At 43.2% G+C, this 262,501-nt stretch overlaps 11 protein-coding genes across 23 annotated transcripts in view; 8 read left to right on the top strand and 3 right to left on the bottom strand.

Annotated features, from left to right (window-relative positions):
* Positions 1–20,954, top strand: part of ncanb (neurocan b) — a 99,534-nt gene extending 78,580 nt beyond the window's left edge. The window contains exons 11-15 of the mRNA XM_084010701.1: positions 4,303–4,461; positions 7,101–7,183; positions 7,835–7,979; positions 14,227–14,409; positions 15,964–20,954. Of these exons, the coding sequence (XP_083866827.1) occupies positions 4,303–4,461; positions 7,101–7,183; positions 7,835–7,979; positions 14,227–14,409; positions 15,964–16,100 (707 nt within the window). The 3' untranslated portion in view covers positions 16,101–20,954. The remainder of the gene's footprint in view (positions 1–4,302; positions 4,462–7,100; positions 7,184–7,834; positions 7,980–14,226; positions 14,410–15,963) is intronic.
* Positions 20,955–30,541: 9,587 nt separating this feature from the next.
* On the bottom strand, positions 30,542–42,281 carry hapln4 (hyaluronan and proteoglycan link protein 4). 2 transcript variants are annotated; one of them, XM_084011325.1, is made up of 8 exons: positions 42,134–42,278; positions 41,232–41,304; positions 40,446–40,578; positions 38,071–38,260; positions 37,692–37,864; positions 37,458–37,573; positions 34,160–34,346; positions 30,542–32,159 (listed from the first exon to the last, which is right to left on the bottom strand). In XM_084011325.1, the coding sequence occupies exons 3-8, from the start codon at positions 40,570–40,572 to the stop codon at positions 31,786–31,788; spliced, it is 1,167 nt and encodes a 388-aa protein (XP_083867451.1). In that variant the 5' UTR covers positions 40,573–40,578; positions 41,232–41,304; positions 42,134–42,278; the 3' UTR covers positions 30,542–31,785. The 2 variants fall into 2 exon arrangements, with proteins under 2 accessions (XP_083867451.1, XP_083867450.1); XM_084011324.1 differs by lacking the exon at positions 41,232–41,304 and having other exon boundaries at positions 42,134–42,281.
* A 5,460-nt stretch (positions 42,282–47,741) lies between these two features.
* tm6sf2b (transmembrane 6 superfamily member 2b) lies at positions 47,742–60,588 on the bottom strand. The gene is made up of 10 exons (XM_084011058.1): positions 60,494–60,588; positions 58,566–58,669; positions 54,494–54,591; positions 54,302–54,405; positions 52,973–53,055; positions 52,432–52,556; positions 51,507–51,608; positions 50,573–50,665; positions 48,807–48,926; positions 47,742–48,146 (listed from the first exon to the last, which is right to left on the bottom strand). Exons 1-10 carry the CDS (start codon positions 60,571–60,573, stop codon positions 47,904–47,906), a joined length of 1,152 nt encoding a protein of 383 aa, XP_083867184.1. The 5' UTR covers positions 60,574–60,588; the 3' UTR covers positions 47,742–47,903.
* A 2,528-nt stretch (positions 60,589–63,116) lies between these two features.
* Positions 63,117–120,800, top strand: sbno2b (strawberry notch homolog 2b). 3 transcript variants are annotated; one of them, XM_084012077.1, is made up of 32 exons: positions 63,117–63,258; positions 76,245–76,464; positions 77,464–77,552; positions 84,284–84,407; positions 99,641–99,820; positions 101,503–101,589; positions 102,232–102,337; positions 102,446–102,606; positions 102,719–102,852; positions 103,426–103,516; positions 103,651–103,794; positions 103,885–104,002; positions 104,086–104,191; positions 104,326–104,479; positions 104,565–104,741; positions 105,041–105,138; positions 106,025–106,107; positions 106,348–106,530; positions 106,742–106,863; positions 107,358–107,489; positions 107,591–107,726; positions 108,741–108,853; positions 110,626–110,697; positions 110,789–110,897; positions 111,002–111,073; positions 111,873–112,016; positions 112,576–112,670; positions 114,087–114,179; positions 114,335–114,466; positions 115,324–115,400; positions 115,720–115,910; positions 116,419–120,800. In XM_084012077.1, exons 2-32 carry the CDS (start codon positions 76,357–76,359, stop codon positions 117,636–117,638), a joined length of 4,851 nt encoding a protein of 1,616 aa, XP_083868203.1. In that variant the 5' UTR covers positions 63,117–63,258; positions 76,245–76,356; the 3' UTR covers positions 117,639–120,800. The 3 variants fall into 3 exon arrangements, with proteins under 3 accessions (XP_083868203.1, XP_083868204.1, XP_083868205.1); XM_084012078.1 differs by lacking the exon at positions 101,503–101,589; XM_084012079.1 differs by lacking the exons at positions 63,117–63,258; positions 76,245–76,464; positions 77,464–77,552; positions 84,284–84,407 and adding an exon at positions 90,389–90,727.
* A 1,937-nt stretch (positions 120,801–122,737) lies between these two features.
* tjp3 (tight junction protein 3) lies at positions 122,738–140,769 on the top strand. 4 transcript variants are annotated; one of them, XM_084010932.1, is made up of 30 exons: positions 122,738–122,875; positions 129,614–129,670; positions 130,161–130,285; positions 130,495–130,597; positions 130,685–130,967; positions 131,033–131,136; positions 131,220–131,409; positions 131,507–131,582; positions 131,996–132,093; positions 132,175–132,268; positions 132,409–132,591; positions 132,677–132,780; positions 133,648–133,738; positions 134,404–134,522; positions 134,624–134,720; positions 135,163–135,251; positions 135,360–135,432; positions 135,896–135,969; positions 136,061–136,124; positions 136,209–136,365; positions 137,171–137,279; positions 137,372–137,591; positions 137,664–137,869; positions 137,954–138,049; positions 138,140–138,219; positions 138,625–138,835; positions 138,956–139,056; positions 139,404–139,973; positions 140,084–140,142; positions 140,236–140,769. In XM_084010932.1, the coding sequence occupies exons 2-30, from the start codon at positions 129,623–129,625 to the stop codon at positions 140,354–140,356; spliced, it is 3,945 nt and encodes a 1,314-aa protein (XP_083867058.1). In that variant the 5' UTR covers positions 122,738–122,875; positions 129,614–129,622; the 3' UTR covers positions 140,357–140,769. The 4 variants fall into 4 exon arrangements, with proteins under 4 accessions (XP_083867058.1, XP_083867057.1, XP_083867059.1 ...); XM_084010931.1 differs by lacking the exon at positions 122,738–122,875 and adding an exon at positions 126,963–127,135; XM_084010933.1 differs by lacking the exon at positions 122,738–122,875 and adding an exon at positions 129,467–129,506.
* A 3,182-nt stretch (positions 140,770–143,951) lies between these two features.
* arhgap45b (Rho GTPase activating protein 45b) lies at positions 143,952–160,764 on the top strand. Of its 2 annotated transcripts, none has more exons than XM_084011426.1 (24): positions 143,952–144,256; positions 144,999–145,248; positions 145,749–145,931; positions 148,032–148,175; positions 149,135–149,219; positions 150,413–150,485; positions 151,268–151,343; positions 151,520–151,651; positions 153,338–153,399; positions 153,510–153,620; positions 153,728–153,808; positions 153,877–154,044; positions 154,141–154,278; positions 154,832–155,031; positions 155,424–155,545; positions 155,906–155,992; positions 156,089–156,190; positions 156,502–156,665; positions 156,783–156,971; positions 157,067–157,204; positions 157,643–157,899; positions 157,990–158,227; positions 159,178–159,283; positions 159,846–160,764. In XM_084011426.1, exons 1-24 carry the CDS (start codon positions 143,972–143,974, stop codon positions 160,301–160,303), a joined length of 3,849 nt encoding a protein of 1,282 aa, XP_083867552.1. In that variant the 5' UTR covers positions 143,952–143,971; the 3' UTR covers positions 160,304–160,764. The 2 variants fall into 2 exon arrangements, with proteins under 2 accessions (XP_083867552.1, XP_083867553.1); XM_084011427.1 differs by lacking the exon at positions 143,952–144,256 and adding an exon at positions 144,318–144,602.
* Positions 160,765–160,987: 223 nt separating this feature from the next.
* Positions 160,988–170,960, top strand: gpx4a (glutathione peroxidase 4a). Of its 4 annotated transcripts, none has more exons than XM_084011432.1 (7): positions 160,988–161,040; positions 169,143–169,237; positions 169,344–169,488; positions 169,617–169,768; positions 169,900–169,924; positions 170,122–170,181; positions 170,607–170,960. In XM_084011432.1, the coding sequence occupies exons 1-7, from the start codon at positions 161,017–161,019 to the stop codon at positions 170,646–170,648; spliced, it is 543 nt and encodes a 180-aa protein (XP_083867558.1). In that variant the 5' UTR covers positions 160,988–161,016; the 3' UTR covers positions 170,649–170,960. The 4 variants fall into 4 exon arrangements, with proteins under 4 accessions (XP_083867558.1, XP_083867556.1, XP_083867555.1 ...); XM_084011430.1 differs by lacking the exon at positions 160,988–161,040 and adding an exon at positions 164,266–164,417; XM_084011429.1 differs by lacking the exon at positions 160,988–161,040 and adding an exon at positions 164,304–164,444.
* Positions 161,213–164,096, bottom strand: polr2eb (RNA polymerase II, I and III subunit E, b). Its single transcript, XM_084011428.1, has 8 exons — positions 163,920–164,096; positions 163,317–163,491; positions 163,124–163,239; positions 162,885–162,965; positions 162,735–162,793; positions 162,434–162,512; positions 161,916–161,984; positions 161,213–161,380 (listed from the first exon to the last, which is right to left on the bottom strand). The coding sequence occupies exons 1-7, from the start codon at positions 163,974–163,976 to the stop codon at positions 161,919–161,921; spliced, it is 633 nt and encodes a 210-aa protein (XP_083867554.1). The 5' UTR covers positions 163,977–164,096; the 3' UTR covers positions 161,213–161,380; positions 161,916–161,918.
* A 1,284-nt stretch (positions 170,961–172,244) lies between the features above and the next one.
* pip5k1ca (phosphatidylinositol-4-phosphate 5-kinase, type I, gamma a) lies at positions 172,245–216,550 on the top strand. Of its 3 annotated transcripts, XM_084012516.1 has the most exons (18): positions 172,245–172,603; positions 184,558–184,589; positions 185,108–185,194; positions 185,409–185,539; positions 185,689–185,806; positions 189,329–189,481; positions 195,108–195,407; positions 196,513–196,721; positions 197,415–197,498; positions 197,829–197,877; positions 199,689–199,773; positions 200,522–200,683; positions 200,932–201,073; positions 202,069–202,101; positions 203,216–203,335; positions 206,266–206,530; positions 211,913–212,002; positions 213,383–216,550. In XM_084012516.1, the coding sequence occupies exons 1-18, from the start codon at positions 172,471–172,473 to the stop codon at positions 213,383–213,385; spliced, it is 2,196 nt and encodes a 731-aa protein (XP_083868642.1). In that variant the 5' UTR covers positions 172,245–172,470; the 3' UTR covers positions 213,386–216,550. The 3 variants fall into 3 exon arrangements, with proteins under 3 accessions (XP_083868642.1, XP_083868644.1, XP_083868643.1); XM_084012518.1 differs by lacking the exon at positions 211,913–212,002; XM_084012517.1 differs by lacking the exon at positions 202,069–202,101.
* Positions 216,551–217,696: 1,146 nt separating this feature from the next.
* Positions 217,697–222,134, top strand: LOC311014410 (ras-related protein Rab-11B-like). The gene is made up of 5 exons (XM_084011009.1): positions 217,697–217,834; positions 219,039–219,234; positions 219,366–219,559; positions 220,189–220,269; positions 220,469–222,134. Exons 1-5 carry the CDS (start codon positions 217,795–217,797, stop codon positions 220,612–220,614), a joined length of 657 nt encoding a protein of 218 aa, XP_083867135.1. The 5' UTR covers positions 217,697–217,794; the 3' UTR covers positions 220,615–222,134.
* A 914-nt stretch (positions 222,135–223,048) lies between these two features.
* On the top strand, positions 223,049–233,036 carry marchf2 (membrane-associated ring finger (C3HC4) 2). The gene is made up of 5 exons (XM_084011126.1): positions 223,049–223,851; positions 228,293–228,581; positions 228,882–229,077; positions 229,358–229,567; positions 229,674–233,036. The coding sequence occupies exons 2-5, from the start codon at positions 228,400–228,402 to the stop codon at positions 229,830–229,832; spliced, it is 747 nt and encodes a 248-aa protein (XP_083867252.1). The 5' UTR covers positions 223,049–223,851; positions 228,293–228,399; the 3' UTR covers positions 229,833–233,036.
* Positions 233,037–262,501: the final 29,465 nt, after the last annotated feature.

Here is a 262,501-nt window from a genome sequence, read left to right on the forward strand (position 1 = left end):
GTGTGTGTCTAGTTCCGGGTTTAAAGGCTTCAACCTACAGTACAGACACACTGCAGTAGGTGTATGTTTCATTCATAGATGTGCATATTTACATCTAATTTTGCCAATGTGGGTAAACATGAATCTTCAGAGAGCAGCAGTAACGAGATTTGATCCCCATATAATCAGAGATAACGGTCGTAACATGATGCTCTCTCTCTCTGTTCAGAAGTACTGCTGCAAAATGCTGAGTCATGCAGCCGGGTTCCTGGGACGCTATGATAAATTTACACCATAAGACAAACTTTTAATGTAATTATGATAATACTTATTTCTAAATCGTTGTGGTTTCTTTGTTTACTTCTTTTGACAAATGTACTTATTGTAAGTCGCTTTGGACAAAAGCGTCTGCTAAATGACCTAAATGTAAATGTAAATCAGGAGATACTGAAAGGTTCTGCACATTAGAATCAACGTAGAGGAATGATCTGCACTTCTAACCAGTCCATTAGTGGGCAAACACCCTATTTTTAAATTGTCTCATTAGGGTTGCAGCTCTACTAAATGCTGAATAATACGTTTGGAAAATATATAACACTACTATTAAAGCAGAAATCAAAATGTGGAAGGAACAAGGCACAGCTTGATTTGTGGGTAGTTTTAAGTGCTTAGTGACATTTTTGTTCCTCCATAAACCTAATACACTGAACTCAACCCTTTATGAGATCTTTTGCTAGTTAGACTGAATATCAGTGTCCGATTGATATTATGAGCATTTTCTGACACTTCCCCTCGCTTATACCATCACACTCACGTGTCGTTGTCTTTGACTGTTGAACAACGATGCCGGTGGTTTACAAGAGTGGGACTTGAAAGGCAAAAGGGTGCCTTGTAAATTCTGTTTAGTCCAATGAATGGCAGGAATGTACTTCAATGTCACTTCTGTCATATTTCTATGCAACTGACATGGATTTATGTTCTCAGAATGTCTGTGGCGGTGTGATAAACCTGATTTCATATGCAAAGATAGGCTAAGAATGAGGAGGAGAACGTGGACTTGTGTAGTTACTGTGAGTAAGCCGTCAGTTGTTCAGGAACCAAAGCAACGCTCTGCAGCCGTTTAAAAACTAAGAGACATCTTCCTCAGGCGTTATCAAACCACCACCCAGCAGAACAAGCAGGAAATAGACACATCCGTCACTCAGGTGGTTGTGATCTGCATGATTGAGCCGAGCTGCACGACGCTGAGACTCCCACATGGTGGACAGAGCATGATATATATATATATCATATAGAAATCACAGAAATCAGGCAATGTTGAAGAAACTGTTTTGTACAAAAATACATTACATTCAAAAACATTTTCAGAAAAATGTCATGTCATAAATGTCATAAATTACTTGCCAGGAAATACAGGCAATTTTCACCTCAGCAGCTCAGAAACAGTAACAACTTTCTCAAAAGCTCAAACACAACTGAAAACCTCACACACACAACTGAAAACCTCACACACACAACTGAAAACCTCACACGTGCAACTGAAAACCTCACACACAACTGAAAAGCTCACACACACAACTGAAAAGCTCACACACATCTGAAAACCCCACACACAACTGAAAACCTCACACACACAACTGAAAAGCTCACACACAACTGAAAACCTCACACACAACTGAAAAGCTCACACACACAACTGAAAACCTCACACACACAACTGAAAAGCTCACACACACAACTGAAAACCTCACACACACAACTGAAAAGCTCACACACACAACTGAAAAGCTCACACACACAACTGAAAACCTCACACACACAACTGAAAACCTCACACGTACAACTGAAAACCCCACACACAACTGAAAACCTCACACACAACTGAAAAGCTCACACACACAACTGAAAAGCTCACACACATCTGAAAACCCCACACACAACTGAAAACCTCACACACACAACTGAAAAGCTCACACACACAACTGAAAAGCTCACACACATCTGAAAACCTCACACACAACTGAAAAGCTCACACACACAACTGAAAAGCTCACACACACAACTGAAAACCTTACACACACAACTGAAAAGCTCACACACAACATTGAGTCCACACAACTAAGCATGTGCAGCACACTGAAGTGCAACATTGAAAACAGTCCTAGAAATGGAACACACCATCTGAATGCCAGGGACTCTGGAGAACGAACCATTTCTCCTTTTGAAACACGTCTCGATGTCGGCTACCTGTTTACAGTCAAACATAGAAGCGTTTATTTCAGTCCACACAGAGAACCAGACAGAACTGGAACCGGTCTGCTCACCAACAACAAGGTGATGTGTAATTGGCATCAGAGTGTGAAGAAGGAAAGTCAGAGTCTAATGCAGATAAGGGAGCGTGGAGAAGTGCCAAATTGGGTTGAGCGATTGGTACATGAAGTGAAGGTTGTGCAAATTGGCTGAATTTGCGCTTTTGGTAAAAAGCCAGAGTTTCTCCCAGCAGGCTGCTGTTGTTTCCTGCATGAACCAAGTACCTTACCTCCCCATAACCATAACCGAGTAATTATGTCCTGTGTTCAGGTTTTGTTTCAATTTCATGGTCCTTTTAATGAGCTGAACCAAGTAGTTCTGTTGCCTGAACCAAATGCCGTAGTTCTAGTTCAATTCACAACCTTAACAACAGAGAGAATCTGTTTCCCTGGAAACATGATGGAGAGTGCAGGAGAGCTATATGGAAAGGTTATTTTGTAGGAGACGAGGCTGGTCTTTTCATACATGACAACAGGATTTACTGCCATTATGCTGTCTATCTGTCCATCTATTTATGTATTTGTTTCACCTACCGGTATGTGTGCGTCCGACCGGCTCAATGAGGCTGCTGCTGCACGAAAGTTGTTTTCTCTCTACCAAAAACAGTTTATCCTCAGTGCTAATGATAAACAGAATAAACGCTCGCATAAATGAGCTGACGAGATGATGCAGCGAAACTTGGCATTCCTTGCGCTGCCTCGTGCAGTCGGACGAGGAACAGTCACGGCTGCTCGTGGAAACCAATGCCGATGCAATGCGATGTGGTCGAAGCCGTCGTCCGAACAGCTGTACTTCATTCTGAAACAAATGTGTGGCATTCAAAGAGAGATTTGCTAAAACCTCACTTTCAACCAGCAGATTGGTGACTGGGCTTTCTGTCTGGGTTGTGAATGATGTTCTTCACAGCGTTGTACCTTAAATAGCCGAGAACAACACGGTGAACGGAGGAGAGCTTAACGGCATGAAAAGGCACTTAGTTTCTCAATGCGCTGTGAAGGTTTGAGGCCCCTTATTTCATATTACAGTATAGTGGATACTTGCTTTATGACGGCCTCCTCTCTTCCTTAGTTCACAGCCAACACCACACATCTCTGCATACTAAGCAGGCCCCATACGGCCCAATTTGCACTGCACAATTTACTGGTGTCGCTTCACATTTGTTGGAGGAAAAGCTGAGGCCTTTTTCCCTGATCCCAGCGCCGCAGGGAGGGGGGGGTGGGGGGGAGCTGGAGGTGGCTTAGCTGGCAGAGCGAGCCTGAACCCACAGCTTCAGGTGTACACACATTCTCATGCAAACTTCTACCAACACACACAGACAAGGCATGCGACCGAAAGCGACACACACACACACACACACACACATCAAATTTGAAATGTACTGCTCAGAATCCCACAGCTAACCCAGCTACAGATGAGGGTTGATAGATAGAGAGATGAAGGGGGAGGAAGGAGAGGGGGGGAGGGAGGGAGAGCTGACAGGACTGTGACAGGGCTTAATTACCAAGCGAACGCCGCACACTGGAAGCAATTTCTAAGGATTGTTGTCATTTGAATAGATTAAAATGCCCTTTTCTCTGGTCTAAGCTGTCTCACCGGCTCGCCTTCTGCTGTGGATTAAAAGTCCAAGTCAACAATCAAAGAGAAGGAGATACAGAGCGATGGAGGGAAGAGAGGAGTGTCACAGAGGGCACTTCAAGCAAGGGGAAAGACGGGCAAAGCAATATATATACATATATATGTATGTATATATATGTATGTATATATATATATATATATATATATATATATATATATATATATATATATATATATATATATACTAAATCATAGTCATACACCTCCTCTTTGTCCTAAAATCCCCCTCCCCCTTTCCTGTGCAACACTATTATTCTTTTGCATCCATTAGCTGTGGGTGTTTAATGATTTCAAAAAGAAACCCACATTTCTCTTCCCATGGATTTCCGATTGACTAATCACTGTCTTTTTCAATTACCTCCCCCGCCTTCGTCCCAGACACGGAGGGCTGCGAGCACACGTGGAGGAAGTTCCACGGCCACTGCTACCGGTACTTCAGCCGGAGACACACCTGGGAGGACGCCGAGAAGGACTGCAGGGAGCACAGCGGCCACCTGGCCAGCGTCCACAGCCTGGCGGAGCAGAACTTCATCAGAGGTGGGTGGAGGTTTGGGGGGAGACGAGGACGGGCTCGGCACAGAGAGCCTGTGTAAATGTTTCTTGGTGTTTCATCTGAGCAGATTACACAGAAGGAAGTCTTAAGCACTTCCACAATTTGATGGGCGTTCAAATCTCCTCAATTCAATCAATGCTCATGACTGCATCTTAAAGGGGCAGTGCGTCACATTTAGGGGAATATAATATTCATAACTATGTTTTCATGAGTGTATTCTTACATGAAAGTAAGGATCACTGTGTTTATGTTAGCTAGTATGAGCCTTTCATGTCCTCTTCACAGGGGCGGCCATGTTGGACCTGCATGTTTCTACAGAAGCCCGGATTGGACAAACCAAACACAGTCTCCTCTAAAGAGGCCCATTTGCGTTTTTACAAAACCTGAGAGCCACCTGGTTTTTATGACAAGCCTCTAGAATAAATGCAAAAGAAATGACAAAAATCTGCATTTTCATATCAAAAATCCAATATTTGTTTCTTCCTGGAAAACTAAAATATGACTGTTGCTTAGATCAGCGAGTATCAACCAAATTCAGTCAATCTGCGACTTTGACAGGTTTTCATATCACAACAAAAGTTATCTCAGGACGCTTTCCACATGGAGCTGGACTAGAACACGCTCATGGTTTTCAGAGTCCATGCATCTTCTGGATTTGCTAAAGTGATTGAACTTAATCCAAGAAGGCCACTCTTGAGGCCGCCGATCACATTTAAACAAGTTGCTTTTTATTGAAATAACAGTGATTACATATATAACCTAACCAGCTCTCCCTCTGTTGTCCGCCTGCTACACTCTGCTTTTGCTGCAGATTGATATCTACCCTTCTACCTTATTATTACCACACTGGGCAACGGCAGCTCTCGCCTTGTGTGTATTCCATAACTCGTGATAAATGTCTGGTTCGGCTCCGAAGCGCCCTTCAAGGAGTTTATTGCACTCCCCGCTGAAACAGAAACGCCCTCAGGCAGCCGAGTGGTTCCAGCCAAATAAACGCGTCTGACTTTTTGTCACAATGAAAAGGTGCTGAGGGCTCTGATGTAAATGTGTGTGACAGAACATTTAATATACTGTGATATTCTCTCTTAGGATGTGATTTGTCTCGAGGGGGTGGGGGGGGGGATCCCCACAGTGGGGTGAGATAACCCCTTTTGTGTCCTGGGATGGGAATGCCAGTGTCAGTAATGTTGAAAGTGGATTAAATAAGAACAGTATGAAGACAACAATGGCACTTGATTTGATTTTGAATGGTTGTGATTTGTTTAATCCATATTTGAGTGAAATTTTCACATTTTGTACACATGAATAAAAGAAAAATACAGTTTTAAGAGTCATTGATTCAGTGTCTGCAAAGTTCGCCCACCTGGTATTTTAAGCATGCTGTCCTAAATGATTTTGCGAATACCCACACAGTCTTTCTTTGGAGTTTCACTCAGCTCCTCTTTCAGATTTATTCTTAGTGCTCAGCCAGATCACCAGCAGCAGTCCCCTTTAATATCGGATCCAAACGTCTGTCTCAGGCAGATGCCAGGCCGGCGCCGTCCATCGAGCGCCCATCGCTCTTCCACACGCGCACAGTTACCAAAAAGCGTGTTTAATTGCCTTGAAAATGGACATCTCCACCCCTGCAATAAGGGGGATCAGGGCCATTAGGAGGATTAATGGGCCTGGTAATGATGTAAAGCAGATACACCATGATTGAAATTCCATTACATGTGTGCGTGCATGTGCACACACATCCCTCCTCCCCAAAACACACAAATGAGATCAACCCAAAACACCATTAGCGTTATTTCCTTCCACACAAACATAGTATTAGTAACAGTACATCTCCATTATTGTTCCTCTCAGCCGAGGACCTCCCAGCTGCACCTGCTGCCGTTCAGAGAGTCGGCTTTATGTGGGGAGCTGTTGCACTCAGGATCACCTGCAGCACAACATGTAACATTAACGAGCACTTGGCTGAATTTATACCTACTGTAAAGTTCAGTTAACCAGTCGTGGGGAGCACTGCTGGATGTGTGTGAACAGATGCACCATGTTTTCTGTGAGTCTGGACGAGCTCTGAGACAATAAGCCCGATGATGTCATCATGGTTTTACTCGGCAGCCCAGTCACCAGGAACAATCTTTCTGCAAACCCCAGATACAATAATGAATGTGGATCGTTATTGAACGTTAGGTAGGGGGCACAGACACAGGACTTTCCCCCAGGAGACCACTGTTTGTGCCCCCCCCTGAAACCAAAACTCTTGTTATTCATCATCAGGAGTCTGGTTTGAGTCCGCATTCAACATGTCCTTGGTTTGCAGCAACATACAAAAATTCAATTTGTTGCATTCTGGGAAGTGTATATCAAGACAAAAGTGTTTCCATTCACTGGTTTGTTTGCACAATTTCCACTAAAACTACAAAGAGGAAACAATAAAAGTTGTGAATTATGGTTAACCTTGGTTGAGGTGAAAAGTTGGTGTATTTGGTTTATCACTAAAACTAAATGTCCCAAGGATTCTCTCTTTGCCTGTAATCGCCTGTATTGTGTTTTCAGATGCTCTCTACCTCGTGTCTGTATGTCCATTCATGTTTAATTCCTCTTTATTTACTTCCTGTCGCCTCCTTCTCAGGTCTGAGCCACGACAACACCTGGATCGGGTTAAATGATCGTACAGTGGAGGACGACTTTCAGTGGACCGACAAGATGGACATGGTGAGGAACCTGCTGGGTCTGTTTGGTCTCTAAGCCAGCTCAGTCCATCCGTGGAGCTTGAGGCTCTAAAGAAAACCGAATACATTTGGAGGCACTCAACATCGCAGCTGGAGGCATCCTGAACAGCTGTGTGTTGAGGGAAAAATAAAACATCAATTGCAATTCCATTGTGATCCAAACAAAACAGATTAAAGCTCTACCTTGAGATTTCACGGATAAATGCAATACAACTTTATTCACTGATCGTAACATCTAATCGACAGCATGCACAGAGATTTAAACAGGATGCACTTGGTGCTGTGCAGAATTCTCATTTTTCAGTTTTTGTTGTGCTGCTTCTTGAATAGAAATGCTATGAGTGAAGTTCCCCTGGTGAGCAGCGATGCCCTGTTTACATGTTTACATCTAGGACTTTTATTGTGAAAGGCAAGAACAAAACACTGCCGTTGTCAATTTGGGGCCAATTAGCATGTTTTCCCTAATTAATAAATAAATACAAAGCACTTCGTATTTGTGTGTCTGTGTTGTGACACTCATTAAATATACTATTTTTCCCCGTTATGTTTCTTTCACCTCAATTCTTGTTTGCCTGGAGTTTTAAAGACACTATTGTTCATTTAATTGTGTGTCGTTTTTTCCCTTTTTGTGCAGCAATATGAGAACTGGCGTGAAAACCAGCCAGACAACTTCTTCGCCGGAGGTGAAGACTGCGTGGTCATGATTGCTCATGAGAACGGCAAGTGGAACGACGTGCCCTGCAACTACAATCTGCCCTACGTCTGCAAGAAGGGAACAGGTGAGAGCAACGGGGTGGAAGGACAGGAGGGAGGAGGGCGCCATGGCGTACACCTTAACAGGTGATTAAGATGACTGACAGAAGGGTAAGGGTGTAAAATAGGAAGGACCAAAAAAAAGCAGGAGGCTGCGAGGAGACGTCGCCTTTAAAGAGCGAGACGGCGAGGTATCGGACAGGAGGAGGCCGTGTGAGACGAGGAAAAGGGCAGAGGAAAAACAACCTCGCTGTCTTGTGCTCTGTGCTCTTAACACTATAAGGAGAATCTTAAGTGGAGAAATGACGACAAAATGTCTCTAAAAGTGTTCACAAGTGTTGCAGCCTTTTTCTCTGACAGCACATGTACCTTCAGGGTATTAAGAATGTCCCGGCGATGCCGGAATTAAAACCAGGCCTGCCTCTGAGATTATCACCCAACCTCTTCAATTCTTACAGCTCGCCAGCACTCCTTCTCGTGTCTCTCTTCGTCATCTAGCATGACTTTAAAAAGTTCTGCACGTCCTCTGCCAATTGTTCTGTTTCTGGAAGGTGAAGCACGTCTTGGGCCAGAACGTACGTTCTGCTTTATGTTCAGGACACTCAAACTCAGCAAAACGGTGTGCGAGCAAACTTGTTGGTCGGTTAGGTTCCTGTATGCGCGGCTGCCTCGGCTTCAGGTCCCCCGACTCAGCTGCTCCTTCTTGGGAAGCAGAGTCAGGCCACACATGCTCCTCTGAGAGCCTATTAGAGCTTATTTTTGCCACACATTTGCATGCAGGTCAGACTTTACGACCAATGGCCTGTAGGCAGCCGTGTCAGCGGCTAGGTGGAGGTAAACTGGCAGGTTTAGTAAAATACTGGGACACAAAAAGCCAACAGTGGGTGTTTCCCCAAAGCTTTGGTTGGAACAGGATTTCTGTTTGAGCTGTAGGCAGGTTCACTTTTACTCTCGAGCTTAAAAAGAAAACCTGTATACATGACTGCAGTACCGAAACAGCGCTGAGTTTCACTTTCTGCAAAGAAACTTTTATGCCTCCACGGCGGTGACTGCCACGGCTGGAATGTGGGATTATCCCAATAATCCCATCTTGATGTGCACATACAGTAGAGCAGATGTTGTTGGTAGATAAGAGTTAGTGGTCGACCGATATGGGTTTTTCATTGGCCAATGCCTGTTCGCCGCCGGCCCCAGCGGGGCGAGTGTTGTGCGACGGCTCCATAAGGCTGCCTACAGATGAGTCTGCAGACATTTTTTTGTTTATCGGCCTCGTGAGCGCAGGCATTGGCCAATGTGGAACATCTCAAAATGCCATAAATAGGCCCGATTAATCAAACCGATTAATCCACTAATAACAGTGAGTCAGCTCATACATTAAATCTTTACTTTATAAGTTTAAAGTATTTAGGCAGTTGTCATCTTCACCTGTAAGCCTATTGATCCCTACAGTTGTAGAATTAATAAAACCTCAATTGTCCCTCCTCATCACTCAATATTGGATGAGCTTTAACACAAAAGCCCTGAAGGCCTTCCTGATCTTTAATTTGAAGCAGATTATTTGTGCTCTAACAGATGGTCTGTCATCAGAGGCCCAATGCAAAGAGAGCGTCCTTCTAAAGCCTCAGGCGGCGAGTGCCACTCGGCTCCGTTCCTGTATGAAAGGAAAGGTATTTCCCTCACAAGCAAAGGTGTTGCACCACCTCTGATGCACACCATCACAAGTCCCCAGCATCCAGCCCACCTCCGACCTTAATCAGTCAGTTACAATCACCGGCATCTTTTCATCTCCCCCGGCCGCCTCCCCGTCAGCCTCTACTTTCACTCCGAGTAACCTCATGTAACGTCTTGTCTTATCAGGGGAGTTTGTCAGCGCCATGCTGCTTGTTCTCCGCCCCGGTTTCTACAGCTCATGTGGTCTGTTTGCCTGCTCATCAGCGCCCCCTGAGGCCCGATAGCAGCACCGCGTGAGCTTGCCGGTCACCCAGGCAGCCGGTCAGGGCGGTATGTCGCACAGACACCATTTGTTGTGGCATGACTGAAAAGAAGTGAGACTGCCATCCGATGAGACGATGGGTCAGATCTAAAGAGAGCCGGATTCATCAACCGGCTTACACGAGCCTCTAATCATGAATCACATATGTTGAACTTGTTCAACCCGCTGATTTAGCCTCGTCTTTACCGTCAGCTATCTATGTCATCTTAATATCTATATGCACCGTGTTGCTGTGGCTTTATCTGTGATCTGGTGTGACTTTTTACCTTTTCATATCAACGGTTTTGTAGGTATAAATGCAGCAGTTCTAACATTCAGACCAAGCATTTCAATGCTAGATCAACATTCTATTATAAAAAACATTACATTTGGATTGGAGTAACAAGAGAGTCGCATACTCTTCTGTCTCTGAGCTCTTCCAGCGAGGACGAGAGGGAGTTTACCTACAACAAGACATGCAAGTATTATGAAATTGTTCCATTATTTTTGACGGTTTGTTATGCACAGAGATGGCAAATCTTATTCTGCGTGACATATTCAGCGTGCTCTCAGAGCGCTTTGGGAGATGATCGGCTGTCGTCGGTGCCCTTAGCGGTTGATGTGTCCATTGGTGTGTGATGCAATCATTGTAGGACACACGTTGTGTAGAGTGAAACTGTCAAATGTACTTCAAAAGTAAATCTATTCTTATTTCTATATAGATATGAAGACAGGTTTGCCAGCGTGTGAGAATGCTGCAGGTAAAGGAGGGTACATGTGTGTTTAATTGAGGCAGAACTCTTATATATATTTCTAATGGAATAACCGGCTGATTGTTTTATGGTGCTGAAGATGAATCTGTGCAGTCGCAGACAGGAAGGAAGCAGATCCTCTCCACCAAAGCCACCTGGGCAGACACACAACTCCCCACGGGGACGCTGTCTTGTCCTTTTGTAGACATCTCTGCTGCAGATTACAGCTCCCACTGGGAGACGAGGGCAGGGACACAGCGGTCCACGACCCGGCAGACCTCCGAGGAGCTGCTCGCTCTCTCTCTCTCTCGCTCTCTCTCTCTCTCTCTCTCTCTCTCTCGTCAGACCCGATTCAACTAAGGAATAGTCTTAGAGGATTAGATGACCATAGCAAGCTGTCCCCATCGGAGAAAAAACCCAAACGTTCATATATGATTATTATTACGACCCATGTTTACATTTGTTTTTAGGCGGCGACCTCTAGTGGCTGTAGTAATTGTGAAGGGATCAATAGAGAAGGGCACGTGACATTATATAAAGAGCTACAAAATCCACATAGGGAAGAGGTGGATGGGTCAAACAAACACAGGACTTTCACAAAGGAGACTGCTGTACGTATCGTGTGAAATCGTGTAGAAATATTTCTCTTCTCTCTAAATTAATATATTTTACGTTAATATATAATACTAACTGCTGCATGATTTCCCCGGGCGAGCAGCTGTACTAAAGAAGGTAAAGACCCAATGGTCTTGGTAGTATTTTTGGTATAAAGCTGAAAAATCACCTTTTTACTGCCTTTGCTGCCTGGAGGTGGTCTCGGCTGTCAGTGGCACCTCAGCAAACATTCACACAAACAACTCCTGCAGTTTGTTATTTAATAAACAAGATCTGTCCACATCTTGTGTTTCCAAGCCAGACTCGCTCCAGTGGAGTTTCAGTGCGAGCGCACACACACACACACACACACACACACACACACACACACACACACTGGTTCTTTGTAACGGGACTGCCAGTCGGTGTGCGGATGCTTTGAGGCCATGGAGGAATGCTGAGAGGAACCAGCACCGAGCTGTCTGCAGCTCTCCCCACGCCGCTAACTCACACTGACTACTCGCTGCCACACCGACAGAAGCACACGGCGACAGAAAAGTCCTCTAGAAACATGCTGCGTTCAAGTTTAACAGCTAACGTGCACACAGCTGCACGCACGAGTCACGCCATCTTAGCCTCAAATGTCAGATTCATTAAAATACCTTAAATGAACTGCATGCATGCAGTAATATTCATTCTTTCTTCTAGTTATTCTGTTGTAAATAAGGATACAAACAAGCTCTATAAAGTCTATTCCATCTCTTCTCCATTTCTTCCCTTTTGTAACTTCTACCTTTGTTCTTCTTCCAAGTTATGATTCACACATAAAAAGAGCGTTGTTTTTTTGTTTCCTGCTTCACAGGACATGATATTTTTTGGAGCTTCGCGACAGTAGGCCCAGATCAGAAGCAAATCTGCTGTCCCAACACTACGTTGGCTCGGCGATGGCGAATCGGCACCGAGTGTGCGCTGTTCAGAGAGGAAGCCGATGCATCACACGTCTCAGAGCAGGCTAAATGTCGACACGCTTGGGAGTGTGTCGGGGAGCGGCAGCGTCGGCTGTACTCTTTATAGCTGGTGGTTCCTGCCAGCTGGAGTCCAGACATTCTCATCAGGGATTCAATATGATGATTGCAGCATAATTAGAGCAACCACCTTAAGACTAATGAAAACTTGAACTTTCTAAATCTGCCTGTACACACAAAGTAATCCATAGAATAAGAGTGTAGATTTTATAGTTACTATGAATCATGAAGGCAAAATGATTGTGACTATCAGACACACCAGGCCAGGAGCGGCTGAACGTCTTTAACAATCGGTGGTTTACCACACATCCAAATATGGATTTTAGCGGTTTAATTGACTATTTGAAAGTGAAGCCACATTGGAATCATTTGAAAAGTGCATTTCTTTTATGGGATCTTATTAAAAGAAAGCTAGCTCGTCTCATGGCAGCAGCCCCGTACGTCCTTCAGGCTGAATTCTACAAAAGACCTTTTCTGACTTAAGTATCTCCCATAAAAATCCCAGCTCCTTTTGCTTTTTCTGAGTTTAGTGACATTTTCTTTTATCCCTACTTCAATACGTTCTGACTTTGCTCGCCCCTGCTGCGAGAAATCATTCACCAGTGTTCATAGGTCAGGGCTAATGGAAAACTACCTCTTAGCCTTCCGTTTGTGTCGAGTGTACGATCGTCTCAAGTGAGGAAGAAAGTGCTTTTTGCCCCCTTCCCTTCTACATCACATTCAAACTGTAAATGTGGCATGAAACCTTTCATCAGAGTTAATGACATTTCTTTCATTATTAAGAATTTAAGAGGTATTAGGACAAGGACAAGGGAATTAACAGGGTTTGCAAACATTTTCTGATTGCTGATTCTGTCCTCTCATGACCGCACTCAGCGCTGAAGTCAAATCACATTCAAGGCTGGAATCAATGGCAGGTACCGCTGTTGGAGGAATACATTATGCTACAAGTAGAGTGGATGGTTGAGTGTGGTGATCAACGTGAATAAGTTCAGGTTAAAAAAAAGGAAGCAGAAGGAGAGATCAATGACCATTCGGTAAGCCCCTCCCTAGAACGGCCACTGTCCAATCCTGCGTTAGCAACCGTAACTAGCTACGGGAGGAACAATGCCGAAACGGTGTTTACGGTAGACTTCCCTTTGGAAATATCTTCCAGAAATGTGCTATTATTTGCCTTGGAATGTCCATCACATTTGACATGCTGTGTGCGAAAGCTTGACAGGCGTAGCAACAGTAGCCAAGGGGGGCGGGACTTAGCGAAGGGTCAATATTTTTTGGTCACCACATGCAAAACTATTCCCTTTATGGGTGTTTTCTTGCTTTTGCCCTTTCCATTGTCACTTTGGTTTGCAGGAGTTTAACTGACTTGGTGTTGTGCTGTGATGATTAAGTGTTCCTTTCATTTGTTTCAGTGTATATAATCCACCTATAGCTCATTTTAAATTGAAGATTATCACAGATGATATTGCAATTTGAGGTGACAACCGCCACGATTTGGGAGCAGATTATTTCCAAAAGGCAGAGCTGCCAGGTGGTGAAGGGAGACCCCCAGACTTCCAGCACAGCAGAGAGAGAGCGGCTCCCGTGACAGACAGTTCAAATATCTGTGAAGTTGTTTGAGTGCATCCCGTAGGCTCGTCCATCCTGTCAGTCGCTGACCGGAGTATCAATCCTCTCTCCATCTCTCTGATTCTGCTCTTTCTGAAAGGCTGTTTCACTGACAGTCGCCCGCTCACTCACAGACCGGGACGGAGTTGCCGTCCTGCAGACACTAAACCCACATTTTGATGTTTGTGCTGTGAACCCTGTTTCGATCACACACACTGATGAGATGAGATTAGATGAATATTCATCAAACAGGAGGATGTTAAATTAAACAGAAGTGGACGATCTGATTAATACTCTGTGTCTCGTTCCTTTCCCCCTGCAGTGCTCTGCAGAGCCCCACCCACTGTGGAGAACGCCTTCCTGATTGGTCGGAAGCGCTCCCACTATGACATACACTCCGTGGCGCGCTACCAGTGCGCCGACGGCTTCCTGCAGCGCCACGTGCCCACGGCTAAGTGTCGCGCCAACGGCAAGTGGGACCGGCCTAAAATCATCTGCATTAAGTGTAAGTTTTTCTTAACAGCAGAGCGGAAGACAACAAGACTTAAAGCATGATTTCCATTTGTTAGGTCATTTTCACATTTCCATTTTGCTTATTTTTAGCGTAGGTCCCTGAGACGAGCCTCCTACATTAGCTGCCCTCGGGAGCTGCTGTCACCATGTGCATTCAGCCTCTCCATCCCTGCTCTCATTATTAATAATTGCAAGCAAAAAAGATTACTGTGGTTGCAGACTGAATGAAACCCCCGGGGCTTACTTAGACGTGGTAGGGTCTTCTTTGAAGTGCTTTATGCTTGAAGGTTTTTTTTCTTTCCTCCCAGACTTTTAAAAACTATTTTATTTTTTGTAACCCATTGACCATTTATTTAATACAAAGGATTTGTATTTAAAACAAAAAATGTTCAAACAGAACAAAATGTGACCTTTACATGAGCGTTGTGCATAAAGACAGAAGAGAAATATTAGCAGCGCAGCAACTATTATCATATTTATTCTCCAAGTTTTTAAATTGTGAGACGGGTCTCTGTGCGGAGCTCCAGGCTTTGGACCCAGTTGGACCCCCTCCGACCCTGAGCTCGGAGTAAGAAGTGACATCAGAAATCAGGATGCAGATATGATAGCATTAGTTTGAATAAGCCACACCAGCTTCACCAATCATATCAAGGTAAACAACGAGACCTAATTATTTTAGGCTGCCAATAACTTGCATAGCTATGCTAATGTTGTTAGCAAACTGTTATCATGAACTGAAATGATTACATTATCCTTTTATGCATAGATTTCCTGGTTTTGTAACGTTAGTATGAACACAGGTGACACAACATTAGCTTAGCTTCCCCATAAGGTTAGTCGGCTACACTATGCTAGGCTAGGCTACAAGTTATTTAGCCTCACGTAACTTTATGAATGACAGTTATACGGGAATATTCATGTAAGTTTGTTTACCTTGGTGTTATGGTGGAGGTCATGTCATGAACGTGATAAAATGCATTAAATATATAGGAAAGTGTCCACGGGCAACATACTGAAGCAGGAAGGCTAGCAAGGTGCTAAACAAATGCAGGTCCGTTTAATATTTGGGTCCCGAAGGCGGGACACTATTAGACGCTGCCTTTATTGTAGTGGAGGTTATCATCTAAAATGAACTGTAACTCTTTTACGATGTAACTTTCACACAGGACTGATCTCCCTTTGAACCTTAAAGTAAAAGTGTCTGAAGTGCCTCGTCGTCCATTTTGACGTGTGTTTGTTAGCTGCATGTAGAAAGGCACCCAGGAAGTGGCTTCCTCCAGTCCACTGGATGTGAGATCAAACAGATGCCTCAGTGTGGGGCAAACAGCGAAACTTCGACAGAGAACATGTGGTTTTGACCTTCCTGCTTTTTGAACTCGCCTCTCACCTGGTTTCAGCCTCCCCTCCGACCGCCTGATGCTTGTCAGTGATTCATCTCCCTCTTACATCACTTTTCTGTTTCCGACTGACTTGTCGAATAAGGTCGGCCGCCCCTTTCTCTTACCTCACACTCTCTCCTTCTGTTCCGCTTTGTTTGCTCCTTCAGCCCGACGAGCCCACCGCTACCGGCGCCACCACCACAAGGGCAGGAGGGAGCGCAGGAAGCACAAGAGGCACGGCCACAGAGAGGGAGGGCACCACGGAGGAGGGGGAGAGCCGGGCCACAGCCACGCTCACGTCTGAACCCCCCCAAAAAATAACCACCAACCCCACTTTCCCTTCCCCCCTCTGCTGCCGACTGCGGTTTGCCCATCTCTCCCCGTCGCCCCTTCCTCTCGCCCCGTTTCCCCTTCACACCGTCGAGCTGAAAACTCTCTGCCCAAGCAACCCCCCTCCCCCGCCCCGCCCTTAGCTCCACCGCCGGCCCTCCGAGTCAGCCTGTATCATCGAGGCCTGCGAAGGCGTCACCGGGACAACACCGAATCCCGTTGTACTCGACTGTCTCCTCACCGATAACTTGACCCAGTTCCTCTCCCTCCGAGCTCAACGATGACCTGAAACACTGGCCTTTTTGGAAAAATACAACAACAACAAAAACCCTTTGAGATCTGCGCCGAACATTCTTCGGAGAGAGAGAAGCGGTTTAGTGCAAACTATAAATAGGGATGACATCTCGGAGAAAGCAGTATGAAAATCAGACGAGTCAAGAAGACGTCCGCGTAGTTGACTTGAGCCTTTTGTCTGTTGAACCCTTATTTTTTACAAATACTAGTATTTCTTGACTCTGCTGCTTTTTGGTTTGCTCTTTGTAAGACACTGTACTCGACTTGTTCTGAAAAAAGGTTTCATTGATTTTTTTCCTTTGAATCGGAGGCAGTGGTAATTGAATTCTTTGATTGTTAGCGTTTGTATCTTCTTGTCGGTGTGAAACAGTTACTTTTATATCAGATGCTTAAACCCCCCCAGAGGAAAAATGGAGAACACGTCGTGTCGCAAATTCAGTTTCCGTCACATCACGTTACGCATCTGTCGCCTTTTTCACGAGCTATCTCAATCAGACATTCATCCCTGACATTTCTTTGGAGGGTTTAAGCGGATCATTTCGCGACAGCTCGTCTCAGCGAGGCCACGTCTCGCTTTGACTTTTCTTAAAGTTTGTGTCGCTGCAAGGATGTGTGCTGGGAATTAATGAAGGCGATGCAGCGGAGGGCAAAGTTCCTCAGCAACAGAATTTTAAATCTTTTGTCTGATGAGGAGAAATTATGCTGCCAGCCGAACTACAGAGGGAGAGAGAGGGAGAGAGAGAGACACGGAGCAGGTTATCTAGTGGTTCGCAACCTTTTTTCAATAATACACATACACAATATTTTTTCAAGTACTTCTTGACCGCTGCAACAATATTTTTGGTGGGGAAAAAGGCCTTTATAAAGAGGTAGAGTGCAGTCAGTCAGTGGGTGTCTGATTCCTCAATAACAACCTGAAAAACACTTACATTTTTACATGTACCTGCTGGTGATTTGTCGGCTCTGATGTAACGTTCTTTTTCACTTAGTTCTCCGTGTTTTCAGCATGTATTGCTGCCAAATTTCTACCATGAATTTCAACCACGTAATTCATCTGTTATTCAATATTGACTTCCCGGTCACACTGAACCGATGGAATCGTGAGCTGGACTGCGTTTATTGTCTGATTTTAATATCCACCCTCCCATCGGGTCCACCGGCTACTTGCTAACGGTCGCCGTCTGTTTTTGATGATCATTACATAGTTTCTGAAAACAACTGCTTGCCGTGGCTGATGAGAGCAGTGGGAAAAACCTTAAAAAATAAAACAATAAGCTGAAAGAGGCTAAAACGCTACGTCAAGCTGAGAGAAACTGCAACTTTTAAACATGTGATGGATTTGTAAATATAAAAAATGTACAGCCCTCTAAACCAGGAAGGTTTGGGGCAACAGGCCTAATGCCGATGACTGATGATGACTCATATGTCGTGTGTTTGTTGACGACGGCGGAGGTCCCAGAGGAAAAGCGATGAGAGGGTCAGCGGAGATTAAGGCTTCCTGTTTTCTGGGGCAGACTGAGGCTCACAGCTGCTCACACCTGCGTTCAGCTCCCGTGTCCTGCTTTAAAGATCGGGATCCAGGCGCAGAGAACAAGTGATTTGCTTTCTTTTCCTTTCCCTTTTTACAGCCCCTTTTAAAAATGGTGTTTTTTAAAGACAGCACTTGAGGTTGAGCTTCTGGGATTACGTCCCAAATACTGACTCCAGCACTTTGATTCTTTTTATGTTTCTACCTCTCATTTTTAGTGCTTTTTAGTTTATCTTCACTGTCGTTTTATAATAATAATAAAATAAAGAAATAGCGGAGGATCTAAATTCAAGTTCAACCAGCTCTTATAAAAAAAAAAGACCACTAAAGCAGGATGGGGGTTACATAAAGTCAGATAAGTAAGCACTTTAATCCTCTGTCTTTGTTTGTGTCTCACCTTGGCAATGACAGCACTCCTCCGCACGGAGAACAACAGTGATCCTGCACCTCCGTATCAGTTTAATTAATCTACCGCATGCCTAATTAACTAGTTGCATTATCTGCAGAGCAGCAGAGCTGTGATGAAAAGGGAAGGTTTAGGTCGATGGACGGAAGGTGGAAGGTTTTGGGTGACGGACAGGAGACCGTCACGGCCGTTGTGTTTCAGATGTCTGGCTGCAAACACACTCCTCTTTTTCAGTCGGGGAAATGTAATTCCTTGTTTGAACTCTACCTTCATTGGTTAAAAAAACATCTCCTTCCGCTCTTCTGGTGAACTAGTAGCCCATTTGCACGTTTGCTATCGCTGAATATGATAGATTTACTTTGATCAGAACACCAATGAGACAATAATTAGCTAGATAACTAGCCAGCAGAAGACATGCTTCATTCACACATTGAAAAGCAACACCTTTTACGTTAACTAATGTAGCATGAAAGCATTGTGGAATCAGCAAGGTAGCTAGCTAACTAGCCAGCCGCTTACTCAGTAAACTTTAGCAACTGTGCTCTGTAAGTTAAATGACATACTGACGAGTCGTTGAGGTAACCCATTTATCTGACTTTGCTGATTTTGAGGCCGACCACAAAACGCACAGATTTATGTTAAACCTCTTTCCTGCATTTCCCACTTGTATTGTTCTGTTTTTCACTGACGTTTAATAGCTGCCTATGTGTGTGTGTGTGTGTGTGTGTGTGTGTGTGTGTGTGTGTCGTCTCTGAAAGGGGGACAGCTTGCTTTTTTGGCCCATCCTCTGGGATGGCTGACTCTTCGCTGTCTCGCACTTCTTTTTCTGAAGGTGCCAAACTTTCCCAAAGCGACACAAACACGTTCACACAAACGCATTTAGAAGTAAAATCATGCATAAAACCAGACTTTTTTCATCATTTTTAAAACACACTGAACCCTGGCACTCAGAAGTGTCTGCGCCTCTTTGCTTTTGACTTCCCCATTTCATCTCCTCGGCTCTCTCTTGCCCTCATCGGTCTTTCTAGTGGGAAGGCAGGCAGATAGACAGGTACCAAGCCTTGTAATCGTCAGCCTTAATCGTGCAGGTGAGTGATGCAATGGGGGTCGCTGCCAGCTGTATCTCGAAATGACAGAAATGACACAAACCAGGCAGAAGAAATTGACTTCGGTTGGCGCTTGTGTCTCAAAGGCAATGACAGATTGTTGTAGCCGACACACTCCCACTCCGGACTTGTCGGATATACAGCACCTAATTATGTTGGGCAACAATGATACTTGGTTAGGTTTAGGAAAGGATCCTGGTTTGGGTTCAAATGTGTGTTATGTAAAAATACTGCACTGTTTGTGTAACTGGAATAAGTAGAGTATAGAAGTTATGTAACAAAAGCACGCTAACATAAGTCGGCTTGGTTTCACAGGGTACCTGAACAGCAGTCTCCTGGGTGAAAGTCCTGTGTTTGTTTGACCCATCCAAAAGATGTAGACTTTCTTGCATTTTATAATGATGGGTTTAAAACCTGGGGCATCCTAAAGGAGGCCTCGTGCGTGGGTATCAGACGCCGACAAGTTGCTACATCCATGATATCATGCTAACAGACTTAGGCTGAAGCTGCATGTCTCAGCAGTTGGTGGTAAGACGTGGAGATAAAGAATTTAGTGCCAGATGAGCAGGTACTCTGTGTGTACATGCAAAGCAAAGAGAGCATCTCCGTTTCCCTACATGTCCTGTGACGGCGGTCACCGGCTGTTTACCTGATGCATTCAGACGAAGCGCTCCTCGGCAATGACAACCTGATAAGAGCGGCGGAGACTGTTGTCCCCAGTCACACACAGACAGACTATTGATCTCACGATTAGGCCGTCTGTCTTGGCTTCCTATTAAGTCTGTCGATGACATTGACAGTATAATGACCGCTGGATTTTGTCTAAATGACACAGAAGACAGACTGTCATAGCTCACTTCCTTCTCATGAGACTTTCCGAGTTTTCCAGCTGTGGACTTCTCTTCTTCACGGTTCGACGTCCAATGAACAGGTACAATCCCGACTGGTGTTTGCAAGACTTTTGCGTCTGATATTGACTTGAGACGATTTATCAGTATCCCAAAAAAACTGTTTTATTCTGTTGGGATGGATGAATGAAAAGAGCAGAAATCACTGACAAACATTCGTTCTCCTCTCTGATGTAAATATTCTGAGGTTTTTCTTTTGTTTTAAATCCATTTAGACTCTGGGTGTGTTTGTTGCTTAGCCTCTCTGGACCATGTTCATACAGCATAAGTGGATCCAAAAAACTCATCTCTCTCTTCCTCATTCCTGCACACATGCTTTTAAACTGCTTCATCAAAAACGAATAGAGACGCCTCCGGTCAGAACACACTCTGCGTGAGAGCCCGAAGCACAGCGATACTTTACCCTGAAGAGAAAACATCACGCTGGTTTCCCCGCGCGACAGTTTGTAACTACAGCTGTGTGAATGTGGTCCACAAGTATTTATCCATATTTATAGATGTATGTTCTTATGAATTCCAGTCCTGTCATTGTATTATATTCTTTACAAGACAAATGATCATTAAAGGAAACCCTTGTTTGGATCTGTTAACTGTCTTGGAGTGATTATTTGTGTTCATTGATTCTAAATGATGCTGATAGCATACGGTTGTTGTTTTATTTTATTTTATTTTGGTACAAAGATGAGACAATGGTTGCAACATGCATAGCTGATTGCCACAGTAACTTTTTATGCTACACACAGGGGGCGCCAAAGTTATTAATTCAATTATTGATTAAATGCATTATTAATTAATTATTCATAATCATAATTGATTTATTACTTAACATAACTACATTTAACATTCCAAAATAAAAATAAAATGAATATGTTACATAATCTTAATGAATGATCGTTATCAGTCTTCTGCAGAGCTTGATGATGAGCTGATCATGTGAATCAGGTGTGTTGGAGGAACAACTAAAACATGCAGGGCGGTGGGTTGTAGAGGACCATTGTGGGTCCCCAGGACCAGGACTGCAAACCACTGTTGTAGAGGACCATTCACCTTTTTGTAACTTCTGTGTTCCTCTCCACAGATCGCCTTCTTTACAATTTGTTTGAGCTTCCAGACATTTTCTTCTTTTTTTTGCACAGAAATGATGAACTCATTGGACATTTACACAAACCCTTGAACAATGGCATTGGTACAGTGGCTGAATGTTTTTGACAGGTTTTCTCAGCTATTCAACACACTGATCCCAGTCTAAAACCCAGGGCGACCAGCAGACCTGCTACTTGAAATGATTTAGTGCTGAAAAAGAAACGATGAACTAGTCAAGGGCAGCGTTTATCTGTTCAAGAATGATTCTTTCTACTCGATTGTTAAGAGTTTCCTGAAAATGTAAAGCTCCCTCGATCGCCATCATCATTTCTCCGAGACATTCGGCTTTCCCTCCGAAAGCTGCAGATTCTGTATCCAGAAAACAATCGGGCCTCTCTGACCTTCGTATGTCGAAGGAGTTGCATTCCCAAATCTCTGTGGATTAGGTCAAACATTTCTCTGCAGCCAGAGAGATATCAAAAACACGAATAAGATTTTTGTTCCCATTTTTATTTTTTCTGCAAAGTTTCGGCAACAGAGTGGGTCGGCGAGGGCAAATCCCTCAGCGGCACGAGTGAGAGAGGAGTAGGAGGCAGAGAGGGAGAGGAAGGAGGAGACGGAATAAGTGAGCTGGATCAAAAGGTATGAGAAAAGAGGGAGGAGGCTGAGAGGGGAAGGAGAACGAGAGAGAGATTCTAGTTTGGAAATACGCCCACTGTCGTACCGTCTCACCTCAGAGACCTTCACCTCACCTGAACTTCCTCTGATGGACCCGAATGCAAGCGTCCTCTCTTATCAATGGATGGTTTCACCGCCTCACAGCATTGTCTCCTGTAAAAACACAACCTCCTCTCTCCCTCCCTGCCTCTGTCTCTCGTTCCTCTCATCTCCTTTGATATGTGACTCACACATTTCATTATTATTCCGAAACACCGGAAGAAGCCACACTGCCGGGTTCTGCTTCTCCCGTCGACGATCAATCACACTGAATATAGCATCTCTTTTACATCCTCTTCTCTGGCTGGCTGAGTGATGTTTTTACGTTCCAAGGACAGCGCTCATTAGTTTCTCTTTAAATTCACAGCTGAATATGACCTTCAGCCGTCCTTCCGTTGCTTTGCCTGAAGTTACAGATTTGTTACAGCTACTTGAAGACCCTCCAGACGGTCACTGACATTAGGCGTCTTTTCTTCCGGACCGGACGGTTCTGCCGACTCTCTGAGAGAAAGAAACCCAAACTGGGGAGCTTCCCCCTGAGAACAAGAAAACCTCAGGGGTTTTATTTTTCTTTCTGTTTGCATTGCATTCTGTGAGGAGAGTATCTACTCTGATAAAGCAACTGAGCCATAAAATGTTGGGCTCCCAGGACCAGCATGCACCTGTGCCCTCCGAGTGGAGTGTCCATGAAGCTTACGTAAGCAAACCCAAGCGTCCGTCTTTCAAAACTTTGACAAGATGAACTAATGAATAGGCTTAAAAATGTACTATTTATACTCCGGCGTGTCCTGATTCTTGTAACTTTGAGATAAGCAGATAAATTAGAGGCATGAAAAGACTGCTCATCATAACCTTGTTCTCGGGTCGATGAAGGGCTCATCTGGCAGGCATGGCCAATCGATGGGGATCTCAGGTATTATCCTGCATTATCTCCTAATGACGCTGCCAAAGTTCAAGAAGATTATGAAAACCAACAAGGGGTTTAGCATCATCTTACGCCTGACAGTCTCTTACTTAACCCTCAAGCTGCTCTGCCTCTCTTTTCCTTCCAGTCTTTATCATTCAAATGAACAAAAGAGGCTGCAGGCAAAGGCACACTTCTTCTCTGTCTACACACACGCACAGCAAGCCGCTTATCCGCACGAAAAGAAGAGATTAATGTGCATCTTAACCCCGTTTATCTTCCTCATCTTTATTGCCACCAGGTTGTTGAAAAGCTTCACCCATGATTCTGTATTCACGTCCGTCCTAATGAAGGCTGCAGATGGCGCCGCCTCAGTTTGGTAACGGCTTCTTTTACAATCGTCTGTGTGTGTGTGTGTGTGTGTGTGTGTGTGTGTGTGTGTGTGTGTGTCAGTATGTGTGTGTGTGTGTGTGTGTGTGTGTGTGTGTGTGTGTGTGTCTGTGTGTGTGTGTGTGTGTGTGTGTCTGCGTGTGTGTGTCAGTGTGTGTGTGTTTGTGTGTGTGTGTGTGTGTGTGTCAGTGTGTGTGTGTGTGTGTGTGTGTGTGTCAGTGTGTGTGTGTGTGTGTGTGTGTGTGTGTGTGTGTGTGTGTGTGTGTGTGTGTGTGTCAGTGTGTGTGTGTCTGTGTGTGTTTGTGTGTGTGTGTCTGTGTGTGTGTGTGTGTCTGTGTGTGTGTGTGTGTGTGTGTGTGTGTGTGTCTGTGTGTGTGTGTGTGTGTGTGTGTGTGTGTCTGTGTGTGTGTGTGTGTCTGTGTGTGTGTGTGTGTGTCTGTGTGTGTCTGTGTGTGTGTCTGTGTGTGTGTGTGTGTGTGTGTCTGTGTGTGTTTGTGTGTGTGTGTGTCTGTGTGTGTCTGTGTGTGTGTGTGAGTCAGACCCGAGGAGTGCAGCACAAACATCAGTCTGATCCAGACGTTCATACATGGTCGCCCTCACATCCTGCTCTGCCAGCTGTGTGAACACCGTGCTTCTTTGTTCCCTGATTGATGATCTGGAGATCTAGCTTTAATAAGCTGCTTTTAGTACAACATTTACATTTAAGGCATTAAGCAGACACTTTTGACCAAATCGACTTACAATAAGTAGTATTGTAACATTTGTGGAAAGAAAGAAACCACAACATATCGTTGCCGATAAAGTAAGAGCGAAAAAATAGAAACTAGTAACGAGTAAAGTAGTAACTGTTCAGCAAACACACAATATATACGCAACGTTGAACAAGGATATGATGCTTGACTTCAGTAAGATTTTGAATGCAGTACTTTTACTTGTCGATGTGATATTTGTTACTTCTTTTAGGATCTGAGTACTTGTCTTTTCAAAGGATTGGATTTTCGTGGAAGCAGAACAGCGAGGAAGCCTACTTTATTTTGCTCCCGACATTTAAAGTACTCCCTCCAGACCAATCCACATTACCAACTGTTCCCTGGACAGTAAGGTCATCGATCAAGCAAATGGCAGTGCACTATGGTCGACCTAATGAGCTTGTTCTTATCCATTAAATCACAGAGAGGTGTGATAGAGACGCTAAACGGGGAGTGTTACCGCATCGACACATCAACACAGAAATATCTCAACCGCTTTTAAGGGCAGAAGTTTGCCTTTTTACCTTCCTCAGGGAAAGTCACTCCAAGTTCCTTAAAAGATGAAAGTGCACACAAGCCATTAAGTGAATTGTAGGTGTTGTGGGACAGGGGGGTTGTGACCCAGGTGAGATAAGGTTCAGCCGTCTGTGTACTTCGGGAGCCACTCCATTCCTTTCTCCTCCGTGCAGGAACACAATAGCTCACTGACCAGTCAATTTCCACATGCCTGTGCCAGCCAGATACCCTCCGAGTCTTCCTGCAGCACCCGGCACTCCACATTCCAGCTCTTTTTCTGCCGTTCCACCAGTTTTCCTCTTATCTTTTCTGCCTTCATTTTATTCCCTCAAACCCCTTCATCCCACCTATCTCTCTTCCACACATCGTATTCTCTGTGTTGCCTTCCCTGCCTGCCTCTCACTCTCTCCTTCCCTGTGTCTTTGTGGGGAGGATTCTTCTGCTGAGGCTGTTTCCTTCATCTCTTCCATGCACACACACACACACACACACACACACACACACACACACACACAGAAAGGTTTGAACTCTTTTATTTGCCCCCCACTATTCTCTTTCGACCTAATCGGGGATTGTTGAAAGAGCCCAGCAAGTAGAGCAGTGTGACAGCTCACTGCTAAAGAGGCTCTAATGGATGCAGCATGGACTGTAAAGGTTTATAACGTATAAACGGACCACCATGGAGACTTGATTTCAGGACAAAACATGTATGGCAGTCAAAGGCAGAGACAAATAATCCCATTTGAATTGTGTCATGAATAACACGTGATTTTAGTAGTATAGGATAAGAAAGTATAAGACTGTGAAATACGTCATTAGAAAGACGACATGCCCAAAAGTCGAATACATTGTGACACATTAAGTTAATATCGTAGGAAAAGCTAGCGGGAATAGTCATGGAAGTTATGAAATATACACGTAATGCGTATTTGAATTATGTTTGTATGTATTTCCCGTTATACTGTTAATCTTCCACTGTGAAGCATGGTATGATGGTGGTAACTGTAAGTTCAAGGCTCCCGTTTTCCCGTGCGTCTATGAATGTGCACCAAACCTTTTATTTTGAAGGGGTGCGCAGGTAACCAGGAAGCCGGACTCACAGCGAGTAGCGAGAGTACGTGAGAGTTGTGTGAACGAGAGGCACCAGTGTTTAAAATCTGCAGTACTGATGAGTTAATCTGTGGAATGAAGGACTAAAATCCCACGTGACGGAATGATTGACTCCTGCTTCTCCTGATTGGGTGCTACCAAGAAGCTGCGCGTCATACTTCGACTCCAAACTCTGGATTACATCTTGGGCTCCGGTCGGATCAAACCTCTTTGTGAGTTTTGTGTTGGGTATACCCGAGCAGGTGCATGCCATCTTCTTTGCCTATTTTTGTGGATTATACTTTTTTCGTTGTTTTCTTGGACGGTGGACTACTCCGAGACAGGCCTTCTCAGTCGTTTCCTGGATCAGTGACTGTGTTGCACGCAGGTTTTGATGCGTTTACTTGGACTCTTTTTGGTTAGTTTTGTGGACTGCACACGTGCAGGGGAACTGGGCATCATATTTGTGAATTATCTTTGTTTTGTTGAGATTATAATACATCATTGGTGACATTTCCTTATTACAACCACGCTTAACGAGGCGGAGCTTTAGCTTTAATTTCCTGAGTTCATTATTAGAAAGGTAACTTCATCTACTAGAGGCGAACTATTTGTATTTCTTCGGTTATTGGAAACTTTATTAACTGTTTGCTTGTTTATCTACATTGTTGGGATATCACCTGTTTAATAGAATACCGCTTTCATTCTGAAATACAATCCCTTGTGCGTATTAACGACTCTACTAAAGATAAAAGGTTGAGTTGTTATAAAGTGATTACACATTTTTCATACCATGACATAACGTTACTCACACTAAAGACAGGTAGTCTGATGAAAAGAGTCGCTGGATAAAACACATCAGATGAGATCAGCTACTACTTTACTCAGACGAGGACCGAACACTTGTTTCTATTTTTCACTCTTACTTTATTGGCAATGATATGTTGTGGTTTCTTTGTTTTGATGTGAAATGTGTGTAAATGTGTAAAAGTTATCTCTTTATTTGAAAACAATATCTGTGTAATTCATGGTACATGGTCTCCATTGACTAGCGGACATCTTTTTTCCAAGACGTGGTCCCGTGTGGGCCAGCGGAAGGGGCGAGGCTTCACCTCTCTATACCTACAGTACACTCTTTCTTGAGAGGCATCTATAGACAACAGAGCAGACTTCTCCCATCCATTACCCACAATGCACTCCATTAGATGGTTAACACTTAAAATTAACTGGAAGCTGCTGCCTGTTTAATATGACTCACACTCTGGGGGAAACCTCTCGCAATTTGGCCAATTACCCATCTCCACCACCCAACCGCTTAAATGCATAATATGTATCGGCATCGGCGGCGGCGGTGGCGGTGGTGGCGGCGCTCCGCTTAAATTAAACACTGAATGCATGAGGCATTAAGGGAGATCATTTAGGGAGATGGGGGTAATTTCAGAAGCGATTTCCCATGGGCTAATGTCTGTTTGTGTGTTCAATCATAACAATGTTGAGGTCTGATGGAAAGTACAACTTCATCCCCACGGGGATAATCATCAAGCGTTGCATCGCCTGCGTGTTTTGGCTGCAGCACACACTCATGGGCTCAGATATTTGGGGGTTTCAGATCTTAACGAGCACATTATTTATTAAAACATTAACAGGCGATGAATCGATGAATCATTAATCATTTACTGAATTGAATAATCTTGTATTTTTGTACATTATTCTAGTATCCCTCTTGGCACTAGTGGGGTTATTTAAATACTTTAACATTCCTAACTCAGATTTCAGAATAAGTGAATAAAACCATCTGTAGGTTTCAAGGCTTAGAAAAGCGTCATAACGGAGCTGGCAGTTCGGAATAATTGCTTTCAAAGTATTTTAGATACACAAACAAAGAGCTAGTTCGCTTTGTTTGTAAATTAATTATGATGTCATCAGCTTCTATTTTGAGTCCCGATTAGAGTCGTAGGGTGAGGATATGGTGGAGACACAGCTGAAGCAGATGGCAGTCTGATGACTGAGCAATGCAATTAACTGAGATCGGACGATGTATGTTTTGTAAAAAGTGTATGTAAAGTATTTTCTGTGTGCCTGATGTTTGTCATTATTCTCCCAAAGCTGAGTTTAGAGCAAACCTTTTGATTTCTACAATCAGATGTTCATTGCAAGAAGTCGTCTGTGTCCGAAATCACTCACTGCTCCATGTTTCTGTCACCGCTTTGTATTGCTGTCCAGATGTATCATACACGATAAAGTGGCCACAAAGTACTTTTATATATATTATTTTGGGGAAATAGGCTCCTTTTGTTCTTACCTTTCACAATAAAAGCCCTGTACATATATGCTCCATCACTGCTCACCATGGGAACTTAAAGTCACTCACGGCAACTCAACAAAACAGGTTACAATACGTATTTATTAGGACAAAAGAAGACCTGAGTAGTGTCCCAAAGTGTTTTTGTATTGTGCCTTTGAGCTCATAGTCCTCTATATAGGACTAGTAGGGAACAGTGTTCACTATCGTCTGTGTACAGTCCCACAATGCAATGGGAAGTTAATCATTGAACAGTTGTGTTACAACATTCAGTGATGATGCAAAATGATGGAGGCAGTAGTGAGTGGCTGAATATTTAATCACGTTGCTTCACACCCAAGCAGGTGTTGGTGTCGGGCACAATTGTACAGGTGTAACCATGAGCATTAACGATGGCTGCGTTTAGGCGTCCCAGTTTTTCTGCACGCTTGCTCACTGACATACTCAAAACGCAGAGGAACATCATTAATGCTATTAGTTCCACCTGTAATTTTATCTGCTCCGGCAAGTGAAAATATGTGTGAGAACGCTCTAGAAGGGTCGGCAAAGGTGTAATTTGCCAACCCTCACGGTGAAAGAAAAGCGAAGAAGGGAGAATGGAGGGAGGTGTCAATCAGCGTGTGGCGGAGGAGAGGTCTAATCAGGCTTGAGTGTGAACACCTGCAAAGTGCACCAGCGGGACGCCTTTCATTTCCTTTTCATTTGGCTGCTATTAATCCTGTTTCATTCCTTTTCTCGTTTAGCTTTTCCCCCCGCGTTGGCCCCCGACCCGTTCGGAGGTCTCGACCCTGTCACCAGCTGATAAATGAGAGCCAATGATCCCGTCCCTTTAGCACTGACCGCGTGTTGTTATAGGGTCGTCGACGGCGGCGCCATTTTTTGAGCAAACTCGATGAAAGGGTTCACATCTCTGCAGTGCACCATCCTCCTACCTGTCTGTCTCTCCTCTCGTCATTAAAGGGAGTGCGGAGGAGCTTTAATCAAGGCCAGAGCCTCTCTAATGTTCTGCCTCACGAGGATTCCCTCCTGCTCGGCCTGTTGAGCTCACCATCTGTGTGAATGCGTGGCTCCTTACTTACGTTCTTCTTCACGTGAACAAAAGCAGACTGCACACTGAAACCCTGGCAGGCGAGAACGTGGGTTTATGATGACCTCGCTCTTACATAAGACGGACTTCGCATGCAAAGTGAATTTTTAAATGGGTCGCCGCAGTCGCAAGCACATCAAAAAACATCTAAATTACTTCAAATGCGAAATGCATAATCCTCCATAAATTATAAATGTCATAGTGCATCAAGCGGGACTTTGCTTATTAATTTAGTGGCTGTGACTCTAAATTCACACAGTAGCAGAGACTAATGGAGCTGGTGAATCGAATCATTAAAAAACCCTCAGCGTTGGTTGCAGAGGTCGTTTCAGAGCCTTTTTGCTGTAGAAACCTAAAGGAAAACATCGCTGACCTCTCAATAAAATCATGTTTATCAAATCACAAGACGTGTTTATTATCATTATTTCAGATTTTTTTAAGTGTCAAGTTGGTCACGCAGCTATTACTTGGTGGTGCTGGACTTGCAGTGAACCAGAATTTAATTGCATGCTGCCAGTTGCTATGACGATGACATGGTTTGTTCTGCTGTGTTGGCTCAACACCAACATGCTCCCACTCAGAGCCCCGGCTCAGCGCCCCGGCTCAGCGCCCGCTCGGCGCTTTCTCTCGCTGGCAAACGCTCCCAAGCATCTATACTCCACAAAGAAACGCATCGACTGCTGGCGGATGTGAACGTTTAACTCGCTTGATTAGGTAAACATGACGAGAGCGAGAAAGACGGGACAAGCGAGCGAGTGCCAAAAATGGGAAATCATAAATAAATAATTATTACACTTGCAGATTCACATATGACAGGTTAGGCCACAAACCGAAACCAATATCATTTCTGCCTGTTTCAACTTAACAGGCAACACTTGATTTACACACAACATCATAGTGTTTTAAGTGGGCTCTTACTAAGCATGCACTGTATTTATGTATTTAATGCATTTAAATGAAAGAAGACAGAAATACTTTTCGACATGAGTGGGCACACTAATAAACCTCAATCTGTTTAGTCATTTTGATAGGAACTTCATTTTCTGTGGCACATTAATGGTTAAGAATCTGTTATTTTCTTGTAGTATTACTGATTTAAAACTATACATTTCATTAGCACATTAGCCCGTAATGCCTTGTGTTTTTCTGTATATGACCCTCCCCTGCCCTGCACTAAATTTAGGCCTATTTTTATTTATATAATCATGCATAATTCCTAAAATAATTATACTATGATAAATGAAATAAAAAATGGAAAGTTAAATAAGTCATATTTTACATTTTATATTCCTATTTTCAATGCAATTGTTAACTGCCTTTAACTGTCAAATGCAAATTGAGATGTTTGTACCGGTTCAAAAATACGTTTCGTAATTGGGAAACATTTTAAGAGCCACTGACGAGCCGATCGACTGTCGACTCATTTCAAATGTGTTGCTTGAACTTTTTGGGTCACGCTGCAGGACGACCGGGCGACTGTGGCTCGGCAGGTAGAGCAGGTTGTACCATGAAACTCAGGGGTCAACGAGCTGATTCCCCTGATCGGTTCCTGCAACAGCAAGATGCAGAATATCCGGCTGCTCCCGTGGTCGCTCCCTGGTCTTGCATGGCTGCTCTCTTGAAAGTTCTCTTCACATAGAAAAAAAAAAACAGCACCCGAAAAAAACATTTGGACTTTCAAGACTTTTGTTTATTTTTTCCCTCCAGAACATTCACCCATTGTGTTTTGGCAAACATACTCCATAATAAAGATTGCGGCATGTAACATGCATAGTGCAATTCAAAGGCCTAGGTAGCTCAGAAGAAGTGCAGTGCAGGTAAATAGCAATTAATGTAGCTTTACTGCATATACGGCCTCAAGAATCTGCTCTCAGCCAAGCAACTACATGCTCGCATCCGTCTAGAATACAGCTATATTTAAAGTGCAAGTATTTTCTAAGAGCTGGTGCAATGTTTACTACTTGTTCAGTAGGATGACGAGATTGCCAAGTCTTACTTAATGAGAAAGACGGCTTGCATTGTGCCAGAGCGTTGCTAACCAAGCGTGGCACCTGGATACGGCCAATTACTCTCCAGCACAAACTTAAGGGATTCTTTTATTCTGTGTTTTTGAAAAGATGATCCCGTCTCACCAGTAATGGCTGTTTTCATCCTGGCACCGGGGTTTCTGGCTGACTGGAGCTCAGGAGCCACAGCGGGGGCCACCATGTGATCCTCCACACACACACACACACACACACACACGCACACATGGCGCTCTCTCTGATCTGATGTGCATCTGAGTGATGATCAAGCTGCTGTTTAACCTCACAGTTTTCCCAGCGACAGATGTGCTAACACACACACACACACACACACACACACACACACACGCTCCTTAAGATGATTGACTGACTGAAACGAAAAAGGGAAATCGCCCTAATAAAGATGTCACCCTTCATTTTACAAAGCCTCGCTTCTCCTCCTCTCTGGTAAATCTGCAAATGAGCGCGTCTCGTCTGCGAGCGTTTAGCTGTAAAAGCGATGGAGTCAGCTGCTGCTGCTGTCAAATCTAAAAGCGCCTCCTCCAGTGTTTCCACCTTAAATCACCCTCGTGGCGTTCGTCGGGACGCCATTGCTTTTCTTCCTCCTCTTCAAACTGTCCGCAGGGCTTTTTGCTGTTTCGCCCTCGTTCTTGTGGAAACAGTAGACCCCGTAGAGGCGGAACTTCTTATCCGGGAAGCCCAGGTGTCGGACCCCCGGCTGGGATCCACCACAGCGAGAGCGGGGGTTGACTATGGGGTAGCGGATGCTGCCGTCCTCCAGCCAGCCAGCTTCGCAGCGGTCCAGGAGCTGGAACTTCCAGGCGGCGTACAGCTGACCCACTTTGGCCGCCACCGAGCCGTCTCGGACGCAGGCCTTCACAGCCTCGGCGTAGTTCACCTTCTTGAAGCGTTTGAGGAAGTACACTCGGCCTGAGGGGGATACAGAAGGAGACTGGTTTGTTGTGACTGAGAAAGGTGAAGGAAAACAGCGATGTTCAGGTGGGCGATGGGGAAGAAGAGAGCGAGAGCGAAGCCTCTGGAGACGAGCTGAAGCCCTGAGGGGAAGATACGGCTTCTCTGTCTGACTGTGTTCAGAATATCAACATCGTTCCAACAAACTGTCCGGGCAGCCGCTCAAAATTCAAAAGCCGATACTCTCTAACTCAAAATGACTCTTAAAACGCTTCCATTTCTGCTTTCATCTCAGCTCTGGGGAGGCTTTCTTCCGCCCCGGCTGTATTAAAGGAATTGGTGTCCTGATTGGCTGAATTGTTTCAAGCGAACCGAATCAAAAGAAAGAAGAAGAGGTTGGCTGTTTTTCACCAAACAGCAACAAACCAATATCACAAACAAAACCACGTCTGCAAACTTGGGCTCGGTATGGATTTTGTGCTTTGCTTATTTGACTGCTGGCCATTAGAGAGGCAGAATATTGTCTCATATATTTTCCTGGGGGGGGGCAAAATACCTTCCAGCTGGACGGAGCAACAGTATCGGTCACGACCGCTGCTGAAACCTCCTGCCCACAACAGACTGTCCACCATAATGAAGTCACTGGGGAAGCTGTGAGCACTCGTTGAAGGCTTCTGTCATGCTACTGGATTCTTCTTCTATTGTTCCAGTTTAAACAAACCGAAATGGTTTGTGATTCAATGAAGAGCATCGTCCTTCATCGAGACAATACATGTTGTTTTTAGAATGCATGAGAAGGTTTCAATTCTCTTTCAAACTTCTAAGAGGCAGGATTGAATTATTAATATTCCCTGTAAGCCAGCGGTGCTGGACTATATGTTTATATGGTCATTGTTTTAAAGGAATAGTTAGACGTCTTGGGGAAATGCACTTACTCACTTCAAAAATAAAAACGCATAATGAATGAATGGCATGAAAAAGGAAACAGAGTGATATCAATCTTCTCTTCTAACTCAAACGCAAATAAGTGAAAATAAAAAAAACTAATGGATGTGTATGCATTTCCCCAAAATAACAAACTATTCCTTTTTATAAGTGTCAATTGTTTAATATTGACATTTAATTCATGTCTATAATTCATAATAAACATACATAGATCGCGTTGTTGTCTCTAAGTGACTCACTCTTTGTGTTTTTTTCACTTTACTTAAAGTGAACAATGCCCACAGAGTAAATTATAAACACATTTGAATGCATTGTAAAATAGATCATAATGAGAAAGACAACTGAGAATTATGACCGTGGCGGAAAGTATTCTGACACTTGACCTTAAAAGACATTATGCTTTATGTGTTCCAATGACTATTATTCTAAAGCTTTATTGATACTTACTATATGAGTGCTGTGAGCAGGTTATAAAGCCGAGTTATAATGCATTTTAGTCATGGACATCATAGAAAGTGTGAGAAACCTTTCATTAAGCCCTTCTCTCCTCAGACTCCTTTGACTCCGGATAACTGTCATGACGCAAAAAGGAAATCCGGCCTGCGACTTGGTCTGAGCTTCACCAAGCTGGAGGTGTGACGGAGGCACTGGCAGACTCTCTGCGGGGATGTGATGGAAATCAAAGGGCTGCGAGATGAAAGCTGATGCTCGGCACCCAGAGGACGCTCTGTGGCCCGAGCGGAGCCCGAATCAACGGAGCCTGATCTAAATCCAATGGCCTGAGGCCAGCGAGATCACAGGCAGAGATCAGAGACGTGGGCCTGTAATTTCCCCACGGTCCGGCGCTCATGATGTATCCTCTTTCTGTTCAGCAGCACAACAAGCCAGCTCCGGCCGGCGGCTCGCTCTCTTCCAGTCATTAGCAACAGATGCTGGCTGCTGGTTGGATGTTTGTATTTAGCCATGTGATCATGCAGATGGACTACAAAGTGTTTCTGATCTTCACAAACGGACGTGCCTGTGCATTCCACAATGGCTACCAACCCACGTCTCTCGCTCTCTCTGTTTCTCACCATTGAGCTTGGACGTGAAGCAGAACGCGTCGTAGCGCTCGTCCTCCTTGTGCCTGTAGCCATAGTTACGAACGCCAGCTGGGGTGTCTCGGCGGCCACACTGGTCTCTGGGATGAGAGATAGGGTACTGGACCGAGCCGTCCTCCAGCCATCCGGCATTACACCAGTCCAGTCCCTCCAGCCAGGCCTGTGGAGGGAGATAATACACATTAGTGGGTCATACTGAAGGATTAAGTACATTATTAAGAGGTTTATCTCTCCTGACATAACGTCATTACTCTGGAATTAATGCATATGTGGGTTTTTTAACAAGAGGACAGGCCTGCAGTAAAATGTCTGGACTGGTCGTATGCATATTCTTAATTTCCGACCTACTAAGTTGGCGTATGACTGAGGGTCGTAGCCAGTAAGTGCATTATTACAGGTAAGAGTGGCCCATAAATAAACGTGCTAGATGGAGGATGTGCTCTGCTCAAATATTACATATAGCTCTATAGGTTTTTGGTGTCGATCACTAGTTTCAAGTCTTCTTTAGTACAGCGTGATGGGATAATATATATACATATATATATACATATATATATATATTAGGGCCGGGACTTGATTAAAAAAATGAATCTAATGTTAATGTTTGTGTAATTAATTAATCTTAATTAACGCGTTAAAGTCCTGGCCCTATATATATATATATTGATTATACTGATTTGTTGTTCACCTCAGTGAGGTCACCTCCACTATCAGGGGAAATGAGGGTGCCAGGAAGTGTTTAACACAGGTGTGTGCTACTAGTTTTCACATTGATCTAGAGATCAGGCAGCGAGTGACGTGTGTTGTTGTTGCTGTGACGTGTGTTGCTGTGACGTGTGTTGTTGTTGCTGTGACGTGTGTTGTTGTTGCTGTGACGTGTGTTGTCGTTGTTGCTGTGACGTGTGTTGTTGCTGTGACGTGTGTTGTTGCTGTGACGTGTGTTGTTGTTGCTGTGACGTGTGTTGTTGTTGCTGTGACGTGTGTTGTTGTTGCTGTGACGTGTGTTGCTGTTGCTGTGACGTGTGTTGCTGTTGCTATGACGTGTGTTGTTGTTGCTGTGACGTGTGTTGCTGTGACGTGTGTTGTTGTTGCTGTGACGTGTGTTGCTGTTGCTGTGACGTGTGTTGCTGTTGCTGTGACGTGTGTTGCTGTGACATGTGTTGCTGTGACGCGTGTTGTTGTTGCTGTGACGTGTGTTGCTGTTGCTGTGACGTGTGTTGTTGTTGCTGTGACGTGTGTTGTTGTTGCTGTGACGTGTGTTGCTGTTGCTGTGACGTGTGTTGTTGTTGCTGTGACATGTGTTGTTGTTGCTGTGACGTGTGTTGCTGTTGCTGTGACGTGTGTTGCTGTTGCTGTGACGTGTGTTGCTGTTGCTGTGACGTGTGTTGCTGTGACGCGTGTTGCTGTTGCTGTGACGTGTGTTGTTGTTGCTGTGACGTGTGTTGTTGTTGCTGTGACGTGTGTTGTTGTTGCTGTGACGTGTGTTGTTGTTGCTGTGACGAGTGTTGTTGTTGTTGCTGTGACGTGTGTTGTTGCTGTGACGTGTGTTGTTTTTGCTGTGACGTGTGTTGTTGTTGCTGTTGCTGTGACATGTGTTGTTGTTGCTGTGACATGTGTTGTTGTTGTTGCTGTGATGTGTGTGGTTGTTTCTGTGACGTGTGTTGTTGTTGCTGTTGCTGTGACGTGTGTTGTTGTTTCTGTGACGTGTGTTGTTGTTGCTGTGACGTGTGTTGCTGTTGCTGTGACGTGTGTTGCTGTGACGCGTGTTGTTGTTGCTGTGACGTGTGTTGTTGTTGCTGTGACGTGTGTTGTTGTTGCTGTGACGTGTGTTGTTGTTGCTGTGACGAGTGTTGTTGTTGTTGCTGTGACGTGTGTTGTTGTTGCTGTGACGTGTGTTGTTTTTGCTGTGACGTGTGTTGTTGTTGCTGTTGCTGTGACATGTGTTGTTGTTGCTGTGACATGTGTTGTTGTTGTTGCTGTGATGTGTGTGGTTGTTTCTGTGACGTGTGTTGTTGTTGCTGTTGCTGTGACGTGTGTTGTTGTTTCTGTGACGTGTGTTGTTGTTGCTGTGACGTGTGTTGCTGTTGCTGTGACGTGTGTTGCTGTTGCTGTGACGTGTGTTGCTGTTGCTGTGACGTGTGTTGTTGTTGCTGTGACGTGTGTTGTTGTTGTTGCTGTTGCTGTGACGTGTGTTGTTGTTTCTGTGACGTGTGTTGTTGTTGCTGTGACGTGTGTTGCTGTTGCTGTGACGTGTGTTGCTGTTGCTGTGACGTGTGTTGCTGTGACGCGTGTTGTTGTTGTTGCTGTGATGTGTGTGGTTGTTGCTGTTGCTGTTGCTGTGACGTGTGTTGTTGTTGCTGTGACGTGTGTTGTTTTTGCTGTGACGTGTGTTGTTGTTGCTGTGACGCGTGTTGCTGTTGCTGTGACGAGTGTTGTTGTTGTTGTTGCTGTGACGCGTGTTGTTGTTGCTGTGACGTGTGTTGTTTTTGCTGTGACGTGTGTTGTTGTTGTTGTTGCTGTGACGTGTGTTGTTGTTGCTGTGACGTGTGTTGTTGTTGCTGTGACGTGTGTTGTTTTTGCTGTGACGTGTGTTGTTGTTGCTGTTGCTGTGACGTGTGTTGTTGTTGCTGTGACGTGTGTTGTTTTTGCTGTGACATGTGTTGTTGTTGCTGTTGCTGTGACGTGTTGTTGTTGTTGTTGCTGTGACGTGTGTTGTTGTTGCTGTGACGTGTGTTGTTTTTGCTGTGACGTGTGTTGTTGTTGTTGTTGCTGTTGCTGTGACGTGTGTTGTTGTTGTTGTTGCTGTTGCTGTGACGTGTTGTTGTTGTTGTTGCTGTGACGTGTGTTGTTGTTGCTGTGACGTGTGTTGTTTTTGCTGTGACGTGTGTTGTTGTTGTTGTTGCTGTTGCTGTGACGTGTGTTGTTGTTGTTGTTGCTGTTGCTGTGACGTGTGTTGTTGTTGCTGTGACGTGTGTTGTTGTTGCTGTGACGTGTGTTGTTTTTGCTGTGACGTGTGTTGTTGTTGCTGTTGCTGTGACGTGTGTTGCTGTTGCTGTGACGTGTGTTGTTGTTGTTGTTGCTGTTGCTGTGACGTGTGTTGTTGTTGCTGTGACGTGTGTTGTTTTTGCTGTGTCATGTGTTGTGGTTGCTGTTGCTGTGTAGCTGATTTAGTTGCAAAAAAAACAAGACGGGAACGGCCAAATGTCGACCACTATGGCTTGAAAGCGCGTGTCGGTCACAGTGACTTTGCACTACAGTCGACAAGACTTACCTTGTGTAGCTGAGAGTGGGAGGCCAGAATGGCGTCCTGCTGTTTGCAGGCGTCCTCCCCCTGGTGGTAGTTGAGCTTATAGCGGCCTTCGCGGGGGTAGTAGGGAAACACTACGCCTGCAGGGCAGAACCAGAAACCGTGTATGAATGTATGAGTTCATCACATGTGAGCTGGTCTGACATAGAAATGTCAGAGCTTTAAAGCTCTTCCACGAGTGCTTTTATCATTTCTGACCTTCTAGGTCCAGGTTGACAAATCCTGTGTCGTCCTCCATGTCATTAGTGACTTCGCACTCGAAGCGTCCGTAGTCCTCCAGGGTGACATTTTGGATGATGACCGAGGCGTCGCCTGGTCCCGCCTGCTCCAAAGACACGCGGCCTTTGTATGACCCGAACACACGCTGCTGCCTGAGACGGTCAACAGGAATGTAAAAGCATAAAAGTTGACAATGACATGAGAAAAGCTTTATAGTCTGCTGGAGATACATAGTATATTATATAGTATACTATAGTATATAGTATAATAGTATATTTTATGACTAATGAGAGGCTTTGTGAAAGTTAAAGACTACATTCTATAGCATCAACAATAGATACCAAAAAGCTGATTTAACCTTCCAAGAGCCACAAAGACGTCCTCAAACTGCAGTGCGTCGGTCACTTTGGTCCACTTAATCCGGATGCGATCAGGGTCGGTGTTCTCCGGCTCGTGGTGGAACCTGCAGGGCAGCGTGATGGAGCCGCCGCGGTGCGTCACCACCTTACCGGGAGCCGTCTGCACGATCACCGCTCCGGTGTCGTCCTCTGTGGAAGAAACATTCTCAAACCTGTTTTTATTTCTTATGAGAAGGTTATGTATCCGCTCACGTCTGCATGTCAGCAGCCGTCAGCCTAACAGCTTTGTTTCATTTGCGACTGCCGGCTCAAGGACCTCCTGCGGTTGCAGTGAATCAAACTTTTTGAAAACATATTATATTGACTGTTGTATACCGTCATTGACTGCTGACTCCTCACTCCACTTATTTGGCAGCAAATAATCAATAACAGCTTCAGTTTGGACTCATGTTTCCCCTACGGATTCCTCTATTGATTTGCGAGACAATTGCTTGGATGTGCGTGCGTGCGTGTACTCGGAAAACTACGACTTCTTCTCATGTGGGGAGGAGGGGAGCTGGTTATCTGTTGCTAATGGAGCTAACTGCTAACAGACCTGAACGCAGCAAGATTGGCATATTCTCTATGAGATATGCAAGTCAAAACCCTCCAAAATGTGTGATATAGGCATAATAATATAGTAATATATATAGACATAATCTAATTGATACAGCACCACTATCTTGGCCAGCAATCTATAGATTTTATAAATTAAGGGCAAAGGTTGAGATCATGCACAAGGAATTCTGGGTAAATCAAACATGTGCAGTCAAGTCCTCGCAGTGCTGTTTGTAATCAGCAGTGACACAATAACTGGTACTCTTATTCTAACCGTAGAAGAAAAGATTTAGTTTGCGAGGCGAAACCAGTGAGCCGCCCGCAGAACCAAGCCTGTGATGTTTATTTGTGCCTTCAACATCCAGCATATCAATAGTCTGGGGGAAAATGTTGGTTAGTCCTCTGCCCGGATCTATCATCATATTAGCCCACTCCAAGTTCGAACCTCAACCTCTCTCAAGAGCAATTCACCAAAAGGTCCCAAGAGGAATGGAACCAGGCCTCTTCTGCTAATGGGCAATAACAAGACCTATTTGCATTTTTGGTAGACATTTGTTCAGACGTGTGTGTGTGTGTGTGTGTGTGTGTGTGTGTGTGTGTGTGTGTGTGTGTGTGTGTGTGTGTGTGGTAAACATTTAATGAGCTGCTGCGAGAGGTTTTCTGCTACGTTGTGACCAGATAAAGGGACCAAAAATGTTCCAAACCAGCCAGCAATTACTCATGTTACTGCTCGCCGCTCTCTGCAATGTTGTTTATCACCAGCAGCCATGAAAGCAAAGTGGTGTTTGATCAGAAAACTTTAAGAACTGTTATTTCTGCAAGCAGAATGATGTTGAGACAAAGAACGCCATAGTGACTCCTGCTGGTTATTCGGGGCGACTGTATGGAGGGGCCGTGGTCTGAGGGTGCACCTCTGCATTGTTAAACCATCACAAAACAAGTCGCTTACAAGCAACACACAGTGAATTACTGCAAGATTTATTGTTAATTGTTATTCCAACGCCAAGCATTTCCATTTCATGTAACAGAAAGAAATATACTTTACACTGCTACTGCTACTATTTCAATAATATCCAATGGCTGTTGTCACTAGTTGCAAGGCATCTGTGAGAATGTATGCAAAGATTTACGAGCAGGAAGAGGTTTTCAGTCATTGGAGAACATCATCTCATCTCATTTTCTTGATGGGTTAATGTTAGGAATTTATGACTGTCCTCAAGTGAATATTTGGTGCTAGATGGGACATTAACAACTTTGATAATGTATTGATATTCTAGAGCAACAACAGCGTGTTTTTAAGATAACATGAGATAAAACTTTTCTATCTAGTTTTACGGCAGCAAAGAGGAAATCCCCATTGTTTTCACTCATTCTTTGACAGTAACTCAAAAGACAATTAAATCCATGAAAATGTTACGGAGTACAACTTTAAATCATTATGTCCTAAAAGGCCCTCGCTGAATCCACTGCTATGAATTAGCCCGAGGATGAGGCTGGACATACATGGTTGGGAGGCGGGGCTAATGGGTGTGGAAGATTGCCAGAAGATCCAGGTAATTATATCTGAAATATCTTTCTTTTTCATCTTCTTTGCTTTGCCACTGATCAACTTTCAAAGGAATGAATGAGGCGTTCATTCTGTCAACGCTGTTACTGGTGCTGTTAGCGCTGTTAGCATCATGTAGCCTCCATATTTAAAAGAATATGCTGTCACAGCTGATCAGTGCAGAATGACTGTGCTGCTGTTAGAAACTAGAGAGAAATGGTGTTTCCTTACCAAGCACGTGCACCACCTTTCTCCTTCCCTTGTCTGTTTGAGCAAACAGGGACGTCACCGAGAGGCCAGACATCAGGACGAACACCACAAGGGACATTTTCCCAAAGGTCAGAGGTCGGAGCTGCATCAACAACTGAAGGAAGGGACACCACAAGGAAGTGTAGTTATCACATGTTCAAGGAAATCAGACAGTCAAGACCTCACAATACAAAGGCGAAGAGCACCAAGGAGCTAGACATCGTCAGTGTCAGAAACACTGTACTAATGGCCGTGTGAAACCTCTTAAACAGGAAACACACAGAGAATATATCCCATGCAACTGGAAGCCCACCAGAGACGCAGGTATTTAAATGCTGGGTAGTTTAGCTTGTCAGTGAGAAAAACAAACAGTAGCACATAACCGATTAGTTCAGCTTTCTCCAAACGAGAAAATAAGGTTATCCGACTGTGACGTGACGGTGTTTGGTTTGAGAGTCACGCTTTCGAGCCGCACTCGGCTACACATAGTCATTTTAAACTGCCTGCTGTGTGGCTCACAGTCACAGTGTGAAAGGAGCAGATAGTCCTCGCAAGAAAGTCAAAATGTAAAGCTTGTTTGGCACTTGTTTTATCTTCCCTGCCAAGTGGCAGTTGAAGGAAAAGTATTTGGGAAAGTTTTGAGGGAAACTGACTCAGCTCAGTAGGCCAATATAGTAAATATGCAGACATGAAATCATCACATTTACAGAAGAAAAACAACATATTAGACATCAAGCAAGAGATTACAACACATTCTGAAACTATTACCAGAATATGTGATCTATAGAACTATCTCCCCTGGCAGTGACCAATGAACGAATGAAGAATGACCAGCAGAAGACTGAAAAAGATCACAAACAAAAAACAACTAGAGACTCACAAACAACAATGAGACGAGGATGAAACAACCACAGACACCAAATAGAAGAGACTGCAAATGACTAAAAAGAGACTAAAAGGTGTCAAAACAACCAAATAAACCAAAATAAGTACAAAAAGACCAAAACAACTCCAAAGAGAGAGAAAATGACTCAGAAAGGGGACACGATCCCAAAGAGAGTGAACCACATGTCTTCCTCCTACTTGGCGACGTTGTCTCGTGATGATCTGCCCACCACCGAAGGATCACCTCGCTGTGAAAACACCAGCCTGCTGCTGATTTTGGTAAAGTGCTCATTATCTTCACAAGCTCTCTCTGGGTTCTGGATGAGTGTGCAGGTGTTGTTTAGAACACACAACCTGTGTGTATGATGGATTAAACCCTGTGCAACACACACACACACTTTCAACACATTTATATACAGTGTACTGTGCAGTATGCTGCAGCATCTACAGTATATGTACAGTATATGTCCAGTATACGTAGAGTATGTACAGTATGTCCAGTATATTTACAGTATGTCCAGTACGTAGAGTATGTACAGTATATGTCCAGTATGTACAGTATATGTACAGTATATGTACATACTGTGAATACTCATTCCCTCTGTAACAATGCAGCGCTACATAACGTGTGAACAGGCCCCAGCAGAGTCAGTAAAGCCTCTCATGCACGTTGACCACAATAAAACAGCCCTGCTGCATCATTCTCCCCTCAAGGTTGTCCAATGATCCCCCCCCTCCCACGCAGCACTGCAGACGGACCGAATGGAGCACAGAAGTGAACTTACCATGGCGTTCACAAGCGGACGGATGGCTGGATGGAGCAGATGTGCTGCTGTGTGCCGTTTAACTCCTCAGCCAGGCTAAATGTTGCTCTGCAGCAGCACCTCTCTGTGTCTCTCTCTCTCTCTCTCTCTGTTCCCATCGCTGATCTCTCACACTGCAGGGGAACCAGCAGTGTTTCTGGGACCCACATTCCCCCCGATGACGCAGCACACGCTGGAGTGTGCAGGCAGTAAGTCAATCACACCGATGGATCACACTGATGGACTGTTTGTGAGAGTCATCATCAGAGTGTCACACAGGTCACTGACAGGTAAAGACATTCATTAAACACACAGAACATTCAGCATTTGAAATCAATTTCATGTTGATTGTGATAAAGAATATTAGTCATAAACTTTAATAAACTAAATCCGCAGTGGAAACTGTAGGGTTGGGCCCAGGGGCGTCAGCAGTATTTGATGTGTGGGGGGGGTTGAATTAAGTAGATGCAATTTCCCACATTCTGGTGCATTTTTATAATAGTAGTTATACAACAGATGACAGAATCAAAACAAGCTTATATCACACTGTATATCACAGAGGCATATTCACTCGTGATAGCCTTAATATTAAAGAGTGCATTGTTAATTTACACAAGGTTTATTTTTCAGCTACTTAAATTCTCCACGCCACCCGTTTCTTCTCATCTCGTCTCGTTGACTCTCCTTTCCGTGATTACGGAGTAATCTGTGTAAAAACCGAACGTATCACTCGGGAGGGTCTAAGTGCACCGCCCAGTGGGAAAGGTCGGTATAACCGGTTCGGTCCGGTCTGTGGCTTGGTATCGGACCAGTGTGAAAGTGTTAAAACCGGCCCAAGCCTAGTGGAAAGTAAGTAGTCTAAAGCTGTAGTTTAAAAGTACATTTGCAGTATTACTTGCTTGTACTCCTGTATTACGAGTAGATTTAGTTTTGATACTTTATGCACCTGTTGCTCATTGCATTGGATTATTTAAATATCGCACTGTTGTTCCTTTTACTTCATGCTCCTACGAGGAACTTTCAATGTTGCTTTGATTTTGGCACTCCCTGTGGAGAAAAGAAGTAGTGCACCAACATTCCTTTAAAAACAGGGCAGTCTGCCCCACTTAGTCCGGGTCCTGGTTCTCCCGAGCCTCCCTTCCCTCCAGCAGGCCCTGACAATCCGGTCTGGGCCTCCAGCAGCATGAGGGCCAGCGGTGCAGTGAGGCTAAGCTCCGCCCCTTCCTCCACCCCTGGATATAAGGGTTATTAATAATAGGTACATCACCAGACATTGATTAACTCGGCCAAAATCAGCAGGCGGTTTACAAAAATACAACAAACATACTCTGGAAAGGAGAACCAGCTGTTCAGGATTTTCTCTGGCTTTATTGATTTGTTGTGTTTGCCAGTAAAGACTGACTCCAGGCCAGTTATAGTAGGTTACGGTATGAAGCTTCAAATAACAATGTGGAATCATGATTTTGGTAACAAATGTTTGTGGGCTTTTCTGCAAATCTATTCATGAGTGTCTGTATGTGCTTTTTGCTCTTCATGGATCAGGATCACTGAAGCTTCTGACCCTGAGGTCCCTCTCCAGCACCACACAGGCCGCAGACTCCACAAGAGCCTTCCATGAGGACCAAATACCAGAGGCCCTTGAGGGGTAGCTGCCGGCCAATGAGGAGAGGAGCATCAGGCAGCTGCACTTTGTGTTAAACTGTAAGAAAAAAATTAAACTGCATCTTTATTCTATAATTGGCTACTGAGATTCAACCTGACTGGCAGTGACTCGTAGACAAAGGAAGTGGACTCTGCAGCTGAGTTAGTCCTGGATGCAATAAAAAGACATATGCAGATGATTTGGTGTGTTAGATGATACATTGATTATTCTAAAATGAAATTATCTCTGCCCAGCATCTACAGAATTGAGACAAGGCCTTAGAAGGAAAGATTATCATCCTAAAAATCTATTACAATCAGACATTTCCCCTCCAGGTTTCTAATATTGTTCTTATTGTTGAGGTGTTTTCTAAGATGACTTAATGAGATGCATAAAAACTGAACCCAGAACAGGCCAGAAGTGTCTGTCAGCAGCGTTTCATTGGGCTGGATTCTGAGGATTTAAAAAGGCCAGTTTTCCCAAACAAAATTAATAGGCAGAAGGTTCGCTAAAGGCAGGGATCCTTTATTTAGTGTCCGTGCAGCGGTGCATAAAATCATCCAGTGTGGATGAGTTCAGTGTTTTCGCCTGGAGACGCATGGATGGCAGAGCTGGTTATGTTGGCAACCGATCAATGAGTGCAGAACGCAAACGCTGCAGTGTTCAACACATGTTCACTGCCTGCTGGTGGAAGCTGATGTGATGCCTGATGCACACACAGGACACACACGTGTACGTCTAAAGGTAACGTCGGCGACGAGGGCAGATCGGTGGATTCCACTGAGCCGCCCACCTGGTGTCTGACCTGGTGTCTGACCTGGTGTCTGACCTGGTGTCTGACCTGGTGTCTGACCTGGTGTCTCCCCGCCCCCTGCTGTTATTGGTCCTGTCAGCCTTCTCTCAGGTCTGTTCAGCTGTGTCTCGTTCCCCAATGACTTCCTCTGTGTGTGAAGTCTGTGAGTTTCCTCTGTTCCCCTGTCTGGTTGTCCTGTATGATTCCATGATCGTTCCTGGTGCCTGCCTTTCGTTTCTGGACTTCATTTGTAAGTTTATTTGAATATTAGGTTTGTAAGCTTTTGTTATTTTTTGTCTGCTCTTGGGTCCAAAACTCGTCAAAATAATTGGGGTGGTCGGTGGCGCAGTGGTTAGGGCAGGTTTGACTCCCGTCCCGGGATCAGTTTCCTGCAATGTCTACTTCCTCTCTCCCTGTTTCCACACTGTCTGTATAAAATAATAAAAAGGGTTGAACGGAGCTCTAGCCGAAAAAAATGTAAAAAAAAAAAGAATATAATGTAAGAATTACATACAATGCTTTTTCATGTATAGATAAATAGATGTATTATTGTGGACCCTCATACGACTTGCCTTCAGTAAAGAAGATATTTCATGACAAAGTGGTATTTCCTCCATCACTGCAGTGTGAGGTGTTCAGCTGTATCTTCCAGAGATCCACGGCTCCGGCCCATCTGCACAGCAGACATCTGCATCTGTCAGCGGCCGACTCCCATCATGGGATCACAGAGCTGTTCAGCCACATCTGATTTAAAGCCTCTGTCGCAGAACGCACCGCTAGCATGTGCAACGCCACGCTTCAGCATGGAGGAAGAAAACGCTGCTGAGGGAGGGTGAATTAAATCAGTCTGTCTGTCTGTCGGTCGGCCTACTGCTCAGCAAACTGGGAACCTTACTTAGAGGGCTGGTGTTATTGATGGAGACGAGGGTTACAATGCTGTTTTCTCTATCTCACCACCTAAATAAGCCCCTTGGTCTCTGTCAGGAACCACCGTGTGCTCATTGGAATGACTGAACTGCATCCAAAGCATTCTATCCTGAAGACGTTTGGCAGGTGGATTGAGTATTTTGTCAACGATGTTACATTGTGTGTTGATGATCTTGTTGTTTTTGAGTCTGTTGCCTCTCATGCTGAGTATAATCCCACACTGGTGTCACCGTCTAATTACCTCTTACTGCTGGTCATTTCAGTGTTAGTTTACACACAAAAACCAAAGTCCTTCATTTGATGTTGGAGTACAAGACGGTGACGAGAGCGGCGGCAGCCTTTTCACCAGGCCGCCCACGCCGAGCCAACACGGCGGCGGCATCACTCGGCAGAGAGGAAACAAACATGGAACGGATGTAAAGTGGAGACGGGATGAAACCATTTGGACCCGTGGGATCAGAGAGAACGCAGAATGGCAGCGGCGCGTCTCGTTTTCCTTTTAAGCGAGTAGGAAAAGAGCTGTGGTTCAGAAACGGAGATACGGCTGGCAGCAGACAGCAGACTGTGAGTGACAACAGCTACTTTTTGAGGATTCTTACCTTCTGCAGCACATGTTGGCACACTCGCCACTCGGCTATGAGTCACATACATATATATATATATATATATATATATATATATATATATATGTATATATATATGTATATATATGTATATACATATATATATCAAACTATGCATTTTAATAATGTTTACACTGAACGGATTAAATTGCTGTGCATTTTAGGAGTGCTAAATTTTAAATTAATTTCTACGATTGAGAAATTGCCTCCAGACAGCTCTCAACAAGGCAACTGCTGAGCTGGCAGCCAACAGTTAACAATGCTAACAGTGCCAGCAATGTTTACCTATGGTCTGAATATAAGAAGAAAAATGACCAAGATCTTAAAAATGTGGCTAAAACCTGAATATGGTACAACGCAACAAAACATAGCAAACATCTAGTCGTCATTTGAATGTGGGAGAAGTTCTACATTATACCTTTTTAAACATTGTGTATTGAAATGTTTACTCATGTTCATAGACAACATATTCTGACTTCAAGTTACCCCGTTTGCTGCCTTTTTCTCCTGCTTTGGTCTTCTCTCCGCATGAATCACTCGCTTGCAGAAAATGGAGACTGCAGCTCCTCTGGTTGAGTCACGCATGCTGCCGTGGGCGTTCATTCTGTTAGCTTCGTGGCTGTTTGCCAGTAGAACCGGCCATTGCCGGGACCATGCATGCGTATATGTTTGTGTGTTTTGAATAGAGCGGCGTTGTAGAAACACGTGTGAGGGGAGGACTTCAGCGTCTCTGGGTATCAGTGAGTGTAAATGTACAAATCAAAGTGATTCCAGTGTCAGGTTAGATGTTTGAAATATTTAGTATGAATCAACAGTTTAAACCTCTGATTCGGACACAGAGTAGAGTGATTGTGTATCTAATCTACAGAATATTGAACACTAACCTTGGAAACACAATACTTGTCATTGACTTTTATATTACTCTTATTATTGGTCATCTGCTTTGTTTTTTGATTTGGGTTGATGATGCTTGTGCCCACCTTTTAAAGCTCCCACAATCTAGATCCTTGAGGCACAAGGTTACGGAGGGATCTCAACAACTAATGTGATTTCATGTTCATTCATCTCCTTTTTCTCCCTGATTGCTGGAAAGGAACAAGAAACAAGACGTATGCTGTGTTCACACTGAACGCAAAGTGAATTACAGCCCCGCCTGTACTCGCTCAAGTTTAACCGTTGGGTCGTTTGTGTTGATTTGTGTCACCGATGCTATAGGCGCCGGAGGAACGGAGGCTTTCCTCCTTGTAGATACATCATTTCCTCAGCCAGGGCTCAACCAGCAGTTGCTGCTTTGTCCTAGATAGTCCTAGAGACGCAGGGAATCTAAACGCCGCCGTATCTAGGTTCAGCGTGTTTAGCGTGTTAGCATGCTAACATTTGTATCATTTGCATCACTCAACACAATCTGTGTCTGAGCTGTTTTTTTGGTGAAATTATTATTGGAAAAATTACATTTTGGACCTGATGGTGAAAATTCAGTGGGATTCGTCCTCTGGGGATCATGATTGTCTTTGGATGATTGAGTCAGGATCACATTGGTCGACCAACAAACAACAACAGCCGCTAGCATGGACAAAAACAAACTCTACAGACCAAGGAGCTGTTTCAGTGTTTATGCATGACATAACGAATCAAATTATTGAATGCAAACATTTTAAATAACCACTAAAACCCAAAGAGCAAATTAATCTTGTGTTTTGGCATTTGAAAGGAAACAGCTCTCCATGAATCATCAGATACGTAATAAACTCAGACTGTGAGGGAAGATTAAGAATATTTCTCTTTGTACTTGGTATCTTTCTCCTCGCTGTTTGGCAGACCCGTCTGCCCGGGAAAGGGGGCGATCTTCAGGAAGAAATCGGGGTTACTGCGAACCCGCAGGGCCACCAGGACCGGCGTGGCCGCGTACAGCAAGTTAGCGGCCAGCACGCACCAGAAGACCTCTTTCGGGATCCGAAACGGAGCCGCGGTCCGAGGGTGGAGGGACGCCCCGATGTGGGTCCACTGGCACTGGAGGGGAGACAGACAGCAAGTAAGACTGCATTGTACAAATACTGCATAATGTCCCTATCCGCGCTGCTACCTCCACTGTTTTGTTCTGGATGCACACTGCAGGCCATTTGAAACCTCAATGTTTCTTTCCAGAGGAATAACTTAAAGGGAATGGGTTACCTTTTTAGTCTCTCTCCCAGTCTAGCGTTAAAATATGCAGAAAAGGATCATAAAAGTGAAGATAAGCTTCTGCACAGGAGACTTGCAGACTTAAGGAGCTGACTGTTTGGGAAACACATTTTCTGCAACTTCTAAACTGTAAAACAGGGATTTAATCGAGTGTTTATTCGTAGCTTCGATCTTTCCGTGGGTTGGTGTGGGAGAAAGCGCCTGCAGCTTGTTTGTCACAGAAATATGCTTCAAAGGATAAATGTGGTCCAGCTGATTTATTAGCAGGACGAGAGCTCACTACAAGGAGTTTAATTGCAGTGACGTGCGTCGGTCCTCCTCTGTAAAGCTCTCTTTGATTTGACTCTAATCAATCCGATTATTATCCCGATGATTCAATGCAAACGCAACAGACCGTCAACGCGGGCCCACTTTGGCATGCGACGCCTTCATCCCAGTACGTATTCAGAGCCACTTTCCCAATATCGACTGCTTGTCTTGTGGTGTTACCTGGATCACGGCTCCTGCTAAGAACACAGACCAGTCTGACATCCACACGCAGCCGGGCTTCAGGAGGCCGTAAACAAACGCACCCAGCAGAGGGAGTCCGTAGAAGAACAAGTGCAGCATCTGTAGAGAAGATAACAACAAGTGATAACCTGTGAGATTATGTTGAATGACTATTATCTGTTGTTGCGACATACACAAATTCCTAGTTATATTCAAGTGTTTGTGTATGTATGTCATAGTATATCAAGGCGATTAAGGATTCTGGATCCAGTGAAAAGTGCCTCAGCTAAAAGGACTTTTTATTCATTAATTACAGCATCTCCTCTTTCTCTTTTTTACTAGTTCCATCCGTTCTTACTGAATACAGACGAGTGCTGCTTTCAATGTGGAGAACCCACTCACACCCTCCACAATAAAAGTTGCACTACCATTGTGGTAAAAATAATTGAAATGTGCTGCAAATGCAAAGTAAATGTTAATCACCATTTGCAATGAAATGTAGGTTATAAATGTACCCTGCTTTTTTACCTTCTGGAAGGTTAAATTGTTCAAGTTTTAACATGTTCCTGGTCCAACTACATCTGCATCATTTTTATCCACTTAATCTAATCTTGCATGGAGTGTAGCGTTTCATTCTGAGGCGTGACCAGTAACTGCAGCCGCAAGATCAATGTAAAGAAGGAAAATGAGCCCTCATAAAATGGGAATGCTCAAATAAAGTCTCAGTTGCTCTAAATGATTATTAAGTGCAACACACATTTGCACTGTCACCACAGATTACTCCTCCCCACACACACACGCACACACACACAATGGTCATTACAGAGACCGTCCTGACCTTCAACTTAAAATATTTGGCGCATGAAAGCCGGCTTCCCACTTTATAAGAAGAAAAAAAATGAAATTATCCCACTGAGCGGTTTCTTTTCATTCTCGCTCTGAGGTCTAGATGAATTCCAATGAGTTCAGCCCAAGGCCTGAAAGCCAATCATATATGCCCTTCAGTCTTTTTGTTCAAATGTCTTTTCAGTGCTGCCGCGATAATCTGTCACATACCGTTCATCATCATCAATGAGATCGGTCGGTGCAGAAACAGTGCAGCTCTGTGTAAAAAAAATAAATAAAACACAACTTAATTTCATTTCTTCACCGCCCCAACACACACACACACACACACACACAAACACCCGTCAGCCGATGCTCGACACACAAACACAGATTAGCGAAAGGCCGCTAGCCGAGGCGGCATGCTTGCACATGCTGCAGGCGCCCTCCTCCATTCCAGTGAGATGCTGATGGGGGGGCTTTGGGAGAGGGATTAGCTTATCAAGTTCTCAGCATGCGGTTCGTCCGTCTGATCAATGACTCACAATTGCAAGTGAACTGCAGCCCCCGACAAGGTCTTTGGATAACCTATTGACGGAGCCGTGTACGCCGAACAAAACGCAACAAAAACCTGCGGCCGTGTCGGGTCAGGGGGAGGAAATGAAAGGAAAACTCAGCCCACCACCCTCCGTGGTAAAAATCTGCTATCCATCACAACACAAATGAAAGGGCGAGACAAAGATGCGCTGGCCTCTCAGCCCTCACTCATTGTCGCTGTAATGATGAAAAACGGCTTGGTAATCAGAGTTGGAGGAGATGAGGGCAAGCCTCCAGCACACTCTGAGTGATATCCATGAAAGCAGAGGTCCATTATGTGCCTGGTTATTTAAAACAGGCTTTCAGAGCATTCAGGTGCAGCAACACACAGAAAAAACCCTCACCATCACTCTGGGGTAGCCCACAGGATCCTTGAGGTAGGGTTCATAGTGCCTCAGGTAGGTGGAGCAGGCTTCTAGTGGAGAGTCCAGAGCCACCTACGGGGGGGGGGGGTGAAAGTGCAGGAGTTACCAGAGATTTGAACCCTATATAATGATTTTCAGTATTATTTTTGGTAATTACAATGACACTGAACATTCTGGTCAAAATGAATATTTTGACATTTTGGGAAGCACGCTTATCTGCTTTCCTTCTGCAAGTTAGATTAAAAGATTGAACTCTGGTGTCTGTACAGCCAATGTTAAAGCCAGCCGCTAAAAGACTGGAAACAGCCAGACTGGCTCTGTGCAAAGACAACAAAATCCACTTACCACCACATCTAAGGCTCACTAATTAAACTACAACTTTTTTTACACTTTTTTTAAACAGATTAAGGAAACAAGATACAGCATGTTAATTGGTGTGTGTTGGAATAGAGCTTCTCTTTCTCCTTTTTCCAGGCTGAGCTAAGACGACTGGCTGTTTTATTCTTCTCTTCCAACTCTTGGCAAGGAAGTATCCCCTTTCATTTAATAATATTTCTTGCATATTAATGATGTTGAAAAGACAATTCATATATCATTGGCCTTGGCCTTGAAACATAACATGACAATGTCGGGGAGGAATTGTGTTTTTTGGCATTGATGTCCAAATGTACTCAAGGGTAAACAGATTCAAAGTTGGTGGTCAAAGGTCAATGTCACTGTGACCTCACATCCATCTCAGCCTTGTGAACATGATTTCTCAGGAACGCCATGAGGGGATTTCTCCACGTTTGGCACATGGTTTTGGTCATAACTCAAGAATCCATTTACTAATGACAACTAACACAAATGACTAATGGCATAAACAATGATATGATTGACATTTTGAAGAGGCATGGATGGGATGTACACTTACCAAGCCTCTGAGAAGAGTAAAGGCCATGGCAGCTAACAAGAGCACAACCAGGATCAGATCCAAGGGACGCCAGATCAGCTTCATGCTCTGAGCGTGCTGGGCCTGTTGTGACAAGCCAACATAGAATATAGAGCCGGTTAGTCAAGGTCATGGTTTCATAGTCTCACTGAACAAATGTATCTCCACAGGTAGTAAACCTGTATTTAGCAACAGAACAATATTAGCCTTCATTTTGGTGTGTCCACCTGATAAGTGCAATTTCACCTTTTAGCTCTGTTTTTGGTCACCATACACTTTGGGTAATTTCTGGCTCTAGCTGCTTAATGCTCCGCTGTGTTCACTAGCGGGTCACTAACTTTGCTGGTCTGTTGTTTGGTACTGGGTGAGGGAACATGAAATTGATTCATCAGACCTGAAAAGCAGCTGAAAACAACGCTGATGAGAATAAAGTTGTTGGCCAGAAAACCAAAACAAGGAGCTGAAAGCCTCTAAAAGGTAAGTTGAGGTTAAGTTAAAACCAATGCTAGACATAATCAACCATTCAAGGTGATGTTGTGCTTGAGAGTAAGCTGCTGTGTATTATTAACCTTACAACTGACTACAACTGACAATTTCTGGATAATGTGATAGTTAAAGGATGTGGTGAACACATGGGAATTTGGTGAAATGTTGCAGCTCCACGGGCTAACGAACTCCAATGATCTTCCAGATTCAGGTGAGTACACCACAGTATCTTATTGCACTCATTACAATGCTGAAAATGACAAAACTCATAAATGTAAATGATTTAATTGGCTGCCCTTTGGTCTGGATCATATTTAACTGGACTGCGGCGTTTCCCCAGTTAAATACGTTGAGCAGACACGACCGCTCCAAACCTCTCCACCGTGAAACCAAGGTCTAACCATTAATGTGTTCGACTCACGTTGTATCCACCGATTAGTGGTCGGTCCTTGGGCCTTGTGAAGAGAGTGATGGCCCCCCATATGGGCAACAAAAGGAAGACAAAGTTAAGCCAGAAAGCTGGACGGTTCTCCGACCCATATTTACCTGCCACAAAAAGCAAAAGAAAGATTATTCATTATTTTGTTTTTATGCTCATGCTCACCCATACAAACATGCTGAATGTAAAAAAAAAAACATGTCAACGCAAATCTGTAATGAAGCTTCCAGATGACACATCTACAGGGCACTGCAGGCAAACAACGGAGGATAACACTCTGCCTGTACATGAGTTTGATCTTGTGACACTCGCGTATGCGGTTTGAAATGCCAACAACAGATGCTTTAAGTCCGTATCCTGCTTTGTTCGGCGAGGTTGTGATCGCAGGCGGGCCGTGCAGCGAGTGTGTAATCCGTTGGCAGGCTGAACTGTGACACTGATGGTACACGGCAGTGCAGATGTTCATTTGATTAGCGCCTGTCATGATGGGACTGGTAGAGAGGGGGAGGAAGATGAGGCTCACCTGCCACGATACCGGCAATGAACACGCTCATGTTGGCACACAAAGAGCCGGCCCAGAACAAGCCCAGGGTACGGTAGGCTTTCCTGGGAGAGGGACCAAGAAACAAGGGTGGTTAGTCTATTGTAGAGACAGCAGGTAACCATAGATTTTTCTGCTTGTCCCCATAGGAGAACCCTCTTTGGCTCCTGGAAGAGCCTTTTATAAAGGTTCCGACTGAAACCCTTTCAGGGGGTTCTACCCAGACACCAACATAAAGGGATGTCGCTAGAACCATTCGTCAAAGTTTCCACCCAAACCCTCTACGAAAACTGTTTTTAGTGTTATGGGTCCAACCAGAACCTTCGCTGGAGGCTCTATCCAGAACATTTCTACATAAGGGTACTAAGAACACTTCTTTACTCCAAGGGTTTAGTTGTTCTTAGTTCTTAATGGAACCCTTCTTACAAAATAAATCCTTATTTCTAAGCATGTTTAAACTTCCTACTCTTATGTCATACATGTTTTATGTAAAACAAAACCCAGCACAATTCCTCCCAAATAAGCTTGTTTAAAAGAGGTTTTCATTTCAATGACAGCACCGGACCCGAAGGCAGCGCTCACTCTGAACTCTTGAACCCACAGACTGCACTTTATGACTCGCTCATTCAAGAGGACCGCTGTTTTTACTGAAAACGTTGTTTGATTCAGGCCTTTGGGTGGATTTTATGTGATGAATGCAACTTGTGAATCTCTACCTCTAAGTACATCCAATATATGACACATAAAAAGTTCCGAAGAAGCCTATCATAGTGGTGAGATTTACTGCATTACTGCGACGTTCAGACACACAGCTTCAACAAAAGTCGCTAAGTGGTCGTGGTCACCGTGAGGTCCCCCAATGGTTTGTGGACTGCCATTTTGTCCGACCTCGAGTGGCATTTTGTCCATCGACATCTTGGCTTGAAAACAGACTGTGGAAGCTTTAAGAAGGAAACGTGGACATCTCACACTGTGACTGAACAATGCAATGACATTTCACAAGGTAGCCCCACCCTAAAGCCCGTTTTATCGCCTATCTAAATGGGACCATAATTTACCAAATGAATATCATGCTGTATTGAAGGAGACTTAAATGTAGCAATTGAATATAAATGCAAGCGAAATTTCCATTTGCACAGCCATTACTGTTACTCGTATGGGGACAAAATGGATAAACCTGTGTGGATCTAGTTAGCACCTTTTTCTAAGAGTATACAGTAGATCTTTGTTTATCCATTTACAGGTATTTTGTGATGGAGAGCCAGACGAATGAGTCTGATGTGACGTGAACTGTATTGACCATCAACCCACCTGTCTGTTATCCTGCTGATCATCACCAGGTACATGATAAAGTGTGCTATTCCGTCCCAGTAACACATCATGATAGCATAGGCTGTTCCCAGATAGGGCTCTCCCTAAAACACAGACGTTATGGCTGTTTGAATCCAAATGTTGTTGTATCATTAACGTGAGCATTTTAGACGTGAGAATAACAAGACTTACCATCTTTTGGTAGAATTCCATGAAGCCGGAGATAATTCCATCATATTCCAAGGCACTTGTCAGGTCGATGACACAAGTGAAGGAAAATACAACGAAAACTGCAAAGACAAGAAACAATACATAAGTAAAAACATTTTTAAAAGTCAGTTTGTTTTGTTGTGTTTGTAAGGGAAGGTGGAGGAAACCGGCACTGTACAATATCAGCTTCACAGCCCAACAAAAACTTTCAGGACTCAGCAAACCTTGAAATGTTAAAGTTGAGCTGAAACAGCATTTCAAGATTATAAACGGAAGGGAGGCGGAATATAACGTTGGGAGGAATTTGATTTGATCGCTCAAAAGATTAGCTCACGACCTTCTCTAGGTCTGTGCAGAGCCGTAGTTGTGTAGTAAGCAGGATAAAACATGGATTTTGATATAAAAATGTGAAAGAATATATTCTGGGGGTTTTCTGGGGCATATAGTTGACCAATGGGGATGTGATCTAAAAGGGTTAAAAAGACATTTTTCAGCTCAACTTTTTTTTCTTTTGCTAAATGACAGCAGTCACAACTGCAGCTACATGTGCAAAAGTCTAACACAGTCTGCATCACCAACACTCACCTGAGTAAACAGTTCACATCAGTAGCTTGTGTCTGGTGGGTTTTTATATATATTTAAAAAAAATATTAAAACCTTTTCTTCTCCGAATTATAAATACATTGTTGGTATGAATGTATTAGTTTACTGCTTTCTGTTGAAGTAAGCTTTAACGTTGCAGTTGTTACAGAAAATGAGCCAAGCAAAGTTGAAAGCTGAAAAAATGACCAAAATGACGTGGACGTAGCATGAAGTTGTTGGACTCGTTGAGTCTCTGTGCTTTGTAACGTTCCAGCTGAAGCTGCCTCAGTGAGAGGAGGTTAGCTGAGGAGCTACAGTTTGGTCCACATCAACCTCTGCTGTGCAGACTGTGTTCAAACTGTAAGCAGCTTTTTCCCATTTGAACAAAAGTCATTCAGGAACCTTTGTGATTTTGAAACGTTCATTTAATCGGCTTTGTCTAAACACAGTAAAGTACACATACGCTAGTTGAGCAAAGAATGCCAAGACTGGAATGGCAGAGAACCTGTTGTCTCCGAAACTTCTCTCTGCATTTTAATTCACTGTTGTTGAGCTCAAGATATTTACCTTCAACATGGCTGCTCAGGGATTTATGGAAAAGTGAAAAGTGTGGTGAGAAAATTAAGTATTGAGCAGTTAGGGGGACTTGTGTCGAGTCGTGGTGAACAGAATTTTAAGTGTGGAGCTGCACAAACACATCAGTGGAATATGTGTTTTTTTAGAATAGAACTAAATGAAAGAAAACGTCCTGACCATGCTGGTACAATGGCTGTTATAGACTGGTTTATCAGTGTGAGTTAACATTTTCACTTTATACCCACAGACCCTTTTTTTTTTCCAGAAAGTCATTATAAAGGGAATGACTGTGTGTTGTGGCACAGGCGTCTCTCTGCAGATATCACAGCTTAAACCGCTGTATCACATACTATCTGTCCTTCACACACTCTTTGCACACACACATACACACTCGCACATATTGTGTCTCTCCCGTGTAGCACCAGTGTCTCTGTAATCCTCAGGACAACCAGGTTTATCTCTGAAATCTAACAGGTGAGATAGCAGGGGGATTATAGCTCTCTATCATTGAGAAGACCCTGCCAAAGCCTCATTGTTGTGGTTCTGCTGTACAAAACAAGCTTCACTCACTGACTATATATATATATATATATATATATATATATATATACACTCAACAAAAATATAAACGCAACACTTTTGAGATGGACTTAAAGATCTAAAATTCATTCCAGATACACAATATTACCATTTCTCTCAAACATTGTTCACAAATCAGTCTAAATGTGTGATAGTGAGCACTTCTGCTTTGCTGAGATAATCCATCCCACCTCACAGGTGTGCCACATCAAGATGCTGATTTGACATCATGATTAGTGCACAGGTGTGCCTTAGACTGTCCACAATAAAAGGCCACCCTGAAATGTGCATTTTTTTTGCTTTATTGGGGGTCTGGGGACTCAGAACCAGTCAGTATCTGGTGTGACCACCATTTGCCTCATGCAGTGCAACACATCTTCTTCGCATAGAGTTTATCAGATTGTCAATTGTGGCCTGTGGAATGTTGGTCCACTCCTCTTCAATGGCTGTGCGAAGTTGCTGGATATTAGTGGGAACTGGTACACGCTGTCGTATACGCCGGTCAAGCACATCCCAAACATGCTCAATGGGTGACATGTCCGGTGAGTATGCTGGCATGCAAGAACTGGGACATTTTCAGCTTCCAAGAATTGTGTACAGATCCTTGCAACATGGGGCAGTGCATTATCTTGCTGAAACATGAGGTGATGTTCATGGATGTATGGCACAACAATGGGCCTCAGGATCTCATCACGGTATCTCTGTGCATTCAAAATGCCATCAATAAAATGCACCTGTGTTCTTCGTCCATAACAGATGCCTGCCCATACCATAACCCCACCACCACCATGGGCCATCGATCCACAACATTGACATCAGCAAAGCGCTCACCCACACGACGCCACACACGCTGTCTGCCATCTGCCCTGAACAATGTAAACCGAGATTCATCCGTGAAGAGAACACCTCTCCAACGTGCCAGACGCCATCGAATGTGAGCATTTGCCCACTCAAGTCTGTTACGGCGACGAGCTGGAGTCAGGTCAAGACCCCGATGAGGACGACGAGCATGCAGTTGAGCTTCCCTGAGACGGTTTCTGACAGTTTGTGCAGAAATTGTTTGGTTATGCAAACCAATTGTTTCAGCAGCTGTCTGAGTGGCTGGTCTCAGACGATCTTGGAGGTGAACCTGCTGGATGTGGAGGTCCTGGGCTGGTGTGGTTACACGTGGTCTGCGGTTGTGAGGCCGGTTGGATGTACTGCCATATTCTCTGAAACGCCTTTGGAGACGGCTTATGGTGGAGAAATGAACATTCAATGCACGAGCAACAGATCGGGTTGACATTCCTGCTGTCAGCATGCCAATTGCATGCTCCCTCAATGCTTGTGGCATCTGTGGCATTTTGCTGTGAGACAAAACTGCACATTTCAGAGTGGCCTTTTATTGTGGGCAGTATAAGGTACACCTGTGCACTAATCATGATGTCAGATCAGCATCTTGATGTGGCACACCTGTGAGGTGGGATGGATTATCTCAGCAAAGCAGAAGTGCTCACTATCACACATTTAGACAGATTTGTGAACAATGTTTGAGAGAAATGGTAATATTGTGTATCTGGAATGAATTTTAGATCGTTAAGTCCATCTCATGAAAAATGGGAGCAAAAACAAAAGTGTTGCATTTATATTTTTGTTGAGTGTATATATCCACCCCAACTTGTTTCTTTCCCACTGGCATAGCCCCTGGCATCAGCTGCAGGGGTGTGTTTGCATGGGGAAACCTTGGCTGGAAATGAAGAACACATTTGACCCCTTTTTTTATACACATAGAAGGGAACAATATGCCACGAATCACTGTAGAATACCTTCATTAAAATGTGTGAAAGGTGCGCGAGCTGTCTGGTACCGGCACCCGATCAAACTGAATAGAAAAAAGTCCTCGACAATCAGAGTGTGTCTCTAGTGTCGTATCAAATGGTTTTATACAGGAGCAATAGTGTGGCGTCTTCAAGGTCAATCAAGGACTGATAGTCTCAAAAGAACTAGCTGAAAGGTTAAGTGAGTACCGGTCTTGTGAAGGTCCACAGCTTGCAGGGAGTTTGGGTGAGTCATGCCTCACAATGGTGTGGCTTAGCTTTTTTGAGCCTGATCAGTCTAAGCAGCTTTCAGCATGTCAGGTGAAAATATGTGCCATTTATCTTACATACAATTCAACCTTTGTAAAAACGTATTTTGAAATATTGTGTGTGTGTGTGTGTGTGTGTGTGTGTGTGTGTGTGTGTGTGTGTGTGTGTGTGTGTGTGTGTGTGTGTGTGTGTGTGTGTGTGTGTGTGTGTGTGTGTGCGTGTGTGCGTGTGTGTGTTTTTGTGTTAAATACCAAAGAATAAGGCGTCTTTAGGAGGGTTGCCGCGAGTGATGAGGAAGTAGAACAGAAACACGACCACCAACACAGCAACGCCGATTCCCAGGATCACATAAGGCCTGTGGAAGAACAAGAATACGACTGTTATCGTTAAAAAAAAATCTCCCTGCTGACACCAATCTCCCTCTGACTCTCTGCTTCATTCCATTCACTAATTAGTTTCTCCCATGGACAATGTGCCAGTCTCTGTAATGCTAAATTAGTAAATGATGATGAATGGGAAGGGAGACAAAATGGTAATCTACAACAATCCAGATTTAGCAGAAAGAGTTCAGAAGTATGAAACCTGTGTGGTAGATGCACTGCGCCCAGCAGTCGATATGATGCCAGTCATCATGTTTTCTCTACTGGAAGAACTTCCTACAGAGCACGTCATTGCATTTTCTCTACTGGGAGAACTTCCTAGAGGGCACTTCTTGTTTCCTCCACTAGAAGGGCGTCCTAGAGGGAATTTCATATTCTATCTACCATAGATGTATCCAAGTGTAACATTGACTTTCTGCGTCTCAGGTTGCTTTTAATCCAATCTTTTAAAACCATTGAGTTTGAAGATCCTGACATTTGGCAAGAAAATTCTGATTCTGTGTTGTTGGTATTTATGATTAAACTCTTCTGTCTTTGCATTATATGCATTGGATTGCGCGTTTTGTTTTATCCAATTTTTCCAAAGACAAAGTTACATAATTATGATTTTTTATCCATATTGTATATGTCTGGTATAGTTTCCTTTTGTTAAACTCTAGATGTTCAATATTCCACCTCTCCTACTGTAGTGGTGGCCCACACAGTGGCTTAAAAGCACTGCTTTACAGAGGTTTCATCAATCATAGGCAGAGGTGTGGGAAGCAGCAAGGTAAGGCCACGTTAGTTCAGCACTGCCCTCCATGTTTACTGGTCAAAGGTAGCGCTGCCATGCACTGGAAAAGATTAATGTGCTCAAGGTATCTGCTGGTAAACAACATTACATACAGAAAAAAACTTGCTCTGTGTGCTAACAGACGGAAAACAAATGCTGCGAGAGCAAAGGGAAGCTCCCTCGCTGCCTCTCCAATACAACAGCCGGGAAGATTTATGCACACAATACTGTTTGTTTGCAGAGTGGAAGAGCACAAGGCATATTGTATGTCAAGAGCAATTTATCAAAGTCTTCGGGGCAGTCTGTATTGATTGTCAATGTCCACACACTCGGTGGGGAGGGGGGGGGGGGGGGGGGGGGGTAACAGAAAACAGCAGACATTCACACAGGAGGTGTGCAAAGGTCTGATGGATGGAGGTAGCCTATATCTCGCAGGAAAAAGTGTGAAGGAGTGGAATGTGTTTTACCACGAGCGCTGTTTAGTCGGGTTAAAGTGATGCGGCACACAATCATGAACTGTAGACACAACTATAAAGGCAGCATCCAAATAAAAGGGCAAAACGGATAACCACTGAAAAGTATCCCTTTAGAAAAGTAATTATTTTCAACATTACATCTGATTATCACCACAAGTCCTCTTCCCGTTCCCTTCCTCTCTGCTCCCCATTCATTCTCTTGATCCTCCGAGAAATGTCAGGTTTAATCATTTAAAAGGTTTACACAACTCAAGACCCAATTGGCAAATACACACTCTGAAAATTGTGGAATTTGCGGTGCTGGACGTGGTGGAGAATTTATGAGGTATGGTCACAGTCAAACCTTTAGCTGTAAGCTTACAGTGTGCTCTAGTGGTGGTGAAGTATACTGTCTGTAATCCTGGAACTGCATTATGATACATACATACTTACTTACTTTCTGTATATTTCATCTCTTGTGTTTTATTGGATGCACAAATAAGGAATCAACTCAAATCGAACCGCCTACACAGCATTTAACTGAGAGATAAGAAACAAATGGTATGACTTACTCTTGAAACTCAGGAATGGTGTTCATGGCATAAAGAATGCCGAGGGCAGAAAATGAAAACAAAAAGACGAAGGTCTCCATCTCTTGGAAAGCTGTTCCCTCCTGCCAGAATCCACAGCACTGCCAAAAAATATACCAAATATTAAATATTCAAACGATGCCAATACATCAATATATTTATAGGAACTGGAACAAATGAAATAAATATTGAAAGTAGAATCAAATTATATGAGCCTTATGAGATCTGCAATTTTGAACAGAATGGGAAAAGAAGCAGAGAAGGCTCTTACCGTCTGGCTACCCTTTCGGTGGATTAATCAAATTACAGCTGGCCTGAGGCAGACGTGGCCTTTACTGGGAAAATAATGAAGTGGAGACAAAGAAGCTTTTGGGGGGAAAAGTTATGCAATTTGGTTTTGTCAGGGATTTACATAAATCATATTAGCGAATAGGCCTACATTCCACTCTATGCAGCAACAGGCTCTGTCAGGTGATTCCCGTTCTACAGAGCACTTAATATTGTGTTTTATGAAATGTGTGCATTGCATGCTATTGATGATATACTCACAAATGGAGATGTGATTTAATAATGTCAGACCGAAGCACTCTGTTGTGTGAAACACGGAGCCGAATCCCAAATCAAATGCATGTGGAAGGTCATTGAATGTATTGTGGTCGGTGATGTCATGTTAAGTGTTTGTTTAACTTGTTTCTTGTGTTTAATGTTTTGTCTTTGTTGTGATCATAAAATACAAGTATCATCACCATCGTCATAACCAACAAATACCATGATTGATGGATGTGACAGTATATGTTGTGTGTGTGTGGGGGGGAGGGGGGGGGGGGGGTCTCAGCCCATGGAATTATGTTAAATGCTAAATTCTTCAATAACTTTGCTCAAACGATTACGACTCCCTAATCCATTTCACTTCAAACACACTTCAAGTGTTTGCACTCCTTTTCCAGCAGGGTGCACCACATTCAAGCTAAACCTGCAGAACTTCTTAGCAATTGAGTTACAGCTAGTTTTGAGATACAACATCCAAATTTCCTTTTTCATTCAACATATTCTAATTGTAATCTGTGTCTGTGTTTTGGGAATTGGTGCATTTTTCTGCTGTGATAAAGGTGTAACTGCATTGTGCCAGGATGCATTTTTTGTGCTATCATTTTTTGTGCACCACCACCTTGCTGACATGAGACAATCAGACAGGGAAGACAAAGCACAACCCTGCCAGTATCTCTCACACACAGTACCTTACATTTGAACACACACACACACACACACATGCTGTCCTTTGCTTCCCACCATCCTCCTTTGTTGGGAAAAGGGGGGACTGTTATACCAGGAAAGCAGTGGCAGCGCTTGTTTGCTGGAAACAATTGGAGCTCTTCCAGCTCTGTCGTTCAATAACGTGAAGTGGACAGATGGATGCCAAAATAAGACCGGCGGGAGCATCATGGACATATGCAATCTGTTTAACATCTAACAGGAAATACACTTTTAGACAATAACTGTGGCATGGCGGGCATGTTGGCCAGGTGATTTGTTCAAATGAAATCATTATGTATGAAACACGGATGAAGTATATTTGGTTGCAGTTGCACAGAAAATCTTTAGCAAAAAAAACAGGTTTAATGATCTATGTTATTCTCCCAGTTCTAACTTATTTGTATGTCATGTTTGCTCTCTTCTCTATTGCACATTTGTATTACTTTGTCCATATGCTCTTCCATGCAGTTGTGTGATGCTTTCTTTCAAGTTAGTCATTAGCAGATTATTACTGTCATTAGTAGTGGGAGCGATAGTAATCGTCGTAGCAACAGCAGTGGTATTGTGCATGGGCTAAATTTAGGTCCTTAAACTCATGAAGGGAGAAAGTAAATAATTGCAGAACCTTGCAACTCCAAATATGTTTCGTGTTAGAAATTATGTACAAATTCATTCAGGAAAATCAGGGAATTTATTTGTCATAAATTGCTTAGTTCTTGTGCCAATATATGTATTTTACCAAGATTTGTTGTTTTTTACTCCAGGAACTTGAGGAAATGTCTGCGAATAAAGAATACAAAAAAAAAAAAAAAAAAAAACGATGGACTCTCAACTCCAATAGCCGATTGGAAGTTTTGCAGCATCACACTCTATAAAGAAGCACAAGCATATAAATAACAGTTAATGTCTCTTAGGGGACATTTATTTATAGACCTCTTTCCAACAACAATTCGGTTTGGAAAGGCCTGACTCAATTTTCAGATATTATAGAGTTTAAAAACAGAATTTACTTCTTACAAATATGTATATACCTTACCATATGGTGTGACATGCACATAATATACAGTTTGAATTTGCAGGCTGGAGCATTGAGTCTTACAGATATGTAACATCAAGTAGTACATTTAGATTTAATGAACATTCTGGACTGAGTTTATTATTAATACTTATCTATTTACATTAAGGCAAATAACTTAGCTGTAACTTGATAATTCCTCGTTTTTATGTATTCATTTTACGTCACGTCGATGACCTATTTATGGCCTTGCTTTTTTTCTTTTTTTTAGGCTCGCGAGCGGCAGTGCGCGTGACGACAGCGGCGGAAATATTTTTTCGCTATTCAAAATGGCACCGTCTCAATCAGGAAGTGAAGAAAACAACTAAGAAGAATAAGTTGGATAAAATCCCTAATTTCGGCTACTTTGACGCGATTCTTCGTTCGCAATCGGAGCGTTGGCTGGGGGTTCGGATTTGGCACCAGAAACATATTCACGGTGAGTGTAATTCGAGGTTATTGTGGAAAAGGCGAGCGACACATCGGCAGCTGCCTTTCTAACAAGATGCGTCCTGGGCAGCCTCTCCTAGGCGCGCACGTTTTCAACGACGGGCTGCGCCGGTTCTCCGGCGACTGCCTTGAGGTTTTGGCGTTATCTCGGGCGACGATGTCGGTAAACGTTGTATTATTTTGAGACCGAGGGGAAGTTGGGAAGCTGTAGTAAATTCAGGCGAGACGTGACGGTATTGATGCTTCGGTTTTTCTGTATGCCACCGGCGGGGAAGGCCAGCGACAGAACCAGGCTAGCTAGTTACTACGTAGCTGGCTAGCAATAAGCTATCCACATTAGTTTACCAGCAAGTAAAGTGTTATTCCGTGCTAACGTTACTCACATAAGTATCATGTTCCCCTTTTCCCCACCAGTGGCAGAAAGTCACCTTTTATTATCTCAATACAAACGAACTAACGGTAGTTGGGTAGCGACGTTAATCCAATAACACAGGCTATGTACAAAACGAACATACCCAAAGTCATAGAACGGCTACGAGCTAAGCTAAGATAGCTAGCACAATTGGCTACCCGAAGTATGCCTAGTATTACTAGAAACTGGTGTATGACCTCGCTGTATTTTTCCTGTGATCGTTGGATGATTAATTGAAGTGTAGTTAGTTAAGTTAGCTTTCTTGCTAGCGCTTGTTAAACCGTCGGTTGCGTGTTTTTGTCGATCGGCAGCTAACAGTGGTGCCACCGTAACGTAGAGCCTCGCAGCCTTTTCTTTGTGCTGTGTGGGAACAGTGAGCCTCTCTGTCCTCTAGTTTTCTTTAGAAGAAGTCACATTAAGCTGTACTACGGTTTATGTTAGTGGTTGTTCCGTGAGAAACCCGGAGTTCCACGTAAACGTATCCCCCTTTGATGCGTAAACATTGAACACGGCGGAGAATATCGGCTTCATGCTAGCCGAATTAAAAGAAAGCGACGCGTTCGTTTTAATCGTAATCTCGAGCTCGTTCAAATCAACGTCAGTTCTCACAACGCTTTCGGGGATACAGCTCCAGTTTTGTGCGGAGATTTATCAGCGTAGGAGGTGTGACGTTATGCTCGGAAATACTATACATAAGTGACTAAACTTTTGTGCACAATGAAGTTAGCCGACTGTAAACATCGTGTATGCAGTACCCCCCCACCCCCCCATTTTAACTTAAATGATAGCGTCTGAGCTGTGTATGCAGCAGCTCAAGAATGTGTGTAATTAAAGGTAGCCTTCATTATGCTACTGTACCACAATGATGTGACTAAATGTGCACTACGAGTTTAGGGAAAACAGCCACTGGCGTTTTCTTTTAATTTTATAGCTTCTGTGTTTTTAAGATGTAAAAAAGAGGACCTGAAAATGTTGGCTTAAAGGAGTCATCACCTGATTTTATACGTATCCAGCCCCCCTTGGATCGCTTTGGATCAATTCGTAAAACTTATTAGAAAAAAAAAAAAAAAATTTAATCAAACATTGAGCTTGTTCTGACCCTTTTTCGTACCGCGATTTTATCACGCGAGATTACGCGCGAGGTTTTGACTGGTCCGGATGTGCATTGTATAATATGTAATGAGGCGCGCGTTGATTCGCCGCAGGAAGGACAGAGCCGGGGGGGCTTGCCTGCATGCAGACTCCAAAACATAATGGCGGCGCTTCGGCGATTTCAGGTAGCGGACGGGGCGGGGTTGGGTGGTGAAAGAGGGGTGGGCTTATGCAAGTAGCCGCCACGGTGACGTCACCGAAGGCGCAGAATCAAAATCTCGTGCTTTAGGAATGCACACCCTTGTGTGCTATTCCTGTTCGGAAAAAGAGCAGAAGCGAAAAAACGGCGCCACTTTCAAACTCCAGCCTTTCAGGCAAGTTTCAACTGAGGTCAAACACAGATATGCATGTTTTAACAAGAGAAATTGCGATTTCCGGGTGATGACTCCTTTAATATATGACAGAAACCATACATTCTGGGATGACTGGGGGTAGAACAGTGGAGGTGGAGGAGTGACCAAGAGGAAATGAAAATAGCTCTCACAGAGCTGTCCCCTCTAGTTTTTTTTCCTCTTTCCTGCGATGTTCAGTCTTTAGTTTCCACTGTGCCTGTTGCCTGCAGCCAGGGCTAGCCAGGCCTCATGCAAGCCTTGACATAGTGGGTTGCTATGGTGGTTGCCTGGCTATTTTTCTTATTATGTCACCCCCCTTGTCAATGGATACTATTAGGTAACTGCTTGGTTCCTATCTTTTGAGTGCCCTTAACCCCGGTGACATGGTCAGTGACCTTGGTGTCACTTGTTGACACCAAAAAAACCTGACTCGCCGAACCTTTCTTGTTTCACCTGTTCAAGTTCTAGTCTAGTAAAACAGCAGGCGGCTGTGCTCAAGACAAAGGAAAAGCTTTATCGTAAGGTGTTTTTCTGTTTTTGTTGTCTTTTGGTGTAGCCAAAATAATATAATTCACTAAATATTTTATCAACCAGTGTGCCCTGTAATATTGTAAGCATGCCTGCCCACTCTCACAGTAATGCTAACTTCTGAGTTAAGTTGCCCATTTGTGCTCCTCCTTTTTCTAATTTCCCACTGTGTCAAACAATTGATGGCTGCCTGCCGTGCAGGGACTCTCAGGGTCACAACACTCCAGAACAGTTGATGCCGGGGTTAGAGCCTACAGCATCGGAAAGGATGATACACAGAGAAAATGGGGGTATTTCACAAAGCAGTTAGCATGTCGGTCGGAAAACTTTGAAACGTTGCATGATTTTCTTAAATGTTCTTCAACGTAATGTTCCAGTTCTGTTTATTGGATTCGGATAATATTTTCGGCTTTTTTAATTTTGTTTGTTTAGGATATTATTGTTTTTGGAAACACTCATTGGGGTTAACATCTGTGAACAACCGTGGCTTGTGCCCCCTGGTCTTGTGACTTGGCTTCCATTCTACTGCTGCTTTCGTCTTTGCAAGCCCCCTTTCCCCCCACCTCTCCAATTGGTGCCAGTGATAAATCTAATTTATGGCCCATGGTCTGATTAGAGTGAGAGTGAAAAATGTGGAGTGGAGGAGGGGAGTCAGGGGCTAGGTAATATGTTTGATTCAGTTCCTGCTTTCCTGGAATCTGGCCTTCATTAGATAATAGTTCATGTATTAAACATAGCATGGATGTTTGGCCAGAAGAGAATGAAAGAACAAGTGGCGGTTGTTAGGGGAATATGCGGCCATATTGTTCACGTCTACGCTGTGACAAGGAACAAATAGGTTCTCTACAATGGGCTATTTGACTATCCCATGTCCCAACTAGTATCCAGACCTGGAGGCTATGTCGACATCTCCCATAAGAGCTCTGTAAGACCTGACAGAAGAGCATGCCACAGTCGAGCATTCCTCACCACTTTGCCTTATGGTTTTCTGTGGAAAAGGGGTGTTAACGCCCTTAGAAAAGCAAACATTGATTTCAAAACTCATCCGGTGAGGAAATAGAAGAGAAATATCAGTGTCCACACAGATGACTGAATATCTTGTGTCATTATTTCAGTTTTCAGGATGGATTTAATACCAGGGGAGTAAAAAAAAAGAAGGCAGACTGGACTGAAGAGCTCATTTCTGCCACATTAAATTCCCAAAGAGTCGCAATCTTGTTTCCCAACATATGGCGGTCCTGCCTGCATTGGGAGTCTAATAGCAGACTCGCATGGCAATCAGTAACACACAGGTTCGATCCTCATCGCAGTGGGTTGTTGATTTCAGTCTTTTAACACGAAACCCATTTCCTGTGATTAATGTAAATGCCGGAGTGGAATGATAGAGGATATAATAGCTATATTGCAAATTAGCAAGCATTCATCTATTAGTATTTGTCTCATCACCTCTGAGTGTAATCTTGATTGCAGAGACGTTTTCCACATTCTCAAAAGGGCGTCTCTGCTCGTAGCCTGTAGATCATTAGTGGTGTGAATGCAGCGGGTTCAAATTTAGTTTTAGACCTAACTTTGGAGGGTTTTTATCCCCCCCCCCCCAATTTCTGTCCTAAACATGCCCCCTCTCTCTGCTCTGAGCTCTCAGTCACGCTCAGACTGGAACAAAACAAGTAACCGAAGCAAACTCTCAATGTGGGTGCCTTCGAAACTAGTGAAGGGTGTCTGTAGCCAACCACACATTTTCAGCAAATCAGTTTCCTGTAACAACAGTTATGCTAAGTTGAGGGTGGAGATGGTCTTGGTAAAAGCTAGACCACAGCCAAAGTCATCACTGGCCACCGTAGATCCTTCATGCTGGGAGGGTACTCAGTCAGCAGATATGATCACTGCACACCACACCGTGGACAAAGCGGGCTATAATTGTGCAGAATAAGTCACCTTTTAAAAATGATTTGACTTTCTGTGCTGTAAAACATCAGAAAGGCAGTTTGTAACTGCAGTGTCCTTTTTATGTTGACTCAAGACAATCATCTGTTAAACACGTTACAGGATACCCTAAAGCCAATAGTTTGGTGAGGTTTACTAGTAAATAGTCTGAGTAAATGTTTGCTGTTATTATTTACAGAACACAGGACGGACAATAAATTGATCCTCAGGATATTGAGAGATAAACAATCTGCGTCGGTCAGCCTGTTCGGACAGCTTCTCCCAGCTAGTTCAGTTTCACTTCAAGCCTTTTGCCACATTGTGACCCATTTTGTCCCACACATTGTTTTTCCCAATCACCTTTTTCTACATTTTTCGAGAGCAAATTGTGCCCGTGTGACTCATTTTCTGCATGGTTTACCGACTTGCAGGGCTTTTACTGCTCAAGATTACGATTGCAGCCTCAGTGGAAACCAGAGCGATGAACTGAATTGAACCAATGTTAGCATAGTAAAGTGGCACAGACGCAGACGGCTCCCCTGACGCTGTGCATGTGGGGCAATGTGGCCTCGCCTGCCAGAGAAGAGAGGTCAATCTGAGTGGAGCAGAGTACTGTCTGGATGTGAACGGTGGCAGAGTTCACTAAACACTTATCCTGGCACTGATTTTAACTTTTAATTTATGGAAGGAGTACAAGCTATTTAGATACCGAGACATCTGATTGCTCCAGTTCCCATTTCAGGATAGCTTAAGTAGGAGCCCAAGAATACTACTGGTGCTGTGCAACATATTTGGAGTGGACTTCCTAATGTGTGCTTCTGACGCAAGGCATGCGTGTTTTAAAACCTGTCTTGTATCCTGCACACTGGTGCAGTGGTTCAGATTGGGCTCCCCGTGTTATTTTGTTTGCTTGTGAAATGTGCATCTGATAGCCTTTGCCTGGTGTTTTGACTGACACCGATTAGCCACGGCTGGGGAGGGGGGGGACCAGCTGCCTCCAATCAGCAGGAGACTCCACCGAGGGGTCAGGCTGGGTGAAAGGGAGACAGGAACATGAGGGAAATGGGTACATGACTAGCACATGACGAGAGAGGCTATCACTAGAAAGAAGAAGGGGATAGTGTTGGAAATGGGAAAGAAGTAGGCAATATATCCGAGATAATATGAGGCCGGTGATGGAAACAGTGCTGCAGGAATGTGCTAAAAAAGTTAGCATTTTTGCACTTCTAGGATGTGGTTGTGCCCATGGACGATGATCTCGGGGATCAACGATAGTTGCCAATAGCCATGCCTTTACCAATGTTGAGACGATATGCGTCTCATCTTCACATTACTGTATACAATTATGAACATTAATAAGCTAAATTGATTTTGCCCAGTCGTGGTTTCACAGCCTCATGACACAGACACTGCTCACGCACCCTCGCTCAGACTAAATATAGCTGTATCAAACGGAGCTACTTTCATAACATTAACATTCAATATATTATTAATATCTTACAGGAACATTGCATACAATAGTCCACCTTCTCTTCCCCTTTCTCAAACACACACAGTCAAAAGTAGATGTAATCATTTCCAGAATTTACAACATGATTTTATCTATATTATATATCATCTCCACAGCATATATCTCCCCTTTTAAATTTTGAACTTTTCTTTGTTTTCTTTTCATAAGCAGCGACAGAAACGGACACAAATTGTACAAACTTTGCTTTTATAGCTCTGAGAAAATACATCCAGAATCAAGTGCTTGCACATTAATCGTGGTCGCAAACTCATAACCTTCAGTGCTTTTGTACACACATTTGATCTGGTGAATTTGTTTTGGTGGGGACCTCACTCGTTGAACCAGAGAAACGGGGTAGAAGGTAGAGAGCCACACTTGGCTAGTGTCGTCATCCTTCTCGTCAGAGGAAATTAGATGTCAGAGGAGGAAGGGGCAAAGAGGCAGCTAAGTGGATGGTTTTCTCTGATCTAGTCAGCCTTTCATCTATTTCTGGTGGGTGCTGCTGCCGGTGGTAAAAGTAGAGGGATTTGCTCCTCAAATGAGTGACATCAAGCCACTGCAACCCAGCGTCTGATCTTTGTCTGCTTCTCGGCTCTTTGAGGCACTCAAGCTCCTTTCCACCTTTTCTTTCCTCTTTTCTTTATTTACCACAACAAAGGGGATCCTGTGAGCCACACAAGCTTCATTAAGCCCCCCCCCCCCTTAATGGATAAATCACTTTAATGTCTCATTCAGCTGGTGTCTGTGGGCTCAAAGATATTTATCATGGTGAAAAAATGGTGCCAAATCGCAGCTTGGAGTGCGTTGATGAGAATCAAATTAAGATAAATTGTTATCCCTTTGTAAGTTGCTAAATCATCGAACTCTTTGCAGTCAGACCGAATCATTCAATTGCCCGCCCGCTTGTTCGATGTGTTTCTGTATGCCGTCCCAGTCCAGAGAGCCTCTTTGATAAATATTTGAACGGGCGAAATGCAATAACAGGCGCTTCAAACCCAATTTGTTTCCATTTGCCGGCTTTTGATAAGATGGCAGATTCGGTTATGCAGACATTCAATCATTCTCTATCCAGTGTCCCACTCGGTCACCGGGCTGTCCTCGGCCCCTTTTATGGCAATGTCTGTAACGCTGAATGGAATTTGTGGTTGTGGGGATGGGAACGAGAACAGATTGGTAGCTAATGTGTATGTCCTTCCATCGATGTGCTTATGGGCACAGTATGTATCCTGTGCTTGTGCAAGCTGAGACAAGGATAGGCCTTTTGTGTTTGGAAAAGGTGCCAATTAATAATGTAGCCTGTTTTGAATAACGAAGCCCTGTCTTTCCTTGGGAAGTAACTTGTTCCTTTTTATGAATATTTCATCGGGGGAGCTAATGAATCCAGCCGGTCGACACAATCATAACCAACTAACGGCCCCCTCGCTGCACCGGTGGAAGGCAGCTGGGCCTTGATCATTCCTAACCTGATTACTGGCGATGCTGATGGACGGATTGGTGACGAGTGAGCCTTGTGCGTCGGGTTGAATGGTTGTCGTTAGACGGCTTGTTAATAGTGAAGACGGATGCGGACTACAGAGGGAGAGTGACAGATGCCAACACTGGGCTGTTGCATGAGGAGCTTTTGTGTACTATGCATATACTTGTCTGTGTTTTTCCCCTTCATAGACAGGATAGCAGCCATTGTGTCTGCCATGTTCAGCCAGTGCTGTTGAGTTCACAGACACCGAGTTACCATGCAAGTGACATCGTCGTGACCAAGTTTCGATCCATTTCCCACGCTAAAAGTGTAAACTGTCATGCATGCTACCGGTATGTAGGCTGCTGCTTTTTGCTCATACGAAGGTGTGAAATGCGTCTGCTTTAGAAGCCCTGTGTGCCACATGGAGCTGATCTTGAGAATGTGCTTAATGAAGAGGAAGTAGAGCTGCACGCTGAAGGATTTTCTCTGGACCTTAAGAAGGATTAAGTGCAGTGCCCAAAGAAAAGGCAAAGGGACGAGTGTGACTGGAAGTAAAGGAGTATATGCTTTTCCACAGTTGTACCGTCTCCAGCCAGGAAGTGAACTCATTGCAGGGACACACAAGAGTGCGATATTGACTATGCTTCTGTCTTAACCTCAGCTGTTCTCCCCCGTCATACATTTCCTTCTACCAAACACGTGTTTTGTCCTGATGACTTAAATGCCTACAAGGTAATTAATGAGTTGATACTTGTAAACAGCAAGACAAGGTGCATATACACACATCATTTAGTTGCGTGTAGAAGTATGACTCCATGTCAACACTCCACATGTGAGTGTGCGTTCGTCAGCGAGATGGCACACACGCGCCAGGCAGGCTGGTGGTTCTCGTGAGCGTTAATCGTGATTTAGCAGCTTAAGGAAGTCACACTTCCCTGGACGCTCCCCATGTGCTCTGGGTACTGATACTCGCTGAAGGCCACCAGCTCTGCAAACAGACCTTTTTTTACCACACTGCAATTACCCCTCACCTGACGCACTCGCAAGCACATGTTAGTGCTGTGATCGACAAACGCATAGTGAACACGCACATCTTGTGTTTTCTGAAGTGGCAGAGGCATGCTGCTTGTCTCTCTCTCTCTGGCTGACAGACAGGCACAGTGACTCACACGGCCAAAGGGAACCAAACGGCCTAGAAAAGCCTAGAATGTGGCCACATCGCTGGAAATAGTGTTTCTAATGTCACTGCAGTCGTGCAGCCCTTCTGTCCAGATAAGTCAGTATGTGTGTTTTGGTGTGTTCAGCGCATAGCGTTAGGGGCTTGTCACAGTTTCTAAAGATTTTACAAATACTGCACATGAAATGGCCTAATCTCCCTGCAGTGAGCTTTTGCACCAGGCCACACACACACACACACACACACACACACACACACACACACACACACACACACACACACACACACACACACACACACACAGAGAGATGGGAGGGGGTTGTACAAAAACCAACAGTAACCTTTTGAAGTAATTAATGGATTACACTGAGGAATAATGTCTCTCTGGAATAAAAGAACCTTTAAGTTTTTTGTGAGCATTACATTTATGTGGATAAATATTTATAAGAATGTGAACATTTTGTTTAAAATATCTATCAATCACTGTCTCTTCTATTCAAACAATGGCTCCCTTTCTAAAATGTGTTTGTGCTCGATGCAACTGTATCACGGTGTTCAGTTTAACATTAGGCTCGTATCCTATCTGTGATGCCACAATCCAAACCCTAGCTTTGCTGGTAACTTTGACATTCAAATTATTATCATCTTACAAAAACATTGCATGCAAAAGACCATCTTCCCTTCTCTTTGTTATGCTTTCAAAACAAACAAACACACACACACACACACACACACACACACACACACAGAGAGACAGACACGCAGCAAACAACATCGAGCTCCTCGTTTTTCTGATTGTCTGTCCTCAATCCAAAAGTCAATATTTATTGAAATGATAGCCGGAATCATTTCCATTATTCACATCATGTTTTTCATCCAAGTAAATATTCTGCTTCAATCCATATTTGTTGTCCAAATGGAGCTTAGAGCAAGGTTTTGGTGAGCAGGCAAAGATGCCAAATGTCAGATTCCTGGAAAAGAGACGGCAAAGTTGTTTAAAAATACTCTCATGCTGCTAAATGGGTTCAGCGGGCAAAGACGCTGCTCTACAGTAGGATGCAGATTTTAGACATAATTTTTTTATAACTGACTTGATGGTAAAAACTAGTTATAATCACCTTTTTATTGGTGTAGGCAAAACCAAATGATCTGTCCACTAATCGGCACAGACCTAAAGACATATTTTGCTTCATGCGGACTAAAATGCAAAAAATTGAGACGTATTTAAATAACCAGGCACGATTACAAAAATGACTTGTGTGTTTGTTTTTCATGAATGAACTCGTTGTGTCCCTTGTGCTGCATGTTTCGTTCTTTATCTTTTTGTTTTCTTTCTCCCATATCTCCAACCTCCTTGTGCCTACTGATAGCGTTCCTCACCACCTCCCTCTTCCTCCCCACGGTGGTTAGGAGTAGTAGGGGGTTTGGCCGTTTTCCGGTAATGAGAGGCCTTCCAGGAAGGAGATATGTGGGACCACTCTTGCAATGATCAGTATCGATTATCCTCAGAGGAACGCTGGAGGGGTGGGGAGGGTGGTTCGGTAACAGGGAGACGACAAAGAGACATTTCTCTGTTGCTAAGAGACGGTAACTAGCATGGTGCCGGAGGGTGACGTGGCTACGGGGGATGGAATGACAGTGCCGGACTGCTTTAGCTAATCAGGAGCACCAGTGTGTTTTCAGCTGTCAGACTGTCCAGACCCAATAAATACATATATTACTACTACCATTACTGGACATTTATGTATTCTGGCTTTCACACACGCTGATATATTGCTGCAGTGACCTTTACTCTACTGTCACCGAATAATCCCTGGATGTAATCATTCACAGACTCAACACTACAACCGTAGTTTCACATGCATCACTGCTGAACCACAGAATTCAAGAGAATAACAAAGTATCACGGTTCAGTTTCAGTTTCTCGCTCTCTCCTGCTCACCCATTTGCAGTACACTTTCTCTTCCTCTCACTCACTTCTTCTTCTTCCTCCATGCTATTTTGTTAGTACTAGTTGGTTGTTTGTACACCCAGGTGAGCCCAGATGGAAGGAGGGTCGAGATAGTTAAATTCAGATAGTGACCTCATGCTGCATAGAAAGCTTTCACGTTGGTTCTTCGACATTAGGCTACAATACATTTGTGACACCCGTATCCAGACAGCATCACACTGGCACCTTGAGGGGAAACTGTGTGCGTGTGTGTGTGTGTTGACTATGTGTGCAAGTGGTGAATGTGTTGGTGGTAAGGACTCTCTCCAACACACTCCAACACACAAAGGGCCTCTTATTTAGACCTTCATGAACTCTATTAGGATTTTGGCTATTACTTCAGCTTTGTCCCCAGTGAACACGCCTGGCCTGTGTTCCAGATTGGGGGCAAAGTGAATGAAGGAAGGGAGAGGGGAAGGAAGGTAATGGTTTGATTCATTTGGGGCTCAGGAGTGCTGCTGACGTTACACAGGCACGCATTGTGAAATGCTGAGAGATTGGTCAAAATGGTGAGATTTGCGGTATATGCGTTTGGTTTTCACCTGGGAAGTAACAAAGAATTCAGTTTGTTTTTTTAACTAGCTGGAATTACGTTTTCACCTTTTTTGAGTCCGTGTCTCATCATGGCAAAATGTGATCAATGTGAGACACCTACTGTCGTGGAAGCTACCACAGAAGTGATTCCAACTATGGAGAAGATCGCCCTCTAGCTCTAATGCACAGTTGAGATTAAAATGAAGGTGGAGTTCAAAGATGGCCATGGATGAGGCTGTGGTCTGAGTCCAGGCGGGGTAAAGGGTTGTCGGAAGTGGGGGAGGGCCATTGGCCTCCCGACTCTAAGCCCCTGGTCACGGCAAGTGTGATCCCATCGCAATATGCTCTCATTTTTATCTCTATATTTAACCCCATAATGCATTTGGATAGCGTGCTCAAACTGACTTCCTAGACATTATTCCACATTTACACTATGATAAAACCTTAGTGTGAGCAGGCAGAGTGACTGTGTGAAACCATATCAGAGGAAAGTAGGTAATTGTGGTCGGTTTCCAAATGATAAGATAGATGAGTCTGTCTCATGCATTCAGACAGATTGGAGAGTGACACTTTGTATTATAAATATGAAGAGAAGAATAACTCTAAAACTATGAAAATCATATATTTGTTTTGGTGGCAGTGGAAAGATGAATTCAGAAAGGATGAGCTTGTCCTTTTTTGGAGTTTAAAGTTTTATTGTAATAAATTAAAACTAAAGCAAACAGAGCTCCCAGTTGGATGACGAGAGAGAAATGCAGAATGAAGTTCAGATTGGGATACTTTGACATGTTTTCACCCTTGACGGGCATCCTTCAACACTTGTTTTGTCTGTAGATTGGCAACCTCGGGAATTTATAGTTGAAGGCTTACTTCATGACTTTGCTTCTGACAACATTGCCTGTGAATTTTAAAGCTGGATTCCGTTTTATTCAAACTAGGAAGCTGAATGCTGGTTTCCACTGAAGGTAGAAAGAGACACGCTCAAAACACAAGACAGTAGGACGTAACCATAAGTGAAATTAGCTTTTAACCTGCCAATACATTTGAAAACATCAGTACAACTTGCCCCTCTGCTTTTATATGTTTGGTGTAGGTTTTAATTTTCCAAATGTATACGTGTGGTTGTGTCTGATAAACAGAGAGACTACAGGGGGAAGCTTGTTAGCATTGCAGGAAGCCTTCTATGTCCAGACGGTCTGGTCTAGCTAGTCTAACCTGTCATGATATGGGACGCGAACAGCGTGAGCTGGAACTAAAGCACGCACACGCGCGGATTATGCTTTCTGCCGCCACATGAAGGCATTTTTCAATGCGTTGTTCGTTGCATTATTCCTTGCCTGGTTGACTCTGCCGTCGGTGTGTGAATGTGTGTGTGAATGTCAGTCATTGATGTAAAGCGCGTTGGAGAAAAGCGCTAAATAAATGAGGCTACATTTACCATTTATAACAACAACTTACAATTCTTCGTTGATAGAATTGCTTTACTTCAGAATAATCCCGGCCTGTTTGCTGTGTCGTGGACCCCCTGCCAGGATTTTAATTGGTCCTCTGATGACTGGTGAACCTTCAGCTGTGTCAGATGAACCAACTAATGAGGGTGGTCAATCAATACATATAAGCTGGCATTGCATTATGAATAGGATCAGAATTTAATTTGTGTGGCGACACAGGAAGAAGACCATGTATTTGTCTAATCTGATTCATGTTATAAAAGTTATTGATTAGTATTTTTAGCTCCATTTTCAGCCAACGTTGCAGCTCTTTCACTGTGCGTTCTTTGAGGGCATTGCAGGTGGAACAATTTTAAATGAATAACATTAGTCACATTTTGATGTTTATTGGTAATCTTTCCTAATTCCCCTGGCTGATTTTCCGTTAAATAACATTCATTGAAATGCATTGTGCATTTGTCTTATTTTGGCTGTGGTATTGATGACATTATTTGTTGTCTCCCTCAGGTCATGGAAAGCATTTACCTTGGTTAGAAGGAAGTACTATCTCAGAGGTCGGTGGCATTCAGAGGGTACATAGCCTATGTCAGCTGGTGGTCATGTGTGAAGCTGTGGTCTGATGCCCACCCTCCCCTCAGCGCTGGCCATGGACGGGGAGAACTACCTGCATCCAGAAGGCCCTCAGCTGGACAGCAGCTTGTTCTCTGTGGCCTCCTCTAACATGGAGGTATGATGTGGGATTTTATGATGATGTCAACTGCATTTTCAATTACCATTCAAGGCCTGTACTACATATACAAATGCATTTTTTCAGATTTCAGATATATTCCTTTAAGTAAACTGGAATAGTGTAATTTACCTTACGCACTTATAGGATATATTACATTTTGATGCAAATATTAGTATTTTCTGAATAGTGCTAGGCGTCAATCCCAAAGGAGTGTGCTTAAAAGCATGAATTGCATGTTGTGTAAGTATGGAATACGTAACAATGTTTTTTTTCTTAAATCACTATATCCAGCGTCGTGGCTAAAAACACTTTAGCTGTACCTTAACTTAAAGACACATCTGAGCACTAGTGCATATGGCTTCTGCAGAACAGTCATCTAGACATGAGTGGGAAAGGAAGTGGTTCTTCGTGTGGTATCCTTGTCAGGCACAGCTGTTATGAATTATTAGCATCATTAGTTGTTTTTCTGTCTCTTGTTTTTTTTTGTAAGCTGCTCAAAGTATTGAACATTTCCATTTGGATAAACTCAGTTTCATTTTTGATTGGAAGTGATCTTTTTACCAGAGAAAGTGCCCCAATGGTCTTATCAGCAGCACTAATAATTCTATTTACCTCCATTAGAGCAGGGTAGTGACAGAAATTCCAGAGATTTTTTTTTTGGGGGGGTGCATTATGGGAAAAGCCTATTTCATTTATAAGCGATTGCCTGGATTTTTGAAGTGGGATTGTATGAGGCACTTCCATGTTCAGTCTGTTACCACTGGTGGATGGAAGTCGGCATGCCCTGAGACTCTTGTCGACAAAAAAAAAAATGCTTTTACGTTCCAGAACAAGGGCATTGCTCGCCTGTCACTGCCTCAATCAGTTAGTAAAAATGGTCTAAATAGTGACATTGTACACTGATTTTGGATACATACCTCATACCAAAAAGTCTTGTATTTGTATTTCTGTTTTTATTCCTGAACATAACCAATTTTCATTGTGTTCTGTTTTTAGAGTTCAATATACGCCTCCTCTGGCTCCTGGGGATCCTACTCTCAGCAGGCTGGGTACAGCATACACTGCCCTATGCAATCTGGAAACCAGTAAGTGAATACATACTCACAAACACGTTTGACAATGCCCTGCATTATCACAAGCTGCAAAAATGACAGTATATCAGCGGAAAACATGAGTTATCATGAGTGTGCTATTTGTCTTCAGGGTGTCCTATGAATATTTTGCTCACGGTGTGTATATTATTTATGTGTATTTGTATATTTGACTAGTTTGTTATTGTGTGAGACAGCCGTCTCCTCCAAGCAAACACACTCCTGCTTAATTTATAGACCTTTGTTTTAATGAGTGCGTGTGCGTGTGCGTGTGCGTGTGTGTGTGTGTGTGTGTGTGTGTGTGTGTGTGTGTGTGTGTGTGTGTGTGTGTGTACTGTCATGTGGTTGTTTTTGAGCAGCGTCCTATGAACGGTAAATAACAGGTATTTTCTGTAATAGCAGTTTCATCTGTAGGCTTAGGTAAGTAGCTCGGTAGCAACCGTAAGCTATATATCACAGTGGGATACAGGTGTCTTTCCTTGTAGCAGAAAGCCCCACCATCATAACTGTGTCGGTGTCTGAAAAACTGTTAACAATGCAAATAAAAGGAAACTGAACATTCAATTAAATGATATGAAAATGTGAGATCCGAGTGTGTCTGCATATATTAAGGACGTATTATTTTAAAGACAAGATTTCATCCACTTCAGTGTTTCCCCATGAGTTACATAGGGCTGTTTCTCTCTTTATCGCAGTAAAGCTCTGGCTCTTTATGTCGGTAAAGTTTCAGTCATGTTCTATGTGGTGTCTGCTATTGTGATGATGCTGATGAATGCTGATGAGAAGAGTGACCGATAACTATTTGGAAAAGAAACTTTTAAAATGTAAAGAAACTTTAAAGTGGTACATTTGAGGACATCATTTGATGTTGTTTTAATTGGATTTTTTTCTTTTGATGTTTTCAACATGTTGGTTTTGCAATGAACTAATACCTCGTCATTCACAACGAATGGCCAACACTTTACATGATTCATATCAAGGTGAAGCTATTTTACTCATGTCTATACAATTGCACTTCTCTTTCCAACCCGAGGCCCCCTACAGTCCATTTCAAATAATGCAAGTTTAAGGCATTTTGGCAGGCCTGAGGTCCACCCACCACATTCTCACAAAATCGGGTGGGAAACGCTGCTCTTTGAGTCCAACGTGTAAAATGACTCTGATTTAGTCATCACCAGTGTCATACTAAACAAAACCCAGGAAGTGTTTGAACAAGTGGTGGTGTTTTTGCTGCCTGTGCTGCGTTTCTTTGAAAGCTCAGACGGCCAGTGACGTGAGAGCACGGCTTGTGGTTTTCAGGCTGACTCAAAGTTAAAACATTTCTGACATCATACTGGTTTCATGAGACCCCTAATATCAATCTACGAATATGAGCCTGTGGTTAAGATCCGTGTGATTTGAATACAGACTTGTGGCTTCATTATTGGGCTGCGAAGGCCCTCATCTAGAAGGAACAGTGGTTTCCAAAGGGGCTGATACAGCATTTTCTCTGTCACTGAATGGTCTGTCCCACAAAGACCAGATATGTTTTAACAAAGAAGTACGACTCTAATCGGGAGGTGGCTTTTTGTATCCACCTCCACTTAACAAGTTTCTTTCGTCTCTCTCAGTTTGAGGTTTTAAGGCTCCAGCTTTTACGTCTCTTCTTAGTCTTGTTGTTCAGTATTTTGGATCTTCATCCAAGCTCTTTTTTGCTCCTCTTTTCTTCCACAAGCCACAGGCTGCTGCTTACGTCTGACTGGCACGATGCAGTAATGATGTTAATTGATTTAACCTCAGCCACATGGCCATTGAGAAGGAGCAGAGGAGTGAATAGATCACATAGCACCAGTAGGGAATAGATGTGAATGGGCCGGTACTCTGTTAGCACTGATTGATGCACTGAATGATGTGCTCATTCACCTCTGCACAGCAGAAACTCTTCTTACGTGTCGTGATGAATACGCCACTGAGGCTTCTGACTATGCAGAGGTAGCAGAACAGGAGCAGGTGTATGATGGGAGCGCAGAGCGTTTATGTCATAACGGAAACTCCTTCACAACGTAACAAAAATCAATACGCTGGCCTTCTAAAATGTAGTATTTATTCAAAAACTGTTGCGTCAAGAAGTTGTTAGTTATTTTCTATACTGGTATCACATGGGTTGATGCAGTTCATCCAACTTGTTGGTTGAGACCTCTCATGCGTCTCTTGATGTTCTCGTTCAAGACCGATATCCTGCTAATTCCATATGATTTTAACAACATTCTGGACTTAGAGTATGGAGTGAGGTGCTGGAGAAGCAGGAGAAGTCCTGACACAGGGCTCTATTTTGGTTTTGGCGCATGGCGAGCTGGTGTTTTCTTGCCACAGAGGAGAGTCGCAGTAGAGGGTGTGCTGTTGTCAATCAAGTGGCCCACTGCAGTCTGGTGCCAAGGAGAACCCCACTTGTGTTCTGTGACACCGGCTCTCATGCATTTCTCTTCAAATTTCTCTTAACGTTCTGTTAAAAGAAAACATTAGAGAAGCCAGATGCACCAGACATTCGTAACCATCCAAATCTTCTCTTAATCAGGTGTGCTCAATGATACATCCCACTTCCAACATGAACTAGTTCAAAGTTCGGTTCACAGATTTTAAAATGAATTACTTCAGTTCATAGTTCATAATTCAACATTTTTAACTAAGTTCACAGTTCCAAAAATGAACTAGTTCATAGTTCTTTTTTTTCATATGCAAGCTATTATTTTTCAAAATTATTGCCACAGCCTATGTAGAACCACAGACAAGTTATTTTAACAGTTTTAACACTGAAACTATCCGTCAGATTTCGTCTTCAAATCCAATTTGTGAATCCTTATCCAACCAGGGTCTACATTAGAATTGAGGGGACAGCATTTCCCCATTGTTGCTTTAACACTTTGCTGCTGTCCATTCAGTCCACACTAGTAGTAGCTGCAGCTTTCACACCTACAGTATATTCTCAAAAACATGAGGAAAAACTTGCTGCTTGAATGGTCTTTTTTTAATGAGGAATTATAAAAAGAAAAACGGGACAGCTTCAGTTCAATGTGCCGTTTCAGGTTTGCTGTTGATGTGACTGCAGATTTTTTTTTTTTTTTGAAAGCCGGCGGGCAAAGTTTGCACTGAAATATAAGATTGTTCACATCCTCACTGACCTTGTCATAAATTACAGGGCTCTCAAGTTTTTCACTTAGTTCAGTGTGAGATTTTGGCTGAAGGTACGTGTCCACAGGAAGGGTTACTTCCACACTTCCCATTCACTGTCTGTGAAAGAAGCCGTGTCACAGACACCAGAATGAATGTTCATCAGGCAGAAATACAGTACGTTCAGTTCACGTTCGCCCAAAATATGAACCACTTCATGAACTGTCGTTCAATGAACGCGTTCAGGCACAAGCTGCCCACTTCATCATAAATTGGAAGCGTGTGGCCGATTGTGCCATTAAATGAGGTTAAACAAAGTAAGCATGATTTTTCCAGAGCATTGGTATTTGCATTGCAGTTAAATCATAGGCCTGGCTGGCCAAAGTGTCAGAAAAACGGTATGTAAGCCATTCAGAAGCGGAAGGCTTGCAACACTATTTAAGGTTTTTATCGTCTTAACTGGGAGCAGTGGAACAAAAGGATTTCTTTAGCCCACAAATTAGATAATCCAATCATTATAAATACTCCAAAACATATAATATTGTTTTATGTTCCTCAAATTAAAACGGTTTTCCTTGCGTTGGACAAACACTATTACATTTTTTCATACCCAACAAAATAATAACAAATCGTGGATACAAACAAAAAATTCCGTTCATATCTTTTCCTGCATTTTGCCCAATGCGTGTCACTTTATTTGGTGATGGCTCACCCTTACAAACCTGTAAAATAACACAAACCCTTTTATTATTCTCCCCACTTTTATTCTACATCCTTCAACAGACTGATATCACAGCAAAAGTGTGTTTTGTTTTGATTATGCCCTGAATCGATAATCGATTAATTGTTTGCATCCCTAGAACAGAACCATCTGAGAAGTCGTCATTGGAAACTGTTTGGAAAAGGGCAGGAACTTTGGATAAATAGTCGTCAGGGTATCGGATGAACCACCTCTGAATCAAACTCTTACCGAAGCCACTCGGGAAAAGAGCAAAGACATCTTTTCTGTTGAGGAAACCTTTGGTGCCGCTAGTGAGTAAATAATCTCACAAAATAATCTCCTGCCATGGTGACATCTGGGATTACCCCTCCACGTCATTTCGCACACACCTGAGCCACTCCCATAGCTGCCGGTAGCTGCTGACAGGACGCCGATTGATCCGTGCTCTGGCTTACCAGACACAAATACTTGAATCCTGACAAGATGGATATGGATGGATTTTCATGTGATGTGTGCTTGTGTGATCTTGTGACTTCCATCTGACGATCCAGCTGTTGTGCAAAAACACTACAAACACAAACACAAATGCATGGAACAAGCGTGCGTCACATAAATGAACCAACAAAGGGACTAACATGGTTCTCTTATCGTTGCTCTCAATACATAAAAGTAGAGTCTTTAGGTAGAAAATAATTCTCCTGCTCGAATCCTGTATTTATGCAGTGTCCCCGCTAATATATAATCTATAAAACATTATTATTATTATTGCCAGTTTACTGCAGTCTGTGTTTAAGGAATGTTGCTTAGTTGTTAGTTAAGCATGTTGTGAAGAACAGCACTCCAGATGAACCGCAACATAAAACATTATGATTATAATAACATACAGTAGTTCCAAAGTCCCCTTATCATGAAGTTGTTAACTAATAAAGCAGAGACCATCTATCAGGGAATAAAAACTGTTGGAAGTCTCTCAAAATGACGTTGTTTCATGCCTGTATGTTTTTTTTTTTAGCCTCAAATAAGAGCTTATGAAACAATAACGAGGGTCAAAAGATGATCTGCACGCAGCTACGCTCCGTGTACACAAACCGTAAGTCAATCAGCTCCTTTGGCTGAGGTCCACAAACCAGCTTTGTGTTGTTGGAAGGCAGCTAATGCCGGCCTGCCAGGACTTCTGCTGTAATAATATCACTGTCATATCACTGTTGGCTGAGGGGCCGGGAAGGGGATTTCCACCGTGGATGATTGTTACCATTCACAGCGCTGTGATCTTTCTGACAAAGAAGGCGATCTTCTACCTGTACGACCTCATGACGACTTCTTTTTTCTAATTTATTTTCACCAATTATCGTGACTGCAGTAGTTTATCTGCCCTTTTCCCATCTCAATGTCAACCGTAACTTATTTGCTGCAAAAAAAACGATCCATAGCAAATATCCCCCAATAAAGAAGCAGGCCTATTTTCTTTAAAAAGTAAAACTTGAATAAAAAAGAAAAATATTTTTACTTCACAACCCGGTGATATTTATGGTAATCTAAAACAAACATTTAAACATGGATACGGTTCAATGTCAAATCCTCCTGCATGTTGTTTTGGAAATTCAACAGAAAAACCCCAACGGGGAGTTTTCATAGGCCCTCTTCTATACTGTGGCTGAAGGCTGCCCTCTCATCCTATTGGTGCGTTTTGAACTTAAATCAATCAGTCTCACTGATCTCTGGCCCGTGGTCGAGGAGCCGGAGCCAAATCCTGTGAATCGCTTTGGCCGAGCTCAATCCCTCTGAGCCAGAGTCCTGGCGCGTGATTGGATGAGGGGGATGGGGGAAGGCACGGTCATGTTCCACTTATACAAAGGTTTAGTTTTGCTTTCGTTTTGACTTTCTGTCCACGCTGTCAGCAAAGTCTTTTCTTTATGATGACTTACAGTCAGCAAGAAACTGAAAATACCTCTCATGTCGGGCGTACCAGATCTGTGGACTTGTGTGTGTGATATTAACATTGGGCTCAGGGAGACTGGTTGGTGCTCATGAAAGCTGGACCTTGGCTTCCCAGAGTGGGTAGGAGCTGTTCTGTTCTCTGTCTCTCTCACACACACACACACACACACACACACACACACACACACACACACACACACACACACACACACACACACACACACACACACACACACACACACACCACCGTATTTTAACCTTTTCTGCCCGTCTGAGTCGATGTGTGTTTCTGTCTTCCCTCGTGTATCTTTGACAGTTGGAGTTACTATTCTTTTGGCTTTGAACACATGGATTCTTTTTTTTAGACATTTTGTTTTTAAAAAGACTTGAGAGCATATTGCTTCGCTCCACTGGCGTCCATCCCTTCCATAATAACATTTATAACTGAAAGTGTTTTACCTGTTAAGATTCTGTGGTGTGTTGGAATCTGTTAAAACATGCTGTTGTGTAGTGATACATCGTTAAAGGAGCAATATCAGAGCATTAATATAGTATCCAACAGTGTCTTTTTATCAAAGTTTCTCGTGGCTTTGTTGGCATTTGCTTTTAGTGCGTGTTCATGCATGTGAGCGTAGCTAGGGACCGCCGTTCTCTACTGCTCTTTTGTCGGTTACAGGTCTGTGTATCTGTATCCACCTTTATTATATTTTTTTATTTTACAATACTAGATTATCATAATCACATCAGATACTTCCAGTCCTTTGTTCCCCTCCTCTGCTGCTCGTTGCACAGTAGTAACTCTCTGGTTGTACTTGGCAGCCGTCACGTGTACATTTGTGTAACTGTATGAGGGCGAAGAAAACAGTTTTACTTGAAGACGTGGCCGGTAAACCAACCAACACTCTTCTTTCCCCTCCAGGCAATACCACTTGAACAGCAGCACTACCACTACCACTCCGGATGTGCAAATGGACATGTACTCGGGATTCCCTGACGTGGACTTTTCCAGCCTCAACCTCCCTCGGAATGGAGACTTCCCCCAGGTTGGTTTCACATGGATGTTGTTCATCTTGTCCATGTTTGTATTGATTTATTTTTATTTAAGTAACATTGACACATTGTAGTGCCCAGCTATTCTATTCCCCCCTCTTGCTCTTTCCATCTATCCCTCTTGCTTTCTCATCTGAGGGAAGGGCCGTGCCTCCCTCCCACTTCTTTCATCCTGTGCCCCATGTGCATTCAGCCCTGCTTAATTTTACCACAGAGAAGCCTGATTAAAGGCTAGCGTAGTCTAGACGACTGCAGCGGTACCTGCCCCATTCCTGTCGAGGCATGTCATTAATAAGACACTGTAATTTAACGTCCTTCTACACACTCTTCAGAAGTCACCGTTGGCTAAACCCGGGGATTTCTTTGTAATTTTCAGACATGCTTTCGAATGACGTCTCTGGAAAGTTCCCTTTAAGTAAGGACAATGAATCGAACATTAACCAGAGAGCAGACTATTTGGGTGAAGAAGACCCTTATTTAAATTATCTAAAATATAATTAGCAGGAACGTAGCGTAACATGAAAGTCAAAGCAGTGCCAGAAAAATATTTCGTCCCTTAAATCAACAAATAATCAAAGAATCCTGATCACCATTTTGTCCTGCAAACCTGCAGGATCCCCCCCACCACCACCCGATGAGCCTGTCTGGGAGTAGAGAGGGCGCAGCTATCTGGGCTTCTTAGTTCAACATGAGGCCAAAGCAGTAAATACTGGTGTGAGGGCTGGGGGAGAGGGGTGACAGCAGGCAGACAGCAGTGGCCAAGGAAAGGGCATTCCTTACATTGATTATGCATTTTTAAAGCTTTCCACTGAATAATCTAAAATGGTCTTATAGTATCAGCCCCCCTGCGACCCTGAATACATGATAAGCGGTAGACGATGGATGGATGGTCTTATAGTATCAGTTTAAACTGCTGGATTTCAAGGTGCAGGGCTGCGATTCTTCAATAAAACCACGATTCGCATTGCTGGGTAACGAAACCCAGTAATGTGGAGCAAAAATGAAGTCTATGACACATGAAAAGGGGAAAAAAATCAAATTTTTCTTGCAGGTTGCTATATTATTGAATACATCTAATGAAGCATTCACGAGACTCCAGTGCAATAAATTACAAGTTATTTTAGATTGAATACATTTCCAATGCGTTAGGGAATGTCACTCTTTAGATGGCTTTGAGGAATATTTATCCTAAACTGCTCCACTTTCTGTCTCTCTGGAGTCTTTAACAGCCTGAGGCTGAAGCTTACGGCAGTATTTGACACGTTTATTCAGTTCGATGTTGAACAGGGTTCTGTCAAATTCGGTTAGATCCTTGGCAGGTGCACATTATTATGTGGTTGGCATTGGATCAAAGTGTTAAATCATTCATTTTTTTACACTTTCACTTAAAGCATTGTTATGGCTCAACATCAACTATTGGTCTCCAAAACCCTGAAAATACAGTTGTCATTGTGAACTTTGAATAATTAGGATACTATGCAGTTGTTTGTCAGCTTGAAAACTCAAATGTGATTTAGCGGTGTAATTTTTTCCTTGGTTTAAATATGCTGGGATATGACAAAAATCTGTTTCCATAAGAAACGTATGGCCTCACAGTGGTCATTTTTTTTTACCGCTGCGCTGGTTTAAACGATCCCCCGTCGTCACTGCTGAACTCCAGCTTGGTTTCCTGGCAGTGGAGAGGTGGAATGTTTTGGTGCCCGAGTGTGAGAGAGGGACCTTCTATGCTTGTGTTGTGCTTTCTCAGCTGTTCTCTCTGGTTGTGGACACTCCCTAACATGTGAGGCACGCTGAGAAAATGTAAGTCATGGGGTCATCGTGACTAATACCCCCCCCCCCCCCCCCCCCCCATCCTCTTCTTTCTTTTATCTTGCACAATCAGAAAAGCAGGATTTCATGTTTTCTTTACGCGACTGAAACATGGATGTGATTTGTTTTTGTCAGGTGACTGCCATGTTTATCGAGCCATTTCCTAGTTTCAGTTACAGCTGTCGTGAGTGAGATCTCTCCCGGTTTGCACGGCTTCCCACGGCGCTACAGTTTGTTTATGCAGTTCACCAGAGCTCTGTTGGAACATCCCCTATGGAAGCAGTTGGAGCTTGTGGACAGGATATCTGAGATTGAGACATTTGAGAGTTGATATTCATAGATTATCAGTCACTAGCTGATTACTGAAATGGAATATGTGGCCTCTGTACAATGATGTGGGTGAAGTTGCCCCCTCGCTTTTTTGTGAGGTTTATTTGATTTACAGTTGAATTGTGCGTCAATTCAGTTACATCACAATAGAAATGTCCAAATGATTCCCCCTATGAAGCATTAAATCCTTTATAAAACTTAAGTGACAAACATACATTTTCTATTTTGTAGATATTCATAGTTTACAGAAAAGATGGCATCTAGAGAAAGGCTTTTATGGGACAAAATAACAGCAGCATGCAGTAATTGATTGATTTATCAGTACCAAGTTACGCAGTCCTCTCCAGTAAATGTCCCCCAAAGTAACCATAACAAATGAAATCCTTTCGTGGGAGTCACTGGGCCTAATGACAATAATGAAAATAAAGCATTATTTAAACACTCATCTTGGGCACAGGGGAATTAAGATAAACAGTGGAAACTTTTAACAAAACCAAGTTGAGGCTTCACCATATTGACTGATTTACATTAAGTCTGTACTAAACAGAACTGCAAGCCCCGAGTTCTGTGCTGTAAAATAAGTTCTATGTTCAAACTGATTCACCGTGGGCTTGAAGGGGAATTGTACACATGTGCACACCTGTATCATTTGGGGTCATTTGTGGATCTGAAGTATGTGAACTTTTTATGAAGAGCGTCAGAATGAAAACAAGACTTACTGGAAGACCCCCCCAAAAAAACAAAAAACAGAGCTCATTCGCTAACCACTCTGGCTAACCTCAAAGCGTGAATTCATCACTTCGACTTCGCTTTGCAGGCACACAGAATCACACACACACACATGCTGAATACTATATATACTGTACGTACATGCAGTAAGCCATGTTTTTGGCCTCCTTGCAGGGTTGATTTCTTGCTACACACTCTCGTTCTTTCTCTATGCGGTTCCACTATTTCACCCACATGCTCATGTGCAGAAGAGGAAGAGTTTATATGCATTACGAAGAGTGTGCATGTTTCCCTCTCACAATGATTTTTATTTATATATATATATATCAATAAATAATTCTTTATTTTTTATTATATATTTTTCCTCCTTGAAATCCAATGGAATTTGTAGCAGTTTTGCACTAGGACCCAGAAGAGATTCTAACAGAGCAGCACCTAAGCTGATGTCCTGCTGTTGAATGTGACTCAGCCAGCCGACTCCTTCTCCTGTCTTTGGGTGCCGCTGCTGTTTCTCCCTCATACACACACCGTCAACACACAGATAACACACTATGGCGTTATTGCGTATTGATTTTTTCACCAGCTGTGTACGGGTCATATCAGTTCATCTTTACACCCCTCCCATGCAGTCTGTTTCACTTTTGGTTTTCTGTATATGGAATCAGAACCACTTTGTCTAATATGCATCAAACCCAAAAGCTTAAACATCTTTAGCCTTTAACCCGGTAGCCATGAGTAGCTATTATTCTGTGATTTAAGGTCAGAACCTCTTATCTAAGGTGACGACGGGACAATATCCCTAACATACTGTACAACTTTTTAAAATGGAGATCTTCTGATACCATTTTTTTCATTAAAAAACAGGTCATTCTTCCCTCTATATAATATATCTTTTTTAATTCCTGTCCTTAATGTATTTATTTCATAATGATGCTGCTGATCCCTGCAAATCACAATGCATCTAGAAATGTCCAGTTGCTATCCATGGAGTGTGCAATAAGAGCAAATGTTTGTTTCACTCTGAAGCTTCTCTGGGTTTGATTTTGTTGACAAGGAAGATGATCTTGTTTTTCTTGACTTATTTCTTGTGGCAAGCCAATCATGAAGCAGATCAGTTGGCATGTCTTAGTTCCTTCCTGGTACTCGGCTCAATGGCCTACTTTAAAGGAGGAAGTTAAAGGTTAATTTGAAATGTTAATAGTTGCATTGTTTTCTTTTCGGGGAGTGTTTGCTCCACCTCATCCACTTTAGTGTTCAACAAACTTTGGATGGTTCAACCTCTATCTGGGCTGTATTTGATAAAGACTGTTCAATAAATACAGTTCTTATCATTCATAGAAGCAAAATGTAGATGGACTGCACCCTTTGTTTACATTGTCAAGGCACATGTATGGTGTTTACAATGTGCTTGCAAAAAAGATATTACCACCCAAACATAGTGCCTGTGCAAACAACAGTTTCATGCAACAGAGGAAGTTTTGTGCATTTCCTGCTGCATGTCACAGGAACCGTATGTAGCTGATTTGATGTACGCAGTTGTAGTCAGGACTGGCCGGGATCAGCAGATGCTCACACAGCTGGAATCAGGAATCGACGAGAAGCTGGAGTCACAGACTAGGAAATGAAGGCGGAATGATGGAGATCTAAACTAATTCAGCACACATGCGGTCTCCTTACGCTCGTCACCTGGACTGTTGCAAAGCAGCAGGAGTGCTTCTGTGCCCATGAGCCTGCATGTCATAGTGTCTGAGCGCCAGCTGTGTTTGTGTGTCTTCCTTCTTTCTTTAGAAGAAATAATAATAAACTTTTTTGTATAGCACAGTTACAAAGTGCTGTACCAAGCTGTGTTTGTGTCTTTGAGTATCCAAAAGAGGCTCATCAATGATTCATGCCTTTCGTGACCCTCTGTGCCCAAACGTACACACACACACACACACACACACCAGAGGATTCCCACTCATAGCACGATGACACCATGGACAGGCGCCACTCGGTCTCTGAGAGTCTGACTCCCTTCAGTCCAGCAGAGATGGACATTACAGTACCTTCACCACGCTGACTTGATATCACTTCTTCCTGGAAGCTGACTATGCAAATGGACCCTCTAGTCCATCTGTGAGGGAAACAAATAGCATTCATTCTGTTTTTTTAACAACACTTAACTCATTTATGGGCCGCTCTTAAACAGTTAACGTTTCTTCTCTAGCAGAAACACATGTTATAACAGCGTCTTCAATCAGCATCTTTGCATTTGTTGAAATAATCCATTTGCCAGCAGATTCCCAGAATATTATTTTTTTCAACAATCACAGCTGTATTCCAGTAAACCGGAATGACCATTTGTGATGAAGTATTTGTGTATAATTGTGCTCCGATATAAGCAGTGGTTGAACCCTGGAAGACCCAAAGCAAACATTCTTGACCACTTCAATGTAAATGACCTAAATGTAAACTGCCTCCTTCTGACTGTTTGTTTTAGCATAGGTGCATGAGAAAACCATAAATGTGGTTGTCTTGACAGGCTAATACATGAGGTAAGTCTGCTGGGAAATGGAATTATCAGAAGTGACACTCTGCTTCAGTTGGCTAATTAGATAGCTGGGTTGCTTCTTCGTATCAGCTTTCACACCTCCAAACTAAAGATCCTTAACACTGTCAGTACCAGAACAGCAACCTTGGATCTGAGCAGATAAATAGACAAAAATCAGAGTTTGAAGTGAGACAGGCAGCCAGGCAGGGAACCTGTCTCTCAATGTAATAATCATTAAATAGTGGCCCGGGCCCATTACCCATAGCGGTAAGCAGCGGGGTGTGAGGAGCGGCCAGGTCCACAGCGCAACACTGTTTACACTACAAATGCGGTTGAGTTACACCATGTACAGTAAAATGGGCCCGACTGCCAGTAACTCGAGTCACTTACCAACAAAAGCATCATTTCCTGAAAGCTCCTCCCTCCTCCCTCCCTCTTCTCCCCACCTCTCCCCTCCCCTGCTCTCTCTCGCTCGCTCTCCAACCACCTTTTCTTTTTTTGGTTTGAGCTCTGAGGAACTAGTCCACAATCACTATGACTAAGCCCTCTATGCAAATACCTGACTGTCCCGGCGCAGCAGGAAGCATGTTCTAGACTTGCCCGTGTCTTCGCTAGCGACAGGAACAGGCGCTTCACGCGTGAGGCTCATTGCCCAGAGGCACTGCGGTAGAGGCAGATGTGTGTGTTGAACCAGAGGCTGAACTGTGAAAGGGCGAGTGACTGTTTGGGTGGAAGTGCACCAGCTGTAAGGTGACTAGCAGCACATGGAAGAGGCTGTCGCGTTCAGGGATTTAAGGTGAAGCAGGAGTGTGTGTGTTTTAAACCCCCTCCCCCCGCACTGCAGCGTTTGGACCCATGTCTCTCATGCAGCTCTGGACTAAATTGTATTCACAGCTGGGACGACCGCTTCCCAAGGTACTGGTACTTTTTTTCTATACTTTACTCTGAATTAAGTTTGTTGTTTTTTAAGACTTATTGTTATTTTGTTGAAAACTCCTTTTTTAAATTAAACTGTTGGATAAGGAATTGTGCCGAACTGAAATCTGCTTGTGTGACGAGTTTTATTGTCTTCTCAAGCGACTTCTAGATTTTAATGAGCAGCTCATGGCTGTTTTTAATTTTAACTTCCTTGAATGAATTTTGAAAATACTTCCTTATTATCGGAACACTAACGGAGGAAGGCTTGTGATTTTTTTTTATTTTTTTCTGGAGCTCTGCCCACGTTGGAATCTGTTATTAAAAGAACATGTTAAACCGTTAACAGTAAGTTAGTGGCAGGTTACAAACCTAAACGCTATGAAAGTCACTTTCAGTAAAGTTTTTGAATTAGTTTTCTCATTTGTGCTTAGACAGGCTGGTTTCCCGGACAAAGACTGAGCCACATCCGAGACAAAGACACATCTGACGATAGAAATTTCCTTTGCACTTTGTTGTAGAGTAGCACAAGGCTTAACTCCTGCTACATAAATTGATAATCCACTCATTTAAAAGACAAAAATGCCAAATAAGGTAACTCAGGTTTGATGGTTGCTCCGTCACCCAGGCCTCCTTTGAGACTCCCGTTCCCAAGCCAGGAACTATGACAAATGATTGTCTGCCTCACTCCATGCTGTCTTCCAGTAAGTGCACGAACCCGATATCTTGTCAGGTCTAAATAGCACTCTTGTCCGTTTACTGGATGCCTATTAAATATGGCCATTGTTGGGCTGCACTGTAAATAGAAAGGCTGTTTATTTTTTTTTTTTTTTCTCATTCATTAGACTGCATTGTGGTCGTGGAATCATGGCTCAGATCAGTTTGATGTCTCTATTGGTTGCTGAAGCCATTTCCACTGAATTTCTCTTTAGTTTGATTGGCTAATCTCACCACGTCAGCATTTGTTTTCCCCAAGCAGAAATTTGAGCGCTTGAAACTAACTTCTGTTTTTTTTTTGTCTTCGGATGAAAAAAGGTACGGCGTGGACATTAGTTGAGCTGCCCATATGAAAGAGGTTTCATTCCTCCTGTTCATAGATGAGGTGACAGTTTATTTTAAGATAATCTCATACTTCTGCAGGCTGAGTTAATGGTTTTCTTACAAAACTACATTTTTTTTATTTTTGTGCAAATTTTCCAACAATTGTTTTTTTTTTAGCACAGACAAAACGTGCCAACCTGTCCTTTAAGGGGTGCAGCACGACAGCTTCTAGTGGGCACATGTTGTCAGTTTCCTGGTATGACGTTAAACCTCAATCACGACCTGGCGTGCTGCTTACGGGAAGTGAATAAATGATGGTGAGGATGAGTGAACGCATGGGGGGATGGACATGTGCTGTTGGTGGTGGAGAGAATGGGGGAGCGAGAGAAAATAGAGCCTGGATGCCAGAGATACAGATGTCTTGCACTTGAAGAGGAAATTAAAGGCTGCCACCTTGCTTATCTCGCACACGCCCTCTTTACCAATACCTGCCTATGTCAGCAGTAATTACACCTATCAGGAGCATGCGCTGAATGCATCACACATCAGTGGCACTTCTAATTGCAACAGTGGAGTCACTCCGGGTGGTGCTCGGTGAAAACCACCACGGTGATGTCATAGCTAGTTATACAACAATTCACACAAGAAACAAGATGCAGTTAATTCTAACAGGGTGAATGAATAGAATGATTTCAGTTTTTATGCATCAGTCGTCACCTGCCGTCCTTAATGCCTTATTGTTGTCTTTTTCACCTTTAAAAAAAATCAACCGATGGGTATGATTTGGTTAACTCATAATTGAAAGGTCCCCTTTGTTCCTGTCTTTTGCTATAAAGTTGGCTGTTTAAATAAAAGGCTCAAATGTGATAGTAATAAATAAATCAAGGTTCAGCTAGTCTATAGTGTATATAGAAGGTGGTCATAGAAGTTCTGGAGTCAAAACCTCGATTCGAGCTACATTTTTGAATGAAAATTGCAATAAGGCACAATCATTTGCCAAAAGCAAAATGTGTGTCAAAATAGCATTATAAATTAAACGATACTGCATATATGTCCTGTCCAACACATCATATTGTACTGACATAAGAAAACAATGAGAATAATGTTAACATTTGATAAATCATATCCCTGTTGCAATAGTGGTAATAATAATCACAATTAGATCTTTTTTGTTCAGCCTTATGTCGCGCTACTCTGCAGGACTTGTGTGAAGAAATGGTTTTGGGCCACTGTATCTTTTAGTGGATTCACTCCATGAGTAATGAAATGAGTAAACATCCCCCCAGTTAACAGTAGCTTCCTGGCTAAGAACCAAATCAGCAACTTATGGGCATGGAGCCCACCAACCTGAGCGTGGCACGTAAGCGGTCCACTGACCCCGGATGTGTGAAATCGTGGGTGTGAAGATGGAAGAGAGCAAGGTTATTTGAGGCGATATGAGAACCTGTGAACATGTTTGGTTTTCTACAACTGTCCTATAGTACTGGCCTCGTACATAGAGCGCCATCGTTAAATCTTCAGACTCGCCACTGAGAAGCTTTTACTTTGAATATCAATTTAGGCTGCAAGCTTGAATAACAATTTACACACGGATGTCAACATGAGATAATGTTCTCAAGGCGGGTCAGTTGAAGAGTTTTGAGTGTGTTGATCTCTGACATAGTTAAATATTCCACTCTTAATTGTCTTACAAAAGACAGTTGGTAACAAGAATCTGGCGTTGAGCTCCAGGTTGTGAAAAGTAAAGCCAATGCATTCTTTCTAATAGCCAGCAGGGGGCAACTACTCAGGTTGCAAAAAGAAGACTTGAGAAAATGATGCTGCTTATCTGTTGGTTTATTATAAATCACTGTAAACATGAGTTCATGGTCTCAGTCACTAGTTTCCGATGTTCTTCATTAAAGCATGTTGTTGTTGTCCTCTATAGACAACATAAACGTAACTGTATGCAGAGTTCTTCTACCATCAAACACAGTCACAGTGCTTCACTCAGAACTAAATAACATTGATATATATAACATTGGCAGTATCCCTCCAGGCCATGTTGCATGTGACCAATGACAGCCTTTGCCCTGTTGCAAGTGTTGATTTCTGCATAACTGAGACGTCATCTTGAGTCAACACTCACATCCACTTTTCCTCAGCAGCGAGGACGCAGGGACACACATGCAATCAGTTCATCACGCAAATACGCACACAGTTTGAGACCACACAAGTGACTTTTCTTCTATTCATTTCACAATCACACTTTTTTTCTGGGTTTTTTTCTAGTAATGTTTTGGGGATTTTCAAGTCGGTTTTTAGTCCTTTTTTATCGGGTCAAGACAGAGGTTTAAATTAGAGACTCATACTCAGGTCACCCTTCAGTGGTCGACACTTCCTCTCGGCACCAGCCCAAATACATAGCAGATGAAATCTCTCTCTCTCTCTCTCTCTCTCTCTCTCTCTCTCTCTCTCTCTCTCTCTCTCTCTCTCTCTCTCTCTCTCTGCTTAATCATCTGTTCTCTTATGATTTTCTCTTTTCACTCCACTTGTTGTCTTATCTGCCTTTTTAGCCTCGAGACAGAATCTCAATTTGCCAGATAGATTTATTTGCGGGCAGCACAAGCCTCGTTTCTAGCAGACGGCTCATCATAGGTTCCGGCTCTCTCCTTACATATACACAACTGGCAGAACGGCTCTTTGAACCAGCTCCACCATTGGGCTGCTTAGCCGGGACACTTGACATGGCATCCTTTTATTTTCCAGAACATATGAAAACACTGGAAAATACCAGCAGGCTTGAAGGCAGCGAGCACTCCCTGGCTCGTTGTACTCAGACTTGGCAGGACATGAAGGCTTGCCTGTCAGGAGGTTGCTGGATCTGCTATGCCGCTTTGATTGACCTGGAATAGTGGGTCAGGGAAAGGCTTCACTTGGCTAGCTGTGGGCCGGACAGAGATGACATAATTCTTTTTCTTCTTTTTAAAAAAAAATTCTCATAGCCCATATAATTGTTTTATTTCAGCACAGCTGGTCGAGGAGATTCAACCTTGGGTCTTCACATCATTAAAAGCTCTGATTGAATAACAATTTCCAGAGGCCCTTTCAACATGAGTTAAACGCTCTGGCCGAAGTAGAGCTCTTTGTGGTCCGTGGAACAGTTGAAATGCAGTGAGCTGTTTTCTAGACCTGAGACTTTTCATTGTCTGTGAAGGACTTTTGAAGGCATTAGAATGCCTTTTTTTTTTTGGCTTGTGTGACAAAAGGGGGTCCAATATGGGATGTAACATATTCATGTGTGCACATAAAAACACACACACAGTGGCTCTTTGACAAATTGGCTCCCGGATCAAAGCTGTCTTCCAGGATAAGTTGATTTACGTCTGCGTGTCTTCAAGAATACAAAGGCAGCTCCTACCGTCCACACATTGGTGTGATACTTCATTGAAAAGAGGAAGGAAGGCTACCGGTCTCCTCAATAGCAAGTCAGGCAAGGAGCCAATTTGCCAAAAAGTGTCTGCTTCAAGAGCAGGAAAAGCTTTGAGCTGTTCTATTAAAGTCACAGCCCAACAGATATGTCAGGGATGTAAGACATGCAGACAGCTTGGCATAACATAACCCCAGACAGAGAGACACCAATGGTGGCTTTTCAGTTATGGGCCTGGACCCACCATATTAAAACACACACACACACACACACACACACACACACACACACACACACACACACACACACACACACACACAGCCATCAATCAGGTTCTGTTGACTGCAGGGACAAGGTCAGCAGCTCAGCCCACAGGGGAGAGCCTGGGGCGGGGTTTGTTTTAGCTGATCATACGGGTGTGGAGGGACGGCTGGTTTAATAACCTGTCATCCCACCCAGCCAGATAAGACCTGCACTACCTGCATGACCACAGCGTTTTATTAGCATCCGTAGCCCTCAGATTGCTCATCGTGATTTCATTCACACACCCCCATCGTATTGTTACAGCAACATTTTCAGGCTCATGCAGGATTTATAGCCATGCAGAGTAGCCTTGAACCCTATAAGGGGCCACAGGCTTTTACGTTTTAGTTTGCCTTGGTCGGTAAACACAGTAGTTTACATTGTCTTCATTTGGTGCATAATGGTGTTAGCAATATAATGACATCTTGTCCCTCATTTAACTGTGGAATTGTGTGTGTGTGTGTGTGTGTGTGTGTGTGTGTGGGGGGGGCAGTGTCTTGTTTTCTGGCCTTGGAATAAAAGCTGGCAATGTGTAGGAGGGGGAAGCCCGGGACCTGGCCAGCCCGGATCCCCGGCCTTGTGCTGGGCAAGATTACTGAGTGTAACAGGATGTTCCCCAGTACTATATACAGTTGTTCTCACCTTTTTAATGCCAGGGCAACATTTGTTTTGCTTCTAATATGTAATGTAAAGGCAGAAAAGTGCATCACTTAACTTTGTCATGAACTGCATTCAAAATAATTGGGGGGTCTTAACAGGTGGAACATCAGTAAGGAATCATGTCCCCGTTGCCGCTGGGGCAACATGTTGACATGTCAAATGTTGTCGACATTTCAGACATGCCAATGAAACGTCTGGTGAGAGGCAGCACATGTGTCAATGGGGCCATGTGGCTGTATATACAGTCCTCTGGGCACCAAGAAAGACAGCACACAGGATCTGACCAAACACAATGTAGAGGGGCAACAGGAAAAAATGACAAACATTCACATCACATCTGAGTGAAGCTGTTAATTTGTAAAGAGGCTATCATTTTAAGAGCGTGGAGCTGTCAGTGAACACAAGCTGCTTCTCCTGGACTTCTCCCATCTGATAAACCGTAATATTTGAACCCAAGAGGTCTGTCAGGATGCACACCTATCATTGATGGGACATGATTAGAAACCAGAAAAGCTCCATTAATCATCTCCAGGCAGACAACTGTCATTCTTCAGAAACTCAATAAAAGGCACATGTACAAATGTACCGCTTCTGTGGACACGCAACGTGATGAGCTGTGTGTGTCTGTGAGCCGCTGTACAGAGATCCTCGCAGTAAGTCCGTTTAGATTGGCGGTCACAAGGATGGCGGTATCTGTCCGTGGTCTCCTCTTTTACAGGGTTGGTGTTCAGAGGAGGATATGCTGCCGGCTTTGGCTTTCAGGGCAGAGGAGAAATTGAAGTGGAAGAAGGAACACGTGAAAGGCAGGACAAATGACGTGCACATGAGCTTTCACATGTTCTCCCGTGTACATGTACACACCGTCGCACACTGATTTATTAGTTTTTCTTTCCTGTTCTCAGAAATTGCAATAAGGATTTCAAGCTGATTTTAATTATTTGAAAACAATTTAAAAAGAAACGCAGATAATGTTTTTATTACGCAGCAGAGAAATATCGAGCGAGAGACGGGCAGGATTAGCAGTTATATGGCTGTGTGCTGAGGAGGACCAGATTAGCATCTGAGCAGTTGGAATTCAAGCCTTATCTCTGCTCGGCAGGGCCCGTCTTCGGAAAGTAGATGAACTAGCCTTCGGTCCGGGTCTGCCGGGGGGACAAACACTGCTGCCTCTGTTACGCTCTGCTTAACAACTCCATTAGCATGGTGCTGAGGTCGGCCTCGTCTTGCTTAGCACCAACCAGCCTGCTACACTTTCCTCCGATTGCTCTGGTCCTCTTAGTGCCGGCGCTGCATCGGCACAGTGTGACACGACGGTGAAAACCTAGAGATCACACCCTGATGTAACACACGGAGCAATGACCTGCATGTCCAGATACAAACAACACAAATTTAGGATTTAATTTCAGCTCGACCTCGAATGAATCCATTAAGTCATTAAGGTTTTCATAAACCATGATTATTATTACACACTGTATGTATGTATTATGACAGCTGTAACCCAAGTCCAGTTGTATTTTCTTATCAAATCTGATTTAAGCTGTTTTTTTTAAATAATTTGTATTTAATCAAATCCAGGTCTGTAACGAAACAAAAATGAGACTGTTTTCCATGATGAAATACTCGTCTCGGTACATGCTCATCTCTGTGTTTCCACAAATATGCTTCTGTGGAACGATGGTGTCCTTTTTCTTTTCTTTTTTTCCCCGAGCCTTGTTGTTTACTCATCTAGCTTCAGCAAGCGGAGCCAAAAAAGGAGGGTGGAGAGCAGAGGGGGCGGGGCAGAATCGGATGGGATAGCAAGACACACAGCTGATAGGATAAACAAAGAGAGCAGAGAAAGGACACGCGGTAGAAAACACAGGTTGTGTGTCAGAGTGGTGGTGATATTTTTACTGGGAGGGACCCTCTTTACATCAACCGCCCGAGAAAAGGCTCCACCAAGCGGTCTGCAGGGCAGAACAACTTTGGAGAGGCTGCTTTCAGAGCTCATGCCTGATCTTGCCCTCAGGACACACACACACACACACACACACACACACACACACACACACACACACACACACACACACACACACTGGGGGGAGGAAAGAGAAAGGTAGAGTGAGAGAGTTTAAGAGAAAGCCAGAGCTCCGAGCAAACACTGATAAGCTGAGTGCTGTGCCCTTGAAAAGCTCTTTCCAATACTCAAACACCCTCCGAGTTGTTTCTCTAACGTCAGAGGGCAAAAATATCCACACATATCTGTGAGAGCTGAGCCTTGTGTTGGTCTGCCTGCTGTTTACCAGCCATTTAGTCATGTTAATACCCAGAGCTCCACATCTTGCCTTCTCATGCCTGCAAACATTTTTCCCGCTGAACCGTGAATAATGACAGAAGCTTCTCAGCAGAAATCAGTAGCAGCATATTGCTGGGATTGAGGCAGCATCATAATTTGTCATCTCGGTTTCAGGCCAGTTTTTACTTTGGTTTGTTTTACAGCGTGCACCGCAAGCAGCCGGTTAACTAAACGAGGAAAGAGCTGCCCGTCTCTGTCCAAAAGTTTACAATCTCAATGTTCTCATCTGAGAGAATACGCTTAGTTGTCCAACACATGGAAGTATCCCTAAAAGTGAGTGCATACTGCAGTCTCACAGTCTGGTAGTATTCAAGGCTGCTTCCTGGCCCTCTGGAGGGTGTAGTAGGAACACGGGGTGTGGGAATGATATACAAGCACACACACACACACACACACACACACACACACACACACAATTAAATAGAGATCCATACTCCCATTTCCAAAACATGTGTCTCCTCTGTTCAGCCTGCTGTTGTCTTCCATGTCCTTCCCCATCACTCAACCCCCATCTCCCCACATCCCTGTTTATAAGTCTCCTGAGGCTGAAGGGCTATGGGGGGGGGGGGGGGGGGGCTAGTTAAAGAACATGGCATGCTAATGTTTCGCTAAGGATATGAATAGATGGCGGACTGGAAGGCAGCCACAGCTGAAATGACCCACACCGACACAAGCGCTCTCATTATGCCCACCCCTCGCTCTCCGTTTTACGTGCTCGCTCTCACACATCTGTGTGTGATTAGACTTTTGTTTAGGCTACTCGTGTTACTCCCAAAAGAGTGCAGCGGCTGGATCCGGAATGAATGGGCCACCTTTATTGTCCGTGGTTTACTCCCATCCATAATCCTTTTGTTTCTTTCTTCAGTGTGCACTTATTACTCCTCTTCTGAGCAACCTGTGTGCTGTGTCTGCTAGAGGTTATGTAGAATTAGGAGTTATCGTCCTCCTTTATTTTCCCATGAAGCTTGATGGCAAAGGGAGTTTTTGGAAAGCTGTGGCCTGGCTGCGGTTTCATCCTTTGGTTCTGATTTTAATTTAGGGATCTACGTGTCACAATATTCAGCTCTTTTACAGCTGAATGTCCGTGCAACACTCGGCCCCGTATGTTGCACTCTGTTCCAGAGTTTAAACTTAACACCTCCTCTTCCTCTTCCTCTGCCTGCAGGACCTGTCCTGCATTGATGACCTCTCCACAAACTCTCTGTTCTCCTCTCCGGCCGACTCGCTGTCGGAGTATGCTGACGCGCAGCCCTTCATCAGCCCAGACAACCTGAACACGGTGCCCACCCTCTGGGACGTCAACACTAGAACCACCACCACCACACCAGCACAGAGCCAGCTTGAGGTCAGGAACAAGCACACACACACACACACACACGTCATTACTAGAAACACTACCACAGCAACAGCTCATTTTACAAATGCAACACAGACTTTAATCTCTAATCTGGACACACTGTTCTGGCTCTCTGCCACTTTTCACTCTCAGATGGGTCTTTTTGATGTAGCTGGATTTGTGTTCATTCTTCTGAAGGTCAACACCATCCACCCACACAGGAAAACGACTTTTATTTTTTTATTATTTTGTTGTATGCAAGGCAGAACCATGGTTGAATGAAGGTGTTCCCTCATTTGTTATGTAATGGATTTAAGCCAGCCTCTATCAATTATCTCCTTGGGTAGTAATTAATTGTCATGATCAGTTACTGAATATTTCCTCTTTGTTTGTCTATATTTGGCTTTTATGCAGCTGTTAATTCATCCACAGTTTGAAGATCTTTGCACACCAGACGCGTATATTTTGTTTGAAATTCCAGCATGTTTAAAAAATAAATACGACGTGTATTTTTTTAATATCCGTCAAAAGCCAAATATGGCATTATGGCCGTTAAACTGTCTCCCAGCATAGACGGGGTGGAATTTAAAGATAAAACCCAACGGACTCGTTGTGCAAGTTTTCTGTGCAACGATCAAAAAACATGCAAAATAGGTGTAAAAAAATAGGCAAAGGCCTTAAGTTTGACACAATAAGTAGCTTTGTGCTTCATAACAACTAAAGTATCTTACAACTTTATACAGCGGTCTAAAATTATTATATCCTTCTAAAATTTCACTCTTGGGGAATCTGGAACACATAGAAGCATCAAAAATAGCATTAGAGATCTGATCAATGGACAGAAACGAGCCTGTGGAATCCGGTTAAAGCTCTGTGGATAGGTCGACCTTTGCTGATGTCACGAGGAGGCCATTGTGCGCGCACACACACACGCACACAAACACACACTTCAAGATATTTTTGTACTCTCAAATCCGTTTCATTCATCCATTATTCTTCCAATGTAGAAACAGATTGAGTGACTATAACCAGCTATTTAAAAAATTGCAGGCAGAGAGCATCATGACTGACAGTTTTACACTGTACAGAGATGTTAAAACAGATTTTTCACCTAATATATGAGACTGTAAATAATAATCGTCTTTGTTTTTGAAACGTATTGAACAGTCGGTTGAACAAGTCGGAGGTCTGAGAAGAGCGACTTTGTTCTGGAGTGTTAATCCTCTGTCCCTGAATCCTCTTTAAATTAGATGGGTCCAAGGATATCTTTTTATTTTTTATACCAATCAGAGCACATTCATTTCTCTTGCCTTCAGAAAGTCTTTTATGTTTTTCCTTTTCATTCTGCCCTCATTCCATCCATTATGTTTCCCAGATACACACAGCTTTATCTGCCTTTTGCTGCTGTTGTCGGCTTTTCACCCGCCAGACGACAAATAGCTTCTTCTTTTTTTTGAGTGCTTCTGCATCAGACATCCATGAAGTGCCCACATGCTCTCATGCTCACTCATATAGATATAGATATATATATAGATGGATGGATAGATGGATAGATATATGCGCGCACACACACACACACACACACACACACACACACACACACACACACACACATAGTTACTTATCGTGCTCATATGCATTTGGCGCTGTTTTCATTTGTGTTTTGTGTTCATTTTATATTCTGTTGACAGCTGAATGGCACCAGCAGGTTTCATGGCTTGGCCAGTTTGGATGATATTACTGCTATCATCAGCACACCACCTTTAGGAGGATTCCAGGTAGCCACACCATCAACCTCTTCCATCTGATATGAAACTGAAACTAAAGCTCTCCAGCTAGACCGGGGTACTCGCTTTGCCCGACATGTCTAATGTGCAGCTGCGTTGGAGATAAGGCTTCCATTGTTTTCACACGGCAACATGCCACTAATCTGAGACGGACACTGCAGTCCATGAATGCTGCAGCATGTGACGAGTGAAGCTGTGACGCTCGTGTTCTCTTTGCCATGTCTCTATTACCGCAGATGATGAAAGCGTTGCTGCACATTTTCCAAACACTCGTGGCAGAGAGAATGGATTATCCCATATACTGCATTGTTCTTTTTTTAAATAGTCTATGTGACAAGAGTGCTATTAACCTGTCTGTCAAAGTTGGACCTTTTTTTTTTTGCATGTCTACTTCCTCAGTTAACATTATGACCTGAATAAGTAAGACACTCTTGTCTCTTCATTCTGCTGGTGCTGGTTTCACTCACCCTGCCGTTTCACTCTCATTATTTCACTGGTTAACCTGAGGAGCTCTAGATCACCTTTTTACAAACCACTCACTCGCTCTGACTTTCAGCTTTCCTCACGCTTCTTCACCTAAACTGAAACAGGAAGTTTAACTCACATTACTGACATCTCTTTGGTGTTCTCCAGCCTCAGAGAACTCAGTCACCCCCAGAGGAGGAAGAGGATGCCGAGGAAGAGGAGACAGAGGAACTTGGACATGTAGACACATATGCTGAGTACAGACCTTCCAAATGTAGGTCACTGGACTGAATGACAACATGATGTTTTTGCAGTTTGCTATGATGTAAAGAAGAAAATGTTCCACTTCTTTAAGCTGCTGTGTTTTCCCTTCAACCTTCAGCCACCATAGGAATTTCCCATCCTGACATAGTGGTGGAGACCAACACACTTTCCAGTGTCCCTCCTCCCGACATCACATACACTGTGTCTATCCCGGAGCCAACGGTTAACTGTGGCCTGCTGTCTGCTCTGCAGCTCGAGGCCATCATCTACGCCTGCCAGGTATGCGCCGCACACGAAGCACGCCTTCATTTTGGAACTATGAATGATTACTGTTTGACTGATTCGGCCGGCATCTCTGGGTTCATTCATCTGCTCTTTGTGCGCCCCGCAGCAACACGAGGTCATCCTTCAGAACAACCAGAGGGCAGGCTTCCTGATCGGAGATGGGGCGGGGGTCGGAAAGGGACGCACTGTGGCAGGAATCATCCTGGAGAACTACCTTAAGGGAAGGAAGAAAGCACTATGGTGAGGGAGGTTTATAACTCTCAGTTCACAGAGCGAGCACCGGAGAGGTGGGAGCTTTGAAGCGTCGTCCTCCTTCAGTAAATCGATGCTGCGCAGCTTTTTATTTTTATTTTGCATTTCCATTCATTCGGTTTAACATTGGTGTCCTATATTCAGTCTGCAGTGTTGCGCCACGATGCTTAATGGTCATTCAGCGAAGATAACATTGTCGGTACCCAAACGTCCCATAGTATTATATAGTACTATTATTATTATTATTATTACGATAGAATTAGATTCCAGTAGCAGTTGTTATCCAAACCTTTCCAAAAGTTATTGAAAAATAGATTGATTTCAAAATTCCAAAATGATCTCATGCTTGCCGCACACAAAGGGAGAAAGGTAATTTAATTTTAAAAAGGTTTAATCTAAAGAATTTTAAAAAAGTACATAAAAAAATCAGTAATATATGACGATCTGGTTTCAATAATTGATTAACATGATTGTGTTTTGTACCAGCGTATCCTGAGCATGTCAGGAATAGTTTGAACAAGAAGCCGACTAAATTTCTGACTGTCCTGCTCCTGCCCTCAGGTTCAGCATATCCAATGACCTGAAATTTGATGCAGAGAGAGATCTCAAAGACATAGATGCACCGAATATTCCTGTGCATGCCTTAAACAAGGTGAGTCTCGGTGGAATTAGTGTGACAAGCCGAGTCGTTGGACAACTTTGAGGTTTTGTGCATCCCAGCAGAGACGGAGCTATTTAAATGTTTGCACACATCTCACAAATTCACACCTGATTTTGTTTTTGTAGATAAAGTATGGAGACACAGCTACCTCAGAAGGAGTCCTGTTTGCAACTTACTCTGCGCTGATTGGAGAGAGCCAGGCAGGAGGGCAGCACCGGACCAGAATAAAGCAGATCTTAGACTGGTGCAAGCCGGACTTTGACGGAGTTGTATCCTTTTCATTTGAACATTTTTTTCCGAACACACATTGTTGTTTCGTTGTGTTGCGTTGTTTGCCCTTGACACATTCCCCTCTACAGATTATTTTTGATGAATGCCACAAAGCCAAGAATGCCACATCTACAAAAATGGGCAAGGCAGTGCTTGACTTGCAAAACAAGCTGCCGCGGGCCAGAGTGGTGTACGCCAGTGCCACAGGTAGGCAGCCACACACACACACTCCATACACGTAATGCAATCCAAGCAAGGATTTTAGATTTTTCATGTCATCTCTGCCCCAGGTGCTTCTGAGCCAAAGAACATGATCTACATGAGCCGCCTGGGAATCTGGGGTGAGGGCACGCCCTTCAGAGCCTTCGAGGACTTCCTGCACGCCATCGAAAAGAGGTTGGTAGGGTGACACGCTGTCCCTCTGAAGTATTTCTGGGTGCCTTTCAGTCATGTGGATACGAGTCTTCACATCGCTGTTTTGATCCCTGATAGACTTCTGTCCAATCATTTCATATGCCGTTTGTAAACAGAGGCGTCGGTGCCATGGAGATCGTCGCCATGGATATGAAAGTGAGCGGCATGTACATCGCGAGGCAGCTGAGCTTCTCAGGAGTGTCTTTCCGCATCGAAGAGATCGGACTGGACAGCGACTTCAAACTGGTCTACAACAAAGCTGCCAAACTGGTGAGCGTTGTGCTCGTTTTGTCTGTGCTTATAATATAAATAGCGTCATTTAAAGTGACCGTTCGCACCTGGAATGTGTGTCCAGTGGGCCGAGGCGTTGCAGGTGTTCATGCGTGCAGCGGATGAGCTGGGCCTGGTCAGCAGGAAGTCGCTGTGGGGGCAGTTCTGGTCGTCACACCAACGCTTCTTCAAATACCTCTGTATCGCTGCCAAGGTCCGCTGCCTGGTGGAGCTGGCCCTGAAAGAGCTGCAGGCGGGAAAGGTCAGCACAGCACAGCACACACACACACACACAGTCGTATAGCATGTAGAATCTAGAGGACTATAAATGAACCAGAGGAAGTTCCAAGCGGGAACTGAAATTCTATGGATGTTGCATAAATGGAGGGAACTGGAAAGACAGAATACTTTGTTTTCGAGACTGTTTTGAAGTGTAGTTTTGCTAATACTTGCCTTCTACAAAGTCAAATGTCAAAGCACCATTAAGGCTTCATTTTGCTCTTTCAAGTGCACAGGTTGAGTGAATCTTGTTGATGTATACTTGTTGCACCTCCACCACAGTGCATCGTTATTGGGCTGCAGTCCACCGGAGAGTCCCGCACCAGAGAAGTCCTGGATGAGAATGACGGCCATCTCGACAGATTTGTCTCTGCAGCAGAGTGAGTGAAAAGGGAATATTTTCTCTGTTTTTATTTCAGGTGCAGTTTTTTTACATGTTCTTGGTAATCAATGTGCCAAATCAACATGTTTAACAACAACAAGTTTCAAATTAAGTTTAATTTTGACACTTGTATGCCATATAGCAGCGTTTTTCTCCCACAATCAGGACATTATAAACAGCCACATCAAATTGAAATCGCTAACCTAAGGACCTTCAACCAAACTTGTTCATCAGCATTAAACTTGACAAAATACCAACCAATCAGAGACAGAGTTTGGTGATGTCTTTGTGAAAGTGGAGTATTGATAATATTATGAAAGGGGCAATTTGGCATTGGGCTGAGAGGCCACTTCAGCATTTCCAAAAAGCCCTCTAGCACACACTAAGCTACCCGCAGCTAAGCTCACCTGGTTTAAGAATATTCACTGAAATAACACAATCTGGTTACAGCACCGACTGCACACATACGTTTAACCTTTCATCTAGCTGCTTATCAAACTGCCTAACAACAATAAGCCCTCACCACACACATCCTTCAAATGATCTGTATTCAGGTCGTGAAGTTACAGCCCTCACCATTTATCCTCAATTAAATAACCGCTTTAGTTATTAGCGGTGATTAAATCACGATCCAGGAGAAACATGAAAAGGGAGGGTACGAGGTGCTGAATGCGCTTAACTCGTTTGACCCTAAACCTCCTCACGGCAGACATGCCCGGAGTAAATTAGATCTCACACACACACACACACACACAGCATGTTCATCTTCTTGTCAACACCCGACAGCTATAATGAGGCCGCATCGGGAATGTATGCAGTGTATTAATGTCTCGACTGTCCTGTGTCGTCCTGACCTCCCTGCTGTCGCTTCCTCTTTCCTGTAGGGGAGTATTCCAGTCTCTTGTAACGAAACATTTCCCGTCAGAGAAGCAGAGGAGAGAGAAGGCTCCAGGGAACAAGAGAAAACGTAAGTGGAACGCCACGCCAGCATGTGTATCGCTCTTATTATATGTAACCAGCTCAGCTGACACGTCTGGCTTGTTGCCCTGCAGTCGTAATTTAACCATAAAACAGAGGGTTGTTTGTATGTATTTCTATATTTGTGTGTGTCTGGGTTTTTTTCCTTGTAGCGTGCTTTCCTTTACTCTTTGAATGATGTTAATAAGAACATGTTGTTGAATCTTGATCATGCCTTGGCTTCCATCAGGGAAGCCCAGGGGTCGCCAGCCCAAGGTGCCCAAGCACACGGTGGACAGCGGCGGCGTCATCAACATCAGCGACGACACCAGCAGCGACTCAGACGGCATGGACACGGACTCCAACTCCTCGCCAGACTCCCTGCTCGACAACGACGACGTCATCTTCGTCAACCACACTAGCTGCCAGACAGGTGGGGAGACTCTTTGTGTTTGGTGTCGGCAGGAAGCTATTTCAGTTAGTAGGTGTGTGCCTTCTCAGGTGCCTGTCTAGACAGGGAAGTGTTTTTGTGGTTTATCATTAATAACCCTGACAAAATAAAGAAAGAAACAGGTCTGACATGAGGATGTACTCTTGCCTACCAGGATTACATGATTAATGTCTCCTCTGCGTCCTCTTCACAGCCAGGATAGAGGAGATGAAGCAGGGCCTCCTCAACAAAATATCCGTGCTGGGAAAAGAACTACCTCTCAATACCTTGGACGCGCTCATCGATAAGTTCGGAGGACCAGATAAAGTCTCAGAGGTACGAACCAGACATTCTCCGACTACGTTTATCTAACTGCTCCTAGTGGACCTTACCCATGTGGCATCGTTTACACTGTAATAAAAAAAGTCCTGCATCGCCCAATCATGGCTACAAGTAGAGAAGTCCAACATGTCTTCTGTGCAGTATAACACAGTTATAATTCCATAAATAATAGAAAAGGTTACACATATAACTATTTCAATTGGAAACACCCTGCAGTCCAGTCGTAGTTCTGGTTCTGATCCGACTCATTCATGTGCTGAGAACTGCAAAGTGTTATGTTATTTTTACTAGATCTGGTTTGTGCAGTTCCTTTTGATGAAATATCAAAATGTTAAGCTTCTATTTGGAACTGTTTCCCGAATGAAGTGTTAATTCAGTTATAATTTCACCTTTTAAGAGTCACACATACATAAAAACAAAAAATGCACACATTTTTGAAGCAAACTGTCATGTGTTAAGAGACGATGTGATAATGTAATTTTTCTCAGATGACTGGTCGTAAGGGCCGCGTGGTGCGGCGTCCTGACGGCAGCGTGCGTTACGAGTCCCGGGCTGAGCAGGGTCTCACCATCGACCACATTAACATCAAGGAGAAAGATCGCTTCATGGGTGCAGAGAAGGTAAAAACACGCCTGCATGTGTGGCTGCAAGCATTCTGTGAGATGTTTTACTGCTTCATAAATGTTGTTCTCCTCCAATAACCCAAACCTCTTTCCTCCAGTTTGTGGCCATCATCTCTGAAGCGGCCAGCTCTGGGATTTCCCTGCAGGCGGACAAGCGAGTGAAAAACCAGCGGCGCAGGGTCCACATGACCTTGGAGTTGCCGTGGAGTGCAGACAGGGCCATTCAGCAGTTTGGTGAGTCAGGAAATGTAATCTCATCACGGTGTTTCCCCCTCGGATGGAGTTGTAGCAACAGCGGAGATGGTGTGTTTGCACGTGTGCATCTTTCTTTTGTTTTCAAAATGTCTGCCGGCACCAGAACGGCTCTGCAGGCCGAAGAACAAGCAGAACATTTGTGCACAGTAATGAGCAGGAAAAGTGTCTGTCTAGCTAATATATGAGGTGCCTCAAAGGTTGGGAAAATGTACAGTAATGACATTTTCAATGACAAAATAACTCACATTTAGGACGTTTGTTTGAGGGAATCCTATACCCAAAATGCTGCATGTGCAGTGCCTATATTTGTATCAAGGTGGGTCAGATGATGTTTATTTCACAGATACATATTTCCTCACATATTGCTATCAAAGGACTGCGTTTTCTGCCACCTTATATAAATCTTGTATAATCTCGTCATCAGTTTGCTGCAAGGCACAAGGATTTAATCAAATGAGCTCTCTGCATCCATTAGGTGTAATCATTGAATGCTGTAACTCACTCACACGCTGCAAACACACACAATCACAGAGTGAATGAACCATTTATTTGCCTCCAGTAATGGGCAAACTGCCTGAGTAATTCTTGTCATTAGCCGCCTTCCTGCTCAGTGTAGTTGTACAGTAATTCTCGTCTGGCAGGTTAGTCTCTCTATCTCTCTCTATCTCGCTCTCTCACACAAACACACACATTTATTTCCTCGTACGAGCTTCACAGGAATCGTCCTCCACTTCCAGAGAAAAAGCCTTGCAGAAAGGGTTTTTTGGGTTTGTTTTTTGGTTGTTATATCAGATTTACTTCAGATCATGTCACCAGGAACACCATTTTGTGCTCAGAAGAAACGCAGAACTTGTTTTTTGTCTGTTGAGACCAGAAGTGTTGCCCACAAAGTGACATAAAACAGGTCACTTTGGTAAAACACAAGTCTTTTAGTGTACGGTGGCCATCAGCTGTATAAATTCTGTCTCTTCATTGTCTGTTTGTTTTCCTCAGGTCGCACCCATCGGTCCAATCAGGTGACGGCGCCCGAGTACATCTTCCTCATCTCGGAGTTGGCTGGGGAGAGGCGTTTTGCCTCCATTGTGGCGAAGAGACTGGAGAGCCTGGTAAATATCGTAGCCTTTATAGAAGTGTTTGTGTTGCATTCGCTCTCCCCTACTTTAGTTTTGTTTTTGTGAAATCCCTCTCATGGGAAAGTTGTCTTGTTGATGAGTGTAGGAGAAATATTCCACCACAAACAGAGAGGCTCCGGGTTGCCATCGACTCTCTGCCCTCACCCTTTGTCCTTCCTGTTTCCTGGACTATCCCCGAGCCTCCAGGCTCTCCTTTATAGAGGCTCTTTTATTGTTTTTTCGCTTGAGGTTACATCAAGTTTTCTCCACAAACCTCAAGAGATTCTGGGTCTTTCCCCTCCGCAGCTCAGTAACGGAAAACTGAATAAGCAGAAAATAGCCAAAGGAGCGTTTTTAATTTCTAACTCGAGGTTTATTTTCCCATAATTATGAAAGCATTTTCGCACTAGCAGCCATTTATTTCCACGGTGACACAGCATGACAGTTGTTTTGGGAAAACAGCAAGGAGGGTGACGGCTCTTCCAGGAAGTCCTTCATGTGTTTGCCAGCCGTGTTCGGTAAATCTGCATCAGGAATAGGTCACATCTCTTCTGTCTGAACCCGATACAACACACACACACACACACACACACACACACACACACACACAGTTAGGACTGCTGGATACCTTTTGCAGCCGTCTGACTCCAGATCACCAGTGAAGTCATATTTGGCTAAGACATCCCTTTTGTGTTGGTATCTCGAGGCATTCTTCTTCTGTGTCGGCAGCAAGACTGGTCTGCTGTCGACATTTTCCTTCATTTGAAATCTTCACAAGCACGGGAAACAGCCAAACACAGGCTGGGATTTCAGATAAACCGTTACCACAATAAATGACCATTTAAAGTGACAGCAGACAACTGTTAGCCTTACAAACGTTTCCAAGGGGTTTTATTGTCTGAGCCGCTGTCACAAAGACAAACCGGATCACTTCTTAGATTTCTTCAGAGCCTAGCACCGACCAACAACGCCGTTAGCGACCGCTAGCAGCCCGACTACCGTCTCAAGAAAAAAGAACCGTAAGGGAACTGGGAACCCCGATCGCCGTGCTGTTTAAAGGGTAGTGACAGTGAAGTTATTGCTTATAATAATGAGCTCTTGCTACCTCAAGCAGGAAACACTGTGTCGAGTGAAAGTACCTGCATCTATATACATACAAGATACATACCTTAAGATTCAAGGTACTTTTACTTTACTTGAGTATTTCTACTCCACTGCATCTCTGAGGGTCTCACTACGCTTGTCAGCTGTAGTTTAGACTTCTTCATACCCTTCCTGTCCAGGGAAGACCGCGTCTCTCCAGATGTGTTGATGTGAATTTGGAAGTTTCTGTTGAACTGAAGGATGACGTGGTTTTCTGGACAGTAGTAGTTAAGTTAAGTATTAAGTACATTCTTAATATCTGCTGAAGTAAAATATAACCGGAATCGTAAATGCAGCCCTTTTAGTCGCAACATGGCAAACATTCACGTGAAGTGGTTTCATTTTAAAGGATAGCCACACAATATTTAAATGAAATATTTAAATGAGCGGGGAGTTCTGAATGAGGACTTCTATCTATCTTATATAACTGTATAGTGTCCATGTATACATGGTTAATTCTCACGCCAGCATTGAGCAGTGAAGTGGGGATGTTTCGATGATCAACAGCGACACACATTCATCCCACGTCACTTTGTCCATCTGGATTAGCGCGATGATGCTCTGAAGGCTGTAAACTTAATGCCGCTAAGACCAAGGATAATACTGTGCTAATCTTCTTTCAGGGTGCATTAACCCATGGTGACCGGAGAGCCACGGAATCCAGAGACCTGAGCAAATACAACTTTGAGAACAAGGTATTGTCACTGCCAGCTGTATGCAGGATCTCTCCATCTACCTGTTGATTAGCGTTGCCTTTTACACGTCCCCTTTTTTCTTCACTTGCAGTATGGTACCAAGGCTCTAGATAAGATCACCAAAGCAATCCTTGGCCACATAGAGAACAAGGTGCCCCCACCCAAAGGCTACCCCGGGGGCGAAGCCATGTTCTTCAGAGGTATGTTTGAGCTCTTGCTTGACTCTCAGCATCTTTTTAAAACAGAGAAACACGTTTCCTGTGATTGATGAGTAACATCAACGCTGTCTTCTCTTTTATTTCAGAGATGAAAATTGGGATGATGGATGTGGGAATCTTCTGTCGGGAGTCTCGCTTCGGAATCAGTACTGAGAAAGGTACCCCAGAGGCCTGGAGGCATACTGTACACTGGTATCCTTAAAGGGACAGTTCAGATGTTTGGAAGTGGGGCGTTATTAGATCCCCGTCAGCATGCTCTCCCAGTTTGGAGACACAGACGGGAGTACCAGCACTGGAGCGAAGCAATGCACTGCTGTACACGGAGGCAGCCTAAAAACATCAATATCAGTTTAAGTTGATGGTATATTTGGATGATTTGATGTCAGACAGCGCTTCCGACTGGGATCTGAACCCATTATATCCATCTCTTCAAAGCCACCAGATTTACCTCACAGAACACAGGAGTTGCTGGTCTACTGCTGAATTACTTTTTATTTGTAAGGGTTAGTTCACCTGCAACAAAGTCACACGATAACACCAACAAGGCCGATAAATAGACCATGTAGACTCTGTGGGCTGAAATGACAGAGTTTAGTCTTTGAAGAGAGTGTAGACAGATATACCGGCTCCAGTTCCCCATCAGAAGGGCTTGTCTGGCGTGACGGTAAAACATCAGTTTAAGTGTGTTTCGCCACACTTAAACTGATGTTTTTTTAAAGTGTCTGCCCTCGTTCACAGCAGCACGCTGTTTCCTTTCCATGCTGGTACTCCTGTCTGCCACCTACTGTAGATGAGACAGAACTCCCACTTCAAAACATCCAAACTATCCCTTTTAAGATGCATATGTCCACTCAGGCCACCTACATCAACATTTTTAACTCAGCTGGGCTTCTTTGTTTGTCTGTCAACACAAACTCAGGTGCATTAACGGTTGTGTGTTGTCTGTGTTTGTCCCAGACTGCAGCATTACCAAGTTCTTAAATCGCATCCTGGGCCTGGAGGTCCACAAGCAGAACTATCTCTTCCAGTACTTCACCGACAACTTTGACTACCTAATCGAGAAGGACAAGAAGGAGGGCAAATACGACATGGGAATCCTAGGTATGGAGGACAAGTGCTGCTCAAAGCACGGCCGGGTTTTAGCTTTCGCATCAAGGTTTCAAACGTATATTCTATCCTCAAGTAGAAGTACAGGGACTCTGGTAAAAGTAGAAGTACTGATTCAACAAGTATGGCATCTGAAATGTACTCAAAGTATAAAGTAAAAAGCGTTTTTAGCTGAATCTCACATCATATGAATCATGAAAAGATAATTGAGAATTCCTCTCCAATGCATAAAAACTAAAGCAACATGCCTGTTTGGATAATGTGAGGTGTAGAAAGTACACGTTTGTTTTAAAATGTAGGGAGTACCTGTTCCTTCCCACCTCTGTTGATTTGTTATACAACATGGAAATGCAGCGTAACCCCAGCCACCAAAAGTAAAACACAAGATTAGAATCTTGCTAGAACTGTTGAAAATGTATTGATATGGTTTTCAAAAACATTCCTTAAGAATGGAATGCGAGTGATCCTCAGGGGAGTGATCTTTCTAGAAAGAAAGATGGTTCCTAATCTTCTAATGTGGGTAATTATTTTGGTTGCTTTGTGCCTCTGACAGACCTTGCCCCGGGTAACGATGAGATCTATGAGGAGAAGCAGGAAACATTCTTGACGGTTGGAAACCCTCAGGATGGACAGGTTGTTCTCTACAAGGTAGGCAGCTCGTCTCAAATACAGGGTTGAATGGATCACTTTGGGCAAAAATAGCATTATCGTGACGCTTGAGACACCCTGCATGTCAAGCACTAGTTTTAAAGAAGATCAGAATCATGTTGCACAAACCAAAATGGATCAGCAATACTGCATGGCCAGATGAGCAGCAGACAGTCATTTTACACATTACAAACCAGAAGAGATTCTGTGAATATCCACGATGCATTTAGAAATAAATAAATGCAAATATGGAGTCAGATGTGTCGGCTCCACAACAATGAAAATGTCATTTTGAGACGTCAGCGAAGCCGTTCGTCTCAGATTATGCAGCGATGACGTCAGATTCACAAAGGTTTGTGTGAAAACCAGAGCGAGACCTGTTCCGACTGCGAAGTGGAGTTCCACATGAGCTGCAGTCACAGCGGTAACTGGAGAAGCTCCTCAGCACTGCGTGGTGATTAATGTTCCTCCGCCAAGCAGTAAGATATGTCACCATACAGGCTTAGCCCAGGGCAGAGGGGCCCATGTCGACTCAGACGCAGGTGGGAACAGTGATTACCCACCTCTTCTGCTCTTTAGCTGTCGGCTGCAGGCTAACCCGCGCTTGACATCTCTAAGCCGGCAGCCAGGCAGAATGCTGCACTGCCAGGGCCGGTTCAGCAAGTTCAGAGGCAGAGCGTTGGGTGGCTCCATGACTGGTAGACGACCTGTGTTGTTCCCTTCTTTCACCGCAGGACATTTCCCCAACAGCTAGAAACCTTGTGGGGAACTTAATGCATCCCGTAGGGACCAGGGTCTGAATAACCCCCCAAAAGACCCTGGTCAGAGGGTAGCACGTTGTAGAAAGTACAGGAACTTCCAAGGTTGGGGCTGCTCTCTGATTGGTCAACCATCGATACTCTAGTATTGATCATCAAACAGGATTTACTGTGGAGACGGACACTCTTGGTTTCAGTTCATTTCATTCTTCACTACTAATGTGCAGCAGAAGTGTTTACCTCCCCCGACCACAGGAAGCCCTCGTCACATGTCATGCTACTTCTTCTCACGTCAGCAGACTTAATTTGCAGATCTTCAGACCACTGTGGAAAAGCAGACGACAATCGCATGAAAGAACCCTTTTAAGTTCCTTGAAAAGTGGTGAAATTACCAGGGACTTCTTGCAGCTTATCTCATAAGAAGTGCAGAAGCAGTTTATTGCCAAGTACGTTTTCAGTGCACACAATAATTACAAAGAATAAACCATAAGTGCAGTCAAGAGCATAGTTTAAAAAATGTCTATATATGAAAAAAGACTATATATATATACATATGTATATACACACACGGTATTGTAGTATGTGGAGTTTCCAGTTCAGCGTCTCCCCCTCTTCCACAGCACAGACTGTAGTCTCTGATGCCTCTTTGTGCCCGTAGATCAGCGTGGACCGAGGCATGCCCTGGGACGAGGCCTTCAATAGGTCACTGAAGCTCAGCGGTCCTGATGAAGGATTCTACTTGTCCCTGAAGGTGAGTCCAGGTTGAAAAGCCTACTATGTGTATGATTTATAATTTGTTACAGACCTCACAGTATAGCAATGTGGCGGCACACTGGATGCCCAGCAAAGAGGTGTCAGCCCCTCCGACGGTGCACATGATTCACTGTTTGCACGGCCTCTCCACAGCTGCGAGGGAACCACCCATGCGTGCTGCTGGCCGAGCAAGGACGAGGCAAGAACCTCATCGTCTACAAGCCCAACATTGGCAAGCAGACCCACCCTGAGAGCCTGGACAATCTGCAGCAGCGTTACCGGAAGGTGAGCGGCTCCGTTTGACTGTTGGTGGATCAGTCAGGCTTATACCAGGATTAGAATCGGTAACCAAAATGAAAGCAGCAGTGACGTTTTAACTGAAACGATATTGACTGGTTAAAAAATAGAAAATGATGGCTTTTCCTACACAGTCCTCCAACCATATATTTGTATTCATAGCTACATACTTCTCAGACATTAGATCTAGCCCTGACAAACAGAAACAAACTATTTTAAAACAAACTCTGAAGAACTTAAACTAAACTAAAATAATCAAAACTAGGATAAAATAAAAACACTCTTAATAATTTTATACAATGAAATGGTAAATAAATTAACAATACAAATATTTTCCAATGATGTGGAAGGAAGAGACAAAGCTGGACATTTTCAGGACTGACATTTACAACAATTACTCTTCTTTCATATGTGGAGTCTGATGCCCCCTTGTGGCCATGGGGCAATACTGAACCTGGCATTGTGAGGATATATTACAGACAATTAAAATCATGAATAAAAACATGATCAACATAAGAATAATACGTATATGAAAATGGGGATGAAGTTCCTTTTTATTCACATTTATTTCTTATTAAAGCTGCCCCTGTTTCTCTTCCCTACCTAAACAACAAGTGGTGATTACCATAAGTCCATTACACACAATTACATTTGTATTAATCTCCTTATAGGGAACACAAAAAAAGTATAAAATTACATAGTTTTCCATTTTTATCTTGAAATGAAGAAGAACAAAACATTGTCCCTGTCCAGAAAATACCAATTCTACTATGGTAGTGTGTATGAATATTTAAAGCACAGAAACTTAAATATGCTGATGTTTGGTGGTACATTTCCTGTTCCAGGTGACTCCAGAGGAAGCCAGGGAAAGCTGGGAGTCCCAGTTCACCTTCTCCTTCAAGAAGTGTAGCCATGCCAACTGGTAAGTCGGAGTCCACGGTGTCCACAGGGATTAATGGCTCAATGCCTTCAATCAGGCTGCTGCTCATTAGGATACAGCCAGTGTGCTTTAAGCTCAGATGCCATTCCCAGGGCTTTGCAGATCACCTGACAACTAGTCATGAAGACAAACCTACAAGACTTGCATGCACCGTCGTCACCAGATGACCAGCCAACTGTGTTTACAGTGAGGAATATGTATAATGTATAATTGATGAGCAGTCAGTCCAGGGATATGCAAGAAACGTGTGGGCTGTTTTCTATAAAACATTTGAGTTTTTTCTTTCCTGTGCTTTCCCTAGGAACGGGAAGTGTAAGAAAATCGAGGAAGGTCAGGAGTGTCTGCAGGGCATGCGCCTCCGCCAGTACCACATGCTGTGTGGCGCTCTGTTGCGTGTGTGGAAGCGCGTATCCGACGTGGTGTCCGACATCACCAGCTCCAGCATCCTGCAGATCGTCCGCCTTAAAACCAAACAGCATAACAAGCAAGTCGGTCAGTACATCCCCGTCCAGCGTTTAACATGGTGCACATGTGTTTCTATTGGTGTTCAGAGCAGCTGTCACACACTCGAATGAGAAGAGACGTTTTAAATGTGAATTACCAGCTGTCAGTGACTTGTTTTGATGGTAAAACGTGATGCTGACACTTCTTCATGACAAATTGAGGAAATAAAATTTTCGCTGACATGCCTTATTTATTTCCGATGAATCCTGTTTGTGCTGACTCTTGTTGACACTTATTAAACTGTGGCGATTCAGCTGGACATCCAGGAAAACCCGACGAGGAGCACGAGGACGCTCGCTGCACATTCACATGTGCACCACACAGATTCTTCTGGAAATCAGAAAGAAAAGTAGACTGTAGATAAACACTGTGCTTAGGGTTAGAACTCTGATTTGAAGAAGATCATGCATAGTCACATGTATTTAAAAAGTTGTTCCAGTAGGAGAAAATAAAAAGCTGGTCACTGATGAGTGTTTGTGTATCCCGTCCGCCCCAGGTATCAAGATCCCAGAGAACTGCGTGGCCCGCGTGCGTGAGGAGCTGTTGCAAATGGACGAGGAGGTGAAGCGGCGGCGGAAGGACCGGGAGCAGCAGGCCGCCGAGCAGCGGCTGACCGAGGAGCGCATGCGTAAGATGGAACACGAGAACAAACACCTCCTGGCCAATCTGTTCAACCAGAAGCCCATGCTGAACCAGTCCCTCGCTCAGTCTCTCGCCAAGAGTCAGATCCTCAAACAGAAACTGAACCAAAACGCTCTACAAAGGACACCAACGGGGGGCATGTCTCAGCTGCAGAGACAGCAAGCCCAGTCCGCTTTACAGCAGCACTCGCAGAACTTACCTTACAGTTTACAGAGGAACCCCAGCCAAACCCAGCAACGGACCCACAGCAGCTGGCCCAACAACCCCACCGCCGCCTCCAACCAGGGCCCCGTGCCCAACACGGTCAGCATCCGCTCCAACTTCTCCCAGTTTTACCCCCAGTCCTTCGCGTCCCCCTTTCAAGCGCCCAAGAACCCGTCACATCCACTCCACCAGGCGGCGCTGTCTCCCAACTTGTCTTCCAAGAACCCCCTGGATGACATCTTGGACCTGACCGTGAGCTCGCCGTCCCCCTCCCCAGACAGCACGGAGGTGGGCCTGAGTCTGGACGGTCTGGCAGGACACGCTACAGCATTCGGAGATGACTTCAACCTGGAGTCTCTGATCTCCCAGACTGCAACCACCGCCCAGCACACTGCCCAAATGCAGCCGCCTCTTCTGCTGCAGCAGCAGCATCTGCAGGCAACACAGCAGCAGAACCACAGCCTGCTGGCCAATAACCACCACCAAGACTTATTAGATTTGTTTGACTTGCCCCTGTCCCCCCAGATGCCCACACAGAAAGCCAGCCCGTCGTCCTCTACCTCCTCCTGCTCATCCTCCGCGTCCTCCACCTCCAACAACCTGGTCCCGCACGCGTCCGCAGGCCTCCTGCCCGCGTCCAGCCTGCTCGCCACATCCTCGTCCTCCTCTCTCTTCTCCAGCCCGTCCTCGTCCTCCTCTCTGTTTTCCAACTCGTCCCCTCGCTTCTCTTCCAACTATCTCCTCTCCCCGTCAGACTCGCTGTCCTTGCCCAACGGCCACTCCGGCACTCTCGACGTCCGCGAGGCCCTGAACAGCATGCTACAGGGACCGGACCGCAAGTCTGTCATTAAGTACCGGCCGCCAGAGTAGGGGCACGGGCGGCTCGTCTGGACTTTTCTCTTTCTTAGGTGATTTTAGTTTTGTCTTTCTAAAGCAGATTGCGTCTGGTTTGCTGCTGTCTACGATCGCACCCTCGGACCTACTCCCTCCCCCCTCAGGGCCTATAGTCACGTCACTGCCTGCCCCCCTTCTCTCTTCTCCACCTGCTAGAAGCTGTTTAGGAGACAGCGGGCTCCATCAATATCAGATTTCTGCACCAAAGTGTGTCCTCCACAGTGAAAGGCAGCTGTAAACAAAACAACCCTGATATCTGTATTCTATCCAACGCCGAGCTGTCACAACAAAAAAGCTTGTTCGTCGAGGTGTGGAAATCTTTACTAAACCTCCCGCTGCTGATTTTTACGAGGTATGATCGGTGAAGTTGCTGGAAGCTCTGAATGCCTTTTCACCAGTTTGAAAAACACATCTTGTAGACTTTGCTTTCCTGTTACTTCTGCTTCATGGCCGTCTGTCTTGACTTCAACAAGGCTGTATGCAAGGCTTGGGTTCGAGTGAAACGAAAGATAGCATTGAACTGGAAGATGAGGAGGTGGGGGAGGGGGAGAACAGATGAAATCTTTTAGCTGATAAGCCATGAAATGCCTCAGTTTTGAATTTGTTTTCTCTCTTCTACATGCTCCCTCTTGTTTGTCTCCCTGCTTGTATGAACACTATTGTGAGGAAAAGGGAGAGGAAGAGCAGTCTGCTGTTGCAAACAGTGCCTTTTTGGAGAAATCTATAAATGCAGTCTTTAAAAATCCATGTAGCCTAATGTATAGATTTGTACTCTCGAGCATTGGATTTAATTTTAATTTAAACATGGTGTATTTGTATTTAACGTTTTTCCTCGCCCCTTCAGTCAGCTGTTTGTTTCTGTGTTACACTATGCTGGTGGCGGTTTCAGGAAGAAGCCTCCATCACGCCTGTATGTGCTCGTATGATTGTCGGTGTTTTTTCTGTGTCCTTCTGTCCCCGTTGATGCGACGTTGTCCTACGTGGTCAGTATGGAGCGGATTATTGAGCAGCATGGACAAATAGAAAAAAAGAATTGTCCAAAAATGTTATCACCCTTTTTTTAAAAAAAAAAAAAGAAGAAAAAAAAAGCTGACAATAACATTTAGTGATGTGACTCCTGGTTTTATCTCATTTTGAATTTCTCAGGAACGTCTCGAGTGCTTTATGTTGTTTTGTGTCATTTTGACCAACGAACATATGGAAATTAGTTTTGAAGTCTTTTGAGTGCGACAAAGAATTTCAAGGTTTTATGGCTTTGAGGTCTGAAACAAATAGTTTGTCCGAGACGAGTTTCTCACAGTGATTTCAGGCGTTGAGGTTCTAAAAACCATTTGAAACGGATGCGGACTTGTGACGTTCACTGTGTGTGATAAAGTACGTCTTTTAAACAAAAACCCTGTGAGATCTGGCCACCATCTTTGAGTGAAAAAGGATGCACTGTAGTTGGTTTGTGACAACAATGCCGGGATAAGTTGATCAAAAAGAGAAAAAAGCAATAAAAGCATCTTCTTCATTGGTTGTGAAATAGAAAAATGCCTCAGTTCTGTTTGCGCTCAGCGGCGAAGCTTTGTGTTCCTTTGCATGAATCTCCTCGTTTCTGTTGTGCTTCATGGTCTTTTTCGTTAAAACCCAAATGCATACAACCTTTTTTTTGTGTATAGTACGTTTTCACGGGACGGACGCAATGCGTTCTGGATGTTTTAGTCATCGTTATTATAAAAGTTATTGTTATTTATATTTAAGGGATATTTAGATTTTAGATATGTTATCCTGCTTATTAGAGTAGTGAACGAAAAATGTTTGGTCAGGGAAGTTTCTAGTTTTCAAGATTACTATAAAAAAAAATACAAATTCTATTATAATCTGCCACCAAATAAGATTGCACTGTTCTGTACTGCTGTACAGTGTCTGGATTTATTTCTGCGCATTTCAGTTTTATGCTTTTAGTTTTTCTCACGTAGAATTGTTTCTCCAAATTCGTAGACCGTTTTGTCGGGCCTCCAGTTTGCAGAGAGATACCAAAGTATTCCAGAGACACCCCGAAGTTACTGGCTCTAAAGATATCAGACCTTTTTGTCAATCTCAGGAAGAAAAACCTACAAGAAGTGTAACGGCGGGGTGCGTGCAGAAATAAATCATTTCCCCTTTTGAACCGTGGTGAAACTAACCAGTACATGTGCGATTCTGTTCTTAACTCTGTGCTGTGACTTTTGCTGTATTTATGTTTTTTTAGACTTAATGTGATGGGTTTGATGTTTGTCCTTGTGAACATGTCAGTGATCCTCAATGTTTATGCCTTCTTAGGGCAAAGATCAACGGCCGTTTCTTTTTTTCTTCGTTTTATTTCCGTCGCCGGGGCGTTTGCTTCACGTCACAAAGCTGACGGATTCTATGGTTTTACTCTGACGCGACGCCGGTTCACGCTTCCTGGCAGCGTCTCACTCTGTAGCACGTTTCCCTGGCACCCTCGTTAATGTCGCTTTTTAATATTCCTCGTCAGGCACATTCCGACACATCAGTCAGCAAAAAAAAGATTCGCCTTTTGATTTTTTTGTTTTATAGCCACACAATTAAAGCTTTATGCTTTTGAGGGATATGGACCGCCTTTTTAGGAGGAAAAAAAGCTTTGTTTTTTTTAAATATTCATAGTCATCATGTAGTTTATCGTTTTTATTATAATTTTGCACTAAGAATGGCATAATCAAGTTACTGTTCTCGTGGGTTATGATTGAGCGTTGCAAGCTTTGTTGTTTTTCCTGATCTTTGACGGATAGCTCTGTGTATACTGTAACCATCTTTCTCCACCATATTACATTCATGTTATCACTCTCAAAAAAATAATTTATTGCTAACAAAAAAAATTCAACAAAAAACATGCTACTGATTGTATGTATTTTTAAACAAAGCCTATTTTTTCTGTAAAAAAAAAAGGAAAAAAAAGAAACTGTGTTCAGCACTTTTATTCTGGGTTGTGCTTTTGTTTTCTATATATTTATAATTTAGATCCAAATGTATATATTGTAAAATTTGTGCCTTTCGACTAATTCTTTAAAAAGGTTTTCTACTCATTAAAGGAAGGACTATATGAAATTGCAATCTTAACTTTGTAAACAAATAAAAACTTGAAGATTGCTGAAACGGAGTCATTTGTTGAAATGGGTTGTTGGGCCTCGGCTTTATTCCTGCAGCTTTGCTGCGGGATCACGCAGGAAGCTGGAAACATCACTCCTCCTCTATAGAAACCAGTGCCACAAAGAAAATGGATTGAATTGATCAGATTAAGCCAGAACTCTGCAAACTTCACATCCACACAGAATGTGAACTAGTTCCTGCCAGTGACGCTGCCGCTGTTTCATGTGACTGCTGGATATAATTTGATAAATGGCACACGGTGGTGAATGAATCATCGAACACACCTTCCAAACACAGACCTGAGGGGCAGGTTTATACACTCCAGCCTCTGTGTGACGGAATATATGGAGTCAACAGACCGAAAAACATTTTCACTTTCAACATGACGTAACAAAGAAAGTGGTCATGGTGGCAGAATACCGATGGTACAAACATTAGTATCAAAATGCACTTAAATACCAAAAGTATTGGTATTCACAGTGAGTGATTGATTTGGTCCTCATTTATATAGTGCTTTTCTCCAAAGCGCTTTACAGTAATGACTGACATTCACCCATTCACTCACACATTCACACACCGACGGCGGAGTCAACCACGCAGGGCGACAGCCAGCTCGTCAGGAGACATTAGGGTGAGGTGCCCGCTCTACCTCTTGAGCTAATCCCCCCCAGATTTCAGAATAATATATATTTATACAGCTGTGTGTCATCACTTTCATGTTGCAGCTAGTAACCTATTTTTAATTTCTTTGTATACTGTTGGAGAGCCTGTTCAGAGATCAACAGTTTATCTTCACCTTTTTTTAAAGATTATTTTTTGGGCTAGAGCGCCGTTCGAGCCTTTTATTATTTTATACAGACAGTGTGGAAACAGGGAGAGAGGGAGAAGACATTGCAGAAACGTCAAGGACGATGAGCCTCGGTACACGGGGCGGCTGCCCTAACCACTGCGCCACCGGCCACCCCATCATCACCTTTTATAATACGTCATAATTGATGTGTTGATTACATGATTTACTATTAAACTCAATCCACAACATAACTACAGTTGAGGTAAATGCAGTGGAGTAAATATCAGATAATATTCACCTCTGACGTGTAAAAAACTGGAAAATGTACCTGAAAGTTGTATTTGAGTACAATGACTTCATCCCCTGAGTGCTTCTGTTGCTCCTTTTCTGTTTTGTCTTGGGTTTGAGTTGTAGTGTGATAAACCACCATTATAAGAGGTTGGTTCCAGATTAACACAGGCTTTAAGGTGTAGGTACAGCTGGGATCAGCCCCCCGCGACCCTGAATACAGGATAAGCGCTAGACGATGGATGGATGGATGGATGGATGGATGGATGGACTGTAGGTGGGTGATTTCAACGCATTGATCGGGGAAATAAACATGGCTGAGAAGAAAAACCCTTTAAAGGTCTCCTTATGTGTGTCGTGTGTCGAGGACATTGAGTTGGGGAACAGAGAGACCAGAAACAGGAACATTGTAGAACCCTTGTAGGCTATCTGGACATTAGTGACCTTTGTGAAAATGTATTCATAGCTCAAGTTCCCATCGTATAACAATAGAGCACAGGGACGATATGCAATTGAATGCAGTAAACGGTCATAAAGATAAAGTGCATACATTCTTTATACTTTTATTTCTTAATAAAGATTCATATTTATTTTATTGTTTTAATGATACTACTACTTAATAATGATAATAATAATAATAATAATACATATTATAAATAAAGGATAAGCGGTAGATGATGGATGGATTATTATTATTTTTACTATTATTATTGTTGTTGTTGTTATTGGTCCATTACTATTCTCTCTAACCACAACCAAAACTGGGTGGAGGATTTATTTATGAGAAGGACGCGACACTTGCGTGATGACGTCGTGAAACTCACCTGTACGGTGAGCCCCGCGGACGCCACGCCTGCAGTCCGCACCTGTTTGCAGAAAGACTGGAGGAAGTTCTCAGACCGGAAGAGTCAACACGAACGAGTGAGGCTCGAAGGACTTCGAGACTGGATTGATTTTAAAAACGTGGACGGACGGACGCGGCTAACGGAGCGGAAGTTCACAGGTACGTTAGCTTAGCTGGTTCCTTGTGGACAGGTGAGGCCGCCGGTCACGGTCAGTGTATAGGTGAGGCCGGCTGAAAGTGGGCAGGTGAGGCCGCCGGTCAGTGTATAGGTGAGGCCGCCGGTCACGGTCAGTGTATAGGTGAGGCCGGCTGAAAGTGGGCAGGTGAGGCCGCCGGTCAGTGTATAGGTGAGGCCGCCGGTCAGTGGACAGGTGAGGCCGCCGGTCAGTGTATAGGTGAGGCCGCCGGTCAGTGGACAGGTGAGGCCGCCGGTCAGTGTACAGGTGAGGCCGCCGGTCAGTGGACAGGAAGGAGACGCTGGACAGAAACCGACACGAACGTAAACGTCCTCCGTGGATGAGACGGACACACTTAGGAAATAAAACAAGAGCTAGCCGCTAGCGACAGAGCTTAAAACTTTATTGACACAGCACCTTCCATACAGGAGAGTATGTGAGAATAGCGTGGAAAAAAAGGACGTTTATCAGTAACCATGATATGAAAATGTAATGTCACGATAATCTTGACCAAAATAATTGCGATTCACGATATTAGCCCAATAAATAATCAAAAATATGATTAAACGTCTTTAAAGTGGAACATACTGGTGTCCCTTAAAATTGTGCCAGGAAACTAATATTTGAATCACTGAAACGACACACCTTCTCTGTTTTAGTGACACATCTTAAGGTCTCCCTGCATACATACCGACCAACAAATACATTTGAAGAAATGTCGTCATTGTGTGACTCATCACATGTTACTGCTGTATCTTTAAATCAGGCTCTAATTTCCCACTTCTCTACCATGACAGTGGTGTATGTACAGGTATGTTTTTATCGTGATCCCCAATCATTTTAATCTTGTATCGTTCCATCCTCAATCATACAGCTGGATCCTTTTTAGGTGTAGTTTAAAATATTCCCATCACATGAGTAGGGTTTGTCAAACGGCACTTTGTGGTCTTTGCATGTATTTGTGTTGTTGCTTGGTGGGCGACTGTCACCTGTCCCCACTTTCCTCGTCCTCTCACCTTTCTGGTTCTGCCACACATTCAAGTTTCTACTCGCCTGCCTCCAGTGTGTCGCAACAGTTTCGACTTTTGCATTCCCAACCGGCTGCGTCGTCTTCCACCCGAATCCAGTCGGCGTGTGTTTGATGAAGGACGAGGACCCAGTGCATGTAGACGGACTGCTTGTTGTTGATATGAGATAGTTAAGTTTTTCTCTCCTTGAAGAGAGCTGTGTGTGTCTTTGTGTGGGTGGTTTAAATTCTCTGCAGGGCTGTAGATGCATTATCAATGGATTATTAACGCCATGTAAAAGGAATCTAATATTGGTACAAATGAATCCCTTTCCTCCCACAAAGACATGCAGGATGGGGATAGGTTGATGGATGACTCTAAATGTCCTGTAGGTGTGAATGTGAGTGTGAATGGTTGTTTGTCTCTACATGTCTCCCTGTGATAGACTGGTTACCTGTCCAGGTGAACCCTGCCTTCACCCAATGACAGCTGGGATCGGCTCCAGCCCCCCCCCCCGCGACCCTGAATACAGGATAAACGGTAGACGATGGATGGATGGAGTCCCTCATTGATATTTAAGGGATGGATGCTTGGTCTTAAACTCGCCGTCTACACGAAAACGAACACGAAACGGCCCCGTTTTTTTCTTTTCCACCCTGAGAGCTGGTTTAAAAAAGTGTGTTTTCAGGCAGCGGAAACGCCGGATCCGTACGGCAGGGCGAAACGCACAAGACTTGTGCGTTTACCCACAAAAAACGTCTTCGTATGGACGGCCCCTTAATGTCTGTCAGGGTCGTAAATGTTTGTTAGAGAGGCTTGGTTTCATGCTGGAAGAATTTCAGGTATGTGTCAGTGTGGAAGTAGGCCGTTTATTTGGTTTTGTGGGATGAGGTACTGGATAGAGACGAGTTGTTGGAGACGCGAGTAGCTGTGTGTGTGTGTTTTATATATTATATATATTTTATATATATGTGTGTATATATATGTGTGTGTGTGTGTAATATGTAATTAGGGGTCGACACACCACACATATTCAGCATTTTTATTGTTATCGGTCATTTTTTAAGCTGATTTGCCGCTAAAAGCATTACATTTTAAAATGCCACAACTCTCTTTATTTATTTTAACTTTATAAAACTCCATGGAAGTTTTTTATTTATTTGTTCATTTGTTTAACTTCATAATAATGCTGCTGATAGCCGCCTGCACTTCTTGTGTTCAGGTCATTTTGAAATTTATCTTTAATTTAAGGAATTTAAACAAAGTTTTTGTGTTATTCTAAATTTGGAAACCATTTGTCCCTTTTTTTAAATTTAATTTTAATCATCCAATGAAGCTTACAAGCCTCACATTTCATCGTTGATAGTGTTGAGAGCGAGCCTTGTGACTGAATAGTGTGTGAGTATTGTGTTTAATGTCTTTGGAACATGCAAACAGGCCTGACCTCGGCTCCTGAAGTGGCTTCTCTGTCGGAAAGACTGGACTCGGAGTGATTGCTATTCTACCAGAGGGGCACACCTCTTTGTGAGTGTTTGCTAGAGTAACAGTAGTGGTTGCTTAGCCGTCTCTGTTTCCTTCAGACCTATTAATAATATAGCACTGCTACTCTGAATGACCAGAGGCCAGCTGGCTGAGGATCATCTGTTTTTCTACCACTTATATTCACATTTTATATAATCTACAAACGCCAATCTGCGGTTGAGATATGGCACACCGCCGTTCCTCACGCTTTTTATGCCGCCTCCTGACAAACAAGGTGGGCACATTAACGGCGGAGGGGAAGATGCCATCGCTGTTTGCCACGGTGTCATTTCCTGATCCTGAAACGCAGCAGGGCTCCTGTGTAGGAACCCAGGAAAGTTTCCTCGGAGGCAGGCAGACCTAAAGTGTAGCAAACACCCCGTCAATTATTAACAGCCCAGTGCTCTCATTCCCCCGACGTAACCATAGCACCCAGCAGACTGAAACCCGGCCAACAGCCCTGGACCTGCTGCTGCTGCCTTGTGGGAAAGACTACAAGTTAACAAAGACACACACATACCACTGACAGTGGGAGCAAGTGGACCTCTTTGACTTTATGAACCCATCAGTGAGGGAATAACTGAGGATACATCATCATCGGACGACTCGTCTGTCGGGAGCAAAGGAATGCCACTCGTTACTTCCTCCATTCCAGTTCTAGATCCTAAGTTGAGTGCTGTGGTGTCTTTCTGTGGATTATTCGTGTTTTTTGGGGACTTTGAGACCTGCATCATTGCCTTGAGGTGGTCAGCAGGTGGTTTTCTTGTTTGCAGCAGACTACAGCATCATGAATCTGACGCAGCGAATGAAACTCCTGAAGCACTTTGGCTCCGTGCCCCCGGAGCCTCGGCCACCGCTGCTGGTGGTGCCTGTAAGTGGATAGATGCATTCCAGCCGCGTGGTTAAAATATCCAAATGTGATGACTCATGGTGTGATATGAGCCGGAATGATCATTTCAGCATCGTTTTCATTTTTGTTTGGGGAAAAAACCCTTAAAATGTCAATAGTGTGATTTTTGCAGGGATCTGTACTCGCGGGAAGTTGTTGATCAATCAACTGCTTAAATGGCTGTCAACATACATTATAACTGTCCCTCACTGTCCCCGCTGTCAAACATACTGCAGTAGGTTGTTAAATAAATCAATCATTTTTATTATTTAAAAACATATATATATATCTATAATTTACAAGGAAATGTGTCCATATATTTGCAGCTTTGTGTAAAAAAACAGATTTTACAGCCAGCGTTTGCATTTCAGATGAAATCTGCCTGTTTCTTTCTTTCTTTCTCTGCACCCTTGAATTGCCAACGTCTTGTTTTGGCCGACATTCATCCCTCTAGACTCTCGTTGCTCTGGTGGTTTCAGCTCAGCTCCACCTTGGTGTTTATGACTGGAGAGAGAGGGAGGGAGAGAGAGAGGCTGTGAGAGTGGGCAAAGGTTGGGTGGGGGAGGAGCGCTCCAGGTGGAGGTCTCTCCTAGATGTTTCTTTCTCCTCTCACCTGCTCGGAGAGAAACTCCATTGCCGCTCATATTACAGTTGATTTCTGTCGGGAGGAGGTCGGGTTTCTCCCGGAAGGCAGCCCACGTCCTACGTAACTGGAGTTTCTGTGATTGTTTCTGCTTTTATGGCATCGCCTTATGGAATATAAAGAGCTGTTTCATTTAGCTAACAGTCCCAGTGGGAAATGGAAGTACGGTTCAAAGACCAAGTGGTAAGTGGAGCAGAAGGAAGACAAAGTGTTTAAGGTCTTTAGAGCCGGCAAGGTGAACGGTTAAAGGTGCAGGAGGTCTGAAACCAGGCTCACTTCATCCGTCATGACCTTTGTTCTTAACGTTAAAGTCGATTTGTAGCAGATCTAGATCGGTGGATGAGTTTACATTGTGAAATGATGATTCATGTGACTGATCTTCCGTGCAGACAGCGGTTGCTTTTTAAAATCTCAGCCAATATTTATTGTTACTGATAGCATCTCTGTTTTCTTTCCGTGCCATCGGGCTTGGGGGGGGGGGGGGTGGACATTAAATACAGCCGTAATTAGGATTTTGACAAGTATGTCATCTTCATTGTTCTCAGTTGTTTCTAGAGACCTGTTTGCTCATCGTTTTATTCCGTTATTACATCTGTGAATTCTGCTCCACAGGTTGAAAAATTGTAAATAAGCTGCTGCTGGACTTATTTCATCCTGCACTTGGGTTTTCAACTTGACAGATTTGTGTCAACATTCGGGCTAAACGGTTTTGAAAAGATTTCTAGGACCAATTTGAACCAATATTGCAGTTGCCAATGATCGGACACATTGAAGGGAATGAGTGTTTAGTGATAAGTCTGGTTGGAAATGTGTTTAAAACGCCCCGTGTGACGTGTAGGCAGGACTACAATGTCACAATGACGTTAGTTGTCTACGTTGAGTTGCGAGCTCTGGTTCTTGCTTTGCTCAGCGGCCCACTAACGGTGAGCAACGGTGAAACTACAGCATCAAACATGAATCCCTCCAGGTTTCAGGCCAGTTTACGTTCAGGAAATCCACAGCCAGCTTTTAGCCTGAGCCATCGGCTCGGTTGCTGTGTTGTGTTTTTCTTTTTTTCCTCGCCTCAAGTTCATGATTAACTTGGTCAAACAAATGGTGTGCTGTTCACAGGTCACACTGTACACCTGGATGTCTTATTCAGCCTCATTCACAGAAGAAAGATCGTATTAAAATGCACACATTCTGCCTGTGATGCAATACAAATGCAGTTTCTTAATAACATGTAAGGTAAAGTGATTCCAGTATGTTTTAGTGCCTTTTTAATAGTTTTAAACTTTTGACGATTATAATGTTGATAATGCTATTTATGTTCTTCTGGTGTTAAATCGCTGCCTTGTTACTGGTTGCTGTGTGGAACAAACTCCAACTTGTTTCTATCACTTGACGATGGCGGGAGTCTATTAGCAGCATCTTTAGCTGTTCTCTAGAACTCTAAGAAATGGAGGTCATGGCCAGCCCGGGCTTTAGTTTGGTTTTCACAGCGCTGCTCTGTGAAAATGATAAACACATGAGGCATGACAACACGACAGTGTTGGTCCGGTGAGTAAAAATCAGTGGCTTGGGTCGTTGTTTCTGTAAGATCTTGACATTGAATCACAATGTTTGACGTATGACGAAGCACAGAGGAGGGTTTTATTTAATGGTGTATGTTGATTTATTTTTTCTTTTTTTTTCTGTCCATCTGAAAGAACTAGAGGAACCAATATAGCCCAAAATGTCTTGATATCAACAATAGATAAAAAAGCGGTACCTGTGCCTGTAATATCTCCACTTAATGTGTGCTTCTGATAAGAATTAAATGGAGATAACGACTTCCATGAAGGTATCAACGTCCAGTTTTGGCCTTTCACAGTTGCTGCTTTTGTTCCATGATATATTATCCCATAATTATAATGTATATAATAATAATAATTAAAACAATAATTGCAATACATAATATTGTCGTTTTATGCCATTGACAGGAAGATGATATAAAAGCATCACAAAGAAGATCGAGGCCATGCCCTTATATTGTACGATAGTTGATGGATCAATAAATATTGAGGTCATCATGTAAAACGTTTCCGTTTCCAGTCATTTGACTGTGAACACAGTGAAATGTAGAAGTCTGTTAACAGACAGGCACAATGTGTCACAGTGAGAGGAAATATTTTGATGATTAATAATTAGTGAATCAACAGACGGCTAATTTGCAACAATTTCTTTGTTTTTTAATGCCAAACATTTCCCAGCTGTTTTGTCAAGAAAATCGCGATCCAATGAATCAATCATGAAAGTGACAGTTGGCTGCCGTCCTATTTGCTTCTATACATTGTTTTTCTTTGTGTATGCTTACTGAACAAGCCCCGGGTGTTATGCTGTCAGTACCGCAGGGACACACACACACACACACACGCACACACACACACACGGACACACACACACACACACACACACACACAGGTAGCCCCTCCTCCATACCGGTCTGGCAGGATTGAGGCAGGTGAGAGCACAGAGAACAAGTTGAGTCTCAGTCACACTCTTCCTGCTTGGCTCAGGCTCAGCTGTCCTCCCCGTAACGACCTGCCTTATATATTTGTATTATTATTTGTGATTAAATATTGTCAAACCTCAGTATTCCTCTTGCTAAAGCATTTAAATGTTTATTATTTTTCTCTCCAGAAACCAGGTATGGAGGAGCTAATGATATGGGAGCAACATACAATAACCCTCAACAAAGTAAGTGGTGGTTTTGTTGAATAACTCAATATGTGAAGCGCTTGAGATGATGTGCATTTCAGACGAGGAGGTGTTCAGGGTTGGGACGAAGACGAGCTAAAGTCAAGTTTGAAGTGCAGACCGCTTGTCCGTGTTGCATCGGCGGCGTTGGCGTCTGTGCTGAGCGGCTGCACGAGGAGTGAAAGTAGATGTTGGAGGGGACCTTCGTGTTTTAAAAGCTGGACCGTGCTTCAGACCTCAGTTTCACAGCCAGACTCCGGCAGGAATTCAGAGCGACACACCCTGCTGCACCCCACAGCACCGGCTGCCTCCTTCGCTATCCCGCCTCACACCGGGCGCCGCTGGAATGTGCTTCTCCTCCCTTTATCTCTCCACACATACTCGTTCTCTGCCCGCTCACTTTCCTGCATTCCTTCTCTTCATTTGTGTTGCAGTGTCCTTTCTGCTCATCTAAAAGCTTTTCCTCTCCTCCTCCTCTTTATAATGGCAGGATCCCAAAGTGGGCTTTGGCTTTGCCATTTCAGGAGGCAAGGACAAGCCTCACCCGGACAACGGGGATACAGCTGTGGTGGTGTCGGACGTGCTGCCAAATGGACCGGCCATGGGACGACTGTTGTAAGTCTGACGTGACTGTAGGAGTCGAGATGAAATGGAAAAATGCCTTCCGTAACCCTTTAGGGTCACATCCCGGGTCATATTGTGCATCTAATTGATAATATTTGTGCACAATTATATTTGACCCAAAAACCCATAATCTCTTATTTGATCTGATCTCTTGTTTTGGAGGTTTGCTGACTCGTAGCGTGTTTGCTTGTCCTCCGCAGCAACAAAGACCAAATTGTCATGGTCAACGGCGTGTCTATGGACAACGTCTACTCTACCTACACCATCCAGACCCTCAAGTCATGTGGCAAGACTGCAAACATAGTGAGTATGGGGATCACACCCAGAGACACCTAAATCTACGATGCTCGCCGCCCACTCGTGTCTCTAAATCTCTGCCCCCCCGTGCAGACTGTGAAACGCCCTCGCAAGATCCAGATCCCAGCCACCACCAGACCGTCTCGGGCTGCCTCCCATTCCAACCTGCTGGACCAAGACCCTCCAAGACGAACGCGACGCTACTCTGACGGCAGCGACAACCGGGACCGCTACCGCGCCCGCAGCGCCTCACCTGACCGCAACGGCCACGGGAACACGCTGCCGCTGGTGTCGTCGGGCTACAAGAGGCTGCCGCACCAGGACGTCGTGGAGAAACCCATCAGGGCCACGCTGCTGAAGAAGAAAGTCACAGACGGTAAGACTTCAGAGAACCATGATGTGTTGGTGTGATAACGTCTGACCAGACATTTGTTGCTGCAGAGTACGGACTGAAGCTGGGCAGCCAGATCTTCATCAAGCACATGACGGAAACAGGCCTGGCTGCAAAGGAAGGAACGCTGCAGGAAGGAGACCTCATCCTCAAGGTAAAACCACGCTGTCGTGGCATGGTTTCATAGAAATCTTTTCTTTGTCTGTTCGTGTGAAATTATTCATCTCCTTCGACCAGATCAACGGCATGACTACGGAGAATCTGTCCCTGCTGGAAACCAAGCACCTCGTGGAGAAGAGCCGGGGCAAACTGACCATGACGGTCCTCAGGGACGACCGCAAGTTCCTGGTGAACATCCCCGAGGTGGAGGACAGCGCCGCCAACAGCGAGGAGGACCGCCGCCGAGACAGCAGCTCTGAACTGGAGGGTGAGGGATTTAAACGCAACGAGTAAAAGCAGCTCTGATGACGAAGGAGTCCGCCTTTCTAGGTTCTGACCGCCGTTGTTTTTCTGTTTCCCTCCAGACATTTCAGACCTCGACGCAGATGCACCCGTTCACAGAACGTCTCGCCAACCCACCAGAGAGAAACGGACCCGCAGGTATGTCAGTAGAAGACTTAATAAATAAATCCATGCAATGATTTATTGTAAATACAAAAAAATGAATGAATTAAAATTAATGACAACAATCATAATGAACAATTTATTTTATTTGACTTTAATAACACCATTACTTAACGTCCAAAATGTTCATGCATACAGTTCAGTATATTTTCCTACGGATTTCTCCCTGTCTGTCTGCTAGAACCTTGTCTCACCTCTGGTTTAATTTAGTCTAATAGATGATGTGATGTGTGCAGCGCCAGCAAACGGTGCTGAACACAGTTACTATTGTATTACTGCAAAATGTACGTTTAAGGAATATTTCCACCCCAAAGGATCATTTCAGCATACCAGTTACTCATCCCATGTTACCTTGAATTCCTGACAATCATTTATTTTTTTGTACCCAGAACAAGAGCTGAACCTCCACCGCCCAAGTCTCGGGATCCATCGCCGATGCGCTCCACCTTGACTCGGCCTCCCGTCAGAACCTACGCCCCTCGCAGAGGTCAGCCTGGCCTAGATCTGGTTTACAGTGCGTTACAATAAAAACAGAATACTGATTTGGTTTTCTTTGTTCTTTCTTCAGCTCCGTCTGAGTCTGAATCTGACCGCAGTGCTTCTCCTCCTCCTCCTATCAGGAGAGAGAGTCCGGACATGAGGGATCACTCCAGCAAATACAAGTCAGTTCAACTCCATCACTGTTTAATGGGAAAAGGTTCATCAAACTCTGTGTTTGGGAGTCACATGTGAGCTACATGTTTAGATTTGAGATGCAGGACAGATCGTATCACATTTAATGAAATGTGTTGATTTTCTCCAGAGCCCTGTCAGGTATGTCCACCCTGCCCAACCCCCGGTCGTCTCCTCTAGCCCCCAACTGGACCGCCTCTCGTGCCTCCTCCTCCGCCTCGCGGCCTCGCAAGCCGGTGTCAGAGTCGGACTCTGACCGCAGCGCCTCCCCTCCGCCACGCAGAGAGAGCCCCCGCCCAGACAGCAGATACAAGTACGACAGAGCTCTGTTCAGCTCTGAGCTTTGATCAGCTGGTGAATCCCAATGCTGAGGAGTTTTCTTTCTGCCTCCCCACCAGAGTTCTTCCTGATCTGGCCCACATGGGGCTGAGAGCCTCCCCGATCAACGTTCGCCACGAGCCTCCGAGGAGGGTCAGCTCTCCTCTCAGAGTCCCGCCCCCAGGTCAGTACACACAACCTCCCTCTTTATGGTACACATCCCGGACTTGTCTGACGCCTCTTTGGAAATATTTGCTTTGACTGTTTACAGCAGATCAAATGTCAACAGGCAAAGAAAAGCTGACACGAAAGTGTGTGTGTGTGTGTGTGTGTGTGTGTGTGTGTGTGTGTGTGTGTGTGTGTGTGTGTGTGTGTGTGTGTGTGTGTGTGTGTGTGTGTGTGTGTGTGTGTGTGTGTGTGTGTGTGTGTGTGTGTGTGTGTGTGTGTGTGTGTGTGTGTGTGTGTGTGTGTGTGTGTGTGTGTGTGTGTGTCACTAACGGGAGGCTGTGCAGTTGCTTTGACAGTTTGTTTATCAGATTAAATCCAAAGTGGCAGAAATGAGAGAGGGTATTTTGAGTTTCATCCTCCCAGAACACGACACGTTAGTGGGGTTGTGATCCTGGAGACCTGGCTGAACGGAGATGCTCCAGCTGGTAACTGAAGATCCGTCTCCCAGAGCTGCTGCTGCATCTCCTCCCGGCCAAGTGGTCTTCTGTGGATTTAATCCGATAAACAAACTATACACAGATCCTGTACCTTCAGCGTGATTGACAAGCCCTCGGGCAGCTCTACTTCTTCATCCTCTCGTGTTAAACTGATGTTGAACTGAGCATGTTTAAGTGACTCACTATCGCCTCCCGAGGGACGAGTGGTGTCACAAGACAGGAAGGGCCACTAGCTGGTTAGCACGCTCATTTAAGCAAACATGTCTGCAGCACAAAACATTGCAGTCTTTGAGACGTCAACACCGTCACCTGTTCACCGTCTGTTCATAGTGTTTGTTCCTTTCTGGAATGTTTTAAACTTCTGGCCTTTTTTTTTTTTTTTAAAGCCTCAGACTCTGACTCCGAGTCGGAAACCAGCCTGCCGCCTCCTCAGAGGCAGAGCACCACGTACAGCCAGGACTCCCTCAGCAGATACAGGTACAGATGAAGGTCCGCACACCCCACCCCACCCCACCCTCCCCCGAAAACCCAACAAGAGCTCACGGACTGGGACACTGAGCAGACTGTGCACGCCTGTTTTTATTTACCCCTTTTAAAAACTTGTATTAAGTTCAGTCTTGTGATTTTGATTGATATTTGCTCATTTTGTGCCTCCGGACTCAATTTGCAGCCTTTTTTGATTTTTGCTTGATTTTGTGTTTCAGACTGTGTAACAAGTGTCTTGTTTTGTGTTGACATTTGTTTTTGTTAACCAATGAAATAAAGTGAATTATACTGAACATGTCCCTCTCCTCTATGTGGCTAAATGCTGATTGAACAGAGGACAAGTGTCACTCAACACTATTCAAATCAAATATGGTCAGAGTAGTTCCCAGGTAGCATGTTTTATTCAGCATGTTGTAATAATTTCTAGTGGAGGATCAGGGAATGCTACTAATGCTACCGAGTCATTTTGATCAGTTACCCATCAGAGAGAGAGAGCTTCCCTCAGAGACACTAAGGTGAATATTCAACATTTCAGTCTCATGCTCTCACCAATAATCATCATATTAGCCACAGATCCCCCCCCCCTCTCCAAACGTAACTGAGATTTGTTGTCTTCCTCCTCCCTCACTCCCGCCTCCCTCTCTCTTCTCTTCCAGAGTGCTGCCAGACGTGGCCCTGCGGCCTCCGGTGGAGCCGAGCCGGGTGGAGCCGAGCCGGGTGGAGTCGCCACGACGGAGGGCCCCCAGCACCACCACCAGCATGCCACCTCAGAAAGGTGTGTGTGTATTTAAAGAGTTGTATGCCTTATTTGTGGCTTATATATAGCATATTTCATCAGCTTTCATAACTTAGTATTTCATTAATTGATCTTTACAGCTCCTTCAGACTCCGAGTCAGAGGCCAGTTACGCTTCTGTGCCGCGCCGGGAATCGACAGGCAGCACGAACTCCAACCCGGCCAACAGCCGCTACAGGTGAGGTGATGCTGGAAACGCATGTTTACTTTGTTTAGGTTTCACAATACTTCATTTTCAATACTTCTTGTTCTTGTTTTCTTCTTCTTCATCTTGTTCTTCTCCTCACAGCTTTTTGGTGGCGTCTCCAATTCTTGGAGATTTGTATTTGCACATGACTATTAAACATCCACGATATAGTGTTTGGGTGACATTACCTATGCTTTTAATACATAAGAGCACACGCCTCCAATTTATGATAAAGTGGGATTCTGCACTCTTTGTTAGAAGGTAACATCTGAAGTTAACAGAAATGTTCACAACAGGACATTTGCAGTCCGTGTTCTTGCATACTTAATAAGTAATCTATTTTAAAGTGCCACAGAAAACCCACTGTTGCAGCTGGTAATTTGACATATAATTACTAGTTCATTCTAGTTCCTCACGTTTGTCTTCCAATCAGAGTCCTGCCTGATGTAAAAGCCACTTCAGTCGCCATGAGGCAGGAGCCTCCTCGCCGCGGCCCGTCACCCGCCAGACCTCCTCCGGATGGTCAGTTTGGTCTCCTCCATCACACTCATCCTCTCCTCCTGCTGCCCTCTTACGTTGGTAGAGGACAGAAGGTCAAAGTTAGTCCTGACGAACGCTCTCTGCTTTTAGATTCCTCGGAGTCGGACCAGCTGTCTCAGCTCAGGAGGTCTGGGAGCTCCGAGCGGGGCGAGAGCCACCGCAGGTACAGCAGAGATCGACCTCATGTTGAATTCACTCTACAACTGAACTGGAAATGCTTATTTAAGTTGACTTTGGCTAGTCGGCTGATTTTTGACATGAGCACATGGCATACGTGCTGATTTTTCACATCAAATCTCATTTGAGCTTCAGAGGGGTCAAATTTAAATAAAATACAGTCGAATAAAAACTGGAATTTAAACAAATCGTAACTTGATTGTCGTTGAAGATTAAAAGCATCAGACCTCAGTAAATTCTGAGTACCAATACATCTGTTGTGTTGAAAAGTGGTTTTGAATGCTTTGACAGAAGCCTGCTTATTCTTTTTTTTTTTCCTTGATGAGGAAACCTTCGAACCCTTTTATTTAACCCCTTAGGCATTGATCATGTTTGGGAAAGCAACGTATCATAAAACTCCTCTAAATGTGTTGTGAAGCAAACCTGACAGACCGTTTTCTCCACCTCAGAGTTCCTCGTGCTGCTAACGGAACCGACACACTCAAGTCTGGGATTTCAGTGAAGAGCGACCCACCGACCTACTGTAGGCCCAGGACCAGAACTACTGCCATAACCTGATGACCATTATCAGTAGTGTCAACAGGGGAGTCTCATGCTTTCTGTATCTCTTCTAGCAAAGCCTGCAGAGGAGCCCATCTACTCGCTGCCTCCGGACTCGTACCCGTCACCTAACCCGGGGTGAGTGATGCTCCTGTATTCCTATGCATCTTCACCGTTTTGAGCATCTCAACAGAACACGTTGCTGAATCCTGTCTCTCTCAGGTACAGCTCGGACGTCCATGCCGTGTCGTTTGTGAAAGAGGGCAGCGTGGGTCTGAGGCTCGTGGGCGGCAACGACGTCGGCATATTTGTAGGCGGAGTTCAGCCGAACAGCCCGGCGTACGAGGAGGGAATGAAGGAGGGAGACCAGATCATGCAGGTGAGGAAACGACGCTCGACCTGAGGTTGAACGCACTGCGGCATTCATTCTGAACATTTTAAAACTGAAGAGGTTGTTCATATTTATTCCAGCATCTGGAAAACTCACTCACTTCATGTCACGTTCCTTTTGAGCTGCAGTGGAGACAAAGTTTAATAAAATACAGTTAAATGAATGTTTTTCTCAATGTCATGAAGCGTTTTATTTAGTTCACTGTGAATTATTGATTAAAACTGGTGGGAAAAACTTTATAAGATTGGGTATCGAATGCATTCTGAATAAAGATCAAAACACATCTGTTGTATTGAAAAGTGTAAAATATAAATTAGGAAATCTCTGTAACTTCAAAAGTCTTTTAAAGTTGCAAGGAACTTTGAACTGGTTATGAAAGTCGATGTAATACTGAAGCTACTCGGTTGGACATCAGCTGGATTTGGATTCTTTGAAGTTATTTTTAAAGCTCGTCATCGACCCGATTCCCCGCCAGATTAAAGGGTTTACAGCACGCAGGTTCAGCAGCAACTAAACTCAGCTGGAGTGTCGACCCTGCAGTCAAATGAGAAGGTTTGAAAAGGGAATCTGGCGCTCACAAACACTACCACCTTTGTCCACAGGGGGTGCCACAATCCATACAAAGTGATACTTGTCGTCACTTTAAGTACTACTACTACTACTTAGAATCGACCCTTTTTGTGATTGCGTAAACTGTTTATTGTTTTCTTTTGTTGTTTTTAAATACATAGGATGTAACAAATTATTTTTATTTAAAAGTCTTACTCTTTAGACTTTATTATTGATTTTTCAGGTAAATAAAGTTGATTTTGGTCATTTCACACGAGAAGAGGCAGCCAACTTCCTCCTGAACATCAAGAAAGGAGAGCAGGTTGTAATCTGCACTCAGAACAAGATGGACAGTAAGTTTATCACTGAACCTCCCAGGTGATGATTGTGGCTGAAGCTGCTGTCCATCAGTGACTAAACGAATCTTAATCCTCCCCCTCCTCAGTATATAAGAAGATCATCAAGTCTAACCTGGCAGACAACTTCTACATCCGCACCCACTTCGACCACGAGGCCGAAGGCCCCATCGGTCTGAGCTTCACCAGAGGAGAGGTGTTCCGGGTGGTGGACACGATGCACCGTGGGAAGTTGGGCCACTGGCTGGCCAGCCGCATGGGCAACGACCTGCACGAGATGGATAAAGGCACCATTCCCAACCAGGCCAGGTGGGGAGAGATGGAGGGAAAGGAGATTTAGACGTGTCTGGTTCAGCTCTTACATCTCTCGTTGTCCTGCAGGGCCGAAACGTTGGCCACCATCGAGCAGTCCCAGCGGTTGACCGGAGACAGGCAGGTGTCGGGGCCGAGAGCCGAGTTCTGGAAGCTACGGGGGCTCAGGGGGAACAAAAAGAACGAGAAGAACGTCCGGCGGTCTCGGGACGACCTGCTGCAGCTCACCATTCAGGGCAAATTCCCGGCCTACGAGAGAGTCCTGCTCCGGGAAGGTAGTCGGGTTTTCTTAGTAATATCATTTTTCTGACTCGACTCCAACGAGTCTGAATAGCCCTGAATTTTATCTGTGTCTCCAGCTAATTTCAAACGACCCATCGTCATCATGGGTCCTCTTAACGATATCGCCATGGAGAAGCTGTCCAGAGAGAAGCCTGATGAATACGAAGTGGCAGGTGGGTTTTTTATATTCTCATGAGACTCAAAGGAACTTGTGATCAGACATTATACACATTGTTTTTCTGCTTCTTATGTCATGGTCATAGACATGGTTCCTCGCAGTGGAGGAGGAGACGGCGGCTCCACAGTTATTAAACTGGACACTGTGAGGAGAATAGCAGAGAAGGTGAGCCAGGCTTCAGTTGACCCAAAATCTGTATATTTATTCCCTTTTCCCGTCTCTGCACTGGCCATTATTCTGTCCTTTTCCATCCAAATGATCCAACATGCTTGTTTTGTTTGCCTTCTTGCTCACCCCTTGCATCCTATTCTCTTCTCCTTCTGGGGGGGTTTAGCTCAGGAGGTAGAGCGGGTTGGCTGGTAACCGCAAGATTGCCGGTTCGATCCCCGGCTCCTCCTAGCTGAGTGCCTGGTGTCCCTGAGCAAGACACCTCACCCTAATTGCTCCTGACGAGCTGGCTGTCGCCCTGCGTGGTTGACTCCGCCGTCAGTGTGTGAATGTGTGAGTGAATGTCAGTCATTACTGTAAAGCGCTATATAAATGAGGCCATTTACCATTTATTTCTCCCAGGACAAGCACCCCCTACTGGACATCACTCCCACTGCAGTGGAAAGGCTGAACTACATCCAGTATCACCCGATGGTTCTGTTCCTGGACCCCCACAGCCGTAAGGACGTCAAGGCCATGAGGCAGAGGTACAGCCCCAACTCCAGCAAGAGCTCCAGACGCCTGTACACGCAGGCCCTGAAGCTGAGGAAACACTGCAGCCACCTGTTCGCAGGTAATGAGCCAAGTCTGTCGCTGTCATATGATTCTATGAAGGTGTCTTCTTTATTTCTTTATTCGTCTGGTACCAACTTACAATGAATCAACGTGCTTTTCCCCTGACTTTCCCCTCCAGCACGTATTGACCTGCAGCCCACCTCCAATGTTTGGTACGAGAGCCTGAAGGATAAGATCCGCCACCAGCAGTCCAAACCTGTCTGGGTGTCCGAAGTGAAGGTATATTATATATATTATATAAGAGGTACTTATCCACACACAAATGAGATGATTCATTTTTAAAGATAATTCATGGTTCCAATGAACATAAATAAAATTGATCATGACGTACTTTATGCTCTTAAAATTCATCTTAAACTGTGTTGAGTCTGTGACAAAAGCAAAACATAAAAAAGTGAAGTTGCTTAAATAGAGTTAACTTTTTAATATGTAATTTAATCTTTAATGCAGCTTAATTTAACTTAATTTCAAGGCGTTGGCACCTCTGTTGTCTATCTTACGGTTTGTTTAAAGGCTATCGCTGTCTGTCAAGTTGCAAACTACTGACTCCGTTTTTCACTGTCCAGTTGGAGAGTGGTGGAGAACAGGACTTGGATGCTCTGGACCAAACCCAGTCCGACTACCTCAGCGCTGCCAGCGACCTGGAGGACACCGATGGAGAGGCCTTCACTGACGAGGCCTACACCGACAACGAGGAGCTGGAGGAGGCTTACCCCGGTCAGAACGCCACCGATCTCCCCAGAGGCTCCCGTGTAGCTGGAGCCGCTTTGGCCCGATCGTCCGAGCCCGCCTCCGGACACCACAGCCCCGACCGCGAGTCTCACGGCGACACGTACTCGCTCAGAGAAATCCCCCCGTTGATGCACGTACCGGAGCCCAGGGCTCCCCGCCTGGACGGTTACAGCCCACCCGACAGCGCTGCGGAGGAGGAAGACCCCTCGCATCGCAGTTTCACAGACTCAGATTTCAGTGCTCTTGATCCGGTTACACCCACCACTCCGTCAGACGGACCCCCGGACTTTATTGCCCCGGACCCCTCCACCCGGTTCTCTATGACGGAGCATTCACGTGCCGAGGTGCAGCCCGAGAGCTCGCAACAAGCCAGCCTGTCTGCCATCGAGGAGAAATTACAACAGGTAAATCAAACATTGCTCTTAAAAGACTCTACGTGTGTTTTATGAATCGATAAATAGATCCCGTATGTTTATTTAACTTCAACCCACGTCTTCCGCGGCGTCTCTTCTAGGCTCGCTCTGCAGAGCCACGGGAACCAGCCGAGGAGAAGAAGAGCCCTCAGTTCATCGTGTAAGTCTTCTTGGTGCCGTCTTTGGGTTTCAGGGTGAAGCCGGACCGAGGCTACCTGCTAACTTCCACCCCCTCTGTTCTGCTTTCTGACAGGCTAGCACATCATCACCAAGCGGTCCAGTTCAGACGCACGCAGATCCGAGGCAGCGACAGCTCGGAGGAGGACGAGGACGAGACGGATGACATCGAATGGGGTCCCGCGACAGAACTCTAGGGTTTGCATCGAGGATTTAAACTGGAGGCCACCGGTCTCACGGAGATGCGGGAGATATTTCACTCCTTCAAGATACTCTAATTTTGTACATTTTCGCTGCACAAGCAATGATGAAGATGTTGGTCCTATTCACAAAGGGACAAAGTCAGGATTTACTAACCCCAACCCTTAACACAAGCAAAGATTTAACATCCCAGCAAGTTCTTGCATGAATGTTGAGATCACTTTTTTAAATACCTTAAAATAGTCTTTTGTTACTGCTGCTGTTTTATAACACAAACAAAAATCTAGTTTTATTAGAAATCACACTAAATGAGTTTGTTTTTCATAGAAATATGCAAGAGGAACATTTATGAACTGTTTGGATGCCTGTTTAAGTTTTTCTACATTAAATTGTTTTCCTGATTTTCAAAGAGGGTTTGTTTGATTGATCGCACAAAATGGCAAAACGCCATAAATGTCTCATGCTTTTCCATGTTTGCCAGGAAATCCATAAGTAAAATACCACCCTGATCATTAACCATGACTGATATTTGTGATTGGACAACGAGACCCAGAGTGAAGCTGATTATTACAGTCGCCTACAAGGCCTGATAAAGAGCGGTTTTTATACTTCACAGATGACTGGCTGTGTAAACGGCAGAACAAAACTAGGCAATTTAACATTGAAATAAATACTGGATGAATAAAATAATAAAATGGAATGCAGTTTCATATGTGGCTTCTACATTTTTATCTGATGTCTGATTTATTGGTTGATGCTTTGACGTATATTCTTAAACGTGTAATAAATGATCATAAAGTCACATGGGAAGACGGGGCATCGAAGGGGACCCCAACTCATTATTGACTGCTTTACCTCGGTCTAAAGGTTCACGTTTTTTTTTATATCTTTCATCATCACATGTTGGTGTCTGAATTTAACATCCAAGTTTTCTACATTTTTAGACTTTTTTTTTTTTTTTTACATTGTACAGATTTGCTGGTAATTATTTGCTAATTCTAAAGAGGGGGATTCAACCCCATGGGGGGTTTAGCTGAGGAGGTAGAGCGGGTTGGCTGGCAACCGCAAGATTGCCGGTTCGATCCCCGGCTCCTCCTAGCTGAGTGCCTGGTGTCCCTGAGCAAGACACCTCACCCTAATGTCTCCTGACGAGCTGGCTGTCGCCCTGCGTGGTTGACTCCGCCATCGGTGTGTGAATGTGTGAATGAATGGGTGAATGTCAGTCATTACTGTAAAGTGCTTTGGATAAAAGCGCTATATAAATAAGGACCATTTAAATGAATGATAATTAATTATTAATGAACAGTATCAACAACATAATGGCATGACATTTAAATAAAAATAAATATAAAAGGTTGGGTAACTCTTTTCTCTATGCAGTTCATTTTCTCTATTCAACGTTGTTCATTGGTCCCTGCTTCAGTCCTCAGATAGAGTCGGCTTTTCCGTTGAGAATATTTCCTCCACACAGTTGAAGTCAGGCGGCAACCTCTGGTTCTGAGAAGTTAAGCCAAACCTCATGTGCCTTCTCTCTGCTGGCCATCAGGGGGCGAATCCTCCAGTTGCAAAAAGAATTCTGAGTGGAAGTCTATAAGAAAATGACCCTAATTATTTATTATCTCAGTAAACATTGTAAACATGAGTTTATGGTCTCAATCTCTAGTTTAAAGTCTTCTTCAATCCAGCATGAAGATCATTTAGTACATTATGGTCCATTTAGAGTCCACCAGACCAGAAAGCAGGGGATGCTTTAGGGGGCGGGGCTTACCTGCTGATTGACAGGTTGCTACCACGCTACCAATGCTAGTTAGCTACTAAGATGACTTTAATACTTAGCTGTAAAGTTGACCTTGAATTGTGAAGCTTATTTTGTAAGCAGCTTCACACCGGAGGCCAGATGGATCCAGATCTAGTAAAGTTGCTGCTTGTGTGAGTCAGATCCACCCGTCGCTCCTCCACAGTCCAAATTTGGTCACTTCCTTTACTGGTTGCAAGTTTGTTTGTCAACGGTCAAAAGGCTGAACTTGAGGCTGTAGTCCAGCAACCAGTGGGTGCCGTCACCATGACCACGTCTCCTGATATGCAGTCTGTGGTTGAAGTCCATTTATAACCTTTGTGCACCTGCAATCAAACTGTTGAGTAATGCGTAGACGTTATGGAGACAGCAGAAACTGGCAGGTGGTGAATTGAAGCCAGATTGTCGACATTAAAATGTGAGAGGAATCCTAGCATCAAATTAATTATAGCTACACTTCATAATAGGGTTATTAACCCCCCTATTCCATAAGCAGCTCAACTGTAAGAGCTATCAGCTAACTGGAGCACCGAAGTTGTAGAAATCCAAGACATCAAATCTGATTAGAGAAGAGCAGAAGAAAGCGTTAGTAGAGTTACTGTGCATATATCACCAGCTAAGATTTTAGTTTTCATATATTTATTATTAATATTTTATTAGGGACACATGCAGTGAAACTATCAGGTCACCTGTACACGTGGATTCGGTAAAAATCAACAAAGTGAGACCAGACCAAGACGGTTCTGGTTGAATGTTGGCGTGTGGTCGATGGGATATGAGGCCTTATGTGAAATGATTTCATTTTATTTCTTTGACAGTGAAAGGTTAAAACTGTTGTATTAAATTACAAAACAGCACATATTCACATCAGCAACAGCACAACAAATAAAAACTAGAGTAATGCAAGGCAAGGCAACTTTATTTGTATAGCACATTCTCATTTCAAGGCAGACTCAAAGTGCTTCACATCATACAACAAAGTGAAAAAAATAGAAGAATTAAAAGAAAATAAAGGCAAAATTAAAAATGCATTACAGAAAGAAAAGGAGAATAAAAACATTTTGCAATAATTAAAAACAGTGCAGACATTAAAAGATTTAGCAGAAAGCTATGGTGAACATAACAGTTTTCAGTCTAGTTTTAAAAGTGGTCAGAGTTGGGGCAAGTCTTACATCTTCAGGAAGTTTATTAATTATAATTTAAATTCAAATATAAAGTCATGTGTATATAATTGTAACTTAATTAAATAAGTGAATAAAATCATTTTTAAGGCCTGGCTGAATAGCTAGTTTTTTTATTTGCAATAATAAAATATGTTATTGACATTTCTTTTTATATGTATGCATCATAAAAATGGTATTCCTTTATGTCATATCTCTCACTCTGAAGTGAATGTGAGGTGCGTCGCTGCAGGTGCACGCGGAGGCGGAAGGATACTTCATCAAAAGCCCGAGGTCACATGTCGGGAACGCACGTGCTGTCAGGATGATCTGATTGCTGTGAATTTGAACAAAGCAACAGTTGTTTGTTTCCGGTCGGTTTGAGTCGCGGGACGTTGGTTTACAACTTTAGAGTTTGGCGGGAAATCCAGGAGAAAGTTTCACTTCGGATTCCCGAGAGTCGTTTTAAAAAAAACGCTAATTAATCCCCACAACATTCGAGTGAAACAGTCGTGTTTAAACACCGCGTGTCCCTCCGCCGCCGCCCTCTTTGAGGAAACTGAACGCACGCGCGCAGCGCGCGGCGGATGCCAGGAGCGCGAGGCGGTTTGCGGCGCGAGCTGTCTGTCTCTCAGCCAGTGAGCCTGCGCGGCTCGATGTGCGACGCAAGCAGCAGGAGGAAGACAGACAGACCGTTGGCGTGGCTGAACGTCGGCCCGGATGGCATCGAGCTCCCGCTGAGCGGCGGCGGAAGAAGAGCACCTAAGTGGCGAGTCGGGGGGTGGGTGGGGGGTCTGTGCGTCAAACTCAAAGAAGTCGGGATGGACGGCAAAGGCACCCTGAAGATGTTCACCAGGAAGAAACGGGAACTGATCAAGACACCCTCCATCTCGAAGAAGAGCCGAGCAGGAAGCCCCGGGCCACAGAGCAGCGCCCCGTCAGTGAGTAGCGCATCACTGAGTGTGCGTGTGTGTGTGTGTGTGTGTGTGTGTGTGTCAGATGACCTTCAGCTGGAGGGGACAGGCTGCAGACAGGGCTCCGGACCAGGGTGGTAGTGTGTCTGGATCACTTATACCAGATATACACGTTTTTCCTTCAGATAGCTGTTGCTTGTTTAGTCAGACATCAGGGCTGTAGAAGTGGTGTGGGGGAAGGAGCATGCTGAAACGTGGTAGCAAAAGCAGCTACACCCCTTACTCTACGAGTCAGAGAGTTAGGAAAGCTGAGGCGAAGGGCAAGGACAGGCTGGACATACTGCCCAACAAACACAACGTATGGCTGAAGCAGGTACGTGTGTCTCTGCAGCTTTTCTGTTTCCTGTCAGTGTTTCTGTTTGTTTTGAAGCGGTGAGGACAAGAGGGACTTTGCTGGAGATGATCTGTAACTCTAAAGGTCGGCCGTAAGTGGCTTCCGTGACTGTTTATTTATGTAGGCAGAAGAGAAGGTCGTGTCTCTGTCCTCAGTCCAAACAGTAAATGTCACGTCTACGCCCGGCCACACCCGGCAACGGCCTGGAGTCAGGAAGTGTTGCAAAATGCAACACAGGATCTTGTGAAAGTCTTCGCATGTGTTTACCAACAGCAGTGCTGCTGTGTTTAAGCAAAGACCGGTGACGTCGGCCGAGCTGGTGAAAGCATGAAACGTCATGTGATCGTCCTGACCCCCTCTCTCTCTCTCTCTCAGCTGTCCATCCTCCAGGAGCAGCCTCGCAAAGATACAGGCGATGTCGCCCTCTCCTCTTCGCCGTCATCCACTTCCTCCTCTTCAACTCTCACGCCGACCTCCACCAGCTTCCTGGACCCCTCGCTGTCCTCCCCGGGGACCCCCGGCACCCAGCACAGCAAGCTGGCGGTGATGCAAGGTGTGGGCTGCCCGTCCCCCGTGTCCACGCTGAAGAGGCCGACGGCGCTCAGCAGACACGCCAGCGCTGCAGGTCTGGTTCCACACAAGCCCAAGTATTCATATTCATGTTGAGTTGATGAAATACGCCCACATCCACACCGGGGATGAGACAGGACACGTGTTTAATTTATTTATTTGTTTATTTTGAACATGTAAGATCAAACACTAACAAATAAAATACACACATAGCAAAGCCAATACATCAATTCATCAAAATAAACCACAAAATAAATGTCCGAAATGGAGCCGGAAGAGGTTTTCAAACTCACTTCAGCGTGAGTGAAAAGTGAGCGGCGAAAGGTGGATTCTTGAGTTGAGCTTTGGCAAGTCAAGTTTTCATTACTGTTTGATTTGTATATCTTTTTTTCTAACCCAGAGACGAAGGTGACCTTTTCAAATTGCTCGATTAGTCTTAAATTCAAAGAGATTTGGTCTAAAATGATATTAAACAGAGAACAGCAGCAAAGCCTAACATTTAAAGGAATGGTTTGGCATTTTGGGAACACGCTAAAATGCTCTGCGTCTCCCCAGGTTTCCCGCTCCAGTCCTGGGTCTTCACTAAAGGCCAGGGGAAGGGGGCCTTGACCCCGACTCCTTCGCCTGAAGGTCCAGAGAGCACAGCCATCGAGGTGGAGGACATCCCGGCCCTGCTGAGGGACGTGGCCCGCTTCGCCGAGGCTGTGGAGAAACTGAAGGACGTGGTGCTGGCTGAAGGTGAGCTCTTAACAGCTTCATGATGCAAATCAACCCACAGAAACGCTGACCTCGTGTGACTTTTCGAGGGTCTTAATGAGTCGGGCTCCTGTTCAGTTCGGTTGATCTGGGTTTCTGTTTCATGCGTCGGGATAATCGTATAACTGTCGAGCTCACTATCCTGGTAGAGAAGTGAAAAATGGAGATTCTGATCTAAATAATTAAGATTATTTTCTTGTTTTTCTAATGTTTCATTGTTGCTACTTTTCTGTGACACTAGTTAAGAAACTAATGTTTGTAAAGTGATTCCAGCATGTTTAATTGGCATTTTAAGACTAATGATTATGATGATTATTGGGACAATATCGCCAATCACATTTAATTTGACATGAAATTGTAATATCACGTTCGAACCCATTTTGCTTTTTTGCGATGTAAACGATGTCCGTGTTTATTCTTTATTTTCGAGGATAGCCCGTTGAGACGCACCATCTCATTTTCGTGGGGGTTTGCATAGAGAGCGGGGGGGTGTTATTGAAGGTAGTAAGTTTCTGTGAGCGTCTTCTCCAAGTGAAGGGCTGCGTTTCCGCTACGTGCACAGTGTCGACCGCACTCTTGTCTCCAGCAGGAAGCCAGCTTCTTGTTTACTGCACACACACACACACACACACACACACTCTTCCCCCTCCTGTGTGATGCTTAAGACACCACATTTGACTGAGAGTTGTTGCTTCTTTTTTACGTTTAAAGTCATCAGGTTCTGTGGTTCGGATGCCATTTCTTTCTCTCGGCCGTTATCTGGCTCCGTTTCGTCTTGTCCTCCGCCCAGAGCAAGCTTTCTAAACAGGAAGCCATGATGGATCGCCTCTGACAGATCGACTCGTCCGCACTTCCTCCTCTGATAGGCTGGCTGCGTCGCCGCCGCCGCCGCCGCGCCTCTTCTTAATCAGCGGCACAATCCAAACTTCAGCCCCGCCTCCTCCCCCCTGCACCACCTGATCTGGATCTCCTCGTGGCTGCCAGGTCTTCACTTTCAAACCGACCAGGTTGAGAGTAAAGTGATTCTTTTTTTTGGTTCTCCTAAACTAGAGAAAGCAGATGTTGCACGCCACCAGAGTTGTTTTTTTTAGGCTTGCATAACAATGGATGTGACCACATCCTCTCTGGCACAATGTTCAGGTCACTGTGTGCTTATTGTGTGCTGCAGCTCAGACACTCTGACACACTTGTGTTCAGACAGACTGCCGGAGGATCGGCTGCCCTCTGGCCTCCTCGCTGAGCGAGCTGCCTGGTTTTTACCGAGCAGTGTGAGGTTGCATCATTAGATGGAAAAATGTGTCTGTGTTTAGGAGGAAGTGAGGATGCGGCCTGTACATTTGTCACCAGTGACATCAAAGCAGAGGAGCTGTACCCTTTGACCTGTCTGACACTCTGTTTGATGGGTTGATTATCGTTGACCGGTCTGTCTGTCTGTCTGTCTCCCTGCCGTCTCCATCCGCTAAGCAGGAACATTCGAACTTCAAAGAATAGTTGGACATCTTGAAATGCATCTTCTCATCTTAACTCGCTAAGAAGCCGTATAAGCCTAATATGACGCTACTGTACAGACACTAGCCTCTTTTTTTTATGAAAATGTTTTACTCCTGTTTTATTGAATCTGTCCTCACCTTTGGTTTTATCTGCTGGCGTGGTGCACTTTCCCTGAAACAACAAAGATCGGCTGCAGGGGATCATTAAAGTGTGCAGCAAGACTGCTGCCACTGAACTAAATAATCTTCACAACCTTTATAAAGTCAGGGTACTTAAAAAAGCACACTCCATCATCGCCGACCCATCACATCCTTTGCACTGTGAATTCATGTTGCTGCCATCAGGAGGGTAAAAAATCCCTGCTGCCCGCTGCAGTGAGCGGAGGCAACGGCCATTTACTAAAATGTTGTCCTTGCCTCTGAGGACAATGTGACGGTGGGACACCGCTGCATCGGCATCGTCACACCTCTCATACGTCACGCTTACAGCGAGTCTGCTTCTTTAGGAGCTGGGATCCTTCATTTACAGCGATGCATGTTTATTGGCTGAAACGTGTCTTTCATAGCCTGCCGTTGCCTCCCTCTGCTCAAGGTAAGAAGGAGAGTCAGCGGCCCATCGCTCACGAGTGTTTGGGCGAGGTCCTACGGGTGCTGCGGCAGGTCATCAACACCTACCCTCTGCTCAACACCGTGGAGATCCTCACTGCTGCCGGCAAGCTCATATCCAAGGTCAAAGGTCAGTCCGGATGTGTTCTCTGAAACTGCAGATGAATCCTTGCTTTGTTTGGTGATAAAACCGTACTTACTTTAAACAAATCAATTAAACCTGTTAGATAAGATTATAAATCCTCCACAAACATTTGCACGACAGTTTAGGGTTAGGTTGCATTTAATTAGGATTATGCTAACTTTAAGGCTGCATAACGTCTTTAGTGTGTATGTCACTTTGTTGCCTCCCCCCAGTTTTTTTGATGCATCTCAGTGGCCTCGATAATATAAATGTTCTTTGTTTAACTATGAATATCTAATATTATTTGTATATTTATGTTCATTTATTTACTTATTTTCCATGCCTAGTTTAAGTTGTGGAGATATCAGTCCAAATATGTTTATATAGTGGGCTGTCGAAGTTGTATTAACAAAAAATCAGAAACATACTTAAAAAAAAAAAGGGTTGGAGAATCCGCTTCGACCATGAACTCAAATTAAGTGAAAAGAAATGTAGACGGAAAGCTTTTTAAAGTCCAGATGAAATATAAAAATACAAAACGTCCTGTGCTGACATCAGCCTATTTCAACCAATACTATCATGACATCCATCAACTGCAATTAAAGCGATACGGTGTGTGTGTGGAGCCACAGTCCTCACATGCAGGGGTTCCCAAACCTTTCAGCCCACGACCCCAAAAGAATGGTGCCCAGACTGGCGACCCCTGCTATCCGGAGGTGACTGAAACATAAGACTGGGCGTATCCAAACACGAGCATCACGACGGCACTAAAGAACACCCGACAACCATGATATGAAGCCAATCAAACGCCGAGCATCGCCTCAAATATTGACTTTAAATGGGGGTCACATTACACAAGCTGAACGCGCATCATTTCCGTTTCACCGGGACTTCGTGTTGAGCTCATCTGGTCAGCAGCGTATCGCCAACCACAACTGAACGCATGCATGGTTGTGATTTCTCAGGTTTCCACTATGAGGCTTGTAACGAGGCGGATAAAAAGGACTTTGAGAAGGCCATTGAAACCATTGCAGTTGCTTTTAGCAGCAAGTGAGTATCTGTCTGTCTGTCTGTCTCTCTCTCTCTCTCTCTGTCTCTCTCTCTCTCTCTCTCTCTCTCTCTCTCTCTCTCTCTCTCTCTGTGTGTGTGTGTGTGTGTGTGTGTGTGTGTGTGTGTGTGTGTGTGTGTGTGTGTGTGTGTGTGTGTGTGTGTGTGTGTGTGTGTGTGTGTGTGTGTGTGTGTGTGTGTGTGTGTGTGTGTGTGTGTGTGTGTGTGTGTGTGTGTGTGTGTGTGTGAGAGATGGTGACACATTTGCATGAGGCAGAGCTGAAAACAGGAAGTGGTTCTTTTTTTTTCGACCGTATGACACAAAACCAAACCTTGAAATTGGTGTTGACTACCTGGATGGTAAGTGAAAGATAAAACAAGTCACAAGATGGATCTCTTGATTTTGAGAGGAATTAAGACCAAACGGATTATGAAACTGAGAAATCAGGTTTTTTTTAATAACTTTTAAACGATTTTTGTAAAAGCGAAACACAATGTGTCCTTTTTTGTTTAGTGTGTGTAATTATAAGAGCGTTGCACCAACAGTTCATCGCATGCTAGTCTGAGCCATTTCAGGGTTTAGACATCTGTCAGAGAGCTTCAGGAGGAAGTGAGCTGGCAGAGACGGTTGAAATCTGCCTGACGTGTCTGTTTCCTCATTTTCTCCCCTCCTCCACCTCTGTTTGATGAATTCTCATGTCACACAAACACCAACTAAAACTAAAACTGTTGTCAGAAGGACTTTGAGGGGATGAGGGAAACGTACATGTCTACATGCCTTTACAGTAACTCACCTCTGTGGGACTATATCTCCGTACATTGCGTATTCTTTTTAATATGAACAGTTTCTCCACAAAACTACCTCATCCTAAAACTGCACAGCTTTTTAATTTGAATTCAGATGTATTGTGGATATTTTGTCTTGTGTTTTCTTGTATTTTATGTTTGTGTCTTACTTTTATTTTTCATTAAATGTTTTCTTGCTAAGTTTGTTTTCCACCAACATACCAAAGTGCATTTTTTTTGTATGCATGTGTTGCATCATCCCAGGTAGAGACAACTGAAATGATCACTTCCTGTCTTCAGTCTGTAGCTGTCGAGACTTCTGACGAAGGCCCTTTCACACATGCGATTCATACAAATCCCATGTATTTTCACGCTGTGGCGTTGAAGGTTTCTATGTTGTTTTCCTGCAGCGTGTCTGAGCTGCTGATGGGGGAGGTGGACAGCAGCACCCTGCTCTCCCTGCTGCCCACGGAGAAGAGCAGGGTGAGTTTATCACGCAGCTGCTTGCCACTTTAAGAATGCATTATATAAGCAAAGTGTCACACACTTTATTCCCAGGATAAATAATGTCAGATATTAATAAACACTACCAAGAACACTTGGATTATAGCCGATCACCATGCTTTAATACTTCACGTGTAATATGATGATTAGAATTGGCTTATTGTGTGACCCAGTTTAACATTTGACATAAAATACATATTTCTCATCAATAATAGAAATAAGCATCTGTGCAGTGTCCATACTATTTAGCGGGCTGGGGAAAAAAGACTTGGTACTTTCCAAATGCATAGTATGTCAAATACAGATGTCCTACTGCGTCCACTCGCATTTTGCAGCATCCATGGTCGGCGTGTTTTTCTGGCTGTGCATTGGATGTATGAGGGTCAAAGTTCAAGGCACAATGTTAAGGTGAAGTAGCGCGTCCCAGTTCTATGCGTACTGCATGCAACGGTACGTAATTCTGTAAGGGCAGCTGCAGTAAATACAAAAAATCACCAAAGAAACAACAACTGGGTCCTGTTACTTTGTTCTATACATATGAACTGTTTAGAAACCTCGTGGGGGGGGGGGGGGGGGGGGGCCCGAGATCAATAGTTAAATGTTTATTTGGTAAAATTCATAAAAAAAAAAGGCACTAATTCGGTGGAAAGACTGCAGCTGGACTCCTCTCAGCCTTCCACTGGATGGGGAATGCAATGATCTCTCTTGATGACGAGGGTTGATGTGGGTGGTCATTAATGACTCGTCTCTGTGGCGTCTAGTCGATGGAGAACTTGTACGCTGCGACGGGCCATGGAGCCGACGGGGGCCAGTTCAGGAGCGACCTGCAGGACTTTGGTAGGATGACGAGCTCTCTCACTCCACTCGACTCCACCATGTGACTTCCATTCCAACGCAGGATGTTGGCGGTCGTCGCTCCAACTCTGAACCGTCGCACCTTTTGTTGTTACCTCCCACTGAACAAACTGCGCTGGTTCCCGTGCCGTGACCTGTGTTTGTGTGTTGATGTGTAGGCCGAGCCGAGGAAGTGGACATCATCCTGCAGCACAGTGAGGGCGGCGTGGACTCCGCTCTGCTCTACGCCAAAACCATCTCCAAGTACATGAAGGACCTGATGAGCTACGTGGAGAAGAGGACCTCTCTGGGTGAGCTGGAGTCCAGTTTATCCACTCATTCATCAAATTGTCACTAAGCATTTTTGGACCTTTGTCCTGGTGTGAGCTGCAGAGACATTTAAGACGAGATTATAAGCATGCAAGATGTTAAGAACTGGGGTAAGGATCATTGGAAACGTGTCCTCACACCAAATGTTTAATGCAATTTGCTGGTTTGTCTGTTGTCTTTTATGTGAAATGTTTGATTACAGGCTCTATAATTGGAAGAATAGCCAGGTAAACCACATTTATTGTAATTTAACAAACTTGAGTGAGAAATAAGCAGTTGGGGCTTTAGCAAAGTTTGAATTGTATTTGTAATTTTGCTGACATTTTATAACTCAATCAATTAGTGTTTGGCGGCCTGTTTTACTTTTAGTTTGAGTCTAGTCTTTGTCTCAAGCTATCATTTTAGTTTTTATTAGTTTTAGTCACGTTCATACTATTTTTAGTCGAGTCAAGTTTCAGTCGACTAAAAGTCTGAGCATTTTAGTCTTGTTTTAGTCGGAACTGTCCACGACTATTTCTGTCTAGTTTTAGTCGAAGATTGTATTTTGCCAAACCCATTTAACAATTAAAACAAGGTTATCTTATTTTATATATATATATATATATATATATATATATATATATATATAAATACTAGTAATATTTATTGGCATTATTTTATACTTATTAGACTCCTTCTTTCATCTCTTTCTTAGCAGCTGTATAACTTCCCGAGGGATTACTAAAGTATTCTGATTCTGATTTCCACAGATATTTATAAATAAATGCGAATGTGGTCGCAAACTACAAATAGCCTACAGCTCGTGTCTAACAGGATGTAACCTTTTCTATGACTTCCTGTCAAATCTTGGAAGGCCGGGTTAGGGTTAGGCGAGGCGCAGTTTATCTCGAATGAGCCTAATAATAACGTGACTAAACGAGACGAAACAACGTTATAACATTTCGTCTCGCCTCGTTTTGGTCAACGAAAACAAATACACATTTTAGCATAGTTTTTATTTTGTAATTTTAAGCCTTTTTTCCCCGTCTACAATATTGCATTATATATTTAATTATCGTTATCATCACATGACCAGCATTTTCGTTGTCTCGTCTCGTTTTCCTCGCGTGATAAAGGTTCGTTAACGAAAGCAACACTACAATCAATTATGAATAGATAGATGTATAGATATTAACAGTGATTTGATGAGGTTTTTTGAAGGCCGACCTGGAAGTTAGACTCGCAGTGGTTCTCTCCACAGAAAAGCAGAAATTGCAGAAAATAAGCTCAGAGGAAAACACAAGTTTATGATCCCTGTATAATTTTCACAAATGAACTCTGCTGTTATGATTTTGATTGTAAATGCAATCACCAGAACTACATTAAGTCTAATGGAGTCTCATTTAGCCACTTGTTAGCGACCACGTTTTTAAAGACAGGTTAAAGCTTCAAAATTCACAAGAAAATCAGCATTTATTGACACATTTTATGTTGCAAAACAAATCATTTGTGTCAACCACAGAAAATTATATATTATTATTTTTTAGTCATCTAACCAAAAACCCGTTGACATCGAGAGAACCGGAGTTTTGGGACTCATTCCTGCAGCTTTTTAAGTTGCATCCATATGACATGAACCTGTTTGGACACCTAGCTCATACGTCGTCCTCTTTCTTCTATTTCACCAGAGACCGAGTTCGCCAAAGGCCTCCAGAGATTGTACCAGTCCTGCAAACACAGCATCACACACGTAAACTTCAATTGGTTCCTCCTCGCCGTCTACTTCACATGTTCCCTGTGAAATCCTCCTGTCTGTGTCTGACATCGACCTGTCGCTTCTCTTGTGTCTGCTCCCTCCAGCCTCAAATGCCCCTCTTCTCCATCTACTCCCTGGCTCTGGATCAGGACCAGGAGCAGAGCGTGGGGCTGCAGCAGGCCAACACCACCCTGCACACCCAGACCTTCATCCAGGTAACCGTGACTGAAGTCTGTCGCGACACGAAGCCCGTTGATTTGTAATAATTGAATCTCCCTGCGACCGTCACTCATCAACGTGTTAATGCGTTGTTAATGTGCAGCCTCTGATGCAGCGCAAACAGGAGCATGAAAAGAGACGGAAGGAGATCAAGGAGCACTGGATTCGAGCTAAGAGAAAACTGGTATGACCTCCTATCTTTGAGAGCACATTAAACGTTTTATCCGCCAACAATGATTTTCCTTCTTTCAGATGGAGTGCGAGGTGAACCTGCGGAAAGCCAAGCAAGCCTACATGGCCCGCTGCGAGGAGTACGACAAGGCCAGTACAGCAGCCTCCCGAGCTGAGGAGGAAGGAGGAGGATCCACTGCAAAGTCTGTGGAGAAGAAGAAGCGACTGGAGGAAGAGGCTCGCAACAAGGTCCGCGTCAATGACTTCATCTTATTGCTTTATGTTGTTTCAGAGCTTCATCGCCATGGAAATGAAATGATGTTCCAAAATGTTTTTTCTGTGCAGGCAGACGAGGCGAAGGCCACCTACCGGACCTGCATAGCAGACGCCACCACTCAGCAGCTGGAGCTGGAGCACACCAAGGTCACGGTGCTGAGACAGCTGCAGGACATCATCAAGCAGAGCGACCAGACCCTCCGCTCGGTGACAACACACACACACGCACACACACACACACACGCACACAGACACAGACACAGACACAGACACGCACGCACACACACACACACAGACACACACACACACACACACACACACACACACGCACACACACACGCACACACACACACAGACACAGACACAGACACGCACGCACACACACACACACAGACACGCACGCACGCACACACACACAGACACACACACAGACACAGACACAGACACACACACAGACACACACACACACACACACACACACACACAGACACAGACACGCACGCACACACACACACACAGACACACACACACACACACACAGACACACACACACAGACACGCACACACAGACACACACACACACACACACAGACACGCACACACACACACACACACACACACACACACACACACACACACACACACACACACACACACACACACACCTGCCTAGATCTCCCTCCATCCTGTACTGATTTTCTGCAGTCACAGAAACCTATTATTTCCTGAACCCTTGTATTGTTACTCTTTCCTCCACCAGGCGACCATCTCCTACTATCAGCTCATGCACATGCAGACCGTCGCCCTGCCCGTCCACTACCAGACTCTGTGTGAGAGCAGCAAGCTGTACGACCCGGGCCAGCAGTACGCGGCCCACGTCCGAGACCTGCAGCTGCCGGAGCAGCCGACTGTTCAATATGCGTTTGAGAACTACTGTCCCTCAAGCTCATCACAGTCACAGTAAGGGCTTCAGTCAGAGCCACGCTTGTCCAGGTTCTAATTTAAAACCTTAAAGGGATTGTTCAGATATTTTACATAATTGTGATTCACGGTATTATATATTTTAATCAACAAAATATGCTTAAAACTCTCAAAATGGCAGCAAAACATACTGGAAACACTTTGCATTTTGTTAAACATTTCATGTTGTCACAGATGAAACGCTTGTTTTTGTGAAAAACAATCGTATATAATCTTAAATAAGGTGATCATAAATCATAAGGTCCATAAAGTATTTTTGTAGCTGGTCCTTTTTTTTTAAATTGGCCTCCCCCCCCCCCCCTCCACGTACACACAAAAACTATAAGTTAGGCTATATGTATGTATGTAATATATCTAATTCCACACTGCAGCCACGGCCACAGACCGAGGAATGACAGCTTCAACACGGAGCAGACGAGCCAGGCAGACGGTCCCGCCACCAGCGTGGACACGGCGGCTGGAGACGCCAGAGACACGGAGGCTCACCGCAAGAGTAAGTGACATCTGCTGTTTGGATCGTTCCATTTCAATCAACATGGCAACCACGTGCAGATCAGCAGCGGGACATGTGGCCAAATATGCTCTCGCCTGAAATATATTGTATCAAATTCTCCATCATAATGTGAAGTAGAAAGAATAAAAAAATATTATCTCTGCTTCCGTTTTGAATCGGATGACATTGGCTACCTCTTACATGCTCCTTGTCAACTTCAGCTGGTTGCTAGGTAACGGTGGCGCTGACAGGAAATCCTCTGTAGACCGTCCTCGAGCGACCCTTAGACCACTGAAGTGGGACACAGCTAGCGTTTAAGTGTTTAAATGTTAAGTATTCTTGTCCCTTGGTTCCCACCAGGGCTCGGACACAAGTCCTGGGGTTCAACGGTGAGCGATGACAGCGTTGGAGGAGAGGTCGGCCTGGAGTCTCCTACTGCCAGCACAGGTGAGAAATGAGTCCGCCCCCCCCCCCCCCTCCCCCCCCCCCCCCACCCCGTAGGTGTGAGTGTCGGGAGATATTTAAACTGTATTTCAATTCTAGGCGACATCAGTAAAATTGCTCGGACGTCATCTACCGGAACAATGTCGTCCAATGAAGACGCGGATGAGAAGGACGGGAATGTGACCTCGTTTGAAGCTCCAAGTAAGATTTACAGATTGTAATCACTGTTGATGTGGCTTTTCAATAACATGGCGAGAATGAGGGATGAGATGCGTCGTCTTGTTTCTTTTTGGACTTATGTTCTGTGGTTACTAAATGAAAACCAATAAAAGTTAAGGTGTGTCAGTGATATATTTGGTCTATTTGCTCCTTTTTTCAGTCTTTTAATTTTGGCCAGAACTTTCAACCAGAATTCGGTCTTCACGTTGTGTCATCTCCTTAGCCTTCAAATCGCTGGCTGTGAAATCTTGGGTTTATTTTGGCGCCTGTCTGATGTCGGTCTTGCTCTTCAGACATGAACGGCATGGATCCTGACGTGGTGGTGTCCACCAGACCTTTCCGTAACCTCGGCCTCTCCAAAGCGGCACAGACCCACCGACTGAGGAAGCTACGGGCGCCTTCCAAGTGCCGCGAGTGCGACAGCTACGTTTACTTCCAGGGGGCCGAGTGTGAGGAGGTGAGTTAACTTCTTCTCGTCTCATAACATATCACAATCCTGCAGCGAGAGACTTGAAGCGTCTCCCTGGCGATCAGACCGCGTTCACAAAGTCACAAACCTTCTCCGTCCTTGCAGTGTTTCCTGGCTTGTCACAAGCGCTGTCTGGAAACTCTTGCCATCCAGTGCGGCCACAAGAAGCTGCAGGGCCGTCTGCAGCTCTTTGGCCGAGACTTCTCCCAGGTAGCCAGCTGCGCCAGTGACGGCATCCCCTTCATCATCACCAAGTGCATCTCCGAGATCGAGAGACGGGCGCTCAAGATGAAAGTGAGACTGTGGCTTTGTACCGTGTGTCAAAGTGAGCGCTGGATGTCTCATCTTTTCCACGGAGGTATTTTGAACTGTCCCCGTCCTCCCTGCAGGGCATCTACCGGGTGAACGGGGTGAAGACTCGTGTGGAGAAGCTGTGTCAGGCGTTTGAGAATGGCAAGGAGCTGGTGGAGCTGTCCCAGTGTTCACCACATGACATCAGCAACGTCCTCAAGCTTTACCTCAGACAGGTAGGCACACAAGCGTAAAAACGCCCCATGCTTAAAGCTCCAGTGAGCGGGATTTAGTGGCATCTAGCTGTGAGGTTGCAGATTAGAACCAACTTAATTCACTTAAATTCATATATAAATGAACATCTGTTACATTCAAGCCCTCGCCACACAATGCGCAACATACAGTCTATAGTTTTACGTCAACCAGTCGGAGCCAAAGGGGAAGAGACGGTAGCGACAGAGCAGCAGCTAGGAGGTGGAAGCTGTGGCGAGAAATCCCAAGAAGTAAGAAAAGCTTCTGGAGCGGATGCTCCACATAAACAATAAACTCAGATTAGAGTTAACAAAGAAATAAATTCAATATAAGGTATGCCTCTCTTCCTCCTCCGTACTTTAAAAGGTTGCTTGTGTTGATGCTCAGTTCAGCCCTTTAACTCTTCCTGTATCACCCTCCAGCTTCCGGAGCCCATCATGCTATTCCGCCTGTACAACCGTCTGATGGGTTTGGCGAAGGAGAGTCTGCAGGGTGAAGTGGACACACCGGAGGGAGAGGAGGCCAGTAGCAACCCGTCAGTGGGCAAGGGGTTGGTGGACCTGGGCCCGGACACCGACCCAGAGGTCCTGGTCCTGGTGGATAAGCTGAAGGAGCTTCTGAAGGAGCTGCCCAAGACCAACGTCACTACGCTGCGATACATAATTCGCCACCTCCGGAGGTCAGTAGTTAGAACAAAAAGCATGCAAAAAGAAAAAAGACCAGACTCTCTTATTTATTCTTGATCCTCCCTCTATCCTCCTCCCTCCAGGATTGCAGAGCTGGAGGAAGAGAACAAGATGAGTCCCAGTAACTTGGGTATTGTGTTTGGTCCCTCCCTGATGCGTCCCCGTCCGACTGGGGCCACGATATCCCTGTCCTCTTTGGTGGATTACCCGCACCAGGCCCGCATCGTGGAGTCCCTCATAGTCTTCTATTCATCCATCTTCCAGTCCAAAACCTCTCAGGCCCACAAAACCAGTCACTCTGCTTCCATCTCCACTCAGCAGGTAGGATATTATCTCATTCCCTATTCACAGCAGACGGTGTGTCCTGACCCATGCTATTAAATGTGATATATTATTATTTTAGTCTTTTTACCAAGATCTGTCCTGATGTTTTGGAATTTTAACTCTTATAGTATTTTTACAAAATGGCATTTTAAACAAGAGGAAATGTCACAGTTTGGGATATGTAAGTAAATAGCATCAACATTGATTCTGATGTAACATTGCATTTAAAAAAAAAAATGTTTTGTGGAGTGTCGGATTAGAAAACAAACAAAAACCAAATCCCCTTCCTAAAACTACATCAAAAATACTACATATTATTTTCCACTTTCACTGAGCTGTGGAGTCCTGATCAACTACCAAACATTAATTAATGGTTATTCATTCATTTTTACCCTTTAAATACCAGTTTGTTTACATAATACCACTGTTATTATGAAAACATTGAATTATTTTCAAAGCCTACAGGGGGAATTAGATCTTATGTTGATAATTAGCAACATTGATTTTGATGCATTGCATCAAACACTGCAGTGCTCCATAAAGCAGCAGCAATGGATCTAGTGGAGACCACAGGGCAAATTACACTTGTTCTATTTTTTTAGCTCTTACTTTATCGGCAATGATATGTTGTGGTTTCTTTCTTTTGACAAATGTACTTATTGTAAGTCGCTTTGGAGAAAAGCGTCTGCTAAATGCCCTAAATGTAAATGTAGTGGAAAAATTGTAGTGGAGTCCGGGCTCTAGATGGAAAACAGAAGCACCAAAGAACCGGTTTTATCTATTTCCTCATCCAGAGTTATGACCTACAGTCACTATTTGTTTGAATCAACTTTTCCCTCCTGATTTGAATGTTTTGGTATCTTCTCCATCATAAACAAACAACACTTTCAAATTGTTTTTTGTTGTGTTTCGTTTGTTGTCTTCATTTCCTCCCCCTCCTGGTGCAGGAGAGTACTGCAGATGACAAGGTTGAGAGCTCTGCTGATGCAGAGGAGGATGGAGGCAGAGAAGAGCCAAATAAAGCAGAAGCTGACAAGGTGGAGGAGGGATGTGGTGAGTTTTAACTAAAAAGCCTATGTTGTAAAACAGATGTAAATAAATTAACCTTCCCGCAATGAGTTTAAATCCAAATGACCTGACTCGTGTTCGTATGTCTCCTATTGACTTCATGGTATTTAAAGGTATATTATGCAGGATTTTCCCATCAAACAAAAACAATCTGTCAAGTCATACAAAAATAATCCCTCTCAATCATCACTTATGAGCCATTAGAAATGTGTGACAGTGTCTGTGGAGACGAGGGCTCCAGACTGTGAACAAAATGGACATGTGACTATTGTAGGAGTTCACGTGGTGTCATTCATGCAAGTGCATGAGAGTCATTATGATTGATGCCCCTGCCAGCTCACGGGATTTTCACAATAACTGTGACAACCGCGCTCAGGGTATGTTGGCTTGTGGTGTCACTTCCTGCATAGTACGCCTTTGTAAAAGTAGGCGGCATGCACACTTAAATTAAAAAAATGTAGTTATCTCTAAGATTTGGCCTTAATATTGAACTACAATCCATTTTGTTCACCCCTTTATAACCATTTGTCACATTGTGTCCATCTAGAAAGTTCTTTGGGGTCGCTGGGGTCAAGCGAGCAGTTCCCCGACTCCGACTCGGAACTGGATGAGAGCGGTCAGAGGACCGCAGGCTCCCGCAGCCTGGAGAAGCAGGAGAGCGTGGTGAGCATGGATGATGACCAGCTGAGCTACAGGGACAGTCTGGACCTGTCCAGCCAGTCTGCGACCCAAATCGACCCAGAGCAAGACGTGGACCAAGACCAGGACCAGGACAACCCCGACCGAGCAGAGCCCCCTGCACTGCCAGACAGCGGGCCACCAGATGATGACACGGGGGCAGAGGAGCACCTGAGTGCTTGTCTGGCAGAGCTCAATGTGAACCAGTCCAACAACAACTACCCATGCTCCCCCATATTAAGCCTGTCGGGGCATCCACTGGCACGTCTGTGTGGGAAGAAATTACCCCTGACCAGAAACAGGGACAGTGAGCCAGAGTTCGTTTGATGTCGTCATCAGAATCATTGTGTGTGAAGCTGAGGGACGAGATGATTGATCTGGTTTTTATTCATTAAAATCCAGATAATAACCTGCACCTGAGAGGGCGATTTTGTTGTGTACATTAAGATTGAATGTTTTTAATGTTTGTAGTTCTATTGATCTATCTGGCAGTGAACCCTCTGCAAGCTTACTGCTGTTTGATGACATTTCTCCAGTCATTTCTAGAGGATTTGACTAAATTTGTATTTTTTTTTTTAAGCGTTTTACTCGTTGCTCTCGCAAGCTTGAAGGAAGATGGGTAGCAAGTCACTTTGGAATGTGCAGAATTGCTGAAGCTGAAGTGCTGCCCTTTTTTATTTCAGCACTAAAATTAAAAAAATAATTAAGCAGTCTTTTATAAATGTTGCATGTATTGCCTTGTTATGGATGTTTGGTCTCATTTTAATAAACATTTTATTTTAAAATAGTTTAGGTTTTGTTTATTCTGTTTAAAGCTGCTCTTTTATGTATTTTACAGGTCAGAGTAAAAACAAATGGGGAAGAGAAAGCTAAAAGTGAGCAGGAAGGAATTACCCAAATGAGAGTAGCTGATGCATCTACTTCCCTGCTAGTGGGGAGGGCACTAGGACAGCTGTTTACTGCAGTGGGTGGTGGCTTTTAGCTCTGAACACTTAACAACCCGGCGAGATCTAAAAGAGTGAGCCCACAGCAGTGCCAGCATGGCTTTTAAACGGAAAAAGAAGGTAGGCTTCCAAATCGTGTACAGTGTGATGTCTATGGAACTGTGTCCTGCTTTAAAGGGATTGTGTGGCATTTAAGGAATCTACTGGCAGAAATGGAATCTTAACTTTCCAAGTTTTTGAACCATACACAAAAAAGGTGAGCTTATGGAGACTAAATCATCTTGAGAAAATATTTGATTCCATTTTGAATGTTTATTTTACAAAATCGGTAATTACAAAGAAAAAAATACAATTTGAACATCGGTCAAAAGCAGAAGGATAATCCATGGATGAGTGAGTAAAGATGCAACGTCACCAGTTTCCTTCATCGGTCCTCCCAAATGTGGATCCAGAAGAAAATCTGTTTAAATAAACAATAGCATGTTTGATCAAAAGCAGCTACACACGTTATGACTGATGAGAGAAATTGTCCACGTACATCTGTTTGACATGTGATTTTCCTCTTACAGTAGTTTTGTTGAAACTGTTTGGGTGATATCCCTTCATCATTAATACAGAGTGGTGACCTGGTGTACAACTTCAAAAATCACAGGTGGGGACAAATAACTGGGATCTTTAAATGTTGACAGGAAATGTGTATGTAGCTGTCCACCTGTGTTGCTGGTAAATGTAGTCAATTAAAGGAAGCAATAAATTCCTCGAAACGTCTTGTGCTTCCTGCACCCGATCGACATGATTGGTGACTTAGTTGAAGACGAGGAAGAACTTCAGGATATTTTTGGATTTCCAGTCTCTGTCAATGGCTAGCAAGGGGGCGCTCATGCCCTACATTTTAATAAAACTAAATTCCCTTTGCAGGAGAATATGTGCTTAATATCACAGGCTCATTTTGTCTGGCTACTAACAAACTGCCAAGTTGTCCGTAACACACTTACCTGTCACTGCACTAGTCTGTATGTGATGTACCTCCCAGCTGTTTCACTCGGTCTGATGATCTTTACTACCTGGAAATGTTGTAGAAAATTAGACTGGACTGGAAGTACTGGGAAGACTGAACACTTTGGACACAGGTTGCATGTTTCTTGTATTTGCATATGGGTGATGGTTATTCTAAATTAGAGCTGCCTTCACATTACATGCAAATAACTTCCAGACTAGTTAAAAAGAAAATAATGTTCTTATTATTTAAATTTTGCATCAGTGGAAATTCTGGACCAAGTTCATCAGTGGGATTTGGAAAAAAGCAACATTGCTATAGCAAAGTCCAAATTAGAGCAACACTGTCATGAACTGGAATTATCCTGTTAAAATATTGTGTGATCACTCCTCCTACTGAAAAGGAACTTGTCAGAGGACTAACCCAAGATCAAATACACAGCACTGTGCAACCATGTGATCATGACAATGTTATGCCTTATCATAATTGGAACATAGTGTCTTCTAGATGCATTACCTGTCCTCTTTTCAAGCCAAAGTAGCGAGCCACAGGGTCCCCAGCCTGGATCCTTGGCAACTGACTTTCCTTTAACTTACTGAGGTAAAAATGTTAAGGAAGGAAAACAAAGGAATACTTTCACGAGGAGTTGAGTCTAATAGAGACACCAAATACAGCTGGCCTTTAGATAGATCAACTGCTATTATATACTTTGTTACAAATAGTAAGTACTATTTGTTGCAACTGCAGTTTTTCTGCAGGGAAATCTGATTTAAACATTGTTCAATTACTCCCAATAGTTCTGTGTGTTTAAGGATACTATCTGGCCAGAAGTTCAGTCACCTCCTCTTTTAGCATAACGATGTGCTCTGGAACAAGCTGAAAGACAGACAAAAATGCATCAAAATCTGCATCTATCAATAGTGTCAATGAGATGTGAATACAGTGGAGATATCAGTGCATTGTTTACCTCATGCTCAGTGATGTTAATAAGCAGCTCCTGTTGTAGAAACTGTTCCAATATGTATTTGGGTGCCATGTCAACGAGAGACTGTAGAGAGACACTTCGTTATGTTTCCCAAGAGCGCACGAAAGAGTGCAAACAACAAGATAGCTACAGAAGAGATGTTCAGAAATCACAGGCTTTATCCTTTTAGTTTAGATGTTTGTGTTGGTTAGGTCACGATGCTCTACAATGTTGGCGTTTACCTGTTTGGCTGATGGTGTCATGCCCATCTGAACAACAATGATGGCTCGTGTGATGTTCTCCTCCTGCATCCTCTGACAGTACATCTTAATCGTCTTGATTCCCACCTTGGGCTCCTCTGAAAAGGGAAGAAAGATGTAACTTCATGTCATATAAGCAGAGCCACCTAGTATCTAACAACAGGCATGAACTTACCAGGAAAGAAAACAAACATCTGGTCGGTGGGGTCATCGTTGTGAGCAACCAGCACAGTGAGGTCTGTGCGTCTGGGGCGACCTTCGCTGGGCTTGTCTCCAAACTGGCTCTTGAACTCATCCAGCGTCTGGTCCAACTCGTCCTGTGTCACCAGGTAGCCTCTGTCATGGCACAGCTGAGGATGTAAAGATGAGACCGTGACGTCAGAGTACAGGATAAAACCAAGTCAACTGGACAGACTTCACTCCCACCAGCCCGTAAACCAAGAATCTCTCTAAACAAGCTCGGTCTTTATTCCGAGTTTAAACCTCTGTCCTTACAAATGTGAAGTTTTCTTCACTATACCTAGTATAGAATATCCCAGCGAATCGGTGACCCTCTAAAACAGTATTGGATTTATCTTATTTGTAAAAAAAAAAAAAGCATCATTTTCTACCATTGAGAGTACATTAGTGCTTCCTGGAAGCGCTAACTGACCAAATGGACAGCTAGAAACAAATAGCTCGGCAATACACACCCATTTGACAGAGCGGAACCGTGGGGTTAGCTAAGCTACATGCTAAGTTAGCTAGCTTTGAAACAAACAAAAACAAACGAACGCACCTGCATGATGGTTTTACGGATCTTCCACAGCCTGTATGTTTCCTCTTCGTCATCCATATCGTCTCAAACGTTCCCCTCGCTCTAAATTTGATCAAAGTCGTTTTGTTGTTGTTGATTTGATCACGTTCGCTACTGCGGTGCAATACGCGACGCACGTTTCCGTGTTGCGACGCGTGCTGATGACGTACGCGGTAGTGTGTTGGTGGAGTTTAACAAACGTTTTTAAAATAATAATAATAATATATTTTTTATCGGTATGAAAATGGTAATTATATAAATATTCTACTTCTAGCGATAGTAACAGCGATAATTGATGATTATTATTTCTGCGTCGACCCGACCACTTCCGCCGCTGTTTTGGGCGGAGTTTAGCAGCGACAGTGCAGCTTTTTTTAAATTAAAATACATGCGGCCTCTCATGTAACAAAAACAATGAGGCCGTTGTCTTTTATTTTGCTATGTGGGGCTGTGGCGAGCAGCGGAATCCTGCTGACGACGGTACTGTACTTTGTTCTCTCCGCAACGGTAACGTAAACTAGTCTCTTCTGATTTATAATCTGTGTAACATGTCGGACCGCGGTCACATTTACCCTCCAGGAATTCAACAGATGATAGTACAATAGTATGCGTGGTATTTTATTTGCTAAAGTTACCGTCTGTCAATGCCGTTTTATATCGCTCCTCGTGGTTGTTATTAGTCAGCAGATAGGGCAGCTACCAGCAAGGTAGGTGGTGGTGTAGGTGCATTTTACTCAGCTGAGAGTGTCGGAAGTGTGAAACTAAAATTCCTCCGATCCAACTACATTGATAGGTGCTCGGCAAGTTGTCCTTAACTGGGGACAAATAACGATATAAAATCGACCATATAAATCAGCTGGTCTGTTTATGTGCGTGGCGTCATCTTTTCCCCCATACAGAGAAGAATCACCACGGTTTGAGCCAATCAGAGGCCGAGAAAGGGCGGGCCTAGGTCTCTGATTGGCTCTGACCCCGAGCATATTATTTCTTCAAGGAATCTTCACCTGCACTGTCCAGTCCACATCAACACTGGTTTTTTGTCAAAAAAGTTACTGTATCGATTTCAATTAATTGAATCGTATCGTCTCATTCTAGAAAGCCAAATAACATCCTTGAATCGAATCAGAACCAAAGAAAATGATCCGTATCGTTACACCCCTAGTGGTTTGTAACACCAGATGTTTCTGAGAGGCTTATCAGTCTGAGAAATACAACATGTACAGTCAGTGAAAGGTTAGAGAACACTAGGTCGTTGTTCCTTACAGCTGAAATCTTAGTAGGCCTACATAAGCCCTTCCCGAAGACTGGGGTGCAGGACTTCCCTTTATTAAACATTTATACCTGCAGTACACATCTGAGCCACACGGGGAGCCTTAATGTTATGTGTACTATTGTTCTGATAATTGTAGCCTATTTCTACTATGAAAACTCTGAACATTATGCTTGTTTTACTGATGAGAGGAAATTAAAAGAATGAGACACCCTGTTCATATCGGTGGTTTTGGATCCTTCCAATTAACAGTTATCATTTTCTGAGCAATCAGTAAAAGTGTCCGTAACATGTATCTTTGATCTGAATGTCTCCAGAGGTATAGCTCAGGAATATCAGTGGGTCCAATCGGGAATTCACTTGTAAGATCATGTCAGGCTCATCCTTGATTTTTTTCCAGAATTCTTGGATTACTGGGCAGTCCCAAAAGATATGAGAATGACCTCCAATGTTTCCACATTTTCTCCAGCACAATTCCACATTAGGTTCTTTCACATACCTTGAAATTATGAGAGGTGTATTGAAATACCTTTTTTTTTTATTTCCAGTCGAATTCTCTCCATAACTGACTATTAAGACCTTTATGACAATTTATACACAGCTCTTCCCATACATTATCTGTAATTATTTAATTCCAATTCCCATTTTCCCTTAATTCTTTCAGTATTTTGCCGGGTATCATTTATAAGCCTTTTATATATATGCAAAACATGTTTTTTATTGGGGGGTGTTTTTCCGACAAAATAATAAAGTAATCCTCAATAATATTTGGGTTTTTACTAAGCAACTCCCTTTCTTTATGATTTGTTATATAGTGTCTTATTTGGAAATATCTATACAAGTCATTGGAAGGAAGTTGACATTGTTCCTGAAGCTGGGTAAATGATTTGAACTCTGTTCCATTGAATAGTGAGTTGATTGTGTTAAGACCTTTATCCGCCCATCTTCTAAACCCACCATACTGAGGGAGGAAGTTCCATGTTACCCACTAGTGGCATGGCCCTTGACACAGATAATGGACCTCCCAGCTTTTTCTAACTATTGTCCAAACCTTATTTATCCGTTCATTTTTAATTTTAGCCCTATTAACAGATTTCATGTTAATAAAGGGCAGTATTGATAAAGATATACCCTGAGCTACTCTGTTCAATCTGGACCCACCCAGTTTCCTGATCATTTTTGATCCGTGCCACAATTGCATTTAACTGTGCAGCCCAATGATAATATTTGAGATTTGGAAGGCCTAGACCCCCCTTTTCCTTTGGCAGAAGAAGAATTTTAAGCCTTATCCTGGGCCTCTTTCTTTGCCAAATAAATGTAGGAATTAGTTTATCCAGCATATTAAAGGTAGTAATGGGCACTTTCACAGGTAAGGATTGGAACAGAAACAGCATTCGAGGCAAGAGGTTCATCCTCACTGACTCTTCCAAACAAAGAGAGGGGAAGAACCTCTCATCTTGTTATATTGTTTTTTTATTTGTTTAATTCGCTTATTATAATTAACGTCATATAATTGTGTGGAGTTTGCAGTGAGAACAATTCCCAGGTATCTCAATCCCTGTTTAGACCAGTGGAAGGAGACGTTTTCATTTAGCTGTATAGGCCAGTTCCCTGATATCATCATTGCCACTGATTTGTTTTCATTCATTTTGTATCCTGTAACTGTATTTGTGCAAGCATTGTATGAGTGCAGGAATAGAAAGAAGTGTTTTTTTTATGAAAAGCAAAATATCATCAGCAAAAAGGGCTGTCTTGTTCCTCCTTCATCCTCCAATCCTTGGATCTGTGCATTTTGACGTATAGCTTCCGCCAAGCACTCTATACTAAGTGCAAAAAGAATGATTGACAAAGAGTCTCTCTGCCTCACACCCCTTTCCACATGAAATAAAGCGGAACAGCACCCATTAACCCTAACTTTTGACTTGGGATTTTTATAAAGTGTATTAATCCAAGTAGCAAATGTTTCTCCAAATCCCAATTCTAACAATGTTTGTTCCAGGAATAGCCAATCCACCCGATCAAATGCTTTCTCGGCATTCACAAGCCTGTTTGATCTGGTTTTATCAGTTTCTTTATATAGTTCTGAATTCTAGTGGCTAGGATAGAAGTTAACATTTTATAATCTACACATAGGAGGCTTATCGGGCGATAACTAGAACATTCCATGGGGTCTTTTCCTTTCATTTGTAAGACCGCAATAATTGCTTCTGACCATGACTTTGGAGGATCTCCTGAATTTAGTGTATAATTATATACTTTGCATAGTATAGGGGTAAGCTCATTTACAAAAAAATTATAGTATTCCCCACTAAATCCATCCGTTCCCGGTGATTTATTTTTTAATTTAGCAACAGTTTCTCTTATTTCAACTTCTGTGATAAGCTCTACTAGTTTAGTTGCCTCCACATTTGACAATTTAGTCATTTTAAGAGGTTTCAAGAAGTTCATATTTTCTTTCAGTGATTCTTGTACCTCAGCCTTATATAGCTGTTCGTAATATTTTGCATATGCGTTTGATATTTCCCTAGGATGAGTCTCAACACGGTTGGTTTCAGGGGGAAATTTAAATATAACCACAAATTAACTCTTTTCAATCTTTTTATAGATGAGGCCTTTTGTGAATTGGGTCGCTGTGGTTTGTCATTTGTTAAAAGAGGGTCCCCATAAAAGTGACAATGCTTTAGGCAACTGGATCTCATAAAACCATAATAATAAAATATTGATATTCAAGGGAATTGTATATCAAAAAGTAAATGTAGTGAAGTAGAAGTGTTAAATAGTATAAAAATGGAGACAATAAAGTGAAATAGATTTACATCAAAGTTTGTAAAAAATACAGTACTGGAGTAGGATAGGATTTTAGCACAGATCGCGAGAAAATAGAAAAATAATAGTAACAAATTCTTTGGTCGTGGTGAATTTCCATTATCAGGATAATTGTAGATATCGTCACGAAAATCTGTTTGGCTCACTGTCATGGTAGACGACTGACAAATGTTGACATATAAAATACAAAATATTTGTTTAAGAAATGCAACTATCCTTTATTAATGCAGGGAGAGCTTATGATTTGATTGTTTTTCACTAAAAAGGATGTTCACAAAAAAAGGGGGGGGAAAAGGATAATGTTGTGAATCACAATCATTCATCACATACCGGTAATATGACATTTGAATATCATCCCATACCTATTTTACACCCTCAATTGACAAAATAAGTATAATATGTTTATGTTTCCACGTTTGGGTGTGAATCCACTGATTTCATCCCAGATTACATAACAAGTTTCTGTATTTTTTCCAGACTGTCGCCCTTTGCCCCCATGCTCAACCCTACATGGCCTAATGTTTTGCTTTCATAAGGAGTCAAGTTTCTTCATGAGTTTGTGATAATGTGGTGGACTGTGGACCGGACTACACGTGCACATCTGATGTGGATTTATTTAGTCAGCAGCAGAGAGGGAGGGACCTACTGGAGAACAGATCCTATCAGTTCTGTTAATGATCCGCCTGCTCCCTTTACACAAGCATACTGGATCGTGGCACGCTCTCTCTCAGTAGTCGGGTTGTGGTCTGACAGGTGAGGGTGCAGCTAAAGCCGTTCAGGGAGGGCTCTTCAGCTTTGATCTTGATCGTTCTGCCTTCAGAGGAAGACATGCGCCTCATAGGGTCCGCCGTCCTTTTCTCTTTCCTGCTGCAGGCTATGGTGAGAGAAAAATTAGAGAAATGTGGATTCATGTTGCAGCTTTTGGACAGAGTCATGTGATCATTGGCTGTGTTCTTTATCGTATTCAAAGGATTTTTACACAGCAGAGATTCAACCCTTTTAAGAGTCTTTGACGATAAATTCTCAGGGGGAGTGGCCGGAACATGTATTTCTTGTTATTCAGGATAAAAGTAACTCCCATCACTCAAGTCATCTGTTTCTCCTTACAGTCTGCTCAGACAGAGGATTGGCAGAAGGCCACGTCTATTTATGAGTTCTCGGCGACAGACATTGATGGCAATTTGGTTTCACTGGAAAAATACAGGTAAATTCAACCGTGCCATTTTCTCTCCCTACTTCTGCTGCTGCAGCGTCCTCTTACACAAGTCGCGCCCTCGCTAACACCGTTATGTGTCTCTTTGTGTGCTCAGGGGTGATGTCGTCATCATCACCAACGTCGCCACCCTTTGAGGTAAAACCCGAGTGAACTACTCTCAGTTTGCGGCGATGCATGCCACGTACGCTGAGAGAGGTTTACGCATCCTTGCCTTCCCTTCCAACCAGTTTGGGAACCAGGTACGTAACACGATGGGTGTGTTTATTAAAGCGCAACGCCAGGACGTGTGTGTGTTTATTATATTTATATATAATGCAGGGGCTTGAATAGTCTTCACCACTTCTATCATGTTTTTTTTACTTTGAAGGAGCCCGGCAATGACACTCAGATCAAGCAGTTTGCCCAATCCTTCAACGCTCGGTTCGACATGTTCAGTAAGATTAATGTGAACGGGGCAGATGCTCTTCCTCTGTGGAAGTGGCTGAAAGCACAGCCCAATGGGAGAGGCTTCTTGGGAAGGTAAGTTCTGGTATATTGATTGAGCTATATCGATGCTATAATGGCCTGATACTCTGAGACACATCCTCTAAATCAACTTTTACTCAGTGATTATTTTCTAACGTGTTTTTTTTTTGTTTTGACTTCTGCAGTAGTATCAAGTGGAATTTCACAAAGGTAAATAAATATTTTTATATCATTGATTTATTATATATTTAGACATCACCAGGGTTGATGGAGCTGTCAACAAATCATCTATTCCTGTATTCTTATGCATCATGTTTACACTAATGAATACTCATTGGACAAAATGCTGTAAAACAGAAAATATTTCTTTGTTCATAATTAATTTCCTTTTCGCTGTTTCTTTCTAGTTTTTGATCAACAGAAATGGTCAGGTGGTTAAGAGATACGGACCCCTGGACGATCCAAGTGTACGTACACACGTCTCATACTATATTGTGTATAACGTGACTGGAGCACACTTTGCATCCATTCTATTTATTTTTATATTTTCCATAATTGGCTGTGTGAGTAATTGCCTCCGAAGGCCCGAGCTTTTCTGTTGCCGTGTTAAACTGTCCGGATATCCACTCAAATCTGTGCAGAAGATACAACACTGTGTACGTGATGGATCATTTGAATGAATGAAGAAAAAGGGCAGGAATGAGAATTTAACATGGACTGACCTTTTCGTTCAAACTGGCTTTATCTCTTGGCTGTAACTTTCTAAATAAAAGTGCAGGATGTGTGTGCTACTGTGACTGCACATACTATTAGTGTGTGGTTATGTCTCTCCGTTGTTAATACACTGGAATTAGTGCAAAGGTGTGAACTTCTGCTCCGGTTTTCATTCCAGGTGGTGGAGAAGGATCTTCCCCAGTACTTGTCAAACGCCTAACAGATGATTGACGCCTCACCCACTGAGCCTCGGTCCGTTTAGCTCATTCCTCTACCTCTCCAAGCACCGGTGGATGTAGTTTGGGTCCACCTCAGACCAGTGACGGTCTGTTCATAAACCCGCGTGGTGGGCGGAGCAGACCTGATTAAAAAATGGTGTGCAAACCTCCTGGGAGGGATTACCAGGCTTGCATTCATGTGGTTCTCTGGAGAGAAGGGGAAATGGTCCCTAAATGGATCAGTAACTCTTTCATTAATTTGATTGTGTGGCATTGTTTTCAGAATAAAATGCACTGAGATTTTGCTCTAATTACATTTTTGTCTTCATTGTTCATCAGGAAAACATCTGCATTTGTCGAGTTGTATTTATTATACCAACGTCTTGTAGAACAGAAGTGTGTTGCTCTGAGTTATTGTTACAGTGATCTTTCATCCTGTACAATGGAGGGGAAAAAAGGCAGAAAATCCATTTCTTATATATTGAAAAATACAAGTGTGTCAGAAAACCATTCACGAGTGAGCACTGGAGCTTGAAATGAAAACTGCGATTTTTTCTTTTTCTGGGTTGAAAAATGAACAATATCACATTTGTATCTGTTGGACATTGAATTCATAGTGAAGCAACTCGATGATTAAATGGCAGGCGCGGTTATGAAGCATATACCGGTACATCCTTTGTACGGATGTAAGTATTACACACATCTGTTTTTCCGAGCTCCAACACAATAGAGAGGGGTGTAAAGGCATAATTGCATATACAGTAAATGAACACATTGATTTTGGCCTGGATCAATGGTTGAGAAACAAGATTGAATTTTGGGGGGAAATACTGTATTGTTAAACCGCTTCAGGCCACTAAGAATAATTCAAATTAAACAATGTGGAGAAGGGAAAATAAGTCTTTGCTTGAACTGCTCATGGACACGTGACACGGGGTCACAAGAAGCCATGGCGTTTTATTAAATAATAATAATTATATATTGGGCTATGATGGCAGGAGAGAAGGATGGTCTTGTGAGAGTGTTGTTGTCGGCAGGAAACTGCATATTGGTATAGCGTTGAGATTACACAGAGCGTTACGTACATCAATACTTTTAATTAACCCGGTGGTGCTAACGACTTAAACAAGTAGCAGGCTGTCAGTAAACAAACCAATAACAATATTGCTGTTAGCACTGGAATAAAGGCCTCCTGTTTCGGAGACATACACTTAATACGTTTTGTCAGGGCCTGTATAAGATAAGTAGGAGATGTGCGTACAATGCTGTGTGATTTATATGCAGAGGTCCAAAGGTCAGAGATAATTTTAATTACATAATTAAACATGTCCAAGCTGCTACTTTGTTACAAAAACCGACAAGGTGCTGACTCAACAGACGGTTTAATGAGCCCGTTTAAATGTAACGCAACCACTCAGACTCCCATCAGTTCCAGCTGACCTCTGCATGTTATTCAGAGCATCCGACAGAGAGCGAGCTCCTGGCTTGCAGTGTGCCTCAGCGTCCAGCAGGGGGAGCCAGAGCCTCTCGCGGAGGCAGCCGCGGCGTCGAGCACAAACCCCGGGCAGCAGCAGCAGCAGCAGCAGCAGCAAGTGCGGTACAGCAGAGAGGAGCCGGACGCTGTTCCGCAGTCGTGAGGAAAAAATACCGCACAAATGAAGGGACCATTGCGGAAAGCAATCACACACTGCTCCGTTTGATCATTTCAAACCCAACACGCCTTTTCATTTCATCTCACCGGGATTTCGCCGTCGCTGTGGGTGTTTTTTTTTCCATTTCGGACTGCTTGCCCTTTATTAATTTATTTTTCCTCCGGGAGGCTGAATGGAAGCAGCAGCCGAGGGAGCGGTCGGGCTGTCGGAGGCCAGGGACGGCAGCCCACTCTCCGGGGCCGCAGCATCCGATGATGGGGACACGGTGGTTGGAGTTAGCTACGGGATGGACGCCGCAGACATGGGTACTTATATACATATATATATACATATATCACATTTCAAACAGACTGACTGTCTAATATCCGTCTGTTAACGTTTTCCATCTGATGCTGCTGGTCTGAACACCAAAGTCCCGACTCATCTTTTGCTAGCAAGGAATTGCTGAGCTAACGTTAAGCTAGAAACTAGCTAACGCGATGTAGGTAGCGGTTGAAGCGAGATGCTAACTTAAGGACATTTAGCCGTTACTGTATTTACCTGTGGGGTGCATTCCGTGTCGGTACAGTCGTGTCTGGTCAAGTGACACAGCAAACGGCTAGGAAATGACTCGATATTTGGGTGCAATGTGTTGAAAATATTCTCCTATATGTGAACATATCTCTAATTAGCGTTACATGGTTGACATATAGGAAAAAGCCAGGGGCGTAGCGAAGGTTTGTGACCACCTTTTCCGTGGGAATGACATGCATCATTGAGCCACCTCCCCCACCCTTTCCCCCTAGCTTTAGGCACCGAGAATGATCACCACCTGTCACCTTAAAGGCTTTAGAAAAAAACACCAGCCATTATGTTTCTGAAGAATCCATCAAATCATCAACCCCAGGTATTTGCCACCATCTTGGTGTTTTACCGGGGGCCAGAAAAATCCACCATGTCTGCAAGTGGGAGGGACGATGAGGAGAGAGCAGCTACAGCTGACTGTAAGGGCTGGAACCAGACTTTTTAACCGACACACAGGGCCTTTTTTCCTCTGCAGACATTTGACATGTCACAGTGGGCCAGCATGTAAATATACACTGTTGTGTCGTATGGATTTTGGTCCGTAAGGGAGCAATCTAAAATACTCCTCCTGTTGCATACTTTGAATTTTTTTATTTTATAATATTATCAGAGGAGTAAAACGTCTCGCTCTTTGGATGCTTTTGGCTGCAGAAACTTTATTCTGGCATCATGCTTGCTGACACGTGACTCGTGAAACCCGGGTGATTTCACAACCTTCTCAGTCGGTGTGCCTTCTTGTGTAATGGAAAACCTTACCGGAGAGAGAGAGAGAGAGTTAGCGCATGCAGATGAACAGCGTTAAAACGATGCATTATTGAGGACGCCTCTAGCCTGCCAAATGTATTCAGGTTGACGGTTTCCTGTGTGTATTGTCTTGTGAGGGACCCGACATTGACTGGGAGAGCAGCAAAAATAAAAAGTTTATAAAATCGTTTGAGGACAAAGCTTCATAGCAGGATGTGATTTGTAGTGGGATTGTTTTGTATTTAATACACCAACATCTGTAACCTTGTTACCCCATTTAACCTCAGCTTTATTTGTCTCTGAGCCAGCCGACGCCGCAGGTCGAGCTGGTTTTTAAGTAATATTGATGCAAGGTGTATTTCAATTAGACCCGTCATTGATGCGGGGCTGCTGTGATGTGCTATTAGGGCAGGATGTTGAAGAGAAAGCCGTTTGCATTGATACCTTGAAACAAGTCTTCCGGTGAAGCAAACAAGGAGTTTTTCTGCTTCCAAAGCTACTTGCTGTGACACTAAAATATAGAAAATCACACATTTTCTGATGCTAACATCCTATACAACCATTGGGTACACGTTCTTTAATCCATTATTCTATAAAGCTGCAGTTCCAAACTTTCCTTGCCTAAAGCAGCCGAATTTCTCCCTGAAACTTGTCCTAAAATACTAATAATTAATTCTTGCCGTTTAAATTGTATCACCGCAGGACTGTGGTGTGGGTGCACTGTAGGCTAATGGAGGGTATCAACATTGTCAAATTATTAAGGCAGACCTACAGCATATTGTTGTAATGTTAGTCCATATCAACAACATATAAGCTCTACGCGAGTGGTACTGCTCTTTTATACAGTAGGTTCAAGTGGTCGATCTTATTCTTTGTGTTGCTGGTAAAGCTGAGACAGAGTGTCCTCCTCCAATGCAAAGCTTCTGCAGGTTGAGCTTGTGTGTCTGAGAAGAAGCAGGGTAGGTGTGACTCCCGTGCAACATCTGCCAGCGAAGGGCCTTAAAGGCATATTCCATTAACGGCTATTTGGCTTAAACCCAGGGATTGTGTTTGGCATTGGCACTTATCAATGGGAATGAATGGAAATGTCAGCAGAGAAGGTCTTGCTTGATTCTTATCAGAGATTGCAGATGTTCATGTAACCCCAGAGCTCAGCTAATCTCCTGTATGTGTAATTGTAGGCCGCTGTGTTGGAGGCGCTGTGTGTGGGAGTCACAGCCGGCTTTCTGAATGTGTCTGAGCATTTAGTCCCATTCAAAGCTCCTCATCCTCAGGCATTCGTAATTTGTACTGTAATTTGTAGTTTCCTGTCAGCACGGCTTTAATCTCACTCATCTTCTCCCCACACTCGTACACACCATCAACATCGTAGGATGTGCAATATCAAATGAGGCAAATTAACTGCTCATGCTATGACTTCAGTGTTGATAGAACATTATTCACTCCGATTTTTAGATACAGGGAGGTGAAACCACCAAAGCAGCAACCTGAAAACCAAACACAGAAAAGGGAAATTAGTTTGGTAAAAGAAACACGTCAGCTGTAATGAAATATTCCCGCCATAGAAAAAACAAATATTGACTAAAACTGGGATGGGACAATATAGGATTTTATCGCACATCAGGATAAAACACATAAACAATAATTGTGGTGAATTTCCATTATCGGGATAATCTTAAATATCTTCACAAGTGACTTGAAAAAGCTGTCAAGCTTGTTATCATGGTAGAGGAGTGAAAAATAGAGCCTGATTAAAAAAAAAATACCTTTTTAAACTGTATTCATCCTTGTAGAGAGGTTGTATGGCTCTGGCTCAGTGTTACACCCTCAGAGGGGAAATAAGTCCCGCGGTTTTCAATTAAGAGAGTAACTGTGGCCACTGTATTGTTTTGGGTTCAAAAAAGCGCTATATAAATTGAATGAATGAATTAATATTGTTTCATTATCGGCAGCAGCACAGGAGCATGAAGCTGTCATCTTAAACAGCCATAGAGTGATAGCTGCTTGGGGCTTCTGTAATTGCACCTATTCTGAGGAAATTAGGTGGGATGTTCACTGCAGCAGTGGTGAACCAGGTTGATTTGCTGAGCTGGTACCGTGGAGCTGCTGTGACAGTAGCAGTATCAGTCCAAACCAAGGCAACGTTTCACTTTCATGCTTGCATCTGAGATTCTTCTTCCCCTGGGTTTTTGTGTTTCTGTTATACTTTGCACGCATTTTTAATGTCAATATCGCCATCGATGATGTTCATTTCATAGTGGGAAGCCAAAATCCTGATTTTCTATTAATTGTGCAGCCCCAGTCATTAGCATTGTCGCCTCCTGGGCTCCAACCCAATCTAGCCAGCTGGGTCCTCTCTGTTTGCATGTTTGCCCCATGTCTATGTTAGTTTTCGCCACGCTTCCCTTCACAGTCCAAAATCCCGCCTGTTCGGTGAAGTGAAAGCCCTGAATTGCCCGTAGTTAATGTGTTTGTGTGTGTCAGCCCTGTAATAGACTGGTGACCTGTACAGTGTGTACCCTGCTTCTCATCCTGTGGATCTTGAGATAAGCCTCAGATAAGCCTTTTAGAAAAAGGAAACAATAACCAACAACTCATTTTCAGTTTTGAACAGTCCTGGCCCTAAGTTTCTGTGTCGGATTTACTGCCGACACAGAAAGTGGTTGGTCCGATTAGTCCCACTGTGGAAGATAGTTTCCAACACACGGTGTACCTACTGCAGTGATTCACATTCATTTATTAATCAGGCATACTGACATGGAAGCATAGCTCGCCCATTTATGCACATAAGGAAGGCTGTGCAAGTAACTGAAGGAGATAGAGCAGGTGCAGATTTGCAAAGCCATGTTAAGGACAGGTTGTTGTTTGACCTGCTCACACTGTTTCCTGTTACAGACCTTTCCAGAAAACAGAATAATAGTTATTATGTGAATGTGATCATCTGTGATGAATGTCATTTTCCAATTCAGAGTTTCATTACAGTCCTATTGGCACAGGACTAGTATTACATGATTTAGAAATGACCTCTGTGTTTCATGTGGGGGATTCGCATGTAATAAGTCTGTATTTTACTTGAATTTACCATCATTCTCCCCAGATATGATTGAAAATATCAAGTCCTGCATAACATCCATATGTATTGAGCCTCTTGAAAGATAGAAAGATTTTCCTTACCTCATGCTGCCATACAGGCCATCCATCCTATAATCTTTTGATGGATCTGAGCTCGCTCTGTCTGTATATGGGTCTCCATCTTGTGTAGCGAGCTGAGCCTCCCAAATTTTCACCCAAAATGCTGTCATTCATTTATCATTTCCAACACAGCCTCAAAGAGGCAGGAAGAGGGCACGGCGAAGAAGAAACAAACGACCCCAGATTACTGAAATGCCAATTTGCATGGGACTTGTATCATAAAATGACGACTGTGGTTGACGAAATATGGACGTGATTTCCGCTGAAATTTTATTTTACAAATTACAGACACCATGTCATGGTGGACATGGTTGCACCCACTTTGTAACATGTTCTGCTCCAAAAATGCTGTGTGATTATTGCTTTCCTTGCACAGTTTCTTGACTCCTCTTCAGACTCTCTCCGCAGGGGATTATGAACAGCAACAGCTGCGGTCTGTGTTATTTGCTGTATTTTACAAAAGGTCTATTTTTCTGTGGGTATTCATCTGGGCCTAATAGTAGCTGTGGATAGGGTTTTGCTTTGAAACCACAGGCCTCACACTGTGCATAAGCGATGGAGGCAGCATTCTTCAGGTAGGATGGTAAATGATAGAGCACACCTTGCTGAGAAACCAAATGCATACTTGAGGCTGCAACACAACAGCAATGTCAGATCATCTGCACTTTGCATGTGTTCATTTAGGGCCTGCCCTATGAAATCCTGTGCACTGAGCTCAAACAAAAATCCGGCCACAAATGCAGGTGTGCATTTGTAGATTGTTCTTTATGGGTATGAGCAGCAGTTACCCACGCTGTTGATCAACGGTGCTCCCTCTGTAGTTGGAGCAGATTACCGGCTGCTGAGTCACCAGTAGCAGAAGATGCTCCTGAGCAATAACAGTAGCACACAGGAGTTGGGCTAATCACCACCAGTTAATTTGTATGATCCACTCCCGTGACTCCCTTCCCAGCCTCCTCTCCTCTCCAGTCCGTAAAAGGCCTTTTTTCTCTCTGCTTCGACTGCATTTTTCAGGATCATCGAGGATCACTAAGCTCGGTTCTGCTCTGGGAGCTCAGTGATGGAAAAATATACTGAAATTGCGTAAGAGTTTGAGCACTTGTGTGTCATTTTGCTGGGAGGACTGAGCTGTTTTTAGCTCCATCCAGAGAACGGGGTGCTGCTACCCTGCCAGTCTCTTCAGGGGGCAGCAAGACCTCCCTGAGGGAGTAAAGTACACTTTTGACAGATCAATCCAGTAGTATTAATACAACATCCCTTCTAGCCTGGTCTAGTGTCCACTGTCCAGGAGAACTGAGCATGTTGACTCACTGTGGGTCAGGCATCACATTATGCACTTGTTTGTTACTGTCACATATTCTGTCAGGACTTGGCAGAGCTGCTTCAATAAAGACACCTCTTTTTTTCTTTTTTTTGCATCTCCTCAATTTGGTTTTCCATTTCAAAAGCCCACCAAGCTTTCAGGCCTCTCCAAGCAAAAATTACATTTAATACCCACCTGTTCCATTAGTCTGATCCACACCGTCATCTGAAATGAAGCTGTAACTGTAGCAGCCTCTCCTGAGCAGCGACGAGCTTTCGGCTGGAGTTACTGCTGTCAGTAGCTGCCGAGCCATTTCATTTCGCCCTTTTCTCACTGTCAGCTTGAACGGAGATGGATGAAGATAGTGGAGGCCGACAGTAGACCCGAGCACTGGCAGGTGTGGCATTTTAATGACGTTTGCATTTTGATTGCACATCTGATTGTTGTCAATCTTTTTTACCAGCAGAGAAATGTGGAAAATGTGCCTGTTTATTATACAACATAATACGTCTGTTCCCTGCAATCATCAGGGTGTGTTGTTATCTGTGCATGTGAGCTCATGGCCCAGCACTGCGCTCATACGGCGGTTGTAAACACAATCCTGGCCATTAACTGTTAGCACCATTAACTGTGATTTGCTATTTTGAGGGGAGGAAATGGATATGTTATGAATTTCACATTGAGCACCTCTAAAGAAATAGAGTATTTTCTTCAACTTTTTCCCTGATGCTAAAGCAGGGCGGAGTTATCCAGCAGAAAAACAGACAGACGGTCTATCGACTTCCACCTGTCCTTGCATCAGTGCCATCTTATCCTGATAATCCAGATGGCTAGTCTTGTAGCCTGGAGAGAATGGGATTGGGATTAGAGATAGTAAAGCAATAGTGACCGTGATTTAGCTGGATTTACATCCAGACTTCTGTCTGCTTAGTGTGTCTGCCGGGGTGTCTTACCCACGGTCAAGCCTGTGTAACTGGACTTATGTATCCATGTGAAACTGTAATAGTTTACTCGCTCTGTTCTGGAATACAGCGTGTTGTTTTACAGCCCAGGCTAGTCTATAAACTAACTTATATGAGTAATCATTCTGTGGCAACTCAAATGTCCAAAAGTTTATTTAGTGCAAAAGAAAACGGCTCAAAACCCCAGAGCTTCATTTCTATTCATACAGAATTTCATAGAATTGAATTATTAGTCAACCAGTCTCTTAAATGATATAATGAACACAATATAAAAATCTATTTCAACTAGATATATCAGACACTATTATCGCTCAATCGATTTATCATTCAACCAGACATTAATCTGCAACTATTTGGATAAACAGGTTATTCTTTAATTATGTGGTTTTTCAGTGTTTTCTATTTTCTATAAGAGTTAACAGACTTCTTTTTTTCATGTATTCATTACTGTTGGTGGACAAAACAGGCAATTTGAAGACACGAAGGAGAAACTGTGATCTGCATTTTTCACTTCTTTCTGACGAGCAACAATTAAAAAGAAATAATCAACAAATGAATCTATAAAGAAAAATAATAAATTGCAGTCAGTAGTATTTCTTAAAGGCTCTCCTTGTCCTTATATTTGGACTCGGCAGCAGTTTGGGTTAGGGTTAACCCTGAACCCCTGAATGCAGACTGTTGTTACTGTTCATTGCTCATCATCTGGCTCCAAGCTAAATGTCTCAAAGGGAAGTTTGTATTTTTGAGCCAGCAGACAGCAGGCAGCTATTTATTGAGCTTGCTTGCTTCTGCCTGATACCATTGATTGTAATGGATGACTTGGCATAGTGAAAAGTTGCGCTTCCTCCACACATTCACTGTATTACACAAAGTGTATGAAATGCACTGACAGCAGAGGACGGAGCAGCTTTCCCCCTATTTTGTTCAGCAAATCAGAGGACTGCTGAGGGGAAATTTATTTCAGGGAGATGCTTCAGGGTCAGTTTGCCTTCCCTCGGTGTAAACAGCAGCCATCACTGGAGTGTAACTGTCCTTCTGTGAACTAGACCGAGGTCGACCATAACATATTCTACAAAGAAAAGAGGTCCTCCTCGCGCTGCAGCGTTCACCGGCCAGCGCATTGACACAAGGGCTGACTGTATTTTAGTCCACTTGATAATGATTAGGTTTATATTGATATTGATTAGTTCATTTTCCTGACAGATCTATGGATTTCTGCTTTCTGTTGGTCAGGTCAGACGCACTGTTAAAAAATGAACACCCCAACGATAGCGGCACGATCACCTAGCCTCCGTCGACAAACAATCATCTCAAGGACTGCTCGTCCTAAGGGAGTCTCACTATTGACCCTCAGACAAGCTGTCAGTGAGACACATCAACGCTGCCTGCAGTGTGTGATGTTCAAAATTAGGTGACACGCCCATGTCATTATTTGTCATGTCATTATTTTATTTGAGATGCATGACGCCATGTAGATCTGCTGCTGTTATGTTGATTTCGCTCCGTTTGATAAAATCAACAACTCAATCAACTGCAGTAACAAGTTTGCTGTATAACCAGAGTAACTGTAGCAGGATGTTTTCTTCAGTGTTTCAGTGAAATGAAATTGCAGCAATCAAAACCACTTCGAGGGTTTAATTTCAGTGGGTGATTGTTGTTCCTCTTGGCACATCATTATGAGGCTGCTGCAGGTTTTATTTAGCTCTTTTTTTCTATTATGAATGTTTTCTATTAATGGAGTGGGTCAATAGTTGTAGTCTGTAAGTTGTATACAGTATTGTGCTGTTTGAAACGGCAGCATCGGTCTGTGGATTCCAGGCATGCGTACGTTAGGCATTAAAATGCTGGTTGACCTCAATTGGGGCACCGTGGAAACAAGAGGGAGAAAAATGCGTGTGCACAAGACCAAGAAAAGACAGCAGGACCCTGACTTGGTTTGGTTTCTATATGTTGTTGTTTTGTTTAAGATTAAGCCTCTTAGGACATCTACTGTCCGGCACATTGCAAAGCAAGTTTGGACAAGAATTGGTTTCGTGTGTGTTTTTGAATGACTGTTAGTGTTGCAGATAACTTGCTTTACTAACTGCTTTGTGATTAAGATCCTGTACACTTGAGAAGAAGCAGGACCGTACTGGCTAATAAAGAGTGTGGAAGCAGAACACATTGTGCAGACTGTGTTGTTTACTGTATTATGTGTATCATTTGGTTTAGCAGCGATGTGAAATGGCAACAACCAGGGATCCAGCTGTGACAGCGGTTTTGCATGTGATCATACGGTATACCGTGCATGGAACAGAGGTTGTGTGTGAAAATGAAATAAATAAGCCCTTTTGCTTCACTTCCCATGGCTATCACCAGCTTGTAATGGACCACTTTCTGTAGGGCGTAAGCGTGCGCCATTCAGCCAGCACATAGCAGTCCAGCTAGGCAACAGTCCCAGCTAGAAGCTATTTATTTGGATGAGTCTATTTGTTGTTCCATCCCCTCGGAGAACTCGGCTATTGGAACTTGGACCTATTTTTCCCTCATGTCCTCATTCTGAAGCCTCTTTACATAAGATCACTTGGGTACCTGTTGAAGTAAATGGAGGGATGAACTCTGACAATGCTGTTATCATGTCACATTCCTGCGCTGCTGAGTAGAGACATGTTTCTGAAGATGTTTTCCATGCGGTCTTTACTGGAAAGCCATCATGAAATAGTAGTAGTAGTAGTAAAAAAATAATTATTATTTATCTTCCTATCGCAGCACAATTGCTCCATACACTGTAATATACTTTCATCATCTTTATGTCTCTCATTTGTGTATGTTGTCACTCTAGCATTATAGTAATATCCAGCAGATCATCATGGTTTTGCCTCTTGGTTGCTCCTTTTCATAATGTGATTACATTTCAGTGTGGTGCAAACATAAATCAAATGGCTACTGTTTTAAATGTAGTTCTGCTTGCCTCTTACTCGAGTGTGCAGACATCCCTCTTATTTGTGAGCTTTCCCTGTCCTCCCATAATTGAAATTATAGTTATGGTATTCATGTTTGTGTTTTACTCCATGCTGCTGAGGACAGATTAATATTAGAATACATTTACATTCATCCACAAAGGCCATATAAAGGTAAATAACTACTTGTGTCTGATTTATTTCAAAAGCAGCACATTTGATTGGAAATGTTAGGAGAAATGATAACAACAGCATTATCATGATATTTAAGGCCATTATGTTATAACGTACGTCAGTCAGTATATAAATACTTTATAATAAATTAGTAATTATCGAGGTAATGTTTATATATTCTATGAAAAGCTGAGAATGTAATTACTGTACAAATCAGTGTTTCTGGTTAAACATTCACTGTAGTGCTTTGCTCATTTCTGGATAGATGGAGCTCATGCTTGGACACACACTGCCTGATTAATTCACTGCACACACACTGTGCCTTAATATAGACCATAGCATAGACATAAACATACTAATGCATGTGCAGAGCCCCTCACACATATCTATGCATGTATAGACCCCCTCACACACACACACACACACGTATGCATGCACAGACCCACATACATATGCATACATACACATTCTGAGGGCAGTCTTAACACATGCAGGCAAAAAAGTGGTCATAGTAAGATACATGACATACAGGTATTTGGAAAAGACAGCAGAGATTTTAGAGACCATCCAATCACATGCATCCACACACTTGGACCTACAGACACACACATGAATAGTATGGTATGGTAAAAAAAAAAGCAGTAGAGTCTCCTCTTTAATTATCTGCAGTGCAAACATTCCTTCACCAGCAGGGTTTTTTCCCCATCAGATTTTATTCCCTGGATGTTGCAGCTTGGGAGCATTGCCTGGCTCACAATTGGCACGCTTCGACTTGCTCATCGTGACAGAGGGAGAGAGATAGAAACCCAGAGCAGGAGGAGGGGTGGCAAACAAGGCTATTTTGTGACTCAGTCACATGGGCGTCCACGAGAGGCAGGCAGGCAGAAACAAGAGAGGCAGGCTATCAATTCAGCTGCAAACTGCAGAGTCAAGCTGTGAAGATGCTATCCCACTCCTGAGTGACACCGGGTTATATAGGTTAGCTGTGTGTGCCTCAGCTGGAGAGGAAAACGATCGGTTGGAGCCTCCAAAGATTACAGCCAGAAAGTCAGGCTTTGTTGCACTGTTGGGAATTGTTTTTACAGCAGAGATTTTCATATGTCAGAGTAAAAAAACCTCTGCTGTACGTAATTTAGCTGTATCAGTTTCAGGGTCCTGGTATCTTGTGTGGCTGGTACCAGTCACAATGCCTGCACTGAAAAAGGTCTACGCTTGGATAAATCCTCAGAGAAACACACAAACGCCACTGTTGAATACTGCAGTAATGTGAGCCGCCAAGTGCAAAATATATGAATTATTTAATTATGTAAACGTGTATATGTATCTTTCAAGACCCATAAAGGGAGGTTTCTTTTCCAATAAATTACGACTTTAATCTCGTTTTTTCATTTTTTTTCTTGGAATATAGGTAGGACCAGTTTAACTCTGAGACTTCTTAGATTTGCATTTGTTCCATTTGTATGGGTTTGTCTCTCTCTGTAGTTTACTACCACATGCCAACACACTCCTTTTTAAAGATTTAGAGTTTGCAGAGTTTAAATCTGCTGTTTTTTCCATCTAAGTTTAACTTTAAAATGATTGGTCAAGAGACCAACTTGAGTTTATAATGTGTCTATGCTTTTTTTCAATAGAGTCTTATCCATGTTTATGTGTTTTTAACACTTTATACATTACATTTGACAAATGGTGGAACCACCAATGGGCCGACAGACTGACACTGCCTTCTGTAGAGGTGTGAGAAAAGCTAAAAATGTGTTAAACCTCACTTCCAGTTTGAGTTGTTCCGATACTGACACTAGAACCCAAAATGCCTCTGACACAGCCTAAAAGCTGGGTCAAGTTTTAGCTTGTATGCCAGTCTGTGCACCAATCCGATATCGCCTTATCATATCATAGATAACTGATCGGCTCATTTACGCTACACAGGAATAACCACATGCGTCACTTGCTACCCGATTCATGCATGCTACCTATTGGGTACTGCACATGTGCCAACTAGTACAAAACACTCTCATGCACTCTAGTGTTTCCCTGATAATGCTACAATAGAGCAACCAATCTGTGTTGAAACCAACGGAAGAAGAGCTAATTTACGTCAGCTGTTAGCAGCTGGTTGGCAGCACAGTCTTGCTTGGCCAAATAACCGAGCTAACAGCTCAAACGCGGTGCCCTTGTCTCTTACGTCACTGTTCCTTGCAGTTCCTCCAGCTGACAGGCCCCTACTTGTGTTGACACTGTTATTACATAATGCTGGACCGATGTGTCCACCGCTTGGTTTTTCGTCTTTGTCACAGAGAGCACTGATGATGCTGAGTAATGGTGTTTCAGAGTGACTAACGCAGCCATTTCTGCGTGTCTCCTTTCTCTTTCTCGTCTCTCAGATGCTGCTGCTAGGAAAGCCTTCATCACGGAGGTGAGCTTCCATCTGTCCCTGTGTTCATCTGCTCTTTTTAGTGAGGCAATTCATATTTGGTTCATCTCTTGGTGCATGAAGACTGGAAATACAGACTCCAAAGTACCAGAAAGTATTTAAATATTTCTTTTGTCTTTGCTAGACAATTTATCTTAATCCTCCGAATTTAGTAAATCAGTAGCGTTAACAGTTATTGGGCAATCTGTTTGATTTGAGACTGCTCAGGACATTTATGGAATCAATTTAAGCAGAAAGTCATGACAGATATTGGGATTTACAGTGCACCAAAAAAAGCAAATGAATACCTACAACAGCACCAGAAATATTAATGTCTGACTTCAAATATACACTGCAGAGTCATACCATTAAATATGTTTCTTAAAGTGCATAATTTCTTCAAAATTAACAACACATTTTACTGCTGCTTGTCAATTTGGATATTTCCGTTTCTAAACTATTTTCTTACTTGTGTAATTCTTGAATTTCAATTCACACAAGAGCCCTCTTTGTCTCGCCAGATGCCCTCATCCTCAGGACAGCCTGGTCAGGGGAAGAAGATTGGCCACAGAGGGGTGGATGCATCAGGGGAAACTACTTACAAGAAGGTACTATAGACAGCACCTGCCTATGCCTGCACTGTGACAAATGTCCTGGTTCTAACATGTAAAGACCCCATTTTCATGCTAAAACCATGATGTTTTTTCTTTCTGAAATGATCTTCTGCAACCCAGCATAGGACCAGTTCATTGCCTGTTACAAGAAAGGGCAAGTATTTAACTCACCACATCTCTCCCTGCCTTGCACCCCTTCTCTCCACAGACCACATCCTCAGCCTTGAAAGGTGCCATCCAGCTGGGCATCGGTTACACAGTGGGCAACCTGAGCTCCAAGCCTGAGAGGGATGTGTTGATGCAGGACTTCTACGTGGTGGAGAGCATCTTTTTCCCTAGGTCTCTACTGCAGCCAAACACATTCAAAAAACATACCGTAGACTTGCAGTGTGGATAATACAACATTAATGCATGTTGCTGTAACGTTCACTTAGGAAAATATGATTGATTACTGTCTTCTATGTGCTCTGGTATTTTTTGTACTCTAGTGAAGGCAGCAACCTCACTCCAGCCCACCATTTCCCAGACTTCCGCTTTAAAACATACGCTCCCGTGGCCTTCCGCTATTTCAGAGAACTGTTTGGCATCAGGCCGGATGACTACCTGGTAAGTCCTTACTGTGTGCAGTGTTTCTCACAGGACTCTCTAGGGGATTCAGGGATATGCTCGCCCAGAAGATTTTACATTGTACATTTCGTAAATTTAAATGCACCAATGATGTGGCCAGATCTGTGAAGAACATTGTGCTGTGGACAAGAAGCGGGAATACAGGAGAGAGCAAAGAGGTAGGGAATGAAGACGAGGAGCCATGAAACAACAGAGGGCAGAGGGGAGGAGAGAGGAAAGGAAGGTCTGCAGCTTGTCACCCTTCATCATTGTGGAGGACCTGGAGGCTGCGTGATTCACCGCTCTTCTAACGGCATTCTAACAGAATATGAGGACACTGCTTAGTCAGTGTTTCTGCGTATTTCAAGTTCACACATCTTTAATGCATCGGGCCTCCAACCACATGAAAACACCACATCCTGCCTTGTTTCTGCAGTCTCTCTCTCTCTCAGCCAGCCCGTGGTCACTCATCACTATATATCCACACGACTCATCTTGGTTATCGCCAACATGCTACCAGACTAAAAGTTTTACCTAGATATGACTTGTTGCAGCTCTTGAGATATTCATTATTACGTGATTTAGGCCATATTTGCACTAAAGCAGCAATGATTTGTTATCTAGGTAGCAAAGCATTGGTTAGACATGCTGCGGTATTTATCTCTTTAACACTCCTTTTTATATCCCTTTAATTCCTTATCAGCTCCACAGGACTTTGGTCCTGTCAGATAAAACATATTCCTGCATTACATTTCCCGACTTGAAGAATGTTTCATCACATCCACAAGAGGACTTCTGTTCAATTAGCCATCCCGGTGTGAGGATAATTAGCACATCCTTTTACCTGCCACTGTGTGCATGTTAACCATTTCCAGTCAGCCGTACCATATTCAAATGTTTTCCCCCTCCAACTCTGTTCAGTGGCGTTTAGATGTGGGAAATGAAATGAAATGTCAGGCTCTTCTGAGAGAGATGTTTGAAAAGTGAGCCATTAGCAGAAGGTAGGCGGAGGCTGCTTTCAAAATGCACGTCTGTCATTGCTTTTAAGCAGCGGGTAGAAAGCCAGAGAACAGGCTAATATGTTGAACCATCATATCGGCAGTAGTCTGAGATTCGTATTAAAAAGGAAAATCATCTACCTTTTATATGCATTTCATGCGTCCACATCACAAGTGCGCTTGTGTTTGTTACTTTTATTTTATTGATCATATGCTCTGATTCATTACGCGTCTCAACACACTTGCCAAGACTTGAATCGGGAGGGAGAAAGGTATACTGGGGCACAGCATTTAAGGCTACAAGCCTTATTAAAGAACTAACTTTACGACATCAAGCATCTTAATCACATTCTCTTAAATTTGATCCCCTAAGTAGGAACTATTTCAGCGCAAGCTCGAGAAATAGGGAGCGGATAATTAGCTGCATGTATGCAGGGTTGGGCTGCACGTCGGTGGTGTAGTGGGTAGCACTGTCGCCTCACAGCGAGAGGGTCCCGGGTTCGATTCCCGGGTCGGGCTTGGGTCCGGGTTCCCGAGTTTGCATGTTCTCCCCGTGTAAGCGTAGGTTCTCTCCGGGTTCTCCAGCTTCCAACCACAGTCCAAAGACATGCAGGATGGGGATAGGTTGATTGGTGACTCTAAATGTCCCGTAGGTGTGAATGTGAGTGTTAATGGTTGTTTGTCTCTACATGTCTCCCTGTGATAGACTGGTTACCTGTCTGTCTCCACATGTCTCCATGTGATAGACTGGTTACCTGTCTGTCTCTACATGTCCCCCTGTGATAGACTGGTTACCTGTCTGTCTCTACATGTCTCCCTGTGATAGACTGGTTACCTGTCTGTCTCTACATGTCTCCCTGTGATAGACTGGTTACCTGTCTGTCTCTACATGTCTCCCTGTGATAGACTGGTTACCTGTCTGTCTCTACATGTCTCCCTGTGATAGACTGGTTACCTGTCTGTCTCTACATGTCTCCCTGTGATAGACTGGTTACCTGTCTGTCTCTACATGTTGGCCCTGTGATAGACTGGTTACCTGTCTGTCTCTACATGTCGGCCCTGTGATAGACTGGTTACCTGTCTGTCTCTACATGTCTCCCTGTGATAGACTGGTTACCTGTCTGTCTCTATATGTCGGCCCTGTGATAGACTGGTTACCTGTCTGTCTCTACATGTCTCCCTGTGATAGACTGGTTACCTGTCTGTCTCTATATGTCTCCCTGTGATAGACTGGTTACCTGTCTGTCTCTACATGTCTCCCTGTGATAGACTGGTTACCTGTCTGTCTCTACATGTCGGCCCTGTGATAGACTGGTTACCTGTCTGTCTCTACATGTCTCCCTGTGATAGACTGGTTACCTGTCTGTCTCTACATGTCGGCCCTGTGATAGACTGGTTACCTGTCTGTCTCTACATGTCGGCCCTGTGATAGACTGGTTACCTGTCTGTCTCTACATGTCGGCCCTGTGATAGACTGGTTACCTGTCTGTCTCTACATGTCTCCCTGTGATAGACTGGTTACCTGTCTGTCTCTACATGTCGGCCCTGTGATAGACTGGTTACCTGTCTGTCTCTACATGTCGGCCCTGTGATAGACTGGTTACCTGTCTGTCTCTACATGTCTCCCTGTGATAGACTGGTTACCTGTCTGTCTCTACATGTCAGCCCTGTGATAGACTGGTTACCTGTCTGTCTCTACATGTCAGCCCTGTGATAGACTGGTTACCTGTCTGTCTCTACATGTCTCCCTGTGATAGACTGGTTACCTGTCTGTCTCTACATGTCTCCCTGTGATAGACTGGTTACCTGTCTGTCTCTACATGTCTCCCTGTGATAGACTGGTTACCTGTCTGTCTCTACATGTCAGTCCTGTGATAGACTGGTTACCTGTCTGTCTCTACATGTCTCCCTGTGATAGACTGGTTACCTGTCTGTCTCTACATGTCTCCCTGTGATAGACTGGTTGCCTGTCTGTCTCTACATGTCTCCCTGTGATAGACTGGTTGCCTGTCTGTCTCTACATGTCTCCCTGTGATAGACTGGTTACCTGTCTGTCTCTACATGTCTCCCTGTGATAGACTGGTTGCCTGTCTGTCTCTACATGTCTCCCTGTGATAGACTGGTTACCTGTCCAGGTGAACCCTGCCATCTCCCAATGACAGCTGGGATCGGCTCCAGCCCCCCTGCGACCCTGAATACAGGATAAGCTGTAGACTATGGATGGATGGATGAATGCTGTTGTTTGATCACCAGTGTTTAGGAGTACTACTTCCAATGTTGGGGGAAAAAATTAAGATATTATAAATCAGATATATTTAATGGATTGGTATTGGTACCTTCTCTTTATTTTGGGTAACGTTATCAGAAGATGCTGCTTGCAGCGAGTGTTTCGCTTAACACCAGAATATTGGCATCTGTATCAGTGTTGTGAGACTAATCCACAATATCAGATAATTCCTTTGTAACTGTCGAGTTTAACCCAAACTTTCTTCTTTCTTCCTGTGTGTGTGCCTATGTCCTGCAGTACTCCTTATGCAATGAGCCTCTGATCGAGCTGTCCAATCCCGGAGCGAGTGGCTCTGTCTTCTATCTTACGAGGGACGACGAGTTCATCGTCAAGACTGTGATGCACAAGGAGGCTGAATTCTTACAGAAACTGTTGCCTGGATACTACATGGTAAGCTGTGTGTGTGAGTGTGTGTGAGTGTGCAAAAGTGCATGCCAGAGTGTGACAAAAAAATAAGTAATGCTCAGTATGCTTAGTAATATAGCTGCGACTGCATAGCAGCTATATTACTGAGCATTACAGCTAGAGTCAGTTACTTTTATAAAAATAACTTTTTGTCATATTTGCTAAAACTGTCGCTATATAATGACAGCAGTGATGAATGAGACAGATAATCTGTGAAATAATCAGGGCTGCCCCCTCTTAGTCGGAAGGGGGGGTCAAAAGTTCAGAGGTTCTATACTCAATTAGAAGTACAGAACCTCTGTGCCTGTGAAAAAGGCTCTAAAATGTACTCCGATGATAGTAAAGTAGAAAGTATCCCTGTGGACGACATTTCGACTGGCAGTTTTTTATGCAAGGCTAACTGAATCTCACGTCATATTAATAAGAAAAAAATAATTGATAATTACCCTGAAATGCATTAAAACTAAAGTAGCAAGCCTGTTCCTTTTAGTCTCCATACTGCATTTGCAAGATTTCCTTGGGACTTGAGGCCTGTAGTCCAAATCCCAGGAGAAAGAGCAGACCTCTGTTCAGGTCGAGTTCGCCGGAGGAAGAGAGGATGAGACCTCTGTTCAGGTTGAGTGGAAAGAGAAAGATCCCAACTTGGTCTGCTTGGTAGAAAGCCAGCTTCCACTGCAGTTGACCAATCAGAATGGAATCTGGAGTTCACAGGTGTCCCTTTCAGTGACACAGGCCTGCAGGCAGATGGGGGAAGGGGAAAGACCCCCTGTAGAGGTGCGTGGCTGTGTTTCCACACAGACGACGCTCCAATCTAAATGTTCAGAAACAATTCAAACTGCATCCATGAATTGTTTCACAGACACAAACCCTGAGGTCCCAACATGGTGAACTCTGGGGAAACTGTCAAACTATGCAGTGCTGATCAAATATGAGAAAGTTTGTGACCCTGCCACCATGTTGAAAAACATTACCCACCAAACTTTCTCATATTACCTCTAAGCAGTACTAAAATGTGTTTTCTGAGATAATTTGAGAGAAAAAATGGGCAACGCTGTACCTAGTTTGACAGTTTGATCGGAGTGTGAGTTTCACAAGTAGTGATTGACAGCTGCGTTCAAGACTCCTTGGTACTAATTGTTGTTTTTCTATGACTGTGGTGGAATCTTGCAAATGTCATTAGGAGCCCTAAAAGGAGTTACCTCAAGATTACTTTGGTTTTTTTTTCACATTGCTACAATGTTGAATGAAGAACCAAAACACAGAAGTCTTGACGAAGTGAAGTAAATGGCACATTTGCACATAACTCGTTTGGTATAATCTCATTTATCCAGACTTATACTGACCACTTCTCAAACACATGCATCTGCACTAAAATGGTACTATTTAAAACACTTGGAAGAGCAGCGTGTGAGACAGTTTATGAGGAGGTTCTTTTAAAACAATAAGGTTTGGACGTCGATGCATGTGTTTAATTTACCTCCCTTCATTTTTTGATTCTTTGTTCCCCATGGACACGTGAGTAAAACAGTTCATTTCTTTTCAAGAATTCAAGGTAACACGGAAGTATTAATTGAAATACACACTGTGGGTAAAGCATTCCTTTGCTTTTAGTTGTTTTGCTCTTTTTCTGTTCATGGTAGCCATCACACATGCAGGGTAATGCGTTTGCAAAAATTGCTTTTGCGTACAGAAATATGTACTGAAAACGAAACAAAAAGCCAGTCTATGGAGTTATCAAGGCACATGTACATATAGTGAGCCGTTCAGTATTAATGTATCTCTGTCTGCAGAAGCCGCTGCACACATACATCCTTCACACTCATTTAAATGCCGACCTCCAACTCTGTCCTTATTTCGCGTCATATTTTTAGATCCCAGGTTTATGTAAGACCCTGGAAATCTCCCCTTCCAAGCGTGACATCCTTTTCATATGAAGCAGACGTAACAGCTCTATCATCTGCGGCTGAAATCCTGGGCCATGCGGTTTCATAAGAGACTGGCTGGTGTGTTTCACATAAGCCTAACAGAGCTCGACTTGCACCAACACTACCCCCTCCCAAACCCGCCACAGTCTGCAGGCTCATTCTGAAGGAAGTCAACCAGCAACAGCTCCATGTATGTCCATACTACAACTCCAGCCTCTTGGGGTTCACAGCCTTCAGCCATGTGTTAATTCACGCGCCGACAGCCTCGGCCAAAGACCACCGCAGGAATTCATTTCATCATTTGGGGACGTTAACGGCTCGGCGTATTTGCTGTGACCTTTTCCATTGAAGAAGAAAGAGGTTTAATGTAAGCAGAAAAGTTCAGGCTCATGTACGAAGGCGGTAGCCCAAGGCCAGAGCAGGTGGACTGGGGAAAAGAGACAGAACAGCACAGACGAACAGGCAAATCAAACCCACACCAAGAAAAACACGCAGAAACCACGCAAAACATAATGAAGATGGATACAATTGTATAGACTCATAGAAATATTAACACCAAATACCACCACAGCCTAAGAAAGCAAGTTGGGAGAATTTTCAAGATTAAAGTTATATCTTGTCGAGAAAAAAAACACAAATTTAAAAGAGATTACAAGTCATACATTTGTAAGAAAAAAATCTGGAATTGAAACGCTGAATACTTGAAGTATCTATCTAGAAAGACAGTGTTTATCTCTAAAGCTATGCATTAATGCTTAAATATTAGGGACACAGGTAACATGTTTCATACATCTTGTGAATAATAATCTTATTTTGATGGATTTTGCATATATCCTTGCACCTTATTTTGAAAAATGGACGTAGTCACGCCGGTAACCTGCCGTAACCTTCGCCAAGCCTGTCCGTTGCAATCTCGGCCTAGCATAAATGTAAGTAAACATATATGGATGCACAATTTTAGTATTGGCGATCTGACCATGGAGACGTGAGTGGAGGCTGGCTTGACTGCAGTGTGATGAGGTTAATGCAAGTGACAAAAAAATCCATAATGTATCTGAATTCTTTTTTTTTATATTTCAATTTTATTTTTGACTTTAATCTCTAATATAATCCCTCTCCCCCAGGCTCCGTAATCATTATTTTTTATTTGATCTACAATGGCCCTACTACATCCATTGTAACATAGAGATGTGAAGAACAAAAACAAACAGCAATGCACTGCACATCCTCCTCTGTACAAACACAACAGACAACACGCAGGCTGTCATTGGTGGATGCTATCCACGGCTGACTGGCTGTTGGTAGAGCGCCGGCTGAGGAGTCTGGCTCTGGGCAGCATACGGATCACAGTGATGTAACCGACTCCACTGCTGCCACTCTCTCCCTTCTGTGCATTCAACCCTTCTATTATATGCCTAGTCTTTCCATCGCCTCTCGCCTTTTAACATCTCATTATCACTCTGCTGCTGCTGCTGCTGCTGCCAAACTCTCCGTTTAATTTATTTCTCTTTATACCTCGCTCTGCCTGCCTCGTGCTTTAATCCACTCTCTCTCTCTCTCTCTCTCCAGCCTTTCTTTCATGCTCGTATCTGCTCCGCTCGCTCACGTGTTGTTGGCTCGACCCGTTCTGCTCTCTTAACATTGACAGAAGGGTCGTGTGTGGCTGAGGGCTGAGGATGCTCTCTCTCTCTCTCTCTCTCTCTCTCTCTCTCTCTCTCTCTCTCTCTCTCTCTCTCTCTCTCTCTCTCTCTCTCTCTCTAGCGGCTTTCTGCTCTCTTCTGAAGGTCACTCGCACAAGTGCTGAGCCTCTTAGCCACACTTCCACATTCATCCTTCGTCTCTCCTCTGCCCGTATCATTCATCTCGTTTCTTCCATTGAATGCCGTGTATTATGGTGCAATGGGCCACTCTTTCGTTCCGTGCCATCTAATTTCTGTAATGGGAGTGAGCTGGATCAGGTCCCAAGGTCAAAGCAGGTTTTAAACTGAGCACCTAGTCCAGCTAACCTCTTTTGTTTTTTGGGGGGATTGACTTGTGATCAGTGCAGACAGATTGGTCTTGGAGGGGAGAGTCTTGTAAAGCGTTAATGCAGAATGCAGCAAAAAATATAATAAAAAGCACTTAGTTAAAGGACTATTAAAATATTTGTCCATGTTTAAAGTAGGACTGTCAAAATAAGCACAATTTTGCAATCGACAAGCAAACTGCAGGGGATGGCAAGCCACAACGGCAATGTTCATATTATTTCTTTTTATGTATCTTTGCAATGAGATTGTTTGCACTATGCAACAACTGGCAGCAGCGTGACAAGTCATTGAGCGTCTATTCTGTGCAGAGCGCTGCACATTTGGTTGAAAAAAGTTGAGGTAAAACACTGCACCTGTCACTTTCACGCCTTTTCCCCAGCCGTCCAATCACATACGAGGAGGGGAGGGACAAATACCACAAGGACCGACTATCACGTCCCATATGTAGGCTGAGATAACAACAGTGGAGGAGAAATAAATACACATAGACCGGCGGGTCCATCCTCTCTCCCTACGAGCTTCAGCTTTTCCTCCATCCAGAGCAAGCTCCTGTGGATATTCTGTATCATAGCAACCAGACACAACCAAAGAATCTCAGCTGAAACAAATGCCCTTCTGTATGTAATTCATTTGGAAAAACAACAGTATACCTAATGATAGCCTAACAATGAAAAGTGTATTTTTAAAGAAGTTAAATCAGGCTTAAACTTAAAAAGAACTTATAAAGGCACAACGAGTTAGATTTGTCCTTGTCTGTTTGTAAACACAACAATGTAATCAAATGCTTCCTGGTGCGATCAGATGAATAAATGTGTAAATGTTGCCAGTGTGTACACTGAGAATTGTGAGTTCTTTATCAATGACCTATTTGCACAACATGTTATCACCTATCCTGTTGCTCATGTAATTTTCAACCCTTTAAGGTCCCATGAAATGAAAAAATATGCCGAAACAGTTGAGGTGAAGTCAGAGAGGAGGTGTTGGTTTCGCAGAGGTTCAGACAGCCAGGGAGGGGAGGGAGATGCTTCTTGAAGAAGCTTGCTAGAGGTTTCTTCTTTGTAACAGGTTCAGCAGCTTCTTATTGGTGCAGGTCCTGCCAAAGTTACCTGCTTTTTTGCAGGCGCTTTGTGGCTTGAGCTATCATCTGCATCTCTTAGTGCCACACACTGCTGCCATTCCACTCCATGTCTCTGTCGCAGGTGCTGGAATAAGTTGGTTGTGTTCCCATGTTTGGCAGCAATCGACTTTCTACAAACCTTACACAGAACAGTTGTTTGTTCTATGTTTGACCGCTTGTACCCGAACCACTTCTATACAACTGAAGTAACGCCGCCTTTTTTAGGAATGAGTTCTTCCTCATTTGTGTTGGTGGACATTTTTATGGTACGTCTGTCGGGGGCATGGTGAATGTGATTGTATGTGGCTGACTTTTGCAAGCATTCTGGAAAGTGAGAGTAGGCTAGCTAAAGTCTAGAACTGTTTTTAAATCGTGATTTTGCGGTTCAGCCATTTCACAAACTTTAGGAAAGTAAAAATGCGAAATAATCAATTACATCGAAAAAATCACCCAGCCCTACCTCAAATCAATGTTTCAATCCTGCCTCTACATCCTTTTAAAGATCTGTTGCTTTCTCCCTCTCTCATGCACTCTTCCTCCAGAACTTGAACCAGAACCCGCGCACCCTGTTGCCCAAGTTTTTCGGCCTCTACTGTGTCCAGTCAGGCGGGAAGAACATCCGTGTGGTGGTGATGAACAATGTCCTGCCCCGCGTAGTTCGCATGCACCTCAAATTCGACCTGAAGGGCTCCACCTACAAGAGGCGAGCGTCCAAGAAGGAAAGGGAGAAGGCGAGGCCCACTTTCAAAGACCTGGACTTCATGCAGGACCTGCAGGATGGACTGATGCTGGACCAGGACACGTACAACGCGCTGGTCAAGACTCTACAGAGAGACTGCCTGGTAGGTTGGATGGAGGGAAGGGATCATTTAAAAGACTCTTGACTCGCTTCACTTCTATTTTATGTGGAGATAGATAGATGGCAGCAAGAAAAAGAGTCCTACTCTGGTCCCGTTTTGCAAACCAGCCCGCATCCACAAAGTTCAGTACCAGAACCAACCAGCTACCTGCAATAATCTACCTATCAATAATAAAGTCAAATCCAGACTCATCCTGTCAATAGAAGACCTGCTACCCGTTTTAAACACACAGGCTGCTACACAGTCACCGGCAAAACGATTCTTTCACTGGCTGCGCTGAGTGCGGCCCATGCCGGTGTCTCTACACAATCGAGGCCAGGCTTCCACAATAAAAACAATCCCAGCATTCTGATTATGCTCCATAATAACAACTGATTTACATGATTAAGTACTTTGCAATCCTTTTCTTTTCTCATTCCAGCATTTAGTTCATTTTTATCTGTGCCCTTACCAATGAATTAATGTAAATGTGTAGGCAGAAGGAGCCTATGAGAGATGATGAGGATGGTTCCTGATTCTGGAGGAGGACTCTTATTACACCCTGATCAAGAGTCCCCAGAGAGTCACCATCACTCTAATTCAGAGGATCCAGAGGATTAGAGATGAAAGTGACGCCATAATGCAGCGTCTCAAATGGAGGGATACATTAAGTGACACTGAGTGTGAAGTTCACAAAAGGAAATGGAAAAGAGTAGGGGAAACCAGGATATGATGGTGCCCTGATTACTAAAGGAGGATCATGACTGGGAGTGAAGAATTCAGTATAATCTATTGATGTCAGTATACATTACAGCTTTGTTATGAGCAGCAGGTTTAACAAGGTGGCTGGTAGCAGGCCTGCCCTTGTCTTGTAAATCACCACCTCATATTTAATTATAACCGCATGTGCTTGGGAGGGAGTACATGTGCACACACTGGCTATCTTAGACATTGTTTATTAATGTGTGCATTACTGTGTATAGGTCAGTGCTACCCTTCCCTCTGGTGTTGACACAGCTATGCACTCTGGGTAAAAGCTCTCACACAGATGTATACGTCACGTGTGTGTCTATCAGTCACTGCATGCGTACACCTGTCCTTTGCTCAGGTGCTGGAAAGCTTCAAGATCATGGACTACAGTCTGCTTCTCGGGGTTCACAACATGGACCAGGCGGAGAGGGAGAGGCAGATGGAGGGCTCCCAGGGCGGCAGCGACGAGAAGAGGCCCGTGGCCCAGCAGAAGGCCCTGTACTCCACAGCCATGGAGTCCATCCAGGGAGGAGCCGCCTGCGGAGGCACCATCGACACGGACGATACGTGAGTTGAGCCAGAGAGACAAGCGGCTGTTGGCAAAAGAACCAGGTGATAAATGTGACTGCTGGCACTTAAAAAAGAGGGAGAGTGCATGTCTTAAGACTTGCACTTTCATGCCACATCAATGCATAAGATGGAATGTAAATTAACGACAATACACTTTAATTTATTAGAGCACCTCAACTGCGTTCTCCTGACAGTTTAAGTCCTTACACTCCTTCCTCACCTCTCCAACTGCTCTAAAAAAAAAAAAAAACCTATTCAAACTCAAACACTAAAACCTCTTTTAGTGCGTACATTTAACCTGCAACTTCCAATACGATTTTTAATTGACAATTTTTAAAAATCTTTTAACTTTTACAGTCTCAATATCTGGAATTTTCAGCGCAAGTGGGCAAAAGGTTTTTCAGAAAATGTGGCCTCTTCTAGTCTTAAAAGGCTGAAAACGTGAACCTGGAGCAGCTTTCTCCACTCTCAAGTGACCCTGATGGCAAACTTCAGTGTGTGTTGAAGACACTAGAAGTGGTGTCTTCAGTAATGTTATAGGCCGAAAGCTGCTAACCATGAAATGAATTCAGGATCGAAGGAAGTTAGATGTGTTTTTGGACAGTTTTTACTGTGAGTTTTCTGCAGGGAGCGTTGACTGTGCTGTGATTAACAGCGTCCAAAAGCTGTTTTTTCTGCTTCTCATTTCAGGATGGGCGGCATCCCAGCTGTGAATGGAAAGGGGGAGAGACTTCTTCTCTACATCGGAATCATCGACATCCTACAGTCCTACAGGTGATCGTCCTGGTAGTCATGTGAATCAACTTTATCACTTCAGACAGCACATTGTAGGGGAAGTTCCCTGTTCCCAACGAGGTCTGTAGATTATCTTGAGTAACTTGGTCATGATTTCAGAAAGAAAAATTGCTGTTGAGTTTTTGGCGCTTCGAGCACAACAAGCTGAGTTCCATCTAGTTCCATTATATACGAGAGAAGGCAGATATCTCCAAAACTAGGCCACTCACACAAAACATTAGATCTAGATTGAAATCGCAGTTCTCCTTATAAACTGTAAGATATGTTTAACATCACTGGGTTTAACTGTGCTTCTCTTGGGTTCTGCAGGCTAATCAAGAAACTGGAGCACACGTGGAAGGCTTTGGTTCATGATGGGGTGAGTTTTTAATAGCTTCTTACATAGAGACGCGGTCAGTCAGACGCAGGAACATAAGAGTAGACACACTCATACAGGAGCTCATCCTCTATACATAACACACTGACTGACTCACTCTTCAGTAGCAAATACAGATTCACTTGTTTTTGTCTCGACTCTCTCCATCTCATAAAATATGACAACAACAACAGTTACATTAAGTGAGGCTCCAGACTACATAAACATTAGCCTCAAGCATGATTTGTTTTTGGATCTTTGTGTCTGTGAGAACTTTGACTAGCTTTGGCAAACTCAATTGTTTTGAAGAACAATCTCCTCGAGATGAACCCATATCGATGGCGGGTATCGGCCAGATGCTGACTAGCTGACTCATTGCATAAATGTAGCTGGTGCTCACAAAGCAATTCAGAATTGACCTTGTAGGATAAGCTATGTTATTTTAGAAAAGCACCTCCCATCTCTTGAGCTGCTGACTGTACATCATCACCAGGTTTGTTCTCCAGATAGAATCCGTCCTGTCCACGTCTCCTCCCTCTCTTCTTACTCACTCCACTCTCCCGCTGTGAAACACAATCATCGGCAGGATGTTTGTGGGAGAGCAAACGCCCCTGGACCAGCCTTCTGCATGTCACGTGCTAATAATAAGAATAATAAAAATAATGGGGATAGGTTAATTGATGACTCTTAATTGGCTGTAGGTGTGAATGGTTGTCTGTCTTTACATGTCGGCCCTGCGATAGACTGGCGACCTGTCCAATGAAAGCTGGGATTGGCTCCGCGACCCTGAATACAGGATAAGCAGTAGACAATGGATGGATGGATGGATGGATAATAATAATAATAGTAGGTACTCATAGGGCTGTAGCACATAGTTCAAAGTTTCATTCACATTGACATTAGAATTCTTGATCAACATTGGAATGCTTCGCTGCTTTTTTTCTATTTATCCTGTTCAAACCTGGTATTTCTGTACAGTTGTAGATAAATATTAAGCTACACTAATATCGTTAGTATTATACAATTTGTGTGATCCAAACATTTCCAATAACTCCAGAGCGTTGTTAAGTTAAAAAGTTGTTGAAAAAAGGTTGATGTACTGGAAATCATTTTAAAAAATCACGTTTTTATCTGAAAAAAAACTTTAATCCATATTTGTTGGTGTTTAGCATTTAAAAAAATTGATTATCTTTCTTTTCTTCGATGAGTTGTATTCATTAAAGAAAGTTGATTTAATAGAAAATGAAACGCTTATTTAATATGGTGAATCATCTTATTCAAACTGAGGATTTCGTTCAAGGATTTTGAGGGAGTTTTTTTTAGGGTGATGACGTCTTTAGAATATGACGACAGACATTCAAAGCTTCATTCAAAAGCCTGAATAGAAGCTTTGAATGTAAAAAAAACCCCTCTTTGTGACATGTAGTTGCGTCAGCTAGGTGAATGCCTTCAAAAGATGTTACTCATAGTGAAGTCCAGTGATGCTGATGCAAAAAAAAGCCAATAATAACCAAGCTGCTGCCCATTCACTTCCCCTGTCTCCTCATCCCTCCAACCCTTCTCGTGGTCTAAACCAAACACCAAGTGTCATCTGTCGGTCTGCTGGCAGTGTGATCTCAGTCTGCTGCAGCATAAATAATGTCTGTACCCTTGTCTGGCTCGCGTGTTCTGTCTGATGGTTTGACCTAGAGAAAAGAATTACCCAAATGGCCCACTAAAGGCACTAACAGACAGTTTAATCAACTGTAAGCACATGTTTGATCATTTTAATCATGCCCTGATTGTCTCATTCATCTCTCCGTCTCCCCCCTCAGGACACCGTGTCAGTCCACCGGCCAGGTTTCTATGCCGACAGGTTCTTCAAGTTCATGAGCAACATGGTTTTCAAGAAGAACTCCTGTGAGTTCAATTTACGTCGAGATGTTGCCTTACATAGTCAGACGGGGCTGTGTGGGGAAGAGCCACAAACGCAAATGTCAGATGCCAGGCTTTTGTCTCTTTTACTGCCGAGCCCTGACGGCAAAATCAGACACAGTAGCTAACTGCCCTTATTAAGTGCTGCTTCGTGTCATTGTCAGAGTTAAACATCCATTTGATCCTCGCGCAGCTTTTCATTTTTCATCGCCCTCCAAAGATTTTCACACGCAAAGAAGTAATTCTTTGTAACGAGGCAGGAGGGCAGATGTGTTTTTGTCAGTATAAAAGCTTTCAGTTTTGGCTTCAACTCACAGTTTAAAGTGTCGTATTAAACCGCAGCCTCGCAGTCTAAATATCCTGCATGTAGCCACTTAGAAATGCACTGCCATCGATTGACAGGTCGAATTCATCTGCTGGTGCACTGCACTAAAAGATGTGGTCAGTCTGATGTATAGATTTGTTGTGATTTGTGTGGACTGACCCTTAAAAACCTTTATAAATATAACATCAGACTAGAAATCAGAAAAGGGCTCAAATTCAAACTAAATACAAAGTGGCTTTCTTAAGAAAGCGAGTAATGAGTAAAGAAACCAAATGGAGAATTAGCGGAGATCTTCTAGGGAAGTGGTTGTTAGTTAAAATTCTGCTTGATCTTTTATTCTGACAGCACAATATACCATCATACGTCCACTGTAGTTATGAATTGTGTTAATGTGCATTTGTCCCTCAGCTCTGAAGTCATCTCCATCCAAGAAAGGTCGCGTGTCATTGTCGGTGCCTAAGTGTGCTGGTCCCGGTGCAGCCTGGTCCGCCAGCCAGCTTCCCTCCGAAAGAGACGAGAACATCTACGACCTGAGAGGAGCTCGCAGCTTCCCAACGCTGGAGGATGAGGGTAAATCACACCTGTATGAAGAGGTGCAATGCAATGGTCCTGATCCGTAGTCCGGCACTGGAGCAAAGCATGTACTGCTGTGGATGGGGGCAGCAGCATAAAAAACATCAATGTGTGATTTGAGTGTATGCTTTAGATATGATTTAGAAACCATTCAAGGAAGCGAAAAATAGACAGTTAACACGTGCTAGCTCTCTGCAAGATTACTAATAATATCAGCGTGTGCCCCTCTCTCTCTCCTCCTGCAGGGCGACCAGATCTTCTTCCATGTACTCCTCCATCGTTTGAGGAGGCCACCACAGCGTCTATTGCCACCACCCTCTCTTCCACCACCTCTCTGTCCATCCCCGAGAGATCCCCCTCTGACACCGCCGAGCACCCCCGCTACAGGTGCTAACACACACGCACACGCACAAATACTTTGAAAACACTGGAGGCATCCATTGCAATCAATAGCGTAACATTTTATATCATATCATTCTGGCGAGAGAGAGACAGATGCATTCACTGGCACGTTATATATGGCAAAGCACAGTTGACATTGCACTTGATATTACTTCATCATAACGTTTTGATAAAGTTGTTTCTTTCCTCTTTCTGTTTTTTGTTGGTTTACACACTTGCTTGTTGCAGAATTTGGCTCATTGTGTCAAAACTACACTATGTAAAAATGAAGCAATCAGCCATGATAAAACATTCTCACTACTTTATACAAACCAAACATTGCTGTATTTTGCATCCCTTTAATTTTTCTCATACAGTCTAGTACATCTACTCACAATAAACACAAAAATAGTGATAGTTCATGAAAAACTGTATACAGTTTATCTTTTTGCCATCCAACCTTTTTTACAAAAACAAAAAAAAACCACAAAGATTGACACATTTAATGTAAAGGATGGTGGATGGATCTAGTCTCATCTTAGATCTTAGGATCTGGCCACCTCACCTCATCCACATCACAAGCAGCATCATCCCTGGTCCCCTTTCTTTGCCTCGCTCCTCCTCTCGCTACCTCCTTACCTGCCTTTCGCAATGATTGCGGGATACGTCATTCTTGAACGGGTGTTTATCTAATGGAAGAAACAGTGTGGTGTTTTTTGCAAAAAGCGTTCTTGCAGAAATAGGAAGTAGTACTTTTGGTGCCTTTGGTTACAAATGTTACGGTTTTAAAGCTTCTGTCTAAGCATTCACTTTAAGTATAAACAATGTTGTTTCTGCAATAGTTAATCATTCTTTTGTTGCAAAAAAGTGACCAAAGAGATTACAACTCCAACCGAGACATTTCACATTATGGCATCAGTAGTTGCATGTGAACGTTTCAGGAGCCACACCAATGTGTTGTCACACACAGCTTGTACTGACACTATGTCCTCTGTCTCCAGGAGGCACACCCAGTCTCTCAGCCACGATGGGAGGTGAGTCTGGAGCATGAATGCCACTTTCACTTCGTAAACCCTATTTATGCAGGATTTACTGAGCTGTGTTTGCAAAGGTGTGAGGCTCGCCAGCTTCATGTTTTCACAGCATTGCACATTTCTGGGCGTGGTGGGTGGGGAGAGGAGAAAATCTTAGGGCAACCTGTTGGTCTTGGTTGGTTTATGAGATGGTCCTTTCTTCCTGTTGCGAAGATGTGTCCGTGTTTGGTTTTTCGTGTGTGTTTCATATTCTCTGTGCGTGTTATCTTTTAGCATGTTGGTCTGGGTTATATGCATCAAGCTGAGGAAAATGAGGAGTCAAGATGACAGTTTATCCTTTTATTGTCAAATATGGAGCCAAAAGCAAGAAATCATCATAGAAAAACAAGCAAACCAGCCCGAATGTAGAATGAAATCACAAAGCTAAGTAAACCGCCCAAAAGACAGTCTAACTCTCTAGCAGCACAGAAAAAATGGGAGAAAAGGAATTTAAGAAAGATTGACAGATCTCCCTTACAGGGCTTCCTTGCAGAAACCAATCAAACTCTAGCCAAAGTCGGCAGAAAAAACATGTTTTCCACAGAGAAAAAGCATTCAGTGCCGTTCATTGCTCTTCTTTCAATGAAGAAATACACTCCAGTTCTGATATAACTGATGCTATTGCAACATCTACGCTAACAGTGCCTTTATCCGGAATGTTAAACAGGAACAGGAAAGGTTAGACTCACGAACAATTCAGTTTGGATCGGTAAGGTGAAGTGATGAAAATAGTTTAAATATAGTGCTTGATATAAGGTAAACTTATACTGACATTGATTTCTCATTTTAATATACATTTTGCTGCCATGCTCATCTGCATCATTACATTGCTTTGCTTCAGTGCTGCTACTCGAAACTGGAGGTGTGCCATCCACTGTAGGTAATACACTGTCTACCAATAAGTACCTCATACAACCCCACTTCAAAACATCCAATAAGACTCAGGTAACTAAAATAAGTAGCTTAACGGAAATCTAGCAAATAGAGGGGAGGAGGAGGAGCTACCGCTGAGGCCCCAAAGAGTTCAAGTCAATCTCACATTCACCTGATTATAACAGTGTTTGTTTGTGTCCAGGACCCAGGAGGAGCTGCGTGTGCGTGAGGAGGATCAGCAGACCATCACAGTGGAGGTGGAGCTGAAGAGGCACGACAGTGAGCCCACCATCTCCGTTCTACAGCCTTCACCTGAAACCAGGTACACCAACAACTCAGGGTTGAATAGAACTGATCATTTTCTAATAATGAGTAACAACGTACAGATTCTACAGTGCCATGACCTTCCCATTAATGACTGGATGTCATCTTCAGTCAAATCTTTGAGCTGCTTCTGAGACATTTTTTACTGTCCATCGCGAGTCCGACTTGTTACTCCTATGATGCTCTGATTACAAGTGTTTGTAAGTAGTTTTAATGCTTAAAAGTAATAGTAAAGCTTATTAGTAAACCTTCTAAAAGGCGCAATAAAATAATACAATACAATTTTTGGGCAGACTTCTAAGACACATGTGAAGGATGGCAAAAATCCAATTTAAAATGTCTCTTTGTTGCAGCCCTCAGTTGTGTTAACTATACCGTGTGTGCATATGTACAGAATAGACCATAAATACAACCACACTTTTTCACTGTTTACAATGACTACAAGAGTCAGCTCTGTCATGGCTGTAAACATGTGACCCTGATACAGGATGGATAAGCTGCAGAGATGTAATGAGTCCTTCATGACCTCGATCACAAACAGGACTCTACGTTTGTCTATGCACTATAAATAACCTGCTGCCGGTGTCTCACCTAGGCTCTGCCAGCTATTAGTTTAGGACATCTCACCTGCCTCACAAACACACACACACACACACATTGTCTAACGGGATACACAAACTCTGAAAGCAGCTTGATCCATTTATTTATTGGACTCTGGGGTCCCCTGTTATGGACATATACACGCTCTAGGCACCTACTCTATGGTAATTAGGTTATGAGAAAGTGCGTACATGCATGTAAATTTCCATTGTGTGTGAGCAGTTTTTTTATGGGGTGACCTGGGGGAACCAGTCAGTAGAAGTAGGGCAGTGGGGCAGGAAGCCTGCAGGCCCCGGGGCTGCTCCCATAAAGGCTGGGATGACCTGACACTTTGCATATCCCAACCAGGTTTTTAATTTAATTTGCTTGGTTTTGCAGCTTCATTTGAAAGTAAAACTGCATCAGAGTGAGAAAGCAGGAGAAAAATAACTGAAAAACATAACATAATAGACAAAAAACAGTCATAAATGACATCCTATATCTTTTCTTAATCACTTATCATTGACCTTCATGGAAAACGTCATGAGGCCTAGAGAATACGTGAAGGAGACTTCGTAAGAAAAAGACAACCATGGTGCTAAGAGAATCTGAGTGCACTTATGCTACGGCAGATGTTTGTTTTGACCAACTTTATTTACAACTCATAGAAAATGAGTAAAAATTTCATGCTGTACCTTTCAATGAAGTGTTCCTGTCCAAAATAGAGTCACACTAAGCAGGATGTTCTCAATCTATTCATGATGAACAATGAAACGGCGGATGTTACTGATGGCCGAAGGAGGCAGCGCTTTTAAATGTTGCTGCGGCAAAGGAATGGTGGGACGGCATTATCTCCTTTCCTTTTGTAAAGCATGGTCCATTCGACCTTAGCCTCGGTGCAAGCCACATGAAAGTAAATTCAAACAGATGAGAACATGGCAGTGGGGCTCACATTTATGTCGGGGTCAGGTCAGTGAGGATCAAGTGAATAATCGGGTCTGATGCTGAGAAGGCCGTGGCTAGACATATGGCCCGGGGGGATCTGGAAGGAGGGGATGGGGCCGAGAGGGAGGGGGCTGGTGAAAGGAGCTGTGATGGCGACTGAATTTACCATCTGACCAAGCTGCCGCTAACTTAAGAAAGTAGCGCCGATTGGAAGACAAAGACACAAAGAGAAGACGAGACAGAAAGAGTAATGTGTGCAGAGAGACTGGAGGGTGAGAAAAACAAAAATAGTCTTCTTGTAAAGGAGCAAAAAAAAAGGCAGAGAGAAAGATGAGAGCAGCAAATGAAAGATGGGGAGTCTGGAACACAGAGAGACAAAGATTCAGTTTGTGGGCAGTGTTTTAAAGATTCATCTAAATGAATTATGAGATGCTGGGAAAGACAGACGTTCCACATGGCAGCCCCCCATCCGATCCCCCCTCATTCATTCAGCCAATCCGTTCTGTCTTTGAGACGCCAACTCAGCTTTTTTTTGCCTCCGTGACCGAATGCTGGGCTTTTCCTCTGGTGGAGCTTAGCTCAAACACAGAAGCTGAGAAAGCAATGTGGATGCACCTTAATCCTTTCTAATAGTTGATGATCTGGCCAGGAACAATACAGGATTGTGGCAGCACACAGCCAGCTGGCAAATCTTTGAGCTTTAGGCAGCTGAACCACAAACACACACACACACACATCTGTTTAGATTTAGCCAGAGCCGGTTTTCTCGAATAGCTTGGTCCTGTTCCTCTGCCCTGCTGCAGAGAAAGTGGCTTATGGCAAGTGACCCAATTAATGGCTGTCACTGTTGGCAACGCGCTGTGTGTCGGTAACCAGGTTGTTTATTTCCTTCCAACCACACAGAGCCCTTATAATAATGACGCAACATTGTTTTTGGACACCAGACGTGAGGCAAAGATGCTGGACCTGTGTCAGTCCTTGTAGTTTGGTTGAATTAATTTGGCCAACAGTTGCAGCAGCGCCTCACAATTTGAGTCATAAATCTGCTATAAATCATCTAAGAAATTATAGTAAAGAAGCACATCTTATAATCTAACAGAAGAATGCCTGAGAATCATCACGTTTTGTTTTCTTCAGTATCAGAGTAATCCACTCACAGGAACTGCTATTAGCTAATCTGAATTATGTTTTAGATGCAAATCAGCCAACATTTTCCACAACAATCACCAACTCTATATTGGAGCTTACTCTGGTTTGAGTTTGAAAAAGAGACTGAATATATACGCATATCACAGAAGAAGTAACCACATGACAGACCAGAACAAAGAAAGATGTAAAACTGCAAATATTTGGTAATATTAGTTGGGAAAAGGATATAACGATCCCATTTCCACCTTCCCACAGTGAGGTTCATGGAGGAACTGGCGCAGAAGCCGCCAATGCTGCTGCAGCGGCATCCTCCAGCTCTTCGTCAGCTCCTGAAGCAGCCTCCTCTTCCTCGCCTGCCCCAGCTGCTCCCTCTTCTTCCTGGGCAACCAGTGAAGTCCCGTCCAGCCCCAAGGTGGTGGTGGTGGAGGGAGACACTGCCAGCCAGGTGTCCGGCTCAGGCTGCACCAGCCAGGCTTCGGTCGATGATGAGGATGACGTGCCAATCACAGATATCTACTTTGTGAGTAAAACCCTCCACACACACACACACACGCACACACACACACACACACACACACACACACACACACACACACACACACACACACACACACACACACACACACACACACACACAGAGGTTTATACTTGTAGATTCTTTTAAATCGTTTAAATTTAAGAGCATCTCAGAGTATCTCCCATAACTGCTCATCCGTTTGCCATTTTTATTTTGCCATCAAATCGTCTTTAATATTTAACCAGCGTCAGTGTGCATCTGCTGATATGACATGTATTGGTAATAAATAATGCTTATATGATCATAAAGGTAAGCTGTGAGCTATATGATCTCCCACAGAGGCGTTGACAAAGGACCGCAGGAAGGGAGTAGCGACTCAGGATGGTATGGCGATGAGAGTGTGTGTGGTTATTGCTTGTGAGTGGTGCACTCAGTTCAATCAGATTTTATCGTGAATCTTGGTTTGAGTTACATGAGAAGATTGACACAACGCTACCGGCATATTCTGGCTCATAACCCCCTATTATTTCTACGGATGAAACAAATTCATTAAATGTGCTAATTAGTGAGATTTAGAGGTGCTAGTGGGATTTTCTTACTTTTGGAAATTCCAAGACTAGCCATTTCTCCTCGCATCCCAATCTTTATGCAAAGCTAAGCTAACCGTCTGCTGGCCTCATATTGAGCCTACAGACATGAGCGTGTCAATCTCCTCATCCAACTCACAGCAAGAAAGCAAATTAGTTTATTTTCCCAAAATGTGGAACTATTTTGTTAAACACAGTGTATTCCACTGTGTGCTGTGGTTTGGAGTGTTACTGCAGTGATAATGGCATGCTGCGTCACTTTGGAAGTTCCTGTCTAATGTTATTGTCAAAAAAAGGACACACTCTGCAGCTAATTTTGTGTGAGTAACAAGCTTTTGCAGCTTGCACCTGATCAGTCTACAGGCTCTTCCTACTAAAAGCCCCCGGCCGTCATCAACTCAACTCAACTCAAACTTTATTTATAGAGCACATTTTACACGACCAATGGTCGACCAAAGTGCTGTACAGTTCAGTAAAACAGTACAATACAATACATTGAGAATAATAAAAATAAATAAATAAAAATATACATAAAATACAGTAGACGGGTGTCATGCTCAGCCTGAATTAAAAGCCATGGAGAACAGGTGGGTCTTCAATAGGGACTTAAAAACCTCTAGGGTCTGGGCTGATCTAATATGCCAAGGCAAGCTATTCCAGAGCCTCGGGGCAGCCGCCGCAAAGGCTCGGTCCCCTCTGGTTTTTAGTCTGGTCCTGGGGACTTTCAGGAGCAGTTGATCTGCCGACCTCAGCGCTCTGGCTGGAGTGTGACAGTGTAAAATTTCAGATAAGTATAGCGGTGCCAGTCCATTTAAAGCTTTAAAAACACATAACAAAAGTTTAAAATCAATCCTGAAGCGAACAGGGAGCCAGTGTAGCGAGGCCAAGACTTTCTTTTTCCAGTCAGGAGACGAGCGGTAGCATTTTGCACAAGCTGCAGGCGACGGAGCAACGACTGGTCAACACCAACATACAAAGAGTTACAGTAATCCAGCCGTGAAGAAATAAAGGCATGACCTTGTATGTCCATCCAAGTTTTTATATCAGATAAGAAATCAAGCAATGGCTGCAATGTATCCTTACTCTTGGATTTTAAAAGGGATATAGATTTGTACATCCTCAGCAAAACAGTGGAAAGAAATGTTGTGTTTCGCCAGAATGCCTGAGAATCATCACGTTTTGTTTTCTTCAGTATCAGAGTAATCCACTCACAGGAACTGCTATTAGCTAATCTGAATTATGTTTTAGATGCAAATCAGCCAACATTTTCCACAACAATCACCAACTCTATATTGGAGCTTACTCTGGTTTGAGTTTGAAAAAGAGACTGAATATATACGCATATCACAGAAGAAGTAACCACATGACAGACCAGAACAAAGAAAGATGTAAAACTGCAAATATTTGGTAATATTAGTTGGGAAAAGGATATAACGATCCCATTTCCACCTTCCCACAGTGAGGTTCATGGAGGAACTGGCGCTGGATCTTCACCAATCAAATGAGCTCCTCTCCTCTCCTTTAATGGGTTAGGGGCGGTTCAGTGCAAGTTCCGTCACTTGACAACCCGATGACAGAAGCAGCACCGCCGCTCCCACCACGCGATGCGCTGCGCTGTGCGTGCGTATCATAATAATGGCTGCGTTTCGGATCGCATGCATTTGCGCCTATGCATGCACGAGACTTGAGAGGATCCACCGGAACTCGTCATAAACACGCCAAGTTCCCACCACGTCCAAGTCGAACACAGGTGCACTTCACGGACTTTTTTTATTATTTTTTTTTATTTAAACTTTATTAATAATTATATACATAACAAAAACTGTCGCTCCAGGGGAAACTTCACGGACTTTGCACAAAGAATATGGCCTGCCCAGTGGCGCTGGCTTTCTTCGTCGCTGACGAACTCGAGCCGAGGCATTTGAAGTCCCGTTGTTGACGGAGGCTGAGGAATTTTCTCACGTGGGAAATACCACGTGATAATTCTAACCAACTAGGGCAACGTTGAGGGGAGTGTCTTATGTCCGCACTTATTTCAGACCATCTGCAGAGAAAAGCATGCGAAGGGAGGTACCCTGGAGATACCGCGAGTTTTTAAAGTCATGTGACATGTCGCAAAGGGAAGTTATCACCAGCATTTGTGACGTTTTTTTCCCAGAATGCCTTGTTTTGCGAGGCAAATGCATGCGCATGCTTGATTCCAAACAAGCCTAATTCTAGCCATCATGCATCGCTTTCAACCCACAATACATCACGTTAGGTAGCGCGCTGCAGGCGGCTACATCAAGTCCAATTCGCCTATTATAAAAAACAGGAGAGAGAGAGGGAGATGTTTTGGTCCGAGAGGCTGAGTTTCCGTTACGCGTGCCATCCGCCTTTGATCTGACGTCAGATGTGACGGGACAATCTATATAGATATAAATTCACGTGTTGATTCAATTAGTTGCATTAAATAGTGCTTGTTGTGATTATTTGTTGCATTTAAATGTGCCTGGAACTGTGGAAACCTGCCTGTGAGGTCTCGGTGACGTGTGCGCACTGCGCGCCGTCAGCCAAACTTCCACTCCGCCAGCTGTGATTCGCCTTGAATGAATGGACTTTATTTACGCCTTGCGCCGAGAGTAGACCAGGTTGGAGCTGGCGAGCTTTCAGCGCAGTCTCGGCGAGGCTTTTTGCCACGAAACTTCCGCTACGCCAAGCTGAATCTGTGACGCTCCCCCTGCTGCGCCGCCACACCCATCTTGGCGCAGGCGATCCACCAAACTGCCAAACTGACCGTGCGCAAGGCTGCGCGGGTCGAAACTTGCATTACGCCGGCTCCGCCACCCTGCGCTGCGCCACGAAACTAGGGCCCGTTGTCTTGAATATGGATTTAAGGATTGTTGGCGATAAAGGGCAATAAGTTGGATCATTGTGAATATCTATTATCTGGATGATCATGAATATCTTCTCGTGAGGGTCCAAGAAAGTAAAACTAGAGCCTGAAAAAAAGTAATTATCATGTAAGAATGAACAAACTAGCATTATTTATGCAGGACTGGGGCTTACCTTATTTAAGATTGTTTGTTTTTCACTAAAAAAGTATTAAATATATTTCTCAGCATAATGGAAGATAAGGTAATTCCAGCATGTGTAGTTTTAAGCATATTTCAATAAATATGATACTGTGATAACATTGTGAATTTTTTATTCAGGATAATCATGGCATGAAATTGAAAGATTATACCGTTTGTGTAGAAGGAAAGGTCAGGGAATATGTTGAGTTTTCATGCAGGAGATCGGGGGGGGGGGGGGGGGGGGGGGGCGGGGGTTGTTGAAGACACAGCAGGACACAGGTGTGTGTGTGTGTGTGTGTGTGTGTATCGTCACAGATGTGTCTCCATATGATTTCCCTCTCTGCTCTCTTTCACCTTTGTCTTCCACATCTGATTGTTTTTTCTCCTGTCCGCTCTCCTACATCTTCACTTCCTCTCCTCCCCACCGTTCCATCACTGCTAGTGCCGGTTATTCACTTTTCTCTGCCTTTTCTAATTCCTGTGATTGTCCTAATGAGTCATAAGCAAAGTGGTGTGATACTCGTGCGTTGTGTGGAATACAGAGTGGCTGCCCGACTCCGTAATCGGACTCATCCAGCGTATCTCTGTCCGGTTCCACACAGTCACAATCTTTTCCATTTTCACCTCAGCATGCTTCCTGTTCTTTTTTTTTTTTCCTCACTCCTCTGCCACACTTGGACATGACTGTTTTCTTTGTCCTGTGCCACGCGCTGCTGTTGTTGTCAGTTTCCCGATGGGAGGACCTGGGTGGTCTCTCCTTTCCGCTTGAGGAGGAATTGCCAGTCCAGCTGGCAGTAAGTAAGATTTGGATGAGGTGGTGCTGGTGTGTTGTTAGGTGGACGCTGTCCTGGCTATTAGAGTACAATGCTGTTGACTTGATGAAGTGTTGTTGCTGCAGTTGTTTCAGTGATTGTGTTGAAACTATAAGAAAAAACATTTCCATTTGTTTCCTCACTCACTGACAGCCTCCCTCATGCCCCATCGCACCTGTGTGGATAGCTTGTTAGCTCCAGCGTGCTGAGGTGTGTGTGTGTGTGTGTGTGTGTGTGAGAGAGACATCAACCCATGCCAACATTCCGTGTTGAAGCTGCTTCCCTCTTTTAAAGGGCTGCTACATGCAGTAGTAGCAAGGGACCGACTGAAGCTTTTATAGACATTATGCAAAGAGCACTTTTGCTTGTTGGAAAGAAAAAAGAAAAAACCCTCATCCTGTTCTGCTTTGACTGAGGATGCTCTCTCTCTTTCTGTATGACATCCTGGCTTTCTTCCCTCCCTCCCACTGCTCATACTCCCCGTTTGGCCGATGCATCAACTTATCCCTCGATCTGCACACTCCACCTTGCTTCCCGGGAGTTAGTCCAAATGGGGCAAAACACTGAGAAATATAATTTAAAAACACCAGACCCCCTCATAATATTAACATGCTTGTACCGCTACAACCTGTTATTTGCCAAAATCTTTCATCTCTGTGTTTCAAGTCTGCTAACCGCCAAAAGGATTAACACATCCTTTGACGTTTTGTTTTTTTAACACCTACTTGATATGTCAAGTCCACACTTTCCGATGTCTCTCAGCAACATTTCCTCCTATATGCATCCCTAATTTTCATTTCCTGTCTTGTCTTTTCTTCTCCTGTGATCTCCTGTGTCTTTCTCCTGCCTGCCCCTGCTGCTTGTCTCTGTGCCTCTGGCCTTTCCTCTGTCCCTCTGGCCCCCCCTGCTGTGGCGGGCGTGTAAAAACAGCCTCAAGACGAAAGGACCTGGGTGTACTCTCCGCTACACTATGGCTCAGAGTCTAAGGCCCTGCCAGATGGGGATTGGGAAAGAGAGACAGTAAGTGAGAAGCATCGGACTAAAATACAAAGCACAGGAAAAACCCGTTAGACGAGGATCATCAGGTGTTAAGTGGGAACAAGGACAAGAAGCTTCTGCTGTAACTGTAGAACAAAAGCTTCTCAAAAGTCAATGGTTACTTCCAATGGTGGGCTTCCAGAACACCCCCCCCCCCCCCCCCCTCCCACACATTACAGCATTCATTCCCTCATTGGTGAGTGGGTGGAAATGGTCGCTTGCGGTTGGCGTGACCATTGAGCCCACCACCAGCCATCCTGTGTTCCTCCAACAACAAGCTGCTCGCTATTTACCACATCGCTGCATCGGCCCACTGCAAAGCCATCACACTCACGCATCACCAGACTCCCGCAGCTCAGATCCATTTAACTTAGTCACACTTTACACAACACGGGTGGCATTTTGTTCACTTGTAGGCAGCGTGTGCGATTTTTGTTCATGCAATAATATATTGTTGGGAGGTAACTGAGTTTACTGAGGCAGTTCAAAGTTTATTTTCAGTGATTCCTGAGATTAATGTCCCCCCTACCCATCTGCCTGTCAGGTAAATCTGACAAACTGGCTCAAGTTAAATGAGAAACGGCGTCGGATGGCTCCTTCAGAGGTATAATGAGGCTGTGTTTCGCAGGCTGCTTGTCTTCTTTGGTTAGTGTAGCACCTTTTAGCCACACTCTGCTCTGACAAGATGTCATCAACCATTGAGCTTTTTTCCCCCTTCATTTTATTTTTCATCTTCTCAGCCTCATCTTAATCTAATCAATCCACACAGACACGTGTGACAAAAAAATATTTAAATTTTATTCATGTAAACAAAAATGTGCTTAACCTTACCTTCCATTTCCATATAAACACGATTCCTTATCATCTTGGTCATGCCGAAAGTAACTGTGTTCTTTCGTTTTCCAGTTTAAAATAATTCTTCGCTGCAGACACTTTGAAACACTTCTGCTACAAGTTATAGATGACTCATCATCTGCTTAAATACCCAAGAGGCCAGTATTTCATCTGCATTATGAAGCTGAAATGGATTAATTAAAATATGTCGCATTGGTTCCGGAAATTCCTACTTTACAGCATTAGTTGATCCAAGATATTAGGTATTAGATGTGGCATCAGCGCTCACGCTTTGATTAAATGGCGCCAATCAGAGTGGCGTAGATCTTAGGGAACACAAACTTATTGTATTGTATATTTCACTCTTCCTGGTTGTCAAGTACTCCGGGGTGTGTGCTGTGTGCCGTTTTCCTTGCATTCTTAATTCGATGTCTCCCTGTTTCACTGTCTTTAGCGAGACTCATTTTTTACCCCATGTGTTAATAAAAACACTCTGCCTAATACATTCACTCTGTCTGTCTCCAACAGTAAACCCTGTTCTCTGGCAGAGAGGAGCGAACATCTCAGCAGGGAGGACTCGGCGGTCTGAGGTCCGGACCTCAGCGGTAGCAGCAGGATCTCTGTCTGAACCAGGATGTGAAACATGCATACAGAAACTGAACACTGAGGGGGGAAAGCGGCCAGGGTTATGAGAGGGGGGGGGAAATCCTGACGGTGACGAACATCATTGATTTCCAACCATCCCTGCCTTTTCACCCTCGACAAAATGAAAATTATATCAATTTAATAATAACTTACAGTGTGTGTACTGCTGTAGTCTTATATGTCTGATGTACATGAAAGATTTGTAGTAACTTACCGTGCCTATGAAAAGTATTCCACTTTCATGGCCACGTTAAATCCCCTTTGACTCAGCGTTAGAAGATAACAAAACGCCATAACTTCCATGTGGGGCGGATACTTTTTATAGACATTGTACAGTTCTGGTTCGCACAAGCACTGCACTCTTAACAGGCTCTGCAGGCTCGCCCACTCACTTTGCAGAGCAGCACACTGAGATTTGCATGTCCTGTATCAGGAGACTTCATTTAAGAGTGAAATGAGATGTGGAGCTAGAGGTCAACTGACATGATATACATTTAAAAGTTGAGACCGGACTCATTATATGATTGGCTCTCAGAGATCGTGTCAAAGTCTGGTTAGTGACCTGAAAAAGTTTGTAGTCAGCTGATTAAATTGTAAGAGACAGTGTTAACAAAAAACCTGAAAAAGAGCTAATAGAAATCTGATCATTTTTTTCGGACAGTTTGCAGTTAATTCAATTTACAAGGTGCCAAGTTCCTGAAACCAGTTGTTAAGAGCGTGTGAATGAGATTTAAGTGACAGAAGAGATATGATTTAAATCAACTAGCCCCGGAGGTACATGAGCCAGATCCTAATCCTCATAAGAATAAGCCCACTAGTGCTCCTTTGCACCTCAACTGTAACCTCATCTGGCACCAAGCTTTCTCTCAACTGCTGTAAAGGAAGCCACGACAAGTCAGATGATCACCTTCACGTTGACGCGTGGCGACCTTTGGGTCGAGATCGTCCAAGACCCTGGCGATGCAATGCGGCTCCTCCTGCCCAGGTCTCTGGCTGCCTGCCACGTCCACCTGACAGCACACATGGAGATTTCAGTGTGCTGAGTGAAGAGTGAATGTTCGGTGTCGGAGGGCTCTGCTTGTGCTCATAGAACTGGAGTTACAATGATAACCGGTCGCTCGACCAATCAAAACGGAAAGAACATCAACTTGCATCGTCTTTACATTTCCAGTTGTGCATATATGCAGTTTAGTTTGCAGAGGATAGAATTCAAACACATCCTTTCATTAAGTGAATATATACAGTGATCATGAGTTGGATCATTTGTGGCATAATTGTTTATTGTTATTCTGTTCTTATTTTACTACAGTGAGCTTTTATTTATTTAATGTGTTTATATTTCATTCTAATCTTCAGCGTTTTCTGGTACTTTTTCACTCTAAGAAGCTGAAATGTTTTTGGGATTGTTGTTTTTTTTTTGCATCCAAAGAACTTAAGTTTTACATTTTCTATAATTCCATCCCTGCAGCTTTTTACCCTCCAACACTTTGTTTATTTTTACATCACGTGACTTGTCGTGTAAATCAGTGTTACCACTTTTTTCTTCACTGCACCTCTTTTGTGGAAACGGCTTACGCACTTGCCTTCAAAACACGAGGCAATCGTTGACATTGTAAGTCATCGTATAGTAACCATCACATTGCAATGTCTTCCAGCGTTGCCCTATTTTTGGACAGATGCACACAAATAATTTTTTAACAATAGACATTACATATTTTATTTTACCGTAGGTGGAAAAAATACTCAGCATATCAGTGACAGTCGCTACATCGGGTCGCCCTCATGGTCAAAATAAGAAAAATCCACTGACTGGACACTTTCAGATGTTTGTAGATGTAGAGCATCAGTCGTAGTATTTTACAGTCGATGTCGTACCTGTTACTTGTAATATTTGAATGAACACAGTACATTGCGTGTCGACTCGGTGAGACGCGGCAGTTTGTAAATGAGTTGAATGTTGTTTGCACTTCTCAAGAGGACCTGAAGATGAAGGGGTGATAGAGGCCAAATAAACAAGTCACGTTTACTGCTCACACGTGACGATGTTTATGCAGCGTTTCTTTTAGGGTTACCGTGTGTGTGTGTGTTGGTGAAATCAGTTCATTGGAGGGTTTGTGTTTACTGTCGTCTCTCTGTGGCTGACATCTTAAGGACTCTGGAGTAAGAGTTAATTTGAAGTTCAACAAGCCGATTTAAAAAAATAAAAATAAATCGTAACTTTAGAAACTGTATCTTCAGCCGGTTGGTGCGTTTCTGGTGTGTGTTAAGTGTTCGAGGGAGGACACATAAATGTCAGACATTGTAAAATAGAAATCGGTTTGTTCCCATGACGTGCAGTGGCCAGTTGTAATCAGTTTGCTGTTGTTCATCAGATGGAGACCATAGCAGCAATATTTTTGTACAGTCTAGCTTTTATGTTTATTTTGATTGCCTTATTGAGAAAATTTACGTGTAGGCCTGTCGTTTGTATTCTTTTTTTTTTTCACTTGTGCTGTTGTATTTATTTTTTCTTTCTCATAGTTGTGCTCCTGAGAATATGTACATAAAAATTATAAATACATATATAAAGATATACAAATATATTTTCCATTTGAATCGGAGAATATTATTTTTATTTGGTTTTATTTTTGCTGCTGGGCAAGAAATGATTGCAATCGACATGATTTACTGTACCACATTCTTCAGTGTGTTTATTGAGATGCAGCTGCTGTATATATATGGTCTATAAACCACAGCTGTTTCTTTGTAAGATATCCAACAATGAGAGATTTGTGGGTCTTACTGTACATGCAAATCAATAGGGATACTTCCAGCTGTGTTGTGTATGTGTTTTCAAATCGCTGTGTGCCCTCATCCAGTAAGGAGAGTCCTTTACAGAGACATAGCATGATTTCAAAAATGAATATGCATACCAGAAATGTGTATTTATGTATATCTGTGTATATTCATCTATTTATACGCGAGGATAAATAGATGGCTGTATGTGTGTGTGTTTGGACTCAATCAGAATGAATACAAAATAAAGCAGTTCTGTGAATTGTTGTTCATGGAGATGTTCCTTTTTATTCCTTGAAATCGTTGGCCATCTAATCGTAAATGGGAAAGAGCCATTTGTACAAGTGAATTTAGATTTGGGACCTCAAAAGCATGATTTAAGTATGACAAAACGTTCAAACAAAAACAGTGTTTTGGAGACTTAAGTTTGATTCTATTTCAAGGGTCGAATAAGATAAGATTCACCTTCAGTTTTGCTCTATTTGCACACCAAATATGTAATTACTATGTGTAACAAAGCCAAATTAAATAGAAAATATAAGATCAATACCAAACAATGAAATGTATCAATGTGATTTGCCCTTGCAGCTGTTTGTGTTTTTAACTTCTGCCAAAAAGGTTTTCACATACAAAAGTAAAATATAAATAAAAGCAAGTATTTACAAAAATCTAGGAGCATACATATATAATAGAAGAAAATTGCTATGTGAAATATATCTGAATTAAATGAAAGCTGTGCAGTTTTGTGCAGAAGCTTCACAGTAAGAAGCATACAAAAGCATACAGACTGTACAGAGATATAGTCCCAAAGCTGCACGTTAAAGTAGCTTTTGTAGACATATATGAATAAGTTAATGTGATGTGTCTGGCATGCAGATTGCAGGTCGCAGCCAATCAGTGAAGTGCATGGTTCGCTTAAGTGTGCCCTTGTACTTGGCTGTGGCAGCAGCGTACCAGATGGTAATGGAGGAGGTGGGGATGCTGCAATCAGTGAATTATGAATGTGTGTATGAACGGGTAAAAGTAACGGAATGCCGTGTAAATCGCCTTATGTAGCTAGTTAGCTAGAAAGGCGTTACATAAATGCAGGTCCATTTATTAGATTTTGACGTGTTTGGCCTGATGCTGGCGCTACACGAAAGGTCACGAATTATATGAAATATCTGAAAAGGCCACTCGGAGTCCTTTCAGATAAAGTGAGCATCAAGTGTCCATTCCTACCAATAAAGAGGAAACTCTCCACACAGAACAGCCAAAAGAGGATCATCTCCAGACCACAAGCAAACTATAAAAGCTTGGTGACTGGCCGACTTTGTCAATGAACGCAGATGATTGGTTAGCGTATGTGTCACTCACTGTGATAACAAATTCAATTGGTCTAAGAATGGCTTCCTGAACTCACGTGCTCGTTCTCTTCCTGGAGGGCGGTGCCACTGCCTCCCTACTAGCTGCCGGTGGGCTGGGACTGTTGTTGTTTGTGAGGAAAAAGTACTTAAAAAGTACAAAAACTAGTCTTTAAAATGGGAACCCGAGATGACGAGTACGACTATTTGTTCAAAGGTAATTTTCTTTTCTTTTCGAGGTGGCCGAATGACTGCTTGTAGCCGTGTTTGTGAAAGTTCGATGACAGCAGGACGAACTGAGGAAGTAAACCGAGCTTAATGCTAAAGTTAGCTCTACCACCGTTAGTAGTTGGCGAAACGGCAGTCAATAACACGAACACATTCTGTAATCCCGATCACGAGGTCACATAGCAGCGTGTAACGTTACCGCACGTTGGTCTGAACGCGTCTTTAGTAGTCGTAGACCTTCAACTCGCGATCCAATAAGCGAATCCGGGGCGATGGCAGTTAATGCTAGTGACATAGCAGGGTAACGTTTGGGCAAAGAGGTAAGCTAGCTAGCTAGCTTGCTTACATGATAGCTACTCGGCCGTTAAAACCTATCACTTAAACGACCTTTAAGTTCACGTAGAAGTGGTAGCTATTTAACAATCGCCCTCAAGACACGAGCTTCATTTTAAAACTGATTCCCTTCGCGACTCATCCAGCGATAAAGCTAATGCTAGTTAAGCTAGCTAACCTGCTGACACCGCCTAGCAACGAATTTAACCGCTGCTTGACATATTTCTCTGTGCTGCTCCTGATCTCCCTCTCTCTTAACACGTCTTTAGGAGTTGTAGACCTGCAAGTCGTGATCCAACACGCTAGTCCAGGAGTAGTGACTTAGCAGGCTAACGTCAAGGCAAATAACTGGCTTGGCTAGCTTACTAACACGGTAGCTACTCACTTGAGACCACCGTAAAGTATACCTAGAATTGATAGCTATTCAACAGCCGCCCTCTGTCGTCCAATACACTAGCTTTATTGTAAAACGTTCCCTTCACGAGTCATCTAACGTTAAAGCTAAGGCTATTGCTACTTAAGATAGCTAACCTGCTGACGCTTAACTGCTGCTTTACATATTTATATTTGCTGTGCTGCTCCTGATCACATTATTTGTTCTCAACTTCCCAGACAGGGGTCCGTTAACAACCGTACGTGCCAGTAGGTAAAAGTGTGTATACACTACAGCATAGTGCTGGGTAGAGATTGCACTTTATTTGGTTGTTATCTACAAAGGTTAGCTTCAATGACTATGCTATGTATTAGTGCTGTAAAACAAAATATTGATTAAAGATGAACAGCCCCGCTTATCTTTTTCCAGTTTGTCAGACTGACACCGCATGGCTGCTGCTTAACGTTTTTCTGTGTTTTGGTTCTAGTTGTACTTATCGGAGACTCTGGAGTGGGGAAGAGCAACCTGTTGTCGCGTTTCACGAGGAATGAGTTCAATCTGGAGAGCAAGAGCACCATTGGGGTGGAGTTCGCCACCCGCAGCATCCAGGTTGACGGCAAGACGATAAAGGCCCAGATTTGGGACACAGCTGGACAGGAACGCTACAGAGCAATCACCTCAGCGTCAGTTTCCTTTTTAAATTTGTCTGCGGTATTTGTTAGATTTATGATTGTTTGGTTATTTACATTAATATTTAGATTATTTAGCGGACGCTTTTGATTCATCAACTGCTCTTCTTTGCTCTGCTCACCAGATATTACCGGGGTGCAGTCGGAGCTCTCCTGGTTTACGACATCGCCAAGCACCTGACGTATGAGAACATCGAGCGCTGGCTGAAGGAGCTGAGGGACCACGCTGACAACAACATTGTCATCATGCAGGTTGGAAACAAGAGTGACCTCCGCCACCTCAGGGCGGTGCCAACCGATGAGGCCCGAGCCTTCGCAGGTAAATTATTTAGGTGTTGCCATTAGGGAAACTGCATTGCATTTAAAATGGAGCCATGTAATTATCTGAACAGCATCTCTGCAACATCAAACACATTGAACCATTATCTACACACCAGTGTTACATCCCAACTGGTTTTTAAACTAACTGGTTTCCCTACGCCTGCACGGATTGTGTAACAGTAGCAGTTTTGGTCTCTTGTCACTGGATTTATTACACATTCACAAACATATTACTGATGATTTTCAAGCATATTTACTGAACATTTTGTTTTGGCTTGATTTTAAAAGTACTGGTTTTGGACATATCTTAAAATACCTGAACATTTAATGACTATGTCCTCGAGATGAAAAACATTGATAAATATGTTCATGTATTTCCTTGGGTACGCCTAATATGACCAGTTATTTGCACAAGACAGACAATGAAATATATTTTTATATTTTATACTTCATGCAAAAGATACAAATCTCTTAAATTGTGCAGTGCATGAAACAACACTTCCTTTGCCTGTAGTGTACCTGAACCACTTAGTTGAATTTCTACTAGAATGTTATGTATTGTTTATTGTCCAAACTGTCCATCGTTGACATACACTCACATTATTTTCATCATCTTTTTCTGCTCAGAAAAAAACTCCATCTCATTTATTGAAACCTCCGCCTTGGACTCCACTAATGTAGAAGAAGCCTTTAAGAATATCCTCACAGGTAGGAAAATAAATAAACTGTCATAACGTGCAGGTTACTGTTTCATTTTAATTTTGTTCAGTTTTTTGCAAGTAGTTATTTTTATCTATCTCTCCTATGACTGTTTTGTAAGGATGCTAAGTTATATGACCTCTCAATGAACATTTAAATAAATAGATCGGTGAGAGGTTTTACTGAACAGTCACCGTTCCTCCCACAGAAATCTACCGTATTGTCTCTCAGAAGCAAATATCGGACAGATCTGCACATGACGAGTCTCCAGGCAACAACGTAGTGGACATAAGCCTCCCTCCAACCATGGACGGGCAGCGGGGCAGCAAACTCCCTTGCTGCCAAAGCCTGTGATGCTCATATTTTCCTTTTTCCTGTTTGACTCTCTGTCGGTCCTTTCATCTCGTCACCTCTGGTTTACTTCAGTTGTCATGCTGCTGACATAACGCCCTTGTGGGTTCAAAAGTCTGTGACATCAAGACTCTTGCACTTGACATTCCTTTTATGCTGGTTTCTTCTTCTTGTTTTTTTGTTTTGTTTTCCTTCTTCCTCTGATTTCAGAAGAACCTGTCTACAATCATTTACAGCTTAAGAGGTTGATCTTGAAGCTACAGTTTTTTTTTTTTTTTTTTTAGTTAACTGGCCTCTATGATCCTATTGACCTGCTCCTGTTGAAGGAATGGTGAGGGATCAGTGGACCTGCATGTCAGTGCTTCAACTGGTTTCTACTTGCCTCACCTTTTTCTCAGCTTGCAATGAAAGACTCTTGTCGTGATCTGCTACAGCGGTTTCATGTCGTGATTGACCCGATTCTTCCTGTCATGCAATGCCGCTGTAGAAGAGATGAGGAGAAGAAGAAACCGCTGGAGTTTTGATTTGTTCTCTGCTCTGTCTGGATTTTCTATTTGCCTCCTTTGATTTTTAATTTCCTTGTTCCTTTTGAGCCCTTGCACCCACTGTGGTATTAAATTAGCATGAGCCATGGAGCAGGCTGGCTGCAGTTTGCTTAATATGGGCAAGTGTGAAAGAATTGAAGTGTTTTTAATTGTCTGTGAGTGTGTTAATCTTAGTGCACAGAGATACCAAAGTAGGCGCAATCTTAACAATTGTCTTGTTTTCTCATCTAAGCGTGTTCAAGGCTGCTAAAGTTGCATTTCATTGCTGTATTTGGCAAACCAACCCACGCTATTTGCTAAAGACATGTAATGCTGTACAGCAAAAGTGATGTTATTTTTTGTGTGTGTAAAAATATTATCAGTCTGGATCAAGCCATGTGTCTACCCTGTAACTCTTTTAGGAATCTGTTTCAAAAATGAAAATCTCTTTTGCACTTATGTCCAATCATTTCAATGGAACAAATCACCATATAATTTTAATGTAATGTATGTACAAATGTCTTTATCAAGGAGGTCCTAAAGGAATCACTGTTGACTAAAAAGAGGAGGGAAAAAAGCACTAAATGTGGTGTTTTATTTTTGTCCCAGACAGGATTTTCCTTTCATGTACTCAAACACCCTTTTGCTGTCATTTGAATGTGATTATCTGTTAAGGGTAATGGATAAAGATGTGTATGACCTGTGAACATTCAAACTAAAAAAAATAACCAATTAAAAAATGCTCTTCTTGTAACACTTTCACACCATCAGGTTGGTAAAGTGAAGCTGAATATCGGAAACGTAAATTGTTTGTGTGATTGGCGGAAATTCCCCCTTTTTTCACTCACATGGGAGAAATGAGATCGATTTGATGTATAATGTCTTGTAACATTTCACTTTTCTTCAAAAGTGTGCAAAGACAGCAAATGTAAAGTTGTTTTTGCCCCTTTTGAATTACACAGAAAATACTGAAGCATAAATAAACCTGATCCGCATGACCATGTAGTGTAGGAGACAGATTTATTTTGGGATACATTAGTCACTGCGTACCCGAAAGTCAATGCTGTGTCCACCACACTGTTGTGTAGCAACTTTTGTGTCAACTGATGGGTTAGGGAATGTTGGTGCAAAGATCACACAGGCTCTAGCTGCGTTCAAGTCCGTTTGATGGGCCGTCTTTTTAAATCTACACCTATGATGGCTGGCTCCTCAAAATGGTATAACACCATCTAATCAATGCCCCTCCAAAATCAAATATTTAAATAAGTAGCTCTCCATAATTTAGATTGTATTCAGCATGCAGTTGTAAGACTATGGTTTGTCCGATGTTGTTGAAAGGTGATCAGGCATACTTCAGGTGTTCCAGTTGCATCTTGAGGGTAATACCTGATCCAGTGGTCCTGCTGCCAAAACTGGTCTTCTTGACCCTATTGGCTGGACGACTGATATAACTTTCATAAGTTAACAGAGAAGTCATCCTCTCTGTTACGTGAGGCTTCGATCAGAGATGGTCTTTATGGTCTTTTAATAAATTATAATACATATTAAATGATAATCTGTTGGTGTATGGTGACATTTTTTTCAGAATATGGCAACCCCTCTCAGATCTTATATATTAAAATAATATGTATATGTGTGCATATATATGTATGTATGATGTATATATTTACTTAGTTTCAGAGAGCAGTTACACATGGCTTGATCCAGACACAATTATTACATTAAAAAAAAGTCACCAAAATGTATACCATTACTTTTGCTGTACAGCAATTATATATCTATACCAAATAGTGTGGGCTGCATGCATGTGTGTGTGTGTATATATATATATATATATATATATATATATATATATATATATATATATATATATATATATATATATATATATATATACAGTATATATATATAAACCATAAACACACTGAATAAAAATGAATACAGGTAAGCATTGCAGAGAAAACAAGCCATTTAAAATAAGTAATAAAAGACAAGTACTTTGATTACCCAATAAAAACGTTTAGAACCAATCATTGTTTGTTAGGTTATTTTCAAAATAAATGTACTGCTGTTGCCATATACCGATATACTGCATGTGGTGAAATGTGATGGCATATAAACATCGTGTAGACAATAAATTATTTTCTGTATGTATATTTAAAAGCAAACACACACACACACACTATTGTTTTCAAGTGGAAACACCAATAAAAAATAAATTTAAAAGTGTAGAAATCATATGGGGTCCGTTTAAATGTCTTTGTTGTGCCCGGAGACGTTCCCGGTGACCCCCTCCTCGTCCTCCTTCTTCTCCTCCCCCCTCCTTCCTTCCCTTGGCAACAAGCTGTTGTTGTTGTGATCCACGGTCCCGTTTGAACTCGTCCCGGTCGGTGTTTTGCACTTGTCTGCCCTCCGTCTCTCTCCACCGCATCAGAGGCAGACAGCTGATGATGATGATGACGATGATGATGATGATGATGAGCCTCCGGGCTTTATTTAAAGCTCTGGGGAAGCGGAAGCCTGGCCTTCTGTTGCCGCTGTGTGTTATCAGCTGAGGGCTGCTAGCTTAGTTAGCACGGCGCCGAGCCGAGAAAGCATCGTTAGCTAGCGGGGGCAGTTTGCTGTTTATTCACACATATGGTTTCAACATGACACAAGAAGGAAACACCAGTGTATTGTGGCGGCCGTGAGACGCTTGTATCAGGAAGACGCCAGGGTGAGTAGGCGCTTTGTTTTTTTACGTTACTACTCTGACGGCTAGCAGCTAGCTACTGGCAGCTGGAAGCTAGCAAACAACACAGCTGTAACGACACTAACTGGTTATTTGACAGACGATGACCAGGTGATTTTGATACAAAAGTAATGGTAATTGGGGGAAATAACTTGGATAATCACTTCTAATGTCACCGCATAGCTTACATACAAAGCTACACACAGCTGATTTACTCCGCCACGTCAATACCTGTTATCAATAGTAATCTCTCGACATTTTACCCTTTTTTATAACTCGTTTTACAACTGTTTACTATGTCTGTTTAAATATATAGGTAACGCAGGTTTGTATCCACTAAATGTCTCAACTTCAGTTGAAGAGCCTTAATCATTATAATCCAGTAATGTATCTTATTCTGAAATAACCCTCTGCACGATTAATGCTTTTACGTTTGGTTCTGCAAGTCTACTTTGATAGTTTTTGTACTTTTATGCAGGGCTTTTACTTTACTTTTACACTGCGGTATTTCTACTGAAGCAAAATATCTGAATGCTTCCTCCACCACTGGTAATAATTAATGTTTATATATTTACTACATAACATTTTACATTTAGTATATTCAGTTGCAATTACTACATTACATTACTACACTTGAATTATTTTGCTATATTTTAACCCTTATTTCTAGTTGTGCTGTTTTGTTTGTATTCTCTTTTAGTTTCTTCTTGCATGATGAGGTTTTTATTTGTTATACATATTTAATTTGCATTGTTGGAACACTTTAGATTTTCATTGCCAGTGACTTCCACTTCTCTGTAATTGTTTTGCTTGTGATGAGTGAAGAACTTGAAACAAACCTGAGTGCTATTGCACAAAACCTAGATAAGGGATTAAGCCGGGATTTCACATTCATCCCGGCTAGTAACCCTAACAACTGCAATCAAAGATAAGCGGTCACATGACACTGGTTATCAACTCGGTAAATCAACCCAGGGGCCTGTACTACGAAGCCAGTTCAACATACCCAGGGTATCTTTCAGAGATCCAGCTTAAGTTACCCTAACAAAGGCAATCGGAGATAAGCGGTCACACGAAGCTGGTTATCAACTCGTTAACTCAACCCAGGGTTTACCTGTCCAGCTATGAGCGCGTGCACATGAGAGGCGGCGTTTGCAGCATTTGACCAATCACATACATGGATCAGTCTACGGCAGCAGAGCGGCGTATTTCACGTACGAGGAGCAAACTATAATCTTACAGAAATACAAAGTTAAACATATAATCCAGGTAAAAGGCAACAGTTTCATCTGTAACATGCAGGAAGGACAGCTGGCAAAAACTCACTGACTGTGTGAATGCGTAACTTAATACCGGTGTATTTATAGTTAATTATAATATCACTGCCCCATCATAGGGGCACGAGTAGATCTGACTTTGATTAGATTTGTGTATTCCATTGAGCTAATATGTTGTGCGTGACAGCTCAATTACTTTTATCCACGTTGAGTTCTTATCTGGAACATAACCAGCTCTGGAGCAGGTTAGCTCTGGAGCAGGTTAGCTCTGCAGCGTAAGTTACCCTGGCGATCTACCCCGGTAAGAAGTGAACCAGTGTCGTAGGACTGAAAACCCAGAGTTAAGCCTGAAGTTAACTCGCTTAGCCCAACTCCTGCTTTGTAGTACAGGCCTCTGGTTTGGCCTTTGTGCAACTGATTGAGCTAAGCTGCTTCCATTCGGATATGTTGAACGATAGTTCAGTCATTTATCCTGGCTGTCTAAATTCTGCTTTTGAACAATAGCCAGACAAGCCTGGATCACAGCTGGATGAAATAACGGCCACGTTAGCTACCTAGTAAATTAATCATGGCATAGTGTATCTGTAAACAAGCATTCTGCTAATGTCTTTTATTGGTTCTCCTTTTAACTATTTTTGACCTTGATACTTCTGATATTTTTAATTGCATTAATTTGTATTGTTTTACCTGCTCTGTAGCCCTTTTTGAGATTGCTGAAATATAAAGTGCAATACAAATAAAATGTATTATTATTACTATTATTATCTGCTATTGTTCAGAATCAAAAATATGTTGTTGTTGTTGTTTTTATTCCTGTGTTTACATTCAGTACACCACTCGGAAAGGATGATACGTTGTTGTTTTCCCTCTTTGTTTATTTGGGTCAGGGATTGTGCCTCTTAATCGTGTCTCCCATGCTGTATCAGCATGCGTAAATAATAATGCTGAGCACTAATGCTGGAACTGCAGTTTGCCTTTTGGTTTGGAAATGGTTTGGTCAGTGGACAAGGATCTGTGGGATTAAGTCTATGTTCAGGCCGTCAGGCTTCACCAACACTCCACAACATTTGCAATCTTGGCTCCGTTTATTTTCGGTTCAAAAAGTGTGAGGAAGATTATTTGATATTTGGGACGAATGGCTAATTTACAGTTTTTCAGGCTGCATATTTAATATAACAAACAAGATTGGACAATAATCCCTCACCGTGATGGTATTTGATTGTTTGTAGATATATACAAAAGTTATTTATAATAGTTGAAACATCACTTCTCTGACGGTGTCTCCAAAGTCAGAACATTATTTCCTTCTCAAGTAGAATAATTATTACACGTCAGCTCTTTAATGATGATGATTGTAGTAAATTCTTGTATAACTTATTTATGTGGAGATAGAATATAGACATACATAAAATCCCATAAATGAACACAAGAGTTTCTGCACCATCTGCCATGTTAAACCCTGTGTTTAAAAAAACAACAACAACCGTATAGAGAACATAGGATTTTATATTGTGTACAATCAACTTTTAGATCTCTCAAGCTTGTGTTAACCACAGACCTTATTTTTATCGAACAAAAAAAAAAAGCAAAAGACTTCCAGGAGAGGTCAACTAGACGTTCACAATGCAAAGCCATTTCCAGGTTTTAGGACTCATTCCTGCAGCACTTTATAGTCTTGTCAAAATGAAAGCATTTCACGCAGGAATATCCGTCTGCCAACGGTCTGTTATTGTAGGATAATATTCCAACAGTGAGACAAATGACTGCAGTCTGTAGCAAATTCAGCGCTTTGTCTGTTACTATCTTTAGTCAGGGGTTATCTGAGGAGGAGACAGCTGTTTATCAGTCTGCTGCACATCGCGCTCACTGACTCTGACAAGCACACTTGTTTTTACAATGGATTAGCAGCTGCTTTGGGCAAAATGGCCCTCTTTAGTTGCTCTCACATGGCAGGAAATTAATTAGTACACAAAGGACAAAATCCTTATACTTTCACAGGGCTGTTGTACTGTTGACTATTTCATTTCACTCATCTTGAACAGCTAAACAGGCTATTGTTGCATCTAGCTGCAGTGCTGCTTTAAAGGGAAACTCAGGCATGTGTCAACCTGGACCCTTTTTCTCATAAAAAATAAAATAAAAATTAGTCCAGTAATGAGGAAGAACACTGCAGCCATCAGCCACTAAACAGGGCTATAATGTAATCATAACAGGCAATTCTGCACCATCAATATACATCCACTAAAAAGGCTTGTGTCTGCGGCTGACAGGCTCAGATTGTTATTGTGAGTGTCTGACAAACAGCGTTATGAAAAGGACCCTGCAGAGAAACTTCTTTACCTTTCACTTGATCTGGTCTGTCTGTGATTGTGTACGACTTGTTGCTGGGAGACAGCGGTGCAGATTTGAGTGAGAGTTGGAGAGAGCAGTGTCTGTTGTCAGTTTGTTGTCTTGAAGTACAGAAAGTGTAGCTTAGTGTTATCTTTAAAACAAAATGGTTATGTTATGGTTGAATATTTAATCTGATTTCGGCAATGTGGAGTGGACGCAAGATTTCAGCTTCTGAATATTTTACTGCACTATGTAATTTCGTACATCAGTGGTGGAGGGTTTAAAAAATATATTTTTAAATTAAAAGTAGGAATACAACAGTGTAAAACTACTGTCAAATAAAAGTCCTGCAATGAAGAAGTTACTTCAGTAAAAGAACATTAGTATTTGTTGTGCTTGTGGAGGACTCCAGTAACAATTAGGGAGCAGGCAGACAGGCAAGTTGGACGGGCTTAATACAGTCCTGTCAGTATAGTGTGCTCTTAAAATGTGTTAGAAAAATCATAGTATAACATGTCATAAAAAGTTGTTAAAAACAAATGGTATAGTTTGTCATACAGTCACAAAAAGTTGTATTATGTCATTGAAAGTCACAAATGAATTGAATAATGCATCCGTGTGTAAGGATCATTAATGTTGTAGCTGGTAAAGGTGTGGCTAATTTTAAATATAACTGTTATACACAGCTGGGTAGATTGAGCTATAATAGAACTTTGTATTCATTTGTTGATCGATAATCTGAATGTGCAAAGCAAATATAGAAGCTGTGGAATTAATTAAAGCGATTACTAAAATCTGCTGATTTTCTCTGCTTGCAGAAACAAATCATTCCCAAACCCACGGAGAGCAGAGTTGCTGCTTCCTGCTCCCCAGGTCAACCTTCTCCTTCGAGCCCTCACCTGCACCGTTTACGGCCACTGTAACCATGACGACAGGGGGATGTTGCCACCTGCCCGGCTCTATGTGTGACTGTGCGAGCAGCACTGGTGTGTGGAAGAGCGTGGAGGAAGCTGGTGGCGACAGGTGTCAGGCACTTTACGTCACCCAGGTCACAGCCATAGATGGACGGATGCTCTCCTCTGTGCTCAAGCCCATGAGCACCCAAAGGTGAGGACCAGGGCTCGAGCTTAAAGTCGAGCTGAGACAGCATTTCAAGAGTATCTAGCTTCTGTGCCGTGAGACAGTGAAACAGGATCGTCAAGCAGGAAATTCCTTTTGATAGTTGAAAATGTCCTGGTTGTTGCATCGTTTCAGGCCTTCCAGCCCCGCTGCTGCGTTTCTGAGCTACCATCCTATAGCTGTTATCTTGTGTGTGTGTGTGTCACACCTGGCCACCAGATTATTTTAGAATTATATCTGCATTTGGCTAAACTGTTGCTCTTTTGTCATCTGTTTTATTTTTCTCAGTGACGGCCCCATATGCCGTATTTGCCACGAAGGAGGCAGCAGCGAGAGTCTCCTGTCTCCGTGCGACTGCACAGGCACCCTGGGCACGGTGCACAAGAGCTGCCTGGAGAAGTGGCTGTCCTCTTCCAACACCAGCTACTGTGAGCTCTGTCACACAGACTTTAGCATCGAGCGCCGTCCAAGGCCTCTCACAGAGGTAACAAAGGTCAATGCCGGTTGCCTTGTCTGCATCAATCTTTCTGCTCATCTTTTTTTTTCTTTTTCTTTTTTTTACTATCCTTGGGTTGTGCTGCTGTTTGTCAATTACTTTGCATGCATACTTAGCGTTTTCTTTCTCAACTTTTTGCTTGCGTGTTCCGTTCTTTATTAACTTAACTCTCTTCCACCTGTCTGTCCAACATCTCCTTTGCGTCTCTTTCGCTCATATATATTCTCCCTCTCCTCTTTCTTTCTGTCTCCTGCTTCCTATTCCACAGTGGCTGCGGGATCCCGGCCCTCGCAATGAGAAGAGGACGCTGTTCTGTGACATGGTGTGCTTCCTGTTTATCACTCCCCTAGCAGCCATTTCAGGCTGGCTGTGCCTAAGGGGCGCTCAGGACCACCTTCAGCTGGGGAGCTGGCTGCAGGCCGTGGGCCTCATAGCACTCACTATCGCCCTCTTCACCATCTATGTCCTGTGGACCCTGGTAAAAGTTCATCTACGTACAGCACTATAGAAATGCATGCCTTACCTGTTGACTAATAACCAGCGAAGAGTTAACCGACTTCTCTCATACCGGGTTGTCTTTGCAGGTGTCCTTTCGCTACCACTGTCAGCTGTACTCAGAGTGGAGAAGAACAAATCAGAAAGTACGTCTGCTCATTCCTGAAGCCAAGGACTCTAACTCTTCCCAGCATTCCTTGCTCTCTACCAAACTGACAAAGAAGTCTGCCAGTGACAGTATAGTATGAGACCAAATGGACATAGTTGATGACAGTTGATGATAGTAGTGTGTTATCGCCGGCCAGCTAGTCTTTAGGGAAGCACTCTTTGCTTTTTACAACAAACAAACCAAATATATTTGCCCCGTCAGTACTTAATTTACATCACTTTTTCAAAACAAATCAGTCCTCCTGTGGGTGCTGACATGAGCACATTTAAATGGAGTCCAGAGATGTGGGAACAGTGTCGTCATCGCTGATACGATGAGAACGTTGAAGAACAATGACAACGGAAGAAGAAACGACCAAGCTGACTTGTTGAGTGGGCCGCTCGGTCTCACAGATGACTGTGGAGCACAGCAGCTCCATTCATTGTTGAGCTGCGATGGCATTTCTCGGCATGCCCTTAACCCACATAGGCCTTGCATTCTCTGCACAGTGTTGTCCACCGAGGAGCTCTTTCGAGCAATGCTTGTGTGATCCTGTATTAATCTAATGGATCCTTTTTTGATTTGTTCACAATCCAGATGCAAGTATGCTGTCTGAGATGAAGCTTTTAATTTCAGCACAAGGTTGTTGGACTTTATTTTGTATCCATCTCTTTTTACATCTCGTCCAAGAATGGATGGCAGCACAGCATTGCTAAAGCCAGAGATAAGAGTGCAATAAAACACTGTGGACATCGAGCTCTTGGCAGTACACGAAGAGGCCTCTGCCATCATGCACACTTAGCATGCAAGCACTGTTGATCTTTTTTTTATTGTTTTTTTTGTAGTGTCTGTGTATTTCTTGTATATTTCTTTTGTTGTTTGAAAAAAAAACATTTCTTGAACCACTAAAGAATGAACATGTTATCTATTCCTCCTGAAGTAGGGTTTAACAGCATCCTCATAGAGGTTCTTGTATGATCAGCACTTAGCAAGTAGCTCTTTTATTGATTGATAGAAAACAACATTTTCCGCGAATGTTGTTGGGTGGCTGATGCAGTGTACTAAAACATAATTTTAACAGCCTGTTAAAGTACTTAATTATTTCTATTTTGCTTGTTTAATTTTTTTCAAAACCATACACATTGCTCTGTGTGTAGTTTCCTAAATAACACCAGGAATCAGGGAAACGGAAACAAGCATTTATGATTGAAGACATGGTCAAACTTCATTGTCTCTTATCTGATGGATAAACACAACATTTTCTGTGCTGATGTTTAGTTAAACTTTACCCACCAACAATGACCATAGTGGGTACATTATGCAAGCACCACAAAGGCTTAATTTTAGCTTTCTTTTTTTCTTTTTTTGCTTTCAAGGAAGCCACTGCAACCTTTTCTAAATCCATTTGATGGATGTCAGCATCTGTTGGGGTGCAAACTGGCCCTCGTCATGTTACTGAGCATTTAAGCTCTGTATAGGAAGGAAGTCACGTCTCTTGTGTATATCACTTGGTGCAGATTATAATCTCAGGGTTAGGGTTAGGGTTAGTCAGAAAACAAACAAAAAACAGTGTCTGCAGGTTTACAGATATCCAGTTTATAACTTCATGCAGTTAGTTGATTATTTAATTTAACTTAATCTTGGTTATGGAAAGAATGTTACAATGTGAACACTATGCGATCTGAAAAGGGATCAGGATGTAAAATGAAAACTCCAACATGTAGTAATGAGAAAAACTTAATTCTACCATAACTTGAATTGTAATGGAAACACATTGAGTTTTGCTGGTGGTTCAGTATTATTGTGCTGGTGTTACTATTTGTGAGGGTTTTAATGTATAATTGCAATTCTGTGGGGTGCAACAAAAACATTGTAACAAGTGTTTAAAGCACGATGGCAAAAATTACCCTAAAGCTAGAATGGTTTGTTAATTCTGAGACTGGACTTTTAACCTCCTGAGCTTTTCAGTGGAATGACATTTACAATTTTATTAATGAGTGATCATACTTTTTTATTAATTATTAATGGTGTTTTGTTCTTACCTGCTTTTCATTAACTTTCTCTCGTAGAGGCATTGAGAATTGACATATTGTGAACATGGTGTGCAGAGGCCAAAACGTTATTAATTAATTTTAATTAAAAAAAATGTACATACTTTATAACAATCTGGCTTTTCCGTTGTTGTAAAACAATCACGCCGCAACTTGGTATGTGTTTGGTGGGACACTTACACCATAATGTCGAGTAGTATCTTTTTTTTTTTTTAATTAACTGCTTACCATGTGGCATTACCAGTAACCAGCAGGTGTTTCCCTGTCCTGGCCTTTTCATAACATCACACTTTGGTACTTTTAGCTCCTGGTGGTGGGTTGTTCCACATTACTGCCCCAGATAATCGTTTGTTTATGTTTTTGATCTCAGAACAAAGGATTATATCCTGCAATTTACCCGGGGGGGCCTTAAAAGCTTATGAGTCATTTGATCATCCGTGTGTTTACGGTTTGTTATGAACGAGGCTTTACTCCAAGTCTGAGGATCTGTTTGAAGCCATGTCACAAGCGGAGGTGCAGCTACTCAACAAACAACTGAATTGTAGAAGATGTCTGACTATGATGTTTAATTTTTACAGTATTGGACATTTGTTCAAAGTCGCCTATTACATATGCAACACTGTTCATCCCCAGGGTCCCTGCAGATCCTCACATCTCCAAAGAGTTTTAAGTGTTTTTACACTTTAACCGTAACATATGGGATTTACATTTTTTTTTTAAATGTTACTTCTGTTGTGTGATGTTGTCTTAACATTTTTGTCATCTTTTTACATGTTTTTTTATTTATCTATTTTTTAAAAAGAGATTGGGTATGTTGCTATAAATCATTTGTAATTTATGTTCTTCAGTATTTTTATAAACATTTTATAAACATAAATACGATGTTTATGGTGTGCTGTGGAGAAAAAAAAAGAAGAAAGATGTTTTCAACAAAAATGACCTGTACTTGCAATCAGCTGAGAATTGTTTTGTGAAAACAAATAAAACCTGATGATAAATAAAAGGTGAACGTTAATTTAGGCAAGACTAACTTTTTTACTCAGAGGTAGAGCAAGTCGTCCTCCAATCAGAAGATTTGTGGTGCAAATCCCGGCTCCTCCAGTGTGCATGCTGAAGTGTCCTTGGGCAAGATACTGAACCCGCAATTGTCCCCGATGCTGCGCCATCAGTGTGTGAATGTGTATAAATGAGTTGGATCCTGATGTGGGTTAGGGGAATAAAAGTTTTAAACTTTGTCGCTGCGAAGCGTCTGATGCACTGACCGTCACAATTTTTGTTCCACACGCCATCCATCCCTCACCATAACATTATGTTTACCTCTCGTTAAGGCCCCTGGGATATATAGTGTCTAGTCTCAGGATCCAAATCTTTTCACTTCTGCACCTTTGAGCTTTATTCCACCTTAGATTGCACTGTACGACTGTGGCCTGAACAGCCTGCCAACCATGTAGCATGAAATGTTGGACCAGGTGTGTATGAGTGTTCTTTTTTCTGAGGACGTTATACCTGTGCTGAGTGAACCTAACCAACATCGTGTTACTGATCTCGCCCACGTATTGTATGGCACATTGTTGACATTTGATGACGTATACGCAGTTTCTCGACTTGGGGTTACCGTAACATTCTGTTCCAAAAACATTGTTGTTGTATTGATTTCGCAACCATTTCTGGTGCTGAAAAAATTCCCCGTGACCGTGTCTAGGTTTGTTAAGTGTCTTAAGTTTAGCTTTAACTAAATGATCATGCAGGTTTTAGTTTTTTCTGAACGCTGCGATAATCCTGTGATCTTGTAGCAGCTGAGTTCCCTGTGTAAATGATTGAAAATTGTTTTTAACCACCCTAACCAACTGAACTGTAGAGGGAGAATATGTAGTGATGAACGGCAACAGAGGATCCAAAACAATGGGCTTTCTCAGTGTGAAAGTCCTGAAACATTTTCTTTAAAAGTCCTACAGTACCCCCTGGTGGTCAAAACTGAGAACAACACCTTAGTGGCCTGCAGGAAGTCTGAGCGTTGAGTACATATTCTATGAAACCTGAGTAATTGAGATTTAATTAGTCCCCGGTAGGTGTGTTTGGGATGAAAACTTGTCTTGTGGAGAAGAGCATGAGTGTCTGTGTCCTTAAAGAACACCTTTACTTCGAGTCTGGGAGTTTCCTGGAAGTCACTGTGTTTAAAAGTGGTTGTGTCCAGGAAATCTACAGTCATCACTGACCGTCGATTTAAGCGTGATTGAGGCATAGTGTGTGTTTAAGGTGGTTATAAAATGATCAAAGTCCTCTCTCCAATGAGTCCAAACTCCCCAAATGTCATCCAGATACCTAAAGTAGTGTGCAGGTTTTTTATTGCATGCTGCCAAGGCCGAGGTCTCCCATTGGGCCATAAATATGTTGGCATATGCTGGGGCAAATTTCTTCCCCATGGCTGTACCTTTGGTTTGGGGGGAAAATTTCCCATCAAATTCAAAATAATTTCTGGTCAAATTGATTTCCAGTAGTTGAAGTAGCTCTTTATCCGGTCTCTTTTTGTCTGGATATTTATGAAAGATGTTTTTAATGGCCTTAATGCCTTCGCCAATATCAATATTCGTATAGAGACTATCAATATCCATGGTGAAAAGAATGGAGTGGTCAGGGATGTGGAGCTGCTTCACTTTGTGTACAAAATCGTACGTATCCTTGATGTAACTGGGATGTCTGGCGAGAGAGGAGTAAGATAAAAGTCCAGGAACTCAGCTGTATAATATGTTTCGCTGTCACAATCAGACAAAATGGGTCTGCCTGGTGGAATGACGTGTGGAACTCTCCACTTTGAGGGGTCCTTATGTATTTTAGGTAGCATATAGAACAGCCTGGCCCTAGGCACAGAGCTGCCCAACAAGTAGTTTTTTTGTTTGGAATCAATACATTTTTTTTGTCTTGTAGTGACTGTAGGATTTTAGCCCTTAAAGGGATTGTGTCCAAATAGATGGGTTTGTCTAACTTGGTATAATACTGTGTATCGTTAAGTTGCCGGTAACCCTCCCAGAGGTACTGTGACCTGTCCATGATGGTAACTGCGCTGCCCTTATCAGCTGGTTTGATCACAATGTGTTTGTTACTGCTCAGCTGTTTAAGTGCCTCAACTTCTCCAGGGAGGAGGTTCGGCTTCACAGGAAGAACTCTAAAAGCTGTATCAAAATGTGAGATATCTGCTCTGATGAGATCATGGCTGTGGGGATCTTACCAACAGGAGGGGTCCAGACTGATTTTGGGGTGAAGGGTGGCAGCTTTGAGTCCTGCTTATCTTGAAAATAGACCGACAGCTTTAGTTTTCTGTGGTACTTTTGAATGTCAAACCTGCTTTGGTATACAATTTGTTTGTTGCATCCGTCTGTGGGTATAAATGAAAGACCCCTGTTAAGCAGGGCAAATTGTGCGTCAGTTAGTTTGAAATTTTTAGCCAGAATTATGATATTTTTGTTACTACTCTTCCCCTCCTGATTACACAGGCTTGTGGGGAAGTCTAGTTTAGGTGCTCAGCCCAGTGCTCTGAGATATTAACTGCCTTGGATCGGGTCCAGTGAACCGTGTCCCTTTCAGTGTGAAACTTGTCTTGTGGTAAAGCTTCAATGAAGTTACAGTTCGCAGTAATGTACTGGTTGAGATGTGTTAGAATAGTCTGTTCTCCGTGGGGGAGGGTTCTAGAGAAGTTGATCTCGGGGATCAGGATCTCCGCATGTGGAAATCTGATTCTGACAGTCTTGAGCATTCTTTGTAGTTCTTTAACGGCCGTGTCGGCGGTATGTTGGCTCTTATTGTTCAGGCCGAAAGAGAGGTCCATTTTGTCCACTGTGGTGCTCGTAGCTGTAGAGAGAATAGCCTCTGCGTGTCTCAGTGTGGCAGCTGGGAAGCTGTCGATTTGTAAGTCTGGAACGGAGAATGGTGGGAGTCTGGAGACGTTGGAGTCACCCATAACGTTCCATTTCTTGACTATATGCAAACTCCATGACTGCAACTTCCTGGTCGTGTTGGGGTGTCTAGTGGGTTTGCATTTTGACTTGTTGGGAGAAGAGGGCGATTTTTTCAGGACCAGGTCCAGTTTAGTTTGGACCGTGGTTTTGCGTCTGGGGGTCAGAACGATCCCCGTTGTGGGTAGTGGTCTCTGGGACCCCCTGGTGGGGATGAGGGAGGGAGGGGAGAGGAAGGGGGGAGGAGGGGGTGGTGGGGGCTCTGTGTCAACATAGTCTATAGAGTCCAATGTGTCCACCTCCGACTCCTCGTTATCGGCCTCCTTCTTCACCGGTGTGCTAGCATAAGAGTCTCCAGTTTTTTCTCCCTCATCCTCTGATGCCAGTGCCTCAATGATGTCCAGTTCTTGCATCGACACACATGGATTGGTTGTAGAAACTTGGGGGTCGCAGTGGGGCCCACCAGGGATTAATCCGGTATTAAGTTCCGTAGTGGACTGGACCCCGTTCGTGGAAACAGGGCCGGAGTGGGGGTGGATGTGGGGGAGATGGCCCAGTCCTCATCCTCACCTTCAGGGGCAGTAAGCCAGTCTGTGTTAGCCCTCGTCTTGGGGGTCGTGCCCCCGTAGCGGCCCCCGGTGGTGTTGGGGTGGTCGCCACGAGGTGTTGTGTGTCAAAGTCTATGATGGTGCGGGGTGGAATGTGCAGCTGTGACACCGTCCGTATAATCTTAGGATGTAGAGGTGTCGTTGTGGGTTGCGTTGACGGCCGCAGGGGTCCCTGTGTGGTCTCTGTTCCCGCAGTCCCTCCAGTAGACGGCTGAGAGGATCCCTGTGCGATCTCTGGTCCCACAGTTTGTGCTCTGGCCGCAGCAATAAGCTGACTGAGATCAGTCGTCTCCAGTGGGTTGTCAGAGTCCTCATCGGTCCTCTGGTCTGATACCAAGGTCATCAGCAACGCCTCCGTCTGTTACAGAGTCTCTGGTAGTAGGCGGCGGCCCAGGTTATGTCTAGCCCAGAAAGATGCCACCTGAAAAGGTTATTTTGTAGTCGGGGTTAGGTAGGCGCGCTAACTTATCGAGGCTGTCTACAGGTACATAGGGGCAGGTCTAATGAGACTGTCTACAGGTAAATAAAAGGGCGTAGATACTGCGACCGTCTACAGGTACATAAAGGGGTGGAGCCACTGGGACTCTCTCTATAAGTTCATAAGTGGCGGGGCTACTGGGTTTTTTTCTCTAGGTACATAAAAAGGCAGAGCTACTGGGACATCTACAGGTACATAAAGGGGCGGAGCTACTGGGATGGAATGAACCAAGCAGAATGTGGTCACAGCCTTCTTGTGATGTCACTGTGTCCAGGCAACCATGGAGGCTCTGCTGGCTCTGGGACTCCACAAACAGGCAGAACAACTGTACCGAGACTTTAGAGTACCTGACAAAAGGTGAGACCTTCAGGAAGTGATGTCACTGCTCGGATGTCAAATCAAAAACTGTTGGTCTACATGCACCTGTCTCTCCTGTCTCTGTATGTCTACCTGTCTCTCCTATCTCTGAATCTCTACCTGTTTCTGTATGTCTACCTGTCTCTCCTGTGTAGGTATTGGTGGTTGAAGCTGAAGTCTCTAGCAGAGGAGGAGGAGTGGGATGAGTTGGAGAAGTTCTCAAAGAGCAAGAAGTCTCCAATTGGATACCTGGTAAACCCCCTCCTGCCCAGCCTTGTTACTTCCTGTGTCCACTGTGGAAACTTCTTCTTCTCAGCATCTCATTGAACCAAAACAAAAATATCAGGACCAAACAAGCTCCTCCTACATTTGACATGTGAACGGAGATTTCTCTGTTTTAATCAGGAGACGGTCTGAACAGTTGAAGATGCTATGTGGACATAACCCAGTCATTTTAAATAAAGACATAGGCGTAATTTATGGGGGGGATGGGTGGGTTGTAACCCACCCAATAATCCAAACCAACCACCACAACCCACCCAATATGATATCAGAATTATTGATATTGAATGTTAAGCATTATAATCACAACAGTGTGGTAGATTTTCTCAATTTACCAGTAAAAAATAGTGACGTTTGTCTGTGCCCCCTCCCGCTCTGAGATTTGGTTTCGCCCATCTTGCCGGACCTGCGCTTCTCTCCGGTCTCTCCCCGCATCAGCAGTGGTATGAAGAAAGCACGCGGAAAAAAGCAAAAGAATAAAAGAATCTTCCCAACAGGAGGTAGCTACTGCTAGGGCTCCAGTGCCACCACTCACGAGTCAAATCATGTTACTGAACAAAAGTTAGACCACACCACAGCCACGGTCTGTTCCCCCTTCTGACAAAACCGAAATTGTATAAGTCTGTGTAGTGGTCTAGTATGGCAATTGCGATATTCGATATAATGTTGTTACTTGAAGAAAAATAAGGAAAGAAGATGAATTCCCTTTGCGAATCAGTTCTCTAAATATTGGTTATGGTTTGTTAGTCATGGTATAATACATGAAAAACTTTATGCTCTCCTTGGTTTGGCATAAACAAAAATCAGGATCTTTAAAATATCATGAATGCAAAAACAATACTGACCCTTGTTAGACTGACGCCTGCTTGAGCGTGGCGTTCGGATTACGTTGCCATCGCTGTCCCTCTTTGTCCACCTCATTGTTGGAAGAGGTGCAGTAGCTTGCTCTTTCTGGAGCTCACCAAGTAAGTCATCCACCCCTTGCAGGTCATCACTGAGATTTTCAGCCAGGTCATCTGCACTCTTGAGCAGATCCTGGAGCTCTGAATCACTCATGATGAAGACACAGACAGTTAGACAGACAACAGAAAGTTGGACAAATAAGACAAACACAAAGGTAAGCACAGTGACAGTGAGAGAGACAGAGTGTTAGAGTGAGTGAGAGAGAGAACGGCTAACAGGTTAAACACAGCAAGGACAGGTTAACAAGAAAGACGTGGCTCCAAAAAGTGCCTTTGTGTTGTTTAGTTTTCAATAAAACAGGAAAGGGTTGGTAGGATGATAAATTTGCAGGATCTGTTGAGAAAAGAGAGAGCAGAATTGGAAACTCAAACCTGAAGAAGATACAGTACAGATTGTATTATCATAATTGACAAATAGAAGGTACCATTTCATTTGAAGGGATACAGGCTAGGTCTGGGCTATGTCTAGGCTAGGTCACTGTGCAAAAATACCATAGCCTCCAGTCATTACAACAAGGTAAGAGTGGCAGTACGGAAGTGGTCTTGACAGAAGTGGTAGGATAAAGAAGTATGGGAAGGCCCACAGATTTTGCCCTGCCCTTCAGTGATCACTTTGTTGAACTTCTGGTGGTAGCATATCACTTCTATATTTAAGTAGGTTACAACTTGTAATAATTTAACATAAAAGTGTGGAAACAATGATTAAAGCCATTTTTTATGATTTTTCAGACAGAACCGTATTTATTTATACAACTTTTATTCTGCATAGACGCAGCCTTTTTCAATCTGGAGGCCTACTAGCCGGCTGTAGGCCTAGGCTAGGCTACTCGTTTGCTAAAATACTTCTCTGCACATTTAAGACAGTGTAGTGTCTTAAATAAATCAGTCGAATGAAATTTATATTCTACAGTTCTATATGGGCTACCAGCTACATTTGCGCTGATTCTATCAGTTTTTGGGGTGCAGATTTTAGTCCTATTTTGTTCTTTTTACTCTCTTAACCATGCATACATGCTCTTACCTGAAGGGGAAGACTGCAACTGCCGCGAAGGACGCCGGTCCTGGTCGCACACCATGACGTGTATCGCGCATTTCGTTTGATGGCGCACGCACCTTTGAAAACAATTCTTTATCTATAAAGAAACGGACATTTTACACTGCGGTACAGAGGGAAACAAATAAATGAGCCTATTATGTATGCTGTCATATCACATCAGTAATGTTTACAGCATGAATTGTTTGGAGTTCACATCGTAGCCTACGTTAAGTTTTGTTTGGACAGTTGAGGATTATGGGTAATGTAGGCTGGTGCCTTCAGCTACGAAAAACTGGCAACAAACGAATTGAAGGGGAAACGCGGAAACAGATGTACAAGGCCCATTCGTCTTGTGTAATTAACAAGGATACACTGCTGTGTTAGTTGCTAGAAACGTCACAGGTATTATTGTAAAATCATCGTTAGTGTAAAAACCTAAAAGAAATGACAGTACTTCCGGGTAATAGGTCCTCCCTATCGGACAGGTGCTCACGGCGTCTTTCAGCCGTAGTCCCTAGCAACCCGACGTCATTGAAACAGCTGTCTGGCCATAAAATCTTCCTAACAACTATCCAATAGGACGGATGCTCACATCGTCCATTAGAGCCGTGGTCGGGTTAATACAGGAGTGAATGGGCTGCTGCAGCAGCCGCTCTGAACGTCAAATATCGCCGCTGTCGGCATTACATTGTAGTGAAGCAGCCGCTCTGAACGTCAAATATCGACGGGGACGGCATTACATTGTAGTGAATTGAACCCCATCTCCGTCTGCAGACGACGTCGAAGGGTACTTTTTCCGTCAGTTACTGACGCTAAAGGGCCCTTGCCGTCAGTCGCTATTTGACGTTCTGGGAGTGAGACTGTGTTGACAAAACAGGACTTTTTCCCAAAGCGACATCCATTTAACATGGGAGTCTATGGGGGAACGGTACATGCCACGGGGATGGTTCAGGCATCTATGGATACGTCTCGGCCCACTTCCGGATAGCTACTTCCGGTCACGAGCTAGAGACACCGGAAGTCCGACTTTTGAAGTCCCCCCCCCTATGATAGAAAATTGTCTGATCGATGCTCATTTCTTACTTTCAGCTCTCTACGACCTTCCTAACGGACGTTATTCGCATATGTCGCCACGACGTAACCTTTTCCAGCCCTATACCCCTAACCCTAACTGTATTGTTACAACATTTTATGAATTTTGTTTTGGACTCCCTACACTCAGACTTGACGCGACAAGCGATACGAGCGATTTTTATGACTTTTTAATATTTTTTTACGAATATTTCAAGAATTTATTTTGACTGACTTTTTTTGTGAGCACTCTCGCCTCACAGCAAGAGGGTCCTGGGTTCGATTCCTGGGTCAGCCCGGGTTCCTTCTGTGTGGAGTTTGCATGTTCTCCCCGTGTATGCGTGGGTTCTCTCCGGGTTCTCCGGCTTCCTCCCACAGTCCAAAGACATGCAGGATGGGGATAGGTTGATTGGTTACTCTAAATTGCCCGTAGGTGTGAATGTGAGTGTGAATGGTCGTTTGTCTCTCCATGTTGGCCCTGTGATAGACTGGCGACCTGTCCAGGGTGTACCCTGCCTTCGCCCAATGACAGCTGGGATCGGCTCCAGCCCCCCCGTGACCCTAAATACAGGATAAGCAGTAGAAAATGGATGGATGGATGGATGGACTTTTTCGTGAATTTTCGACATGCTTTTGTATGACTTTTTTCTAAGAAAGATTTAAGATATTCTTCCAGCGTAGAGAAGTTTTTATTTAGCAGTGGACAGAGAGGAAGCATGTGAGAGAGATGGGGACGTGACATGCAGCAAAGGAACTCCAGGCGGGATTTGAACCGGTGTCGTCTGCACATATGTTTACATGATAAATGGCTTGCACTCTAACCACTAGGCCACCTGCCAGCCATGAACAACCCTTTTTATGCCTTATTTGGACTCACTTCACCCAGACTTTGATTGACACGCGATACACAAGCATATGTTACGGCTTTTAAATCATTTTTACAACATTTTATGAATTTTGTCGATTTTTCACTTTTTTTTCGACAAGTATGACTTTTTTTTTCCCACGAAAAATTTGACCATGGCTTTTTATGCTTGTTTTGGACTCCCTACACTCAGACTTGGCGCGACAAGCGATACGAGCGATTTTTATGACTTTTTAATATTTTTTACGAATATTTCAAGAATTTATTTTGACTGACTTTTTCGTGAGCACTCTCGCCTCACAGCAAGAGGGTCCTGGGTTCGATTCCTGGGTCAGCCCGGATTCCTTCTGTGTGGAGTTTGCATGTTCTCCCCGTGTATGTGTGGGTTCTCTCCGGGTTCTCCGGCTTCCTCCCACAGTCCAAAGACATGCAGGATGGGGATAGGTTGATTGGTGACTCTAAATTGCCCGTAGGTGTGAATGTGAGTGTGAATGGTTGTTTGTCTCTCCATGTTGGCCCTGTGATAGACTGGCGACCTGTCCAGGGTGTACCCTGCCTTCGCCCAATGACAGCTGGGATCGGCTCCAGCCCCCCCGTGACCCTAAATACAGGATAAGCGGTAGAAAATGGATGGATGGATGGATGGACTTTTTCATGAATTTTCGACATGCTTTTGTATGACAAATACAGATCGTATACAATACAGCTCGGCTCTAGTCTCGTCACCTCTCTGCTGCTGAGCACTGTGGGCCGAGCCGATGCATGTCTCTCTCCCCGGGCCGGCAGAGTTATCATACCGTACTGTGCGTGCGTGTCCAAGCGTGTGTGTGCGTGCGTGGAGTGCTCACAAGCGTTTGCTTGTGTTTAGGTCGGGGATGGAGGGCACAAAAAACTATTTGCACCGGTGCCTATCACCATGATATACACTACTGTTTCACTGATACTGAAAACATTAGATTTTGTCTTAAAAAAGTATTTTTCCATTTGTTGTTGTATTTGCCGTTTCTGTGCGTACATTGAAATTGAATCCTGGCGGCGGCGCTGACAACACCCTCCCGCAGCTATAATCACGCACACAGTGAGAGAGAGAGACAGAGACAGCGAAACGTGAAAAGTTACGTTAACAGCCGGGACCCGAGTGGTCATCTTCCCCTGCAGGTGTCAACGGTGCGTCCGTAGTTTTATCCAACACGCCCGCCACCGCCATCTGTTCTTCCGTCCGACGACGTTTAAAAACTAATGTATCCATGATCAATTTTGACCAGCTTACTAACGTTAACTTAACGTGAGTGACTATAAGCCGCTAACGCGAACTGCTAGAGCCAGGTAGCTTACAAACTAGTAGCCTGCTGTCTCTGTGTCGAGCATACACTAAAAGCGGGCTCACATGAGTGACGTTTACGTACGGACAGTACAGTCTGTTAATGAACCCAGATCAGTGACAGTTGTCATCGCAGCTGCCTGAATGCCGTTACGACGTGACGTGGTGCTGCTGTTGAACTCCGCACTTTTCTTGGTTATTTTGTTGTTGTTTTTTTCTTGGTGGTTTTATGGTAGGGCTAACGGTAGGGCTGACACAATTCTTGATGGGGCTATAGCCCAACAACCAACTGGGGCTATAACCCGGCCACCTCCACGGTGTGGGTCTAAAATGGCTGATTAACTGTAGCGCCCCCGAGTGGTCAATTTTGATAAAACTTTCAGGATATGTTCCAGGGAGAGATGTCAACACATCCTGCAAGTTTTGAGCAGATTGGACATTGTATGCTGAAGTTACAATGACTTCCTGTACACTGGCAAAAACGTCACGCACTGGCCACGCCCTTTGACTTATGCAAGACCTTTTGATGACTCTTCATCATTGAAGACTTAAGTACATGATGACCACATTTGAGGTGAATCTGATAAAGCTGCTAGGAAGAGCCCGCTGAAGTATAAGACTTAACACTTTCTATAGCCACTAGGTGGCGCTCTGAATATGAGTCAATATTGCAGTGCAGACGTGTTTAGAGTTGGACTCTTGACAAACATGTGAAGTTTTGATCATATCAGACAATGTACATTGAAGTTATAACAGTTTAGATTTTTGTGGTCGAAGCATGAAATTTGTCCAAGTTCAGGACGCCGTCCTGGCCACGCCCTTAGACTTATGTAAGACCTTTCGATGATTTTGCATCATTGAGGCCTCTAGAACAGTCTCAGCGAGTTTGGCATGAATTGGATCAACGGTGTAGGAGGAGTTCGTTAAAATATAAAGCCTACAATTAGTTAAAATGGCCTAAAATGGCCCAAAATGGCTGATTTACTGTAGCGCCCCCGAGTGGTCAATTTTAATAAAACTTTCAGGATATGTCCCAGGGACATATCTCAACATACCCTGCAAGTTTCGTGATGATTGGGTTAAATATTGTGGAGTTATGTGTATTGAATTCTAGAGCCCCGCCCCTCTAATGTTCATTGGCTTATAACTTCTGAACGCAACAATATTTGTTGTGATGACACACAGCAATTTTGGTGAGAATCGGATCTATGTTTTAGGAGAAATTAGCAAAAACGTTTTTTTTTTACAAAATTCAAAATGGCGGAAAATTTCGGTAGGTTTTTTGTAGAGCACACTTGCCTGCACATGTGTACCAAATTTTTTTTCAATCGGAGTTACTGTGTGAGGGGTGTGGCCTACAAGGCGCTAGGTGGCGCTAGCGAGCAACTTTTTTTGTGGCCAACTATGAAATCTCAATTTTTTCGCCAGTCCAAATGCGCAGGGCAATATTTTTCAACTTCTGAATATGACAAGGCCCCCAAAAAGGCCGTTGAACTTGCGTAATAAGAAAAAGAATAAAAATCCCTTCAGTTTCAATAGGGCTTCGCTGCCCGACGTTGTCGGCGCTCGGGCCCTAATAATAATTAAAACTGCGAGCAGTATCGTGACGGGCCCGAGCTCTTATGCGGTCGTGGAGTGCCTGCGGTCACAGGGCAGTGTCGTGGACGCTGCCCTTGGCGCGGCCGCCTCTCCTGGCGCAAGTCGAGACGGAAGCGATGGACACCGAAAGGCATCCGTCTGTCACGTGCGGTCGTGGAGTGCCTGCGTTCACACGCGTGGCAGCCGCCTACCTGTGCAGCAGCCACCTCCTCGTGGCGCGAGTTTAGACACAAGCGATTGACATTTAAAGCCATCTGTCTGTCACATACACACATGTTCATGCCTTCCTGACATCTCTCCTCCTCCCCCTAGTGTGACCTCTCCTCCTCCCCCTGTGTCCTCCTTGCAAGCTGAAATGAGAGGAATTAGTTATAAAAAAAAATCAGGTGTGGCTTTAACTTGGAAAAATTCACAAAATCAATGACATTTCCTGTGGCCAGTAGGTGGCGCTCTGACAGAGTGAATGTCAAAGTGCAGATGTGTTCAGGAAGGAACTCTAATCAAGTGTGCAAAGTTTGGAGCAGATCAGAGAACAAACACTGAAGTTATAATGTTTATGGCAGAGTTCAAGTGACAGCTGTGTGAGATGCATGTGGAGATGTGTGCCATCTCTCCTCCTCTCTGTGTCCAGGCTGAAATTAGAGGAATTAAAAGTGGCATGGCTGTTGATCTGGTGTGCTCCAAAGTGAAACTACATTTCAGTCACAGAGCTCACACACATGTTCATGCCTTCCTGACATCTCTCCTCCTCCCCCTAGTGTGACCTCTCCTCCTCTCCCTGTGTCCTCCTTGCAAGGTGAGATGAGAGGAATTAGTTATAAAAAAAAATCAGGTGTGGCTTTAACTTGGAAAAAGTGACTAAATCAATGACATTTCCTGTCACCAGTAGGTGGCGCTCTGACAGAGTGAATGTCAAAGTGCAGATGTGTTCAGGAAGGAACTCTAATCAAGTGTGCAAAGTTTGGAGCAGATCAGAGAACAAACACTGAAGTTACAATAGTTTGGATGTTAATGACAGAGTTCAGCTGACAGCAGTGTGAGATGCATGTAAAGTGTGTCATCTCTCCTCCTCTCTGTGTCCAGGCTGAAATGACAGGAATTTAAAAAAAGGAATTAAAAGTTTCATGACTGTTGATCTGCTGTGATCCAAAGTGAAACTACATTTCAGTCACAGAGCTCACACACATGTCTCTGCCTTCATGACATCGCTCCTCCTCCCCCTGTGTGACATCTCTCCTCCTCTCCCTGTGTCCTCCTTGCAAGGTGAGATGAGAGGAATTAGTTAAAAAAAATCAGGTGTTTCTTTTACTTGGAAATATTCACAAAATCAATGACATTTCCTGCTGCCAGTAGGTGGCGCTCTGACTGTGAGTGTCTATCACAGTGCAGATGTGTTCAGGAAGGAACTCTAATCAAGTGTGCAAAGTTTGGAGCAGATCAGAGAAGAAACACTGAAGTTACTGAAGTTATAATGTTTATGGCAGAGTTCAGCTGACAGCAGTGTGAGATGCATGTAAAGTGTGTCATCTCTCCTCCTCTCTGTGTCCAGGCTGAAATGAGAGGAATTAGTTATAAAAAAAATCAGGTGTGGCTTTAACTTGGAAAAAGTGACAAAATCAATGACATTTCCTGTCTCCAGTAGGTGGCGCTCTGACTGTGAGTGAATATCAAAGTGCAGAGTGTTCAGGAAGGAACTCTAATCAAGTGTGCAAAGTTTGGAGCAGATCAGAGAAGAAACACTGAAGTTATAATGTTTATGGCAGAGTTCAACTGACAGCTGTGTGAGATGCATGTGGAGATGTGTGCCATCTCTCCTCCTCCCTTTGTGTCCAGGCTGTAATGAGAGGAATTAAAAAAAAGGAATTAAAAGTGGCATAGCTGTTGATCTGGTGTGAGGCAGATTGAGCTGCATGTGAGATTCACAGTTCCCCATGTGTCACTGATAGATCTCTGACTCCATCTGGTGGTCGCTGTGCGCCTGTGTCTCTCCCCTCTATGCTCCCCGAGTGAAGATTGAGTGAAAACCTGGCTGATTTACACACTTGGCTAAAAACATTTCTTTTACCTACTTTATCATGACTTGAGGCGGTGGGTCCAAGAGGCTTTTTGTACAGCTCCACTTGGGCTATCTAGGAAAAAATGTTTCATGCGTGTACGCCTTACCTAGAGGGGGGGCTGTTGCTCAGAAGATGGGCATAAAATCGGTCACATTTCATTTTGCCATTAGGTGGCGCTCTACCTGTCAATTAAAATTGCAGTGCAGTTGTGTTCAGGACGTGATTGTTAACAAGCATGAATATTTTGGAGCAGATCGGAGAAGAAACGGTGAAGTTATAACAGCTTTAATGCCTATGGCGAAAGTTAAAAATAGTAGCGCAGTCAAGGCGTCGCCGTGGCCACGCCCCTAAATATTCTGGACATCTTTGGCATACTTTTTGTCCGTAAGGCCTTTCCAACAACATATCCAATTTTGGTATTGATTGGATCAACGGTATAATCAGTTTTTGATTTAGCGTGACCCCTGTGAAAGGGCAAAAACAGCCAGAAACAAGCATAACTGGCAATATTTGGGATTTTTTGGAAGTGGCAAATATGACTCCATTTAGATGAAACTTGACATACATGTTCTTTCAAGCGATGTCAACATAGGTTTCTAGTTTCGTAATTTTAGGGGCAAAGGTTATAGAGTTATGCTAATTGCATTTTGGTAGCCACACCCTCTAATGTTCATTGGCCGATATCTCCTGATTAAATGCATATTTTCAAAACCTTTTCGGACCACCCCCTCAGCTAGGTCTAAAGAGTATGCGTACCAAATTTCGTCCAAATCGGACCAACGGTTTCCGAGAACTGCGCAACGTCCTTTTTTTCATAAAATCCAAGATGGCGGAAAAATTCGGTAGGCGGACTTTGGTACTCCAAGAGGATTTTTTGTAGAGGACACTTGTTTGCACATGTGTGCAAAGTTTCATGTCAATTGGAGTTACGGTGCGGCGGGGCTGGCGATTCTCCACTGTAGGTGGCGCTAGCGAGCAACTTTTTCGTGGTTGAATGGGTTAGGGTTAGGGTTAGGGGGAGGGTAAAGAAACCGGCACTGAGTCCGGGAAATGCACGGTCCATCTTATACCTTGAGTCCAAGTCCCCCTGGTCCCTCTTGCCTCCAAAATTGGGCTTTCATAAAATAAAAAACTAATTTAGTCTTAACTTGGCTTTAATTTAGAACCATTTGTCTTAAAAATCAAACAACTAAAAGCGCTCTTCAGGAGGATTTCCATAAAATAAAAATAAAACTTATTTGTTTTTGTATTTTGGTTTTTCCATTTTTTTGTAGTTTTCTTTTTGAGTTAGGCTTTAATAGTGATGATCATAGTTCTTGTGTGTCTGCAGTGGGCTACGTTTCGACCCTATTTGGGTCTTCATCAGGCCCAGACACACAGGCAAGTTGTTGCTCTTTCGAATGCTCAATGCCAAATGAGCGTCGTATTCCCTGCTTCCCCTTTTATACTCTCCCGTACGAAATGAATTTGCATATCTTCGAAGCTGTTGAATTTCTTTCGAAGTCTTTTCAATTTGAAATAAGGTAAGTATGGTAAGTATATGTTTTTAATGTGTCAATAATTTATGTTTGTAATTGTTTTTAACCCTATGTATGCCGAATAAAATGTCCAATTGTTTTCAAAAATATTCAATAAATTATGTTTTTGACCCGTTGTCCTTTGACTCCAATTATTTATGTGTATAAACCCTTCATCCTTTCTTCCTTTCCTTTTTCCAATCCCATATGTTTTTAACCCTTTCTCCAATTAGATATATTTACCCTCAATATTATTTAATTTAGTTTAACCTGGTCCCTTCCTACCCGTCCTCACGGTGACTCATCCTTTAATAAATAACCAGTACCTCAGTGGGAATTTTGCCTATTTGGTCCATCCACTGGAATTATTGGGGTTTAATAATTAGGGGTTTGGGGGACAGAGATTGGGGTTAGGAAAACGTCTAGGCCCAAGGTTAATTGCCACAAGGGGGCTATGTTAGGGTTAGGGCTACAGAAAGGGGTTGGTTAAGGTAAGGTTATAGGGCAGGGGTGGGGTTAAGGGTTGGGGTTAGCCAAATTAAAATAGGGTCTGGGTAGAGTGGGTGGGATATGTAGCAATCGGGGAGAGGGACAATGAACCCAAGGGAGGCTCTGGCTGGTTAGGGGGAGGGTAAAGAAACCGGCACTGAGTCCGGGAAATGCACGGTCCATCTTATACCTTGAGTCCAAGTCCCCCTGGTCCCTCTTGCCTCCAAAATTGGGCTTTCATAAAATAAAAAACTAATTTAGTCTTAACTTGGCTTTAATTTAGAACCATTTGTCTTAAAAATCAAACAACTAAAAGCGCTCTTCAGGAGGATTTCCATAAAATAAAAATAAAACTTATTTGTTTTTGTATTTTGGTTTTTCCATTTTTTTGTAGTTTTCTTTTTGAGTTAGGCTTTAATAGTGATGATCATAGTTCTTGTGTGTCTGCAGTGGGCTACGTTTCGACCCTATTTGGGTCTTCATCAGGCCCAGACACACAGGCAAGTTGTTGCTCTTTCGAATGCTCAATGCCAAATGAGCGTCGTATTCCCTGCTTCCCCTTTTATACTCTCCCGTACGAAATGAATTTGCATATCTTCGAAGCTGTTGAATTTCTTTCGAAGTCTTTTCAATTTGAAATAAGGTAAGTATGGTAAGTATATGTTTTTAATGTGTCAATAATTTATGTTTGTAATTGTTTTTAACCCTATGTATGCCGAATAAAATGTCCAATTGTTTTCAAAAATATTCAATAAATTATGTTTTTGACCCGTTGTCCTTTGACTCCAATTATTTATGTGTATAAACCCTTCATCCTTTCTTCCTTTCCTTTTTCCAATCCCATATGTTTTTAACCCTTTCTCCAATTAGATATATTTACCCTCAATATTATTTAATTTAGTTTAACCTGGTCCCTTCCTACCCGTCCTCACGGTGACTCATCCTTTAATAAATAACCAGTACCTCAGTGGGAATTTTGCCTATTTGGTCCATCCACTGGAATTATTGGGGTTTAATAATTAGGGGTTTGGGGGACAGAGATTGGGGTTAGGAAAACGTCTAGGCCCAAGGTTAATTGCCACAAGGGGGCTATGTTAGGGTTAGGGCTACAGAAAGGGGTTGGTTAAGGTAAGGTTATAGGGCAGGGGTGGGGTTAAGGGTTGGGGTTAGCCAAATTAAAATAGGGTCTGGGTAGAGTGGGTGGGATATGTAGCAATCGGGGAGAGGGACAATGAACCCAAGGGAGGCTCTGGCTGGTTAGGGGGAGGGTAAAGAAACCGGCACTGAGTCCGGGAAATGCACGGTCCATCTTATACCTTGAGTCCAAGTCCCCCTGGTCCCTCTTGCCTCCAAAATTGGGCTTTCATAAAATAAAAAACTAATTTAGTCTTAACTTGGCTTTAATTTAGAACCATTTGTCTTAAAAATCAAACAACTAAAAGCGCTCTTCAGGAGGATTTCCATAAAATAAAAATAAAACTTATTTGTTTTTGTATTTTGGTTTTTCCATTTTTTTGTAGTTTTCTTTTTGAGTTAGGCTTTAATAGTGATGATCATAGTTCTTGTGTGTCTGCAGTGGGCTACGTTTCGACCCTATTTGGGTCTTCATCAGGCCCAGACACACAGGCAAGTTGTTGCTCTTTCGAATGCTCAATGCCAAATGAGCGTCGTATTCCCTGCTTCCCCTTTTATACTCTCCCGTACGAAATGAATTTGCATATCTTCGAAGCTGTTGAATTTCTTTCGAAGTCTTTTCAATTTGAAATAAGGTAAGTATGGTAAGTATATGTTTTTAATGTGTCAATAATTTATGTTTGTAATTGTTTTTAACCCTATGTATGCCGAATAAAATGTCCAATTGTTTTCAAAAATATTCAATAAATTATGTTTTTGACCCGTTGTCCTTTGACTCCAATTATTTATGTGTATAAACCCTTCATCCTTTCTTCCTTTCCTTTTTCCAATCCCATATGTTTTTAACCCTTTCTCCAATTAGATATATTTACCCTCAATATTATTTAATTTAGTTTAACCTGGTCCCTTCCTACCCGTCCTCACGGTGACTCATCCTTTAATAAATAACCAGTACCTCAGTGGGAATTTTGCCTATTTGGTCCATCCACTGGAATTATTGGGGTTTAATAATTAGGGGTTTGGGGGACAGAGATTGGGGTTAGGAAAACGTCTAGGCCCAAGGTTAATTGCCACAAGGGGGCTATGTTAGGGTTAGGGCTACAGAAAGGGGTTGGTTAAGGTAAGGTTATAGGGCAGGGGTGGGGTTAAGGGTTGGGGTTAGCCAAATTAAAATAGGGTCTGGGTAGAGTGGGTGGGATATGTAGCAATCGGGGAGAGGGACAATGAACCCAAGGGAGGCTCTGGCTGGTTAGGGGGAGGGTAAAGAAACCGGCACTGAGTCCGGGAAATGCACGGTCCATCTTATACCTTGAGTCCAAGTCCCCCTGGTCCCTCTTGCCTCCAAAATTGGGCTTTCATAAAATAAAAAACTAATTTAGTCTTAACTTGGCTTTAATTTAGAACCATTTGTCTTAAAAATCAAACAACTAAAAGCGCTCTTCAGGAGGATTTCCATAAAATAAAAATAAAACTTATTTGTTTTTGTATTTTGGTTTTTCCATTTTTTTGTAGTTTTCTTTTTGAGTTAGGCTTTAATAGTGATGATCATAGTTCTTGTGTGTCTGCAGTGGGCTACGTTTCGACCCTATTTGGGTCTTCATCAGGCCCAGACACACAGGCAAGTTGTTGCTCTTTCGAATGCTCAATGCCAAATGAGCGTCGTATTCCCTGCTTCCCCTTTTATACTCTCCCGTACGAAATGAATTTGCATATCTTCGAAGCTGTTGAATTTCTTTCGAAGTCTTTTCAATTTGAAATAAGGTAAGTATGGTAAGTATATGTTTTTAATGTGTCAATAATTTATGTTTGTAATTGTTTTTAACCCTATGTATGCCGAATAAAATGTCCAATTGTTTTCAAAAATATTCAATAAATTATGTTTTTGACCCGTTGTCCTTTGACTCCAATTATTTATGTGTATAAACCCTTCATCCTTTCTTCCTTTCCTTTTTCCAATCCCATATGTTTTTAACCCTTTCTCCAATTAGATATATTTACCCTCAATATTATTTAATTTAGTTTAACCTGGTCCCTTCCTACCCGTCCTCACGGTGACTCATCCTTTAATAAATAACCAGTACCTCAGTGGGAATTTTGCCTATTTGGTCCATCCACTGGAATTATTGGGGTTTAATAATTAGGGGTTTGGGGGACAGAGATTGGGGTTAGGAAAACGTCTAGGCCCAAGGTTAATTGCCACAAGGGGGCTATGTTAGGGTTAGGGCTACAGAAAGGGGTTGGTTAAGGTAAGGTTATAGGGCAGGGGTGGGGTTAAGGGTTGGGGTTAGCCAAATTAAAATAGGGTCTGGGTAGAGTGGGTGGGATATGTAGCAATCGGGGAGAGGGACAATGAACCCAAGGGAGGCTCTGGCTGGTTAGGGGGAGGGTAAAGAAACCGGCACTGAGTCCGGGAAATGCACGGTCCATCTTATACCTTGAGTCCAAGTCCCCCTGGTCCCTCTTGCCTCCAAAATTGGGCTTTCATAAAATAAAAAACTAATTTAGTCTTAACTTGGCTTTAATTTAGAACCATTTGTCTTAAAAATCAAACAACTAAAAGCGCTCTTCAGGAGGATTTCCATAAAATAAAAATAAAACTTATTTGTTTTTGTATTTTGGTTTTTCCATTTTTTTGTAGTTTTCTTTTTGAGTTAGGCTTTAATAGTGATGATCATAGTTCTTGTGTGTCTGCAGTGGGCTACGTTTCGACCCTATTTGGGTCTTCATCAGGCCCAGACACACAGGCAAGTTGTTGCTCTTTCGAATGCTCAATGCCAAATGAGCGTCGTATTCCCTGCTTCCCCTTTTATACTCTCCCGTACGAAATGAATTTGCATATCTTCGAAGCTGTTGAATTTCTTTCGAAGTCTTTTCAATTTGAAATAAGGTAAGTATGGTAAGTATATGTTTTTAATGTGTCAATAATTTATGTTTGTAATTGTTTTTAACCCTATGTATGCCGAATAAAATGTCCAATTGTTTTCAAAAATATTCAATAAATTATGTTTTTGACCCGTTGTCCTTTGACTCCAATTATTTATGTGTATAAACCCTTCATCCTTTCTTCCTTTCCTTTTTCCAATCCCATATGTTTTTAACCCTTTCTCCAATTAGATATATTTACCCTCAATATTATTTAATTTAGTTTAACCTGGTCCCTTCCTACCCGTCCTCACGGTGACTCATCCTTTAATAAATAACCAGTACCTCAGTGGGAATTTTGCCTATTTGGTCCATCCACTGGAATTATTGGGGTTTAATAATTAGGGGTTTGGGGGACAGAGATTGGGGTTAGGAAAACGTCTAGGCCCAAGGTTAATTGCCACAAGGGGGCTATGTTAGGGTTAGGGCTACAGAAAGGGGTTGGTTAAGGTAAGGTTATAGGGCAGGGGTGGGGTTAAGGGTTGGGGTTAGCCAAATTAAAATAGGGTCTGGGTAGAGTGGGTGGGATATGTAGCAATCGGGGAGAGGGACAATGAACCCAAGGGAGGCTCTGGCTGGTTAGGGGGAGGGTAAAGAAACCGGCACTGAGTCCGGGAAATGCACGGTCCATCTTATACCTTGAGTCCAAGTCCCCCTGGTCCCTCTTGCCTCCAAAATTGGGCTTTCATAAAATAAAAAACTAATTTAGTCTTAACTTGGCTTTAATTTAGAACCATTTGTCTTAAAAATCAAACAACTAAAAGCGCTCTTCAGGAGGATTTCCATAAAATAAAAATAAAACTTATTTGTTTTTGTATTTTGGTTTTTCCATTTTTTTGTAGTTTTCTTTTTGAGTTAGGCTTTAATAGTGATGATCATAGTTCTTGTGTGTCTGCAGTGGGCTACGTTTCGACCCTATTTGGGTCTTCATCAGGCCCAGACACACAGGCAAGTTGTTGCTCTTTCGAATGCTCAATGCCAAATGAGCGTCGTATTCCCTGCTTCCCCTTTTATACTCTCCCGTACGAAATGAATTTGCATATCTTCGAAGCTGTTGAATTTCTTTCGAAGTCTTTTCAATTTGAAATAAGGTAAGTATGGTAAGTATATGTTTTTAATGTGTCAATAATTTATGTTTGTAATTGTTTTTAACCCTATGTATGCCGAATAAAATGTCCAATTGTTTTCAAAAATATTCAATAAATTATGTTTTTGACCCGTTGTCCTTTGACTCCAATTATTTATGTGTATAAACCCTTCATCCTTTCTTCCTTTCCTTTTTCCAATCCCATATGTTTTTAACCCTTTCTCCAATTAGATATATTTACCCTCAATATTATTTAATTTAGTTTAACCTGGTCCCTTCCTACCCGTCCTCACGGTGACTCATCCTTTAATAAATAACCAGTACCTCAGTGGGAATTTTGCCTATTTGGTCCATCCACTGGAATTATTGGGGTTTAATAATTAGGGGTTTGGGGGACAGAGATTGGGGTTAGGAAAACGTCTAGGCCCAAGGTTAATTGCCACAAGGGGGCTATGTTAGGGTTAGGGCTACAGAAAGGGGTTGGTTAAGGTAAGGTTATAGGGCAGGGGTGGGGTTAAGGGTTGGGGTTAGCCAAATTAAAATAGGGTCTGGGTAGAGTGGGTGGGATATGTAGCAATCGGGGAGAGGGACAATGAACCCAAGGGAGGCTCTGGCTGGTTAGGGGGAGGGTAAAGAAACCGGCACTGAGTCCGGGAAATGCACGGTCCATCTTATACCTTGAGTCCAAGTCCCCCTGGTCCCTCTTGCCTCCAAAATTGGGCTTTCATAAAATAAAAAACTAATTTAGTCTTAACTTGGCTTTAATTTAGAACCATTTGTCTTAAAAATCAAACAACTAAAAGCGCTCTTCAGGAGGATTTCCATAAAATAAAAATAAAACTTATTTGTTTTTGTATTTTGGTTTTTCCATTTTTTTGTAGTTTTCTTTTTGAGTTAGGCTTTAATAGTGATGATCATAGTTCTTGTGTGTCTGCAGTGGGCTACGTTTCGACCCTATTTGGGTCTTCATCAGGCCCAGACACACAGGCAAGTTGTTGCTCTTTCGAATGCTCAATGCCAAATGAGCGTCGTATTCCCTGCTTCCCCTTTTATACTCTCCCGTACGAAATGAATTTGCATATCTTCGAAGCTGTTGAATTTCTTTCGAAGTCTTTTCAATTTGAAATAAGGTAAGTATGGTAAGTATATGTTTTTAATGTGTCAATAATTTATGTTTGTAATTGTTTTTAACCCTATGTATGCCGAATAAAATGTCCAATTGTTTTCAAAAATATTCAATAAATTATGTTTTTGACCCGTTGTCCTTTGACTCCAATTATTTATGTGTATAAACCCTTCATCCTTTCTTCCTTTCCTTTTTCCAATCCCATATGTTTTTAACCCTTTCTCCAATTAGATATATTTACCCTCAATATTATTTAATTTAGTTTAACCTGGTCCCTTCCTACCCGTCCTCACGGTGACTCATCCTTTAATAAATAACCAGTACCTCAGTGGGAATTTTGCCTATTTGGTCCATCCACTGGAATTATTGGGGTTTAATAATTAGGGGTTTGGGGGACAGAGATTGGGGTTAGGAAAACGTCTAGGCCCAAGGTTAATTGCCACAAGGGGGCTATGTTAGGGTTAGGGCTACAGAAAGGGGTTGGTTAAGGTAAGGTTATAGGGCAGGGGTGGGGTTAAGGGTTGGGGTTAGCCAAATTAAAATAGGGTCTGGGTAGAGTGGGTGGGATATGTAGCAATCGGGGAGAGGGACAATGAACCCAAGGGAGGCTCTGGCTGGTTAGGGGGAGGGTAAAGAAACCGGCACTGAGTCCGGGAAATGCACGGTCCATCTTATACCTTGAGTCCAAGTCCCCCTGGTCCCTCTTGCCTCCAAAATTGGGCTTTCATAAAATAAAAAACTAATTTAGTCTTAACTTGGCTTTAATTTAGAACCATTTGTCTTAAAAATCAAACAACTAAAAGCGCTCTTCAGGAGGATTTCCATAAAATAAAAATAAAACTTATTTGTTTTTGTATTTTGGTTTTTCCATTTTTTTGTAGTTTTCTTTTTGAGTTAGGCTTTAATAGTGATGATCATAGTTCTTGTGTGTCTGCAGTGGGCTACGTTTCGACCCTATTTGGGTCTTCATCAGGCCCAGACACACAGGCAAGTTGTTGCTCTTTCGAATGCTCAATGCCAAATGAGCGTCGTATTCCCTGCTTCCCCTTTTATACTCTCCCGTACGAAATGAATTTGCATATCTTCGAAGCTGTTGAATTTCTTTCGAAGTCTTTTCAATTTGAAATAAGGTAAGTATGGTAAGTATATGTTTTTAATGTGTCAATAATTTATGTTTGTAATTGTTTTTAACCCTATGTATGCCGAATAAAATGTCCAATTGTTTTCAAAAATATTCAATAAATTATGTTTTTGACCCGTTGTCCTTTGACTCCAATTATTTATGTGTATAAACCCTTCATCCTTTCTTCCTTTCCTTTTTCCAATCCCATATGTTTTTAACCCTTTCTCCAATTAGATATATTTACCCTCAATATTATTTAATTTAGTTTAACCTGGTCCCTTCCTACCCGTCCTCACGGTGACTCATCCTTTAATAAATAACCAGTACCTCAGTGGGAATTTTGCCTATTTGGTCCATCCACTGGAATTATTGGGGTTTAATAATTAGGGGTTTGGGGGACAGAGATTGGGGTTAGGAAAACGTCTAGGCCCAAGGTTAATTGCCACAAGGGGGCTATGTTAGGGTTAGGGCTACAGAAAGGGGTTGGTTAAGGTAAGGTTATAGGGCAGGGGTGGGGTTAAGGGTTGGGGTTAGCCAAATTAAAATAGGGTCTGGGTAGAGTGGGTGGGATATGTAGCAATCGGGGAGAGGGACAATGAACCCAAGGGAGGCTCTGGCTGGTTAGGGGGAGGGTAAAGAAACCGGCACTGAGTCCGGGAAATGCACGGTCCATCTTATACCTTGAGTCCAAGTCCCCCTGGTCCCTCTTGCCTCCAAAATTGGGCTTTCATAAAATAAAAAACTAATTTAGTCTTAACTTGGCTTTAATTTAGAACCATTTGTCTTAAAAATCAAACAACTAAAAGCGCTCTTCAGGAGGATTTCCATAAAATAAAAATAAAACTTATTTGTTTTTGTATTTTGGTTTTTCCATTTTTTTGTAGTTTTCTTTTTGAGTTAGGCTTTAATAGTGATGATCATAGTTCTTGTGTGTCTGCAGTGGGCTACGTTTCGACCCTATTTGGGTCTTCATCAGGCCCAGACACACAGGCAAGTTGTTGCTCTTTCGAATGCTCAATGCCAAATGAGCGTCGTATTCCCTGCTTCCCCTTTTATACTCTCCCGTACGAAATGAATTTGCATATCTTCGAAGCTGTTGAATTTCTTTCGAAGTCTTTTCAATTTGAAATAAGGTAAGTATGGTAAGTATATGTTTTTAATGTGTCAATAATTTATGTTTGTAATTGTTTTTAACCCTATGTATGCCGAATAAAATGTCCAATTGTTTTCAAAAATATTCAATAAATTATGTTTTTGACCCGTTGTCCTTTGACTCCAATTATTTATGTGTATAAACCCTTCATCCTTTCTTCCTTTCCTTTTTCCAATCCCATATGTTTTTAACCCTTTCTCCAATTAGATATATTTACCCTCAATATTATTTAATTTAGTTTAACCTGGTCCCTTCCTACCCGTCCTCACGGTGACTCATCCTTTAATAAATAACCAGTACCTCAGTGGGAATTTTGCCTATTTGGTCCATCCACTGGAATTATTGGGGTTTAATAATTAGGGGTTTGGGGGACAGAGATTGGGGTTAGGAAAACGTCTAGGCCCAAGGTTAATTGCCACAAGGGGGCTATGTTAGGGTTAGGGCTACAGAAAGGGGTTGGTTAAGGTAAGGTTATAGGGCAGGGGTGGGGTTAAGGGTTGGGGTTAGCCAAATTAAAATAGGGTCTGGGTAGAGTGGGTGGGATATGTAGCAATCGGGGAGAGGGACAATGAACCCAAGGGAGGCTCTGGCTGGTTAGGGGGAGGGTAAAGAAACCGGCACTGAGTCCGGGAAATGCACGGTCCATCTTATACCTTGAGTCCAAGTCCCCCTGGTCCCTCTTGCCTCCAAAATTGGGCTTTCATAAAATAAAAAACTAATTTAGTCTTAACTTGGCTTTAATTTAGAACCATTTGTCTTAAAAATCAAACAACTAAAAGCGCTCTTCAGGAGGATTTCCATAAAATAAAAATAAAACTTATTTGTTTTTGTATTTTGGTTTTTCCATTTTTTTGTAGTTTTCTTTTTGAGTTAGGCTTTAATAGTGATGATCATAGTTCTTGTGTGTCTGCAGTGGGCTACGTTTCGACCCTATTTGGGTCTTCATCAGGCCCAGACACACAGGCAAGTTGTTGCTCTTTCGAATGCTCAATGCCAAATGAGCGTCGTATTCCCTGCTTCCCCTTTTATACTCTCCCGTACGAAATGAATTTGCATATCTTCGAAGCTGTTGAATTTCTTTCGAAGTCTTTTCAATTTGAAATAAGGTAAGTATGGTAAGTATATGTTTTTAATGTGTCAATAATTTATGTTTGTAATTGTTTTTAACCCTATGTATGCCGAATAAAATGTCCAATTGTTTTCAAAAATATTCAATAAATTATGTTTTTGACCCGTTGTCCTTTGACTCCAATTATTTATGTGTATAAACCCTTCATCCTTTCTTCCTTTCCTTTTTCCAATCCCATATGTTTTTAACCCTTTCTCCAATTAGATATATTTACCCTCAATATTATTTAATTTAGTTTAACCTGGTCCCTTCCTACCCGTCCTCACGGTGACTCATCCTTTAATAAATAACCAGTACCTCAGTGGGAATTTTGCCTATTTGGTCCATCCACTGGAATTATTGGGGTTTAATAATTAGGGGTTTGGGGGACAGAGATTGGGGTTAGGAAAACGTCTAGGCCCAAGGTTAATTGCCACAAGGGGGCTATGTTAGGGTTAGGGCTACAGAAAGGGGTTGGTTAAGGTAAGGTTATAGGGCAGGGGTGGGGTTAAGGGTTGGGGTTAGCCAAATTAAAATAGGGTCTGGGTAGAGTGGGTGGGATATGTAGCAATCGGGGAGAGGGACAATGAACCCAAGGGAGGCTCTGGCTGGTTAGGGGGAGGGTAAAGAAACCGGCACTGAGTCCGGGAAATGCACGGTCCATCTTATACCTTGAGTCCAAGTCCCCCTGGTCCCTCTTGCCTCCAAAATTGGGCTTTCATAAAATAAAAAACTAATTTAGTCTTAACTTGGCTTTAATTTAGAACCATTTGTCTTAAAAATCAAACAACTAAAAGCGCTCTTCAGGAGGATTTCCATAAAATAAAAATAAAACTTATTTGTTTTTGTATTTTGGTTTTTCCATTTTTTTGTAGTTTTCTTTTTGAGTTAGGCTTTAATAGTGATGATCATAGTTCTTGTGTGTCTGCAGTGGGCTACGTTTCGACCCTATTTGGGTCTTCATCAGGCCCAGACACACAGGCAAGTTGTTGCTCTTTCGAATGCTCAATGCCAAATGAGCGTCGTATTCCCTGCTTCCCCTTTTATACTCTCCCGTACGAAATGAATTTGCATATCTTCGAAGCTGTTGAATTTCTTTCGAAGTCTTTTCAATTTGAAATAAGGTAAGTATGGTAAGTATATGTTTTTAATGTGTCAATAATTTATGTTTGTAATTGTTTTTAACCCTATGTATGCCGAATAAAATGTCCAATTGTTTTCAAAAATATTCAATAAATTATGTTTTTGACCCGTTGTCCTTTGACTCCAATTATTTATGTGTATAAACCCTTCATCCTTTCTTCCTTTCCTTTTTCCAATCCCATATGTTTTTAACCCTTTCTCCAATTAGATATATTTACCCTCAATATTATTTAATTTAGTTTAACCTGGTCCCTTCCTACCCGTCCTCACGGTGACTCATCCTTTAATAAATAACCAGTACCTCAGTGGGAATTTTGCCTATTTGGTCCATCCACTGGAATTATTGGGGTTTAATAATTAGGGGTTTGGGGGACAGAGATTGGGGTTAGGAAAACGTCTAGGCCCAAGGTTAATTGCCACAAGGGGGCTATGTTAGGGTTAGGGCTACAGAAAGGGGTTGGTTAAGGTAAGGTTATAGGGCAGGGGTGGGGTTAAGGGTTGGGGTTAGCCAAATTAAAATAGGGTCTGGGTAGAGTGGGTGGGATATGTAGCAATCGGGGAGAGGGACAATGAACCCAAGGGAGGCTCTGGCTGGTTAGGGGGAGGGTAAAGAAACCGGCACTGAGTCCGGGAAATGCACGGTCCATCTTATACCTTGAGTCCAAGTCCCCCTGGTCCCTCTTGCCTCCAAAATTGGGCTTTCATAAAATAAAAAACTAATTTAGTCTTAACTTGGCTTTAATTTAGAACCATTTGTCTTAAAAATCAAACAACTAAAAGCGCTCTTCAGGAGGATTTCCATAAAATAAAAATAAAACTTATTTGTTTTTGTATTTTGGTTTTTCCATTTTTTTGTAGTTTTCTTTTTGAGTTAGGCTTTAATAGTGATGATCATAGTTCTTGTGTGTCTGCAGTGGGCTACGTTTCGACCCTATTTGGGTCTTCATCAGGCCCAGACACACAGGCAAGTTGTTGCTCTTTCGAATGCTCAATGCCAAATGAGCGTCGTATTCCCTGCTTCCCCTTTTATACTCTCCCGTACGAAATGAATTTGCATATCTTCGAAGCTGTTGAATTTCTTTCGAAGTCTTTTCAATTTGAAATAAGGTAAGTATGGTAAGTATATGTTTTTAATGTGTCAATAATTTATGTTTGTAATTGTTTTTAACCCTATGTATGCCGAATAAAATGTCCAATTGTTTTCAAAAATATTCAATAAATTATGTTTTTGACCCGTTGTCCTTTGACTCCAATTATTTATGTGTATAAACCCTTCATCCTTTCTTCCTTTCCTTTTTCCAATCCCATATGTTTTTAACCCTTTCTCCAATTAGATATATTTACCCTCAATATTATTTAATTTAGTTTAACCTGGTCCCTTCCTACCCGTCCTCACGGTGACTCATCCTTTAATAAATAACCAGTACCTCAGTGGGAATTTTGCCTATTTGGTCCATCCACTGGAATTATTGGGGTTTAATAATTAGGGGTTTGGGGGACAGAGATTGGGGTTAGGAAAACGTCTAGGCCCAAGGTTAATTGCCACAAGGGGGCTATGTTAGGGTTAGGGCTACAGAAAGGGGTTGGTTAAGGTAAGGTTATAGGGCAGGGGTGGGGTTAAGGGTTGGGGTTAGCCAAATTAAAATAGGGTCTGGGTAGAGTGGGTGGGATATGTAGCAATCGGGGAGAGGGACAATGAACCCAAGGGAGGCTCTGGCTGGTTAGGGGGAGGGTAAAGAAACCGGCACTGAGTCCGGGAAATGCACGGTCCATCTTATACCTTGAGTCCAAGTCCCCCTGGTCCCTCTTGCCTCCAAAATTGGGCTTTCATAAAATAAAAAACTAATTTAGTCTTAACTTGGCTTTAATTTAGAACCATTTGTCTTAAAAATCAAACAACTAAAAGCGCTCTTCAGGAGGATTTCCATAAAATAAAAATAAAACTTATTTGTTTTTGTATTTTGGTTTTTCCATTTTTTTGTAGTTTTCTTTTTGAGTTAGGCTTTAATAGTGATGATCATAGTTCTTGTGTGTCTGCAGTGGGCTACGTTTCGACCCTATTTGGGTCTTCATCAGGCCCAGACACACAGGCAAGTTGTTGCTCTTTCGAATGCTCAATGCCAAATGAGCGTCGTATTCCCTGCTTCCCCTTTTATACTCTCCCGTACGAAATGAATTTGCATATCTTCGAAGCTGTTGAATTTCTTTCGAAGTCTTTTCAATTTGAAATAAGGTAAGTATGGTAAGTATATGTTTTTAATGTGTCAATAATTTATGTTTGTAATTGTTTTTAACCCTATGTATGCCGAATAAAATGTCCAATTGTTTTCAAAAATATTCAATAAATTATGTTTTTGACCCGTTGTCCTTTGACTCCAATTATTTATGTGTATAAACCCTTCATCCTTTCTTCCTTTCCTTTTTCCAATCCCATATGTTTTTAACCCTTTCTCCAATTAGATATATTTACCCTCAATATTATTTAATTTAGTTTAACCTGGTCCCTTCCTACCCGTCCTCACGGTGACTCATCCTTTAATAAATAACCAGTACCTCAGTGGGAATTTTGCCTATTTGGTCCATCCACTGGAATTATTGGGGTTTAATAATTAGGGGTTTGGGGGACAGAGATTGGGGTTAGGAAAACGTCTAGGCCCAAGGTTAATTGCCACAAGGGGGCTATGTTAGGGTTAGGGCTACAGAAAGGGGTTGGTTAAGGTAAGGTTATAGGGCAGGGGTGGGGTTAAGGGTTGGGGTTAGCCAAATTAAAATAGGGTCTGGGTAGAGTGGGTGGGATATGTAGCAATCGGGGAGAGGGACAATGAACCCAAGGGAGGCTCTGGCTGGTTAGGGGGAGGGTAAAGAAACCGGCACTGAGTCCGGGAAATGCACGGTCCATCTTATACCTTGAGTCCAAGTCCCCCTGGTCCCTCTTGCCTCCAAAATTGGGCTTTCATAAAATAAAAAACTAATTTAGTCTTAACTTGGCTTTAATTTAGAACCATTTGTCTTAAAAATCAAACAACTAAAAGCGCTCTTCAGGAGGATTTCCATAAAATAAAAATAAAACTTATTTGTTTTTGTATTTTGGTTTTTCCATTTTTTTGTAGTTTTCTTTTTGAGTTAGGCTTTAATAGTGATGATCATAGTTCTTGTGTGTCTGCAGTGGGCTACGTTTCGACCCTATTTGGGTCTTCATCAGGCCCAGACACACAGGCAAGTTGTTGCTCTTTCGAATGCTCAATGCCAAATGAGCGTCGTATTCCCTGCTTCCCCTTTTATACTCTCCCGTACGAAATGAATTTGCATATCTTCGAAGCTGTTGAATTT

Source organism: Eutrigla gurnardus (genome assembly GCF_963514095.1).
Source record: "Eutrigla gurnardus genome assembly, chromosome: 6".
Lineage (NCBI taxonomy): Eukaryota > Metazoa > Chordata > Actinopteri > Perciformes > Triglidae > Eutrigla > Eutrigla gurnardus.

Coding starts and splice junctions, on each gene's coding strand:
- arhgap45b (XM_084011426.1), top strand. CDS start 143,972: ATGTGCGACGCAAGCAGCAGGAGGAAGACAGACAGACCGTTGGCGTGG. Junction 150,486..151,267: donor TGCCCACGGAGAAGAGCAGG/GTGAGTTTATCA, acceptor TGTGGCGTCTAG/TCGATGGAGAACTTGTACGC. Junction 153,621..153,727: donor ACACCCAGACCTTCATCCAG/GTAACCGTGACT, acceptor GTTAATGTGCAG/CCTCTGATGCAGCGCAAACA.
- LOC311014410 (XM_084011009.1), top strand. CDS start 217,795: ATGGGAACCCGAGATGACGAGTACGACTATTTGTTCAAAG. Junction 217,835..219,038: donor GTACGACTATTTGTTCAAAG/GTAATTTTCTTT, acceptor TTTTGGTTCTAG/TTGTACTTATCGGAGACTCT. Junction 220,270..220,468: donor CTTTAAGAATATCCTCACAG/GTAGGAAAATAA, acceptor TTCCTCCCACAG/AAATCTACCGTATTGTCTCT.
- hapln4 (XM_084011324.1), bottom strand. Junction 37,865..38,070: donor GTCTTTGTGGCTCTTGGAAG/GTTAAATCAGCT, acceptor TGACCGTCTCAG/GCAGCAGCGTGTGTTCGGGT. Junction 34,347..37,457: donor CCCACTCTCAGCTACACAAG/GTAAGTCTTGTC, acceptor CTCCCTCCACAG/GCCTGGCTGGAGGGACTGGA.
- polr2eb (XM_084011428.1), bottom strand. CDS start 163,976: ATGGATGACGAAGAGGAAACATACAGGCTGTGGAAGATCCGTAAAACC. Junction 163,240..163,316: donor GATGTTTGTTTTCTTTCCTG/GTAAGTTCATGC, acceptor TTCCCTTTTCAG/AGGAGCCCAAGGTGGGAATC. Junction 162,794..162,884: donor TTAACATCACTGAGCATGAG/GTAAACAATGCA, acceptor TCTGTCTTTCAG/CTTGTTCCAGAGCACATCGT.
- tjp3 (XM_084010931.1), top strand. CDS start 127,109: ATGGAAGTACGGTTCAAAGACCAAGTG. Junction 131,410..131,506: donor CAGCAGCTCTGAACTGGAGG/GTGAGGGATTTA, acceptor GTTTCCCTCCAG/ACATTTCAGACCTCGACGCA. Junction 136,366..137,170: donor AGGGAGACCAGATCATGCAG/GTGAGGAAACGA, acceptor TTGATTTTTCAG/GTAAATAAAGTTGATTTTGG.
- pip5k1ca (XM_084012516.1), top strand. CDS start 172,471: ATGGAAGCAGCAGCCGAGGGAGCGGTCGGGCTGTCGGAGGCCAGGGAC. Junction 184,590..185,107: donor GGAAAGCCTTCATCACGGAG/GTGAGCTTCCAT, acceptor TTGTCTCGCCAG/ATGCCCTCATCCTCAGGACA. Junction 195,408..196,512: donor CTCTACAGAGAGACTGCCTG/GTAGGTTGGATG, acceptor TCCTTTGCTCAG/GTGCTGGAAAGCTTCAAGAT.
- tm6sf2b (XM_084011058.1), bottom strand. CDS start 60,573: ATGGAGACCTTCGTCTTTTTGTTTTCATTTTCTGCCCTCGGCATTCTT. Junction 54,592..58,565: donor TAAAGACGCCTTATTCTTTG/GTATTTAACACA, acceptor TTGTCTTTGCAG/TTTTCGTTGTATTTTCCTTC. Junction 53,056..54,301: donor ATCAGCAGGATAACAGACAG/GTGGGTTGATGG, acceptor TCCCTCTCCCAG/GAAAGCCTACCGTACCCTGG.
- sbno2b (XM_084012077.1), top strand. CDS start 76,357: ATGCCCACCCTCCCCTCAGCGCTGGCCATGGACGGGGAGAACTACCTG. Junction 99,821..101,502: donor CAGCACAGAGCCAGCTTGAG/GTCAGGAACAAG, acceptor TTCTGTTGACAG/CTGAATGGCACCAGCAGGTT. Junction 106,531..106,741: donor CCACACTAGCTGCCAGACAG/GTGGGGAGACTC, acceptor TCCTCTTCACAG/CCAGGATAGAGGAGATGAAG.
- marchf2 (XM_084011126.1), top strand. CDS start 228,400: ATGACGACAGGGGGATGTTGCCACCTGCCCGGCTCTATGTGTGACTGT. Junction 229,078..229,357: donor GTCCAAGGCCTCTCACAGAG/GTAACAAAGGTC, acceptor CCTATTCCACAG/TGGCTGCGGGATCCCGGCCC. Junction 229,568..229,673: donor TCTATGTCCTGTGGACCCTG/GTAAAAGTTCAT, acceptor TTGTCTTTGCAG/GTGTCCTTTCGCTACCACTG.